This window comes from Brachionichthys hirsutus, chromosome 2 (genome assembly GCF_040956055.1).
Source record: "Brachionichthys hirsutus isolate HB-005 chromosome 2, CSIRO-AGI_Bhir_v1, whole genome shotgun sequence".
NCBI classification, from domain to species: domain Eukaryota; kingdom Metazoa; phylum Chordata; class Actinopteri; order Lophiiformes; family Brachionichthyidae; genus Brachionichthys; species Brachionichthys hirsutus.
The window spans coordinates 9,138,363-9,422,306 of record NC_090898.1 but is presented as its reverse complement, the minus strand read 5'-3'; the positions used below and the strand labels follow the sequence as shown (position 1 = coordinate 9,422,306).

The window sequence follows — 283,944 nt, the reverse complement described above, 5'->3', positions numbered from 1 at the left end:
GGTGTGTATTTAGAAAATCATACACATTTTTGTAAAAAAAAAAAAAAAAAGAACTGCAATAAAAGTATCTTGATAGCAATTATTCAGATGCACCACATGATGCTGACAGTTGACTTTATCAAATGTTAAGCAAGGAAGTGTGGTTTAGACAGTTTGGATCTTTATGCGAGGGTACATCAGGAATCAGGATTACACTGAAACGTCTGCTTACATGCGAGATTGTAACCGATCCAGTACCACAAAGTGACCCTCATAACTCTCAAAAATATGAGTACAATGTGTATAAAAACTTTACAGTACGGTCTAAGAGAGAAATCTATACTTACGTTGTCCAGTAAATTCAAAGATGAGTTGTTGTTGTATCTTATTCACCAACAGCAAAACAAAGCAAAACAAACATTTTCTTTAATTCAATGGTGAACCTAAAAAAAAAATGGTAAGTTTTTTTTTCATTTACTTTGGTAAATATAACTTTATGTTTTCCTAACAAAAGTCCACAGTACAAAAACAGGGAGATGTATGTTCTTAATGGCTATAAATGTCACAGCTTGAGGCGGGCCGGTGCTTTTCCATGCACTAACTTCTCCTGTTTTCCAGATCCTCCTCCTGCAATCAGCTCATTCCAGTCACCTGTGCTCCCAGGATCACCTGCAGCTAATCTGTCATCAGACCAGACACTATCCTGACTCCTGAGTACCTGCCCTGCCTGTTTTTGATGTCGCCCGTTTGCCTGCCTGTCTTGGTTACCCGGTTTTTGACCCTTGTCCCTGATTTCTCTGCTGGTTTGGACTGACTATACCTGGTTTTTGACAATAAAGCTCAGTTTCTGGATTTTTCCTCTACTGTCTTTTGTCCGTGACAATAAACTTTGTTTTAACAGGCTTTTTGTTTTGTTTTTACATGGTTACACTACAGATTGCATTTAATGTAGTACATTAAATACATCTAAAATAAATAAATAATTGTAATCAGAAGAGAAAAGTTCTTAAATTGATATTAAGAAAGAAATAAAGATTCATTTTTTCATTGTTACACTGCAAGCACACAACAAAATTATGTTTATAAAGCCTTCTTGGTGGTTGAGTTGCTTCGTTGGTAATGTAGTCTTGTGTTTCTTTATTAAAGCTAAGCAACTGCTGCAGTGATTTGAATATTTCTTCATCTGTCATTCATGTGTTAGAGAAATATTACTTCGACGTCACAGTGACAACACAAATAGCTCATCTCGTATTCTGCCAAAATTGTCAATATTTTATTCATCTTAAATTTAAGGCAATCCATTACAAAGCATCTCACAAACCACAGTATACCGACAATATCATGTCCAACTCCTGGTTTGGAAATTATTCAGCATGCAGACTAAGAGAGTTCTGTAAACAACCTGGGATAAAACAGAATCAGTGGTAAGAAGAACCCATCGAGTCTGTGCCTCATCGGACCGGAATGGGAAGAATGCAGAGATGCAACATGCTAAAAGGTGACTGTTATCGGCTGTCAAGATGAAGCGCATGGCAGTTGTGCTAATGAGGTGGAATGAAGACACCCTGCCATTTAGGCACAAACATGCACTTTGTCTAAGGAGACCAATTCCAACACATCTTGGCACTACATATTCTTTATGCAGGGAATATGTACATAATTACTTAAGCCTGAAAGAAGATCGAAATAAAGGGTTAATCAAAGACATTTCCATCTAGAGAAAAATATTTCTTGAAAGGAAGAAAAATATACTTCATAATAATCAGTTGTATTAGTTGCATAAGTGTCATTCCTGCTCTTATTACATACTTATTATTTGTTAATATGATGGTAGTACTTTTTTGTTTTGTTGTGGAATAAATAGGCCTCAGGGAAAAAGTGTCAGACTAGTTATAATAGAACAGCCAATACAGGTCCCTGAAAATATTCTGAATTTTAATTAAATACACAAAAATGCACGCAATATATGGCCTCAACTCCACTTTTTAATTGTTTAAAAAATGTAACATGTCTTCCAAATTACACACTTTTCCTAATTAATTATCCTTGATTGATTTTTTTGGAGGGAGATGTGAACATTATACTAAGTCACTTTGAAAAAGGGAATTTTAAGAAGCTAAAGAAACCTAAACATATTGGATAGTTATTCATTTAAGATATTCATTTAAATATATTTGATATTCAGTGTCAATGTTTATGTGTCTCATGTAACCAAATATAATGGATTCATTTAATTTCCGATAAACCTTTGAAACTGACAGCAGATTGCTGCTTTGCACTGCCTAATCTTAAGAGTCTATGTTCTCTCTGAGGCCACTAAAGCGACGGGGACCTGACTAAGACCACAAAGGAACTTGAACCACATATATCAAATATCAACATATTTGCTCTAAAACAAAACATAACAGTGAGAAATAAAAGTTTCATATTCTTGGAGAGCAACGTGACAAATCTTTGCAAACGTTAGTTGTCCAGTGTCTTTCTGTGAAGTCCGAACAATGCAGCAACACAACACATCAAAGATAAGCTGTCACGTCTGAATGAAACCCACCGATGTTAGGAGATGTAAGCAGCTACAGCTGAATTGTAAACAAGTCTTGACTTTGAATATTGTACAACAAGGTTCAGCAACATCTAAAGATAATTAGAGAAGACTTGCAGGTATATAAAAAAAAAGGTGCAGAGCACTGGTTGACACAGTGTGCGTCAGCCTCTGCAGGAAAAGTCCTAATCTTGCAACAATTTAGTAGTTGCTATAATTTGCTGTGTGAACATCTCAGACACGATACTTGCTGCTGGCAAAAATAACCCCTGGGTAAGTGAATTTGGATATGTTTTCATATAATAGGCACATTTGGATCGAGATATTGACTGAATCAGACACTAATGAAGATGATTCCCATCATAAACAGATGCACGGCGGGTCTCAGTGGCTGCATTTACAACATTTGTGCACCATTGTTAAACAAATGTGAATGTATGGATGACTTGCTTTGAGTAATTAATAAAACTAGATTTCAGATGAGCATGCTATCCCAATTTTGCCCTGTAAAATGTGTGTAGTGAGGTTGCAGGTTTCGTGTCAGTGTAGAACAAATACAGGGAGTAAACAGAATACAAAAGACTGAATGAATCAGAAAAAAACTAAAACTCTGAGACTTGTTTTGTGTATTCCATTGGGTTTTTTTACATTTTTAAAAACATTCACCAACAGATATGTAATTTTCTCATTGATGATTTGAAATTCCATTCTGGGGAATAGTAAATCGATTTAAAGGGGAGGAAGTAAAGTGGAAGTTATTTGACATCAGTCTTTCGAAGGTTTATTTGTAGGGTCTTTAAAGAGGACTGAACAAGTTCTCAGATGTTAAACTGTAAAATAGCAGAAGGACAAATGAGACATGGCAGCATGACTGGAGCAGGAGAATTTACTTGCATACTAACAGGAAACGCAAGCGTGTGCTATGAATAATTAATCTGGTTTTCTGTAAACATCTTTTTTTTAATGATAATGATCATATATAGTATGGTTTTCTTAAAAACATTCTCCCAGTTGTCATGTTTAAACTGATGGTGAAATCAAAACGCGGGGCCCTTTCTATAATTTTCACTGTGGTAGTTGTTGTTGGTTCTTTCAAAATAGATGTTTTTAGCTTATTGACATTCTAAGCTTTGTGCTTTTTATTTCCGACGGTGATGAGTTAGTGCATTCTGTAAATATAAATATAAGAAATACATACAAGACATTGTGCTGGATAATCAGTATGGCCACGGCTCACAGCAGGTCATCTATAGCTTGCAATCCAAAAATGATCCCATTCATAAACAGCTTAGTAGGTTCAATCACATGCTTTTATATTACAGTCCTTATCAAAGTAGAAATGGGGATTCCTTATTACACTGGTCACAAAATATTAGATGGAAAACTACAGGGGAAATATGACTTAAATTCCCACCTTTAAAACCGCCTTGAAAGGAATAAATCATTTCTCCAATCAATCAATAAATTAGTATGCACACTATTTCCTAGTTTAACACACATCGATTCCGAAAGGTATCACAAACATGATGCACACTTGCACATTCTAATATATTTATGCCTTCAAAAAGGCTTTCTCTATGGGTTTACTTGCTATCCATTACATCACCACTTTGACAGGTTTGACAGCAAACATCTAAAACCTCCCGATATCGCGGCGCTCGTTCCGGCGCGCTCGTCCTCAAACACAAGAGAATGAAACTCCTTGATCATCCGCTGGTTCTCCCGACACAGTCTTATTGCTCCAACACAAAATGGAGTCTCCTTATCTTTTCAATCCGCCGGACTATTATCACAAAAGTGCTTCTGAAGTTTTCCCATCAATCCTGACCAACGCCCACGTGGAGCTGTTCTGTGTGGAGCTCAGACTGGGTTGGTCTCGGGGTGGTCACCAGTCGAATACGCTGGTGGGACGGGGTTAGGTTTAATGCCTCTGCTCTTCATGTAGGAGATCAGTTGGTCCGGAATCTCGGCCAAAACGTCTTTGGCCAGCCGTGCCATGCTGAGCACGTGGTTTCCTGTGCGGTCCATGTAGTCTCTGAACGGGACAAACTGTTGTGACACAGGAAAGAAATCAGTGACTTTATGAAAAGAATGCATCTTGTAGGCAATGAGTAGCCCAAATATATTAATGCTGCGACGGCACTGGGCTAAACGAGGGATTTGGCTATTTATACTTAGCATAGAGGGTTTCGATCCACAGATCAGTTAATGAACAGCAACGGGTCGGTGTGTGTGTTTGTAAGTCCTCAACATGACAATGAGGGATAAAGTCGACAGTCTATAAACACAAGAAAAGCACTCAGAGAGCGCAGACCTCATTACCCTCATAATTAGATTTACACCATCCACATGGTGATCTGGATCATTAACTAAAGGTTCTAAATTGTTCTTGGTCCAACCATGAAAAGTAAAAGTGAGTTAGATGTGTATTTTAAACTTATTTTTTAATCCTTAAATTGACTTTTCAATGTTAAAATGTACTATTTTTTCCTGAATCCATTCTGGATCTGATCCAGATGAAATTCAGTGAGAGATAGAGGCCCCCACCCTACATGACTGTGTTAAATTCCATAATCATTGGTCAATAATCAACCGAGATATTGAGGAACAAATTTTGAAGCTCCATTGACTGCAATGTTACCAAAAATGTTAAAGTGATCCAGAATCCAGAATCTCTTCTGGATCATCACCAAAATGGAATCATCTGTTCCTGGTAACATTCCCAACTTTTCCTGAAAATCTCCTCAGGTCCAGAACCTTTTGAGTTATCTTGCTAACAGTCGGATGGACAAACAAACCTCCCGCTCAGCGGCGGTAAAAGAAAACAAACTGCTTCATTAAACTCTCCAGACTTAAATTATTCAACATTTATTAGATTGTGATATTAGTATAAAATACATTGGAATAATTTATATAAAGACCAAAAATCTGGGGTTCGTCCTCTGAGGGTGAAGAACACACAATTAATGTAATCAAACTCCACCCATGCTATAAACAGTGCGTACAAGGAAAGTCATTGAGCGGTCAATCCTCTGGCGTTTTCATATTCAATAACCTTCTTGGAATAACGCAACTATTTTATCCTGATAGCCCCCTAATAGGTTCATATTTAAAGATGATTTTCTCAGGACCTGGACTGTACACCCTCATCTACCTCTAAACAATCTTTCCTGTAGTTAGACATATTTTGCTTTATAATAACCAACAATACTGTATATGTTCACCGCTAACCTAAACGTGGGATCTGCAAAATGTCTCACCTGCACAATGTCTCTTTCTGCAAGCTTCCCCCGTGAGGAAATCCTTACATCATCTCCATCCAGCTCGACCATGGCTATGGAGAATGCATAATGAAATAAGCTCAGATTTAAATATTGTCATGTTGTCAATTGGTGTGCAATAGATGTTATACTTGGGGACGTGACCAACAGTATGTTTGAATAAAGCCAGTAATTAAGTAAGATAAGATTTCCACTATTGAATAAGTTGTTGGTGTTCTCACCATCAAACTCTGCTTGGCCAACTCCAACAATGATGATAGACATGGGGAGTTTAGCTGCCTGCCACAAACAAGAACAACAAATAGTTTTCACAAAGATGCCTAGAAGAACGGGGGGGGGGGGGGGGTTTACAGCTCCAGTTATTTACTCTGCAAAACCAGCATCACTCCACAAGCACAGATCTCCAGAGACACCGGAGGCAGACAGGAAAATGGACCAAATATAATAAAGCAAACATAAATTCTTCTTAGCATCACAGCAGCCTCTGCTGATTCACATCTTTTTTTTTTTACACACATACTTCTGGTTATCCAAGGATTTACAAAACAAGTTACATTTCAATCATGTTAAAACATGCACAACCACGGGGTCAAATACTTTATTCATTAAACACTTTATTATTTATTATATATGATTCAAACGCTGCTCACGCCATCACAGACTAATCAGTCCTGCTGATTTAAATGCAAACTCAATAAAAAACCTAAACCGCCGTTAATAAGGCTTTCAAAAAAAAAAACATTTTTAAATCAGGTTTCTTCATGATGTTGACTTCAATCCTGATGTGGACAGCGTGAAAGCTCCAGTGTGAATGAATGATATATGCTTGTGGTAGAAGTGCATTTGCAGGGATGAAACTAGGTCAGCTTTCCTGGAAAAACCTCCCGACGGGAGAGGCCTGTCATAGATACGAGTAATAAACTCAAGAAGGGCATCCTCTCCATCATTATTCTCCATCGCTTCTCCCATTTTATCCTCCCTCCACTGGACTCAAATCCACGATGACCTCTCGCTCTCACATCAAACACACAGATTGTGGATGCCTCTTTCCAAGACCTCCAAAAGAGCACACCTATATGAGCCAGATCAGACTCTGAATCCAGAGCTGAATTATTCAGCCCACGCCATTTCTTACTTTGTCTTAATGATAAAGTGACTCAGGAGCGGTCTTTTCTATCAATCTCTCTGAACTCACACTCTGATACCCCTCAGGATAAAAGAACCACAATAAAACACACACTGACAGCAGGTAGATATTCAGTGTGTGTGTAGAAGAGCAGACATTTACAGTGTGTGTTAACACAAACACACGCATCAAGGTTGCCAGCATTTGAAAACCTGATTTTATTTATTGCATTCCTCTCAAACTCACAGTGAAATGTGATTCTGTTGACTCAAATGCGTGTTTTGTTTTCACATCGAGTCTATAAAAAATTCTGAATGTCTTTGACCGTTGCGTTGCAACATTTTCCTAAATGAAACAGACTCGAGGAGAGAGCTTTAAATTAATAAATGGTAGCTGTCTCCTGCCCCAAATTAAGCCTGGCTTTAAGTATCTTATATCTTTATAAACTCTGTTCAGACAAACTGTGGCGATAAAACAAGCATTTATAATGACTGTTAGAATTAACGGATCAGCGATGAGACCAGTGAAAACATTTTGAGGAAGAGTGCATGTACAAATAACTGAACCAAACTTGCTCGCTTTAGTAGAAATAATAAATAAAATGTGAAAATCAAGTTCCAGGGCAGCACGGTGGCACAGTGGATAGTGCTGTTGCCTCACAGGAGGTCCCTGGTTTGATTCCACCTGGGACTTTTCCGTGCCGTGCAAATTTGAAAAGAAACACATAGTAGGAAAGATAGACCTCTCGCCATCCTGTTGGACGTATTAACACAAGTCAGAGATGGTTGAGCTCTGCTGGGATGATGATAAAAAATATGGATCATGCATCTTTTTTCCTTTTAAAAAAAATATGCCGATGACAAATAATCATCTCCTTTCTTGCGGCTAAGAACGCTCAAATAACCAATAACATGTTTGCATTTTAAACAGTTCATAACTGATTCATTATGTGCACCTGGCAGTTAGATCATATTTATCATTTAATGCTCTGTAATTCCAATTACCGGTAGTGCGTTTCCCTCCTGACTGAACACTTGTAGAACATTTGATTCAAATTGAATTGTCTTCCTCTGAATCTGAAGGTTCCCCTCCATCAGCTGCATCTGCAGCTCCTCTAGTCAGCGTAAGCATCGTCCAGGTGCAGCAGTTTGATCACGAACACGACAACATGCTGTGTTGTTCTTCCTCGATCATAACACAATGATGTTAAGATAATGAAACCAATTTGGCTTCTTATTATGAGGTATATTTATTGACTAAAACTTTATAAACAGCTGATAATGTGCAGCACATTACAAATGTCCTTGATTTAAATTGTGCTTTGCCAAATCTAGGAAAGTTTGGGTAGAAGATGTATTAGTTACACTATCATATCACTATAAGATATCTCTCATGTGCATATTTTTTGAAATCACACAAAATTAACTGCAGCATCAAAAGACCACAAACACATACCCAGAAGTGGAGACTCGAGCAACGGCCCTAACTCTTTCATCGCGGTGCTTCTCAGGACAAACGCTAATAAGCTCATTGCTACGTGATAGCGTAGCCAGGTCCGGACTGAGCCCAGAGTCGGTGGCGGGACACGGCAGGTTCAGCAGTGCAGAGCAGCAGACAAGATCTTAAAAGGAAGGTGTGGCTGTTCGAATGGTTTGATTAACAGTCGCAAATTCCCTTTAAACCCAGTCTGCTGGGGGGTCTGAGCACCGTGTCGCCGTGAGGGTCGATCTGAGGTGATTAAGATTCACCGAGCAACCATAAATACATGCGTGATCCATTTCTAAAACGAGCTCCGGTGTTTTGATGACACAGAAAATAAGCTGCATGCGTCAGAGAAACACATTGATGAACTGTGACAGAAGAGAAGCCTCTGATGGAGCACTGGATAAAGCCTTTCCCTCTAATAAAGCAAACCTGTTGACCTGAGAGTGATCTCAGCTGAGCCCCCTCAGCCTTCCGAGGGTCTCAATATAGACAAAACAATATTTGTCAAAGAAAGTGCCCCAGCAGAGGGGGTGAGGCAAGTGGAGCAGAAAGCATTCAACAAATCGTCAAATGTAGTGCCACTGGCTTATCAACCCCTCAAAGAAAGAGAAGACCTTCTTATAAGTGGCACAGTAAGCTAAAAGCGGCTGCAACGTTGGTGCCCTGCAGAGCATTGAAGGAAAAGAGGGAGAGAAAAAAGGACTTGAACATCTTCCACACAGTGTTAGAGCAGCACTTACATTCACTATGGCCTCCTTGGTCTGAGCCATATCTGATATAACACCATCAGTGATGATGAGGAGCACAAAGTACTGAGATCCATCCTGCACCGCCGCTGCATACCTGACACAGGAAAATCAGCAGGACAGCGTGGTTGAAAACACACAGACTACGTAGGAAAGAAGCAAAACTGGAAAAAGATGCAAACTCCACATTCACGAAACCACAGAAAACTTTTTGCAACATCTTTAGAGCAGCAGAGAAGCAACTACTGAGTACCAGATTTTAAAAATAGACATCAGCAAGTGACACAAAAGCTTAATATAGATATGTAAAGAAGTAAAACATGTTGACTAGTTGTTGAGGTCTCTGAGGTATCCAGATACTGTTAGGAAGGCCGTCAGAGACACCACAGCGACTGTGGCCTAGTTTTGATCGCCCTTCGCTGGCTGCTGGCTATGAATAATTTATTAAGCTGTTTGCACAATTGGCGCAGTCTGTTTCTTTCAGAACATCATCGATTGCAAAGTGTTAAACTGACCACACGCGATGAGCAACAAAACTGTGAAGGATCACAGAAAGAGTCAAGGACAGATCTGAGGTCAATGCCTTCCTGTCGCCCTGAGATGGGTAAATACGACCGGTCTGCACTTTAATCCAGACCCATTTGTGACAGAAGCAGGTTAGATTAGAATAGATCACAGAAACATTTGTCTCCCTCACCAACAATCACTGGTGACATGAATGGTGTGTCTTTGGAACCAAACACAACAATGGTCGATCGAATTGATTATATAGGGTTTTTTTTTTTTTTAGCTTCCTCCATAGACTGAGACCATAAATCTGTTTCTGATCATGCAAAGATTCATTTGAAAGTTTTTGTCATGAGTTTTGCTGCACAATCTCATTTCAGTTGTTCTTGAGGGACTAAACGGATCCAACAACTCCACAACAACAAATCGTGTGACTGGTTTTATGTATTTACATTTTCCTGAAGATATACGGCGGTTTTATTAGGCGGCACGTGATTATTATTTGTATTTATTATTAAAGGGGGACTTTTTTTAAAATTCTTTAAGAAGTTGGAACTCATGTATTGAATGTCATTGAATCTCCTTAAAATGACATTAAAGTGAGCCTGCACTGCGTCTGCCTGATTACCATTTCATCATCTCAGTGTGGCAGCGGGTTGTTTATTCTCTTTCATTAGTTCTGCTCATTTGACAGAGAAATCATCGCTCTCCGTCTCAACCCCTCTCACCGCACGTCTCCTCGCCTAAGATTATTTACACATCGACTTTCACAGAAAGGACGCCTGCGTCCTGTGACGTTGACCGTACCTTGCCACATGATTAACAACAGGAGAGAAATTGGTGGGTCCATACAGCTGAACCGTCTTAAGGCTTTGATGATAAGCCTCAAGAATCCCCTCCATGCCGTTACAGTACGGGTTCTCAATGTTGCCGTTCTGAGCAAGAGAAAAAAAACAGATCAACACTTTAATCAGTCAATTAAAATCATGCTGTAATACTGGAATAAAATAGTGCTTAACATAATAATGAATAGGTGATGCAAACAATAATTAGCGTATCAGTATTATTAAATTATAAAGAAAAGAAAATACTGGCTTAATATAAAGCTGGAACGTGGTCTTTTAAAGGCGTGTTCAGAATGTAAGTATGTAATAATAAGAAATAGAGTAGATAACAAATATAAATGCACTGCAGGGTGTTGAAATGTCCTTCTTTCGAGTAAAAGTAAGTCAGGAGAAACACAGAAAGACTTTCTGTCCTGGATGAACGGGGATGAATAAGGCATCCATGGTGGCTACAGGCTCCGCCCCGGTTCAGATGGGGGGGCTCAGGTTCTCCAGACACTCATCTAGCAAGCCATTTAGGTTGAGTGTGTGACTGTGGGGTTACTCAGGATTGGTCGATTGTTATTTAAAAAAAATAAAAAAAATTACCAGCCTGCTTGTCACCTGCTACCTTCCTTTATTATAAGGCACATTGTTAAGTAAACATAGCATTTATTTCAACCCTAACTATGACTGTACTTTGACAAACACCCAAGAGACTAAAGCCTGAAAGAAGGAGGCGTCGACCATATGGTGAGATGAATCTTAATTTGCTCATTTTAATGGAAACATGGAGAAATGCAATAGAGAGATTCCTCATTAGGGCGTACCATGGAGCAGCCAAAGCACATTATCAGGCTGATGGGCGCCAAACTGATTTAAGAATCCTTGAGCCTTACAGGACTTAATTTGCATTATCAAAGCAAATGAAATTCACTCTGAATTATGCATGTCAGAGGTGTAGCAGCAGCGTCTCAAAATGAACATAGCCCATATGAAACCATGCTTATCTATACAGAGAAAGCGTAAAAACACAAACAAGTGGTCAAACCTAAAGATAAGATCCATTGGGAAGACAAAAATAATTCCAACATAGAGTTAAAAAAAAAACATCTAACTGGCCTGAATGTCTGAAATCCTATATTGTCCTCACCAGAGGGAACTCATGGGACACCCTTCCATCAGGGGGCAGCTTTGCACCAAATCCCAGGGCAGGGAACATCTTATCACTGTCATAGTCCTGGATGATCTCTCCTACAGCCTTCAGGGCCATGGCGTAGGCATTCATCTGGTATGGGTTCATGTAGTGCAGTGAAGTGGACTGAGATGGATTCCCTTCCAAGACAAGAGAAGTCAGAGTCAGTGATGCAAATCCAACAGGTTGAGACTGAGCTGACAGCTGCAACCCCAGAAATGTGTGTGAAAAGGAAATGGGATGTTATGAATCTCAGGTGAAGCTCGATGGGAGGACACGGCTTAGTAGCAATGCTTGAATGCAAGGCTTGTATTACCCTGTTTATATTTCTGAAGATACGGATCAGTAACAGCAAAATTACTGCATGCAGTTCAGTCGAAGCAAAGACAGTAAAAAAAATGCAATAACATAATGTGTGTGTGTGTGTGTGTAGGAAGAGATGGATCTTGTACAGCATCACAGTATCAAGTACTACATTAAACAATAGCAATATGTGTGTTCTTTCTTCAAAACAATATTGTATCTCATGTCCTTGTCCCTTTTGTTTTATTTGTCACTACTTTTGCATGTTTTATCTTACAACTGCTTTTATTGACTGCCGTTTTATTGGCTGTATGATTGATATCTGCTTTAGAGAAGGGTGAATAAATATGCATTCATGTGACCTTTATATTGTTTTGCTGTTTGAACACTGGTAAGGTAGAAAACCATAACCACACACAATATTATAATAAGTAACAGGGGCTCTTTATAATTTATGAGCAATACATTTGATGTACACTAATGCCATGTTATTTATTTAGTGTTGTGTGTACCAAATGCAGCATTTTGTCTTCAACAATAATCCCATCTAAACAATAATCCCACTTTACCTGAATAAAAATGAGTTTGACAAAAAGTAGAAAGTCCCAGGCTGCTCTTTGATTAATGGGAAACGCCACAGTTATACATCAGGGGAGCCAAGCGGAAGCCATACTGGAGGACAGTAGTCAGAACACTCACCATTAGATGCAGTGAAATCAATGGCCACTGTGAAGTGAATCTGAGTCCTGAAACAGATGAATGGGAAAGGATTCTGTTAACAAAAGAGAGGCAGCAGAACTCAGTGCCTCACTTTAATGAGGCTGTCCAAAGCACCAAATTCAGAATTGCAAACACATGCTATACATGAACCTAAAAAAAAACAAGAATCTCTAAAGGGTCTCTGCAACCCATAATGAGATGCTGCAGCTGGCAAATGATTTCACTGAACATCACATTGGGGGGAAGTGTGATTAGGGCACAAGAGGCACAAGAACTATAAAAGAAAATAAATAAATAAATAAAAATGGCAATTTCTCAGGAGCTGTTGTGACAATTTACAGTTTGTTCAAGATGCAGTGTACGGCATTTTCTTTCCCAATCATCCATTTTAATTCCCATCACAGTCATTCTCATTATAATTGCTAGCATTATCTTTGCTTCATTTAGCTGCAATTGTGTGATCAATAGAAAACTTTCACTGCATCAATATGAAGATGCAAAATGTCTGTCAGAAAAGAGCTGAATATTTCTTTATTCATGAGCTCATAATGATGAGCAAAACCTTGAAAATAGGAAACAATCAGTTTCCACTGGGTCGGTGCAATTCTTCAGAGAGACAAATGAAGGGGAGCTCAGATCAAAGTATCTACTTTACCTCCATTCAGAAATCCCCCCCAGGAAACTATTGGAGATAATGGTGACTTCCTCCTGGGAGAGTCTGACCCTGTCTCATTAATCAGCATTGAGCTGGCAAAGGTGAATTGTTGCAATGGCATGCCGCAGCGGTTTGAAAGTATCTGCTGATTTATGCGGTTAAATGAGAGTTTTTTGGCTGGAAAAGTGAGGCAGTGGACTTGAAGTTGAAGCAGGGAGCTGGAAAGTAAAGGTGGTTATTCAGGAAGCGTCAGTCAAACTGTCAGTCAGACCATCAGAGCATTTCCTGGCAGCTCACCCGCGAAAAGTAGCCCCCAACCCAGGCAGTGGTTTGGGCTATTCATTCCGGCCCGCCGAACTTCTCCAAATTATATAATTAAATAAAATTTTATTATAATTAAACCTCATTCATTTTCCCTTTTCCCTGTAACGCTACCTGTAAAATGCCAAATCTTTTAATGTAATGTATTTTACATTATGTTGGTTCATACATCATACAAACACTCCATCCATCTTTTCCCTATGTTTGAATATTTCATAGGCCCTTTTATAGTTCAGCTATTTTGGCCAAAAATCCAAAGGCAACATTAAGGACAAGTAACATAATGTGCTAAAGAGTGACAGCGTGGTCGTCAGAATGGTGGATGAACGCATGTTAATATAGTCTCTCAGTGATTGGGTATTTTCTGTCACAGAAATTAGTATGCATTGTTAAAATCATTATCCACAATCTTTGCTCAAACCAGCGCTTTCTTGGAATGTATGGAGATCTAAAAAAAAAAAATCTTTGTTCTGTACACCTTTGAGAGCACATCTGCCTGCAGCCCACTCTGCAGAATATTTTACATTAGGATTACTTGATGAACAGAAAAGCACTGTGGAGGAAATGGAGCTGCAGATCATGAATATACATTGTACCCTGGGGATCGGTATTTCCTGCTGTTTGTCTGTAACTTGCTGCAAGAAGCATTGCATCTCCTGTCAAATGCATTTTCACGTTGAGATGACTGACCGACCGTACACGGTTTTCCCTTTAGTCAACTAATGCACAGCAGGGATTTGTGTTTGAGCTGAGCTCACACATTAGTTTGAGAGAAAAATCAATTCAGACTTGACACTGACTAACGCGCCATTGTGTTGTGTTCTGCAAATCATCGTGGACAGAACCGGTAGCTGGCGGCTCCTTTGGACTCATTTTCAACCCTGCAATTGTCACGTCTACGGTCCTGGATGGCAGGTCATCTTTCTTTTTTTTTTTAAGGCTCTTTATTGAGTGATGTATTGCTCTGTGCACAAATGAATGTGCTATCACTATTTCAGGAGTTCATAAATCTGACACCATTCTCTAAATGGCATCTTCAAATCTCATTCAGTACACATCTTCCAGGACAGGAAATCCAATAGTGAGCTTCACTCTGTCTTTTCATATCCCCATTAAAGCCACAAACCATCGCTCACCAGTTCCTCTTTTCCCAGATTTGTTCTCGGATGAAATGACTGCACGACCTCAGAGCATGACCTTGAATTACGTACAAACATATCAGCGTCGTATTGACGGTCCTCCGCCGGTAAGACAAACACCATATGGCAGAAGACTTTGTGTTGTGAAGTGCCTGCACTCTGTGCTGTCATGGCAGATTGTATATAACGTAAAACGTTAGGATGCAGCACACCTATAATCGCGTCAGTCTGCGCTGGAGATGGGCCAGCGCAGACTACATTGATGAGCCGAGTGGCACCGTACATTTATTGTATGATGAAATACAGGCAGATGTACACAAAAGCTGAAATTATGATTTCTGAAGTGCTGTAAAATGTGCCGCTGACTGCTTACACATACAGTCTGAACTTGACTTGAAGGATTTAGGATTTAGGGGACTACAATATCATAAGTGGAATGGGAGGATGAGGTATTTGCTTGGTTGTGCTCTGCAACCTCATTACACGCTAAGATGCCACTAAATCTTAAAGCATCTAAAACCATTTCAGACCTGATACTTTCTGTTATTACTTTTTTACTGTAGGGAGAATGCTGCATTCCTTCATCTTTAATCTGATGCTCAAGTCTAGCATCCCTTCAGGCATACGAGAGCTATTTAAACATGATTTGTGCCGGCAGCTGCATTATATGGATTTACACTGATGAAACACACCACAAGCTGGTGCTGACATTGACATTTCTTTGCAAATTAATAAATATAATCATTTTTCTTGATTGAAAATGCGAGGTACATGTACCAGGTATTGTTTTCCATTACTGACAAATGCATGAAGTTCATTCAGGAGAGACAATATGGATCTATGTCTTACAGCAGTCAATATGATAATTAGTCTCTGAGAGCATAGACTCTTCAGGGAGAGCCTTTTAATTGAAGAGTATCTGCCCTGGAGTTTAGACACGCGTGGTGGTGGTGGTGGTGGTGGCTGATGATTTGAAACACACATTACACACAGCAGGGTTCTGGCAAAAGAGGGAGCAATGAATGCAGAAGTATAATGTAAACACACTTCCTAACAGACCGTCGATTACTCACTGGGAGCAGGAAGTGAGATTTTAACAGCTGTATGCTAGAGAATGTTAGCTTTAAAGACAAACATGTTTTCTATGGTTTAGCAGCACCGACAGCATCCCTGTGATGTTTCGCTCAATGACTAGAAAGAGCTCGACACGGTCATCCAGATTTTAACCATCCAAATCCCAAACATGTTTGAAAATGACCGTAGTAGTCGGGATTGTTGTGGGGGTGAGTCAGTGGAATGAGGTTGATTCTCATGGAGTCTGTTCCTGGTTTAAAGGCACCAAGAGATCCATATTTAAATAGACAGACTGGTTACATGTGACCAGTTAATCTAAAACCTCACTCAATAGCCCAAAACAAATATCATCCAAGGATTTTACCTAATTTATGAGATGAATGAGACAGGTCTATTTTGAATGGCCAAAGAAACTTCTATCAGCATCGTGAAATTTGTGTAAAAAATAATGTTCTTCCAATAAGAGATTTGCCGGCCCACCTGCCCCATTCTCCATCTTTGAGTGGGAGCCTGTGAAAATGCTTATTTTAAAACGTATGCTGACTGAAACTCACCACCCACGGGAGATTATGCTATTTTTTGCTAACTCTCCTTGACATTCTCAATTTGCAATTATTCTATGGATTTATTCTTAAAAAACAGAATCCCACTAAATAGAGAAAGAGTACAACTACTGTATGTATTGATGGTTTATTGATGCAGTGATTGATGAGAAAGAGCACTAGGATCAAGTTTAGTATGAATATACAGTATATAAGGTGAGATTCTGTCCATCCATGGTGGAAATTACAACTTTCAATATTTAGTATGTGACAGTTACAGTTGACATAAACAGTGTTAAGCAAATTGTCATATCTGTTTCCACCTGCAGCAGTTCCCCAAGTCCAAAATGAAAGAAATGTCTCGTACATAAATTCAAAATGAAGAGTTCCGCCTCATGAACAGAGCCAGCGGGAGCCGGTGTCAGAATGATATAAGCTGCATAAATCCTAGCAGACCAGCGCAGCACGCTGAAACTGCTTTTATTTATCAATAACATCATTTTTCTCCATGTCTGCAAGGTAAATAGATTTGTGTAGAATGAGGACACGAGCTACTACTACAATTTGTAGCATTTTTTAAACCCACTATGAATGCAGTACAATGCAACCTGACAAATGCGTGGTGTACAGTAAAATATAGCAATATATAATTATTCATTCTTTCATCTTCTGAACCGCTTTGTCCGTTGGGTCGTGCTGGAGGCTATCTCAGCAGTCAACAGGCGAGAGGCGGGGTACACCCTGGACAAGCCGCCAGTTCATCACAGGGCCACACACAGACAGACAATGATTCACACACTCACACCGAAGGACAATATATTGTAACCAATTCACCCAATTTTGTCATGATCCTGTTTTTTCTTGTATTCTTTTTTGCTTTCATGCGTTATCATTATATCCTGTGTTCTGCTTGAACTCTTTCCCTGTCATACCTGCTATGGTTGTCACACCTGCTCCTCAGTCCCTTCGTCACCCTGCCTTCTTAGCCCCTCCCTATGGCTTCAGTCCTTTTTGGTGGTGGTGGGAGGAAGCCGGAGAGCCCCAAAAGAACCAATGCAGACACGGGAAGAACTTGCAAACTCCTCACAGAAAAGACGCGAGTCTGATTCAAACTTGTGGCCTTCTTGCTGCGAGGCAACATCGCGTACCACTGCGCCACTGTGCTGCCTTAATATGTTAGTATTAATATTATTCGTAGTATTATTATTGTATGTTTTCAGTTCAGCAGGATATTTTGTAATTAAACTATTAGACCATAATGAGAGTGGGAGCGCCACATAAGCCATTACACGACTGGCCTCACATCAGAGTTAATTCACAAAAGAAACACTTCAACATGCGAGGAAAGGGAGATAAATCTTTCATTAGCCTCTCAGTATCAGTAGACTGTGTGGTGCTCGGACTTTAATTACCTCTATTTGACAATGTCTAATTCCAATTGAAAGTTAACAGACTTTTTTTTTTTTTTAAACAAACAAACTATGAAACAGTGAAACCATTAAGGATGTGATGGCGTGTCGGGAGAAGAAATTCCTTTTATCTTACCTCATCTCAAAAATCATCTAAATGCATCATTCTATCTGTAAGAATGGGAGTGGAAAGCAAACACACATGAGAAGAATCACTAGCAGAAATATCAGCTTCAGGCTTTTGCTTCTGCTTCAGGCTTCTGCTCATCATCTCTCCGAGTTAGCAGGCTGTCTGCTTCTGCTAATTATGCAGTCTTTTTACACAGTTGTTAAAGTCTGATGCCAAATCATCAATCAAATCTAAATGATCCATTGGATGAACACTTGTCCTTCCAGATGAGAATAAATGAAAAATTAAATTAAATCTGAATCTGACTAAAAAATAGTTTTCCTGACCAGAGATTTTTGTAAATGTCTTGAGGCAATGCCGCTTCACATACTTCCATTGTCAGATTTGACCCTAAAAGGATTAATTAAAAAGGCATTTCATTAGGTTTGTTATTTCATGATTAGATCTATAAAATGTTTTCACAGCTGATGAAGACCCAGCCTGTTTGCTTCACTGAATTTTTTCTTTCCAATTAAAACATATCGTAATTAGACAAATATTTAACACCCATTGAATTTTCACTGTCCCAGTGGGCGAGCTGTTTTGGCTTTTAACGAGGTACTGTGTATTTGTCTCATTCCGAGCTGAGGGGTTATCGTTGTGAAGGTTTGGTTTATTTTTTATAACATGTATATTGTGAAGACCTTTGAGACAGTAAAAGTCATTAAGGAACCTAACTTGATGAATGTGCAGTGGAGAATACGCTTCAACCATGCCTAAAGCTTTTCTTGTTTAATTGACCACAACAGCAGATCCTTTTCGTGATCTCTCTCTTCGGTGGACACTGTAAGTCTGGATTTTTAAGGTCATTTTCTATGGCTAGAGTTAATCTTACTCATCATGGATAAGCAGCATGTTCATTATTTAATCCCTCTGCTGCCAGCAACAGTAGTGAAATTACATATATGTATTCTGAAATTTCATATTTAAAGTAGCTCAAAAATCAGCTTGATCATGGAGCTCTATTAGATATCAGCAATGCATGAATATTACATTAAAAAAAATACTATGCTTAGATGTCTATACATAGATGTATTACAGTAAAGACCATTTCCTCTCTGTAAATGCATATGTCACACATTTACACATGACTTGTAATCAGCAGCTTGGTTGTCGAGTTATATTCTCTGTATCTGAGGAGCATGATTTTGCTATTTTCTAAAAATACATTTACATTATTCTCTATTTGGATTTTTATCTCATTTCTAGCTGTGTTGCATCCCTCGTCCATGGGTCGTCCTGAATGGGATTCCATAATATATTTTGCATTTACATCAACATTAGTCTATCATCTCTCCCTTCTGTCTTTGAGTTTCCTGCCTATACTTTTATTTATTATCAATACCCCCCCCCCCCCAAAAAAAAGAAAAGTATCCAGGATGCTTTGGGAGTCCAAATATTACATAAATTTTAAATAAATCCTGACACTACTGCTATTATTTTATATTGTATTTTTCCAGTGTCTCTAAAAAAAAACAGGTACAGATGAAAACCTTTTATGTGTGTGACAGTGTGAGTATAGTGAGTTTGTCCATTTGTGCATCTGGAGAAAGACCAAACAGACAGATCTGGGACACTCAGACATCAGTAGCAAAGTAGTGAAAACCCAAACCAGGGCAGACACTGATCCACTGAGGAACATTTCCATATGTGACTGCCTGGTGTTAATTAAGCTCTCAGATCCTATCCATATTTTATCACTGTCATTCATATTCATTCACTGTGTTTGTGGATGTGGACAAGATCGTCCCCTTTGGGGCCACACTTTACTGATATTGGAAATTCCAGGCCAGTAACTAATAACATCTACTGACTGATATTTTAATATTGTATCTATGTAACGTGAAACTGACGTGTGTGCAGTATTGAAATCACTGCCTCCAGGTGTGCAGTTGCTTCACTGTTATGCATGTTAAAAATACCATAAATGTCAATTAATGCTCGCTCTGTTTGTCCCTCTTCTGTCTCAGTCTGCAGGTCTTTCTGTCCGTGGCGTTGCAGAACTTGGACCTGTGGCTGTCAACCCTATTGGCATTTATAGTTTTATCTTGCAGCTCTTTAGTCAGTGGTTTGCTCAGCAGCCCATATGTTGTGAATCACTTGATGTTCTGTAAATACATTATGTTTCTCTCTGCTCCTGTTCTCTCTGTCTCTCTATCACTCTCTCCCTCTCTTTGTTGTTGACTCTGCTACTCTCTGTCATTGTCTCTCTGTCTTTCTACCTCTGTCTCTCTCTCTCTCTCTCTCATTTTCAACCCAACCAGTCAAGACAGATGGGTGCACACTATGAGCCTTAGTTTCTGTTCAAGGTTTCTGCCTGTTAAACTGAAGTTTTTTGAGCCTCCGTCGCCAAAGTGCTTGCTCTTGTGGCTCAAGTTGGGTTCTATCTTTCCCTGCTACACCTGTAAAGTGCCTTGAGGTAACTTTCTGTTATGATCTGGCGCTATAGACATAAAGATGAATTGAATTGAATTTTTGTAAAAGCAAATATTGTTCATTCAAAATATATAATTACAGAATACAACGCTTCTCAACATAGCTGACCGGATGTTCTCACCATGTGCCCAGTGGGAGTTTCAGTTTACCATATCACGTATGCTCAAATTAGATACTGAACCATAACATAACAATAACCAAACCTGTGGTGGTGTCATAAATTCTAACTGTACAGACACACCTTAAGTGAACACAATGAAACGTTCCACATTCAGAGGCGATTCTGAGAGCAACTTTCAAGGCCATGAAATAAGCACAGTGAAGCGCAAACATTCAAGTGTGGTAACAAAGGCCCACATGAGGAGACTTAATTTACACGTCGTCAAGGTTTCTGTGTTATTGCACTGCCTGAGAGGTTATACACAACAACAAAGACTGAACTCACCCTGCTTTTATGTAATCCAGGAAGGTGTTTTCAGACTCCACGTTGAATGAAAGCAAGGACACCTGAGAATAAAAGCTCTCATGAGATAACAAAGCACAATCTACCAACCTACACATTGACACTGACCTCTGAGCAAACCACCCCAGTGACTGAGTGAAGGTTAAGTGTGGCTGTACACGAATGCATGATTGGTGTGATGGACTACTAACCTCAAAATTTAATACCATCGTCAAGCAAAAATAAGAGTAGTCAAAATTGAGGGCAGTAAATAATGTGATCACTATTACTCACTAATAAGACAGAGGACAGTCCCTTCAGGCATTACCATGGACTTGGTTATTCATTTTGAGGCCATGCAAATTAAATTCAAATTAAATTCACTTTTTGATTCATAAATTCCATGTCTGTCAGTGACAAAACATATTTCGTTTAGCAGAACTATTTACTGTCGTAAAGTACTGTAGTACTGATTTGAGGAAATTTCATGACAAAAGCAAAACAAAAGCGAGGAAGCGGTCTAAATGTATCAAGAGCATTTATATTATCTCAGAGCTAGAACGCACCGTCCCAGAGTTAATATATCTCTTTTTCTTTATTTTCTTCTTGGCATTCACCACCTGTCGTAAAGGAAGAAAAGAAAAGACAGGAAAATCATCATTCATTTTCTCTGACCTTGTGAAAAATAATACAAACATCCCTGCTCCGTGTCTGTAGGGGTAATGGAACACAGGGGCAGAATTCAATAACTGCACTCGGTGAGTTGGGGCAGCATTGGTCATGGCTTGTGGGGTATGTACTGATTATTAGGGGAATCTCCATAAACACCTACGCTGTTCTGTATATTTTTTACGTCCACATGCGTGGGAATGGTTGGATTGTAAGCCTAACCCAAACTCACATTTCAGTACTAACTATTACTTACTATTACATAATGTGAAATGAAATTCAGTGAAGCATTATGTTCAATATAATATATAACAATATAATAAAAAGTACATGGCTGGTGAGTGATCACACAGTTCCCTGCTTTTAATCAGTGTTACATTCAAAACTCTCGTAAGGCCAAATTTATCCACCGCTTATACCGAACTGCAGAAAAACATAAAGCAGGAGCCTGCAGGAAAATGGACTGTATAATAAAGTCAACAACGGCACACTCTCCTCCTTTCTCCTCCTCTCTGCTTTCCGCCTCTGTGCTTTCTGGAACTCCTCCTTTAATTCTTCGAGCACAGACGACCCCTTACAGCAGTGCAGCCATCACAACTGACAGGTCCACGTTATGTCACCACAGTCCATCACCCTCAATTACACCAATCTACTGTAGCATTAGTGCTGCTGTCTTCCCCACTAGCAGAGCGAATTTCTAGAGACCCCCGTTCATGACATGCAGAGCAAACTGAAAAGAGCTGCACACTGCCGGCTAGTGACCTATTAAAAATGTGTCATTTGTCAACAGTAAAATGTGGCTTCATGGAGGTTTTGAAGATATCATGATACTGATTGAAGTGCACTGACCTGGGAGAGATCCTGAAAAAGGCTGCCATGTTTCAGTAATGCACCAATCACAATGCCAGAATTGACACTCGGGCAACTCTGCCCGCCACTAACTGTCTCTCTCTCTCTCTCTCCCCATCTTCCCCAATACTCTCACTCTCGTCGCTGGCACTGTTCTTTCTTTAAGCCACCTCCATGACTAATTCAGAGGCTAATCTAACATGGCAAGTGTTTTAATGAGCAGGGACTAACTAGAGCCTCTCAAGTAATCTAGGCACCCCCCCCCCATTCTCTCCAAAGAAAGACACATCCTTACTTATCTGCTGCAGCACCTGAGCTCTCATACGCCACATGGAATGAGGAGAAGCACAGGTACGCTGTTGAGGTCAAATATAGTCACACCTCATGCTCAAACTGTGACATCGTCCTGGGGACATTAAACTCTACAGACGTTGCTTAGGCAAAGGGGGCACCTACTGTTCTTTGATCAAAAAATAGTTTTGTAACACTGGTATCCCAAAATGGAGTTGCTTGCTTCAGTGCACTAGCTGTTCAACCATTGTATTAATGGTGCATCCATACTTTCAACACGTCCAAGCACCAGAGCCGGAGGTGACAAAGCCTTTTCAGGAGCTGCTCTGTACCTTTGAAACGTCCTACCGAAATGCTTCAGAGACTGCATGGACCTTTCAATAATCAAATCACTACTCACGACTCATAATTATCAGCTTTAATACTGTTTCATGTCATTCGCATGGGACCTTTTTGCTGTGAGGCAACAGAGCCATCCCACTACACCACCATGTCTTAAATAAAGGTGCTCTGCAGGAAAAAAGAAAGAATGATGAACGTGTCGACCTTGCTAATCTCCACTAACCTCATAGGCGTTCAACTGGCTCTGACCTCGACAGAGCTCTTTGTAGATGGTGGTGAATTCACCGATGAAATCGTGACTGAACAACAGAGACATTGGAGAAAAATCAAGAGGAAGAAAATATGACAGCAAAGGTTATGATGCACAGATGGGGATCTAATAATGACATTAACAGCAATAAGGAGGAGTAAAATGTTATTAATGAACAAAAACAAAAAAGCAATATTTGGTTTGTGAGTGTGTGTTACCTTCCGTCTCTGTCCCAGTCATACACTTCCACTTTTATTGTTCTGTAAAATAAACAAATATAGTCCAGTGTGTGTGAGGATACACATGCACAGCCGATACCTTAACGCTTGATTGACCTGAGTTAAAGAGAGTTTTGTGTCTTTTACATGCAAAATATTTTAAGAAGAGGTTCAAATATAAGTGAACAAAAATGTTGAACCTTTTTAAAACTAGCATTTAATTTAAAAGGGTGGGGGGGGTTCCTTTTTGTGTTCAATGAATTGTTCTCTTTTCATCTTGCGTATACGAAGACAGGGTTCAGAGATATCCAACGTATGATTGAAGCCAAGCTCACACGACAGGAGTTTCAAAACCCTAAGCGATTATGAAATTGGGTTTCATCACATACAGAACACTAATCTCTACAGATTATGCCCCTTGAATCTAAAACACATGCACACACTACAAGATTAGAAATGAATAGGACATCACACTCTAGAGGATTTCATAAAGATATGTCATGCCTGAGGGAGCAACGAATGCATGGCCTCATACGATCTCTCCACAAGCAGCTGTGTGCAGATTTCTGACCGAGTTGTTGAAGCGATCAGACTAGGTTTCACAGAGAAAACAAAATGCCTGCTGAAATTAGTGTGGATGAGGATACTGATGAGGAACAGGTTGCATGTCATTAGGCGAGAACTGGATATGGATCCTAAAACACTCAAATTATTACTGTTGCTTGGCAACACTGCATGTGACCAGTTATGTTTTTGCCGGTGTTGGTTTGTTTGTTTATTGTCTTTTAGCAAGATAACTCAAAGATCTATTTACTTAACATCACAGTCAGTGGAGCTACAAAATGTGTTCCCTAATATCTCGATTGATTATTGATCAATGCTTAGGAAATTTGATACAGTCATGTTGAGTGGGTATCTCTATCTTAGCACCGAATTTTATCTGGTTCAGATCCAGATTACGGATACTGTCGCAATCCGGATTTTCCTGTTTACTTATAATGGAGGCTTTTAAAAAAAATCATATCTTGTAAAATATGCATTCAATTCGCTCACCAGAAATCACAGTCATAAAGGGCTCTGATATGGACTATCATGCTAAATGTCTTCTGGATCGGATCCAGAATGATGCTTCCACAGGATCCTGGGTGTTGAATGCTGTACAGATTGTAAATTCCTTCAGGTGAATTTGTGGGCGACATAAAAGAAAGCGGCTTGACATGAAAAAACCTTGAAAAATAACGCAAGAAAAAAACACTTGCTCTGTGAAAGCTGCGTTTACAATAAAACAGTTATTTATTTGAATGCTGGTTGATACTATGCATCAAAACCAGGGCGACTGCAATTATAAAACCATTATAATTTTAATTTAATAAAAAAATGTGATTTGCAGCAAGGTATTAAATTAAAATTGCTCTCGCTCCAATTCAAACAAAGGCAGTGCAAACTGTTATTTCTCACAAAATGCCAGGGATGCCCTAAATTGGTGTCGATTTCCCTTGCTATCAAACTCCTCAAAGGGAATCAGGCATCTTTTATGCTTCCACTCCTTCAGTCTGAACCAATTAACTTCTCCAAGCAGGTGAGCAGAGGCCAGATCAAAACGAAGAACCTCTGTTGACACCCCGTGTGGTGGTGGAGGCTTGACATGTTCTTTGATGACTTAAACACACTCTCAAGGCCGACTACACACTCTCTCACACACACACAAAGACAGATAGCGAGGCTGCACTAGTGTTCCAGCCACCTGTCAACATCTGTGAAACGGGAAGTGCAGCCACTCTTGCTCCACGGCTTGCTACACTTTCCTTCTCGCCTGTCAAACCTCTTCCTGCTCCTAATTCTTTGAGGCTCAGTAATTCAGATAAGACGCCATTTTAGAGGTTCTCGCTGGTTAAGGGCAAATCATTTAAGGGACCTGCAAATTGTTATGGAGTCAGAGACTGGCCCTAATCTCTGTTTCAGCAGCAGATAAATTAAAGACAGAAAAACAATGGGGGTGTGAATTCAAACCGTGTTATCCATTTCAAAATAGCATTGGGCTTATTCACCCTGTGTGGCTTCGGTTTCCAGTGAAAGATCACGTTGTGTGTATGAGCAAGTGTGAGTGTTCGGAACACTTTATTGCACATCGTCAGTCATCCTACCTGTCATAGTCTCCATTGCAGAGCGCTCTGACAGGGATGGAGAAGGCTTGCCACACAGGGTTCAGCGTGTTTTTTATGACCTCAGTCTTGTGGCAGATGGTGAACCTGAGACACCAGTTGACAGGAAGTCAAACTCTTGAGAGACACATCTCTAAGGAGACTGTAAAAAATCTATGCTTTCCATCAAGACTGTGTCTAAAGGCATTTATATTGATACCACTGAGTCTGGGGTATCACAAGCTATTCCACTCAACCTTTACTCATCCTCCTACTCATCTTTTCTGCTGAAAAGAAAGAAAGAGAGAGACTCACGTGCCATCCTCGTTGCTTCTGTAGAAGACCATAAAGGGGTCAGACTTTCCAAAGAAGTCCTTCTTATCCAGTTTGTTGGCACAGAATTGCATGGTGGCATAATCCTACAGACAGGAGGGAAGCAAAGAGTCAGAGAAATAAAAAGACAAAAAGGTAAAGGGCATAGTAAAGCTATGTTGTTTTGTTTGTTGCTTGCCGCCTGTTCTTTGTTTATCTGTTCTGTGTGCCAAGATATAAAAGCAAAGCACAGAACAAAAATAAAGTGCAGAGTGAATCCTAATAAGAGCAGGGCAAAAATCAGACAGCGGGCTCAAGTTTTCAAAACCTGCAAATGTGTTTAATATGCAACTCCTGCATAACAACACTGGCTGGGAAAAAAGATATGAATTGATATTAATCACCTTGTTGTGATTAATATAATCATAGTAACAGTATTAGAGAACATGCAGAGGGACAGAAATGGATTCTAAAATCCTGCACATGGAATAGGGAGCGCTGTGTACAAAAAGGATGCGGAGGGTGTTAGTGCAGCTAATGATACACTAGAAAGGTTGGCATTACCATAATTATACTCATTTAGGCAGTATTTCAATGCGTACTGCCATTACAGGGACAATGAACAAGCCCAATAATGCTCTCTCGGTTCCTGATATTCTCCTGTGAAGGCATTGGTGTCTATTGTAGAGCCAAGAGGCTGCACAACGGCACAGACTGGAAAACCTCTGCAAGGTGTTCTTCATCCTGTGATTTGCATGACTGTTCTTTGAAACACTGTGAACCTGCAGACGACATGTGTGAGTCAAATGTCTCAACTTCATATCTGAAAGGAGACATATTCTATTCTTTTTCAACAAGTTAACGCAGTTCTCAGGCACCTATATGAAATATCTGCCAGTAAATAATGAGATGAGATACCATATGATCCTTCGCCTAGCAGAGAAGAACCACTGTTTTACCGTGGTCTCTCTGGACTTTAGGTTTTGTAGTGCAGCTGCCCGATTTGAATCAGCATGGCGCCGTACAGGGACTCCATCGATTGCTTTGACCCACATCAGTGCTGTGCCTTGACACTGAACAGCCCCACACTGACCCCCCCATCACATCAGGTTATCCCATTGACATATAGAGGACACAGGGCAGCCTTTATCTGGGAGGCAACTGATGAAAGACAGAGATTACATGGCATGAATATGTAGTTATATGTAAGCATTTTACCTAAAAAAAAAAAGAATTTCAAATAATGTGACTATTGCTGTTGTTTCTAAAATGGTTCATGATTTAAAAAGTTTGTTTTGGTGAAATAAAGAAGAGCTGGTGTATATCTACTCCTTTCTCATTTTGTTCTATCATACTAAATGTAATCTGTGCTCGTACTGACACGATAAGTGGTGCATAAATTAATTGAAGATTTCCAATTGGTGTAGATAGTTAGGTGGGATTAGCCATCCACTGTGCGGTCTGCACCTGAAATTGTGTCAAGATCTGCCTTGGTGGGTTTTTAGTACAAAGTTGAATTTAGTTCAGTTTGTTGATTTTAAAAAAAAGAAACACACATAATATGTTGGAGGAGTTTACTTTGTTCAGATATGCAAGCCCTTAAAAATAGAGACAGCCTATAACTATCCTCAGAGCCCTAATATAGCATCTACAATTACACTATCATGGTAACACAGTGATTTAAGCCTTTATTAGGCACAGATAACACATAACCAACTTCGGTGCGAGGCAGTTTTCTCTCATTAAGGAGGGGCAAAGGCAGAACATTCATTGCAGCCACAGAGGTTTAAGAGCATCAGGGGAATACTGAATGCAGGCTGCATCTTTGTTTCTATCCCTCTGCTCGACAAAGTCTTCCCTGCATGGAGCATGAGGTAGACTGATATGCAGTGTATTGAATTCATGTTACATTAGCGTATAAATCGCTTTATCAGGACTGGATGCTGTAGTGAATCACCAAATAAATCAAAATGACTATATTAATTAGAAATTAACACAGTTCCTCTGCTTCAAGCATCACTCCCTTCATGTAGTACTTGTATTTTATTCAACCCTCGGGTGATGGATTTTTGTCATTGCAAAGATCAGTTTCACATACGAGAACAAAAAAGGAAATTGTAGAAATGGTAAAAAAATAAAAAGTGTATTTTACAACAAAAGAATACTTGCTGCAGGGATATACACCATATAATCTGTAAAATCAATAGTAATTGGACTTGTTGGTGAGGACAAGAGTTAGATGGCTACGCCGTGTTCTACATCTGGTCTAAAATGTTGTGTGGATTACTTTACAAGTTAAATCAGCCCTGCAGCTGTGGCGGTAAGTTGCATCTGAGCGAGTCAGCCAAGCTCAGCATGTCATATGTGGCAGAGCTAACGAGAACCTGGAGGAAGCCTTTGATCCCTGCAGAGGTTGTTGCTCTGTTTAATGACATCTGGCAAATATGGAAGGGGTGAGATGAACCCGCCTCTTCCTTAACCGTCACTGCAAAATGTCCCCAGTCAATTCTATGCTGGTTTTTCGTTTCCGCAAACAACAGTTGTGTTGTGTACCTCAGGCAAAGCAGCGATATTGCTAACTCCCTTATATTCATCACAGGTGGAGCACAAAGTAAACACCATCCAGACGGAGATGGATATCCCAGACACACATAATCCCCCCCCCCCCCTTAAACTGTTCCTTCCCTGTGTTTCCAGTGCTTTACTCCGACCTAAGACATTTTCATTCAGGATTTCATTATGTGAAAACTGGGCAGGTCCAGGATAACATGTCAAGTCCAGGCTTCTCTTGAGTCTGGGACAAAGAAAACAATCATTTGTACAAGTGATGATCATTTGCATTTATATTACAAAGCCACTTCTTGAAGTGGTGCTTCGCAGTGATTATCCTTAATCTATCATCATTGCATGTGCAATGCACCTGGTGGCTCACAGCAACCTCAGTGATTGTCAAGCTCAATCCAGTCAAGACCACATTAGGAATTCATCTTATTTGTCAGTCAATTACTTAATGATTCTTCCAAGAAGAACTTAAGTGACACTTTTTTTCTTCAAGCTTTTAATCATTAGATGCATATTCGTTAGGATATCATCAAACATTTTCACAATAGTTGCAGCTCAAGAGATTTGATTTATTACCTCTGAGGGAGGGGCAGTTCGGGCCAATATGTCCTCCTCTCTACTTGCAGCATAATGTGATTATATACTACCATCATTTGGCAGTGCAGAGAGAAAGCCAATGGGGATTAGTGGACGCATATAGTTTAACACGCCACAGACAGGAAGAGATGCCTATTTTAGTGATTGGAATGAAAGCGGCCTCATTAAATAGCAATTCAAACTCAATTCAATACTCACTATGTACACAAAATTTCAAATGAGAAATGCATTTGCATTGTGGCACAGCATAGCCTATTGATTTAATGGAGGGCAGTTATGATACAATATATCTTACTGAATTCGAGGCCATTAAACAGCCCACTTCACCACAGCGGGCTTGTTAAAATTGCTAAATGTACATTATGTGTATGGAACGAAATTTATCGTTTCCTTGCTGTGTCACAAACAATTTCACAATAACATTCTACAATGATAATCAGCTACAGTAAAATTATTATGTTCCTGTTCCGTTACCCTCTAAACCACCATTATTAAATTGCCTGTTTCAACTAAAGCAGTTAACATTAGAAAATAAATATTGACGACTTAAAAGCCTAGTTTGTACATAGTTTAAAAATATATATATATATATATATATACACATTAGAAATGATCAGACTTACTCTGCAGTTTCCCAGCTCCTCAGCCGATAAGACGATGGTCCCACATTTTTTTCCAGGTATGCCGCTGTAAAAAGAAATATGTCGTAGGTCAATCACTTTGAAATGGAGTCAAAGACTTTACACACAATTGTACTACATTTCTCAAATATTTTTTCACTCTATAGTTTTAATTTCTCACCTCCTGTATGCCATGTCCAAAAGACAGCAATAATAATCATCAAAAAAAAAAAGTGATAAGACTGCAGTTAAACATTTCATTCCAAGCTGATAATGGAGGATTATTTTACATAAAATTGCTTTAATTTAATACATATGCATTATATAAAGATTAAGTAGCATTAGTGTGACAGTTTGACAGCACTAATGATCACAATATTTAGTTTCACCACTGTGACTGAATCAAAAGCAAGTTATAAATACTGACTTGTTTTTTTTTTTTTTTCCATTCATTGTTGAATAAAACTGCTGAGCCACAGAACTGCTCTGATCCAGTTTTGACGGCACTGCTCTAGACTTAAAAGCTCTGCAGGCCTGCAGTTGTTTACCACAGACTTCTGCTCCAGCACATGATCAAGACGTACCGTAGTGAACGGGGGGGTTCTTGCATGTCCGTGTCTTATGCATCACCTCTTCAGTAGCTTGCCAACCCAAGGGTGCTAACAAAAAATAGAGACATTGCTCCAGAGCTCGGCCTAAATGGTGTCTGTAACAGTACAAACTTAGATTTTTTTATTTTTTTTAACCAATCCCACCAAGCTGTGAGAAGAAGTCAGACACCATCCCTGCCAACTCAGAGCAAGACCACATATCTACTTTCCCATCATACATTGACACTTCACCTGCAGACTCGCCTGTCATTCTTGCAGATGTAGAAGGAAATTATACATGAGCCCTGCTGTGGTCTAAGCTGGAGGATATTTATTAGAAGGTCACACTTGATTCAGGTCCCCATCAAGCTGTGGCAGCTGACCTGATTCTGTACTCCACAGTGCTACGTCAGAGGTGGTCTTTGACTCCAGCAGCAAAAACCTGCATTATTTACAAATAGAACCTAAAGCATGAACCAGAAACGACAGATTATACAGTACTGACTATGCCAGAGACCCTAGTAAGAGATAAAGAGTGGAAATCACTTTTTAATCTGTCAGCACAGGGCGGTACAGGATGCTTCCATTAACCTTTACTGGCCTCACTCAGGTTTCTCAAACACAATAAAAGGATCCAAATGCCCCATCAAAGCAATTACACCCCCAATGTGTCAACTTGCGATCAATACCTCATTATAAATCCACTGTCCAAAATCATCCGACAGCAAAAGCTGCATGCTCACCATGGTTTGCAAGGCAAAATCACAGCGCGGGCCTCAAATAAGATCGGCTTTGAAATGAAGCTATCGCACTCTGAGAGGACAGGTGCACTTCATTCTCGATCCTCAAGCACCATGGAGACCAATCTCAAGGTGAATTAACCGACCTTGAATTATTTATGTTCCACTCAGAGTCGCCATCAGGCAATTTGCTGAGGCCTCAAAGTGCTAGTACCCCCCCCCCCCCCCCCCAACCACAGGGTCCAGGAAACCCCGGGCAGTCCACAGGCCGAGTCATCACCATCAGGGCTCAATGATGACCGGCGCTACATTCAGACTAGAAACTGTGATACAGTGATCGGTAAAATATCCGCCATGGACACATAGAGAGTTACATCACCCGTCTCTCATCTCTGCCACTGAGATGACAGCAGGTACCAAAAGGGCAATGGACTTTTTTTAAATTAGCCATGCATTATTGAGTGTGGCATTTTCCCCTGACGAGTTAACTTGAAGAGGAAACAAGCACTAAATGAACAAAGACAGTTCCTGTCATCTTTGTGTGGTGCACAAATCCTCTTAAACTGCCCGGAGTTGTGCCAGTTCTCAAAGCTTCTGTGCTCAAATTTGTCATCCGGTGATATGAAGTGTCTGGCATCAAGAGGTCTCATTCACGCTGTTCTTGTTCAGGTTTCCGTAGCGGGGAAAGCGCTTTGATGATGAAATCATGTGAAATCTGCTGCTGTGCAAGCCTTTGTTGCAGTGCAGACCTTCTAAGCTGATGTGCTTTAATCAGTTGGTCATGTTTGTGTGTCATCTTTGTCTGCAAAGAATCTGCCACTGTTGAAACATATCATTACTTAAATGGTGAAAACAAACTACCAAAATGTTTTTGAGATGTTTCACACAGTTAGGAAAACCTCACCCCAACAAAACAACACAACATAATCCGTGCATTACATCATCTAGCTTATAAATAGATCAATGAATACTGTATAAAAGGTCTCTGTATTTTACTTCACTTTGGTCACGTTTTAGCAATGTTAAGTGTCATATTTTGATATCACAATCAGATAAGCTGGTCAAAGCTTCTGTAACTTTCTGATGCAGTTTACATCATTAGCTTCTCCTCCTCTCCTTCTCTTCGCTTCTCTTTTCTATTGTGTTCTGTTCTTGACAGCGATGCATATATCTGACAGAATATTTCGTATCTCCTGTCTCCGATTAACACTTTTCATCAATTCTGTAAAGAATGTGAGATTGTTGTGCATAATTCACTTATCGCACTGCTAAAAAGCCTGAGATGTAGTAGTTGTTTTGACATATTGTACATTTCATGCTGATCCGTTGATGAACTACATCAAACAATTATGGTCCGAGACACTCTTTATGTTGACTACTATTAGCTCTTTCTTCTTTATGTCGCATTCACGCAAGACTGAAATATCCACCAAACTATTTTCAGTGCAAAATAAATAGAAGACGTCTTTAGTGTTCAACATTAACATCACAATGTAGCAATCTTATAATCGGATCAGTTTCAGGCACCTTGCATCTCCACACAGGCCCGAGTGAGGCTATTTGTTATGAGTGCACTAAACTAGCAATAGAAGGTGAAGTAAATGTTTGTACAACACAATAGAACAACAAAAGCATCTGCATTTATATTGGCTCAGGCTACTTGATTTTTATCTTGTAGGAACAGAACTCACAACCAAATTTAAGGAGTTAAAGAAGAGATGATCTTGTGCAGACTGATGGCTCTGTGGTCATCCGTGGTTTCTACGCTTCCAATGAATGGGTAATGTGATATAAAAGAGGCTTAAATCTTTCCTCAATCTCCACAATGCAGGTGAGTGCACTCCCTACATGCTAAGTAGCTAGGATACCAAACACCAATCACAGCCTCTCAATAATTCATACAGTCACTTACGGTCTTCCCTCGGCACTCAGCAGACACCATGCCATATGGTCTTGACCAATCTGATGCCAGTTGAGGAGATGCATTATCTGAAAGCCTCAGAGGGCTTCACATGATGCCATATTAGCTTCAGTCAAGCGATATCCTCTGCAATTACCTCTGTGTGGTGGAAGCCCAGAGGATCAGATACAATTTAGAAAAGAAAACCAATAAGTAAAGGCAGAGTGAAATAGGGCCACGTTGCGACACTTTCTTTACCTAGAGAAGAAAGAAAACGGAGGAAGAAATACTGCTTGTGCTCAAACAGAGTTAGCTACAGACATTTTGGCAGATCCTGTTTGATCAGTTGAATGGAATGAGATCAAGGAGCATATTTCAGCATCAATTACTTGATATATGCCACAGTTACTGCAGTTCTTTAGAATGCCGTTAAGAATATGTGAACACATTAAAGTCACTGATTGCTAACAAAAACAAGCCCGAGGGATCACTGTGCATGACTTATTAGACCACACATGTTCTGGCTGAATGCATGGCCTCTGTAGATTCTCATTGAGAGGCAGTGGCTGTCTTATAATGGTGATTCACAACACATGTATTCACCATTGCTTTTTCAGTGTGGAGGTGATGTGTGTGGAGGTTGGTGAGATTAAAGTCCAAGGACGGAGACGGGAGCAATTGTTGATGCCATTCACATTAGGTCATTAGGATGAGGAATGGTCTTGATATTTAACAATGCTGCGACGTATCGCGCATATTAGAGTGGGGGGGGCGGGGGGGTTGTCTGTTTAACAATACGAGAGAGAGCCCAGAAACAAGAACATTTTATTTTTGCTCTGCAGCTGGATCTACATATATTTCTACAAGACAAAACTGCAGTGTTATCATGCTAAAAATGTACTTTACAATTTCACATTTAGGAATAAGGCAAGGCGGAGTGCAATAGGAATCAGATAGCTGTCACTATGCGAAAGAATGAGTTCAGTTAATCTAGCCAGGTTAGAAACGTCAATGGCTGAATCTTTCATATTAACCAGAGGATGCTGGTAAATGAAAAACTAACTGGTTCAAATTTAATCAAAGACCAACAGAGATGGAGGTAATCTGGCTTTGTGCCGCTGAAAACGTTTGGGCAGTAGGCAGATCAGAGTAGAACAGAATTAGACAAGGTTGACAAAATTCTATGTGGGTTCAAATGGGATTATACCCCTAATCCCCTTGATCTTCATACACCGATAAACATCCATAATCCTTCACCTCAGCAGGATAGTGCAGCGGCTAATTCAAAACGCACACCAGAACACCTAAATGTGTTCCTCTTTGAGCCAAACGCGAGCTGCTTCCTGCTGCTGCTGCGAGGGGAGCTGCATGGTGTGTATTTAAAGCAGGCAAGTTACAGGCAACCTCTGCTAAGCTTTTTTTTGAAGCTTTGTTGGAATGAGCACAATTCAAGTAAATAGCTCAAAAACATGTGGTGCTGAATGTAGAAGACAAATATACATAACAACCAGGAGCAAAGAATGTGTGTCGGTAGACTCGGTACTTTCGCTACATTTGGGAATGAGGTAGAAAGTATGAAACCACATTGTCAGGAAAATGTCATCCTTTTTTGCCTTTCGGCCATTCTGATCTATGTCTGGAACTTGATTCAGTTCTTCCTTGGTCTCTTACTGGCTTGCTTGTTTGTTTGGTTGTTTCTTCGTGGAAATAACCCTGCCAACCTTTCTACCCTGCCGGCCGACAAGGCTGAATGTTTGAAATTAATCGTGCTGCTAATCTTGTGTATTTCAGCCTTAGGCATCAAGGTGGGATCTATCCTTGCTTGGTCGCTTTATCAATAATCCTGCAAACCCTACCAAGCTTTTAACCCTGCTTCCATGGTATGTTTTGCGTGTAAATTGTTAATTTACCGCTGGTTTAACAGACATTAAATATCAAGCTGATATCTTTTTCTAATGCGGATAAGCAGCACTTCAAAATGAGGCTATAATTAATTCAAATGAACATTTATTAACAGAGTATTCATATCATTAAGTTCAAATAATACACAAATTATTTCACGGGTTGGAACTTGCATTTTCTATTTGTAATCAATCAAACAATCCACTTGTGCTGCTGTTGTAGTGTACAGTGTAAAATAATCCAGCCAACGGACGCTTCACAGAATGCTAGTATGTTCAAAATTAAATATGCTGCTATTTTTAGTTTATGAATCGATAAAGCATCAGATCTGACATGCTGTCAGTTTTCTTTTAACCATCCTGAATATGTACATTGTAGTTAATATAATGTATTTCGTGTTCTGACTGGCTTGCAGTCCTGTCATGCAGCTTTTATTGAAAGTGTGAACTGTTTGGAATGTGTAAGTTTGTGCATAAGAGTATTTAAAAACCTGGCTAAAATGCCAGCTTTTCGTTCCCAGAAGCCCTTTATTTCTTTTATTGTAGATGTTTTGGGTAACCCGTTGGGTGCTATTCACTGGATACCTCAGCTCCCTTGAGGATGCATCTCAGTGTAGAAAAATAATCCTGTTATTAATGGAGCTCTGTCACACTCGAAGCACAGTTTCACTTCCCTGGTGTCATGCAGATGCAAAAGAAAAAGTGCTCTTGTGCCTCTGGATGAGATTTACCTAACTTTAATGTACGTCTGATGGGAACGCATCCATGTCACAGTGCGACACCCAAAGCACACACAGACACAAAAGGGTAGCCTGAGTGTTTGGATCAAAAGGCACAACAAAGCTCCAGGAGGTGATGAGCTGAGGCGAGATGCCGCTTCCTCATTATAAACTGTAAAAGTGAAACAACATTAAATGCTAAATGTATTCCTTTTCATGTGAATGTAGTGATATAATGAGGTCACGCGAGAGGGGCTTTAATCATTCCGATGCTTGATTTATCATCTAAATACATGAAGATCTCATCAAACTAAAAACCTGCTCGTTTCGGCCAAGAAAGATAAAACTGAAGAGTTTTCTTTCCCATAGTTTTAACGGTGCTCCCATTCGTCGCTTTGCGCTCTTTGGATAATGAACACAGCCCTTCTCTAGAAGCTACAACAAGCCAATTTTATCCTCCTGTGAATACGACATCCTTCTCTATCAGGGGCCACAGTAAATGCCCAGTTGTCTGTCTCATTCTGTTGTATAGCAATTTATGCATCAAATTACAGCAGATTTGCTGTGTTACAGAGCCGCTGCACCTTTAGTCCCTTCCCTGGTGTGATGCAGTGACTAATGATATGCAAATCATCTTACACAGGGTCATGCTGACCTCCAGTGGGGTGGTCAGTGCTATAGATTGCAATCAGCGTAGCGACAGCCATTGAATAGATATTAACAATGAGGGGGTGTTAAACCGCGGCACCGGGACTCCCTTTCGGACATTTTACATCACCTTCCAGCAGATGCCAGTGTGTTGTCATGTCAGAAATGAACACTTTCTGGTGTAAAAGAAAAGAAACACACACAAAAAAAAATGTATTTGCCTTTCTTTGCCTGCACTTTGCTCCAGAGGTCTCATTTATTACTGTTAGAACACATTTAAATGGCCTTATTATTAGCAGCACTTGCTAAAGCAAGACCTTTAACAACCAAAATATTTATTAAATAAAATATTTTAAAATGGTGGAGAAAAGTTGGAAAATTTTGCACAACACAAAAGTCTTTGAAGAGACATTAAAAGGGGGGGGGGAGCAATTTAACCGAAAGGGCTATTTGCCATTTACGAAGCCAAAATTTTACAGAACAATTCTCGGTTTTATCAGACAAAAAGTGTTCTTGTCCTATCAGCACGGTTGGGTTTTCCATGCCTAAGCAGGAACGCTCATTATTTGAGAGCAACCTCTTGTTAATGCTTTGCCTCGGAACCCAAATAGGACATTTAGCGAGGCAGCAGAATGCTCTAATTGTGTGTGATGTCCCGAGGCAGAGGATGCTGATTACTGTAAGCTGTCTAAAACACTTCACCTACCAGTTAAATAAGATGGGCAAACAAGCAAAGAAACCCAGGGCCACTTTCTCTCACTTCATTTAAAGTATCAGCAGAATAAACTTACACATTTTCAGTTTCATAAAACCTGAACTCTGACTCCCAATCATTATTTAAACCTGTGGCAAGTCTTTATTTGGTCTGTCTCCGGGGATATGCCGTTGTGTAGCTCTGACTCAGCCGGCCAACTTCATTGGTAGGTGTATTGTGGTTCGGGTTAGGATTAGGTTGGTTAGTAACATTTGTGTGCATGTGCTAGAATGCTAGATGGAGGAGGAAGGAAAAGCAAGGCAAAAATAAGAGAGGGGCGGAGGTTTGGGGAACAAAATGAATTGGACGATACAATGACGAAAAAGGGCTCAAACTAGGAAAAAAGAATATGCTGGATGGAAGGACGGAGAATAAATGAGATACGGAATCTGGAAAATTGGGAGAGGGGGTGCTGATGTGCTTCTTAAGTAGGTTATTCGCTGCAGCGTGTCTTGGCAAGCCTTGTTTAAGCATGGCTAACAGATTTTCTCAGTCCCTGCAGGAGCCATTCCAAAAAAACTCCATCCAGAGAGCCAGTGTCAGAAAGCATGACAAGGAATTGGAGCACATGGCCATTAAGCAACTTCTGAGCTATTGTGCATAAGAGGAGAGGAGGGAGACGCCATCACCCATGGACACTGTTCAGCTGATCAAAAACCACACGGCTTCATTAAACGGCAGCCTTAATTGAGCATCATCAGGAACAGAGAAAAGAAAAAAGAGCAACCTACTTTCCCCATGTCTGAAATGTTGCTGACATAAGAGCTGTTGGGGGAGTTAACAGCAGTGCATAAGACCTTATTTCCCCAGTTCCTCCATGAACAGTGGTCTATACAGCAACAGCTAAATCATCATCGCCCTCTATTGGGTGTCGCATCAATGCAGTTTCGTTGGAGAACAAGGTGCCACACTGAAGCTGTAAAACCATCCTCTTCGGGGGGCTACTGAGCCTCCTGCTTGTCTCTGATGTGGCCAGTGAAGCCTAGATTTCAATACACTGGTGAAGACGGTCTCTTGATCCTGCTCACCTTCTCATTCAGAGCTGAGAGGCACCGAGCTCTGTAATCCATAGCCACCAGTCCGCTGCAGAGGTCAAGTCCAAAGCCCTGTTGTTCACACAAACCCCCTACTGCTGGGGCCAGCACCGCCTCATATTTCACACACACACACACTGAACTTTACATTCCTATGCACAAAAACAACCTTCACTTTTATTCAGACCATCCTTCTCACTCACTAAAAAGACAAGCATAACTCAGGCAACCATCCGTGGGTGCCATTGGCTTCAGGGTCTATATTTCCCCCATTTAGATTTCATCTGAGTTGATTGTGCATGTGTCTCTCGCTGAATTCAATTCACTCTCTGGGCGAGATCACCTCCTTAATGACAGTAATTTTATTGAGGAAGCCCCTGGTCATGTTCAATTACCCATTTCCATCCAAGCACATAGGTCTAATCTTGCAGAGTAATATATGATGCAAATGGCTCTAGAAGACAGGCATATTCATCACCCCCCTCGTCTTTACTGAAACGCGCAAATCCAGCAGGAGACATGTCAGATTTGAATGGGTGGCGTTGGGTTTTCATTATCTGATAATATCTGGGAACTTGTGTTTGCAAAGTTAAAGCTCTTCTTTTTGTCACCTTGAGAAGATAAAGGAAAAAGCACTACTTTGCTCGGAATGGCTCTTAGACTTGTTGGATGATTGTGAACACAGTAATTGAACACTTACCCGAGAGTTTTCTCCAAGCGACTGGCAGGTGAGCCCACAATCTCTCCCAGTGTACAGTGGATCTGTCCCAGGAAATCCTGCCATGGGGGGAGCATAAAGTGGGATGGAGAGAGACGTAGGTTTGGGGCAAAGGACAGGGGCGTTCAGGTGGATCACGGGGGGGTAACAAGCAGAGTCGGTGAGGAGTTAAGCATTGTTATTAGCATTGTGCCGTTATAAATTTGCACGTCTGAGGCAGACACGTACGTTAAAGTCGGCCGGCTTCCAGGGTGAAGGAGGAGAAGGAGGAGGAGGAGAGAGACCAGGCAGCAGCAGTGACACAACAGAGCAGATCATGGAACAGAAGGCACACAACTCAAAATACCAGACTGCCATGAAACAAGTGCAAGAGAGAAGAGTTGAAGATAGTTGAAGCTGCAGGCTGGCAGAATGAAACAGCAGAGGGGGAAGACACAGAGTCTTGAGAAAAGAAAATAGGAGAGTGAAAGCTCATGAGGAATGAAAAGCAGCAAACGCGAAGAGAGTTTTAAATATGTAATGGTTTGTTTCCAGAGCATGCAGCACAACAATAAAAGCAACAATAAAAGCATAACAGAGATTACAGCATAAATAATGAAGATTTTGGTAGTATGCAAACCAAGCACTTCAAATATATTCTTTAGAGTGTGAGCCATTTATCAAAGCTTTTAGCCTAAACATACCTTCACCTGAGTGAATGTTCTAGAATAAAGCACTGCCTATCTAAATAAATGTCTGTTGTTTTGAATAAACTGTATGCTGTCTTGGAATTGAAAATCTAATTTGCAGATAACACCACAGAGCACACAGGAAAATATGTTGAGAAGCTTTGATAATGATGTGCGATGCTTCATTTCTCATTAAACGAAGGTAATGAGGGTGCGAAACTCTGATTAGTATGGCTCTGAAGGAATAAAGTACCTCATTTCAAAATCCAGCCTCTTTGTATTTTACAAAAAAGAGCTAGAAGAATTGTGTACAATGTAGGATTTAGAGAACATACTAATGCACTGTTTTTAAGAGTAAAGGTTTTAAAGTTAATGGATCTGGTTAAATTTAAAATGGGGTCACTAATGTACAATGCAAGGAAGAATTTGCATGTATTTATTTTTTAGACTAAACTAATATATCAATATATTTGAACATTTGTATGCTATAGGCTTTGATTTGCATAAAACCTACACACTAGAGACGTGTGCTAATGTCACCCCTTGATCCTTAAAAAAAGCATCCTTCACTTACATGCTTTGCCAGATCTGGACTTTTAGAATCGATATCGTACCTGAGAATACAAAAAGGACACAAGTCATGAGGGTAAGTATGTGTGTGTGTGAGTGGGGGGGGGGAGACACATGACCCAAGACCTAACGAATTAATACAGACTCTTATTACACAGCACTGGCTGCAGCGTGGGCAATTTCTCTCCATCAATCACCCATCTGGGTCAGTGAAAACTCAAAGGGGCCCAGCCAACTAAAAGAAACAGTAAGCAATAATGTGACATGTAATGAAGGAAGCCATCCTATAGTTTATGAATGTAATTTTAGCACTATGCCGAGGGAATAGTTCTGGAACAATCCACCAAAACAGAAAAGGTTTTTGTGCATCTGCCACTCAAACACAATGTAAAAGTAATTAAGGCTCAGTGTGCCCAGGCTCCCACCTCTGTGATAAAGACAGATGTAAATGAGATACATTAATTGCGAGGGGATGCGCTTCCTCCTTTTCTGCTTCCAGAGTTGTATCATGATAACATCCCAAATGAATTCATTAAGTGTCTAAAACTCCTCAGAGACATGCAGCTCCATCCTGGATAGTCCACCAGGGACATCCTGCTTAAAGGGAAAGATGAAAAATGACTTTTTAATTTTATGTAGGAGAGTAGATCATCTCCTTAAGGAAGCAGGAAGAATGGAAAATGATCCTGACTTTTCTCGCAGCCATTAAAAATGAAACCAAACAATGTCGAGAGGGGGTCAAGCCTGTCCTTTTTCAGGAGGAGGGCAGCAATTTGTGGCAGAGAAGAGGGCGGGTGGCTTTATAAGTTTTATGAAGCCTGGTTTCAGACGTTTTACTTTACTCAGCACTGAGAGGATTATGAATAAAACTTCACATGAGATATTAATCATCCTACCAATCTTTTGTCCATGAAAGACTGTTGGGGTATCAATGAATAATTCCATAAGGGGGGAGCAGAGCTGGTGGCATGGGAGGGAAGAGAGGAGACGAGTGAGAGGAAATGAGAGAGAGGAAAGATGGGGAAGGGATGAAGAGATAAAGGGGGAGGTGAATAAGAGAAGAAATAATCCAATGAAACATAGGAGTGAATTGGAGGACTGGGTTATTAGAGGGCCGCGCCTTGTGTGTCCAAAGAAGACTGACTCAAATGGATTAACTCACACGTCAAAGCGAAGGTTCTGCTTCTCCTCAAAGAAGTAGTCGAGGATGTACTTCCTGACGAAGTCGGGGTTTAGCGTGTTGTCTATCACCTCTGTTCTCCCGAACTAGATCAGAACCAGAAGAGAGGAAAGCATGGAAAAAAGCAGACGGAGGAAGTTTTGAGAGCACTGCTTTGAATTGGCATATCACACACAGAAACCACATGTACAGCTACATTATCTAACCCCCCCCCCTATATTCTTCCCACGGCAACTGTGAACTCACAGCTTTGGATAAGCTCAGATTTGATTAGCAGAAGTCAGTATCAGCTCTTTTGCAACTCTTTTCACTTTGCTGAGATGAGCACGCTTGAGGGGAGCTTTTAAGGAGTCCAATAGCACTAATTTAATTAGAACAGTACGACATTAACGCCGTTGCTGCTCAACAGAGCCACTTCAAAACAAAAAGGCCTGAGGATGAGATCAAACGCAAACAAAACAACGACTTTGACATTTTGTCTCCATAGAGGGGAAGTGTGAGAAAGGATGAGACGACGGCGAGCTGGTTCCTGTCTGCAGCTTGAGGGAGAGGACGGGGACACGGAAAGCATTTGTCAGCGCTATAGAGCGAGCCCTTCTGATGAGTTGATGTGTAAATAAACAAATCAAAAGACACGAAAAGCAGCACACCTCCTGCACATGCATGTCAATTGTACCTGAAATGAATAATTCAAATTCAGGAGGAGCTGCGTCAAGAAAAGATCCCCAGTAGAAAGAAAATGGCAGTGAATTAAAAGCAGAGCTTAATGAGGAGATGAAACAGCAGGATTACAGGCTCACAGTTTTGTGATTACATTCAGATAAAAAAAATAAAGAGAAAGAGGGGGACGGTGGGGGGGGGGGGGGGGGGGGGGGGCTTATGGGGCTTAAAGGTGCAGCCAGCAATTCCAATCCGAAACATTTTTATCAAATGTAGTAAACATCTCCTGACAGGTTGCAAGCTGTCCATTTTGTTTCTATCAAGAACAAATAAATCATGCAGGCCTGGATCTGTGCGGTGGAAATCTTCTTTTCTTTTCTTTTTTGTCGCCAACGACAAGTGTACATATAAAGTCCACGCAAACGGACCGTTCACGTGAAAAATCGCTCAAGCAATAAATCACTCGGCTGCTGAGCGACAGCAACAGAGTGACAAAGCAAGACTTCGCTTATCGCCCAAGAAGAGAAATCCCAACCCCAGCAATATCCTGCCGGTTCCAGTCGCTTGCAGCTCAGCACTGGTTAGCTGCTGAAACTGTCGTGGGTGGAGAGGCCTTTGCTGTTATAGACAACAGCAAAACAGCCACTCGCCTGAAACAAATAGCCAGGCCTTCCCAAAGACGTTAATCTGAACGGGCGACGGCGACAAAGCAATAGAGAAAAAGAAATTGCAGCAGATTCCCGACAATCGACAACAGGGGAGTCAGTTACAGTTTCTGTCAGCTACTCCCCTCCATGTTTTCTCAATAGTCAGGACCTGCAGACCGTCTGTATTTTTGGCAATTTTCTTTTTTTGTAAGCTGTATGCATCTTTGCGCTATAGCTTCCTAGCGCGTTCATAAGTTTAGGCGTGGAGCTCCTGAAGGAGCAGTGAAGAGTGAGGCATGAATGTTGAAATAAAGCACAATTCAAAATCCCCCTTTCTTCACAACCCAGGTTAGTGCCGAAGGTAAACAGAGCGACGTTGCAGCAAAACCAGTAGATTTAGTGTGACATACGGCAGTTTGAGAGTTGCTGAAGGGTGACCTCCCTTCAAACAAAAAAAACTATGTGTAAAGTGAGCTCTTCATCCCTGTCAAGCAAAGTGACGCTCCTTCCCTGCAGATTATAGGAAGATGGAAATGACACCGAGTGAAGAGAAGCATTTTTCAATGATAAGGACTAAATGAGGCAGCATGGGGCTAATGGCATATAAAATTTTTATCTAAGGCAAATTTTGACAAAGGAAGATTCGGTACCAGAGAAAAGCACCGGCAAAAAGCCACCTGAGGAAATAATACCTCTCCCAATGCACACATTATTCATACCCTGGCAAATACGCTGTCAGTAACGGTAGGTTTTTGAAGTACAAGAAATGACTGTCTACCCTTGGAAAAAGAATGTGAGCAGTGCTGACTTCTTCCCTCCAATCACCCTAACTAGGATAAACTATGAGCTGTAGTGTCAGATCCTTCGTCTACATCGATGGATTCATAACTGACGCTCTGGCTTGAAGTGAAAAGGGCAGGCTTTGCTTACATTTGGGGAGGTTATAGTGTGTCAGCTCCTCAGGCATTGATTGATTTTGTTTAGTTAATTTGAACTTGAGGGGAGGATTTTTATATAAGCCCTTTCGGCTTCTGCTCCTCTCCTGCACTATTACTTGCCTTTGTAATGTTTTGTTTACGTTTATTATTGTGCATATGAATAAAATGAAAAAAATGAAATGAAATGGGAGTTGCAGATTAAGACTTTAACGTCGTGTGCTAACAGTCTGCAGCTACAGTTTTATACTCAACCGTGGCTTCTGGCTAAAAAAAATTAGGCGGGGGGGGGGTGCAGATGTCAAATGGAGCTGATGAAGGCATCCTCCTGGAGTGAAAGCACAGATACGCATTTGTTTTCCTACTCCTCTCTTGACAGAGGAGCAGATGATGAGGGGGGTCTGTCCCACAGAAGGATAATTGGATTGCAGACGGTTGGTGGCACAGTGAAAGATGCTTTGGCAAACCATACCCAGTCTCGACAGGAAAAAAACGCACGGCATGGCAGAGGGGGGGGGGCGGGAAGAGGCGCTTAGCTTTATCAATATGGCACAGCTTGAGTCTGCTGCTCACAAAAGCAGCAACCAGCTGTCATCTCCGCTGAAACCGCGGCCCGTATCTCGTTCAGGTATACGGTCAGGTAGCACCCACAGCCTGGGGGTTTACGGTTGGGTGGTGTAAACAGAGGTGGCAGGTGTCGCCGGCTGTCGCCACCTGAAATGTGTATGTTAATCACTAAAACGGGCTTTATTTATTTAAATAATGTTCTTGTTGCCTCCAGCACTAAAGTTTGCTTCATCATAAGGCAAGAGCAGCTGACTTTCAATGAGAAAAAAAAATAGCCTGTATAACTAGATGCTAAGCTCCAGTATTATCTGGTCTGAGTGATTAGCATGGCAGAAAGATTAAAGGCAACCTTAAATACATTTACATTGAACCTCTATGTTTGCAACACACACATAATCCACTTAACACTGTGAACACAGATTAGTGAGAGTGTGCTTTAAAATCCGTATGTAACTTTCCGGTGTTTGACGGAATCTGAGAAAGTCTTAACTTGTTTCTGCACAGCTTACATGTCATCAAAAAGGGGCATTGAAGTTTAACTCGATGAAGGAAACACTCTTATCCTGAATTCTCGGATTCCATCCCGCCTGCTAGCTTCCGGATCTCCTCCCATGATTAAAAAACTAGACTGACGGAAATGTTCTCCATCCATAGTCAGCTTCTTGTTCTTGGTCGCGGCTGGAGTCTCGGTGGGCTGTGGACTGACTCTCTTCAACCCCTTATTAACATGAACTTGCCAAACATACCTGTAAAAATGGTTATTTTGGCTCGTGCATTTACTTACTCTAAACACTAGAGCGTGTACATGAATAATGAAAATATAACTGAATAATTAACCAGCATCCTTTTACACACCTGCTTCATCCCTGGGATATGTATGCACCCCTTTGGGAATAGCAGGGTCAATAAAAATAAAATGAAAACATAAAATAACGTCTAACCATTGTAACCAGGCACCGAAATCTGCTCGTAAGCCCAGGATGCTAAAAGGAGGCTCTGGTGGTGGAAGCGGCTCAGAGGTTTGTGCTGCCGGGTGATCATGGAGGGTTCTTTGATTAGTGGGAGTTTGTGATGCTGAAGCCTTCTTTCTAGGAGGATGCTGTGGGCTGCTCTTTGGCCCGCCAACCTTTGCTCTGTACGTTCCATCTCTCTCCCGTAAGATCTCTGGCAGATCTGGGTGGGTTTGATCTTTTGCTGTCATGCCCTTGCATCTCGGAGCACATTCTGGATGGAGTACAATCCATGACTTCAGTCGGCCGCTACATCTCTGGTGTACCTTTTAAGCCTAGCAGCCGTAGCTGTGAGTCTTTGTTTGGAAGTCTCCAGAGCCTCATTTATGGACATCTTGTTGCTCTTCTTTTCCATCCAGGACATTTGTCTCGTGACACCTGACCTCTGTAAGATGACTATCTCCGACCCAGGCTTTCACGATCTTCACCCCTAACATCTGCTAGCTTCCCTCCTGATGGGACTTTGTCATTGAGCCAGAAGGGATGACTTTGCACTATTTTCTTCCCCATCTCAGTTAAGGCTGCCGGTATGACTGGTGATGGGGTGTCATCTTTAAAACTGCTCTCTGCTTGTGTCAATTCAGCCTCTCCATGCTGCTTAGCAGTGTTCCCATTGAGTTGGAGCCTCTCGATTTCTAACTGTGATGTATGATCTGAAATTAGATCCCCTTTTCACTGACAGGGTGAATATTAATCCCAGTGACCCTCCGTCTTGCCTCAAATTGTTTTCCTGTACTTTATCTGCCACCAACATCTAATGACTGCCCAATGGCGAACAGCCACGGGGTTCTCTGATGGAGAAACCCTTAACTATACAAATTGTCACCACTTTAATCAGCCAGTCAGTCACAGCTAAACGCAAAACTCAGCAAGGTATCCTCAAAACATGCACCTCGACGGCCTCCTTCAAAACAGCCCTGAAAATTCACCTTTCAGCAGAAACGGAGATAATCATCATGACTCTCTTGACTGTACTACATACTATTGCTTGACTATATTTGTACTGCTCTAACATTCTATCTAATAAATATATTCATCATCATCGTATGCATATTCAAGGAGTCAATCACTTCCAAATGATTGACACTCACAGGATATCACCCTGGGAGAGGAGGGAGGAATGGCTGCACACAGATATTGGGCTGTCATGGTCTGATAGAGTTGTGTTGACAGAAGGGTGGTTGTGATCTCTTACCTCTCTCCACTGTTTGGACTCTGCACCCTGTGTGTACAGCACAACCACTGAGAGCAGACGAGGATGGGAAGAGACAGAGCAAAGCAATGCATCATCATTAAACAATCTCAATCAACCAGCATCCTTCTTCAGATGGAGTTTGTTTTGTTGCTTCTTTTCTGACAATAACCATCAATTATCCCGCCACATCTTGACAGCATAATGAAGTGCCACGCTTTATGACGACCTACTACATCAAAAACTGGATATTAACCGCAGGCAAAAATAAGAAAGTCTAAAGCAAGATCTTAAATAACACTATTTTTTTTTTAGCTGTGAGATTCGCTTGATTCCTAATCGATTGTGAGATTTCAAATAAAGCTGATGCTGGCAAACACAAAGTCACCTATCATATGAACAAAGGTTAATCTTCAGATGAATACAAAACAGGATGAGTGATGTTCTCCTAGAATCGTATTTAACCTTATTCCCTATTATGTTAAATGGTTCGCCGTTCTCTATACTTCAGGCAGCTTCAACAAATCGGTGTCACCAAAAGATATTCACTTGGATTCAAAGACTGATATTTATACCTAGCATGTATTTACCGGTAGGTGTATTTTTTCTAGCTCAAACTGAGGAAATGTTGTCACATTACTGTGCAAATTATACACAGTTATAAAGGGAACATTTGCCAACAGCAGAGTAAACTGAATTAAATACAAGCTCAGAAAAGTAAAAAAAGGTGAACGTCAATGATCCGTACTATGAACCAAAACAAGATGAGCGGCAATTAGTAACAAAAAATAGAGAACTTACATGGGTCGGATTTAGAGAAAGTGTCTCGGTCCAACAGATTCCTGCAAAAGAAGAAAATAGCGAAATGTCATTGCAACCCGGTGTGTGGTTATGCAAGTCTAATTAATGTCACAGTTCTGCTCTGTAACGGCTGGGAGGCTCCATCATACTTTATGCAGATAAAATATGTAAATATGTCCTCTGTTACACAGTTTCAACCAAACATCCCATAGACAAAGATCTACATGATAATTACATGGTAATTCCCAACCACACTTAACTTTAAACCACACTGCCCTTGAGTTGTCATTCCTGGCGAGCAGTACAAAAAGCACAAAGAAGCTCAGTAATAAAAGGACACAGAGGACACCGAGACAGGTGTTGTTTTCATACAGGAACAGAACATAATACAAACTTGCAGTCACTAAATCTATGAAATAAAAGACTTGATATTTTTTTTGTGCAGAAAGTCACTCTGATTAATTCATAGAAGGACAAGCCTAATTGCGTCTGCATCAATTATGCAAATAACAGACAGTCGAAACGTCTGGGTTGGGGTTAATGTCCGTAATGACAACTACAGACGGAGAACGCTCTGCTGCAACATTTTATTCCCACGACAAAGATGAGACAAAGATAGGAGAACAAATACGTCATTGAACATCAGCCTGCAATTGTGCTGACCAAAAAATACTGGATCCCAAGCAATGTGGGATCCAGTACGTTGAAAAAGAAGCCCGGCTTTCTGGCTTGGAGACAAGTTTGGTTCCAAATAAATATGCAAATTAGAACACATTCCATATCTTTATTATTCTTTCGTAAATATATGTAGTTAATGGAATTAGCACTAGTTAGCACAGAAAGCAACAATCCACACCACAGCGAAGAATTCTCACCACCATTTGTAAAAACATGCACTATCAATTTATTGATAGGGTCTGTCAGGATCTATCTGTGTTTGTGTCTGGGGTTGGATGCCAAGCTCATCTAGTATCCGTTAGTATATGTTAGCATATCACTCTGATCCCCACCTACAATAGCAGCATTTGTACACACGCCATTGTTCTCTCAATCTCAATCAGGTTACTGTTTCACGTCATGAAATCCAACACAGAATTTATCTAAAATAAATCCTTTCTTGCTGAAGAAGAGTGTTCCAGTTCCATGACACTGATTATCATCCAACATTTTATAAAAGGTGCCAGGGAACATTGATTCATTAAAGATTCTTTATTCTCTTACAACCTGGATTCTGTATTTGAGTTCCTCATTTCATTTCCGTGCCACTTTAGAAGATGCAGTAAAGCAGTTATCACCAAAAACTAAAACTAAGTCACCATTTGTTCCTCCCACATCATGATGAGACGCGGTTTCCAGATTACCCCAATAATATTACTGCATATTCAAATCCATATATTGCAAATGAATAAGCCTTGTTCCTGAATCCCGATTGAGAGAAGTGTCTATTTTTAAAAAAGCATGCTGTTCAGAAGAATCCTTTTCCCTCTAGGTGACAGCAGGATTTTCAATGAATATAGATGAGATTTGTGGAATCCAAGCAACAGGACATCAGTCATGTGTTTGTGTTACTGCATCACTGGACACAAAATCTTGTGTCAAAGGAAAACGTGAGGGATAGCAGATGCTGTTACGCTGCATATGAGCCTTTGGCAGGCCTGACGACAGTTGACATATTGCCAATGTAATTATAAATGGAGTTAACAGAACAATCCATGACGAACTGCATGTTTGTACCCACTTGTTCCTGTCTGGCATCCAGTACATCCAGCAATTAGGTTGTCCGTCACCTTAGGCTGTCTCTTCACATTGGAGAAAGCGTTCCACAAAAGAAGCCTTCATTCGAGCTACTTGAACTCACTTTAAACGCGGAACATTTCTGTGAGTGAGTAACTGATTTTTACACTGATTTTATGCACCGGTTCAAATGAATCCTCCATATTCGTGCACGCATGTCTAGGGAGGGCACAGCAGTTCAAGACTCTGATAATCGTCATGGTCACACTGAAGAATTACTGCTCCTCTCTTCAAACCTCCGCGAGATAAAAGGAGACCGCCGACCTGAAGCTGCCATGGAGACAGTTTGTTGATGAAGACAAAGTTCATTGAAAGTAGGACAAAAGTAATTACATCCAGCTGCTTTTCATCCACACCGCATTTCATGCGTCAGCCTCGTCTCATCCTGCTGCAGATCTGACATCACTTTGACCATCTAACTGGAGACGTATGAATGAAGATGCCCAACTTTTCAAGTCTGTTATGATCTCTCCTGCCTCATTAAAACTTTGAGTGCAATATTCTCCTCTTGTCAGCTGAATATTTAATGTTTTATCACATGCAATGCAAGGGTTGAGGTGTGTATACTATGTAGATTAAACAATGATTAAAAAACAAAACAAAGAAAATAGAGCCACAAATCTCTCAAACATAATTTTATATCATCGCTCTATTTATTAATGAATTACCGTTAAGCTCCAGTTTATGATTATGCACACTTTAGCTAATAAGGAAGTACTGGAGAGTCCGTATTAACATCAACCAACCACCGGCTGCGCTCTGAAGTCAAAGGTCTCTGAAGTCCAACTCCCTCAGGCTGTAAATGTGTCATGAAAGCATAGTTTGGATAAATTCTAACACAAGTGAAACATTGAAAGGGGATTTGACCTCTAAAACACTGATAGCTGCTGAGCTAAAGGAATATATCAGGAGCATTCGCTCTTCCTCTCTCAGATCCCTGGAGATATTTCAGCAGCTCCTTGGTGCATGTGACTGATTATTATAAGAGCAGCCCCTTAATTCTCCTCCAGATTCTTAGAGGTGTTAAAATCCTAATTGGGCCTTGAAGAAACAGTATCTAATTCAGCGAAAAATTACTTTTAAAGTAATCTTGGATTGTAGCTGAAAGAGCTGCTGCTTATTGATTCTTAAAAGGAGACAACAAATGCAAGTTTGAAAGTCAAGTCTTTGACTCTTTTGCAGGAAGAAGAACCTCATTTCTATTTCATTAAAGTAAATGGGCCAAGACTGGAGAGAAGAAATGTCAAGGATGATATCACCTCACGTTCTAATTTGCCCTTCAGCCCTCTCTATTTGAATTTTAAAAAATAAAACATTCCACTCACACCCCACAGGGCCACCAGGTCTCCTTTTTATCTAATATACCCTGAAGCATCTTCTCGGAGTTCAGAGGGTCAGAGGTAGAGGTGTGCTGCACTTGTTCAAACTGGGGGGGACATCATTACCTAGATTGAGGTATTCAGATTTATATATATATATATATACGGTGTATTGAATAGGAATGATCACCAGATACCGGCATTTAATACAATTTATTTTTTATTGCAGAGTGATGGAGAAAGTGGATAGGAAGTGAAGAATCGTGTGCAGGCAGGCTGGAAAGTATCAGGTGTGCTCTGTGATAGGAGAGTGTCAGCAAGGACAACGGGAAAGGTCTACAAGACGGTGGTGAGGACAGCCATGATGGACGGCTTAGAGACAGTGGCTCTGAGGAAAAGGCAGGAGGCGGAGCTAGAAGTGGAGGGGAGGAAGATGCTGAGGTTCTCCTTGGGAGTGACCAGGTTGGATAGGATTAGAAATGAGGCAATAAGAGGGACAGTGAAGGTTAGACGTTTTGGAGATAAGGTCAGAGAGACCAGACTTCAATGGTTTGGACATGTCCAGAGGAGAAACAGGGACTATATCGGTAGAAGGACGCTTAGGATGGAACTGTCAGGGAACAGGGCTAGAGGACGACCCAGGAGACGATACATGGACGTAGTAAGGTAGGACATGAGAGTGGCTGGTGTTGGGGAGGACGATGCAAAGGACAGGGTGAAGTGGAGAAAGTGGGCTTGATGTGGCGACCCCTCAGGGGACAAGCCGAAAGAGAAAGAAGATTGTGCACCGATGCACTCCTTAATTTCATTGTTGGAAATGATATCTGAATGCCCAGATCAAGCCCCATACATCTCAAAACCCCTTCCTTTACATTCAGCATACAATCTTGTTGTTTTATTCGTGACTGACCCATCTAATGACCTTCACTATGAGGAGACCAGGTGTCTACTTCCCCTCCATCTCTGCTCAACCTGGGATCTTTCCAGGTCCACAGCATACTGCAGCAGATCACGCCCCCGGCAGCTGGCTCACCAGCAGTGGCAGAATTTCAGTCGTAAAAGTTGCTCTTTTGTTAGTTTAATAAATGAGATTGCACATATGCGGTTACTCCCCTCAGACTGGCTTCTTGTATGTGTATCCTGGGAATAATCTGCAACAGCAGAGAAAGGTCTTTTTTCTTCAGAACTTTGGGAGAAAGAGACAATGGGAGAACGATAAATATATATTTCCCTTAATGTTCCAATGTTCCATTTCTAGAACAAATATAATAGAAACTATAATATGAATATAATATAAAGAATAACAAGCTGCAAATGTACTGTCAGGCAACAGCCCGACATCAAATCTAGCAGGCTGGACTTTGTTGCTTCACTTTAAGGATCTCAGGAACCAAACTAAAGAGTAGCAGGTCAGTCTAAATTATAGGTGCTTAAACTGATATCGCCTAAGTCGAACAAGCACATTTGGTACCTAAATCTATTTATCACTGACGCCTTTACAGTTGAGCTCTGTAAGTGTAACACTGACATTACAGAAGTAACACCCTACTTTATAGCACTACAAATAAAAGAACATAAATTGATATGAAATGAATCAGCAGGAATCATTTTCCAAGGTCAAATATATTTGCAAGTTGATAGAAGCAGAAAACAAACATATATTCAGTTGAGTGCTGAACAGAGAGAACCGGGTCGGTCTCAACAGATATTATAATGATAAAGAGAAGTATAAAGACATCAAGGCACGATATATTGTAGTTAGGTGTGCACCCTATAGGGTGAAAACAGAATAATGGGGCAGATTATTTGGTGCAATCTGTGAGATGGAAGCTGCACCAGCATTTCCTGGGGGTAATTAAGGCTATTCACATCAGTCTAATAATATTAAAGATTTTGAGATGTTATTTCTGTTTATCAATCTCCTCTTCACTTGGCTCAGTATATTTTTCCCGAGTGTATTTAAGTATATTGACGATGTCTCTCCATGCCTGAGTTTTATCGACTCTGTCATTGCAACTTCTGTCTGATGTTAACGGCATGGCAAATCTCAGCAGAAGCATTTTTATTGGAGACATTGTGCACACATTCTAAACAGGCCATGAATTGCTGACAAATGACAGGTCTCAGGTTTACATTTTACATGCATAAGAAACTAAATTCCTCTTCCAAGCACTTTACTTTGTTGCCCATCAATTTCTGTTGATAAATCGAGACTCGTACGCTTCGGTTTCATTGATTTTAGTGGTTTACATTTCCATGGACTGAAATTGATTGCTGTCTCCTGATATCTTTATGGGGTTTTCTGTAGGTGCTTCTTAAGGGTCATGTTCATTATACCCATAGTACACACAAATAAAAGAAACAGACAGAAGCGTGTGGGAAGGGCGCCTGTATACAGTCACCTGGAGAAACATCATTCCATCAAAGATGGTGGGCACTGAACACAAAACCAATTTGAAACAAAACAAATGTGAGATGTAGGTGGCGGTTTCAGGAAACCTCTCCTCGGAGCCGTGTAAAGAGTTTTGAAGGTTTCGGGTTTAGTCTCGTTTCTGTGTTATTTTTGCTGGTTTATTTCCCATGTTGTGTTTATCTTTCTTTACACCTCCTTTCGTTGCTTTTTCCATGTTGGTCTCTGTATTGCTTCCCTTTCTTTGTCCATTGCTCTGTGGTGTCACTTGACTTCTCCAGGTTGGAAGAAATGGTTTTGGAATCCTTCACTGTAAATGATTATCAATCTGTCTGCACTTGTGTCAAATATCCAAACTTGACAGGTATTTTCAGCCTCGTAATAAGTCGACACTCTACAGTCGAGTCTGTGGTGAGCAAGAAATTGAGATTCAGGACACTTGCTTATCCTAAAGGTGGTTTTGACCTTTGTCAAATGCAGAGCACGCAGTGTGGGATTGTTAGCAGAAAGTCAAATACATGCCATCAGCTCAACTCTGTTCATTTCATTTGCCTGTTAAAAACTGGATCATTTACACACTCTAAAATGTGAACACAAAAACAAGCCTTTTCTTTCATTTCAACCAACAGCATGCTGAAAACATCCGAATAGCAAACACACGTACATTTCTGAAACACCACCTTTGTTTGAAAGACTAATAAGAAACAAACTTCAACTTCAAATTAGATTAGAATGGGCAGTTTCTGCAGAATACTGTAATCAATTTCGTTTGATTCCTTCTGGTTACATTTATTTTATACAATGCATGCATTTTGACGGATAAACAATGTCTGTACCCAGACACATTCTAACCCACACAGAATGAGCGTGCCTGCTGGCTAGTCTACAACATCCCCACTTTTTGTATTTAAAAGAAACATTTCATTCAGAGATGTCAACACAAATTTCAATAACCTGGCAATCAGTAGCTTCTCAGGCTTTCAGCTGACACTGTCAACGCATGACAGCCCTTCAATGTAATGTGGGGGAAACTTCACTCTGCGACATGTCACATTTTGTGATGTTAGCTCAAATATTCTCTGACACATGTACATCCACAAACATGCTCCGAGGACCCTGGAGGATCTCTGAAAATAACGACAGAAGCCGTTCGATTCTTCTCAGCCAAGAGCGACTGCTTTTGACTTGGTATTGCGATGGCGTACTCTTGACTCAAATGTCATTCCAATCAGCACTTTCACATGACACAGGCAACAGTTAGTGTTATATACCAGCGGTATGGCTCTGCAACTGTGTTTCCATGGGCTCCCTTCTCAGCTGTAGATCCCAAATGAGAAAATATTAATAACATTGACACAAAAGGCAAGTGTAAGGGATCAAAACTCATTCTCACCGTGTCAAGGGTTTATGCGCAATTATCTGCTTCACTGGCCTGTGAGACTCTTCTGCTACAATCTTAACATCTCCAAAATTGGAAGGGAAAAAAAAAATATTCTTCCCGTTGACACACTCATGTCTTTCTGCCTCTTACCCAAAACCAGATGTGACACATTACTCACACACAGGAGCTCCCAGCTCGCCTCAGGTCAGTCCCGACCCTGAACGCGATATGAAAGGAAGTGCACGGTAAAAGCACAGCAAATTGAAATTCCCCGTTTGCTCTGAGACATCATTCATTAATATTTTATGCTCTTGCGCAATGCAAACTAGTTCAATTTGCAAAGTTGTTTTCTGCCGGCGGAAGACACCGCAATTTTAAACGGAAAAAGAAATGAGGACACTTGGACTGATTGAATGAGTTACCAAGACAACAGCTATTAACGTTAAAACAACAGCAGGCATGCACAACTTCAATCCAGCTTGCTCTACTACAGCAATTTGTTTTTGACGGACTGAACCGTGATGCCATACATCTTAATCATCCTGATGATTTCATTACCCCCCCCCCCATCTGTTGTGATGATTGCCTCGGTAATAGTTCAGACCAAGAAGCGTGCCACAAGTTTTCAAACTGACCCTAGGGAACAGCAATCAGTGGTCTGGCGCACCGTGGAGCCCCACCAGCAAGGATTTGTCACAAGATGCTGGCAGTCATGTGACACTGTGGTGTGTTTCACAAGATAATGATTCCCTCAGGAGCAGAGTGGCCTGGGTGAGTTAGATCCCCCCCCCCCCCAGCTATGGAATGCATTGATTGGATGCAGTGCTTCTAAATAATCTATCACAGCAAATAAATAGTTGCAACCAGCTCGGCAGCAAACACAAACAATAGCAGTGGATGGGCGAGACGCAAGACTCTCACCCTGATGAGGTGGGCGATGCAGGCAGATAGGCTTTGATGTTAACGCTGTCAGGTGGGAGGATGAGCGCGGTGGAGGAAAGGATGGCTTTGTCAGCTGATTCACCTTTTATGCACCGGCAGTGTTGTTTTGACACATTGCAAAGCACCACTACATTTCTATAATGTGTCCTCTGATGAGAAATAAAACTTCAATCTCCATCCTTGCACTCCATTATTCCCGAAGACTATTCTGCATGCCATATACTCACAGCACAGTGTCAAAGATCTACGGTTTTGATCATGTCACAATGTTTCACTCACTATCTAACGTCTGAGAAAAAAAATATTTGTCCCTTGTTCTGTTCTGATAAGGTTTATAAACCTTCTTGGTCATCAAGCTTATCAGCTCAGCTCCCCCAATTCTGGACACATACAATGAACAATGTGTTTAAAAATCATTACTCACGTCCTGTTTATAGATCAGTGCTGTGATGAAACATAAAAAGAAAGAAAAAAGACAGTTCTGAGACCGCCCGGAATCCGCCAAAGGGACCCCTCTCTCCTATTTATATGCAGCATATGAATTTAGATTTTTTCACCGTGAAAATATGCACTAGCTCTTGGATACATCTGTATACTTTTGTCATAAAGGAAGCGGCTGTTGCAGAAGACTAAGAATCTACTCTTCCAATGTAAGGATTCTTCACAAAATGTAATCGCCTCTTCCCAAATAAAATCTATGTAAATGAAAAAGCTTTCTTGCAAAGCTACCTATAAAAGGTTTTCGTTAAAGGACCATCAGAATTCCTGTAATATTAAAGACTTTAACAAAAGCATCATGAAACAAACATTTATCCAAATCTGCTCAAGTAATTTTTCGACAGTTTACAAGGATGACAAAAAAAACACAATTGTATACTATTGAAGATACTTAAAGAAAATCATGAATCCACTCCTTTCCCAAATGTCTTCCTACTTTAATGCCCTCCTCTGTGAGGGTAATGTATTCATTCATGAACATCCATGTGTCTCTATGGGCTTTGTAATTTTTGTCATTGTGGGCATTATTCCTGACATTCATTATGAGTGTTTTCATAGTAGAACGGAAATTTCCTTCGAGAACTTTGTGGCAGTCTGGTAAGCTATGAGATGGTAGAGAGGGAATATTTTTACAATGCAGCAGGATTCACATGTGCAACTTTCCTCATAATTAGAGAACGATGAACCAAACTGCCTGGACGATGTATGAAATATTCATCACAGCTGCTTAAATATTAACGAATGAACACACTCGTTACTGCCACCTAAGAGGTGAGCATCCAGAATCAAAAGGGGGACCACTTGCCCTAACCCACTAGAGTCGACTGTGTTTACTCCATGCATTTGGTAAAGAGTGCTTAAGTTTGAAGAGTCACTGAGGCGGAGTGCCGCTGGTGTGGCTAAGCTGCAGAGGCTTTTCATGGCTCCACTCCTTTACCGGGTGAGAGAAACCAAATCAGAGTCATATAGATGGGGAACAATGTGCGGTCACAGCAATATGCACTTGTTTTGAGGAGGGCTGTCTTTCAGTCTGTGCAAGGCGGCTTGCTAAAATGTTGGCAATGCAACTGCAAGGCGCAATTCAATTCCATGTGAGCTGCAACCTCGGAGCTTTCAGGCTTACTAGATCAATTACACAGAGTTGAGGAGCCTGTGCTGCTCATGCATTTAGATATATGCAGGAGAAGGGAAGACTCGTGTGTGTTGGGAGGTAGGGGGGGTCATCTTTTGGGCTGTCCTGTCTTGATTTTTGATACAATCCTCTGAGGTCAGATATGAGCTGCTGCAGAATTCTCCACCCATGACCTTTCCCATCTAAAGCAGACGATGCTTCAAAACCCAGAGAAAACAGAAATGATTTATTCTTCTCTATCAAACTGTGTCCTGGAGCAAGTCTTGGTTTGGAGACACATTCATGGCAGACAAGGGAGTTGCATGATGAATACGCCCCGACGGCATCAACGCAGACCCCAGCTTTACATATGAAAGTCTGCCGGGAAATAAACAGTCTTAATAACAGAAGGGAAACAAGGGCCAGCTGCAACTCAAAACATATTCCCCGTGATGCAATGTTAAAATTAAAATAAAAAATACACACACACACAGCATCCAGATGCCAAAGCACACATGTCCACCATACAGGATTAATATGGCAGATTTACAAGATTAGACGTGTTCAGTAAGATGAAAGCAGGATTGTACTGAGGAGCTGTGTGGAAGTGGATCTTATATATCTTCATTAAACTGCACCCCCACCCGCATGGCTGCACCATCAACCTGAACCTGTCAACTCCATAAAGGTTAACAGATTTGTTTTGAAGTCTCACCAATTAATTAAGATCCAGAAAGCATTTCAAGGTCGAATAACTGACAACAGCAATGGTGAGGGGTTAGGGTGAGCATTTACAACAAGATCATCAGTTTCTTCTCATAAGGAGCCCAAGGGAGAGGAAAACGACAGCGACAATTTGTATTTCATTTTACAGGTTGATAAATCTAAAGCGTGCGGCTCGACGTGCATTCTTTCCACGGGTTAGTTACAAAAGCATGTGCACAGGAAAACACATTTACATGCATGTAACACTAGCCGGCAGCTACAGAGAGCTGAACACTGTGGATTAGGGCTATTTGACGCACAGCCCAGGAGGCCCTGGACACAGATTAACATTTCCCATGTGTAGCATTGACTACATTGTGCTGCCGAGCCATACAGAAGCAGTAGATCTACAAAACAACTGCAGCAGGATACAGCAGCACCGCGACTCTACACCTGCAACGAGCAATGCCTGCCCCACCCCAGTCCACTCGAGGCACTTGCCGTCTTCGTGGCACTCGGAGGGGGAGGGGGAGGGGGAGGGGGAGGGGGAGGGGGAGGGGGGGGGGGCGCGCTTTGGCGTGGAATGGATGGGGAACAATGATTCACTTAAAGGCTTAATAGAAAACGAGGATGAAAACATTTCTTCCTGAATTCTTTGTTGACGTCTCCGTTACAAACTCGGTGCGCTGGACCCCCCCCCCCCCCCCCCCCCCCCCACACACACACACACACACACAGGGGAAGCCTCTCAGGCACGTCAACAGCACCAAACCGTCTCCAGAGGCACGCCACTTGGCGCGCCGTGGATCCACGCACGAGACACGGCGACGGAGTCATCTGTCAAAGTCCAAAAAATATATATCTCCGACTTAAAGCCGACTTAAAACTTAAAGTGAAGTGGCTTCAGATTGACGCATGATGTTGTTGTTGTTGTTTTATTTAGAATCCTCAGGAAAATTCGAAAACCCTTAAACATCCAAATTGGATCTTCAACGTTCCACGTGAATATTTTTTTGCAAAGTTCTGCATTCCTAAAATTGTCAGAGCAGTATAATTTCAGGTGAAAATGAAACACGCGTTGTCGAGGTTAAACAGCGTGTTAATTAGTGCGTACAGGAAAAAACGCGCCCGGAGCGCGCTGGAAATCTCTCAGCAGCCATTAATAAAACGGAGTAGACGCACCTGCAGGAGACGGTGATTTCTACTTTAGTAGCCGGGATGCTTCCACTGATAGGATCGAACTCACACACCGTCGCCGTGGCCTCCACCTTGTCCATAACGTCTCCCTCCATGCGCGCAGGAGACCCAGGCCAGCTCCCCGAGTCCCGCTGACGGTGGCGCGCCGGAGACCGGCGGTCGATACGGTCCAGATGAGACTCCTAAGTGCTGCCCATTTGACGGGCAACAACATGGAAAGTTTTAACGAGAGACTACAGCTGTGCAGCCGATTGATTGGATCAAAGTGGGATCACATGCCAGGACGCGCGCGCATCGGCGCCAACTCCACAGAATGAGGCTCTCTGCTGTCAGAGCAGCGTTTGAAAAGTAAAAGCTGTAAAACTCCACCCCTCCCTGTCTGCATTCTCCTGCACGGGGGGGGGGGCTTCAACTGACGCTCATTTCAGATACAAGCTATTGATCCGTGTTGATTTGTGTGTCGATAAGAACGCATTGCCTCAAATTAATGACAACCCCCCCCCCCCCCCCCCCCAACCTTTAGGAAGAACCTTTTACATCTCACGCAAAGCATGAACAGTTTATTTTCAGCGTTCACATTGCATTAGTTCTTCCAGAGTCTCCGGCTCTGCCTGGTGTGCTTTCAGCACCTGGACAGCTCCACAAGCTGCTGCAGCTTCAGTCGCTGCAGCCTCGGTCATTGTACCAGTCAAATACTACTATAAATACTACTATGTGTTTATCTGAGAGACACTGCCTCCCAAGGGAGCCTCATTTCAGATTTCATCTATTCCCCGATTGAACAAAAGTGATGAAACGAAGAGGAAATTCATCCTGTCAGGCAAATAATTCATGCTGAGAGGGGGTGATCGTGCGTGTATATACGTTTACCTGTATTACAAAGTTAGAATGACATAAATATGTTTACGAAAAATGCATTGTTGGGACTCATAATCCTTGTGGGAAAAACAGACATCATAAAAATAGATGGGATTTAAACATGAATAGATAGTAGTTGGGATTAGGCTGAAAATGTTTTGCTCAATTTTGAGTGCTGGATACAAGTGGAGCCTTTCGTCCATCCTCTACGAACGTTTCATTGTGTGCATATTTGCCTAAATGTTGTTGGTCAAACCCCTCCCTGAATCACACATCAAAACGATAATCTGATAATCACAATGAGAGTGATAATCTGCGTTTTAAAAGGGAAATCCCCCAGTGTCGTGTGAAGTTCAACTCAGGGAAAATTCGCAGCAGGTGAGATTATGTAGCTTTTTTATCCAATGGCTGATTCAAGATATCAAATATTAAAATCAACGTCCTCAAATCAAATGCTAAAGGAGCTATTGCTTTATCCCCCCCCCCCCCCAAGACAGTTCAGGGCTCGGCTCAAGCAGGGACTTTGCTGCTGTTGTCATATTTACTCTGACAAAATAGCGCCCCCTTCTGGAGAAGGAAAAGTGAAGAGCCAATAGATATCACTGCAATCCGATGAATGTTTGAAAGGGATACTTGAAATGAAACAATTGCCAATTGTTTAACCACAAAGTAGTCATGTGTTTTTGGTACATTCATATTTTTACAATATCAATCAATTGTGACAGGAATGGCATCCGGCGTAAAACTGCCAGAAGGTTGATTTGCTGTGGCAACCGCTGACGGGACAAGCCCAAAGAGGAGGAATCAATTATCAATTATCAATCAATTATTGTGATTTTTGCTGAAATTGATCAGACATGGTACAGCCCCACTTAGAAAAGGTGGGCATTGAAAGTGTGTGTCGGTGTGTGTGTGTGTGTGTGTGTGTGTGCGTGTGTGAATGAGAGAGAAGTTTAATCAGTGCTGGTACCAACAACTCTCCAAGGAAAGTATCTCTGCACCAGCTGATTGCTTCCATCTTGCAAAATGCTTTTTTTTTAAGAAATAGCCTAATTATTCCCCGTATCCCCTGAAACAATTTAGCCATCACTGGGAAAAACCACGGAATTGAATTGAGAAACACTTCCTGCTCACACAAGGAAGAAAGACAAAAAGAAAATCTGAAAATCATCAATTTATAACAGAAAGTTACCTCCTCTGGTGAAGTCTCTAAATCTATATGAAAACTGATCATTCCTGATCAACAAGCATTGTGACAGGGCTGGACTTTTAGGTGTTCAGCTTCATCATTAGTCATTTTTGGTACCGGTAGCTAATTAGGTGGTCCTTCTTGGGTTGATTTGTTTTTGCTCCTTTCCGCAGCCTACTGTGAGGCTCTCTTGTTTCCACCCATAGCTGCCCCTCTTTCAATAGCTGAGGCAGGATGGCAATTATGCCTGCACAAACCCTCAACGCAAGGTGTACGGCGCTGAAACCGGCTGCTCGACATCTGCGGCATGTTTCAGCATCAGCCGGCGGGGGCAAGGTGATGGAGTGCAAAATCCAACCTCACGGGTTGTTCCGCAGTGATTCTTAAACTCTGCTGCAGCAAAGCCAGGCGGTGAAGTTAAATTTACTTGTGCACTCCAAAGTAATTATTCTTTGTGCACTTTCACTTGGTATGGATTTATAAGTGCTCCACAAATGTATTTTGTTTACGACTTCAATTAGTTATTATTTTTTAGAAATACATATCACAACACATTAATGTGTATCAAAATACACAACAGTGCAGAAGAAGAACAATTTAAAGTACTAAAAAATAATTGTATTCCACCATGACAAGATATCCAGGATATTTCTTTCCGAAAGCTATTTAAAATGAAAATATCTTCTGCTGCTAGCAACAATTAGCTTTACATGGTGACTGAGGGTAATAGGAAGGTATTCCCCAGTCGTTTGAGGTGTTCTGCCACAGTAGCCAGTGGGAAGCTTTGTAGCTTCATATTTACTATTATAGTGGTACCACTCTTCCTACCGGTGTGCATTATCACACTGGTAGAGCCTCAAAGCTCCTAGCTCACACGTTGGTGGAGTAACTGGTTGAGGACACCATCAGAGTTTATCTTCATTCTCTGGAGGTCTTGGTCTGTTGCGAGGACATCAAGAGGTTACATGCCTTTCTAAATGACTCCCAGCAGTAGACTAAGACACCCAAAAGAATGACGATCAGCTCCTATCGAGGGCAAGATCAAGAACACAATCAGAATCAATAAAACACACTGTTGTCTTCAGTCTCAAATTTTGCCTGTAAAGTTGTTTTGCTTAGACTATAACAGTCAGGGATTCAGTGGACACCAGTGACATTAATATTCATTAGGAGTCATTTCCTCCAGCCTGATTTATTAAAATCAAATATTTACCCTGCCTCTTAGCGCTCGTCTTCACCAATTTAGAGAACGGGTAGCACAGGTGGTATTCGGTGGGTTTGTCAGAGATGTGTTTGCTGAACATGACTCTTGTGTTTTAGTAAGACGACACTAAGCAATTAGCTAAAACACTCAAAGCTATGAAGTTTGCATTGAATGACAGCTGCAAATTTATCATTTCAAAAGACAAGCAGAATTCTGAATGCTGTGGTTCTTATCATTTTAAGAGTTGATAATGTTTCAACTGTGGGAGGTGCGACTTGCAGTAAATGTTGGTGTTTATATCATCTCCCTCTGAGTGCTATGATATACTGCATAGTGCATTCTGCTATCATTTCCTGCAGTGTATAAAAATATATAGAATTTAGACCAAACACATTTGAAGGTCTGCGTAAAGAAAAAAAACATTTAATAGATTTCTCTTGAGATGAAAATCTGTAGAATACTGTGACTTTAATACTGCGTACATAATTCATCCTTAAAGCATGATTTTGTTTGTTGCATTTTCATTTCTTTGTTTCGCTCCGTGTTAAATAGCAGACATTATGCTGGCTGTTTTTATGTTCAAAATACAAAACCAATCAATGAGCTTAATTTCAGTTTGCATCTCCTTTCCCACTGGGAATAACTAGTGTTTTGATACCTGAATAGAGTTTATTAGTTGAAGGCAGTTGTGCCTGCTGGCATCAGGAAACAGGATTGCAGGGAAGGTACTGTAGGTGTAACTTCTTGCAGTCCATAATCTGTTTTTACGAGGCTTATTTGTGCTAAAATGTGTTGATACATGCTGTTTTTATAATTTTATGCCTTTTTATTTTTGTGACTCCTCATTTTCTATACTTCTGAAATGTCTTTTTTTCTAACTTTGTCAAGCTCATTTGTCTATGTATCTATTATTACTATAATTAGCTTACTTTTTGGCCTTTTTAAATATTCCTTTTATCACTTACGCTGTCGCAAATTCTCTAAAAGCATTTGATGGCCCAATTCAAAAAACTTTGGGGCAAAACTGTAACTGCCAACCAAATCGACTTCCTCTAATGTTAGAAATTAAGCCATTGTTACTAGTTTGTCACAGACTTTGTATCATATTTTGTGCAATGACTAGCTTTTTTTTTTTATCAGAATAACATGTTTCCAGCACAAGCGGATCTTAACCCGTTAAATTTCTTTGTATTTCATATGATGCCTAAACACACCCATTCTTGTGTGACATGAATCAACAATGCTCCTGTGTTGGGCTGGAAACACATTTGTCATTCACTATTTCAAATGAGCCGTTCAACTTTGTCAGCAATGTGATTTCTCTGAAGGAAATGAAATGGGGACCATTAAAGTCTTCCAGCATGGTAATGTTCAGAAAAGCAATGCACGGATCATAGATAACAGTACAGAGAATAAATGAACAGTGGTATTCAGTCCATTGCATCTCCATTGCACTGTTCAATTGAGCTGTACTCATGTAAGATGAATGTTGCTTGACCAACCAAGAATGTGGGGTTGTAGCTAATTCATCTTCTGAGTAACAAAGAAGAGCAGAAATGTAATAACCACAGAGGGCAGCACAGCTCAGGGGCCTTTAAGTGGCAATGTCTGTATATCCATAGCACGTACTGTATGTGTGGACACTGATGTATCATTATGCATCACTGTCTATAGCAGAGAGTCATCCTTTACACTGAGCACCGGTGTAATCTGACAGCTTCTACTCCACCATCGCTAAAATATAGAATAGTTATTTCAGGGTTGGTGAAAACAAATTATATATTTTTTTTGTGTGTGGTGGAATTAAATGACTAAAAACATACAACAAATGAATATGCACAGACTACACTGACTAATATGTTATAATAATAATAATAATAATAATGATTGTGAAATAGAAGAAGGAAAAAGACAAAAAGAAGAAGGGATGGAGTCTAAAAGACTGATGTTTAGTTTTAAAGAAGTAACGGGAAGTTTGTTGTTGAAGATCAAGGAGACAGCAGTAGTCCAGATATACACCGTCCTTACAATGTCTGATGATGAATTTAGTCTCCCAATAATAAATAAATATATAATTAAATAAGCTCATAAAGTCATTTCTGATGAGATTAAGAGCAATGAAAGGCTCCATACAGTGTAGACTCAGCTATATTTCCAGGCTAATTGAGATGTACGAGTTTAGTGTGATGCCATTTTAGTTCAATTCAATTCATCTTTATGTCTATAGCACCAGATCATAACAGAAAGTTATCTCAAGGTGCTTTACAGGAGTAGCAGGGAAAGATAGAACCCAACTTGACCCACAAGAGCAAGGAAAAACATCCCTTTAACAGGAAGAAACCTTGAACAGAACCTAAGACTCATAGTGGGCAGCCATCTATCTTGACCTGTATGTTGACCTGTGTGGTTTAGAGAGACGGAGAGCAGGAGCAGAGAGAAACAGAATGCATTTACACAGTCATTCACAACATATAGGCTGCTGAGCAAACCACTGATTAAAGAGCTGCTATATAAAACTATAAATGCTAATGCTAGCAATAGGGATATCTGATTTGACAGCCACAGGTCCAGGTTCTGCAGCGCCACGAACAGAAGGACCTGCAGACTGAGAGGGTGAGAGAGAGCACACAGATACGGGGAAGACCGCGGAAGCAGTGACATGTACTTATAAAGTGTGAATAACCAGACGGAGAGGGAAGACCTCAGTGTGTCATAGGATTTTCTTTCCAGTCGTTGGCATTGTGTGCTTTAGATTACAGGCTGAGCGTTACCATGGAGATAATCTCCTGTGTGTCATACTCATTGTTTTTAAAGGGAAATAGCGTCAAGAGTTACTCTCAGTAAGCCTGCAAGTCTAGTAGCGAGATAAACCATTCAGATAGTGTAAGAGTTCTGTCATATTGTGATATGGCATGACATTTTGTCGGATAGACTTCTAGAGCTTTCCAGAGTGGTGTATAATCGATCATTACAAGTTATTGTAATAATGGTTCAAGAGAAATTTAATAGAATTGTGGATTTGTAGACAGACCATTCACTGTTCAATTTCAATACCATATGTCAGAACAAGGTCGATTACAGTAAAACAGTGAAGGGTTTCATGTGCAGTCTGGCAGAGGTCAGTCTAATAATGAGCCTAATAATGGGATGAAAAAGACAATCATTTTCTCGTTCCATATGAACATTGAAATGACCCACATTAATTACTTTAGCTGTGGACCAAACTTGATAAAAGCTCTGTGAATTCAGCTGAAATTAATTTTGCTTGCGTTTCAGGGAGTTCATTATGTTGAGAGTTTCACAGACTTGTAAAGTTGAAGCATTTCATACAATGGATATATTCTATGTAGCAGAAAACTGCTTAAGAGCTCACACATACCATCGTTTTGAGGTCCAAACATCAGGTTGTTGCTCCAGTAACCTCCAGTACATTAGCAATTATGAGTTTATGCTTTGAAAAGTTTAGGATTAAAAGTTTGCCTTTTGTTTTTGTAATGCTACTCACACAACACAGGGTAATTCCTTCAAATCAGTTTCCCCTCAAAAATAAAAGAGGAAAGAAATCATGGCTTTTATTGAGCACTGTCATGCATGCGGGACGGAATTCCCAGGAGTAATTGCAATGGGTAGAAATAAAAAAGAAAAGAAAATGGCTTGCATGTTTCAATAAAAAAAAATAATAATGTGGGGTTTAGATAGAGCTGTTGTTTAGGCATTTGTGACAGCAGGGAATGCTCTGGTGTGTGTGCGGGGAGGGGGGGGGGGGGGGGGGGGGGGCTGGTTACAATTGACAGATTATTCCACCTTATTCCCAAAGCAAACTATAAATTCAGCCTGTCCAGCCCTTTTTGTTATTGTTCACGATAATTTAAGACAAAGCAATTTGTCAGCAGCAAAACCACGAGCTGGTGAAATTTCTGTTATAATCATCTCCAAGAGACAAATGATCCTTGAACTCATTAAGATTCATAAGCAGTTCTGGACTCCACAATCGAGACCACAGATGGGTTGTATTAATCCAATTCAGGGGTTCTCGCTTATTTGTCCGCTGAAACTCTGGAAATGATTGGATAAAGTCTCTTCATAAACTGAAGCCAAAAAATACAAATAAGGCTTTTGCAATTCATTCCCTGCTTCAGCATCTTTGTGGAAATATCTCTTCCAGATTCTGTTTGCTGAGTGAGAGGCTGGGCCAATCAATGCATCCAGTTGCTCGTATTTAAATGCCAAACTGTAAGAAGCAAAAAAAAAAAAAGATCCCCAGAGAAGTCATTTCGGGGCTCCTCAGCTGGATGATGCCTCCCTCTGAATGCCAAGAGCCTTTAGATATGTTAGATTGATAATGTGGGAAAAGGTAAGGTCCCTCACATCCGCAGGTCTCTTGGAAATTGATTTGAATAATGCGGTATTGCTGCATGTCTCTGTGCTTTACTTTATGCGCAGACCTTCACTCCACCAGCAGCCTGGCCTAGATCTATGCACCCCTGTTCTCACACCCTATACATATTCATATGGGCTCACTTAATCACAAGAGGAGAAAACTCTCTAATTAGTAGCCGATGTCAAATGTCAGCTTTTTGGGCTTTGTCTTTCCTGCCACATGCTTTTTTTTGTCTTTGTGTGATGCTTGCATTCGTATCAATCTGTCATATCTGTGGTCCTTTTTAAAATAACATTATGGTATGTTATGTTCGGTAAACACATGCTTACATTTTAAATGGACTGTTTAATAGTTCAAACACCAAGCCACATGATCTTGACTGACTGAGGTACTGTATGCGTGCCTCATTGTCATCGTTATCATCAAATGAATATTGTCCTTTTCTTTGTTTCCTGTAAATAAGAGAAAATTGCTTCTCTGGACGAAGACAGATAGTCTGTCCACGCTCACCACCGATGCAAAATGATTGATGTTGGTGTCACTGGTTGCTCATACTGATTGAAATCCACAGATTCAGTGCATCACAATTGCTGGCTGCATAGAAATTTCAAACTGTGATGAATATAAAAGTGCATACAACTCACTGCGTGGGGTGGCGATATGGAGGGAGGCTTCCTTTGACCCTTTTTGGCGGAAAAAAAAAAATAGAGTCAGCCCTTCATTTCCAAAAGAAAGTGGAAGTCTTCATCTGGTTCACATGGTGATGCAGGTATTCCATACACGAACATAAACATAAAGGATGCTGCCTGCTCTCAGATTCCTTTTCTGGGAAGGTAAGGGACTGCTCCTAAAGGCCCCCCCCCCGACATCCCGTTGGCCTCTTGCACCATCAACAACGTGCACAAATCTGGTCTTCAAACCTCTCTGGAACAGACGACTGAGGGTTCTGAACTATTTGAAGAGTGTAAATAGAGAGAATGGCCGCTCAACTCAGTGGTGGCAAAGATCTGGCATCATGATCACAGCTGTGTGTTCTCCCTGAGGAGGGACAGCCCTTACGTTGGTTCATAGCTTAGACATCTATATGTATAAATGTAAAATGCTTAATGACTCACTTTAAATAGTCATTCCCAGAAACTATTGAGGTCAAGCATTCTTCTTTTCAATCTAAAATCAATCACAAGTATGAAATCCCTCAGCAGCAAGCTCTCTGCAAACCGAGGTCAGGATTCATCTAGCTATGAATACCATGCAACTGAATTTTGACAGCTGTAGAGATTGGGACCTCTAAAACTATTATCGTGTACAGTCAGAGCACTTGATCTGCAAAACCAGAAAAACCCATATTTTCCTGTGGAAAATCCATCAGATGCCATACTTCTAAATTTAGTCTGGAGTTTGAAAGCAACAGACATATTGAGGGTTTAAATGAAATAAATTCATATCTTCAAAGACATCACAAAGTATAAATGTCAGAGAAACAAACAAAGCAAAACAAGGTTGACAGGCTCTTCCCTGTGTGCTCCAGAGACAATTTATTGCCAACATTGTGCATTTCTTGTGAGGACAGTTGTGTTTTCTTGTAGTAATAAATTATCATTTGCTTCTATGGAGCTTTATATTCTTTCAGCTCCTTTAGGTTTTCCCAACCTTAGCAACATAGTTTTTTCCAGTCATTAATTCGGCTTTTGTGTTTTACCTAAGAGCTAAAAAAAACAAATTCAATACGCTTTTCCCAGCCCAGTGCCAAAGAGCAGCAAAAGCAATCATCTGATGGGCACAGTGGAGCGTTCAGAGACTAAGCATGCCGATCTTTTCCCAGCAGTTGGTGAAGATGAAAACCAGAGATAAAGCCAAAGAGAATATTGCACTTTAATTTGTTGAATGCACCGAAACGTGACTCCAAATCAATGTTGCTCCGTATCTGTCGAACATGTGAATAAGAAACTGATTGCAAACCCATTTGACAATCTCTGCTTAAAATACGAAATGTCACTCCCAGTTTATCAAAGTTTCATTTGATTTCTAATCTTAACTCATGGGAGGAATTCCCACCATATTTAAAAACGTTCTCCTACTCTTCCCATCTATGTCAGTGCATTGCTGATTTTTGCTGTTGCAGAGACGACGACAATCTTTTGAATATAATGGAACTTTATGGCACTGAGTGCGGAGCAACGGCATGTCTCCTTCCAAAGAACGTGGCCTGTGGGACACAAATTTTAAGGGGAAAGGGGAAAGTTACATCCTCCCAACAGATTTCTATCTCGTCTTCTCCACCTTGTATCCTCTTGCCCTTGTAATGTCAGATGTATTCAAAACATTTCCCTCCCACCCCTGATTAAAGTTGGCTTTGTATTGTGAGTGGGAGGGACTTTCATCACTTCTCAAAGCTATATTCATGCAAATCACTGCATTTATCCCCTGGGCACTGTGTGCTTTATGAGTGGAAATGAATACACAGTCAGTATCTGCACGGCAACTCGCAGCAGGCAAAGTGCACCTCCAATGGCTCACTGAGGATGAATAGCTGGATGCCTCCCACACAGAGATCAGGTGCAGGTGCAGGGGAGCACTGCTGAGCTGGAGCTACAGAGGGCTACAATTATAGTGCAAATATGATAAAAGTGATATGCAAGCAAAATGGCAAAAATAAGTGTGTGTAGGGTATGTGCAGCGGGCATGAATGTGTGAGGAGGCAAGTTATTCTCATAGCATTAGCATAGGAGGGCATGATCTCTCATGGCAGGAGTGGACCTGGACATGAGTGACATTATGAATAATTAGTCTCCACACCCTCTGCTTTTTTTTTTTTTACTCTTGTGGCATACACATCTAGATAATAACCCACAATCTGCAGCGCCCCTGCTCTCCGTGAACACACCCTCCGGTGCAGTCATCACAAGCACAGGATGCTCGGAGGAAGATGTGCCATAATGTTTTTCCTCATTACAGGAGCAACATGACTGTAGGAGTTGATAGGCTGCTCACAGGAAAGTCATTGCTGTCTGAGGGAGAGAAAAAACCTCATCAGTGGGAAGTGCGTCGAACAGTACAGGCCTGCTGTGTTGTCGTTAATGCCAGCAGTCTCTTTGCGCTGTTCCCTACCACCCCACAACCAGCAGCTGCCACTTGACGATTTCCATAGAAATGACAGCAAGCTCGCCTCCAATGTTTTCCACAATCAAACCAGTCAATGGGGCAATAAAAGAACGCGTTACTTATAGTGAAGACATTTTCCTGCAATTAGACACACACACTGTTTACTGTTTGTCCTTTACACTTTTCAACAATCGATTGACAGATTTATAGGTAGTAGCCTAAATTAGTTAGTTTAAAAAGTTAAAATTTTCAAATATGTGAACATTAAGGCAAAAAAAGCTGTCCTTGATTTATTCACTATCATTGCCTATACTAGTGGCGCTAAGTTTTACTGGAGGGTCTATTGCTTCTAGCAGCCTCACTGATTTTATCCTTTGGTTTGTAAGCAAATTAAACAAACCAGATACAGTAATGTGTGTTAACTGGAAGACCAGCAGTGTCTTTTTGTAAGGCATTTAAAATGTGATCAAATATATTGCAATGGAAAGATATTAATATTTTGTAGAACATGTTGGATACAATTATAATGAGGAAATGGTACATAGATAGCAAAGTGGAGGAAATGCTGGTATGTTTTTTTGGGTGTGAACTAAAAGAGTGGGCTGAATATACAGTCAAAATCCTTCACAGTCCAATTACAGCAAGAATTCCCCCACAGCACTGCCTTGCCAAATTGTATTGACAGTGGGGGGGGGGGGGGGTCTTCTCTGCTATCACTCCTGCTACAAGCTTATATAACTGCTGGAGCATCACTTCCCCTTACACTGACAGAAAACAGACAGACACACACACACACACACACAGTGACAGTTTAGAGGTGACTACATTTGCTGTTAAAGATCGTACAGAAAATAAATAGTGCCCACACAAACAGAGAGAGTAGACTGCTGTGTGTTGGGTAACATCTGCTCTTCACAATTAACAGACATGTTGATGGTGACATTTCAAAAGGGCAGAACATGGGATTATTGAAATTATAGGTGTGTTCATTTAATCAGTGAAGGGCTTCTGATATTAAACAAGACAGAGACAACACATGCAGTTAAAGTTCAGTCTTGGGTCTTTTTACACAAGCGATACAATGAGAGTAGAAAGGAAAGAACAGGGAGGAAATTCACCTCTGATATAAATATGTCGCCTTCTCACGCGTGTTCTTGCATAATGCCTACCTGATAACTCAGGCAGATGAAGCTGTTTTCCTTTGCGCCACAGCAGCTGTGTTAGGAGAGGCAGCAAAGGTGCTTTCCACGGGAATTCAGTCTGTCAGGAGAGACTGATTGATGACCCCCATCTCACATTTGAGATCATGCTCATACACACACAGAGAAGTAAACACATTGTTCACAAATCCGAACGAGGATGGAAGGCAGAGTCTGTGGCTGCGGCGTCTTTCAAGGTAACGCTGTTTGAATATGAAAGATGTTGCAACTGGTGAGTTTATATAGTGATTCAATCACTCTGGGGGATTCAGAAGCATCTTAGTCGTGTAAAATACACTTTGGACATTTGCAACAACACAAGATAAGATAGCCACTCGAAGAAAAGAAGCAGTAGTCAACAGTCAAAAGGTGCATTAATATAGCTTTCTTTCTGTAAAGTTTACTTTCTCTCTCTCTAGAGAATGTGTAAACACAGTATGTAAAAAATATATGTGAGCACAGTAAGGTGAGCCTGTTCCTCATCTGGCTGCTAAGGTGCATAAAATAACAAGTGGCCAGAATCAATGGCCCACTGCCCCCTCTTGGGCATTCGTGGCAAATAAACAAAGAAAAAAGAAGGCGCTTTTTTTTTTTTTTACAATTTTTCCAGGAAATCAGAGCATCTGTGGTTGAAAAACAATTCTCATTAGCGTGCAATCGAATGCACATTCCAAGAGTTGGAACTGTTGCAGATGTCTTCATTATCATCCAAACAGCAATGGGTCGACAGGAGTGTGAAGGCACATTATGCTATGTCTAAAACAATAACAAGATCCATAAGGCTCATACCTGGATCAGCCAAACCTTTCTGATGCTGAAAGGAATATTGTGAAAGAAAATGTGTCAGAGAGCTGGCCAGACAAATATATGTAAAATTATGGCTTCCCATTAAAAGGGAGTTGAGTGGATGGAATTGCTCAACTTCAATCTCCAGGGAAGGCAGGATGAGGAATATAGTTTTTGATAATGCATTGAATGAATGATAATACAAATGCACAACGCTGGTGACAATGCCCTCCTGCAACAGGCCCCTGCATACTGATCGGAGTCATTTATTATATTGAATATGCAGGGCAGAATAAGTCTTCTTAATCTGCTCAAACCAACATCAGGGGGCATTACCCTCCTTTGGTAATTAATCCTTAAAGAACTCAGCATCTGTCTTTAACTGACTCTTAATGTTCAGATGAAAGATCTTTTCATCCCTATTTGACACATGGCATCTGAACGTGAGATATAAAAGCAGTTTTGTTTGTGAGTCCCAGCCTAAAACTGCATATTTTAACAACCGTAGGTATTTCAGTGGAAATGCAGACGCGTCTCATAATATTTAACTCCAATAGAGCAAAAATAACATATGATGATGAGCGCATATCTGTCACATTTTGAGACGGCATTATGGAACACGCTCTGCGGTAGACCTTAATCACATCAAGGCATAAGCACGCTGCTCATTTGATGAAAGTTGGCCATAAATGTAATAAAGCTGCCAAGGTTATTAAAAGTGCCACAGGCCATTTTACAACAGCTCACACACCTCATATTGGATTATGGAGAGAAATATGATGAACCATGGAAGTAGAACTTGCCCATTTCCAAAGGAACAGGGGAGGTTTAATGGCTTGTGACTGAATCCATTTATACACGTTAATTCCTATGCTGGTGACATCCTGCATTTCCCATTCAGCTTGGTGAAAACGTGAACACATCCATTTAAAGGTCACATATTATACCCTTATTCCACAAGTTAATGCAGTTCCCAGACACTTATATGAAATATCTGTGACAGTCTTTGGTCAAAATAGCAAACAGATGCTGCAGGACAGCGTCCCTCTCGTCTGTCTCAAACAGCTCTGTCAGAAACGCTCTGAAACCGGAAGTAAAAGTCACACAGCGACAAATATCTTACAGGTCTGATCTAAGAGTAAGTTACGACATGTAGCTTCCACGAGCAGAGAGAACAAATAACATTAAAATACTCACATTTGCTGCTTCGTCTCCACTTCTGTCCCGAACACATGGTCGTGCTCCTTGTTTGAGAAAAGGTTTCGTAGCTAGTCCATCGTTACATTGGCCGAGGTTATTAAAGCAGTCAGGCTCCACGTGTTTAGACACGGGGACGCATGCACATCTTGTGCACGTTCTCCCACGATGACATCACAGTGGGAGAGATTTCTGGCAGACGCCTTTCAGTACTTGATTACAGAACTACGCAGGATTGACTGGATGATTTATTTAGCTGTTTTTGGGTTGGTAATGATCCAAACCCACCAAAATAGTAGTTTAGAAACATGGGAAAAGTGAGGTTTTCATCATATGTCCTCTTTAAGGAGTGTTGCAATGCATATCTGTCTGTCCATATCAGCCAAGTGTTTAACAATCTAGACTTTGTCCACCATGGAGAACAACTAAGTTAATTTGTCATCGATACATTACCCTGCTCAGTACATATCAAAGTGCCAGCTTCTTTTTGACTGGTGTTTTCAGACTAGGAGTCAGACAATCCATCTGGAAACACTGGTCTGTTGATATCAAGGCCAGGTGTGTTAGCAAACTATCACCAACTCACACATCCAGGAAATACAGATGCGCATTATCATTAAGTTGAAGTCCTGTCTCTGGCCATCTGGTGAAATGTAAGCCCTCCAGAGGGAAATATCTGCCTCTTTAGCTGCTAAATCCTCCACGTTTCTCACCAGCTATTTGCCGAGTATGTCTGCTTACTGTCTGATGTTGAGCTGGTAGCTGTGTTTTTCTGAGAGCCTCTTTACTGGAAGAAAAAAAAAAAGCCACCTGCTGTGGCGTGAAATGACACTGATGAGAGCAGTGATAGTGAACCAAGCAGTAATGAGTGAGTGAGAAAACCCTGAAATACTGAGGAGAAGCAAAAAGGTGATCATTGATTTCTCACCCTTTGGCTCTGTTGATATTTATTCCATTAAAGGATTGTTACTATTGTCCATCCATGACAGAAAATATTTTTTTCAAGATATCCATCTAATTTTTCTGTCCGATGTTATGTCAAACATTTTGTCTCATCCATTCAACATCCTCAAACCGAAAGCTATTTAGGTTTCAAAGAGCAAAAATGCAACATTCAATTGTTATGTTTTCCTTTGACTATGACCAACTCTTGAATTTTTTATATTACTGATAATAATTTTTTGGGGGATTATTGAAAACCCAATTAAATGTCACAGCTCCACACAGTGGTAGTTCAGTGTAATCTTTTTTGATTCAAAATAATAATTATGCAAAATAACAATCACATAAAAAAAGAACAAAGGTTTTTAAGCCTTACAAATGAAATATCAAAAACACTTCTCAGTTTGACAACTAATTTGTTTCTTGCTCTTCCCCATTACTATTACTTTTACTATTACTATTCATTTTGTGAGCATGTAGCAACACCATCTAATCATCTATGGCCAATGGATAATTCTGCTAACATATCAAACGAATCATTGCATAGCTATTCTTGGTTTCTTTTAGTAGCTGTGCACCGATGGATAACAGAAGCCACAGATTGCTTTAATGCCATGAGTGATTTTAGACACAGTTTTATGATATGGAAACTGACTTGCCTTATTTTGTGTGACTAAATTTATATTTATTTGAGCATGGCCAAAACCCTGATTTACTGCTTTACTCAAACACTTATATTTTAATGAAGATGACGCTCCTCCACAAGCTGTCTCTGAAGAATTATCAGGCTTGATGGAATCTCGGTCAGCCTCTGCAGAGGGCGTCAAATTATCAGGGAGTACACCTCATTAGAATTGCTTTCAAAGGCATCTCCCCCTCATCTTTCCACCAAAGCACAGCGTTTGATTAGTTTGTTATATTTCAGCTGTGATACGAGTCTCTCTAATGGAGCTATGATTTTCCTTTCTGCTGCCCCCCCCCCCCCCCCCCCACCACCACCAGCAGCAGCAGCTGATTGTCCTTCCAGAGCTGCAGGGAGCCATCAAGGACCCCCCTGGAGACAGAGAATAACAGGTTATCCTTGAACACGTCTTTCTGTCGCAGCACCAAGTAGGGTGCCTTCAGGCTCCCTGTTATGAATACTGACTGGAAGATGCAGATGGTGGCATGGCACACTCTGACCAGACCCCCCCCCCCCCCCCCCACCCCCATGAAGTCAGCCTCCAAACCAAAGTTGTCATCCCAAACTGAACATGGTGAAAGAAGGAAAACATCTGAATGGAGGGACACCATTTTTGCTTTTGTGATTTCAAACAAATTAAATAAAAACACATCAAGCACATCAGAAATTCAAACTTGTAAATTATATTCACTTTTATTGGTAACTTATCAGACAACATGGGGGAGATTATCATGAAGGAGAAACTGGATTCCATTGTTGAATCGAGTGGCTCTGTTTTTGGCATTGGCAGTAAAGGTCCAGCCCACATTTGAGTAACGTTCAGTAATTCATGTGCCGGTTCTAAACCACCACAGGCATCACTGCTCTTTAGTATTCTGCAATGCAGCCAAGGGCCAACAGCAACAACAATCCAAAGCAATAATCTATTAACATGCGATTTTTAAATTAATCAAATTAAAACCCTTATTGAGTTTCTGTCGCCTGCATTAAGCTTTCAGATAAGCAGCAGACTCATCAGGAACAACATTGAATTTCATATCAGCAGACCTTCATTTTAAGTCTCTTGTTTTTCCAAGATAAATCACACAAAACAAAACAACAAATCCATGCAGTCAAGCTGCAGTGTGAATATGAATGTAGTCCCTGAATGCATGTTTTATATTTAACATTTTCATTTTGTTTTGTTGCCGTCAGTTCGTTTGAATCAAACGCAGCACAGGAACAAAAAAATTGATCTAATGCTGATTAGATGTGTTGTTCTGAGGATAATTAAGCACTTTTTCCAAAACTGCAGCTTAATCTTAACAACCTTTTGGTTTGATTAGAAATACAATATTTCTTCATAATTCTTATTTATATCTCCTGTGTATTTGGTCGGATGTTAACTTTAAATTACTTCCTTATCTCCACCTAAGAATGTCTTAATTAATCACTCATGAAGAGTTAGGCTGTTTTTTTGTTATTCTCACCCATCTAAAATGAACTGAGCTCATCTTGACAGAATTAACAACCCATTGCAGTACTACGGCTAGAGGCAGATGACGTCACAGAAACGCCCCTTCACCGAGACCATAAGGCGCTGTCCCGGGTGCTGAATCTCAAGCCCGGTCAGCGCAACCGCAATCGGAGGGATATGTTTCCACGTGTGTGTGTGTGTGTGCGTGCGCGTGTTGCGTTCAAAGACAAGTGGACTGTGTCGAAAAACGAATGAGAGTTTAGTCAGTTTCCTGAAGTTGGAGAAGACAGCGTCAAAAGAAGAAAAGTTGCTCCTCATGGATCTGCTTCCAGCCCAGGAGGCTGCTAAAATCTACCACACCAACTACGTGAGAAACTCGCGAGCCATCGGCGTCATGTGGGCCGTGTTCACCATCTGCTTCGTCATCATCACCATGGTGGTCTTCATCCAGCCCTTCTGGATCGGGGACAGCGTCGACACGCCGCAGGCCGGCTACTTCGGCCTCTTCCACTACTGCATAGGCAACGCGCTCACCTCGGAGCTCACCTGCAAGGGCAGCGCTCTGGACTTTGGCTCCATCCCGTCGCCGGCCTTCAGGACCGCGATGTTCTTCGTGGGGACCTCCATGCTGCTGATCGTGGGCACGATGGTCTGTTTCAGCCTGTTCTTCTTCTGCAATGCGGGGAACGTCTATAAGATCTGTGCGTGGATGCAGCTGGCCTCAGGTAAAGGAGTGGTCTTCCGTTTAACGATGGCGCCGCTGAGGGTGGAGATAGCGTTTGTTTTTACTGCACGCCTTTTAAAGGTAATCGATTAAATCGATGGAAACTCACTGGAGGTCACGTCGCTACAAAAAGCCCATTTGAAAAGATGGAAAAATCTGTTCCAAAATTATTGCATAATCTGCATTAAAAGCTCTGATATGCAGATCACGTGTTTTTTATGTTAATGCCTTTGATATTACAGACTTTGGTATGTTTTTGAAGTGATCATGAATACATTAGAATTAGAAAAGAAATATGTAACCAAATAAATGTATTTTTTATTTTGTGAGTTCATGCCACATTGATAAATCTTTTGCATGTAATCACACAAATAAAGAATATGTTTTTACATGCCGTCTTTAAAGCACACAATCCACAATCATTTTAAGATCTTTAACAACGTGAAAGTCAAAAGTGTGAAATGATGCCGTGAGATCTGTGCTGTTCATCTGGTCATTAATGATCCTGGAATGGGACACCTGCTCACTTCTCTAATTTCAGCCATCATGTGTGTGTGTTCACACTGGATGTGTTGTTCTTCACTGTGAAGCCAATAAGTGATCATGTTTCAGCCCAGACTCTGACACCTCGAAAGGTGGATTGGGTTACGTTTAACAAGATTGGGTGTTGCTGTGATGATAACTGATCTAAGCATGTATCTGAGACACACAGAGGCACAAGAAACTGACTGTGCTGTGATAGAGGACTGTAGAATTACTGGTAGAAGGAGTTTAAAAAAAAACAGTATAACCAAGAAAAAAGTAAAGTTAAAAGTCTCGTAGAAAAGTAGTTAAATTCAAATCAGATGATACTTTTACAGTGTTGAACATCAAACAGATATTTAAATTAGATTAAACTTCATATTTCAAGTAAATGTGCAGGGAAATTAACCAAATGAAAAAAAAATGGTTTCTACATTAGGTGAGGCAAAAACCCAGAATACATTTTGTGTGATGGGGAGCAGTAAATATGTAGGAACGTTCATCAGTCCATCACGCAAACAGCACCGGTGAGCAACCATTGCTGCCTCACCTTCAGCGAATTAAACCTTATGCTCTTTATGTGTCAGATCATGACTGAGAGCACCGCAGGCTCAAATCCTCCCTAATCATTGTTCATCAAAGTAAGAGCACATGAGGGGTAACTGTTGCAAGGCCCATCTCAGCATCCCTCTTACCCTGCAGCCGCGTTGATGATGATGGGCTGCTTGATCTACCCAGACGGATGGGACTCTCCTGAGGTGAAGAGGATGTGTGGCCAGAGGACGAATAAGTACAGCCTGGGGAACTGCACCGTGCGCTGGGCTTACATCCTGGCCATCATTAGCATCTTAGACGCCCTCCTTCTGGCATTTCTGTCTTTCACTCTGGGCAACCGGCAAGACAATCTGCTGCCGGAGGACTTTGAGGTGGAGGGAGCAGGTGAGACGTATAATTCAAACTGATGAATTCTGCAGGATGAAGTCACAGCAGGCAAGTCATAAATGTTTTGAGACCAAGTTGAAAACTACGCCAGGAAATTAAAACTGCAGGGGCTTAATGGTGTAAAAAAGCAATTATTTTATTTTGTATGTGGCAATTTCAGTGTTCTGTCAAAAAAAAAAAAAAAAAATTATTAATGCTGACTTTTCTGAATGACCAAATATTATTTGACACAGGCTAACAATATGATCTGAAGGACAACTTAATGTTTTAATTCACATCTTTCAGTCATTTTACTGCTTCATCAGATTATCTCATCTAAATTTAATTCATTTTAAGCAAGAGTTAATGAATGTAATACTATTGACAATTGTAGATAGAGATTTACCAACACATCAGTATATATATATATATAGTATACCGTTGCCATAGGTTGGAGTTTTTCTGTATATTGTAAACCTTTTCAAATTAAGAATTTGGCCCACTGATAATCCACTGGATATGTTGTTAATAATATAACGTTATATTAGAGGTTTATGTGGTTATTAAACTAGAACACTTGGACTTCAGATTGGATGTTATTGAACCAGTACTAAATTTAGATACTGTCCAACAAAAACTAGTGTATCATTATAAAAATAAAAATAAAGTTCAGCAGTGCTTTCTCTCGTTTACAGAAAACCCCGGATGAACACAGACGTTGAGGACCAATGTGGTGCTTGCTTATCATCCTTTAGCATCATGAAGACATTTGGATCAAACTCAACTGCCTTTCTTCACGATTTCATATCTGTGGCCATGGATGGCAAGTTTGAAGTTGGCAATTTTATTTTTTCCCTCTTTCATAAATTTGCCAAAAGCAGATATCGTCATCTGTAAAATTACACCCAAGAGAAATGAAATTGACAGTGAATTTGTATTGTATGAACATCTCCTTTATTGTATGGTGCTGTATCATTTTGTAAATCCACAGCTCGTATAAAGTCTATATGTTCTGGAATCTAACGTTGGAAAGGCTCTTTTATTAAGGTCTCAACAGCTACCTAGGTTACCTTGATATGACCAATTTGTGACACCATTATATAACATCAGATCTCACTATTTCCAAGAGAAAATGTGACACTGAACAGTTGGCCATACATTCAGTTGAGTTCGAACACTTCTTCCACACACTTTATTAAGCACAGCTATCAAGCTAAATTGTTTCAGCTAAGATAAGATGTTAAAAACTGTACATAACTATAATATACATAAAGGCAAACTCTTTGGTACAGATATATACAGTTTATTTCCACTTCTTTCCTTAAACATTAAAACATACCATCTTGTCAAAGCACTGGATTCCTGAATTGTAGTAGGGGGTGTACACGATTACCAGCCTCCCGTGAGAACTAGCCATCTCATTTATTAGAATTACCTAACCACACCAAGCAACAAGTGATGACAAGATTTGTTATGGCTAAACAATATGGTCAACATATCAGACAGTGGATGTTTCAGTAAGGAACTGAAGAGTCTGTCTGAAGAAATGCCATTACCACAATCAGTGTGAATGTCTCCCCCATGAGCAACGTCCTATGTCTAATTTACAAATGCAAAATATATAACCTTACATGTTTAATAGAAGACAATATTTCCTTACAAACAAAAACTATGACAATGCATGTGAAAAGAAGTTACAGGGACAAAATGAACAATAAAAGCTACACACCCTTGATTTGTTTGGGTTTTAGTGCAGGAGAGTAACAAACAAGGATGAGTCACTAACAGTACAAGAACAGGTTTGCTAAGATGGTTGGGTGAATGGAGAACAGCAGTTAGAGCCAAGATGACCCGCAAAGTAATTTAAAATCCACTGGATACCTGACACCATGCCACTGAGAGCCAACCAAGAACCCATGAATGGAAAGCAAACACACAAAGAAGCATTAGTTCCATAATAAAACACAAGATATCCAAAATAATACAAAAACAAAAAGAGAAAAAATAAATATTTGTCTGATAAGCCCAAACTGGAAAGTGATCTGTTGCAGTCTCTGGAGAGTAGGAGGGGAACGTAGGTGCAGTGGGTCACCACTAGGGGGCGATCCAGGGGTGGCGCAAGCACTCAGCAGCTGTGGCTCTCTTCTCTGGAATCAATTCCATCATGGGGATCAGAAAGTCGGCGAAGCACTCCGCTTCCTCTCGGGGCCACTCGTACTTGTCGACCAGCACCTCCAGCAGGCCCCACGGCTTCAATTTAGTGATGTGTTTCAAGTCACCTGCAGACAAACCAGGGTTCCATGTCAGAGGGCCAAACGTTCCATTTGTGTAAAAGTCACTAAAATGTCAGAATTCAATTTGTTAAAATGTACTTAAAACTCTATACATTTCCACAAACATTTAAATTCATGAATTTACGATGCATTTACAAACGCGCATTCATTTCGAATGGTAACATTACAGGCATTTTCAACAACTTGCATAAGTCTAAGGCTGGTTCTCCGACAAGATCGTAACAGGTCAAGAACCCTTCTCTACTCGGGACACGCATTTTTATTATTACCTTTCTTGGTGAAAAAATCCTTGGAATATTTGCCGGTCATTATGAGTTTGCGTGGGACACTCCCCAGCAGCTCAATGATCAGCGCTATATGGTCTAGGTGAGGAGCAAAAGGAAGACAGAGGAGACAAACAACAGTTTGGTCAGACAGGGTACCGGTCACAGGCCCACTCCGGGTGCGGGGGTGGAGGGTTCAGAAGGGGAGTGGTCGGCTGATGCCAGCTTCAAATCAAATCCCCTCAAACATGACCATCGGTGGGGTTACTTTGCAAGAATAAAGAGCACTTTTTGATGTCATAAAAGCTTTATTTTTTAATAAACTGTATAAGTATCCTTCCAATGTTCAACTTTAAAAAGTTGTGAGGATTCTCTCTACAGGGATAAATACTGCATCACAAGTTGAGCCAAGGAGGTTCAAGAAAACAGAACCCTGACCAATGACTCTTTGGCAGAACTACTGAACTTGAATCAATGTCTGTTCAAACACATTTTATTGATTTGGGTTCAATATTTTGACACCTGGCCTGATCGTGCAGACAGGAACATCCCACCTGCGTCCTCCATCCACTGTTCCCAGAGTGGAACCAGAGACAGAGGGGCGGCGTACCTCTCCTGCTGAAGTATTTCTGTGAGTATTTCCCACTCACATCCCTCGCCACTATGTGGCGAGGGATTTTTACCAAGCAACTCAATAAAGAGGGCAAGATGGTCTGGAAACAAACCACAACAACGGTGGACAGGACAGAAGGTCGGAGCAAAAGAGAGAAGGACGTGGGAGAGGCAATGATGACAGGTTTTGTATGAGAAGAAGCGCATGTATGAGCAGCCCATATTAATTCAGGTTAAAAACACTGAACACACGTACTCCATTCTCATAAAGGAAAGCTCGCTACGGAAAGAATCGGAATGGAAATGAGACTTACAGAAGAGCAGAAAAATAATAATACATACGGACTAGAATCTATACAGCGAGTTGTGGTGAAGGAAAAGTGACAATTTCTAATTAATAAACCACAAATGAGGCTCTAGAAGGATATGACAGATTTGTGCATTGTATGATGAAGAGGTGATTAGTGAGCAGCACATGCTTGACTTGCTGCAACTGAATCAAGTCAGCGCAAAAGCCTCGAGTTAAGCAGCAAAGCCAACGTCAAAACACAGACCAGAGGGAAGCAAACGAGAAAAGGTCAACAGCGAATGAGGAAATCAAATTTATAAAAAGACGTGACGTGGTTTGGGCTGTTAGAGAGGAAATAAACGCAGGAATGTTGGTACCTCATTTAAGTGTTCAGTGAAATCTGAGCAAAGTGCACTGCATCCTATTCTGCAAACTCGCATAGCTTACTGTGAAACCTTTTATTGTAAATAATTCACAATGGCAGTAAAAGACGATGAAGTACAGTAAGTGTCGCCGCTCCGCTTGGTGAGAAATGGTAAAGGTTTACCACAAACACAAAACATTGGGTTTAAAACACTGCCGTTTATAAATATAGCATGCAAGATCTATGCTGTCCAGTTCTAACTAGATAAACAGAGAACTGACAGGAACACAACGTCTTGGCAGTACCTTCATCTCTGGAATAATCCTCTCCAGAATGCGGTTCAAACAAGTATTCCCCTGTGGCAAGCTCAAAGGCCTGAGGAGACAAAAAAAAAAATGCTCATAAACACAAAACACCCAGGCAGCAGATGGAAATATTCTCTCACACCACTTGCCATGCGATCGTTAGTCAAAAATGTAATCTCTCACCATGCAGGCTGTGCTCCATATATCAGCCGGTGTGCTGTATCCAGTACCGATGAGTACCTCCAAAGACCGGTACTGCCGTGTCTGGATGTCTTCTGTAAAGTGCTTAAGCTAACAGAAGATAAAGAAGCAAATGGCAGAAAAAATACATTAAACTAGAAAAGCACTCAGAGCACAGACCTCCGCCAAGCAGCTCATTCCCTTCGTAATTGGATTTAGACCGTCCACATGGTGATCTGGATCATCAAAAGGTTCTAAATTGTTCTTGCTATCTTTATACACCAACCATGAAAAGTGAATCGGGGTTTATTTTGATATTTTTAACTGATTTTTGAATCCGTAAATGGAGTTTTCAATGTAACAATTTAGTGTTTTTTTCCTGACCTCATTTTGGATCCGATCCAGATGAATTTCGGTGGTGAGATAGAGGCCCCCCACCCTACATGACTGTCAAAATCCATAAACAGCAACCGAGATATTGAGGAACAAATTTTGAAACTGAATTGTCTGCAATGTTACCTAAAAATTCAAAGTGATCCAGACTCCAGGATCATCACCCAAATTTAATTATCTGGTTCCTGGTAACATTCCCAACATTTCCTGAAAATGTCATCCAGATCCGTCTAGAACTTCCGAGTCATTTTGCTAGCAGTCAAACAGCCGAAAACTTAATCTCCTCAGCAGAGGTAATAATAGAAAATAGAAAATATGTGCGCGAGGACACAGATTTCCCACAACTGGGGAAGAAAAGCCTATTTTGGGATGTTTTTTATACATTATAGACTGAGGACAATCACAGCGATAAAGCAATGCACTTTTAACAGTACATCTGATGTCTTCAGTCATTTATAAAATCGGGAAAAAAAAATTAACTTAAAAAAAAACATTTTAGGCTAAATCGCCCAGCCCTACCTCGAATATGAAAAATTCAATTGAAAAAATCTCAAACAGGACTGATTTAATCCTTTCTGTATTGGGAGCCTGATGACAGGCCATTGTCCAGATACTCACCACCCAGCAGGCATTTCCCAGGTCTGCAATCTTGACCTTGATCTGATCTGCATTGAGTGGCTCAAGGGGATTAACCAGCAGGGATCCTGCTGTTAGCTTGCCTACATCAGAGCAGAGACATAGATAAACTAAACATCGAATGAAAAAGTGTCTCATGATGCATTTAAAGTCAATATGGAAAGCCTTTATTTTTAACACAGCCTAGAAATAGCAAGCAGCTCCGACACAATCTCTTTGTCGTCACTACAGACTGACCGTTTCCCAGATGCTCCTCTGTTGCGTATTGACTGTCGGAGCCATTCTTTTCCAGCTCCTGCAAAATGTTTTGCTCCAGCTCTCCCTCTTCTAGCCCAGCAGGTGGATGTCTCTCAGTGGCTTCGCTGCTGTGAACATCCCTGCCCTCAATATCAGTGTCTATATCCTTGAAATTTGGACGCTCCCCACCGTTGCAGACAGGCTGAACCGGAGACTTCTTGTGTTGCGCCTCCCCATCGCCACAGTTCCCCGTGGGCTCTGCGTTTCCATTGTGCTGGTCGTCTCCGCTCCAGTGAGACTCCTCCTGGTCCACCTCCACATGGCCATTACAGTTGATCGCCAACAGCCCTTCTGACCCGGCTCGAGTAAGATCTGCATTTGCACTGCTCTCTGAAAGTAAGACAAATTAGAGTGTGTGTGTGTGTGGGGGGGGGGGGGGGGGGGTTAAACGGTATACAACTATTAAAGAAGCTTAACAAAATCAAGATTTGACCATGGGTTCTTACCTTCAGTTTCCTCATTTCCTTGAATTTGCTCCTGCAGAGACACATCTCTGAGAGGAGCACAGACCCGTCCCTTTGGAGACTCTGGGTCCTCATATTCGTCGTCTTCCTCCTCCCGTGTCTCTGTGGTCTTGTCCATTTCTTCCAGGTCCAAGATGCACTTTTCCAGCAGCTCTGCCTGGCGTTTCTGCTTCTTTTTTAACTTTTTCTTTTTGTTTTTAGACATTTTTACTACCTGTCAGAGACGAGCAGAACAAATGTAGGTCTCAAGGACTGTTGAAAATGTGGGAGGCTGACATCTTAAGCAAAAAATGGAAATCAAAGTGTACCTGTTTTGGAGCAGGTGCCGTGCTTACTGAAAAGAGAATATCAGATGAATACAAACTGAGCTCATGAATACACACACGTGAATGTGCGGGCGTTTCATACTTGCTGAACCGGAGGGAGGAGGCGCCCCAGCCCTTTGCCACTCTGTAGCTTCTGCAGCAAGCTTCCGGACATAAGGTTCATCAACACTCATCAGGATATTCTCCGGCTTGATGTCTGTGTGGATGATCTGACACTTTGTGTGCAGGTAGTCCAGGCCTTGGAGAACCTGTGTGATTAATGATTGCACGCATATCAAAGTTAAACTGCAGATTTCAGCTATACCGTCATCATAACTTGCCCTCTTCAATAGCATTTATTCTCTTTTCTCTTACATCTGAAAGCAAATCTAGGCAATGAACAAACTACAGTATTTAAAAATGCCCCCCCCCCCCCCCTCACAGACGTTCCTGCCACAATGTGTCACGTAATAAGTATGCATGTTTGGCTTGCTCATGTTTAATCATCAGAAATGAATCTGCCCTCACTAGTTTCTCCCAGTCAGACAGCCTGGAGGCTTACCTGGCTCTGGCTCATCAGGCAGTAAGTCAGGCGTCAACAAGCAGTGTAAACTCTGAATGTCTTGTGTTACCTGTCTTAAGATGCTCTTCACACATGGCAGAGGCAGCCCTTGGTAGTTGGATTTAATAATCCACTTTAATAAGTGATGCCCCAACACCTCGAACACCATGCAAACATCTGAAGCCCGCAGCAGTTAAGATACCAACAATGTTACGTTGAAGTAAATTCAAATTGATCAAAAGAAAAAATCAACTGGTAGAAAAGCATTTTACAAAATGTAGAGGCCCTGGAATTATTTAAATGCATGAGAGTTTTATAGAGAGGGCAGGTTACAGGAGTGCAACACAACAGTGTCTCACATTGCAGCTACAGTAATCTCTGTGGCACTCGGGGATCTTAGTCTGCAAAGTATTGTGATAGGGGAACAAACAAAGGCCCATTGTGCACACCCATCACCTGTCTGTTACTTGGTAGTTTTATGAAGCTAAATATGACCTCGTGGGAGGAATAATCATTTCTTCTGACAGAGACATTTGAGTCTTTCCAGCAGTAGCCGAACAAATCAGAGTCACAAAACACACCAGGGAGCTATATGCGGTTGTAAAAGATACGAGTCCCGTTAACACCAGAGATCTTGAAGTCATCCAGAAGCTGGACAACCATTTCCCTGTTGGGATCGTTGGGGTCAGAGTTCCTTACCTAGGGACGAAGAAGGAACAACAACATACATGATTAGCATGTTTCACAATTTATAATTGCAACTCATACAATCTACTTTGAGCGATGAAGCCAGCTACCCACAGATCTCAGGAGTTTGATCTCATCCACTGCCGTCTCCGTGTAGTGCTCCGCACTCTTCACCACCTTCATTGCAACAAACCTCTTCGCCCTACAATCGCATATAAAGTGCATTTGTTAAAAGAAGCACAGTAAGAATTTCCCACAACGCCACCTCACAGTAGTGATTCACAATATTGTAATAAAAACAGTATGACAATATGCAGCAAATTCTTTCATACTGGATATCCCAAGCGAGCCACACGGTGGAGAAGTGTCCCCAGCCCAGTTTCCGGATAACATGGTATTTGCCATTGTAGAGATCTCCTACTTTCACATGGTGGTATCCGCCTGGACGTGAAGAAAGCACACGTTGATTAGATCAGCCGTCCATAATTCATTGCAGCCTGACTAAAGCAATATTCCGTTTAGTCAACCTGCTATAAAGCACAGTAACTGGGTCACTTTTGTTCAATTGAACCAAACAGACTGGAATGAGGAACTTTTTCTATATTGCGAGTCATTCAAATTCATCATTCATCAGACCATCTGGTTATTCCCGAAAAGTGGGGGGTAAAAAAATTCACCTTTGCAGTAGTCATTAGGATCCTCCTGCTCCTCATCATCAGAACCGAGAATCTCTTCCGTTTCCTCTGGTTCCTGGGGCAACGCTTCTAGCGGGGGCTGCTGTCGAGTTCTGGGATTGGCCGGCTGCCTGCATGAACACGCCAACCATCATGAATGTCATTTGTCCCTGATATCTTTATAGTTAGCTTCAGGAAAACACCAACAGCACCTGTTAACAATAACCTGTCTGTCAATTATCGACTGAGATGCATCCCTATTTAATAATTTACGAAAGGTAACAGAATTAACTACTCCAGCAGAGTGTGCAAACGGCTAACCTTCTTATCCATAACTTAACCCACACCCAAATCCTGCCTAATGCTTTACAGACAACTAATCCCGAGACAAAACAACAGCGCGGCCGTGAGCGAGAGCGACGTCCAGGACAGGCTGTTCATTTATATCATGTGAGAATAACATTGCTGTGTCTTGGCTGGGCTTTGGCATCAACAATGAATCGCCTTGTAAAGTTTTGTTAATGTTTAACCACTTGAATTTAATGCTAAACCCATGTTAAGCACCATTTAGAATGTTACTTCCTGTTATTTGCCCTGAACTTTATTAGCTCAGACATATAAGAAATATTCAAATATCAGTCAATACATCCATCCATTTTCTTCCGCTTTTCAGGTCACTGGATTTGCTGGAGCCTGCAGGAGAGAGGCGGGGTCCACCCCGAATGCATCGCTAGTGCGGCGCGGGGCCACAGAGACACAAACAACCACTCACCCACACACTCATACACTACGGACAAGTTAGAATAATCAGCTAACCTAAATGACATGTTTTTGAACCGGAGAAAACCAACGCAGACACGGGGAGAACATGCAAACTCCACACAGATAAGATTTGAACCCATTACCTTCTTGTTGAGAAAAATTAACATGAAAAATTACAACATATAAACAAAAATTATCTATAAATACAAAGTAAAAAAAAAAAAAAAAATACAAAGCAAAATTGGTCCAAAAAGTTTTAAATGGAGAACGGCGTATTCTGGACAAACGCAATGTCATTTTAAAGATAAACAAACCACATAGACATGAACAGCCTGATCTTACTTCTTCCACAGAGATTAGTGCTGCTCATCGCCATGGGAGCCAAGGGGATGACATCACATGCAAATAAGATTCCTAAACTGATCTGTAGCGTCTCACAAATGGACTGCTGCTGTCCACATAATCGACAACCAAGTTAATCATGCTTGATATGGTAACTACAAGCAGAGAGGTTTTATTGTGTTTGTACAGGAATTACAGAAACACGCCACTTTATTTATCCTGCTACTAAAATCTGAAATTATTTGCTGCCCTTGCATTATTGTAATTAGTAACAATGATCTCATTTTGATCTGGTCACAGTTTTTAATTTTCTATCAAATACTGAAAGCAGGAAGGAAATGAATATTATTACTTGGATGCAGAGACAGACAACTAAAATCAATCACATGTCACGGCAATTAAATAACAGAGCTATGCTAATTTTAGATCGGTGTGCCAATATTCTATTTATTTATTTGCCGACAATCACAGTGGATGTGAAGGCGATCGCGCTTCTGCGTTTTCTTCTTTATGTATATTGCTGCAAATAGCTTGTTTGAATTTCTGCCCTCTGCAAAGTCCTCAAAGGTGTTTAATGTTCTTCTATGCATATTGCTCAGCATGCAATGGAACCATAATGTTATATTTAGTTTCCCTGCGATGTATGATACGAATGAATGCACAATGGTCACGCCCGTTTAATACATAAAGATAAAACTGCCAATAGAAGCAAGTATCTGCATAACCCCTTTCTTCCAGCCAAACGCCTTTCTTCGGAGGACTGATGCGGGCTTCTTCATTTTCTGCTTTTAAATATAGCACAGGCTGTTATGCAACGCTCCAGAGGATTCCACCGATGGCGTGATTAGTACATTTCAGGCACACGAAAACAATCAGGACCGGACATCAATGCTTGCGTAGTTTATTTTGACCCATATATGTTGCATTAATAATGCATCAATAATGGAAAGCTAACTGTATTTGGATTGCTCACAGCCTTGTATCATAATGAAATTACTGCCTAAATGATTTCTGCTACTGACTTTATTTGAACCCCACTCAAAAGTGGAACGCCAAAGACACCGGTCCAAATGTAGTTCCCGTCATTTATCCTAAGGACATGCACAGACCAAAATAAATGTACGAGTAAAAACATGCTGTGAAGGCCGTTAGGGCGTTTCCACATTTAAACGTGACCCTCAACAGACAACACGTCGGACAGAAACTAACAAGAACTTCCCACCGAGAACCAGTGACAAGATGAATGTCTTGTGGGATGTAAAGAGAAGAGACTTGTAGCTGCGGAAAGAAAGCTTACTTTTTACTGGTTTTCTTTGCTTTTGCCCTCTTTTTCCTCGCCTGGAGTGCAAGAACTGTCAGAAAACACACACAGCCAGATTGTTTTGTTATCATACGTGTTTTCCATTTGATAACTCTGGACAATAAAAGGCTTAGATAAGGGAATACGTGCAACAGACACAACATGCAGAACAGAAACATACACGACGCACTACACCTCCCGACTTGCATAACACTCTATGTGATTTAATCCCGACTGCCACACACCTAGTTTGACATCGGAACCCATCTAGTAACATCACCAAGTGAATTAAACGTTCACGTAAAACACTGTAACGAGTTAATTACTCATGTGGAGAACTTGATGGCGAATGCAGCAACGCTAACTAGTCAGCGTTAATAATAATAATCTGTGCTGTGTTAACCGGAGAGATCTGGAGAGTTAAAAAAAAAAAAAGAAGAAGAAGCTAGTCCTGGTTAATCCTGGCTTGCCCTACGAAGCTAATGCTACAGCTAATGTCTAGAAAGCTAGCGTAGCTCAACACTTGGACGTGACAGACGGGTTCAATTAAACCGCCATCTAAAATATATGTTGAGTTTACATTTCTGACTGCTGTGGAATATTAACCGCAGTGGCGACACACACTCGGTGTGATATTAAACATGTAGAGCACAGCGTTTACCTTTTCTCTCCATGTTGGCTGGATTCGTAGCCTAGCCTTTAGCTACACCGCCAGTGCGATCGAACGTTCCGCGCATGCGCACTGGTGGCGTGTGTCTCTGAAGCGGCGCTTCGCCAGTGACGTCCTGACCTCGGCACTGGAGCCACGTTTTAATGTTTTCACCAGCTTGAATGAATAGTAAACGTTTGACAAGGCTTGTGATATCTAAACATCTGTCTAAACATAATTTCTTATAATATATACTAAATATAATTAGTAGGAAATTAAAAATATCAGCATGTCTATGTAAAGTCTAAGAAAAATGCTATGGAAATAATTACATCGCTGCTGTCCTCTTGCTAGTCATTCACATCAATTAATTTATGCATTCTCAAGTGAAATGGCAGACTGGCACTGCTTATGCTCAACAACAACAAAAAAAGACCAGTAGAATGGAATCGCAACCAACGTTCCCTCTAAGGTGCGCTCGTGCGTAATTACGCACAGCTGATACGGTCTTCGCGCAGCGAAAATCTACATTGCGCACAAAATAAAATCCAACCTAAAATGAAAATAACATAAACACGTAAAAATTCATTCCGTGCTATTTTCCACTGAGTCAGTGAGTGACCGGTGACTGGCTGCTCCGGCTAATGATGAGATTCACATGTTTTTACGCAGGTTATAAACTGTGTCTTGCAGACAAGGAGTTCCAGGATTCTCGCGGGACCACAGCACACACATCCTTTGCCTGTTCATTTTATGTTTCATTTGTTGACTTTTATGTTATTTATTTTTATACTATTGTGCACTTTGATATTTGCTTACAAATGCAAAGTGCGTTTAAAATGTATTATTATGGTGTTGTCCAAGGGACTGCTCAGGGAGTTTGTGTGTTTGCTCTGACACACGAAAAACTAGAGAAAACATTGATCACAACAGTACCGGTATATGTCATTCAAAAATATGTCTTTATTTTGTTTAACAAAGGACTGTACAGAGACGCTGCAGGGCTGAAAACCACTTTAGGGATCTTTAGATTGTTGTCTATAAATATAATTTCCACAATGCATAAATACATATTTGAAGTCCCTCTTTTATACATTAAAGCAGTATTTCTTAGTTTTTGTATGATACTTTAAGTTCCTGTAAACCAAAAACACACCAACACAGAAAATGTATATGATGTATAAACAAAGAGATCACATACCTTAATTAGGAACAATTAAGAAAATGGCACAATATTTACATACCTTTTAGCGGACCATGCAGGCATGAATTCAATTTCCTATTTCAGGTGCCTTGTTGAATACACAGCAGAGGCTGAGATATTTGCGTGTAGCCAAAATATGTACAACAGTCCCTCTAACACGATTCAAATGTCGTAAAATTTATGAAAATACAGATTGTGATAACTTTGAAGGCCAACTCTTCTGGGAAGGCACTTTTTTTTTGAAACAGTAAACCCTATAAAAACATTAAAAAAAAATACTGTCACATATGAAAAGGTACAATTTTGTAGATAACTGAATAAAAGACTTTACAAATTCATGTGACCTAGTGGTTAACAGGACAGTTAAGCACCAGATGAACAGTCGACTAGAATAATCTATTTTCAATTGGAAAACATCACAAACTTATAAGTTACTCAGCACTTTGAAAAACACAAACTAGCACAGCTATACATCCACGTGTTTCAGCATCACAGTGATGAGGCAAGAAGGGACTTTTTTCCAGCTACAGACCATCAATTAGTGGCACATAAATAAAAATAACTACGGTATTTGGACAAACCTTTTCCCTTCACCTGCGCGAATCAAATTTCAACAGCTGATCACAAACATTTTCTCAGCTGATAAGGACCGACGGCTTTGTTGCAAGTGTGAAAGTTTAACACTAATGCACATGTTGGAGGTCTCGTCACACTTTCGGAGGCCAGGGTTGGTAGCAACGGGTAGCATGTCTCATTAGTCCATGTCATCTTCGTCAAAGGTAGGAGGCTCAAAACTGCACACCTCTTCATAAGTCAATCCTGGACAAAGAAGAAAAAAAGTTCATGATAAAAATAAGTATCAGGGATCCTACATTATCAGCATGGAATATTTTTGGACTTTTCTTTATGTATATTCATTTATTTTACTTGTAGAACAATGCCTTACGTTTCCACTCTTCTATCTCCAGCTCGCGGCTCTCAAAGCTCTGGTCATATGGCTCAGCCTCAGGCTCATCATCTGGATCATGGTACTGAGCAAAGTAGGGGTGAGCGAGAGCCTCGGCAGCTGTTATACGCTTGTCTGTGTCCAGAACCAGCATTTTCTCCAGAAGGTCCACAGCTTTTAAAAAACAAAACACAAAAATGTGATTTCAAATCAATATTACCAATATATAAAAATAAAAAAAACAAATGAAATGTAATAAGTGGAATTCAAAAATAATTTAATTAAATGGGGGGTAAACATTTTCGTTTACCTTGTGGGTTGGCACCAATGAACACATCAGCAAAGTTCCTCTTGGGCAGGTGCTGCAAAGAGCTAATGTAGTTCCTGGCCTTGAAAAATAAAGAGAGTTCATTAAATGTCAGCTTCCTCTCGCAAAGACATGTAAACTACTTTCAGTCGTGCATGTTTCATAACGCTCAGTCCCATTTTTGCACCGACCAAGGGGACTACGTGATTGTTTGTTTTATTTGCAAGATTACCCAAAAGCCTTTGGACGAACTTGTATGAAATCTGCACTTAAGGTGGATCCTAGTAGATCCGAGAGCTGATTGCATTTTGGTGACGATCCAGAAAAGGATCTGGGAATTTTCTATATTATTTAAGATCAATCAATTTATAACATCATAAATATGGAAAGAAAAACGCCTATCAGAAATTACGATAACCTCCTCTATCAAAAGTTCTTCAAAGTCCTAGAAACAAGGAACATAACGTTTCAAGTACAGTACAAGTTCTGTTTGTTACCTCAAATACATGTGCTGCTGATAACCAGATCTATCCGGCAGCAAAACTGATTGATATATTGCTGTGATCTAATTAAATGCTACGGGAGGATGTTTGGTCAAAACAGTTTAAGCTACAGATTTTTAATTTAGCAAATAATATAAATGAAAAACAAAACGAAAAAAACATGCAAATACCCAAAACGTGTGGCAAAAATAGAGGCGACCACAGAACAAGTACGTCACGCAAAACACGCTGTTAGTAGTAATTATCCCGCGGCTCATACTGAGAGGCTGTTTAAGTACCGCTCAAGTACAGAAACATCTTTGCCACAAGAGTTCAGTCACTTGTGGAAGTAACTGCTACAATCACATGCAGCAAGTGTGTCAGACGCCACACAAATACTTTGATTAAGTATTTGTGCATTGTGTGATCAACGCTTCTCTGCTTATTGCCCCAGTCTGCTGTGGTGGTCCAAAGAAGAAACTGGTTCCCGCTCACCTCGTGGCTGGGCATCCTGTTAATTAGAGATGCTGGGGGTGTTCCTGTCAGACGCATTATCTGCTGAAGTTGGTTTATATCTATGAAGCTTGTGTCAAGGGGAGTATAGCAACAGGGTGGAGTTGGTTAAGAAGCCCCTTTTCAATTAAACTCTGTTGGCCAAACTCCAAATATCTAGTATATTACGAGGGAAAGCAAAAATAAAACTTTGAAACAAGAACAAGAAAAAGCAAAAAATAATAATCGGAAGATGACTTATCCCACAACATTCCCCAAAACACTGTACAACAACGGCATCAGTCTAAGAAAACTCCACTCTAGCTGGCGTATGGTACTGTGTGCTTTGGATATCCAAAGCTGTGAAAACGCATTGAACCCATTCGGTTTCTTTCATTTCCGTTTATCTGATAAGAACCTGTGTCAGATCTTCATACATAAACAAAGGCGATCTGGATCGACACAAAAATCAAGTTTTAAAAGATTATTTTTATCTAAGGATTTTCAAAAACCTAAGCCAGCATTGAGCAAACATGTTGTCCAGCTGAATAGAATAGCCGGTCGGCACGACGGCACAGGGGATAGTGCCGTTACTTTACACCTAGAAACTACTGGGTTCGATTCCTTTTCGGAGTTTTTATATTCTCCCCGTGTATGCGTTATGTTCTCTCCGGGCTCTCCGGCTTCCTCCCAACACCGAAAACATGCAAGTTAGGTGAATTGGTTATGCCAAATTGTCCGTAGGTATGTGAATGATTTATTTATCAGTCTCTGAAAAGACAAACATACTTTCAACCATATGCACACATAATTTTTATTTAAAATATGGGCCTGACAGCTAAAAGCCTCATTCCTGCCATTTGGAATTGGCTCTGCTCTGCTTGGATATTTATTTTTTGGTTCAAAGTACCTGCTACTTACATTTTGGCACCTCTGTTGAGCTTGCAAAAAAAGGCTGCGCATGTACTAAAAGGTACAAGCAGCATAGAAGCATTGAGAACCGATTGCTCACTGGCATGCAAAGCTCAAACCAATGCCCAAAATGTGCAAACAGCCACGCTACTTTTTCTGCAATAAAATAATTCCTATATTGAGGTTGTTGCTGTTTTTGGCTGAGGAGAGGCACATGGGAGGCGCATCAGATTGACTGCTGCAGCGTCATTATAATTATCAGTTTACACTAAGGCAGTACTGTGTAAAAAATATATATATATTTTGACCTCCGGGACGACAGAGGTTATATTCTTATTGTGGCAAACATATACAAATATTCACCCATTTAAAGAGGCGGGTCTCAGGTACGAAACATGCCGTGAGTTAGGTAGTTTCTTCACAGCAGAGACATATTTGGATTAGGAAGCTGGTTAGAGATAAAACGTGTGTAACATTGTGAACTCACAGACTCGGAAGATATTTTCATCAAGAGCTCCGGTTCTGGTGTTCCGACGAGCAGCATGATAAGATTCAACTGATCAATGTCTACCGGTACACGGTAAAGGAAGACCAGATGCTGAACAAGGGAGAACTTGTTTTCTGACCAGTCAGTCTTCACTCTTAACTGTGCCACTTTAAAGTCATCCGTGACCATTCACCATATTTGTCTTACATTTCACAGACAAGAATGAGATTCAGGAAAGTCCGCAAGGAGAAGATGAAGTGTTTGAAGTGCAAAGCTGACAAAAAAACAGAGAGGCAGCGGACAGCCATGTTTTACAAGTCACTCAGAAGGCGGCCCAATAGTCTGCGACACTGGCAGAGGGACAGAAAGACAAATAATCCTACACAAAGACTGGCAGCGATGCAGAAAAACAATGGACACTGTTGGTTCAGCGCAAGAAGAGTTGAAGCACGCCAATGTAAACATTACAGCAAATTACATGTGGCAGGTCAAGGGAAGGGTGATACAATGTGTGTTCCAAGCAGGAATGATGTTGCAGGAGAGGAGCAGGAAAAAACAGATTTTCTTAACAGCAAGGAGAAGAGAGACATTTCAGATCCATTTCTACCTCTATGATAGAATAAAGAGATATCAATGTGCTTAACCTTCTCGATTTGTAATGCAACTTGTTTGTCAGCCTCCACAACCACAGGACCCCCGAACACACTGAATGAAAAGGATACGATCGGTACCAGGAAAAAGAGTTCTTCCAGTGAGGAGCTCTGCCATGATACAACCCACTGACCAGATATCCACTGAAACACAGAAAAGCAGAACACGTACATTTAAAACGGCTCTTCTGTCATGGTGCACACGGCAGATGCAGAAAAGTCAGCATGGAAGAGCAAAGAAAAATCATCTACCCGTCATGTTGTAATGCATCCAGTTCAGCATGATCTCTGGGGCACGGTACCAGCGGGTAGCCACGTAGCCAGTCATCTCATCATCAGTGTGCCGTGCCAAACCAAAGTCCAAAATCTAAGAGCAATTTAAGCACAACAGATACCAGAAACGTTTACAAAACATCCACATTTGAGGACTAAATGTCAAATTAGTGGAGCGCTTCACTGACCTTTAGCTCACAGTCTTCATTCACTGCCAGATTGCTGGGTTTCAAATCCTGAAAACACAAGTTTAAAATTGTGTAATATCAATTTAGTACCAACCATTCATCTGTAAATTTGTTCTGGAGAAACATTCCTAGTTTTCACAAGGAAAATATTCTGCCCCTTTTTGGTTAACATTAAAATACAAAAAGCTTTAACATCATACAACATTAAACTTTTCATTTGTGACTTTTCTGCCCCCCCCCACCCAGGATCAGGGACACAGCTGTGAACATCATACAGAAATCAAACAATGCACTTACTCTATGAATGATGTCTGCTGAGTGGATATACTGCAGAGGGATGGAGGAGAGCATTTCCATTAAATTACAGCAAGCCAGAGATCAATATTTTGCTTTGAGATACGAGTATTTTTTTCTGTTGTTTGACACGTAAATCATTAACACAAAAAATAAAGAAATACATTTTATATCCAAATACACACTCTGGATACTAGATCAACTCAATATGTGCTGATATGGAGAAATCAACCTCTAATCATAGCTGAATGATAACAGAATAACGTTAAAATTATATTAGTTCTAAACTCTAAAGTGTTTAAAATTAAAGACAGTCAGATAAGGGTAACACAGTAATCCTGTCTTGGCCAGAACATCAAGGTCAATCCAAGCAGTGGCCTCCTGTGGTCGTACCACAGTAATTTTAGTAAATAATACAAATAAACATACGACAAATATCAAACTATTCCATGAAAACCTCACCTTTAACCCTCTGAGGATTTGATATATGAGGAACTGGACATGGTCATCTGTGAGCTTCTGACATTTCACTATGTTGTTGAGATCTGCTCCCATTAAGTGCGTCACAAGGTACCTGTCATCCATAGAAGAGTGACATCACAGTTAAAAGAGAAAAACAGAAGGCACATCACGGCTCTCGTTTCATAGAAAGCCAGAAGTAAATATATATTTTTTTTTTATAGGACATTTGCAGTTTTACCATTTTTTCCCACAGTCACTTGCAGCTTGAAACTAATTCCCCATATGGCGAGGCGGTTTTAAACTGGCTTAGCTTTCTTTTTATAGTGGGTTTCCCCCCCAGAGCCAATGAAAGGCCAGACCCCTCACAAATAAAACACAATTTAACAGCAACTCTGGATACATGGGCTTAATGGAACTGCATCAGCGGATACTTCAAATCTAATCCCAGGGCTGTTCCAAAAACAGGCTTACGGGTCGGATGCAGGAGCAGAATCCGACGGTCCAAAACAAACGGAGCCATGCGCCACTCGGTCAGTCCGCAGCGCGACATACTCGGTTAGTGAAAACCATTCTAGCCACATGCTGCAGGGTCAGACTTCAAAATAGCACCCGATCACGCTTGAAATGGTTCTCAGCAGCACACAGCGATACACAAACACTCCAAAGTTCCCCCCCGCCTTGAAGGTGGGGGGGGTGGGAAAGGGATATAAATAGTGGCCTCTGTTTTCCTCTCTCCTAAAGAATCGGGAGTATGGCGGGAGTTCTGCGGAGTCTCACCACAGTGCTGCGACTCAGCCGGTATTTTTAGAGCAGTGCGGAACCACATTTGCAGCACCTGCATGTCTGAGATTGGTTTTCCTTGACGCAGTACATTCAGAACGCGTGTTCCGTCTGAGCAGAAGGGCGGATGAGAAGAGCCACGTTCCCATCTGATAAACCGTGATTGCGCCTCGTAGTGTTTTCCCCCAAACAGTGTGGGAAAAAGGGCACGAGTCTCAGTTTCAACATCAGTGACCCATTATTCTCTCCCTCCTTCCCTCAGGACTCCCAGTCACACACTTTGCATGTGTTACTCTCTTCTAGATCTGAATAACTAAACATAAATTACAAAGCCAACACGACTCAAACACTGTTTTCCACAATATAAGCTTGGGAAAAAAAGATTGCAAGAATTTACCTCACTCCAATTTAAAAAGAAAAACACACGTCAGCTGATTTTGTCATGATACGAATATTTTTCTGGGAAACCAACTTCTCAGAATCCAACCCAATTTATTATTGGCCCAAAATAATCGGAACAATTCCCAGTTAGGCCTGAGGTGTTTCAGATCCCTCCGTATCTCCCCCCCCAAACAACAATGACATGCTGTGTCTGATAGCTCTGCTTCAGGCTTAGCAGGAGGGAGGAGGAGCCGGGGACCAGATTAGGGAAACCTGCCAGCAAGCATGTTAGGTTCAGTGAATAAAGAAAGACATTCCACAACCCACGGGAGAGGCAGCATGCTCGTCTGATGACTGAGCCACCACCTAGCGGGGTTCACTTCCCATTCGTAAACAGCTTTCAGCATCAAAAAACGAGCGGCAACAGCAAAGCAGAACGGCCTCACAAAGCCTGAAAGCAGAAGGCAGACGGAAGGGCTTCCAGTGATTAAACAGCTCATGTTGTAAGAGAGCGGAGCGTCTAAGAAATTCCAGTGGGCTCCACTCCGTCGAGCCAAGCTGGACCGCGTCCAGGTGTTTCCCCACCTCGGGATTGTCAGTTGCTGAGAAATGCAGGGCTGCAGTTTAGAAATAGTTTGTTTTCCTGTTTAGATTCTGCAACAGTGTCGACGAAGCAACGCTTAACCCGAGGACAATTACGAGCTGGAAATGAAGGCGACATATTTCACTTACACATCAGTGAATTCCTTCAGACATGTAGCAGGGGTGAAGACATCCAGGAGGCCAATCACCTGCAAACACACACGCACGGCATCGAGTGAACACTGCGCAGCACATGCACGCTAGTGAAACCTGTGCAGCAAGCAGACGGAACAAAGGAGGGAGAAACAAGTCGACTCACGTTTTCATGCTTCATGTGCTTCAGCAGCCGCAGCTCTCTGTACGTCCTCTTGGCGTGGATGATGGACTGAAATGGCCGAGAGAGCTTTTTCACGGCTACCTTCAAAACGGTTTTCATGTCGTATGCAGAACTGTTAAAAAGTGAAGAACATACAGGCTGAAACATCAATCGCCAACAGCACGCATATCAAAGCAAGCCTCCTTACATATGACACGCAGCATTAATTGACCAAAATAATAAATAAAAATACTTCAAACGAGCACAGAAAACAAGCATGTGATGCCTAAGTTGATGAAGAAGAAACATTTCTGTTCAGAATGGTCTGATTATACTCGAAATTAAAATCCAGTGCCGAAAGAGCTGCTCAAGGGGGGAGGAAAATAGTAGCATCAGCAGAAATGTCTTCTCTCAGCAGAGTAGGAACAGTCTGCAGTTTGTTCTCTCCTCTAAAAGGCTGACAAAGCCGAAAGGTTCCTCCTTTTGAGGTCACAAACTGAGAAAGAGGAACTTTTGTTTTAACAACATTTAGCCATTGCTATCGTACAGCTGCTGCAACTCCAGAGTGGATCATGGTTACGCCAACATCCAGTCATTGGCATCTATAATCAGCCTTTTTTGTTGCCTGTGTCTTAATACAGATAGAGGCACACGTGCCAAGTTGTTATATAATGGATATATTTCAAAACAAGATCTAGTAACAAGGAATAGTAACCAAGAGGGAAGAAGAATACAAATCAGAAAAGACAAGACATCTGCTTCCCAGATTAAGAATTCTGTGATCAAAAACAGAAAGAAAGAAAAGAAAATATGAATATTTTTAAATACTCATACACACCAGTTTACAATATTTCCCTGAAACACATATTCATGCAAGGTAATTACAATGTGGAACATTTGCCCCCCCCCCCCCCCACACACAGTGGCATTTTGTAGAAACCAGAGTTGCACCAATTCGTTTTTATTTACAGATAATGCAGATTTGTTTCAGCATACTGTATATACTTTCACATAAGAGCACGTCATCATTGCCCAACCAAATTTTTTCCATCTACTGGCCCATTGTGCTGTAAAAACTGGGATTGTAAAGTTTACTGGGGGGGACAAATAGATCGCTAGACCGACAAACAGAGAGAAAGACAGTGGAGGCTTCAGTGCACGGAGGCACTGGTGAGCAGAGCAGTAATCTGACCAGCAACAGATTATCCCATCGCCCAGCAACAGCACAGCTGTCGTCTCCCATTTGCAAAACAAACATCTGCCCACGAAAGTGAACAGCTGACAAGGTCATGTCTTACATATAGTAAAAGTGCAATTTATTTAATCACCGCACCAAATTTACACTTATGCCAATCTGCTGATTATACAGTGCAAGTAATATTTATCATTTTTGAGATATCAGAGTCATTCAATCATCCTAAAATGTAAATAACAAAAAAGCATGAAACATGACATTCAATGAGGATTAAATGTATTTTTAAACGTGTGAAATAATATATGTGAATATGCCACATTATTCAATGGAAATCATTTTAAAGGGGTCCATCTGCATGAACTTCTTAAAAGCCAGGCAGCGGGTTTTCTTGTTATTGCTGCTCCACCTTGCTCGTCAATAAGCGGACCAGCCACCAAACTTTAGCATTCGCGAGCTAAGGCCTCGCCTAAATGAATGGAGTTTGCGTTGGGGTGAATCAGCTAACACAAAACAAGATGAGCATGTACCTCACGGATCCGTACGCGCCAGACCCAACGGCGGACAGGTTTTGGTACCTCTCCGGAACTTCCCAGATTGTCTTGTTGACGTCCTGCCGATAAAACTTGGGTCTTTCTTCGTGCGACATTCCTGCAGAACGGGCTGACCACCGACTTTGAGCTGCCTGCGTTGAACTTTCCTCGAAGTTACAAAAAGTTAAGACGGAGAAGAGCAATGAAATATTCGCCGTAGTTTAAGAACTTAAAGAAATTGCTCGAGTTAAATGGGCTGCCTCTTCGTAAAACATTAGAATCACTGCGTGCTAAACACACACGTTTCCAGTCTACTTTAACGCAACGTGAATTGCGTGAGGCGGGACTTCCGCTTCTAAACAAAGTTTCTTGCGCTGTGATTGGTCGACGTCTGGCAGACGCTCGGAAAAACGCTTCGAAGTTCGGAACCACGCGTCTCAAAGGAAGAGGTGCTTTTGTTTCACATTACCTCTACTATGGAAAGAGCAGTGCAAATATTGTTGTTTTCAACGTTTATCTTGATGAGAAGTTAATGAAAACAAAATCCTACATATACAGTTCTTCAGGGGCGGGGCTTGCGAACAGGCAAGCCAGGAAGTTGCTTGGAGCCCCGGCCAATGGGAGGGCTCCTTAGGGCTGCGTCCGGTCTGCCCCCACCCCACCCAACTATATAATATAATATATCAACCTGTTTATTAATTTATCTTATCATTATAAAACATAAAAATCTCATAAATGGATGAGCATCTAAAGTTTTTATTTGATTACTTTCAATTATATCGTTGTTAGTTGTGTCGACATCCAGTTTACACCTTTCTAAATTAAGTCAGCTAAAAAAAACAAAGCGCCTAAAATACAGTAGCAAAAATCATGAAATAGTCATTATAAGGTAAAGTGATTTAAATATTGTATTTTTATGTTTTCTACTAAGTTCATGAAAAGCACCTAAATGCAGCATTAAAGCAACGTTGCAATTTTCTAGGAATGTGTTTTATTGTAGAAAATGTCCTTAGATAAAGCAAGTTCATGTCATAATGTTATTCAGCTTTAACATTATCAAAAGCTATTACATATTGCTCCTAAATGTCATAAGACTGAACTGGGTAAAACAAAAAAAGAGAGAGAGAAACAAATAAACACACAAAAAAGCACTAGTTATTTTGTTAAAAATGTTCACAGTCTCATGTATCTACAACAGTTGTAACTTTTGTCTTATATAAATTTTAAATACACCATGTTTGAAAATCCCCAATATGCAGGCTATTGCAGTATTAGGTTTTTGGCAGCATAACATATTTAATAAATAAAATCAATTGAACAGCCTCCGTTTTTCCGAGATGCCATCTTTTAGAGTAGTGTTGATGTCAAAGAGTATACTGTATGTAAGATTTAGCATTGCCTCTGTGCGTCGGTAAAAGGATAAATTCATCTTATAAATTAAGCATCATCTGAGTCTTCCTCCTCCCTCAGCCGGTGTGAAGATGATGACTTCAGTGGCACTGAGTCAAATCCATCTGATGTCCTCTGAAAACACATTGAGAAGAACCGTGAAAAGTTGCCATGTACATGGCTTAAATATGTTTACACACTCTGGGGTTGCTGACCTCTCGTGAATAGGATTTAACTTTGGTGAAGAAGGATTTCTTGTTAAGGTACGTGATGTCATCCTCAATGTCCTCTCCCTCCATTATTGCACAGCTGTCAGCAGTGGGCAGCTCACACTCCTTGCCCCCAGAGGTCATCATCAGCTTTGTGTATTTATACTGTAACCTTCACAAAGAGAAAAAAGGGATTCACCTTTTCTCAATATAAATTTCAGATTTATTCTTTGGGTTTTATATACTACTAAAGCTTAAAGTTTGGCATTTATCATATTTTTATTAGCATGACATATCAGTGCCACAACATGAAATAAAAACGTTAATTAGATGTAATTCTCACTTGCGTGTCTTTTTCCAAAAATAGCAGCTAATGCTGATGAGCAGGATCGCTGCGACGGTTCCCGTTGAAACACCAAATTTGAGCCAAAAATCCAGAGTCACACAAGCGTTCACTTTTTGTGCAGGTAGTGACTCTCCACCGTGACAGAGCAGCGGCTGCTGCCACACATACGTGGTTTTCTGAAACACAACACACAGTAAAACATGGATGTTCCAGTGCTTCATTTTATTTGTATGACCCTTCCAGGATACAAGAATCTGAATTGCCATGCAAAACGCAAAATTAACTTTGTCTTTATTTTACAATTGTAATAATATTTTTTCTGTAGTCCAGTTTGACATTTTTAGCATATTTCTTAATAGACCTGTGATGGATTTGTGGGGTTTGTAGCACTTACCTGTATTCCCTGGATGCAAGCGCTCACAATTTCTCTGTAGTGGTTTTTGGTGCAGAGTGGACATCCATGCTGACTCTCCCATAGAAAATGGAAAGTACAACCATCACACGTCCCCTCTGAACAATTACTGCAGAAAAAACCAAGATGAACCAGACTGTTTCAAGGGGGGTGGTATATTTATATATGTCTGCCTTCGTTCACGCTCACTTGCTCAACCACACACTCTCAAAGCAAAAGCTGAGCTTTGTCAAAGGGAAATATACCTGGGAAGTTTGATGAGATCTTTAGCAGTCACCGTTGGATTGCATCTCATTCTGATGGTGGCTGACCTGCCCTCTTTACAAGCTTGAGTCTTCTCACTGGATCTGGAAACATCCAAACATAAGAAACAAAAATAAATATTAGGCATTCTCTTTTCAGAATGAAAGTTTGGCATCAAATCTAAATATTAAAACACAGATTTCCTTTAACTCAAAGGCATCTTACTGCATGAAAACGACATATACAAGAAGCTGAGCTCTCGTTTACTTGTAATAGAATGTGATGTCTGGCAGGCCGGACACAGAGGGAAACAGCCAACTTGGAGAGGTGATGTTCTTCAGGGTCGCATCAGTGGTCACACCTTCACAGGCAACATACAAACATGATAAACACAACAATGTGAGGAAGCAGTTGCAACAGTCTTTGCTAGGAAAGCCCACAAACATTTTGCCACAGGCTGCATATGCATACACAGATGTGATCCACGAGGTTTCCCTCCTTTCAACCTTTTGTTGGAATTGTTTGCTTTAAATTAGAACTACGCTTTAACGCAGGAAACTACGGCTATGTAAGGTTAGCACTTTGTAAAGGTTGAAACAGTTACAGTGTATGTAAATGCTCCAGCAAGAAAAACGTTTTTTTTGTTTACCAGGTCTACTATTATCTACGTTTAAAAATGGAAACATTGAGAAATCTGAAACATTATATGCAAATTAGCAGGGTTTTTATCTTATTTTGATAATTCCATAATCAACTGGGCTCCAGCACCACCCATGATCTGCAAGGCGGATAAAGAGGTTGTAGAGACAATTGAGGTCGTTTCATCTACAAGAAGATGGATGGATGGATGGATCCCACACCCAAGCAGGCTATGTTCAAAATAAGAACAGAAGAGCAACAGAAGAATTACTCATCCGTACCGACGAGTGAGTCTCCGATCAGGACGGGCTGTGCGGAGACCATGCTCTTACTCCTGATTTCAGAGGGAACCACAGTGGACTGACAAATGTAGCCTTTGACCTCTCCCCCATTTTCTGTTACATTGTCCTTACAGGTAGCTGGAACTCTGCCCTGCAGGACGGACACAGCACGTTAATAATTTAACAAAATGTTGATTTAAATAAAAAAAACAAACACCGTACTTCACCTCTTTTCCACAGAGTCCCAAAATGAAGCTGTGGAAATATCTCACACCCCTGCTGGTGAAGCGAGGGTTGCTGTAGACATTGGTAACGTTGGAAAGAGGAGAGAAGTCATAGTGCAGCAGCAATCCACCTGTCGACTTCACATCCAGCGTACAGTCACTGAGACACGCTGTGTAGGCCTTAAGGGAGAGACATAAAATATAGCATTTGTAAGTTGATTAACCCAATCTTATTCATTCATGAATTATATATTGTTTCTTTAAAACACATACACACACAAGTGAAAGCAATAGGAAAAGGATTTTGGTTACATTTATCTTTTACCTTGTTTCTTTTTGTGTTTGGCCCACATTGAACGCATGCAGCCTCTCCAACAGGTTGATCGGCTCTGATGAAGGAGTTTGGTGGGCAGCTCTGACACGCTCCCGTCCCGCTGACCATGTAGTGTCCCGGCGGGCAGGGAACGCATGCAGATCCAGCGTTAGCAGAGCCCAGGGCACACTGGCGACACTGAGCGGCCACACCTCCAATCACATTGGTGATGTGGATGGAGTAAATCTTTGCAATATCCGTGCTGTATTTCCTCTCCTGAAGGGAGAGAAGAAGAAAAAAGGATCTCATTCCACTGCTTTTCCTTTTACATGCAATTGAATGGCCTGAGCTGCTGAGGTGTCTTTGATTTAATCGAAGTGGAGACACAGCTCCAGACTGCCCTCCAGAGGTCAGCGCACCAACTGGTGTTGAACTCACTGAAGGTGTGAAAACTCATGGTGATAACAGAACCAGATGTGATTCTACAGTCAGTTATAACTACTTGTAGTGGTGATTTAAAATGTTTACTGTCTCCAATGCATCTTTGCAAACCCTCATTCATTATATAAAACATTACCTGGTCACCCAAACATTTATATTGGCCTGTATGTATCAGGCTTGCTGTGTTACTGTAGTTCTTAAAGTCAATCTTTTTACACTATCTGATATGAGCTTTAAAAACCAGAACTGACAAAGCGTACAAAGTCTAAAAAATATACAGCACGAAGCTGTAAAATGGAGAGATCCTTTACAGAGATCATGCGATTAAGGGAGTGAGCCTGTTTTAGGTCGGGTGTGATTCTGGGACGTGATTGCATCTCACCACACTAAACTCCTGTGTTCTTTGAAATGTCCAGGTGAAACTGGTGCTGCTGTTTTTCTGGATCAGGTAGGAGTACGACTGCTTGCTGTTGCTGCCTGTCCATTCTTCCACTAAGTCATTATTCCATTTATTATAGCCCTGCAGAGAAGCACAAATTATGGATATTTCTCATCACCATTTTTTTTTTGGTGCAGGAATCTTTGAGCATCAGAAAAAAAATGGCTAAATATTTTTCCTCACCGCCAGGAAATATAATTTGCAGTTGGCCGTACACTTGGTCTCAAAAACGAAAGTGATGCGCGATAAGTCGCTCCTGTCGCTGTCTTTGGCCATTGATCGAGGCAGCCTGTGGAAAATTTGTTCGTTCAGCTTCTCCAGCTGTTTACAAAGTGCTTTTAAAAAATGTGTTTGACTTCACCTGTATCCAGGAACATTCAGTGTGAGCATCAGGTAGTCTGTATCCCGATCGCCAGGGGTGGTGTAAATATACTCTCCAGCCACCTCCCATGCTGTCATCACAAATAAATAAATCAATAACCAGCGTTGGTGTCGTGTTTCTCACAAGGCAGACACGCACACAGTAACTGATGTGGACACGTATGCAATCTGATCGTGGCTGGGTATTCCTATGAAGGATCATAATTGCATAATTGTGGGACTGTTGGTTATTAACAGTCCCATTGCATTGAGAAATGTTTGAGTTGGTTATTGCAGAGTTGTGATAAATAGCATATAAAAAAAAATACAAGGTTGAAGAAATTGGCTTCTATCTGTGTATAGACAGATGCTTTATTTCTCTTTGTCCTTAATGTCCTTTCTCTGGTGTTCATTTATGTGTCTCACCTGTGCTGTGTTCAGTGTGGATGAACTCTTGATGGAAGATGATGCTCCTCATGTTGTCTGGCATGGTGTTCCACCATTTGTACATGAACTCCAACTCTGGCTCTGTGCCAGCAGGGCACTTGGCACAAACTGTGAGGTAAGACTTTGAAATTAAATCAAGTGATATATGTATTAAACATATATAAATGATGGCACCTTCATGGGACGAGAGCTCAGATTCAAAAACTCCAAGATCAAAACAAGGCTTCAACACAATCCATTTACAATAGCTTTACAAATATATATATATATATATTGTAGATTAGCTTTAACTAAAATCACAGTCTACAAGATATTTCAAATTACATTCCTGGAACATTCACTAAGGAACATACAAAGTAAAGACTCTTAGTATACAGATTTCTGCACCTGTTCCATTTGAGTAGAAATCTTTTTCACAGGGTTCACAGGCGGAGGAATTGGTGACAAAGAATCCTGGGTTACATGGAGGACAGGCCTCCTTCGTCCCTGATGCAGACAGCTCCACAGATCCCTCTACAGTCTCACTGCATATCTTAGGCTCAATCCACTTGTACATCAACTGGGTCTGAAACACACACACACACACACACACACACACACACACACACATACATACACACACAGCGAGCCAGCCATGAACACTTGAAAGAAGCTACCAGCAGCACACAAAATCGACCCTGATGATTCAAATTTACAGAAAACTTAGTTTCTGCTGAATCTACTGTCTCCGTGCATGTCCTATCTTTCTCTAGATTACCTTTCCCTCAGAGTCACATGGAGTGTGTGTGTAGAAGTAATCACTGTTTGCACACGCAGGTCTCAGTTTGCAGCTCCCTGAACCAGTCCCTGGAGAAAAAAACCAATAAGCAAGCCAAGGGGAACATTATGATCCTGTGATAAGACAGGCTTTCAGCACCTTGCGAGCATTAAATGTTGTATTTGGGTGTAAATATATTTGCATGTGTATGCGGAAAAATGTAAATACTTAATGCTTGTAAATTTAGACAAAATGGAAAAATGATGAAACCTTAAAGAGTCTTTGTTACGAGTGGTCTTAGCGGATACAGTATCAGAAATGCCGGCAATCATACCAGCATATTTGTCTTGGTCGCACTGTTGGCAAACGGTGGCGCCTTTGTTGGAGTATGTTTCGGCAGGGCACGGAGTACAGCGTGCAGAGCCGGGCTTTGCACTGTAGGTGCCAGGTTTACAATGAAAGCACTCCGATGTGTAGGCCACCCCTGACAGAAAGCCATTAGTCAACTTGGAATCATTAACAGGAAAAGGAGCTGGAAAAAAACACACACAACTTCACTTCAAAGCATGGCCGATAATTTACCTGAGATGGCAATGTTTCTCAACATCACAGGTTTGATGGCAGTGCTCTGCAGAGTATACGCTGTGGTTCTCCAGTACAGGACATTGTTGCCACTGTTCAGCTCAACCTGCACGCAGTAGAGGTAAACAAGCAAGGGAGAAAAGAGGTGACAGAAAAAAGAATCAAGATGGCTTCCAGTGTCAGAAACCCCAACAACCAGAAGCCAGCAGGTTTGATGAAGATTCAAGACAAACCTTATGTTTATTCCAATTTGTGTCAGAGATCTTCATCCATCGGCTTTCTGAGTCTGTAGACTGACACTGGTCATTCTGAATCTACAAGAGGAAGAAGAAGAAGAAAAATATTCCTTCACAACGTCTTTGTAAATACAAGTGTATTGCTTTTAAAATACTCACAAAAAACTCAAAGTAGATGCTGTTGTCAGGGTAGAAATATTCAAAGGACACAGTTCCAGGTTTCTTCAGGTTCACAGCATAGAACAGTGTTGAAGTGCACTCGTCTGTATTTGAGGCGATGTAATCTCCCTTTGGTGTCCAGGTTGAGCTGGAGGAACGTCGACAGTAGAAAAGAGTCATGAAGCAGAGTTTTGACTGATGAATGAAACCCAAAGCTCTGACACTAACTTAGAGCAGTCTGTGTGGACGTCCTCGCCATTCGTGGTTACGCCATGAGTTATAAAACCAGTTGGCAGACTTTCCCACTCATCAAAGGACACGCCGGTGCCAAGAGAGTGCGTGCCAGCAGCGCACTTCTGGCACTGCTGTGACTGCATGTCAAGGAACTCGCCCTCACTGCAGGAGAAGGCTACAAGAGAGGAAGTAGAGTAGAGCAGAGGACAGGCAATATATCTGAAAGTTGTCATTAATAATTAGCAAAGAAGCCATGTTAAAATAAGTGGCTAAACTGTGGTATTTATTATTCACACAATAAAATTAAATTAAAAGAAACTTCACCACAGTGAGTGCCTTGGACCGGATCTGGAAGGCCTGTGCATGTGTCAGCTTTGTTTGGAACGGCCACCCTCCACCGTGACCCAAGCACGTCACACTCTGTGTATTCAAAGTGATAATCTGACTGCAGGGACAAAACACAGATGTGAGTTTCACATGGCTAGATTAAAGAAAAGAAAAAAAAACTTCCATGCATCAAATTTGTCACCTAGAAGCACAAAACATGCATTTCAATAAAACATCATATGTATAAGTAGCATGCAGGGGGGGAGGGGGGCTGGAGCTGTTAAAGGAGGCCACTGTAATGTTTTGTACCTTCAGAGTTGCTATTCAGACCCAGGCAAGCCTCTTTTCCAAATAATTGTGACTAATATTTGTCTAGTAAACCATCTAAGTGTTCTAATCTTAGTCATCAAGGATGTGCTGCAGACTCCCTTCAGGGTTTATTTGTTTAGCCAAGGGGAGGGAGAATTGCTGATTCGTCGGGTCCTTTTGTAAATATGTGACTTCATTGTAGTCACAGGAGTTTGGAGACAGTGGGAGCTCAGGTGCAAATGCGTGGCTATGTTGGATTATCTTACTTTAACACCTTCTGGAAATCCTTAATACTTAAGTGGCTGAAAAGGACAATCCCACTTATAGGCTATGTCGTTTTGGATCGTGAGACACAATATTTTCTTCGTGATCTGACCTCTGCTGAATGCACGTCTGTTGAAGAGTTCATTCTTGGCCTGCGTTCGATCAGTATTCCGAGGGACGTTGCTCGGGAGACTTATCCAAGCCCACACATGGCCTTGATGAGATTAATATTGAGAGAAACACAGCAGCAGATGGACTCCACTGGGCCTGTGTTTTTCAGGCTCTAGGTAGGAGGAGCCATTGCAAAAATGCATCAAACTAGACTTGTGCTGTAACTTAATCACATCCCTTTAAGCAAACATGAGGAAACCAAGGCAACCGGACATAATGACCACTGTGCCTCATGGTCATTGGTGTGGCATGGAAAACAAATGCACTGGAAAACAGCTGGTCCCCGAGTCTCCCCAAAATCATCAACAGCTAAAAGCCCTGTACACTCCAAATATAAAATGATAGGTCACCTTTCCCTCATAGCGCTAATATCTGATGTCTTAAGAGTATTCTGATAAGAGAGAAATGTTCTGACGATTGTCAAACACTGCGGTTATGCAAATTGAAGACACACACAGAAGGCTGAGAACATGGAGGACGATGTAACATATGGAACTACTTGAGCACTGAAACAACTAGAGGTAAGTAACGCAAAGTAATTCCGTCATAAATTCCATTTTCTACACACAATATGCGGAAGGTTGATCTATTTTATAAGGGATGTTTTACCCTGTTGGATTTAAATGTTTCATCAGAAAAATTATAAAGGTAAAAACATGTTAACCCTTCACTGAAGTCAAATTTATAAACAGCTTTTGGACAGTTTTCCTTACATTATCAAATATATGCGTATGAGTGAAACGGATTCGCTTTTATGCCAGGCATCATTTTAGATTTTGCTTTATACTGGATTTAAGTTTGAGTTTTCACCTATTACTCATCCATATGCAGTTTACTTTAATAAACCTTTCTATGCACACCTATGAGTATACAGTATCTGAATATTTTTGGATTGGGTTGATATTTATACTTTACAGATAAAGAACAATGGAATAATCCTCACCTCTTTGCACAGGGGCAAATCCGCCGAGGTCTGTGCAAAAAGCAGCCACAGTAACAGGTGGCTCAGGTGCAGCAGGCCTCGGTGCACCATCGCTGCTGTCGGTGATGGAGTGGTGGAGGCGGAGGTGCACAGGGTTGACCTGCGCCCTCAGGTGCTCCCGCCCCGCGTCTGGAGGTGCGGCTTCACTCCAACATGTGAGCAAATACAGGGAGTTGATTGCATGAGTTCTTGTTTCCATTCTGAATCATATACTTTCATCTTAGAGCAATAGGCTGCCTTTATTGTTTGGATTTATAATGGACTACAGGTATCAGTCCAGAAACTGTTCAGAAACAGATTGGTATCTCATTAATGATTAATGAATACAGGTACACGCAATATGTTGGGGAAAATAGGCACAAACATTTCAAAATGTCCAAGGGAAACTGTCAAGAAGTGAAAATACATGGAATATATATATATATAAATACATATGTATATAATTATTGAAGCCAATTAGTTTTCAAACAGGCTTCCATTTAGGAAACCGTATATTAATAAAACACGGGAATAAAAATGAGTCATCTACAAGACGATGGATAAGAGGACGACATTTCTGTAGTCCGAAAAGAAAAGAGATTCAACGTCACTTCCGCTGTCTTTTTTTCAAAATAAAAGTACTTCAGAATAGAAACTACTCAGTATTCACTTGGACATTAAGGTAAACATAACTTTGTCATTCTTTGATAATCGCATTTATAACAAAATATTGATTGCTAGTAAAAATTCTTGACAAATATGTCAGAAAAATGCTTAGTTCTTAGTTTAACTGCAGTAATAATGCATATATATATATATACATTATATATCATCAGTTTAAAATAAAATGTGATCACATTTGTTTCCAACTGAAATAATAAATCACAGGCGGACACATCCGTCAACAATCGTCTTCATTGGAAAGCTTGACCGGAAAATTGTGGTTGCTTAGTAACGGACTTCAACAGGAAAACGCAAACACACGTGTATAGCATGTCTAACCGGGATCCTTTCTCTTCTCCTCGGCCTGAAAACGACTTCACCTTCAGCGGCTTCGCGCGGCTCCGGGTGGGTTTCTTACCATTTATCCTCATGGTTCTCATGTTGCCAACGTGAGCACCACTGATCTCTGCCACGGGCTCTGGTGGATCGCTCTGATCCATGTCCGACCTCTTGACCTGCTTGACGATGGCGTGTCAATGTTGTTCATCATCGACTCGACGAGTCCACAATCTGCGTGTTTGGGTTTCCTTCGCTTTGGAAAATCATTTTCCTCTTTCTCGTTGTGCAGGCAAAATCAAATGAGAAACCAGTACACATTGCCCAGACAGAGGAACCCTGGCGTCAGCTTCATGACTCAGCGACTTTGGCCAGCACCCGGCAGAGTGTTTGCCATATTGGACATCAGGTAACCTCCAGTGACGCTTGACTTTGTGATTGACATCCCTTATAAACACATACAAATATTTCAAGGCCTCCCTTTTGCTCATGTCACAACCTCAGGCTCCAAACGACAGCCTGGACTTCCAACTCAAGTCCGTCTACGATCATCACAAGGACTTGTTCTGCACCAAGAACCAGACGTTACAACAGAAAGAAGCCGTCTCTAAAGAGCAAATGTAGCTATTAAGCGTGGCGCAACTAGCAGTCTGGGTTTCCCTGCTTAGGCTGCTGCCCCCGCGACCCGGCCCCGGATAAGCAGAAGACAATGGATGGATGGATGGCAACTAGCACAGCTGCTAGTGGGTAGTTCACAAAATATCATTTAAACTATATTGAATTGTCATTTTTATTTAAAATTTACTTGAACAATACAAATGCCTGAGATTTAACTCCGACCTGAACCCCCCGTTCCTCAAGCATTCCCAGACAAGGGCCTGAACTTGCTTATATTTAACATCATGCTTCCAGTGTTGAGATCTGTGATTTCTACAAGAGCTCTAGATAAAAAAAAATACACATTTGAGTACATTTAACTAAATGCTTTACAAGTACATTGAAAAAATTAACAATACAAGGTGACTGCTAGGAAACAAAAACTGTAAATAAACATTTTCTGAAAAAAAAAAAAAAAAACCTAGTGTAATCTAAAAATCTAAATCTAAAGTTCTCCATCCAAAAAAAACCTTGTGGAATCTACAGAAAATGCCGTTTCATATAGTACAACATGCTACAAGCACCATTCAAGCAAAGCATGAGAGGACTCAGAGTAGACACTTATAAATTAACATTTAAATGTTGTACAACCATTTAGAACTTGTGCAATATCTCACTCAAACTTATTTTAAAACAATATGCATGAAAAATATGCATGAAAAAAACTATACGCTACCTTTGAAATTGGAATATTCTGAAATTGTAATACATATCTCGCTTACAATAAACGACGACATGAATCCAAGCAGTGTGCCTTCGCCTTGTGGATTTCATTTTCTGGCTTTTCTTTGGATGGCCCGTTTAATGAAAGCCTTCTCGTCCCATTTGTCGGGGGGAAGCATGTGGAGGCCATTATGGACGAAAAGGATGGTCATCTCCTCAGTGTAATTAAGATTCGTCAGCAGCTGAAGGCAAAAAAAAAACGACATTGTGGGTAAAAGATCAGGAGAAGGGAAGAGACCTGGCTCACGTTATACAGCTTAAAATCAAACATTTGAAACCTTCAGTGAATTTTAAATGACCGTTTTTTTTTTAAACACTGGAAAAACACAGAAATGTTGTCACTTTATTGGTTGTGATAGTGTGATTATTAGTACACAGTTGCAGATGTATGATGATAGAGACAATAAACCACTGATCAATACGAGTGATATCCTTCACGTACCGGTAAATGCAAATGCAATAACTTTAACAGTACAGATATAAACGCAGTGGGGATTGATCTTCTGCTGTTCATTCACTAAGGAGGTACAAACGCTTACTTTGGGCGTGATGAAGAAGTACTGGGACGTAGTCTCTTTGCAGGCTGTTTGGACCATAATGTCAAAGACTCGTCTCTCATTTACAGGATCCATTCCCTTCGCAAAAGAGAGACACAATGCCAGTCACTAATGCACAAGCAAGCTAACTCATCTTTACGTTACCGCTTGTAGGTTAGTGAATGCATGACAAGTACAGGACGGAGTAGCTTGGAGAGATGGCGCAATACGACCCCCCAGTGAAGACCATTCCCTATTCTAGATTTGCTCATTTTTAAACTGAAGAAAGTTTTCCATTTACTATTTACATACCAGGTTCATTCATAAAAAGCGAAACGGTACCTGGTTGATCTCGTCCACCACTCTGAAGGGACAGCGGTTGAGCTCCTGCAGGGCCATGAGGTAGAGCATGGTGGAAACGCTGCGCTCCCCGCCGCTCTGATGGTTGGCCGTCAGCTCGTGGAGCAGACTGCTGTTGTGAAACTTCACCCTGATTCGGATCCCATACTTGTCGTACTCTTCCTGCAAAGAAAGACCAGTGGTGAAATAATGAGGTCCTCGTACAAATTCAGGGCGGAGAAATACTTCATCTTTTTTGAGTCTTGTGCGTATGAGAGCAAAATAGGTAAACAAAAAAATAAAAAATAAAAAATAAATAATACATTTAGGCACACCCTGACAAACTATAATATTTGTGAGTAAAAGTTAAGACAGTGTATGTTGGCAACTTGTTGTGCTTCATGCGTGTGAGACTTTACCTCGCTTTCCGAGTGTAGATCAACCTCTCCCACACACTGCATGGACCGGAAGAAGTCGCTGAATCGGTCATTGATCTGCTCCACTAGCTGCCTCAGCGGGTTCAGCCAACGCTCCTTAGCCTGCGAGACACACGCAGATCACGCTGGATGGCTGTTCTTTAACATGAACTCTAAACCATTGATATCCACACACACAAACACACACACCTCTGATATGTTCTGTCGGTAGGCGTTCAGAGTATTGTTTTTCTCTTCCAGTTCTTCCTCTAAATGTTTAATCTCCTGTTCTCTCCTGTTGTACTCCTCAACGACCTTCAAAGCAGAGACAATGCATATACAGTCAACAACAACGTCCTGTACACATAAAAACAGTCATTCCTACCGAGTTATTTCCAGGCCATATTTTGATTCTTAATTTGAAATCAGCTCAAAAATAACTCTTAAATTGCCGGCATGTTCTGATTCCTGAGACCCAAATTCTGATCATTTCAAGAAGATGATATAAAAAGCAAATGTAACCCTCAGCTGAATCTCATATGCGCTTACATTTTCATTGAGGCCTGTGATACATTCAGCTCTGGACCGCTCCTCGTTCAGCATGGCATCAATCTCATCCAGCGTGTCGGGCAACTTGTTGAACGCCTGCAACAAAACACAGTCACGAACAAGAGAAGCACTCAGAGGACGCAGACCTCCGCCAAGCAGCTCATTCCCCTCCTAATTGGATTTACACCGTCCACATGGTGATCTGTATCATCATCAAAAGGTTCTAAATTGTTCTTGGTATTTTTATGCACCAACCATGAAAAGTAAAAGTGAATCGGAGTTGTATTTTGTAACTGGTTCTCGAATGCGTAAATTTGGTTTTCAATGTTAAAATGTAATATTTTTTCTGGACCTAATTCTGGAACAGATCCAGAATACATTTTGCACGATGGTGCATATCGGACCACGATATGACTATGATTTTTAGTGAGTGAATACATTTTTTTTTACCAGATAAATAGGAAAATCAGATTACAGGATTATTTTTTGATCCGGATTGCTCTGAAAATTTAACGGATCTAAGTTAGATCAAGGTCCATCCAGACGTTTTCCCATAATCTTTCTAACAGACAGTCAAAAGCATAACCTTATTTAACACAAACATTTTGTGTAGCGTTGCCCCTACCTCTCATTTAGACGGGTGGCCCAGGCCCTGAAAGTGAACCCCTCATTTCAAATCAGGCCAAAGAATTGGTTAAAATAAATAATTGGAAATACTTAAAGGATTATACTAAATAGAAAGGATTCCCAAATCTTCTTAGTCTTTACAACCAATCACGGAGCGTTATCTAAATGCAAGGACTATTAATGAGCTGCAAAATCGTTAAAATTCATAATTTCCCTTCCTTGAATTCACAAACATTCAAGGACTTTGGGGCATCGACCTCGATGGGGGCTCGTTCCAACACTAACATTACGCAGGTCTTCAGGAAAAGACTCATCGGGTTGCATCCTGCAGATCATCTTGGCTCTCTTCAACAGGCCTGTGCACTGATCTCTCAGCTGGGCTTTCCGCTGCTCCAGGCGGCTACATTTTTTCTGGCAGGAACAAAAACGCGTTTAGCACTCGTGGGTTGCTGGAATGAATATCGTGATGCGTTAAGGCGTGATCGAGACACTCACGTCTGTGGTCTTGAGTTCCACTGTGCTCTCTCTGCAATCTTTCTCCAGCTTTGTCTTCTCAGCCATCAGCCCGACATTGTCCAGAGAGAGGAGCACCTTCTCCATAGTAAACTGGGCTCTCAGCTGCAGACAGTGGAAAGACGCCAACATTTAATGACAGAAAACAGGCATTAGGGGTTTGCGTCGCCTTTTCACTTTTACGCCCTTTAGGATGTAAAGTTTCACTGCCATAAAATCAGGAATAACATCAAAAGCTGACATTACTTATAAATCTGAAGACTTGTATATTAACGCCTATCCAGATGTAACAGAGAATGCAGTGAAGCCTTTGATAAAATGCAAAAAGTGCACCGACGGAACAAACGGACACACTATTGCCCAATTGGCACAATACCAGCAAAATGAACACGTTATTGGATAATTAAAAATATATAAATGCAATCCTGGCAAACATCAAATGCAAAGCAGGCAAATTCCGGTTATTTGTTTGCTAAATGTAATTATATGTACCTTCATTTGGGTCACCAGCGCGCCGACGACGGTCACCTTGTGGGCATTGACAGCTGCGATTTTCTCTTTAGTCTCCACTTCAATCTTCTGGAGATCAATAACATTCTGTTCCATCTGCCCCAGACTGAACATGTAGAAAGAAACCAAGAAGGGCGTACCTGCATTCTGTTCTATTCAAAATGTCAAAATACAAGCAGGATACAGGGAACATTCATCCGGTCGCCCCTGAGAGACTGACCCACCTTTCCTGCTTGGTGCCGATTCTCTGCTCCAGTTGTCTCTTTTTACCCTTTAACTCTGCAAGCTGCTTCTTCTCCACCAACAGCTCATTGTCACGTTTACCAAGCACGCCCATTTCCTTCTGCAAAGCCTTCACCCGTTCGTCGATGTCCCGTAATTTTGACTCACAATTCTGGTCAGAGCAGGGGTTTGGAGGTTTTATTAAATGACGAGGATTTTCTTTTTTTATGTTGTCAGATGCGTCACCTTTTACCTTCATTCGCTGCTCCAGCTGCCGTTTCTCGTCAGCGTCCACGGTGATGCTGAGGAACTGGGAGGCGTGCACTGCAGAGTTACTGGTGCTTATCTCGTTGGAGTAAAAAGACCTCTTCAGTGTGTACCGCTCGCTCGCCGTGTACAGCACCTTGAGGTAAGGCTCCTCGATCACCTGTCGGACAGAACATTCCCAAAATAGTTTGGAATTGACATTTACTCCGTTTCTGTTGATTCCGACTTGTATGATATGGGAACGGGAACATTACCGTGCTAATCATGGATTTAGTCTTTTCGTTGCCGACGGGGACGTCGTGCACTCTGTACTGGTGACAGAGGTAACTCATCACCTCTTCCGGGGCGTCAAACATCTCCCTTAGGTAGTTGAAGAACCCAAATCGGCTGCAGAAAGTAGAGAGAGAATTAAACAATAGCCCTAACCCTATCACGTAAAACAGCGAAAAGGACAAAGATACAAGGTCGATTGTAAAACTAAACAGCACAAATAATGTTCATTTTGTCATGCCGAAAGGAAATGTTTTCTCTCGCCTCAAGGATTCAATATTTCGGGATGGTTGCCGCCTTGAGCACGACTCCTCCGGAGCAGAAATGGCGTTCACCTTCAAGTTCCTGTTGTCACGCACCTGAAGGTCGAATCCAGATCAAGCACAGTGTTGCACAAGGCATCAGGATTTGCCGGACATTAAGCGTAACTAAATCTCCACCCTCCTCTAGTCGAACAGACCTCGGCCATGAACCTCTCCATGTCATCTTTCCTCTGGAAGACGAAGGCCCGGAGGTCGTTGAATGAGATGTGGTTCTCTACGTACTTCGCAAAACGGTGATCCTTTACGTTGATCTGAGGAATGACAGCATTATCGCCATGCTGCCGTGCACTTAATAAAGATACACCACCGCGTTAGTATATATACTAACAACCGTTGTGTTTTTGTGGAGAAAAAAAATCACTAAGAAAAGAACTTTCCTCAAGTTGAAAAGAATAACGTGAAACCGGCAAAGGTAAATCAGCCCCCCCCCCCATGAGGTTAACTGGGACTCACCACCAGCATCATGGGCTCATAGACATTCCCAACAAAGAGCTGTTTGTTCTGTCTGAGCCACTGGAGGGCAGCGTGTGTGTCCTTATGGCGTCCTCGCAGTTTCTCTTCTTTGGCATTCATCATGTTGTTCATGTCATTAAGCTTTTTCTCCAACACTGGCAATTTAAATAAATAACAACAACCCGCATGGATCACATTCTGTACTGTGACTAGTTGGGAAATGATCCGATCCTGAATCTGTGTAAACTGGTTCAGAGGACTCACTCTTGGACTCGGCGCAGATGTTGTCCTTCTCCCTGCGTAGGTCGGACTTCTCTCCTTCCGTCTTGGCTCTCTCCACCTGGATTCGCTTCAGCTCATCGTTAATAGCGGAGATCTGCGGCGCCACGTCTGGCAGTTCACCAATTTTGCCGAGCTCTGCCATCAAGTCCTCGATGGTCCGTCTGGAGTTGCTGATTCGCTTCTGGTGGTCTTCCTCTTCCGTCTGCTTCAGTCTCAGTGTTTGTTTAATGTCTTCTATCTGTAGAGAAGTTATCGTTCACTACGACTTAAACGCACGGCTGCTTTATTTTAACGACGCGCAGAACTGGAAAAGGATTTTTTTTTTAATTAAGTAAAATTATACTGCAAATATATATTTTTTTGCTAATTAAATAATGAAAAATGAAATGTATGCAATCGCGTACCGATTTTATGCTTTTAATTGTTACAAAATGAATTCGATTTCAGACTTTAATGTACTTTTCCTCTTAAACTCTCAAGTCAAATCTCACCTCGTCGTGTTTTCGATCCAAATTATCTTGTTTCTGTTTGCACTTCAGGGACGCTTCTTTAATGGCAGCACTCTGAAAATAAACTCACACTAATCATTATGACGGCATCATAATTCATTAATTCCTCCTGCTTGCCATTGAGTCAAGGAATAAAACCCCGCTACAATAACATTGCTGGCAGGATTCTCAAGTGTGCTGCTCCTAGTTTAATTACGGGCTTCTGTGGGCAGCACGATGCGCTGATTGAATTTTAAAGCATTGACAAATAATTGGAAATCCTCATGGATGTCCATGAATGTAATGAAATTGCTCAAAAATCTTACATTTCTGTACAAAAATAATAAATACTGAACAGACTCAAAGCAAATATTTTTCCCTTTAGATTTTCTAAACATCCACACATTCTAAAAAGCAAATCCTGTCAGATATTAGTTTTTTTCTTTTTGGACGCAGCTCCATTTTCACCTTTGCCTCTATTTGTGCCACAGTCGGCTTCAGTTGTCCATCGATCTGCTGGATCTTTCTCAACATGGGTGCCTGGGCCTGCTTCAGGCTGGCAAGCTGCTTTTTAACCTCATCGCGCTCTTTCTTCACAACCTCGAGCTCCTTGCGGGCGGTTTCGTACTCCTAGTGTCAGAGGGAACGATCGGAGCTTCACGAGCTAAATCGGTCGGAACTATTCAGTTTTACTCTCGACTACAAAGTGGATTTTACGGTATTTGATTTCAACCACTCACCACCCACGGTTTCTTCTTGTCGAGTAACTCGATCACATCCAGATGCCTCTTCTTTTCATAATAACGGGTTACATCATGTTTGTTCCTTTCAATTCTCTGCCTGGCTTTCTCCAGGAAGCTGCCTTTCTCCTTCACTACATTCTAAAAGGGCACAACCACAAACAATACCGTAAATCTTTTCTTTTGTTTTAAAGACAGATTTGCAATGCTGCAGTTACACTTTAAAATAATAAAAACGAATTGAATCATCAGTGGTGTAAACCTTGTCTTTCATAAAACTACAAATGACAAATGAGACAAGATGTTTGTGACCTTTTCTGTATAATATCTGCTCATACAAGTCTCGTGATCACCTCCAGGTCTCTTTCTTTGTTGCGGAAGTTCTTGAGCTCACAGTGGTACTCGAACATCTCTGGCGGTCCCACTGACTTCTCGGTCGCCTCCAGCAACTCAATTTTGGACATCTTGGCAAATTCTCCAACTTTTTCCTGTGGAGACAAAACAAATACGTCACCGTTAGACAGGAAAACAGCAAAGTGCTACTTCTGGCAACTTTGAAGTTATGCAACAACTCCCAATTTTAAGTAAGTACAATAATTCACTTCCTCTGCAGTACCAGAAGCATACCTGCGGTAGAAACTGGCAGAGGTTGCTGACTTGGATACGGAGACCCTTGACTTCCTCTTCCACTGTTTTCTGGTTGCAGTGTTTCCCATTGAGCATCCAAAGAGACTGATTGTTCGCCGCATGGATCTCTCTGTTAATTACTAAATGACCACCTGTCTTATACCTGGAATAAGGACAATGATGAAAACGTATACAATTAAATACATCTCAGGAAAAACAAAGAATACGAGCATGACTCCGAAAATCATTAAAAGGCTGACGTTAAAGCAAAATGAATGGTACAGAAACACGAATATCGACGTTGATGCATCAGCAAATCACGAGTAAACGCAACACGAAAGGCATTTGGCCCATGTCACAACCTGCTAATACTTGGTTCGCTGCGTGTGTCTGTAAGCGGCAATAACTTACAGCTCGATCTCAATAACTCCTTTCTCGCACCCGTGTTTGACATAGAGCCCGACCTACAAAAGAAAAACAGCAAACAAAACCAAAAGCAGTCATCATAAGACGTGCAATCGATTCATTTTTCAGCTGAAATTGTTTTCAAATCATTTCTCTTTTCGACAGCGGTGATGGGATCCATGTTGTTGCCAGACTGAAACCGTGACGACGTTGATGCTTGTTTTCTTACCTTGTCGCCTCTGCCCAGGACTGCAGTCTTGCCAGCCAGACCCAGACAGAGGGCACACACAATGCTCGACTTGCCAGTTCCATTGGGTCCAACGATCATGTTGAGTTGAGGTCCAGGATTAACCACGGTGTAGTCGTAGGTCCTGCCAGAGTCGAGGGTATAGACTTGAGGTTTTAGTGCACCAACAGCAAAGGAAAGTTAATTATTGAAGTAAAACATCAAAACAGTTTAATATAACCTTCTTTCCCTTCCTGTTTTCAGAGGCTGCGTCTTTCTCCTTCCCATGAGGAGGTGCGACGCATAACGCGGCAATACTGAATATACTGTTTTGTGTTCTCATTAATCCAAGTCACGCAAGCCTTGAAGATTGAATATGAAGCACCTGTACTTCTGTTTAGGGTTTGCCGATGTTTCACCTCTCATCAAAAACACTTTTTCAGGTCTAACCAAGGTTGCTAAACATTGACAGTTGTTAAGGTCCCATGTTGACTAACAGATGCGTCAAAAGAGCAAGTGTGGGTCACAACGACCTCATAATGACCTCAAACCTTCAGGGCTCCTCAAATCTGAACAGAAACAGAACATATTTCATTTAAATGAAAATAGACACATCAAAAACAACATACACAAAAATGAAGTATCCTCAATTGTCTTGGATGACACAACTAGAGTATAAAACAGTTTACACAATCCGTTCTTAGTCTGTCCAACTTCAACAGTGATGACGATGATGAATATATTTATTGGATAGAATGTTACAGTACAAGTACAGTCAAACATCCTGTCTAAGAGGAGCATTCATGTAAGTAACTTACATGAAGTTTGTCATGGTGAGGCGACGTATGGAACCGTCCACGAAAGGACCTGCTCCCCCGCCGGCCCGGTCAGGACCAGGACTCGCTGGTGAGTTCCATAGACGAGCGGAAGACGTCTTTGAGCTGCCTTTAACATGACTGATCCTTTGTTTTTTGCTAGATCCTTCCATGACGGGGACAAATGTCTGATCGGTGACACAAAATGTTGCGGATTCACACACACCCTCGCTCGCTTCCGGCCCGCAGTTGTTGCTAAAAGCTCATTGGTCAAAACGAATCACGTGTATATCGTTTATTCTCGCGAGACCCGAAGTGCGGGAACGATACAGTCACAGAACGGCGAGGCTTGACTGTATTATTATTGTACATTTTAGTCATGGAGATTTTTCATATACTGTAAATGCATTTACTTCAGTCATTTTACATCTTATGAAAAATGAAACACTAAAATGTACTCATTAACAACAGTTATAACTTCACTTTGCATCATATCATTCAGTTTGTTTTATTTATCAGTAACCTTTGACATTTGGTTATTACTGGACATGATGTGGGTACACATAGAAAATTATATACAGCTTCCAAATTTGCTAATAAGGTAAATATGAATTACTCTGCAAGCATGCAGATTCCTCCCCCACTTACACTGGAGAAGCTTCAGCTATGGCTGAACTTACTGTTTTCTCACCCAAAAGTAGTTCTTAATATTTCTTTATCTATCTATAATTTTTAACGCACTATGTGCATACTGTTAATTTAATAAGTCTAGATAAGCAACTAGATTACTACTGCCCGTGAATGTTGGCTAACTAGCAGCAGCAACAGAAACACACGCTGCGCTTTGTTTGTGAAACATCAAATCGATCCAGCGCCGCTTCCTCGTTGTGGTTAGATCAGAATCGCCTCTATACTCAGTGTCCGCAGTGAAGTTCGAGTTGAACCCGAACTCACTCCCGACTCGTATATCTGATCAATTCATCACCTCTGACCACAGCGTGAAGCGTGGAGGCCCTGGAGGTTCGGATCCCGCAGCGGCTCATGGCCACGGAGGCTCGCCAGCGGGTTTCCTATCATCTCTGGCCGGAGCAGAGCCGAACTCCGACCAGATCAAATAAGATCATCGTGTAGGTTTTCAGACAAATACAAATACACATAAAAATACAAATACACGCACACAGACAAACACACCGCTCTCAATCACCTATGCAGTAACCATTCACACACACACGCCGTTCATTCCTAAACGAACAAGGAACATCCGGTTGTATTTATATGCTGAGGTCGCAAGGACTCATGGGAGATTTAAAGTAGTCTTTGAAAAACTTTATAGCGACCCCCTGTGGTGACAAACAGAAACACCGTCCCATGCTGTTTTTCTTTAAGTTTTTACATGAAAATTATTTTATTCAATTAAAACATTGTAGTTTCCTTGGTAAAATATGTGAACACAGAGATGGAAAAAAAGACTATTTATACATAACCTGCTGTCTCACCCTAAGCAAGTATATATATATATATATATTTTTTTAAATAAACGGTCTCCAAATCATCTGAAATAATAATAATAATAAATAGGTAATCAGTATTTCATCTGAAAATTTAAGATTGGAACGAATCATCTGGGGGAAATATATGTGTTGTGTTTGTGTAATGCATATCTATGTAAAGCAGATTTATGTTAGTCAAAAATTCAGTTGACTGAAAAAAATGCGCAAGTAGAAAAAAAGGAGAGAGATAGATCGATAGGTAGAGAGATAGATAGATAGATAGATAGATAGATAGATAGATAGATTATGATATTATGAAGTCTTGTTATCTCCATCTCTTTTTTTAGAAGTCATTAAATTAGATTAATTCACACTAAATGCACAGCATTTTGGTTTGCCTGAGAGCTTCTATTGTTTCTGTACGTTTTAAGTACAAATGACTGTCATGCCAGATTGGTCTTAAACTGCATTTGTGTCTAGACCAATTAACTAATCTACTGTTCTCTGCCCTGTGGGGGTTGTGAAGTAATCTTGAATGACGTAATGAGATTTGAGTGTCTACTACCACCATTGACGACGTGTCCATGCCATATAAAATCCAGGGAACCCTCATCAATGGCAATATGTTGGATTTGAATGCGCTGAAGAATCCGACAAACAGACAAAGTGAGGAGGCTTAATTATTGGATGGACGATGGACTAAACACTGGCATTTGGGTGGAAGCAGTGGACGTCCACCTTCCTGCCATGGACGGGTCAATGCAAAGGAAGGTGAGTTCTTGCTACTCCTGCCTGGTGAGTGAGGGATCTTTGTCTGGTTTGGTGATCCTCTGTCAGAGGTTGTAAGTGTGAACTGAAAGAGTTGCCTGTTGTGTTTCATTTTGATTTACATCTGTCCAGTATAACGTTTTAAATAATATAGATTTTTTGCAAAAACAAATCACTATTGAGACAATGTATAATTATATTTGTGTGATCAAGAATATTGAACTAAATGCCCAGCAATGTTTCAGAACTTTTATTTATGGCATGGCTCTAGTTCAGGGGAAAAATAATTGTTGTTCAACTTGTTTTATTTATCTAGTTTTAAAGAACAATACATTTTGAGTATATCTTACTCTCACAATCTCTTGTTGCTTTTCACAATTCTCAAGTTTCATGTTTTCATGTCTCAAACTCATCTTAACTTTTAAAGCGTGATAGAGCAGCTTGATTTAAATTTGATTCAGCTGATTAGATTAAACTTTATTGCCAGGTCACTTATTGAATCAACAAAAGCACTTAGCATTTAGCAGTGTTCAGCATTCAACCTAAAGTACTAGAAGCAGTACATTTATTAAATTACTACAGTACTGAATTATATACATTTATAAAGAATAAACAGTAAGAGCAGGAGCAATGATTCAGCCCTGCCCGATAGGCTCTTAATAAAAGAATGGCCACCATCAGATCAAGAACCAGTCGGGTCGTCTTCCAGCTCGTCTCAGCGGGGATTTTAGGAGCAACAGGATTTGGAAGCTTCCGTTTCTCACAAGAACAGCAAAAGGCACAATCCCAAAAGTCTGAGCTCCAAGCGTCACACGTGGAGAATCCTGGGATGTTGTTATCGGCTGCAGGGAAGTTTGGAACAGAAGCACCGCTGTTGTTAGCCGACTTGATTTTCTTTTTAAGAAAGATCAGTTTACAACAGCATCTGACATCTGTTGCTGCGTTGCTCCCCTTCTGGGCAGCTCTTCCAGTGTGTGTAGCAGAGCTATCTTTAGCGTTGTGTCCCAGTACTGTGTCACGGCAGGTTCGAACAAGACTAATCATCCAGCATCGTTCTTCTCGACGTAAACAAGAATCACCTGCTTGCAGCACCAACCTTTAGAGAGCCTAAAGTGTCTCTTTATATCCCTGCGCATTTAGGCAAAGATCTAGATAAGATGATGTTTTGGTACAACTTTAATACGTTTCACCCAGTTGAGAGTATATCTGACAAGTTCCTAACAGGGTGCATCTTTTCATTTTTCTTGTTTTACATCCACAGAAAACAGGATATGGACAGCACAAAAAAGGTATCCAAATCAAAATGTAAATACATCTTAAAATTAGAAATACTTCACAAACATTAAAGTGTTACTGATCAAGTATTTATTGCTAAATCTGTTCAATCATCAAACACATCAATCTGTCTGAATGAAGGACTATTGATTAAAAAAAATATTTAAGTGTCTCATCATCTGACAAACTGCTTCCTCTTTATTCGCTACTGCCAAATTACATTTATAAAATGTATTGTAAAATATATTGTCATATTTTCCACTTAAACAAGTTCATATTATTTGTAAACAACCTGCAAAATGACCATTTTGAGTGAATTTGGAATGTGCTTCTCAACTTTTATATTTTAGTAGAATCATTATGTGAGGATTTTAATTTTTAGTCGATGCATCATGATCTGTGTTGCTTTGTGCTCTTTAGGGACCGCTGTCGACCACCCGCCACTGTCCCGTCAGTCCACAGCCGACTTCAGTGGAGACGAAGGTGTTCAGCCCCGGAGACTAAATGGATCGCCGGGCGAGACGCCCAGCTACCAGAACCTGCACCGGGAGCTGCTGCTCAGCCATAAACGGTACCGAGTGTCAAACGCTGGAAGCAACGCTCTCTTAGTTTATTGTTTGAACAACAGCCCGGCAGGGTGGATGCTGTTGCTGATAAGTGTGACCGACTGGTTATGCAGGGGCCTGCTGCTGGAGGAGAAGTCAGAGCTGAAGCGAGTGCTGGAACAGCGCAGACTGGAGCTGCACAAGGGAGAGGAGATGGCCCGACGGAGGCCCTCAGATCTGGAGACAGAGCTCCTCAAGAGGCAGCGGAAGCTGGAGGAGGTCAGACACAAGTTATTACTGAACACAAATGAATCACACATGTTTCAGACACACGGGGGGGGGGGGGGGGGTTAATGTGTGCTGACAGAAACGCTTTAAGAACACATATAGGTATTTCAGTAGATTTGACATGTGTAAGTCCAGGTTGGTTTTTCAAATGCAGTTTCTGTGTTTAATATGTTTATAATATACTTAAAGATGAATAAAAATAAAAACCAGCACCTGGTTTGGAAACTTGTGGCTTTATCAGATGTGGATGAATTGTACGCGTGACCATCAAACAGGCATTTCCATTTTCAGATGAGTTTAAAAGATAACACTTCAACAACCAATGAGATCAAAACTGATAAAATAGTTCAATCTAACTCCAGTGAAATGCCGCATATATGCACCAAGGCATCAATATAACAGCACAATGTCATATCCTTTGCTTTTCCAGTACGAGGAGGAGGAGATCAGGCTGCGAGAGAACCAGCAGAAGATCCCAGAGTTTGTTCGCGTGAAGGACAACCTGAGGCGAACGCAGGGGTCTGAGCAGTGAGGCTCACCCTCACCCATCACCACCGTGGCCCTACCGTCATGTCTACCGAGTTACATAATGATGGCGCCGCGATAAAACACAAAATCTGCTCATTTAAATCTCACGGTTGAGTTTCCGACGGGTTATTTTGTATTCTTGATTATGTGGCTCGCTACTTATTAAAGACAATCTGCTACGGTTGAGAGGATTGATATTTTTTATGATTTGTATTATCTGTTTCTTTTTCTAAATTTAATACTCAAGTTTATTTCTGACTTAAAGGAGCATACCACTGTTTCATTGTTTGTTTTAGAGGAAATGCCACAGCAGAATAATCCTTTACTTTATAAGATCAGCATATAGACTTTAGAGAAAATGAACTGAATGGTTTTATGTTAGTAGGAATCCACATATCCACGAGTCTGCTCCTCCGTTTCTGTCACGACTTGATTTTTAGTGCGCGTGTTGTGAAAATAAAGGCGTTATGGTTTGCATAGATGTCTTGTTTTGTTGGACACAATTCAAAGCGCTGGGCATTGATTTGCATCCAGCTCTTCTCCCCGAGGACTCTTGTGGTTCTTTCACATGGATATGGGGACTTTGTTTAATTAGCTGATCTTTTCATTCCATCACGGGAGGAGAGGTGAAAGCACGGGCCATCTGGAGGAGAGTCTCCAGGAAACAAAGGCTGGGAATACCCAAGGGCCCGGTTAAAGCACTGGAGACTGCAGAAAGCCACCGGCAGAAGACAAGAAAAACTAGCCTGGTCAAAATTATGTCAAGATTTAGAGCAGTTCTCTAAAAAAAAACATTCACATTATCATCTATAATAAAAGGTATAATTTTATTTAAATTACAATTAAATTTGACTGCGAGAATGGATGATTGAGATCAACTTTATTGATCCATCAGTGGGGAAAGGTCACTTTCACAACAGCTCACATATATCGGTCCATTATTTTATCTCTGTACAAATAGTATGCAGGAATTGGTTGCTCACTATCATGGTGTGAGGAAGACGTGGGTCTGCTCTTGTTCACCGCTACTTACTTGACAGCTGTCCTGGCTTTTACCCAAAAGCTCCCTTCCCTCCTGCCATTCTTCTTTTGTGCCCCTTCTCTAATTAAAAGCTCCCTCTGTGAGCAGCTTGCTCCGTCAGTACGCTGCGCGTGTCTGGAAAGCCAGCAACATGGGAAGCAGTCCATTTGAATCCAGTCCGGGGAGGTAGGGCGGTACTGAAAGTTATCTGGCGTTACACTTGATTTATGTGAAATATATTATTTTTATGTATGGTTTATACCAAACACTCGATCTAAAATCATTGCGGGTATACAAAATTAAAAAAAAGATGGAAAAACTTGCATGCTGTAAACCGAACATTAGCCTGTGAAATAATATTTAATCTTTATTGCAAGTCTCTCACTTAAACTATGATCATCTTTGTATATCATTTTCTCCACTTGTTTGCTGAGTGAAGTTCTTCATGTGAAGAGTTCAAATTCTGCTTGTTTGTGTAAATGCTCAAGAGTTGGCATGTAAAATATAGCAAATTTGTATGTAATAAAATTCAGAGTTAAAATGTTAATGTGGGATTTTGTTAACCAAAGTGTTCAATCATATGAAATAACACTAAAAATGGATTCATTCACACATTTCCGAGAACGATCCATGAATGGGAGCAAAGCGGAACTCCAGTAGGGACAGCAAACAACGTGATCTCCATCAACGAACCCGCAACAAGTCGATACATTTTGTTTCCTTTTTGGCGTAGAACATCCGAACGACACAACTCCTGCATCCGGTCACGTGGGTTCCTGTTAAAGCGATACGCGCACCGATCCGGGGCTTCACGCATGCGCACTGGACGCGGTGCTGACGCGCCAGCGTTGTTCGTCCCATCCCTGCTTTCAAGCTGACCGGAGAAAGTCTGAACAGCTCGACGCTGATGGAGCTCATCACATTAAACGGTAGGCGAACTTTCCCTTTTGGTTCACAACAGAACGGAAAACAAATCGATAAACTTTGGGGGGGGGCAGTTTACGCGACAGAACGCTGTCATAACTGGATGTTTATTTTCACCTACCCCCTAAAAAAACTTCCATTGCGCCTGTAGTTTGTGTGTTGTTTTATAATACTCAATTTGTCATTTTTTTAAAGTGCTGAACGCGTCTGATACTTCTACATTGCTGCAGCTCAGAACGGGAATCATTTTTAGTACCATAATTAATTGGCAGCTGTTTATAGTCACATGACCGATTAAAAATGTACGCGCAAAATACTAAGAAAGTATTATTTTGCTTTTTATTTGTGTGTGCAGTGTTTTGTTGATATGCTTGTTCTCATTTGACGAATTTCATAATATGGTATTCTGAATTTCTTACTTATTGATCCCAAGTATCCGAGTACACCCTCCACCTTTGCTTCTTAATATAAGTCTAATTAAATGTTTACAATCCCTTGCCAAATTTTCAAAGTAAGCAGTTGTGTAAAAATGACTATAAAGCGGCCGCGCTGGAGGGTGTTGTTGACTCTTTTCAGTTCAGGCATGAGGGTGTCTTCACGGATAAACGCAACATGTTTGGTGGCGGTCGTTTTTGGCCCACAGCGGCAGACTAAACAGTGTCCTTCTGTCCAGATGTTGACAGACGTGCAGCACTGTTAGTGTGGTGTTAAAGACAACACCTCTGTGTGGTTTATTTGCCCCGGGATTCCTCCGTTCCATCGGTCTGAAATGACCATCAGCGTGCCTCAGAGACGGTGACTCGTATAGGGAGGACGGTGTCCCGATGCCTGGACATCCCTTCTACCTCTGGAGAACAGAATAGCATCTTGCCTTCTTGCCTGCCGTATTTGCACTGCCGTCGGGCTGGTTTGTCTGGCCAGCAGATGGCCTCCAGTAAACAGGCAGCAAGGCTGATTCTGTGAATGCGTTGAAAACTGAAACCCCTGCACTACCGGGTGTTGATCTTATGAAGGAAAGAAGTCGACAGTGTTTGGACTCTTGGATATAGTTTACTCATAATCTGTTTATGTTAATCTCTTCTCTGTCGTCTCATGTTTCCACACTCGGCGCTGCTTCCTAAGACAAAGGCCTAACTCCAGTCTTAGCCCTTTTTTAATACAATATTCCAATTTGTTTTTTCTCTCCCGCCAAACCCCCCACAGCGACGCACTTTTCTAACTGAAACCCACATTTTTGTAGAGCGTGCATCTATTTTGCTGAATGGATTTTGGCTCCGCGTCAGACTCTGAAATAAGGTACGCTATAAAGTCATTTGGTTTCTTTCATAGTGTCAGCAGTCCGTGGAGAATCTTAATTATAGGTTTCGAACAGGCCTCGGTCGGGTTTCGGGCATCCCTCGCTGTTTCCTTGGCGAAGCCGGTCCCCGTCGGTAATTCCACAGCCGACCGCAGCGGTAATGAGCACGGTGATGGCGGCATTCCAGTGGATCGCAGCTCCGAAATCTCAAGGGAAAGGGCGGCGGTGGGGAAGTCTGGGAGACACTGAATCCATATTGTGATGTCTGGCCGTAAACGCCGACGCCCATCGATGTTTGTCTGTTCCAGTCCAGTGAGCGGCACGGATGGGACGATGGTCCTCGTTAGCGTTCATCACAGGCGCCAGAATGAAGATGTGAAGCTGCGTTGGTTGAGTCTGTCGGGTGGGGTCTCTGCTATCGGTTGCAATTCCTTAGGAAATGAACCGATCTACTCGATCAGGGAAAGCAGACTCTACGGCTCGCCCTTGCAGAAAAACTTTCACCACTCCCTCGTCTACAGGTTTTCATGAAAGCTATGACAGATGGCATCTGTGTCTTGGCAAGAAGCACCAAGTTCTGTTGAGATCGGCTGTTTTACTGAAACCCACTCAGTCTAGTCCCCCCCACCCACCCACCCACCCACCGCAGGTTCTTGTGAAAGTCTTCAGAGAGTTATGAGGTGCAAGGCTGGCCTGCCTGTCTCTGATTACTGGCTGAATTCCTGTTGACATGCTACATTTTCGAATTGCCTTCCACAGTTTAAAAAAAATCTGCATCCCCCCCCCCCCCCCCCCCCCCACACCTCTCTAAGCAGTCTTGTCTCAATATTGGCCCAACAATGCTGCGCCGGCCTAAAGCAGGGTTGTCAGCAGATCTTGTGCCCACAGCAGATTATTGAGGCTGGATGGTGGGATACAGGGCCTTTTGTTGCCGTGCTGTTTTTACTGACTCAAGCCCCCCCCCGCCCCCCGCCCCATGCTCTTCATTGTGCGGCCCGTAGCTGCATCAGTTCACATGGGTTGCTGCGGTGAATGAGTCAGGCCAATGGGATACACAATAATATCCTGTTAAAGGGAGGATTCCATCCACGCAGGGATCCGTGTCTTCCTGGTCTCTGCAGGAAGAGGACTGATGCCAATCTCAAACCCAGAGGATGAGACAGGACGTGAGGATTACCCGCAGCAGCAACAGGCTGTGTGGTATCTTGGCTTGATCTCCTTCTACCCCTTTAGTCTTCACTCATTTGTGTGTCCGAACTTTGTTTACAGGATATGAACACATTTTTTAATCTTTCAAACCGGCTGTATCCTCTAACATGATGTCCTTGGATTTTGTTTTGCGTCTGGAATGATTTTTCATCTGACCTTCCAGTTTTTTTTTTTATGGGATGTCTCGGGTTGTACCAGACATGTGAGCTCCAGAATAAATTAACCGACTTTCAGAAGGAGAGAAGAAAAGAAAATCCTCTCTCGTCCTCTGGTGGTTTCAGCAAACGGTCAAACTCCGTCTGTGGCTGTTTCAAAAGTCTTGACTTATTTCGACATGTCATTGATGGCTTGATGTTGTTGTTGTTTTCCTCTTCTTGCTGCTTTTTATTGTTTATTGTCGGCCAGCTGTTTGGTGGAGGGCAAACAAACGCAGGCCCTAAAACATGAATTGTGATTGCCTGCCTGAAAAGTGTGTCGGCCGAGTGTCAGAGCGCAGCAGTCAGCCGGCGTCTTGTGATCCGACGCCGTGTGGACAAACCCAGCATTGAGACATTCTTCCACTTCAAAGTCCCCCGAGGCTTTTCTGGACACTGGTTGAATAGGAGGCCAGGGAGGGGTGTGGGAGGGGGGACAGGTGCAGTCCATGAGAGGGGTAATTCCTGCTGCCATCTGCTTTCTTTTTTGGGGGTCGGGCTCTTTAAACGCCCTCTGACACGCCTCACGGTGACACGCTCCCCCTAGCCGGCAGCACCATGCCCCCATCGCTATGGCGCCACGATTCGGATTAACCTCGGCACATGTGCCGAGTCAACCACGGGGGTCTCTCTCTTTTCTCTTTTGTGAGAGAGCACGGGAGGAGGAGGAGATGGATAGCGGTACGGCTAAGTGTGTGAAAGGACAATTGCCATTGGCTTTTGTTAAGTAAAGCAGCAGGACCGAGCATGAATGAAGCCATGTGTTTAGAAAGCGAGAGAATTTCCATTCTTATACTCGGATCTATTTTTTTTTTACTCATCTTTGCAATGTCTGCTTATTTCAACAGCAATCTAAAAAGAAGTTAAGAAGATCGAGTTAAGATGACGGCCGTCGAGAGTAAAGAGGAAGTCAGCGACACTGACAGCGGGATCATCCTGCAATCTGGTAGGAGCGTCACTAAATACACAAAAACGCCACCAGAGAAACCGCCATAATAACACCGACCCCAAAGGGACGAGCAGAAGGAAACTTTTCATCTCACATTTTCCATTTTTATGCCATTTATGTTAAAATCTTGAACAAATTAATTGTCTAATCATGATAATCATGATGCATAAGTGTATGGACATAAAAAGAAAACCTCAAATGACTAAAACGAGACAGACAGATGTCCGGCATAAAGGCGGCCATACAGAATACCAAGTTAATAACATTAGTATGAGGGAAACATGACAGACGGGGGTAGAAATAGCGGCTGGTACTGTATACAGTATATTTGTTTCCGTGCACATCGAGACGGGATCTGTTTTCACTGCAGGTCCAGACAGCCCCACGCCCCCAGTGAAGGACCTGACCACCAACACCAGAGCCCTGAAGCTGAAGCACCAGTCTCTAGAGGAGCGTTTGGAGCTCTGCCTGCTGGAACTCAGGAAGCTCTGCATCAGGGAGGCAGTGAGTGGCTCATTCTACCGAAAGATATGTTTCTAAGCCACAGCAGAGAATATTCAGATATTTAGCTCTTTCCATAAATGAGTAAATCAAAACTTGTTTGAATTCACAGGAGCTGACGGGTAAACTGCCCTCAGACTATCCTCTGACGCCCAATGAAAACCCCCCTCGGGTCAGGAGGAGGATCGGAGCTTCCTTCAAGCTGGACGAAGGTCTAATCCGCCTAGACAAACAGGTGTGAGCCACTTAGCGGCATAAAAGACATGCAATAAGCACAGCGACTACAAATCATGAGCCAGACCATAACCCTTAATATGTTTCTATCGCAGGATTCCGAGTTACAAACTCTCGAAACTGACTTGGCTCTTCACCGCAAGATCTACGAAGCTGCCCGCAAACTCTCCCTGGAGGAGCGCCTCAGCAAACCACAGAAGAAGAGTCGACTGCAGCAGTGCGAGAGGGAGGAGAGGAAAGTGAAGGAGCTGCAGGAGGCCGTGTTCCAACACAGGATAAAGAGCGAGTGCAACTCACCGCGCATCGCCATCTCAAACGAGCGTAGCAACGGTGAGCGACGCTGCTGCCCTCTTCGGACCACGTCGTGCACTGCTCCCCATTAAACACTCCTAAATGTTTCCTGTCTGTGTGCAGATCTGAGCCTGTCTGATGACAGTTCCCTGTCTGACGTGGTGGCCCTGGATGACGGTGAGTGCAGATCACATCTATAAATGTAATCTGTGTCATTTATGTCACAGGTACCTCAAGTGTGTACATGAGTACTATACTCTAGTGATTGTACTTCCACCATTTAATCACTCAAACATGTTGCTGTTTTTTATAGATGTGGACTCGCCCACTCCTCCAGATTTAAGCACCCCCCCATCAGATTCCCACCAGCAGTCCTCCAGCCAGCTCAGAGGGCAGTACCTGCGGCCCCCAATCCAGAACTCTCCTTGGAAGGAGTCCAGTCTGGATTTGCCTTACCAGAAGGTCGCTAAACCTCAGTCTACTGGCAGCAGCAGGTCCAGGTAGAAAATCTGAATCTGAATTCACACACATTCTACAAACTAATATCATTAAGGAGAAACAAAAAAAACCAAATGACCTCCTGTCAGTTTTAGTTATATCGGAATTACTTGTATGAGATACTGCATGTCTGACATTTACAGGTAAAATACTGAAAGGTGCTTATAATTAGTTTTTTTTTGTTTTTACTTTCTAAACGTGTGTTTTACTGTACAGTAAGAAGCCAATCAGAGAGAGACCGACAGCAAAACCAGTTCTTATCTGTGCTACATGGAATTCCATGTTCCTGGATTCTGAGAAGCTGATTAAAGTTCTACCCGTTTCAACTTTCTAGGGTGTCGTGTGTGTGTGTGTGTTGTGTCACTTTTCCAGTGATCCGCTGTCCTGTTATTCCGGTGTATTCCTGAAGCACTTGCGCCTGTAGACATGAGTCCTCTCTGTGATCGGGGACTAAAGATACCATCGAAGATGAACTTCTGTTTTTTCGTTGTGTACAGCAGTCCAGCTGGAAAGCGGGTACCTGCAGAGAGCTGCAAGATTCCGCTCTCTCATTTTATCAAGAACTCAGCCCTCCGACACAACCACTCCACCAGCGCCCCCTCCACCCCGGAGCTGCATGTGCGGCGGCAGTACTCTCAGTCCTTCAGGTAGACGGCGAAGAGAAATATATTAGTACGATTATGTACAAAAGAGCCATTTGATGTAATTGTGCATGATTTGCATCCTCAGAGCTCCCAAGGGTAAGTCCTCTGCAGAAAAGGAATGCCTCATCTCTGGGAATAATCGAGATCGAGCCAGGCTGACCCAGCGGTGCTGCGGACCCGACTTCATGCCGCGTTCTCCAGAGGATACTCCAGTGCGCCGTTACCAGTCCAGCTCTGAAGACAGCAGCTCGGAGCACTCGTCCTCTTCCTACATTGGCTCGCCGGGCAGGATAGTACCCACTGAAATCCCAAAGCTCTGCCCTCCACCTTACGGATTCCACTTCCAGTCCAATCTCTCCAGCCAGACCGCTCCTCCGTCTCGAGCCATCCGTTGCTGCAGCAAGGCCACGGCAGCGGATGGACCCCGCTCCCCTCGACACCTGGACATGGGGAAGTGCTTTGTGTCCTCTCCAGCTGCGCCCAGCCCTCGGCTAAAACAGAGGCAGGATGGAGCATTGTCCCAGAGGAGGATCCTCAAGCCCCCGCCGCCTTACAGCAGGCTGGCACGAACGCCCTCGCTGAAGGAATACCCGAACCACTCCATCAGACTGTTGCCCAGGGAGACGGTGTCGGAGGAGCTGAAGTCCTGGCATCAGAAGAATCGGCTGCAGACGTTGAGGCCGGCCAGCTCGGATCAGCAGAGCGCTCGGTGTATAAAGAGCCCCGCCTCGCCTCACCTGCCTTCATTTAAACAGGTTGGTGCTGACTGACGGGGGAGGGGAGGGGGATTACTGGCATATCAATGCATCAGGTCTGCTAGTGGTCAAAGTGATGCTCTCTGATGAACCAACTTAAACCAGAAATTCTTCGGTTTTCATTTCTGCCAAGACGCACGAATGCAGTTTCACATTTTCTGGAATTTGTGCTTGGAAAGATTCTGAAAGGAGGCACCAGTTAATATTCCAGTGATTGAGTTTAAATAATGGTTGAAGCTCTTGGATATATGCTGCGTATTTTTGAACCGAATGCATCCGCTGACTTCACGGCTGTTTCCACAGGGCTCCGGTAACGTGGTTCTCCAGAGAGCTGCAGACGGGACCCCGCTCCAGTGGTTCATGGCCGAGGAGGCTGAAATCGTGAGCCAGGTGTAACCGAGACGCCGCCGCTCTCCGGGAGCTGCTCCTCCGTTCTATTTATCTCTATTTATTTTTGGCTTTGGACTCTCTTGTGAGGTGGTTAGATGAGCACGTTCACATTGTCTTTATTTAAGACTTGACATGAGGTTGTATGACCATTTTAAAAAATGTTTTAATATAACTTAAAATGGTTATGCTAATAGATGATTTAAAATGTATGTGGTGACTTGGATTTAGTTTCTTATGAATTCAAACGGTATCAAAGGATTGACATTAAACTTTAAAGCTGTGGATTGTAGGTTTTTTTTGTGGTACAGATTTTGCACATGAGAATCGCTGACTAAGTGATTCCTGTTCATTCCTAATATAATTTTCAATGTTATTCTCTATTTATCTTTTATTGAAGATTGATCTCTTGAGATCATCTGTCTGATTGCTATTGAACTTTAATAATTAATCACTGATGCCTTTAACAGTGGTTTGATGACTGCAATTTAGTGCTTTGTTACTAACCGAGTGATTGTATCAGTCTTGGGCTCTCTTTTATTTTTGTATATTTATAATAAAAATTAAAAACCCAAACTTCGGCTGTTGTCTTCATGCACAAAGAGGTTTGCAGAATGACAGTATTTACTTGGATTGTTCAAGAAGCATCCAGCATGAAGTAAGCCATTATTATGATACAGAAAAACACAAACGGGTACATGCAGAGGAGAAGACGGCGATGCAACCAGTGAGCCAGAGGACGTTTCCACGGCGATGTACACCTGAGGAGAGCAGGCGGCGTTGGTCCAGAGGAAAAGTCGCCCTCAAAGGATTTAAATCAACTTACGTTCCCAGAGAAGGTTTTTGATAAACGTTCTTCCTCTTAACGCTTTCTGCTTTTTTCTTTGCTGACGCAGATTTGCTCTCGCGTCTCTGCCTCAGAGTCTCCGAGGAGGAACTGAAACAAAGGAACATAACATCACAAGCACCAAATAGACGACGACAAGGGATCCATAAACTTGGAGCCATTTTACAAACTCAATGAAACAAAAACTGTAAAACAGTTACAACAATGAAAAGCAGCAGGATAAGCAATTCAGTGATGCTTTGATCTCTTGGGGGAAACGATGAAACATTTGCTTCATGTTGCTAATTGATCTGTTTTGTTGTTTGCCCATGAACAGAGCTCTGAACTGCCCTACGTTTTGCTTCGAGTATCTCTGCTGGTCAGCTGTTTGGATGGAAGGCACCCTGGGTTCAGGGTCAAAGAGTCCCGCTGAGGGGCCAAAGCTTCTGACAGGGTTTCATCTGGATATAATGACCTAAAAACAAAAAACAGAACAAGGGAAATCAGATGCTACAGTACGCTGATTATGCGTCTTCAAAGATATCCACCTCTCATCCCCCGATTCATCTCTTGTCAGGGCGGAGCAGCAGCATTCCGAACTGAGGGAGGGAGGCTGGCAGGAGCAGATGGACTTCCTGCTGGAGGATCCTTCATCAGAAGTGTCCTCCCTCATAAACTTCACCTGTCCAGGCAAAAGAGAGACTATTTCAGACTATGTCTCTGGGTGACCATATTTGTGAAAGAAAGACACAAAAATTAATAAAGAAACCTTTTTTTTTTTTTACCATTTTACTGGAAATTAGTGACATCCGGACTCTTCGACGGCTTCCATTCTAATAAGAGAAGAAAGGGAGAGAAGACTGAAGTGGTGACAAGGAAGCTGAACTCACACGATACAGCAAGTTAAATACACAGTTACCGGTTTTCTGCTGCCACTTTCCTCTTGCTCTACAACAGGACATGCAACAGTCAGCCCAAGCAAACATCATTGGACAAACATCATGGGGCAGACTGTGTGAGAGACCTGGAGACTTCCTGGGCTTGATGATGCTTCTGCAGGAGTCCTGCTGCTGGGTCGCCCTCTTGGCCTCCTGCAGCTCCACCTTGTTTCTGTCACGCCTTCTGCTCAGACTCTCCACGTGAGCCACCATGAGCGTGACGGCCCGACTGACTCCAGCCTCCTATCATTAACAGGAAACATATTCATATTCTCGAACCTTTCTCCAATGGACGATGCTGTAGTATGTGTATCAATAATTCAGCTTTAACTACAGTCTGATCCACTGAACAGTAATGTCTATTTCTTGACAGGATGGATAGATACAATATGAATAGGATATTAAAACATAACTGTATGTTGAGATTAGCCAACAATAAAATGGTGTCAAAAGGAGAAGAATTGTTGGAGAGGTCATTGCCGACTGAATAAAGATGAATAAAAAAAAAAAGATCAATATTTACACTATATCATGCGGAAATGTAAGAAAAATTCCTCATTTTAATGATTTCTTTAAAAAGTAATTATTATCGTCTCGATCATATTCGGTCTCTAAACCTGGGTTGGCCTCGTCTCTGTACCTGCTGCACAGCCCCCAGCACTTCAGCTGTGTTCGAGATCCGCTCCACAGTCCCACCCAGGATATCCAGAGACAGCTCCAGCCTCTGGAGGACCTTACTTCGACGACTGTCCAGACATAGGCCCTTCAGTGTCTGAAAACACACACACACACACTTTGTTGCTGTTCCACATCATTTTAGATCATCTGTCATTTTACGGTACCTCCAGGGTCTCCCTGCTTCTGCTCAGCTCCAGCTGGACGTTCTCCTCAGCCAGGTTGCGCGCATGCTCCTCTGCCTGCAGCCTTTGCTTCAGTGTGTAGCGATCACAGCGGAAGGCCAGGGCGATCTGAGAGAAGGCAATCTGCCAACCAAACATTATTAAAGTTTTTTTTTTTTACATTTGGCTCACATGCCTGTACAAACATTGAATTTGGTTCATCTTCCTGTAATCTTTGAGTGAGTGACCGTACCTCCAAATCTTTCTCTGACACCTTTACACTGTCAGAAAAAAGAAAACAAAACATTTGTTTAATGACACATCAATCACATTCTTTAAATAGATCATAATATATATGTTATAGTGCGTTACCTGTTGAAGCGCAGGCGCTCTATGATGGACAGTTCATTCCAGCTGGTGATTGGCTGCTCCTCTTGGCTGCTCTCTGTTGTGAAGTTTTAGCCCAGTTTAAAGGTCACATATAATTCTGCCCTTATTCCACAACCTAACGCAGTTCCCAAACACTTTGTGCCAGTCTTTGGTCAAAATAGCAAACAGATGCTGCAGGACAGCGTCCGTCATTCCTGTCTCAAACCGCTCTAAACCCGGAAGCAAAAGTACGTTCATCGCCACGGCATAATGATCCGCGAATAAACTCAGGACGGAATAAAAATGCTTTGAGTCCTCCATCCATCCAGGGAGGCGCCCGCCGGACGCCTAAATAAGATGCCTGAGCCACCTCACCCGGCTGCTCTCAGTGGAGGACGGAGCGTCTCACCCACGCATGTGCACGATCCCCCGGCTTGACGTCAAGCCGAGAGGGATTTATTTCAGGCACGTTTCAGGAGGTGATTACAGACCTACCCAAACTACGAAGGACTGACTGGATGGTTTATTTAGCTGTTTTTGGGTTGAGGATCCAGACTCACCATAATAGTGTAGAAACACGGGAAAAGTGAGCGTTTTCATAACATGGGACCTTTAAGATCAAAGGATACTGGTTGCTGTGCAGTTAATTAACATTATATGGTGCAGTTACCTTCTTCACTGTCCTCACTTCCCAGCATGGTGTAAGAACAGAGAATATTTGCCTCTGCATCCAGCTGAAATGAGTCCACAAACATCGCGTCCGTCACCGATTGATTCAGTCATGAACTAGAAAGTGTCGTCCGGAGGAACAGAAAGGAGAGCTGCTAGATTACCGGTACTTGACTCGCCCCAGGGTTCATCTGGTCTTCACGAGAATAATCCAAATGTTTCCCTCTCAGGTAGACCCAAGAACATGACTCAAATCTTCCTCATAATAAAGGTTTGCACTGTTCTCATAAGTTTGTTTCATTCCCCCTTCATCATCCATTAGACAGCACTGAGAATAGATAATCCTATTAAGAGATCCAGTCAAGCCAGAGCAAGTGACTGCTGCCCCAAGAGGCTCATGGGTAGTGACGGCTGGTCCTGCTGCCATGTCCTTAGTCAAGTGTGCATGCATTAGTTTGGGTTAAAGCAACCACAGCAGCTAGCTTTACTACCATTACATTTTTACTTGCACTTTGTCAACGCTTTTTGATTGTTATGCGTTTTAATTTACACCGTTTGTTGCCAACAATGTTAATAAAGGTTCATCAGCTGAGAATTTGCACGAAGTTGTTTCAGTTCAGCTGCCAATTAATTATGAATGTCAAAATTGTGTTACTGGAAACTAAAAAATAAATTCCTGGTGATCTCTGGAACCAATTAAAAAATTGTCAATGAGGAAATACTTCAGACAAAAGTCAGCTTTAAGGAATCAATTTTGCCATTGAAATGCAGACAATGAAAACTAAAAAGAAAAATGCCATTCCCCCATAAAATGAAAGCCTCAAATAGTCATTGATGAACAATTCGAAGATGTAGCTTTAAAGCTGTAAAACACACAACCCAGTATGAGAAACAACTTTAGAACCACAACGACGCATTGTTTGGGTTTCATGGAATTCTGCGCCAGCTTTACTTCATTATGTGGACATGAACTAGATTTTAAATCTCTGAAAGAAAAACAGCAAAACGGTTCAACTTTGGAGCATCTCCAGGTTTGTTTATTCATAGAAAAGCGTCTCTTAGTAGAGGCGCTGGGGTTTGCCCATGGTGCTCTTGACATACAGAGCGCGGACATTCTGCCAGTTCTTCTTCAGCAGAGACACCAGGAAGTTGACAGCCAGGTGAATGTTATACACGAGCTCATCCTCGGTCATCTTCACGTGTCCAACAGCCACAGCCAGGCAGAGCACCTACAAAGCAATCAATGCAGTCATCAATGCCGCCTCGATATTTACAGGCAAGGCCCCTAGAAACGAGTCAGAATCTCAAACTGACCTTCTTCATCTGGAATTTGATGGTTGATTTGACCTCGTCCACCTTGGTCGTCATGTTCTCATTGTGGGTGAGCAGGGAGGGGAATTTTCCGGCCTTGTTCAGTCCAGGGCCAAGGATACGGGGGATCTGCTTGATCAGAGACTCCGAGGCCAGGAAGGCGTCGTATCTCTTGGCTACAGGGAAACGGGGAAAAAAATAATTAAAACCGAAAAAAATCCATTTGTGTTCAACCATCACACAAACGCGTATTTATGCCCCAGTCAAATTTGTACCGAGTTTCTTGACCATCTTTTTGTTCTTATTGAGCTTCTTGAGAGCCTCGATGTCCATGTGGGGCAGTTCCACGGCTTTGGCCTCGTCACAGTGCTGCTGGTCTCCCAGGACGCACACGGAAAACTTGGGCCTGGGGAGGGTCTTCAGTCTGCGTACAAACACAGTCGGAGAAACAATTCATAAAGATGGAATTCAAACGTTACAAGTCACACCTAAACATTGGGAATATGCCTTTCTTTCATCTCCAGTAAGCTGCAGTAACCACCAATTACTCTGTTCACTGATGTTGTAAAACCAATCGCAACATTGTTTTTAGAAATGCAAAGGAAATGAACCTCAGGCGATGCAGCTTTGTCTTTAATGTTGTAACGCATCCTAATATTGTTCACACATACCGGAGCTGAAATGTGAATCAAAACAACCTTGGGATGAAACGAAACGGTTTGCGGTCTTACCCTTCCCACCACCGCGGTTGGAGTCCGGCTGACCTCTTTGGTATCAACGTAAAACGATCGGCTTGAGGACATGAACCAACCAGAACAAGCCCCCATAGCCTTCCCTCTTATTTTAAGACCCAGGGTAGGGGTCCGTCTGCTTTACTTCCACCAGCCGAGACCGGGTCAGCTCAGTCAGACTACCCAGAGTACTTCTCCATGCCTGGTCCTGGCCTGTCGGCGCCTTTAATGGTTTTTTTATTTGATTGATTTCTACGTGCCACGAATCTGGCTGTTTCACCACTACAGACAGGGCTGGAACCAAACAGGGAAAAGGTCGGGTGAAACAGTTAAAAGCTCGAACCTGACAGTCCCGGAGAAACGCTTGTCCTTTTGGGGATCATAGTTTTTCAAGCTGATCTGCAGTTCCACCGACTCCACAAATCTACAGACAGACGAAAAGGTTAGGACGGCCGTTCCATTTTCAGGCCTAAGAATCAAATATCTGAACAGCGTGAACTTACTTCCTCGGCTTGGACAGAGAGCCTCCGAGGACCTCCTTCACAGCTTCATACAACGTATCCCTGGACACCTTACTGCGAGAAAATGAGCACGAAACGCGTTCAAGTAAAAGCCACTAGTTTAATACTCTGGAGAAACCAAACCGGGGAAGGGTTCCAACGCGACATAAAAATATTTTTTAAAAATGCACATTTTTGGGAAATAAAGTTTAAAAGACATTCAGATGAACTTCACTTCATACCCGATGACGAACTGTCATGTCAAATTTGTTTTAGATCAGTAGATGACGGTGGATTGGCATACTGTATCTAACGCACCGCCACACACCGGGATTCGTTTCCACTACGAATAACGTCAAAAGGCCGGCCTAAATAGCGCAGGCGCGAACATCGGCTAACGCGCTACACGCCTAAACACGCGATAATGCGCAGTGTGGATCGTCGGTAGATTTATTTATTGATATGAAAGTCAGAAAATGCGTTCACCTCATCTTAGCGGCTAGTCCTCCTCGCCTGCGACGCTGAAAAAGGAAATACAGGCGGAAGTGACATCAAATATAAGCGACCTTTCAGTGACGTAATCAAAAGCGACGCCGCTTTTGCAATTAGGTCCAGGTTCGCAGCATTTTGTTTTTCAGGAGTAAATTCATGATTTATGAACGTTGTGTTGGAAAATGAACTTTGTACTTGCTTGCTATGAAACCACGTTGTTTTAAATGCACAGTAAGACAACAGTACGTAAAAATCAAGAAGCATAAACATGTTTACTTTCAATGTTAGACATATAAATTGTACATCTTTTCACATGCAGAAAAAAAGACATTAAACTCGACAGCAGTAACTGGCCTTCAAACTAAAAAAGGCATTTTCCCCATTATGCCAGCTCACCAAAAATTGTGCCATAAGTTCGACATCACTGTTTTTGGAAAGATGTATCAGTATTTTGATAATTATGAAAAACTACATTTCGGGATATGGCTAAATAATTTATATTTCAAATTTAAAACAAAGTGTATCAAGTTTCAGCGACAATTCAATCTTAGTTGTAACTTAAAGCCTTTACATGCATAAACCAACATGACATCAGAAAACCAAAAGTGCAAGTCAACAAAAAAAAAGCACCACTTTGCTCCTCTGCACCCGACTCAGCAAAATGAAATGTCATTCTGTGTCTAACTAATGGAATGAAGTGCTTCATTTGAAAGTCAAACTGTTGCCAAAAAAGCAGACAAGAAGTTGTTTCAACAGTTTATCAACATAAATGAAGTCGTAGGACTCTTCATGAATGTGTGATTCTTTTCAAAGCAGCTTGCAGAGATTTCTTCAGGAAGGTCTCGTTTAACATCAGGCAACTGTGCAGGCAATGTTTGTGTGCAGCAGTCACCTTGAAAAACAAACGAATGCATGGGCAGACATATTAAAAACAGCACCAAATCCACACTAAAGCAATTGTGTGGATTACAAATGCACAAACTTACATAACTGCTGTACTTAGTGAGGACCGTTAGCATAAGTTTTGCAAACTTCACAGATGTAGTGAACTTAGGACCTTGGAAGATGAGCTGTTCAGTGAACTGTGTGAACATCTCTTGACTCAAGTCAGGCTGGGGGGATGATAAAGAGTATTATGACCTCATAGCACTTGTTTCCACAAATAATTAGCTTGTTGGATTACCTTGGAATCCAACAAGCTGTGGATGATGGAAAGCACTGCCTCACCCCACACTGATTTGAATGTCATTCTTAAGGGACAGAAGGTAAAGACACAAACAAATAATAATCACACGAGTCTATTATTATCATTATTCTGTGCTACTTTGATGCAGATTTCAATATCCTACTGTAACATCAGCAGTCTGTAATGGGAGTCCAGGCAGCCTTCTATCAGTCTATTCAGCAGCTCAGCCTGTGGATTTCCTGGAAACAAAAGTAAGTTCATTTCTGGCGATCTGTTCATGTGAGAGGTGAAGAAAACGGCTGCACTTCAAGATGTTTGAGGTGGGCGCAAATGCAACATGTGAACAGCAATCTAGTTCCAATTGTTAAAACTGTGAAGCCAATACTGTTAAAAACCTCTAAAAAAAACCCAAAAAAACATCTGCAATTAAATTCTATGGACTTTATGTAGCATCTCATTTAGCTCATCTACAAGGTGAAACATCAAGGAAGAAAGCCAGATGTTTCATCCCGTAGATAAGAAGCAGAGACAACAGTGACTTTGTTACTCTGGAATGTACCGGTAAGTGAGTTTATTTTCTTTGTGACAAACGTTACAATTTGCTCAGGGATCCTGACAGTTAACGTCTTCATAAACGATTACCGGTACCCTCCGTTGTTTACCGATGTCATCCTCTTCTAGAACCGGTCCGATCAGCGCCTGGCACGTTGGTCTGGGACAGCGGCTACAAAGCGATGTCACCGCAGTGACGAGGCATCTGGAGGCCGGTTCTGACAGAGACAGGACCTGCAGGTTTAGCACAACACATCAATTCTGTCAGTATGAAATAAGTCTTTGCTTCCCTCACATATTCAGGCGCGGACCTTCTTCAGCAGGAGGCTCTTGATCAGTGTTGCCGCTGTGCTGTAGCTGAGGTCAGGAGAAGGAGCCAAGATACTGGTGCACAGTTTAAGCAGCGTCTGCTCTGGTAAATCAGATAGTCTCAGGATTCTGCATATCGCTTCCACCTGAACAGGAGGAGCAAAGTGGGGTCAGTCCAGGTTGTTCTACTGCTACGTTTCCTTTACAGCTTTTAATACTTGCAATTACCAAAAAGGAAAACACAAAAAGGTTTTTCTTGGTTTGGCATTTTTGCAGATGCTGTAATCTGGGATGATAAAATATTAGAAATGTCTTTATGTAAAATGCCACTTATACTTAATGCTTAAAGTTTGGATAACTTTTTTTAAAGTCAGTTTGACATGTTTTGAGGACATACTTGACTGGGGTCACACTCATTCAACACTTTGAACACGTCCTTGGAGCTCTGGTCCCACTGCAGACAGAAAATTATAGTAAGACCCAACGCCAACGTTAGTCTGCTCTCAAAGAAAGAAAACGTTTTCTCTTACCTCGGTCTGACTCTCTAGTAGTTCTTTCATTTGGAGGACTGAGAACTAAAGAAAAAAGAAAAATGTCAGAATTCTGTTATTCTGTCTGTAACCGGTGCAATAAAAATAAATAGAACAACACGACTGGCACACTTTAATTGATCACTGAGGGAAATTTTTTTTTTTTTAAAGTCTAACCTACAGTGAAAAGAAACTAAATTTATGAAAATGTGAACGGGAAGGTAAATGTGGTACAGACGAAGAGCGTCTCTACCTGCAGGTGTTCAGGCAGCGTATCACTCCGACTCTCTGGTGCAGGAGGAGTCTGAGCCGGAGAATCGGCGTCTGCTTTTCCACTCGGTTCTTCAGCATCGACACGCGCTCCGTCGCAGTCGTCCACCTTCCTCCGTTTACTCTGCCGCCCCGCCCCCTCCTCATCCGAGTCCAGGATGCTGCCGCTGCCCTTCCTCTTTCTTTGTGTTCCTCGATCCGATAAACCAGATTCAGGCCGACACTCGGATGGTCCCGCCGGACCGCTGAAGCAGCTGGCCCATCCTCCAGTCTCAGCTACACCAACAGCATTTTGTGACAGCCCCTCAAGCCTCTGGCTGCATGATGGAGTGAACAAAGGTTCCTCGCTGTGGACACCGTGCAGGTTTCTATCCAGCTGTCTCACCAGCGCAGAGACCCAGGGGCTCGGCTGAACGTCCTGTCCGAGGCATTTGACCAGACGTAGAACAGAGGTCCGAGGAAGAATCGGGTCGAGCCGATGGATGAAGGAGAGCAAGTTGCGTTTGAACAACGCTGGAAACAGGCACACCAGGGGCTTACTGAAAAAAGGTCAATAAAATAAAATAGATGTAAGATACATAAAGATAAGCTGCTTTCCCTATCAGATGCTCTTTGATCTGTCTGGCTCCCTGATATTTACTGATTGATCTTGTTGCTATTGACTACACAGTCTACGTTTCGCCTTTACTCACACTGTTAGCGGCTGGCCTCTCTCCCCTGGAGTCACTTCGTCCTGACACAACGTGTCCACGAAGGCCGACAGTGACTCCCCGGGGTCGGTTCGCTGCTGTCTGCCGAAGACGAGCAGAGCTCGCTGGACGCCGGTGACTCCGGACAAGAGAGAACGGACCAGCAGCTTCGACTGCCCATCGAATCGACTCAGCGACATCGTTCATCACTCCCGCTTCTTTCTTTTTTTTTTATTATTATTATTATTTAAAAGAAAACACAGCAAACAAACATGTACGGAAATAAGTCCGTTTTGTTGGAATCGATGTATAAAGTTCAGTACTGAACTTACACGGAAATAGTTGCAGTACTATTTTCTTCTTCTCTTCTTCTTTTTCTTGGCGCTCATTATCGCCACCTTTCGGATTGGAGTGTGAATCGACATGGAGACTCTCCTATCACCTTTTTCAGCTTTATACTTTTCAGTAATTTTTTCTACTGGTTTTGATAGCAATTACCGTAGTTACATCTTCTCATTTCCCTTTTAGTGAAATGGGCATTTGATCAAAATGCCCAAATCTCATTCTTAAGACGTTGTCCTGTTTTTTTGTTTTTTTTTATCTTATTTATTTTGATCTGCTTGTTTCCCTCAATAATTTTGTTTTATATTTTTATTGTAGTAATTTCACTCTTCCTTTGTTTCTACAATTTCTCATTCATGTTAGGCATAATTCTTAGCGTTTCTACCTTATATGTGAATGCCAGTTCATTTCCTTACAGCACTGTTTACTGGTATCCATATAAAGTCACTAAATATTACCCCAATTCTGAGTATACTTTCATTTCTATAATCATGTCCCTTTCTTACTGTTGATGGCAGTTTGATTCTTGTCAAAGCACCACTTGAATCTAAACCTATGATTTTGCAGGTTAATTTATTTTACCCAATTCCAATCTTAAAGACATTTATCAGAGTTGGGCATTCATTCTTTTGTAAAGTATTGCATTCCACTCAGGGTGGACAATGGTACAGCTTTGCTCTTGTCTGAGGAGCCATTGTATATTTTTAAGCACTCAGTGTAGGGTCCATCCATGCATCTGTTAACTTCATTTTCAGGTACAGAGCAGCCCTATATCATTCATCTTCTGGAAGAAGAGTTGATCAGAAATCACCTCACCTTCATTAATCTCAAACTGGGTCACGGGTTTATGTTGGAGCCTATCCCAGTAAATATCTTAGTAATTTATAACAGGGACATACAGAAAGACAAACACACAGTCAGCTCAGCCATTCAAGACTCAAGATACTTTATAACTATGCGAACATGATAATAAAGCTATATCAATTTAGAATGGCCAATTCACCCAAGTTGCATGTTTTTGGAGAATCAAGACATTGGGAAACCTTGCAAACTGCATATAAAAAGGCTCCGGGTGGAATTGAACCACAGACTTCTTGCTGTGATGCAACACTACCCACAACGCCACCGTTCTGCCCCAGTCGCACCTTTTTGGCCCTTGAACTCATGTTTTTCTTTGTGTGGATGCATGTTTATTTGATCGATCAAACATCCAGTATGTTAATGCTAGTTAAATGGACAAACATGATGTCAAACTGGATTCTTATTCTTTGTGAATGCAACCAAGTTAGTGTTAAATTCAACTTGTAGCTTTCCGAACAACACCTACAAATTAATTTCAAAACAGGAGGCACCATCTTAGTGAAGTGCGAAGCAATGTTTTATTTTCTGTGTCCAAATACAACTCGTTGAAAAAAAATAAAATCTAACAATTGTTATCTTCATACCAAAAGGGGGCAAAGGCTGACACGATCAAAAGACAGGTATAATCATTAGTGGCTATTAGCAAATGATCAAGTACAGCATGCTTTTTATTTATAGACAATTAAAACTAACAGCCTCACCACACTTTAAAATAGCCAAATTGCTGGAAAATAAGTCAAAATTGAATATTTCTAAATCACTCAAGACGTTAAGGGGAAACAATCTGCAACACTTTAGCAGGATGGTTACCATCTAGAGCAGGGACAACAAGCCATGCGTCCTATAGCACCCAGCATATGTTTAGCTATAGGCAGTGTCACATGTTTGCACCTCTTGAAGGAGAACCAGTCATTTTCTTTACATGCTGCAGTCTGAATGCACTTGAGACTCCACAGTGAATGACAAATATTCCTACTCTGGTTCACAACTACTCAAGATGTTTTAATAATGATCCGAAGATGGAGGGGTCAAAAACAAAGTCACGTGTTCTTTTAGGGACACTACTAGAATTGAGACGCCCCCCCCCCCCCGCAATCTCACAGATTTAGGCACTGACCAAACGAATGAAAAAGCTCAAAAACCACCGTCTTCTGAAAGGTAAAAAGTCAAGTCCTCGTCATCTTCGTCACCAGCAAGAAAGGTCATGGCTATGATAAAATTAAGCAGAGTTTCACCATCGTACTCATCTTCTGCTCTGTCCTGTCAAACAAGAAACCGAATGTAAGGCATTGTAAAAATCTAACCGAATATCTTGCATGAAGGACACCTTGCCAGAAATGTCCCGGGAAGTGAACGTTTGTCATGCCGATAAAGACATTCTGCCTTGAAGGGGCAGCATCCAAATTGTGCATAGTAAATGCAGATTTTCTTCCTGGAAGAGTGAAAGAGAATGGAGTCTTAAATTATGGTTATGCATTCATTTGAGATCAAGCACCCCTCCCCCCCCCTCCAACATCGCATAATACCACACAAAATCATGATATCCGCCATGGACAAAATTAGTCAACTTCAAAACTGAAAGCCCAGACAGGCGTGGACATTTAAAATAATTCATACCTGAACTTCATCTTAAAGGTAGAGATTACATTTTCCTTGACTTGTCCTTCAACCCAGTACTTGTTTGGCACATAAAAAGCAGACCTCACTCTACACAGTGGACAGGCCCTGATGAACGAGAGTGATGTGAAGTCAGATCCTCGATGGTGTGCCGTCAGTTGCAATTCAATATTAGAGATACGTACTTTACCACATCCGGCCCGAGGTCTTTTGTTTTCCTCCAGGTCATGATGCATTGTAAACAGAAGGAGTGACTACAGTTCGGCAGGATTCCAAAAACACGATTTCTTGGCGATCTCTTTTCGTATACTTTGTCCATGCAGATTCCACAGGTCACATTTTTACTCTGGAGGAAGGCAACACCTTCCTCCATCTGCTGGGCACTTGAGGCCGCTGCAGCGGCACCATCACCTTCTGCGGTCCCACTGGAGGAAGTCTCCTGGACACAAGTTTTGTAGTTTTAAAAACTACAATTCCTTGTAATTCATCAAAATACACTGAAGATCAAAATGAAGCAAACCTTATCTTTTCTTTCATCACCATCCTCCTGAGCAACTTGTAAGCTCTGCTCAGAGTCAGGAGGAACAGGAAGCGCAGCGTCAGCACCTGGGGGGGGGGGGGGGGGGGGGAGACAGAAATAAAAATGCATACAAAAGTCTATTTCACTTAAGAAAACATTCAATACCTTCAGGCTGTTCCTCAGCAATGTCTGCTGCCAGACAGCCAGCGGCGTGTGGAGGATGTGAGACACTAGCGAGAAATTGTGGTCTGGTGCCTTCCTGTGTGGAAATCACATCAGTGTGCAGAACAGCAGGCTCTGACCCTCTTCTGTCAGGAGGAGCGCAAGTCACAGCGGAGGAGACAGTAGGTACCGAGCTCCGTCTACCCGCAGCAGCTGCAACAACATCAGGCTGAAGGACATGGAGATACCTAAATGGGAATTGTTGAGAATGAGCCAAGGAAATTTGTGCAAACATCACTTAGTCATATACAATTTGGTGGTGGGGTGTAATTACCTGCAACGTTCACCATACCAGCATCGACCCTTCTGAAAGTACCGACATATCTGGGACGCTGGTAGAACTTGCCTTTCGTGTCGAAAACTACAACTCGAACCTAAGCTGCAAGAGCCATTTATGAAACTCCTGCAATGAAGAGGGAGGGCAGGAACTTTGAACCACGTCCGTTACAAGCAGCAGTTTGATTGATAACTAGAAAAGCTCTGAGCGCAGACCTCCTCCAAGCAGCTCATTCCAATCCTAATTGGATTTACACCGTCCACATGGCGATCTGATCTGGAGCATCATTAAGAGGTTCTAAATTGTTCTTGGTATCTTTATACACAAACCATGAGAAGTAAGTGAATCAGAGTTTGTGTTCTATCACTTCCACCAATAGTTCCGATATTAAATAACCATAAATATGTAAATATGCATAAGGCAAAAACTAAAACAGACAAACGAAAATTATGGCAGTAAAATGTGTATTTTTAACTGATTTTAGAATCCCTTATCCGAGACGTGATGCAAGTATTCCTGTTAAAAAAAAACAACAAAATAAAATCATGTTCTGCCCCTCAACCTCCGGCTGGCGCACCCAAACATTCCATCCGCATTCCCGTAATTGCATTCGGATTGAAATAAAGCATAGCAGTATTAGAATTAGCACAACTAAGTTACGCGTTTAAAACTTTAGTCCCCGTTTGCTTTATGCACAACCAAACACAGCTTACCTACAAATCCCTCGACCCCGGACCGAGCCCATTTCACACGTGTCTCGGGTCGAGCACGATTAATCGATCTAAATAGTTGGCGGCCGGGTTGTTTCACCCAATTAATCTCCCAGGGAACCAATAGAAATGTGACGTCGCCGTCGATGCGTTACGCGCACGCGTCACCACCCTGACGTGTAAAGAAAGATATTTTAACATTAGAATCGAATCAAGTCTCGTGAAATAAATAAGTTCGAATATTCCTAAAATGAGTGACGGGAGGTAATAATTTAATCAATAATTTATTTTAGTAAAATAAAAACCATTAAAAGTCATACCTACTCATCATGCTTGGTTTTATGTGTAAAGTTTGGTGAAAGCAGGAATGCACAATCGGTTGAAAATTATTTCGGCTAAACAGCACATTATCTATCATTACGCCACTTATCAGGTCTGACGTGGGGGGAGATATAGATTCAAGCTTGCCTGACAAAAAACAAACAAATCACAGACAGACAGGAATATTTATGAAGTGCATATATTCCCAGTTATTTGTATGTTGTAGGGGGGAAACCATTAGAAGCGAGATGTTACTAAATAAGGGCTGCAGACATATTACATGGGGCTATAAAAACAGAATTACTTCAAGTGTTAACATGTTTTTTGTGGGGAAAAAAACATGCCAATACATTACTTACAAGTACAGAGGTAGCTTACCCCCACTTTGTGGGGTACTATGTTTTACCCAGCCATACCCTTTTACTATCTTGACATAGTGCACATCTGCCAAAACGTTTCATCACGTACCAACAGTGGAAAATAAAGGTAAAATATCAGATTAGACAGTGGAATTATTACTTTTTTTTAGATCATACACCGGAGGTAGATCGGGATAAAGACAGAACTAGAGCACAAGATGAGACCTCTGTGTGCAGCAACTCAAAATAAGAAATCAGAAGAAAAATAAGGGCAACTTTAAACATGTGAATCTTGAATATAGTACAGGCTCCAACACTCCACTAACATTATTCTGATGGTTTTCAGAAAGGACAGAAAATCAGGACAGAAACAAAAAACTTGATGCTGGAGGTCAATTTACAATTAATCATTTTCTCAATAATGACATAAAATCCATACGCTGATTTAAGATAAATTCCACTTTGGCATAAGATCCAACATCCTCATTGGTGAAATGTTACTTGGTATGCTTTACAGTGTTTTTTGCACAACTAAAATTAAATGCACAGGCATGTAACAGAAAAGTGAAGACATACTTAGTACATAAAACAAGATGATAATTCATGTTTTGCCCTTTCAAATATGTTCAGCAATTACATTTAATTAGTAACATAATGACTAAGAAAGTTCATTACTATTTGTAAGTCAAAATAAAAAGAAATAAAACGTGCGGTCCCTTGTACTTCAATGGGCCGTGTGTTTAAAGAGTGAACCTCAGAAATACAATCTGTGCAGCATATTCTATTATTTAAAACTTGACAAGATGGCTTTAAGACAAAACCTATATATTTTTCGACCTCCATATTTATTGACAGATGGCAAATGGTATTGCACTGACAGAACCAGATACTGCTGGAGCCAGCCCAGTTTGTGTTCAATACACCAAATGGCAAAGTAGCATTCATTGATGATGATGATATAATGTAAACAAAAAAAAAAACTAAATCAATTTGTGCATCTTCAGCTTTAAAAGTCTGACAACAACCACTCCATCAAAGACATTGGCATATTAAGAATCTTTTGCAGACAACCTGAAGGCTCTCTTCTATTTAAACGGTGCCATCGTTGTAAGAACATGAAACGTTTCCCCTCACACGTGAGGAGAAGCTGTCTCAACACACTGCTCTGGGGTCAGTTTAGCTATCTGAATGTGATGGGGAGCAGCCTCAGAGAAAACATATCGCTCTCTCTGTTAAGCGATAGTTGTGGGAAAGTAGGACTTACGGCAAACGATTCCAGATGCTCAACTGACACACTCACACTCACACACACACACACACCCACACGTATCTGTGCTGAGGGTAATGCTGACATTTAGAAGACTTTGCTGATTGCGTTTGACTCTTCCATGCCCGTACGTGGGACAGTGCTTGTACTGAATGCGTTAAAATTCAGTCAGTAACAGTATTGCTGAAAGCGGACTGTGCTGGCGAATACTAATACATGTCTTTGTAGATCTCCTGAAGTAGTGGGTGGAGCGAGGTCTCCGACTCGGTCTTTTTGATCTTTTGGACAAGGTGGACGTTCTCGGTAACCACCTGACGAAGGTCGGCCATCTTCTGCAGCAGCTTGGGGAAGAGGTAGACTGAGTCAGAGTGGTTTGCTTGGAGGTGGAGGTCTAGGGCCTGGAGGATGCTGTCCTGACTCTGCTCCACCTGCTTTACGTTTATAAGTCCGGGACGATCTGTCAAAACAAGGAAAGTCCCACCGGACAAATCACGAGGAGTCAAAAGGTACTGTAAAACAAACACGTCCCACCATCCCTACTGATTGTCCACTAAGTCAGTACTTAATTCTAAATATCTGATATCTTTTCAGCACAGGAGTCGACTTCAGTAACTTGAAGTACAAATCAAATAAATTCTAACAATGTAATTACCACAATATAACTGATTAACCAATTGGTGAGGATTTAAAATTGTGCAACGTACAGCGGAAACAGTTATTTGTGGTTTATATGAGCGCCTCCGAACGTTCTGCAAACAGACGCAACAATATTAACGCCACTACCATTAATAACTTTTGTAAACATAATTGAAGAGCTTTCAATCTCACCTCCACAGAGAATAATGGCAGCAACAAACAGGGCCAGGTCGCTGTCATCCAGCTGCAGAGCATTAAACTTGACAGCAAACTCAAACTTTGGCTCCATTATTTCACTGAAGGGCTTTCTTAAACTGCGCAGGAACTCCCTGGTCACAAAACCTTTGCCATCGGCGACCAGAAGTCCATCTTTGTTCATGAGAGAAGGCAGCATGGCAAAAATGGCTTCGTGCACGCCATACTTAAGCAAAGTCACCTGTGGGAAGGACACGGGTACGTTTCAGCCCCTAAACACAACCGTCTCATAGAACCATATGGTTAGAGTGAACGTTAACTCACCTGGTCATTAAGGAAGAGGTCCACAAACCCTGGAATGCACTTGGCAAACTCAGTGAGCTCTCGCACGGTCTCTACTGTTGTGCACTGGCAGCGGTAGAAAACATGAACCCCGATCTCCTTGGTCAGGGGCGCACCGGGTGCCAACTGGCTCCACACCAAACCACTTTCTGCCTTCCAGAGTGTGTCCACATCGTAGATCACAAAAGGCTACGTGGACAAGAATCAATCTGCCATGAATAATCTGGAAACTCAAACTCATCCAACTTAATGTTGTCTGGCTGATATTTTTGAACAATAAATTCAAGAACAAGGTGAAAACACAGGAATGGATTACATTTACAGCCTTTCTCATTTGCTTGCATGTTTGCAAATGAAAGTTTACTGGTAAGTCAGAACTAGCTGGGTCAGAGACTAATACGGCGCTTTTGCTGCATATCCAGCAAAACACATTTTGGACAAATCTTTCACTAGAAACTCATCTTCCAAACATTCTGATGCTCATTTATTTAACTGTTGTGAATTTTTACATTGCAATATGCTGTGATATTTAGTTGTTGGCTGCAGCATAATTCACGCTCAGACGCAAAGTGAAAGAAGTGCATCGTTTATTTACTATTAATGACATTTTATTTTTCTCAATTGTAGCTTCCTTAATGAACACGAAATATAGTCTGGTAAAATCTGTCTGCATTTTGATGCATAAATGCATGAAACCACAGAGTGCATAAATTCTGGGGGCAAATATGGAAGTTAATGAGTCTTAAAGAAGAGTTCAGAAAGTTCCATTTTTTTGTGCTTGTAATATGTATTCCCAAATCTGGACATGTGTCTAACTATGAGAGCAGATGAACGACTCAAAGTAAGTTACATGACAATAGAACGATACCACCAGAAATGGTTGACGGCAGTGTAGCTACAATTCACGAGCCTCGTATATTTAGAAGAAAAAAAACTTCCAAGGGCCATCAACCTGGTTGTCAAAACGTTTGGCACTTCACTGAACGCTTTATCAATGCCAACCTAAAAAAAAAATACACAAAAGTATGCAGGAAGTGACACACGGTTTGAAAATGATATTTTTATACACGAGTTATTTTAAATGCGCCTTTCATATTAAAAACACAGAGTGGCGACCCTGCAGTTCGGGGCGACAAGAAGTATCGTATAATCAAGTTCACATCACTGGTCCAGCTTATAAAGCTTCATCTTTGTTACAAAGAATCTCTAGACCAACAATAGTCAACAATATACTTTCATTTCCAACAACACACTCCTGAACCAACGACAGATGAATATCACAAGCCCCGTCGGGGTCAGATGAGTCGCTCTGAAACGAACATACCGAGGTGCTGCTGGTTTTCCCTGTCAGGATGCTGCGGGCCCTTTTCTTTGTCATGCACAGGTTCTTTAAGTAGGCTGTGTTGACCTGCTTAGCCAAGGTTTTCAGGTCTGAACCACCTGGTTTGCTCACATTCAGTTCCTCTGCAAGCAGACCTGCCACCAGCTTCTTCCTCTCCGCCTCAGGCATACGTCCGTATCGGATTGCTATGAAGAATAAAGATACATACATGCAAGAGGATATTCCAGATTAAATCATTTTTAGTGTCCTGATGCCTGGTTTTGCTCTTGAAATAGGATACGAGTAAAACGCCCACTTCAATGGATCTGAAAAGCCTCAGTAACTCAGTAAATTGTATTTGGATCCAATCTGGGATTTGTAAATATAATTAGCGTGATCATTTTAAACAATGACATAATTACTCATCTATAGGGTTAACCCAGTGAAATGCTGTCCCTCTCACCATCATGGGACATTCCCAAAGACAGGCACTTCTGGAAGCGACAATATTGGCACTTATTACGATTCTTCTTCTGAATCTTGCAGGAACGCTCACAGCGATCGTATTCTAGCTTCATCCGCACAGTTCGTCGAAAAAAGCCCTGATTCAGAAACAAACACCATCTCAGCAACTGATATTAGGCAGCAGAGATCAGCTCAGCTGGAACGGAACTTGTGACCCCCCCCCCCCAGACCGTTTTACCTTGCAACCCTCGCAGGCGTGCACGCCATAGTGGAAACCAGAGGCCTTGTCCCCACAGACTTTACACTCCACACTGATGCCAGACGCTGCGCTGTCTTCTCTGCCAAGACGCAGCTGTTCCGACAGCGAAGGAGAGGAGGTATGTGACAGGTCTGCGTAAAAGAAAACACCCCGAAAACAAATCGGCATGAAGGCTCAAGCGTTCTCACCTCAACACGTCAGGTTTCATTTAATTTTAAGAGGCTTTTAAAGTCACCTGTGTAGCTTGATGCTGCGCCGCCGCCTTGTTTGCTGATCTCCTCGTGATCCAGACTCTGTTTCTCGTTTTTCATCCGCTCCCCTTTCTGGACTTTAGACAGAGGATCTACCTCCTTCTCCGCCTCATCGTCATCACTTTCCTTTGCCTTCACTTCCTGTAAGTCTGTCAGCTCCGACGCACTTGTTCCCCCGCAGCTGTCTGAGCCTCCAGACTCCCCTGCTGCCGGCGTCCACGTGACATCGGCCGAGTCCCGAGGGGACTTGGGCTCGCAGAAGCCGTTGACCTTATCGTGCTGATCTCTCGCAGTCTCCCGAAACCATTCCATGGTTTCTGTTGAAGATGTTGAAGCTTGTCCTCCTGTCACGTTGCCATCATAGCTCAACTATTTAAGAATGAAACACTTTGTTTTAAATGAGAAATGTGCATTTAACGTGTGGATTACAGTCACAGCAAGCATGACATCAGATCAACAATAGTCAATGCATTTTGTGTGGAAAATTTATAAAGTACTAAAACAAGCATGGAATCCTCAGGATCCCCTGCCATGGGGGGGGGGGGGTCACTTCACTGGGCAACAACAAACAAACATCAACAATAAAGTTTCTAAATGAACATTCACAGGGTTGTTGCATGCAAAAGGTTTTATGAAAAGAAATATGAAGCTGTTTTTTGCACCAAATGTGATGGATCAAACGCATTCCTGCACACATTCCACGTTGTCCATAGCGACGCATTATAACCAATCAACAATGTGTGTGTGTGGCTCGTGAATAACCATCAATGAAGGCACTTAGTAGCATGGGTTCAAAAATGACATGCACATCTTAAGGAGTTAGACCTGTGCAGCTTTTAGACGGACAATGGGGTATCTCTGAATGCCGTTTACCTCAGTTACATGGTAGGGTGCACAGAGCGGACCGAGTGGTTGCTTTAAAAAGGGACAGAATGCATGCACTATGTAACTAAGCAGTGGTTGGGGCGAGAGGGGAGAGGTCTTTGGGAGTGGGGGGGGGGTTGCATATTTGCCCCGAGGGCCCCCTAGTGGATTAATCCATCCATGTATGTATGTGGCTAGCAGTGTCCACTAAATGTATTATTGATGATTTCAGAGTGAATACTGACATTACATGATCTAATCTCGCTTTTCGCAAGGTTTGAAATAAAAAAAGGGCCCATCAAAGTAACTCGTAACTGTTAGAACTTGTCCCTTGATAAGCCAACCTGTCACACTGGTTCTAGGAAATATCTGGAAACATTTTTATGAATTGTTTCAGTCAATTACGAGACTGTAAATGTATATAACATTTGGCGATATTGAGATTAAGTTTTGCAAAAAGGAAACCCTTATACTCACACTGAAAAAATATCCGTTCAGTTGAGTTTTAATGTAAGTCAGTCGGTCGGTCGGTCATCGACGAGTGCACGGCTAGCTAACTTAGCTAGCGCCTACAGCTGAATGTTGACAGGGGCATCGCTGCTACTGCTACTACTAGCTGTTAGCGTAAGCTAGTTAGCTCCTACAGCCGAATGTTGACTGAGGGGCATCGCTGCTGCTACTGCTAGCTGTTAGCGTAAGCTAGTTAGCTCCTACAGCTGGAATGTTGACTGAGGGGCATCGCTGCTGCTGCTACTAGCTGTTAGCGTAAGCTAGTTAGCTCCTACAGCTGAATGTTGACCGAGAGGCTTCACTGCTGCTACTAGCTGTTAGCGTAAGCTAGTTAGCTCATACAGCTGAATGCTGACCGAGAGGCTTCGCTGCTGCTACTACTAGCTATTAGCGTAAGCTAGTTAGCTCCTACAGCTGAATGTTGACTGAGGGGCATCGCTGCTGCTACTACTAGCTATTAGCGTAAGCTAGTTAGCTCCTACAGCTGAATGTTGACTGAGGGGCATCGCTGCTGCGGCTGCTGCTAGCTGTTAGCGTAAGCTAGTTAGCTCCCACAGCTGAATGTTGACTGAGGGGCATCGCTGCTGCTGCTGCTGCTGCTAGCTGTTAGCGTGGCTGACCCACATTCCAATACGAGCCTTTTAAATAACGCTAGCTGGACTGGCAAGTTAGCTTACCTCTTCCCAATGGCGCTGCTGGTTGAGAAGATTTTTCAAGCTTCGAGAAATTTCCAAGCGGCTAAAATAAACAAGCAGCAAACACAGACAGGACGAGTCACATCCAGTATCGATCGATCGATTGTTGACAAGTTGTTTCAAGTCAACAGAGCTAGCGGGCAGGCGCTAACGTCAGACTGCTAACACAAACTTAGGACGGGTTCGGGTCTTTATGGAAGAAATGTGCTGACAAGATTTCTGAGCCCTAGAAAACGTGGAAAAAATAAAGTTCGGACCCGTTTATCCGACCCTCATCACATGCTGATACAAACAGTTAACAAGTAATGCTTCGCCGACTCTGTCACGACTTTGCTTCGCCGAGCTTCACCCTCCCTCCCCCATTGTCACATGCCACCCCCCCAACACGCACACACGCACACACGCACACACGCACACACGCACACATAAACACACACACACACAAACACACACACCACAACATCAGATCTGCAAACTGCTTTACGAGGATTCAAGGTCTGTTCACAGTCGTATTTTGAGGGCAATTTCTAATTTTGATCTTAAGGGGGAAAAAAATCTTAATTCATAGAGGTTTTTTTTATTGTATGTGTTTTTATGGTAAAATTCAACATAATAAAGCATGTTTATCAATAAATCAATTATTATCAAATAAAGCACTGCTTTGGGCCCTTAAGTCCCTCCTTTCTCTATGCAGTATAAAGTTTAATTTGTAATTGTAAGATTTGAGAATACTAAAGATCCTCAGCAGACACATGTTTGACCTTGAAGGGAACGCTTTATATCAAATTGGGTTTTATTTTATTATTTTTGGACTTCAACATTTCCCTGAACCAGTATTGTTGAGTCTGTAATTATGTGTTCGACAGGGCAGCAGAGAGACACAGTCTGAACTGAAAGGAGCTGCACTGAAGACAACTTTGCTAAAATCCAAACAATCCTGGGTCCATGTTATTTAACAAACATGCCGACCTTGAACAAAGAGCTCATGGCCCTTGCACCACACGCAAGTTATTCTAGCCATGGCTTGTGTATTTAAGTGTACTTTATATCAAGGCATTGCTTAATAAATCAATAATAGTAAAACAGTTTTGGACTTTAAATTCACCTGAAATCAGTGTGGCCTCAATGAGACAGGCAATATGCGTCTGCGTTTTACAAACAAGTATAAGTTGATATTTTATTGAAAGTAAAAATGTACATTTCTTTGCATATATGATGCCATAACTTAATAGAGTAAAAAAAATAAAAAATCAGGCATCGATTGACTTTTTCATGTACACGTGCGCTAGCTGTGAAAGGAATCGGGAAGTTAAATTAGAGTCTCTCTAGATCTTACAATGGAACTGCTGTAAATGCTAAACTAATACCGAACTTTTTAAATCAAAGCATTAAGCCCCTTCATCAAAAAAAAAAGTGACCTTGCTATGTCTCTATGTTACAAGACTAAACAAACCAACATCCTTGTTTTAGCTGTTAATTACGCCCGTGTACTTTTGCAGCTCGTTTTCTTTGGACGGAGTTATTTTACATCCAGAATGAGCCACACGTATGTTTTAGTCAAAGCATTAAGTAAACACTGAATTCGTAAATACAACTTCTGATTAGTTTTAAAATGCTGCTCTTTCTGTGAAACGAGGTCAGCAAATTACACATTTATTAGAATTGTTAGGACTGTAAATCCACAGTTTCTTATTACTGATACATGATTAGACAGTAGAGCGCTACTCTATTTCATCTTCTGTGATTCATGTTTTTATGGGATGTCCATGTCTCCATTAGATGCATGGGAATGTCGTTTCTCTGATTCACAACTGGCTCTTTGTTGAACATTTTCTTTGCTCTCCTCATCCTCTGATCCTGATTTTCTTCTGAGACATAGCCCTGGATCTCTCTGTGAGGGGAGCTGGAAGCTCAAGAAAGAGTTTCCCAACGATGGTCTCTTCTCTAAAAACAGGACAGCACAAGCAAACCATTAAGTCAGATAAGACAAAGGTAAGTGTCACAGCACTGTGTATGAAATATGACACGAATCACTGCCATGTCACACTCTCTGATCTAAAAAGAAACGTCATTACATTATAGTCTTTGCTTAAACAATGTTTACCTTCCACTCAGTCAAAGTAACAGCATTTAGTAACCTGAAGCACATTCTGGGAAAATAAATGAAATGTTTAATGCTCTTCATTGTTAAGGTTTAAGTGACGCTCCTTTTATTCATCTTGTTGAGCTGATTCTTCCTATATTTCTGTAATATGCTATTGCTACATGGATAGAGAAAAAGCCACCCCAGCTGTTTATCTTGATAATTTAAATTCCACTTTTTGCCGCTGGTATATTTGACTGAAACATGCACACAATTGCATTTCCTTTTGGTTCTTTATTTTATTTACAAGATAAACCAACCGGTCTGACTGTGATCTGGAATGCAAAGTAAAAGTGAAACCACCTTTTATTTTATTATTACTGTACCTCCGCCAAGGTGGTTGTGTTTTTTGACAGCGTTTGTTTTGTCTGATTGTTAGTAAGATTACGGAAAACCTGCTGGATGGATCTTGATGAAAACAAATCTGAAGATGGGTCTTGGTCTAAGTTAGATCTCATAAAATTTTGAGTGCGATCTGGATACAAAAAAAAATCAACTCCGATTCACTTTCACTTTTCATGGTTGATATATAAAGATACCGAGAACAATTTAGAACCTTTTGATGATGATCCAGATCAACATCTGGCTCCAGGAATTTTATGAGAGGAATGAGCTGCTTGGCGGAGGTTTTGCGCTCTCTCAGTGCTTTTCTAGTTTTTGGCAAAATGTCTTCAATGATATTTTTTGTTTATGTAAATTAAGCTTCTCATAGGGCTGATGGGAAACATACCACCAGGTGCGATTGGCCGCATCAGTCTGTTCATCTGGACATTCCAGTGTTTGACATTGGTGCTGGCTTGACGGAGTTTCCTCTGTGCAGCCTGCCAGGAACAGAATAGATTGTTAAAGCACCTGCAAATACTGTTAGCATCGCCATTGGATGAAAGTATGATGTATATCTGCATTAAAAAGCTTTCCACACCAAACTTTGGAAGTACTGTTGCATTGCAGTAAAAACAAATGTAATTTGTAGACTACTGATCAGTCAGTGAGACTTCTTTTTCCATATTCCTCTGCAAGCTTGTCTCCTTATTGTAATACAACTATCGGTACATGGTGAAAAGAAAGAAGACCAAACAACAAGCCCTCCATCGTATTCCTGTTGTATTACGAGTGGCTTGAAATGGATACTGAACTAAATTAAATTTAACATACATTTTCATGTAGAATTCATTGAAATAATGACCGTTGTTTAGGCTTGAAATAGAACTTAATTTGCATGCTATATGCAGCAAGCAAAAAACTGTAGCTGATGCTATTAGCATCATGAGTTATATTTAGTTCACTCGTGTATCACAGCAGATTCGTAGAACATGACACTTTCTCAAAACCAAAATGAGCTGACTTGGATTTAGTAGCTTTAATGCTAACGGTTCTTACCACTACATCCTGGTCAACCCGGTGCCGGTTGGCGCGGACCTCCTCAAGCTGCCTCTGTGCATCCTCCAGGGCCTGAGACTTGGCCTCCATTTCCTGTTTCAGCTCCTGCTTCTCCCTCTGTGTCTTCAGGATATATTCCTCTTGTTCCTCCTGCAGGGACATCAAGGCCTTCATTTTCTCCTCTTCGTCAGCCAGTAAGCTGTACAAAAGAAATAATGCACAACAAATTAATTATGTTACAGTGATACCTTGATGTACGAGTATAAGTTGTTCCCGGTCAGCCCCCGTAACTTCAATCGCTCGTAAGTCAAATAAAGTTTTCCCATATAAAATAACTGAAAACAATTCAATCCGTTTCGGTCGTCTAAAAACACTCAACTCAACACTGATAAAAATTGAAAAACGTTTTTTTAATTGCTATATAGATACACACAGACACATAAAATGATCTAATAAATTATATATAGTATTACTGTAATATAAAATGTGGTTTTATTATGAGTTTTACCTTCAAGACAGCGTGTGCTGTGCGAGGAGGGAGGGGGTGGAAGTTGGACGGTACTATGTAGAGACACTTTATACCGTAATTGCATCTGGAAGTGTCTCAAAGCAAAATATTGCTCATAGGTTTGCTCGTGTCTCAGAACAACATGTCAAGGCACTCGTATGTCGAGGTATTACTGTATATGCGGTTCAGTCAATCCTGATTGATTTATATACCCCAAATTCACAAATGATAATTTGCCTCTGCGGGTTTTATAATCTGTTCAGATTATAAAGACCCTTAGACCAACGGACTGGGTGAGATAAAACTCCAAAACAAACTATAGATAGCTAAAAAAGAACAAACCTCTCCCTAGGAGGGGGTAAATAAATAAATGTTACAAGTACACAACAATTATTTGTGAGAGACATCAACAATGATTAAGTGTGTAGTCGTTGAACTGAGTCCAGGAGCATAATAAAAAAGGGAGAATGCACAAATGAATCTTGTATATGCAGTTTAAAAAAAGAAAAGTCAGAAGATGAAACATTTCTTCAATGTTTCAGACAGCCGGTGTGACAAGATGCTGACGGCCTCTGCAGATTAAAGTAGTAAATGCATCACAACTGCCTTACTTGAAGATTTAGAGCACAGAGCAGACCTGATCAATGCCAGTATTTATTAACAACTTCCTCTGCTGGCTGCTGAACTTCCTCAGGAACACAACGCAGCTTATTTGTTGTCTGCATAACAGATCCCCTCCCTACTTACATCTCACAGATTAATGTCTGCAGTCTCATTGTGCGGTGAAAGTGATTTATCCGTGCATATCCTGCTTTAGGAATTTTAGGAATTTTCTGCATTTCTCACCAGTCACCTGAGTCTGACGGGGTCCTACCGCTGCTAGGCTGCTACCTAAGTCCGTACTCCATGTTCAACCAAGTCAAGCTCAAGGAACACAACAAGCGTGAACAAAGAGAAAAGTCGACAGTGACAACAAAGTCTTTGGACATTCATGGACAGAATTCTTCCTGCATGAAGCTCTATGAGGTCTTCGTGCCTCATCCATCTGAGGTCCGAGGGACCGATGCGGAAAATACACAAGGTGAGTTCTGGCAGCAACCTCAGGCCAGACAGTTCGCTCTGCTTTGGGAGGATGAGAGGAAAGTTCTACGGTCTTCCTAGTTGACATGATGACATCACACCTAAATGACCTCAACTATTAATTACAAGACAGAAACACCTCTGTGTGACATTTGGAAGCAGTTGTTCAGTTTTTCAACAAGAAGTTGGACATGTTCAAAGTCGGTCTCTAACGGAATTGCGCACAATTTCCAACATTGAAACAAGTTCGGGGTGAAAGCGATGTTTCCACTCTTGATGAAACTGTACAGCAGGATCTCTAACGATCTTATTGAGAGAAGACAGATAATGCATGGGAATAAACCTATTAATTTGAGTTCTGCTGTTTGACAGATGATAAAATGTTTATGCTCTCATTTAAAATAAGTACATTTAGCCTATAGTAGTATTTTAAATAGTTATCTTCTGAACATGTTATATTTTTATGGACTAAGCATAATAAACTGTATTTATAATTAAAATTTAGAGACAAAGAGTTCATATCATATCATAACTGTTTGACTTTATTTTTTTATGTGAACTTTTAGCAACCGTTACAAAAAAATAAAAAATAAAATCCGTTTTGAAGCTTCTTTAGTAATCATTTAATTAAATTCAGCCGTAAAATAAATGCCATTTAGTTATTTGAGAGTGGTGTGTTTTTCCCAGACTGAAATTTATATTTTTACTATTTATTTACGGTATAATTTAGAGCTAGAGAAATTCATATATTTTCATCAATTGCTTTATTTGATAAAAAAATTGAACTAAACTGTCCAGAAAAAGGAACAATCATATTTGAAGGCATCTAACTTTTGACACCGTGTCAGGGAGTGTCGCTGAAGAGCGAACCACTTGCCGTTTAATTAGAATGGCCCTGTGTACATAGCCAGGTGATTATGGTGGGAGCAACAGATTATACTGTACCCTGTTTGAGCTAAGCGGAAGGCCTCCTCATCCATCCTGGCTTTGATCTCCTGCTGCAGTGCCTCCTCCAAACGTTTCTGCATCTCCTCCAGCTCCTGAATCCTCTTCTTCTGCCTCTGTGCTTCCTCCTCCTTCAGAGCCATCTCAGCCTGCATACTGACCCGAGCCTTTGAATGCACAGCAAGAAGCAAAAGAACACGATGAACGCTCACATCATGCTCCTCATCTTTCTCCTCCTTTGCCTCCACACTCACCTCCTCAGCCTCTCTCAACTGGACCTCCAGTGCCCGCTGAAGCTGTTCATGCTGCTGGCGCCTCTTCTCCTCATCTTGCTCCAGGAGGGCCTGAGCCTGCTTTTGCGCCTCCTTCAGCAGTTCCAGTTCGGCCAATTTACGCTCCCGCTCCTCCTGCAGGGCCCGGAGCCTCTGCAGCTCCTCCTCTTTGGCCTGCTGTCTTTTCTCACGCTGCTCACGTTGATCACGCCGCTTCAGCTTCAAATCTTGGTGGAGAGAACCTTTCCCCTCTACATGCAACCTAATGGCTGTTTGGATGGCTGTGGAGGAGATAATGTTCAATGTGTTGATGTGAAGATGATGGTGATGACGATGAATTTGTAACTCCACCCACCTGTAGTCCACTCCTGCCTCTGTTTGGTGTCTGAGGCACTCATCTCATAAGTCTTGGAGAGCGTTTTCAGGCAAAACATGCATCTCTTCCCATCCCGATCTGGCAGGACCTGAAAGATGTACGTTATCAATGAAAACCGGTGCTTATGCATTGCTTTTTTGTCAGTTTTAAACTGCGCTGTGACAGTTTTTTTACGTTTACAGCAAAAACAAGAAAACCAGCAGTGAACTCACTGGACAAAAAATACTTTAAATCCATTTTGAATGGTCAAATAATCTGCATCCAATATTAAACCCCAGATTTTCAAAGTCATTGCTTGTTTTGCTTTGGAGTAGCACAATTTGCAGTGTGTACTGCTCTATCAGAAAAAAATATCAGTACTTGGTCAAATGTTTGTTGTTCCCGTGTTTACCGGTCTGACATTGATTGGCTAATAATTGATGAACTGTTCTAGTCAATAGCCGCCAAAATAGTCCAGCCATAGCAGCTGCTTTTCTATAGGTTAATCAGGAGAGTAACGCCGGCTGATTCATATCTAATCATAAATCTGTTTGTGAAAGGGCAACATGCACCACCCAGCGACTGCACTTTATATATGACTGGTTTATGACAAACTCGTTGCGTTATGCATTTTTCCTCCTTGTGAAGGGAAAGTAGTTTAAATTCTTTAGAACAGAGGGACTTTCAATATTTTCCAGTAATTCACCTCCTCTTGTGACACCTTGGGGAGTCCCCACCCCCCAGGTTTGAAAAGAAAATTATGTGACCCAAATGCACCAAAAAAAAAAAAAGTAAATGAGCAGCACATATTTACAAGATGAAATAAAACACATTATTAAAAAAATAACAGCTCTGTACAGCTTTTAGATGGTTCTGTCTGAATGATTATCTGCAGCTGCTTACCTCCACACAGCAGTTCCCATCGAGAACTATGTTGCCCTGACACTCTCTACGGTCCTCCCCTGTGAAGTAGGACAGGTTGCTCGGCCTTAAGGTGAACCAGCGTTCCTTCCAGTTCCTCCTCAACTGTCCTTTCTTCCACAGATATCCCTGCATGCACCCCCCACCAACACGCAGAAGAGCCACAGAGTCAGTGCAGAGCAGGCAACCAAAACACAGACTTGGCAGACGGCGCTCATACCTCTTTGAGCACATCGCCGACTATCTCTCTGTACACTTCCTCTATGGCCATGCTGATTACACTCTTATCAATTCCTCTGGTTATCTTTCCCAAGTTCATCATCTCCAGAAAAACCCAAACGTTGATTCCAGTCTGCTGCACCGAGTCTTGGCTGAAGAAGTCCTCCAGTTCAGCACAGTTGAACTCAATACTCATAGCCATGCATATCTTCTTGAGGAGGTACTCCACCTGAAGAGGAAAAAGGACAAACGCTCTTCAGGGTAACGGAAAAATGTAAATTGCCCCTTTTTTCCTGTGTTAAACTTGCATGAGTAATTCATTCCTGTTGTATTGTTGTGTAGTGTTTTTTCTAGTTTTTTTTAAAACATTTGTATTCAAAATGCACTTTATTTTTTTATTCCAAAAAAGCAAAAAAAAGAAAAGATCACAATAAATAACGTGTCCTTCATGCTAATAACATTTATTAATCTGAAATAAACATAAATAACGGTATTTATACTATTTTAATTGTTACACAAACTTCTCTGTCCAGAGGTTGGTATGTTGAAGTCTTTAACAAAATTAAATTAAATAAGACTTATTTAATCTAATAGAAACTACTCTGCCCCTAAAATGAATGAAGGTCTTTCTCTTGGCAGCAGCTAAAAAAAAAACAAATGGCAGGAAACCAAAAGAGAGTTTGCAGCTTAGAAACAAGGCCACACTTCTGTGTGAAAAGAGCACTATGTTCCATAATGGCAAGAAACAAGGTTTTAATCAAGGTGTCTTAATAGTTACCAAAGATCCAATGACAAATTTAGGTCACAGGATGCTGACTACAGGCTCAGAATTGTGCTAAACTACAGAGCACAATAAACCTAAATATCCATGTGGCTAAATTTAGAATTGTGTCTCATCCGGGTCATCCCACGCAGTCACAATCTAGCAGATTATTTGAAGATGTGTAGAACCACATGTCAAAGATTGTATTTTCTAACCATTTTAGAGAAATACAACTTAAAATTGTGTATTCAATGTCACCTAATGATGACTGTGGAGGCCTCCGCGACTGCACGGACCCCCCGTTCCCATAAAACGCTGCCATCTAAAACCTTCAGCTGCGGTTTTCAAGTCTGTCACTGCACTGCAGGTGTTTTGTTGATGCCTGTGGCGGTCAAACTGCAACAGCCTCTACTACTACTATTAATGTGTGCATCGCGTCTGCGCTTGATACATGACATGAATGTATTTCACCTTTATAGCACAGAATTTTCTAAACAGATTTTGTTTTCCTAATGTTTACAATTGTGCTTTTTTTTAAATACTATAAATTTTCTTTTCTTTAAATACTATAAATGTTGTCTTGTTAAAAGTTGAAAGCCTGCTCCACTCTGTATGTTATTGCTCATGAGAGGCAGATTATCAGAAAAAAAAATCTATTTGAAGCATCCGGAGTCGAAAGTATCTGCTTCGTTGTAGTGGGTGAAAGTGGAGAAATACTTTTCAGTCTGAATAAATTCTTGAACCTACCTCATCAGAGACCATTACCAAAGGGTATTTGTCCTCAGAAAGGAAATTAAAAAGGCACCAAAGCCGAAACGCATCCTTCTCTGGCAGAACGGTGCAGCTGTTTTTGTCTGTCTGGTAGTTTTTCTTTGCTGTAAGAGTCCAACAGAGCTCATCTACATTTTCCTTTATGAAAGAGCCTTCAACAACCTACAACAATAAAACGGCAGAGACACAACAAGCTTAGAATAGCAACCACGGCTACAGAGCGTTACGATTTGACCAAACAGAGAGAGAACATGCAGATGTGCGTTTATCACCTTATCCAGAATGTATTTGTTGAGGTAAGGCATATAACCCTGACTGGAAACTGGACCGTCATCATCATCTCTGAAGTGCTCCTCCAAAGCGACTGGGTCATGGGGGATACACAAGACTGTGCATAGGTTGTGAGACAACACCTGAAAAAGAATCACAATGCATAGAACAGGTATATTAAAAGAAACGGCTCCACGCAGCTAATCAGATCAATGACATACGCTCCAGTGGTTTTAATGGTGGCGCTACAACATTGACTTTACTAAATAGTGAAGAGGTAAGGTTTTACTATTCCGTCGCAAAACATACGCCAACAGAGTATTTTCATTTCTATCTTTAAAGAAGGGAAATGCTGCACGCCTGTTGCGTCACATTTTCCTTTTCATGTACATACGGAGTGTACGGCAGGCAGCAAGAAACTAGGAAATGTGACAGCATGAGCTCAACATGTGAATTACAAATGAGTGACAAAAATTAATATTAAACCAATATACAAACCGCTGAAATATATGAATATGAAATTGATCAAGACTGATATAAAAAAAGTGTTGTTTTTATAATGCTAATATATTATGCTACTATTACTTAGTAATTTGCCGCTATGAACGTCTTTCACTGAGAGCCTGCGACACTCATACCTGCATCTGAGCAGACAACCAGTCTCTGAGTCTTGAGCCATAACCACATCCTGTCTCTTTCCTCTGGTGCACGACAACATCTGCCATTCTAGGCTTATGGCCCGCATGCTGCTTGCTTGCGAGCATATCTAGAGAGTTTATGGTGCCTGCATGCAGGATGCATGTATGGGGGGGGGGGTTAGCCTAAGTCATGAGGCTGTGACTTAGCCAGCCAGCACATTGCAGGAGAGTGGAGGTGACTGGAAATGAAGCCCTCCACACCGAGCTCAAATGACATAATGATGAGATCAACAAAAACACACAGGGGCTTCATTGAAGCGTTGTGGCGTGTTCTTGCTCTCGCCGTTACAATGTTCTTTTTTTTCATTACAAACACGGGCTCATGCTATGAAGAATACTCAACAGGCTGTTCTCTGGTTCGGGCCAGTGCCAGAGAACCCTTTGCACTACAAGTCGGTACGTGGAGGCCCGATGCAAGCACATCTTGGAGATGAGGACTCCTATTCATACGCAGACTGAGAGCAAACTGTTATTCCCGTGCTCTTGCCAGACAAAGGTGCATATTGTGCCCCTCTTTCAGCTGTGAAAGAGTTTTATTTGCAATACAGTAGAGGGAACATATTTGTTCTCTCTAAACAGAATAAGGCTTGAAATCAGTTTCACACAGGAAATATAGAGGATATAGATAACTAGCCTGAGGTTGCATACACCCTTATTTCCTGCAGCCCAGAACTGAACATAACAAAGACCAAATATCAAATAGCAAGGTGTTTTAATTCCTGAGCACTTTGAAGATTTTATTTTTTACGTAATCTTTCTCAGGGTGAGCATGTCTAATAAGAAGCTTAACTGGGTTATGTAAAAGAGGCGGAGAGAATCGAAGGTTTAGATTGAAATAAAGTTTCCTAAAGTCCAAGTTGGCCACTCACCTTCAGCTGAGACTTGGACACCTTTCCACTCTTTTCAAGATCCAGGGCTGTGAAACCATACCAGATGGACTTCAGCAGCTCAGACCGCGGGTCCATATCTGCAGCAGAGTTACTTCTGGTTTCCTCTTCTGTGTCTCTTCTTCTTTCTCTGCTGTTGACACAGGGCCCCTGGATGACAGGGCTGACACCCACGTTGCGTTACTGCTGTCAGGCAAGCCCGACGCGCTTCCGGGCTGCTAGCAGCGACACCTTCAGGACAACTAAAGTAGTTCATACATTGTATTATCTGTGCTTTGAAAGTCCAGTTTAAATTGTTGTCAATATATAATTGCAATAGATGTATTATATTATGCCAACATTATACAAAAATAAGAATGAACTCAATGACATTTCAAGTACAAACTATAAGAATTTCAAGTATTAATGAAAGAAAAACAGCAGTGATTTTTCATGGGGACTCGAAAGTTGTATAAAAATATACTGACAAAATATAGGTTATTTTTATTCCTCAGTTATTTATTGCTACCTAATTACTTTTCTAATTTTTTTTAAACTCAGCATTTATGTATAGCCTTGTCTAATGGGTAATGTACAGTAATATTAAACATATTTTACATTTGTCCTCAGCAAATAATTATAAATAATTAATTTACAAAAGTAAATTAATTATTTAAAAAAAGTGGAGCTGTTTGTGAAAGGTCGTTTTTCATTGGTCCAACACCGTCATGACCAAAATACGCACGTTCATTGGACTATATGGCTTCCCATCCTGGCCAATAGCGAGGCGTGCTTTTTTACAAACCGTTTCAAGTCCCGGAAGTTGACAGTTCGCAGCTTCGTGAAAAGACTTCACGGGGATCTTTAAATCCGCACCGAAGACCTGGAAAACGAAGAAAACAAAGATTATTTGTAATAGAAATGCTTAACTAGCCGCACAAACCGAAATACGTTTTCTTCAAAGTATGTAACATTCGCTCACAAGAAAAGTATTAATGTTCGGCTTCTTTGGAGCAGTTAAAATGAGAATTTGAATTATTTTATTTCGTTCTCTTGTGCGCTGTTGGTGTATTTCATCTAGCTTTACAGGCTGTTTGCTGCCAGCCTCCATAGTGTTAATGCTGTGTGTATGTATATATTTAATTTGGTTCCAATTGTATGCATTGATAGTTGTTTATCACAACCTTGCTCTCCTCTCCTTCAACAAAGTGAGAACCAAATCCAGTGTGCATTTCAAAGGTAAGTCTGTTTCTGAAGTTTCCACGTATAATTATGTTCACTTATTTCCTGACCCAGTAGTTAAAAACTGTTCATCAACATTTAAACTTGTGTTTAGACATTTATCATGAGAGAACTGTGGCTTCTTTTATTAAATAAAAAATAAAAATAAAGATGTGTTTTTTTTGTGTCATTCAAAATGAGTCAATAAAAAATAGATTTGTAATAAACTGAAAATGTAGTATTGGCAACCAAAAATAAAACAATGCATCTTTGTGGTATATGTTTTATCCTTTTTATAATATCATATTTTGCATGTGTTCTCTGTTTTTTTTTTCTATGCAGAATGAAGAATGAACAAAACAAAATTCCATTGCATCCAAAGTCTTCCAACCTCCTCTCTGTAAGTCGCCCTTATAAACAAAATGGCGAGAGCAAGGATCCAGGAATCTCCGAAATGGCTACGAAGGCACCTGTGAAGCCAGGCGTGATGAGTCGGCTTCCAGTGCTTGCGAAGTCCCTTTGTCCTAAGATGCCGCCTGACTTCAGTCAGGCTCATTGTAGGTGGGAGCAGAAACCTCTAGCTGTAAGTTCCTCCTTCATAGCCTTTTAGATTTTAATGTTTTATTTAATCAGATGATTCTTGTGTCCTCAATACGTATCGGTTTACCCACAGGGGAAAGCTAGGAGGAAAAAGCCATGCACCAGGCCCATACCTTTCAACCTGTCGACGACCAAGACCTCGAGAGCAGCCAATGAAAATCTGCAGCCCAGAGCAGTTTTACAAACCAGGACCGGCTCTCGAGTTGTCCAACCTGCTAACAATGCTCGACTGAAAACTTCAAACCCTTATCCCAAAACGACTGAACTTCCAGCTACATTAGGCAGCAGTGTGAGCTCAAACAAAGGTGCAAAGAAGTCTGATGGAAAAGCCGCAGAAGATGGATCACAGCTGCCAGGACGTCCTGAACCCTCCGGGACACTTAAGACTTTGTCCCATCCTCTGTCCTCCCTTCCCAATAATGCTTTGAAGAACAACGCTACTTCTGCACGGAATGTTTTTAATGCGGAGGCCTGTTTGGATAACATGAACCTGCTCAGTCTCAAAGATGGAATCAAGACATCCCATGCTAGCCAAAACATGCTGCCCACTGTGCAGGGCGATGTTTCCGAAAGTTCAAATGGTAAGTAAAGTACGACGTGAAGTATTTGTGCTGTGTAATAATTTTAAAGTATGTCGAGAAAGTTCGAGTTGCATTCTGTTTCCACGTAATACAGAATAACAATCCTACAATTAATCCTACCATCAGTTCATGCCCTGTTGTAGTTTCCAGTACAACCCCCATTTCCTAATTCCAAAAATCATACAGAGTATCGTTAAAGCAGGCGATGCAACAAATGTAAACATGCATGGCCTCACACCAACTGCTCTGAAATGTGTTGCATCAAATTCAAAAGACGGTATTCTTTTCAAAAACAAACCAATTTTCCTGTTTGAACATTTAAGATGTCTTTTAATTTCTATTACATAGAGGCTCATAGGGTGCAAAAGGTTTTTAATGAAGAAATACTTTTCTTTACAATTTAATATGTTCAACTTATTTCTCGCTGTTTTCATGTGAATAGCGGTGGGCGGCATTTCAGATAAAGGGGAGCCCTTCAAGCTTGACCATGCGGCTTTGCTCAGTATCCTAAAAAATGAAGGGGTCGGTGCCAGAGTCCCGGAATCTGCAACCCGGCAGTCCAAAGCCTCTAACTGTCTGGTGAGGTGGTTTAGCAATTGTTGATTTTTGCTTTCTATTACAATCTCTTGTGGCTTATTGTCCTTGAGATGTTGGTTTTAAATGCTTACCTGTGTTCACATGCACACATTAATCGTGAATGTTAAGAATCTGGATGTCATTTATCTGTGTGTTTGATGATGATTCTTTGTTTGTAGCCCCAGAGAGTTTCTATCATGAAGAATCGACAAAAAGCAGGTAGGAGTCATAACATGTACGGGATCGGGATAAAGATTTTTTTTGTGTGAATCCATTTAAAATGAATGTATGATATTATTCTTTAACAGCCAGACTTCCACATTTTGTTTTGGAGATGTGGCTAAAGCCAGCAACATTCTGGAAAAGGGAGGAAAAAGCTCACGCGTGTTTATATTTCTTTAAACCACTCAAAGCCCGGGATCTGACATGCTCTTGCGCAGCAGGTGGTGAATTGATAGGAGAAAGCCAGCTAGACTAGCAACGGTCTCATTGCAGCACTCTACGTCTCGAAGTGATATTCCTGAACCCTCATGTCTTTTGGAATAACACACGTCTCCTTTGTTCAATGCATGCAAAAAATGAATTGCAAGCCGAAAACATTGTGATGTGTTACATGGGGTTACGCGATGGACTTGAGTGATGATGATTATGACGAGGTCAAGTGTAAATAAGTCTGCTTGTTTCTGGGACTTGAATGCTGATTTTCTGTTTGCCCCCCCCCCCCCCCCCCCCCCCCCGGATCAGTGAGGTGTGTGCCGGACGCTCCTGATTCTGCTGCACGACAAAGCACAGTGCAGAATGAGGGCCTGAAAGGTGGAGGGCTTTTCCCTGTCACACCTCGGAACTCCGCCTGTCCTTCGGGCAGAAGCAACTCAATCTACACGGTGCGTGTACATTTAATTTGTTTTCACTTCAGTATCTTCTCACGCCTTTTTCTTGTCGTTTTTTTTTATTTATTATTTCTTTTAACATTGTTTCCTTTCCTGCCTCAGGCTCAGAGAGTGAAGATCAAAAAGAACCTTGATGAAGAGATTGTAGGACCAATAGGTAATGTGTAAGGTCATCGTTCGGGTTATCTTATGAAACACAATTCATCCGTAACTTGTCACTTTTACCTTCAAGGATGCGTGCGCTTTATTTTCAGCAGGAAAACGTAAAGAGTATCCGCTGCAGAAATGGACTCCACAAAGAGTGTGCACCGCCAGGCGTAAGCCCATGTCTGCTTTGGTCAGTCACATGAGTTTATGTTTATGTCTTCCTCTCGGTGTCTCTTTTAACTTGTGATTATGATGTTTGCAGAAATGGAATCTGTCAACACAGCAGTCGCCGTACGTCAACACCCCTGGCCTGCAGAGCGGCAGAGCCAGCCTTCATCAGAGTCAGGAGGCGAGTGCAATAAATTATGCACAAATCTTTTTACCAAAACAGCAAAAATGATTTATTTTTCCTTTTTAATTTATTGAACAAATGTTTAGAGCAGATAATTTATCAGATAGAATTTATTAGATGGAAACAACATATCAGAAATGTAAAGCTATAAAAAAATATAGCAACATCTCCATATTAATGACTGAACTTCTTGCCAGTCTGCCTTTCAGTATAAACTTTACATTCTGATAATAATGATGCAACACGTTTACGCTGAGCGGATCTTTCATTATGAAATAGCTACAGTCAACTCAAGAGTAATTAGTATTGTATCATAGCATATGTTTGTATCCAGAAATGAACATACTGTGATCTGACGATCATTCTTGTTCGCAGGAGGTTGTCCAGAGGTTATTTGATGATCAAGAGGACGAGCAGAGCCACAAAGTGACGGAAAAAGATCTTGAAACGCAAGGAGAGCAGCAGCCGGCTCAGTTTGCTTCTGTAAGTGTACTTGGTTCACGCTTCAGAGCAGGTAGAGGAGAATTTAGAGAAGTACAGGTCTGCTCCAGAAAAGAGAGCAATGAAGGTGAGCAGGAGTAAAACAGAGTACATGTGTGTACATGAGAAGGTCCCAGGGGGAACAGTGAGGGTAAAAGGAATAGACGTAAAGAAGGGAGAGGACTTCAGGTACCTCGGGTCAACAGTGCAGAGTGATGGAGAGAATGTGGAAAGGAAGTGAAGAAACGTGTGCAGGCAGGTTGGAACGGGTGGAGGAAAGTATCAGGTGTGCTCTGTGATAGGAGAATCAGCGAGGATGAAGGGAAAGGTCCACAAGACGGTGGTGAGGACAGCCATGATGGACGACTTAGAGACAGTGGTGAGGACAGCCATGATGGACAGCTTAGAAACAGTGGTGAGGACAGCCATGATGGACGGCTTGGAGACAGTGGTGAGGACAGCCATGATGGACGGCTTAGAGACAGTGGTGAGGACAGCCGTGATGGACGACTTAGAGACAGTGGCTCTGAGGAAAAGGCAGGAGGCGGAGCTAGAAGTGGAGATGAAGATGCTGAGGTTCTCCTTGGGAGTGACCAGGTTGGGTAGGATTAGAAATGAGGCAATAAGAGGGACAGTGAAGGTTAGACGATTTGGAGACAAGGCCAGAGAGGACAGATGCCGAAAGTACAGCAGTAGTCGTTGTCATACAGTGATACACAGTAAATGAAAGTACCGTAAGGCTTCGCTTCACATTTGGTGTCCTCCTTTACTCCTTTTGATGAAGTCCCCCAGTGAAGAAGAGGTGGAGACGGATGCTGACGGCACCGACGGAGAGAAGCAGACGGCCGTGAGGCTGCATCCATTCGTCCAAGCGCCAGAAAGAGAGTCGGTCATTTTTTTCTCAACTAGGAAAAAACTGTTGAGAGGCCCACATTTTGAGCAGCAGGAGAGCTCGTCAGAGCAGAGAAATGTGCAGTCGGCACACAAAGAGGCGTCGGAGTCTTCACGACTAGCGTGTCGGATCAATCCTGCTTTTCCGAGTCTGCACAAAGGTAAAATGTTTCTATCGTAATGAATCATGTGGGTTACACATCTCACTCGCACTGTAAGATAATCGCTTGACTGGCCCTTTGTACAGACTCGCCTTCAGAATGCTGTTAGAGGTTTTTAAAGTATGTTGTGGTTCGCCCCTTTTAGTATATCTGTTACTTTTTCATTGATTCTAACCTGATCAGACCCATCAGGTCGTTGGGCGGGGGCTTCCAAGCTGTTCACAGAATTAAATCTAAGGCTGCCTGCAGTAACTATGGATCCGTACTTCCTGCTGATCTGAAGATCCGTTTCTTCTCCTGACCCACTTACTTGTGATGCCATTTCCTGTTTGTATAAAATTCTATATTACAGTTCAATATAAATAAAGGCTGACTTTTTCTTGTTGCAGACCCCACTGCTCAGAAGTCTTGTGCTCTGAGCTCTTCGGTGGCGATGCTGCGTAAGCGGTTTCCTCCTTTGGAGGAGTTGCGCATGGATGAGGAGGTCGCCTCCTACACCTCCGTGACTGTCTCAGGACCCCCTCGACCCCGCTGTGGAAACCCACTTGCCTGCACTCTGCACTTCGAAGAGTCGTCTGTGAGTCCACTGCTGATGATATGTATGACAAGCATACAAAAAAAACATAACGTTCGATCACTTCCAAAATAGCGTATAAAAGGTTTATTAAACAGAATCCGAATAGAAGGAAACTCGGAGGTCAAATCTCCACCAAGACTGAACAATCTTTAAAATATCTGAAATATTAACACCATATTATATAAAACGGCATACTAAAATACTTCAGCTTGCCGTAGTTATCGTTGGGACCGTGATCAACGTCAAAGACAGTGCTTTGGAGTTTCCTTTGATTTCCTTATGACTGCACAAAAGATATTGAAAACATTAAGATGTGGAAATGTATTCTCACGAGTTGATATCAATCTTTGTTTTCCAGAGGTTTGTTCCAGTTGGCCTGGCACTCTGTTTAGCAGTCTCCAGCACAACTGAGGAGCCTGGGGAGCTGTTTTAACATCACAGAAGATTACCATGAAGTTACTACATGCAGTTCATTTTTTTTTTTTTTAATAATCCAGGTCTTTCGAAGCGTCACAAAAACAAATTCCCAAATTAATTTGAAATCTTGTTTAAATAGATTTGGCTTCAGTCGAGCTCTCGCTCTCGCTCTGTGTCTGATGAGGCTGCAACACTGAGATATGTAGAACTAACGTTTCTGTTGCGTGTGAAGAAAATGCCACAAATGCTTTTACTGTGACGCCACCAAAAAAAAAGGAAGCTTTGTTTGATAAGAGACCTCTTCCAGCTTCCAGCTTTCCCTAAGCGAATAAAAGTCCAGAAAGCGTTACAGGGATTTATTTTGTCCCGGTTTTTAATCAGCAATCCATTTCGTCATTTACGTGACTGCGACAACAATGTCTGTGATACGATTGAAGAGCAAACTGTTGGAAAAATATACATTTTAAAAGGTCAGTGAAGACTTTGATCTTTGGATCATTGTTATAGCGAGAGAGTGTAGTATGTAGGATTGATTCAAACATTTTTTTTTTAACGCACCAGACTATTTTTGTGTAGACATATTGATGTTTTCAGTGTACAGTGTTAATAAAAATTTGTGTATATCAATGTTTTGCCAGGCGTGATTCTTTTCCTTTATACACGTTTAAGATATATGCCCACCTTAAAAAGAGAACTCTGTAAGTAAAGCTGTGTTTACAATTCTAAATCCTAAAAGACATTAACTTAGATTTAGATGTTGCTAAACAGAGTGTACAGATTGTGAGATATGGATGGCTTTCATCCTTACTGATGATTATATTCCCTGTCCTTGTTTTTGGTCAAGGTGATAAAATTCAGCGCTGCTATGTGGCTGCCCATCACTCGATCATCTCCATTATTGAAATGCCTGTCCCAAATTGAATGCACATCTTTCCATGCGCGAGTCACAGCTCCATCCCTGTCAACATCAACAAACCTTGTGTGTACCATCTATTGACACAATGGACAATTTAACATCTGTGCCGTGTTTCAGGATTCTGCAGGCCCTTTGTGAGGGGTTGTATATGTGTTCCCACTGTGGCTTAATAAAACGTTTATTAAATAATTATAACAAATTGGCCGCAATTTAAAAAACAAAACATGGGAGACATGGAGGTCAGACCGTCAGGCAGCATGTAATAACATGTCCTTCTGTATCCTGTTGATTTCCTTTTACTGACAGTTTCATGGAGAATATTAAATGTCAAATGCAATGACAACGCTGAGAAATGTGAAATTAGATTAGTGCATTAAATGACAAGTTCAACATTCTATTTCCCTGGATCTTTGTTCTTACATCTATTTATCACAGGGCCGATTTAATGTCTACAAGTTACAAAACCATTAATAATCTTTCCAAACAAAGATCAAATGTTTGAATTGGAACTCATTATCCGGGTTTCCAGTCTGTTTCCCTGTCACGAACTGTCCGTTGCAGAAGGTAAACTGGGCCTGGTGTATATTTAGAAGAGTGGGGGTGTGCGTGGCCAGTGGGAGGGGGCTCCAGCCAGAATTAGGAACGGTCATCTATAAAGCCTGTGCCTTCTCCTGTGGCTCCCCCTGAGGAACGGAGAGTGCAGGAAGAGCAGTCACCCTCCTGCTCTTTCTCCTTTGTCCCTCACCTGTTTGTCCCAGGTTCTCTGCAAACATGTCCAAGGGCCCCCAGCCAACCACGGACCCCGCAAAGATGGGCAAGGGACGCTCCATCGCTGTGCTGACGTCAGGTGGAGATGCCCAAGGTAAGCAGCATGATGAGGTATCATTATTATGACCGAGGGTTATTTTTTAATATTAAACCACTAAATGAGTCAGTGGACAGCATTCTCCCTGCAGACGCGCCTGAACTGGACCAAACCGGGAGTCCAATCCAAGGACTCCAACCTACGAAGTATCATGTTGTTGCTCTGACGGCATGTCATCTGAATTGGGTTCAGCAGCCAAGGAGCAGAAAGGGCAGGGAGCATGAGTCCTAGATGTCACGTTTGAAAGGCCAGAGGTTGATGAATGTTTGCCTGTGAACCTTTTGTGTCGCAGTTTCATTTACGGTTCACCGAATGGGTTTCCGATGAGACCAAAGACAATGATCAATAGCAACACATTAATATCAGAGAATTTACAGCTCAGGTTTGAATTTTCCCTTTTCAGCGCTCATAGATCTTTAAGTTGACTTTAAGTTCAGCCGACCGGCGTCTCGTCCTCTCCCTCTCCAAATCTCACTCAAAGTCATTGTGCGGTGAATTTATTTGGTTGTGTGCTTCTTTATGTTGCATCTTCACGGGGTTAATTTTAGTGCCGCTGACCTTCATCTGGTATGGAGAACAGAAACGCCCCCCTACCCACCCACCCACCCATCCACCCACAGCTGCTATTCGGTGAAACAAGAGCTGGAGTGTGTCAGCCTGCCACAACACAAGCTCACACTGTGGCCTTTAGCGTAAAGGACAAGCAGAGGCGAGATGGTGCACAAGAGTCTGATCCTAAACTCCTGTCCTTACCCGAGGCTATTCTTGATCTCATCTGATGCCGAAGCACTGGTCAAATAATTTGAAGGTTAAGATGGGTCCTTTGGCCTCAAGCCTGATATCTGATAGTGTCTTCTAAATGAAATTAGACGATGCTATAGAGTTCAGTTTGTGTCTCAGGTATGAACGCTGCGGTGAGAGCTACAGTCAGAGTCGGCCTCTACACCGGAGCCAAAGTCTTCTTTGTTCATGAGGTACAGGCCGCACACAGCCCGCATCTCACCGGCGTGTCATGATGCCACAAAGCTTTTCAAACATGTGCATGTATGAAATGAAGGAGTGTGTTTTACATCCACAGTGTGTGACAATGTGTGTTTCAGGGCTACCAGGGGCTAGTGGATGGAGGAGAAAACATCCACCCTGCCACGTGGGAGAGTGTGTCCATGATGCTCCAGCTGGTGAATAAACAAACACACACACACACACACACACACACACAGTAGAATAAACTCACTGCAGGCTGAAAAACAAGGGACTATCAGGGGAACAAGAGCTTTGTTAATGTTTGTTTTAATGGAGGAAGACGTGGCTTCATTATTTGTCCATGCAGCAAGATAAAATTTACTTCTCAGGAAATCTTGAAATGGATTTCAGAGTAGAAAATTGATTTCTTTTTTTTTTTTTTACTTATATAAAGTCATAAAAGATGTGTGCATCCGTAACTACAAGTAAAAAATAAAACCAGCTTCTGTTATGTTTCAGGGCGGTACAGTCATAGGCAGTGCCCGCTGCAAGGATTTCCGCTTAAGAGAGGGTCGTATGAAAGCGGCTTGCAACCTCGTGAAGCTGGGCATCACCAACCTTTGTGTGATTGGAGGCGATGGCAGTCTCACCGGAGCCAACCAGTTCAGGACTGAGTGGAGCGGACTTCTGGCTGAACTCGTGCGAGCTGGTAAAGACATAAAGCCAGTGCTCGGCCTCATTGCTTCAGTCATGTTTGTCAAAGTCTCTGGATTCTCTTGATCAGACCGCTGCTTTGTGCCAAACTCCAAAAAAAAAAAAATGTGTGTGAGGAATAAAAATAACACTTCATGATGAAAGTCGTGCTCCCCAGAGATGTGAACGGCTTTTCATGATATGACTTTGTGATTCCAATCCATCACAGAAATGTATATAAACATCACTTTTCCCTTAAACTGTAGAACATTCCTAATCCTTAAACATTATTACATTTATCTGCAGGTAAGATCACTGAAGCAGAAGCCAAGAAATCTTCCCATCTTAACATCGTGGGCATGGTGGGCTCCATCGACAATGACTTCTGCGGCACTGACATGACCATTGGTACCGATTCCGCGCTGCACCGCATCATCGAGGTGGTGGATGCCATCACCACCACTGCACAGAGGTCAAACATCACTCTGACCTCCGAGATGGGTTTTTTTTTAACATGGTGGTTTGGTTTGATGATGTAATGCTTAAGAGGGCATATTCTTTCTGAGTTTTTACAAAATGCTCTCTGTTCTTTGTAGCCACCAGCGGACTTTTATTCTGGAAGTGATGGGCAGACACTGTGGGTCAGTACATCTGTATTTGCTCCATCCATGGGCGTGTGTGTGTGTGCAAGATAGAATAAATTCAATATCTGATACTTTTGCCCTCAGTTCTCCCTATGGCTAATATATAGTTATAACAAAATCTAATTATTTTCTCTTTGTATGCACTTATTTCTAAGGCTTTCTATTTCTATTGATTGTTTTAATATTGTAACACTAAATGGCAAAAATAGTATTAACTCATATTAACAATGATGCATTTTATTGTCCCGGGTTTGCGTGTGGTGAGACATTCAGCCTTCATTCCTCTCTTTCCCCTCATTTTATGTTAAATCCTCATTTTCAATCTAGGTCTAAAAACAAAAACAAAAAAAGCACTTTGTTTTTAGTGACTACATATCTGTGCTGCAATGCATGCATGGCTGCAGGTACCTGGCCTTAGTGACGGCTCTGGCCTGTGGTGCAGACTGGGTGTTCATTCCAGAGATGCCTCCAGATGAAGAATGGGAGAATCACTTGTGCAGGAGACTGGCAGACGTATGTTTGTCTCTATTCAGATGCCATTCTGTGCTAAACGGTACAAAATCACCATTCAGAAAGTAATTTTATTTCCATTGATTTCTCTTTTTTTCTTCTTTTCAGCAAAGGGCCAGAGGTTCTCGTCTCAATGTGATCATTGTAGCTGAGGGCGCAGTGGCAAGAGATGGCAAACTGATTACATCAGAGCAAATCAAAAAAGCAAGCCCTCCTTTCTAAATGTTTGTAGAAAGTACTATTCTGTAATCTGCAGACAAGATAATGGATTTCTGCATCTCCAGCTGGTGACTGAAAGACTTGGCTTTGATACACGCACTACTATTCTTGGCCATGTGCAGAGAGGAGGAACGCCTTCAGCCTTTGACAGAATTCTAGTAAGCGTCTCAAGAAAATGCCAAATATAAAAGGCTGCGTTCAGAACCGCCATGTTCCTGTACCCACATCTGATAATATGACTGCAGGGCAGCAGGATGGGTGTGGAAGCAGTGATGGCGCTGCTGGAAGCCACTCCAGACACCCCTGCCTGTGTGGTTAGCCTATCAGGGAACCAGGCAGTGAGACTGCCACTCATGGAGTGTGTGCAAGTGGTATGTCAGATTATTATCCACCAAGATTTATTTTTTCAGGGTGTCTCTAAAATGAATTTTAAAGGGTTTATACTGACGTTAGGGGTTAGAGATCTCTTCATCTTTCTGCCTCTGTCACTATAATTACTTCAGACAAAAGATGTGACTGCAGCCATGGCCGAGGGAAGATTTGAGGATGCCATCAAGCTCAGAGGAAAGTGAGTATTTTTCTCTTAGATGTAAAAGGCTGACTTAATCTGGATGCACATGGCAGGGGATTGTCATCTGGAGTTAAACTGTCACAGAATGGAAATTATACATATTAAATCAAAAAAGGGAAATTTGAATATGCACAAAAGAGTGACAAATATGCATTAAAATTATTTTATTTGTACTTTAAATATAGCAGGACAAAGTAAAAACATTGAATTTACAGAAAACACAGAACATAAAAAACAAAGTAAGATTTCAAACATAATTTTATCGCTGAGAGAATAATCACAGTATTAAATATCTGGTTCAAACCCCAACCTCATTTATGATGTGCAGGAGTTTTGAAAACAACTGGAACACCTATAAACTGCTTGGCCACATCAACCCTCCAGACGTTAAGGTAAAGGATAATTCATTTTCACATCCTGACTTGGCAAAAAAAAAAAAAAAAAAAGAGATTACCCTTCACCGAATCCAAAAACATTTCTCTCTCACTGACCAGAGCAATATCAATGTGGCCATAATGAACATCGGAGCCCCCTGCGCTGGCATGAACGCTGCTGTCCGAGCAGCGGTTCGGATGGGCATCATTCAGGGTCACAACATGATGGCTATCAGTGATGGCTTTGAAGGTCTCGCTCAAGGACAGGAAAGTTGAGCTTTTCTCTCTTTGTGCCTCATTTAGTTGCAATTTGTACACATTTTAACGGATTAACTTGTGACTGCTGTTATGTTATTATTATAAAGGCAATGGTAGCAAAGGCAATATTATAAATACTAAAAGTAAGGTAATAAAGTCATTATACGTTTATGTTTAATATACACTTCCAGTCACAAACATTAGAGATACTGCATGTTACATGTGTAGGGTATAATATATTATACACTATATCATATATACGGTAGTCTAATTAAACTAGGAATTATTTGTGTGTTTTTTTGCAAAACATTTTCAACTAATGTTTGCTCTCTGCAGATTGAGCCCATCACTTGGACATGTGTGAGTGGATGGACTGGAAAGGGAGGGTCAATGCTCGGCACCAAGAGGTAAAACATTCTCACCAGCTGAGCAGCTTTTGCTTATAAAGACAAACAAAGGCTCATTGTGCACTTTGTCTGTGCGCCAAAAGATCTTTGCCGAGTAAAATGTTGGAGGAAATCAGCCAGAACATTGCCAAGTTCAACATCCACGCTTTAGTGATTATCGGTGGCTTTGAGGTAAGACAAAGCTCAAACTTTTTTCTACTTTAAAACCAGACGTCTGGTGTTATCCTCGCCAAAAGAAAGCATTGCAATATAACCATCTCCATCCGCCATAGGCCTATGTTGGAGGTCTGGAGTTGGTTCAGGCCAGAGAGAAATATGAGGAGATGTGCATTCCCATGGTGGTCATACCTGCGACTGTGTCCAACAATGTTCCCGGGTCCGACTTCAGCATTGGTGCTGACACTGCCCTCAACACCATCACCTCTGTAAGGGCCTAAACAGAAGACGCATGCGCGCAGTCACACACATCGCTGAATGCATTTTGTGCATGTGTTTTTGTTTTGCCACAGACCTGTGATAGAATCAAGCAGTCTGCAGCAGGGACCAAGCGCCGTGTGTTCCTTGTTGAAACTATGGGGGGGTACTGCGGCTACTTAGCCACCATGGCTGGTCTGGCTGCTGGTGCTGACGCCGCATACATCTTTGAAGAAAAATTCAACATTAAAGATCTCGAGGTAATCTGATGACCAGACCTGATCCTCCAATGTCTCGACACCATAAACTGATTGTGACCTGACCTTTAGGTGAATGTAGAGCATCTTGTGGAGAAGATGAAAACAACAGTGAAGAGAGGTTTGATTCTCAGGTAGGGTTCAGTTAGGTGCGTTCAAGTGCAGCAGGTTTAAAATGCTTGCATATGAGAGAACAATAAAGTACAAACCTAACCGGCTGCTGTGGGAAAAATATCATTACCCATGCTTTGGATGTCAGTAATTCAATATTCCTCTAAATGGCAGCAGAATAATCTGTCTCTGTTCATGGCACAACAGGAATGAGAAGTCAAATGCCAACTACACCACTGACTTCATCTTTAACCTCTACTCTGAGGAGGGCAAAGGCGTCTTTGACTGCCGTAAGAATGTTCTTGGACACATGCAGCAGGTCTGTTTATGCAGTGGAGAGTCCAATTCATGCAGAGGAAACCAGAGCTACATATATTTATTACAATTTAATCAGTCATACACCTTTGTCTTGTTTTTATTGACTTACAGGGTGGCACTCCGACCCCTTTCGACAGAAACTTTGGTACAAAGATGGGGGCCAAGTCTGTCCTGTGGCTGACAGAGAAGCTCAAAGAGTGTCATAGACATGGTATGAAAGCTTAAACTCAAATATTTAGATTGCGTGTGTTGCATGTATTACCAGCAGTGGGGAAATGTCTCAATCTCAGCACTGTCATGAGTCACTTGTACCTAGTTGAAATTTTCTATTCTATTATTATACTGAAACTCCATTAAATGATGGGGTAAATGACCTTTTTTACTTCACTAAATCAACTAATCTACATGTAAAGATTTTATATGCATAGAATATGATGCGCTGTCAAACTACTGAACAGCTTCAGAAAAGCTCAACAGTTTCTGCATGAATTATAACCCTTGTTGGATGAACGTGAAGTAACTGGATTGATTGACCCAACATTTGCAACCCTAAATTTTGGGTTGCAAACGTTTCCCCCCCAACTTTCAACATAGACCTGAGTACATGTAATAAATAACATTACGCAATAAGTAGAAGAGCAATCATATACTGTACATCAGTTCAGAGAAACGTGAGGAGACACTGTAGTATTGTTCGTTTCACTGAACTGAACAGGAGTGAATAAAACTATTTCTTGGTGGCTGGCTTTCTGTGTCCGTTAGGTCGCATCTTTGCCAACACACCAGACTCTGCCTGTGTGCTGGGCATGAGGAAGAGGGCACTCACCTTCCAGCCTCTTGCTGAACTGAAGGAAGACACAGATTTTGAGTAAGATGCATAATTTGCAACATAACGATAAGTGTTTGTTTTTTTAAAATGGTGTCTAAAGAGGAATATATGAAATGACCCTTTCTATCTGCTGCAGGCACCGCATCCCCAAAACTCAGTGGTGGCTGATGATCAGGCCCATATTGAAAATCCTGGCTAAGTATGACGTCGTGCTGGACACATACGAGCATGTTGACATGGAGCACGTTATCAAGAAGAGGAGCCCTCTCATGAAATAGATTCTGTTCCCATACTAAAAATAAATAAATGATTATCCTACCTGTCCACATGTCTTGGTAAAATGCTGTCTTATCCTCATTCTGTGTCAGTTGTTTCCTGTAGTTCAATATTCTTTCACTCTCTAACTTTTCAGTGAATACATTTTTACAAATGATTTCAAATAACCAGAAACTGATTAAAGATACATAAAAAAAAATCATTGTTTGTCCATTGCGACAAATGCTAATGAAAATACCGATAGACCACTTGCAAATAAAGTTTTGAGGACTGCATACCTTGATTTAGGATGTGCTGCACTGATCTAGCTACAAACTGTAAAATACAGAGTTCATCTATGAGCTTCTCTCTTTGAAACTAATAAAGGAACTCGCTGAGGTCTGATTTAAGAAGGAAGGTTCCTCCTTCAGAAAGCAAAAGCATCTTTCAAGTGTCACATGAGGTAATTTAGATACGGTGCAACTATTTATCAGTGGAATAGAGCTGCTCTACCTTTGACAATCTTTTTGATCATCTTGAATGTTCTCAATGTCTTATCAGCTGCTCCTGATTGCATCTCACTGTTGGCCAACAGGTAATTAGATCAGTGCTCTCCTCTTTACACCGAGATATGTCTCTGACTATTAATTAATCCTCTGCTGGTCATCACTATCATCCCTCATGGGCATTAACTGTGATTGATTGCTGATTTAAATATATATATATATATATGTATACAGTACACATGTCAAATTAACGGAGAAGAGTAAAACATGTAGACTGTATTATAGAGCGCACAAAGAAAAATACTTCTGTTTGTAAAAGAAATGGTGTACAAGTAGCTTATACACAATACATTTTAAATACAATGACGAAAACTGTTTAATAAGCAGAATTCAGTTCAACAGAGGCACTCGTCAATGCATCCACATTTGAAGTCGCCATTACGCGCAAAATATTTATGTTCCGGAACAGGAAGTTCTCGCAGAGGTCACCGAGAACTCGCAGTGGCAGCCGGGACGTCGGTGGACTGTGTGCCTGAGCTGAAGAAGGCTGCGTGTCCCCAGTGTCCGCTCCGGTCGCCCGGCAAGGAATGCGCTTCACGAACCCGATGTACAAGCGTGATATTCGGTGAAACGCCAGCCAGGACTGTGGTGTAGCATCGCTTAAATCTATTAGCCTTGGCTTGCGAGCACGATTCACTGAGCTAGCTTGAATAAGCGGGTTTCGTTGATTCATAGCACGCTAGGTCGTTAGCATCGGTCTGTAGCACGCCGGCTAGCTAGCTGGCTAGCACGCTAGTTTCAGTGTGCAGCTGGCCAATCCAGTCAGACGGGAGAGAAGCAGACCGACTACTGAACTCCGCCGCTACTTCAGAGAGGGGTGGTGGCAGTCGGGGGGCTGGGAGAACGCGACGGGGTCGAGGTGAGTCAGGCGCGGCCGATGAGTTCAGACCAGAGCGGAGAGCCGCCGCTGCTGCAGGAGGAGGCTGATCCCGGACCGGAGACCGCTGAGAAGGACGAGGCTCTGCTGGGGCGCGAGGGAGGGTCGGACGGCATGGTGAGTGAGGCCTGCTTTCAGCTAGCAAGCTAGCTAGCTCGCTAGCTAAACGACTGCAGCTCCTTTGATTACTTATTAACACAATACGCCATATTTAGATCACATAGATACTACTTGTGTTTTCAATTTAAAAGTTAGTACTGCCTCGATGTTTGACCGAAGAATTATCTTTCATTTGTTAACCTCACCTAAGCTAATTTGGCTAGCTCGGTGACATGCGTTGCAGATACCCGGCTGGCCTGCGGTGCGCAGCCCGGTCAGCTGGTGTTCTTTGGCCTGTAACACTAGCATACGTTGTCGCTGCGCTTCAGTTGCTCAACACACAAATGTTCAGGCTCCTCTCGCAACCACGCAGAAGTTCAGCTCGGGCCGCATGCAGAATAGTCTGGAGAGGCGGGGGGAGGTAGATTGAGATCCTGCAGCTGTTCTCTTGTGATTAGTTTATTTTATCAATGAAATGTCGCCTTCCAGTATGGTGACACGCGATTTTTAGAAGGAAAAAAAAATTCAATTTTCAGAGTTGCTAGGTTTTAAAGTTAGAGCAGTGGGTTTCCCACTTTTGACAAAGGCTGGAGCTGCTTTTGGTTCAAATTCACTGCATGCCAGAATTTGGTAGTTTGTTACAGATCCCCTGCGGGTTCACATCACGCCTAATCTTTTATCTTAGCAACTTAATTTTGAAGGTTGCAGGCTTTCATTGGGCTCTGGACGTGACACATTTTACTGTCAGTGTCCAAAAGGTTTACAGGTGACCCTGCTATTCTGAAAGTTACTGCCTTCCAGTTGTGAGGTTGTTGTTTTTTTGTTCTGATTTCCAAGTCCACTACCGCATTAGGTCAAGTTATTGTCTTTTCCTTAATTTCTGCTGTGATGGTGATAAATTTCCCCAAAAACCAGCCACTAGGTATATTTAATGAAGTGAAGGCGCTTGCTTAAATTTGTTTGCAAAGTAACTCGATGTGTGTTTAAGTATTTGAGTGCCGATAGTTGGATGGGATAAAATAAACCATTGGGTGGGGGGGGTAGACCAGGGACGAGTTTTAAATGATGCCAAGCTCCGTGCAGGCCTTCATTACAGGCGGAGCACGTCGCTGTCAGATCTGTTTGAAGACAAATTATTAAATTGCACCTGTGTAAAGACGCTGCATGGGAACTGTGACTGAGCGTATTGGGCTTGGTTAATAAACCAAAGTGTCGCCCCTGTTTAATCTTACCTGGCCTCTTCTTGCTGTTGCTGCTTTGAAGGTCACGTCTAAGGGCGTTGGTTTGAACCCAAATGCCAAGGTGTGGCAGGAGATGCCTGTGGCCTCCAGCGAGGCTGTTTCCAGCAGCCCACATTGGCCCCCCTCAGACATCAGTGAGGGTGAGAGACACACATCAGATACTCATTTGAAGTCCTATCATAGTTTTAAATAGTAGAAAAATGATATTGGAGAGCTGTTGATTTCCATTCACATCTACTGATAACAGATTGGCACATTTTCTTTCCAAGACTACACCTGTCAACCAAGTTGTTATTCTCCTTTCATCAATTATGTATCCGTCTGACTTCATTAGACCTGGATTAGACATTGTTGCCCACATAATGAGGACAATCAGAATAGAGACGTGGGTACAGCCCGGGAAATGATCCATTTGTCCTGAAGGAAACTCTTCACCTTGTCTGCAGGTTACTCTGAGACGTCGTCTGCTGGCTTTAAGCAGTACACTGTGGGATTCACAGCCCTGGACGACAGCAGCTCCACAGCGACAGCTGAGATAGCAGTAAATGGGGTGGACCCTCCAGACGTGGGATTTTCCCCTGCTGAGTCCACCACAGGGAGCCAAGGTCGGTCACCTCGCATCACACGCCGGCTCTACAGACTAATCAGGAGCACGACTAAGGATTTATCAATTTCTGTTACCCGATGACGTTTGGATCAAAAATAACATTATAGTCTGGATCTCCATGCGGCGCTGCCGTTTAGCTTTATTATCCCCATCATGGTCATTTTTATAAGACTTTGGAGCCGCGCTAACTGCAGGTACAGAAAACAAAAACATGGCGCTCATGTAAGCTGGTGTCGGACTCAAATGTGGCTTCTGCTGAATTATTGCTAATTGAGAAAGGAAGTGATATCTTTAATAGTTCTTGCATATTTAAGTACAGTGTGTTGACTTAAAGCCACGTGAATGTTCAGACCAGTCCTGAGTTTGGGACGTGAAATGTTCGACTGATTGGATGCCTGCCAGTATCAACGAGTACGATGCATTACAGCATTCACAAGACGGGTTGTTGCGTGGCTGGACAGTAGTTTCCTATTTTACGAGTGCGCCTCTTAAAAGTGGCCACAAAGTGCATGTTTACTTTTTATGGCAGATCATGAGACAAGTCAAATATAGTGATTCCTCCAATCCGAGCAAATATTAGTCTTTCAAAAAGGTGCGTCGTCAATCTTGAGCTTCCATTTCCATTCTTTGATGTCGTGTACTTAATTTCATTTTTGCCTGTATCTGTGAGGTTCTCCATTATAACCATCAACTCTTCGACCGGCATTTAGAAAAGTATATTAAACACCTCCCAGTACTTATTGGTGTTCGGCATTACTGGTCTTGTTGCTGATGTTTTGTTTTTGGCCCTCAGCTGATTCCAAAACTGAAGAACAGCCGATTTCTTCTGAAAATCTGCGGGAGTCCCTGAAGAAAGAGCTGGAGTTTTATTTCTCCAGGTACGTACGAAGCACTCAGACAGCTGTCGGGCTTTAATCTGAAAGGGTCGGGCAAATGTATTACAGATCTGCACATACCTTGATAAGGGGTTTCATGAAAATACATTTGACCGGACTTTTTCAAAGTGAGGACCCAGTGATGAGATCGAGATGCATCGAGGGAAACGATCGAGCAGAGTAACTGACTTTGGTTCTCTTCCTTTACTTCTTCTGTTTCCTTGTCTTTCTCTTCCCAACCCTCTCTTCCAAAGTCAAGTGCTTTGTTCTCGTCCCGATGAGTGTTCAGATTATGAGATCTGAGGGTCGAGTACTAATGACAAGATCAATGCTGCGTGACGAGACTACGCGCACGCTGCTGTAGAAAATATGATGTGAACCTATTTCACAATACGAGAAGTCTAATCTCCAGTTGTTCTCGGTGATTCAGAGAAAACCTCTCGAAGGACTTGTACCTGATGTCCCAGATGGACAGTGACCAGTTTGTCCCTATCTGGACCATAGCCAGCATGGACGGCATCAAGGTCCTGACTACTGACATGGACCTCATCCTGGATGTGTTGAGATGTAACTATTACACTTACAATGCGTGTTGAAAATGATCTGCACGAAGGCGTGTCCAGACGTAAATACTTTTGGAATCCTCAGCCTCTCCGATGGTACAAGTGGACGAGAAGGGGGAGAAAGTCCGTCCTAATCACAAGCGGTGCATCATCATCCTGAGGGAGGTCCCTGAAACCACACCCGTCGAGGTGAAGATGGCGTGTGCAGACACTTATCAATTCAGACTTCATGGCTTCGCAAGACTGAAATTATAGTTGTTTTCCCAAACTTGTTTTTGCGTGCCACTCACAGGAAGTGGAGTCACTGTTTAAAAACGACAACTGTCCGAAGGTGATAAGTGTTGAATTTGCACACAACAACAACTGGTACATCACATTCCAATCTGACACCGATGCTCAGCAGGTAACGAAGTCGACATTTTCTTCATTCCGTCGGAATCCTGCACAATTAATCACCTCACGACTGTCTTTTTCTCCACCAGGCGTACAAGTATTTGAGAGAGGAAGTGAAAACGTTTCAGGGAAAGCCCATTATGGTGAGTTCGTTTAAAACCCGAATGAATGGGCCTATGTTTTTTTGTTTTTGTTTTTAGGGTTTTCACTTATTTCACCCTTTGCTCTTTCTCCTGTGTTAAAGGCCAGGATAAAGGCCATCAACACTTTCTTTGCGAAGAATGGCTACCGTAGCATGGACAGCAGCCTGTACGCGCAGCAGTCCCAGAGCCAGTCCCAGTACAGCTCTACGCTCTACATGCAGCACGTCTACCCACAGCAGCAGTACCCAGTCTACGGCATCGTGCCTCCCACCTGGACGCCTTCGCCCACGCCATATTTTGAAACTCCTCTGGTGAGATGCTCCGACTCTGTTTGGAACATTTGAAGATTTGTGTTTGTTTAGTTGCACATTTAGGCACATCGTGGCTAAAGTGGTTTTCATTTCAGTTTGCTCACATTCAGTCTGTACAATTACTTAAGTTGCAGCCGAAGTGTTTGACTTTTTAATTTTAATTTTTCCGTTCTCAGGCACCATTTCCCAATAGTAGCTTTGTGAATGGCTTTGGCTCTGCTGGACCCTTCAAAACGGCTTCCAGTTCCCTTAATATCGCTCGCCCATTCAACAGAAACCGGTGAGGCTTATTTCTTCTTCCTTTGATGCCATTTATTAATGAGTTATTTTGATGTAACTCGTATTTTAATCTTCTGTGAAATGATATTCTAAATGGCAAGTTTTATCACTTTGCTTGCAAGATGCCAAAGATAATTAGCGATTTAAGTCTGTTAAAAGATGCCATTTCACCAGGGAATTGTTGTTGACTCCGTGTCTTCTTACTGTCCCCATAGTGTCCCCCTCTATTCAAGAAAGAATGTAATAAATGCCTTCAGGTACCACCGTTATACTGCGCTATAAGCTTCATTGCTACCCTCATGTCTTGCCATACTGCAGCAGCCAAATGACTGAATCCATAATGGGGCCCAGTGCCTTCTGATTGTCAGATTTGTACAGCCATGATTCTGTCCATCAGCGTTGAAGGGGAGATGGACATCCTGATAAATGTTGTCTTGCTGTCTACATGGTGGTAGCCGCTGACCTTTAATGACCCCATCGACCCTGAAATCGCGCTCTTTCATGATCAGCCATCATTTTCATTTGACTATTAATCTAGACCTGCTTTCTTTGTCAGTGTATTAACTTATAACATTTTTTTAATGCATTTTAGTTTGGCTAGCTGTTAAGATTTACTCTGCGCTCTTTAAAAACTTTCGTGAAGGCGAATCAGTCGGACCCAGTGATGATATCGAGGTGCGCATAGAGGGAAACCTGGGAGTGGAGTAACTGGCTTTGGTTCTCTCTTTCTCCATTTCATCTTTTTTTCTGTTCCTTTTCCCTCTCTCCGTCCTACCCTTCCATAGTTGGTAGCTTCACTCTCATCCCAATGAGCGTTGAGATTATGAGATCTGAGGGTCAAATGGAGAAGCTCAGTCCATGTCGGGTTTCGCTGCTACTCAAACAGCATCTCAATGTCTGGGTGTCATTTGCGCTTCTCGTGGCGTTTGTGGTCGTTTGCAGATTTCAAGACATGGAGAACGCTGACGTTTTAAACTGCTTCAAACAATCATCAGCACAAATGCTCTTCTGCATGTCTTAACATTTATCCTAAGCATGCTGGATTCATTCTTTAGCAAACTGGCGCCACCAGTGTTTCCTTTGGAATCATTTAAACAGTCCAACCTCCCTTATTTTTTATTTTATATTGGTTCTTGGATCCTAAATAATTAGCAGCATGCCTATTACAGAAGCTGTAGTCAAGTTGGGTAGAATTCAATGCTCCTTTTGACACCGTGATTGCAGAGCAGTTGTCTGTGTGTAATTGCATCAATACACAAAAGCAAGCTCCATTGGGCTATACAGACGATTCAACATGTAAAGTCCTTTACATTTAATTTGTTTCACTATAATCACTTCTGAAATTTTAACCATCACTTGCAAATTTTTCCCGCTTTGACAGTAGCTGTTTCGCCCAGACGGATTTCGTTATGTAGATGATATCTCTACAGCATTACCCAGAAGTCAGAATAGATTATTCGTATTAACAGCGAAGCGACGTTTTGTAGTCTCTATAAACCAGAAAGTCTACAGGAAACCCTGGTTTACCAGTATGGCGTATATTCCACTTATTGGTGACGTTGCTGACTTTTAACCCCCCCCCCCGTGCAATAGAAACCACGTGAAGCCCCAGGTGAGGACGGGTGAGGTGACCGCAGCTTCTCTAACTCCTGTCCCCTTGGAGAGTCTCACTGGGCTGCGCGGCCCGCAGGCCCCGACTCCCGCTGCCGCCACGACGCCGCTCCAGGCGGCCTCTGACCTGAGCTCCTCGTTCTCGCATCTCACCTCCTCCTCATCTATGGAGCCCAGCGATGACGGCATGGCTGGACGTGGAAGGTAAAGTGATTTGATCTGAAAATGTCCAAGTTTGTGCCCGGTTGCTTAGCAAGGGCTGTGATTGATGAGCGATATTGATTATCTATCCTTTTTGTTTTTCAGACGGAGCACAACCTATAGAGGAACACGGCGGAGGCGAGAAGATGAGCGGACTGTGGTAAATATGAGGGTGATTCCCCCCCCCCCCCCCCCCCTCCAATATATTTAGAGACGGAACATTTCATGATGATTTTTCTCTTTTCAATTTCATTTCCCAGCGGCCAGTACCACTGGCGGAGATAAAGGTTTCTCCACCCAAGTTTGACTTGGCTGCGACTAATTTCCCTCCTCTGCCCGGCTGCGTGGTCAGCACGCAGGGAGAGCCGGTGCTGGAAAACCGAATGTCAGATGTTGTGCGCGGTTTGTACAGGGACAAGGTGAAAATGAATTCGACCTTTTTGTACATTTTAAGTGTTTGGGGGGACTGAGAGTTCTAATGAGAATTCCTCCTGGCTTTTTGTAGACTGAACAAACCAATAAAGAAGCCAGTGGGAGTCCAGCTCCAGGCCAAGCCCCAGTCGCAGAGGAGGCTGCGGCTGTTTTAAGTCCTACCCCGGCACCAGTGAGATCTGCTACACAACCACACGGACCCTCAGCCATTGGGTACAAGTGTTTCCAACATAATCCGGATATTTATTCAGTCGCCTTAAAAAATTAAATCCGAACCTGAGTTTCTGACACGCCTTTTTCCGACAGAGTCAATCGCCAGGAGAAAAGGTTTGAACGAGCGGAGCCGGCCGCTTTAGCCCCAAAAGTGACGCCACGCACACCTGTCCAAACAACCGCCAACCCACCCTCCTCCACACAGTCCACGCCCAGCGCCAGAACTCAGCCCGCCGCGACCTCAACAATAGTGGCGACCAGCGCGCCAGCGCCTGCCACAGCAACTGCCCCCGCTGCTGCACAGGTGAGAGTCAGGCTGGTGGTAATAATCGCTTCCGTTTGGGTATGTCTGTGCTGTTTGAGATGTTTAGGGAAGTTGGTGGATTGTTCTCTAATTGTCACCGTCTTTAAATGTTTCTGCACTTCCACCCTACCGAGTGTGAAGATCGAGATCTTCGGGTATCAGGAGATTGTATTCTTTGTTTTAATTTCTCGCTCCTTTTCTCTGTGCAGGAGCCCCGTAAACTCAGCTATGCTGAGGTTTGCCAGCGGCCGCCCAAGGATCCTCCCCCTGTGGCCCCCGCCCCAGCCTCTGGCGCTGCATCAGGCCAACCGTTACGGGAATTGCGTGTGAACAAGGCCGAAGAGCCGGGGTCCAGCAGTGGTCCTGTAGAAAAGCAAGAGAAAGGTCATGACAGGGAGGGAGGATGGGAATGCAAGGAGAGCCGGCCAACACGCGAACGTGACTCTCAAGGCTACTACCGCAGCAATTGCCCCAGAGGCACTGGGGGCCTCAAGTTCCGGGACCAGCGGCGCCCGCCCCCAGCTCGCCGCAGCTCCCCGCATGGAGGACACAGGCACACTGGCAAAGAGCAGAATATCCCGCCAGTGTCGCCAAAGTAAAAACTTGATATAAATATACACAAAAAAAAAAGATGGATGAATATATACATACATAAAATATATAAAGAATAACATAAAAGCAACAATATTATGTTAGCCACTTTATCCCCGGGGACTTTCAAAATGGTAATAGCAGGATATCCAGGGCTAATGGGCAACATGACACGTGGATGACTTCGATGAGTGATTTTGAAAAGAAAACAAATCTTGGGCCTCTAGCATTGTGCTTAAAATATTGTTTTTATATATATATATATATATGGAGGACGTCTCTTGCGATCTGCTCGAGGTGAGAAGATAAAACAGCCCTCAGCCTTTTTTTATTTTAACAAATAGATGTCTGCGAGAACAATATGCACTAAGATGAAAAGAACACGCATATGTCATGTACATATACAAAGATATCACTAACACGTAAAGAGACGTCTTTCTTTCTTTTCTCGTGTGCTTAGGTTTGCAAGTATGACTGAAGTCTGTTGGCATTGGTGAGGAATAGTCACTGCAGTGCTACGGTGTGCTCTTGCGCTGATTTAATGAAATGGACGACTTTTGATTTTTACATCAGCGGTTCAGTCATTGTCCAGAGACTGGACAGTGGTCTTCTGATGTTAATGAAATATGTTTTAGAGGTGGTAACTTGATTCCTGTTCGCGATTGGTTTAAAACGCACCACGGTTGTGTGATTTCTTTTGTTTGGAGTCCCATTTGGATGCTCGCTGGGCATGTTAGCCGCATTGAACCTGCTAGCCTCATCCGAAGTTTCGGGATTTGTCTGTCTGAGCTGTATTGAGGTTTCTACATCATGAATCAGAACATTGTCATGTCGATAATCAGTCAGGTTCTCTGTTTACATGCTTGCTTGGCTAGTTGGTTGATGTTTCCTAAGATGGGACTGGGGGCGGGGGGGCAGATTTGACTGTTCAGTGGGCTTGATGGTTTAGATGAGGTTTAGCTTTTCTACATCATCATGGGGTTATCCAGGTTAAGCTTATATCTGTGAATTATTAACAGTGGCATAGTGTCAAAAATAGACTGAGAAGTGCTGTTAGCTGAGGATGGTAGCTGCTTCAGATTGGGCAGCCAAGACGTGGGACTAAGGAACATTGAAACACTTTCACATGCTATGTGCCAGCTGCCTACCATCATAGTGTGCTAGGATAAAGTTTTGAATTTGAGTTTTTGTTTCCCCCCATGAGGCCTGCTTAAATGATGTAGTCTAGGAGAATCTTGGCCCAGTTAAACTGGATTTTGGGGATGCTGTAGAGGTGTAGATGCCTGTGCTTTATGGCGATAGCCCTTCATGAGATATGTGGGAGAATGTATTTGTAGTTTTCAATTGAGAGAGGGAATCTTCCAGATTGATTTTAGGGCAAATTTGCCGTTTTGTTTTTTTTTCCTTTCCTTTCTCTTCTTTTTTTCTTTTTATTAATTTTTGAAGACCAGGATGACTTAGAATTAAAAGTTTGACTCGATGCATGTATTGCTTTTCAAATTTATTTATTTTAATTCTGATGCACAAAGCTTTTCTCCCAATCTTGGTTGGCTGGTTTCCCCAAAGTTGCGTGAAATCGCATTGGAAAAATAAAATTACAACACTTATATACTGTTGGAGATGTCAGCTGAGCAAAAAATACTTGATGCATTGACTTTGGATTTAGTGATGCAGTATACAAGTAACTAATCACTGGGTCTGTTTTCTTTTTTATTTTTCTTTCATTGAGTGAGCAGCTAGTGGTTTAGTATAATTATATAAATGCACTAACTTGTTTTTACAAATCTTACTCATGATTAATGTGAAATCATTTCAGAAACATATGGTGGTTGTTGTTGACAGGCTTGCAAATAGCAGGAATTTCTTCCCCATCTCCTCCCTACCCATATTCGGCTCATTTGTTTTGTAAATTTTTGGGATGGGGGTGGCTCAAGGAAAATATAGTATCGGATCAACCAAGTGTTTGAGACACAATCCTAGAAACTGTTTGATGTGTCACCAAAAATAAATTATTTTGATTTGGCTTTTCAGCGTCACATTTCCTTCTGCGCCTTTGTTTTTGTATGTGTAATACGCACATCAAATGTGTTTGCTGCAACATTGTCTCTGAACTGTTTTGCATTTCAACGTATTGGCATTGACATGTGGTGGTTTAACATTTAATACGTTCGAGAAGCTGATTCAGACCCTGGATTATAAAAGGTGTCCACCCACCCATTAACAGATCTGCAGTTTGACCAAAAAAAATGATACTTGATGCTTTGCAAGAACAAAATGTATTTGCTCATTTTCAAATGTAATTTGGAAGTTAATCTGACAAACAGCCATTTCACTGCATTAATGAAAAATAAAATGCCCAACTCTGCAATGGACTTTAGACACAATCAGTGTTGGTGTTCGGCCTGACTGCCACCGGGGGCAGCCTCAGCGTCTGTGCTCGGAAAGCCTGTCTTAACACGGCCGTGAGCTGAGCGCATTCATGGCATGCCTGCGGTGTCGCCATATACAGGTCCGTCTTCGGTATATAGAGCACGCTCTTGTTACGGGAATGTAGAATGCAGAATAACTCTGCGAGGTCAGAGGGACTGGGAAAACGGTATAAAACTCTCAATGCGAAGCAAATAAATAGCGTGAGAGGTTCCGGGAGGAAGCGACCCCTGGTTGGTTAACTCGGCTGAACCTATAGCGAACAGGCGCGAGGCCAGAGGGCGTGGCTCTGAGCGATGACGTCCAGTGTTTATGTCACTCCAAACGCGATAACCTGTCAAGACCTTCAGATCGTGGACCACAAACGGTACATTTGCCACATTACAACCGGCGATTCGCGGTGGGTAAATGGGATTTCGGAGTGCATTCGCAAGCGTTTGGAGTAAATCTCATTAAAAAAAGAAAATCGCCCGTCTTTGGCGATGTTTTTCCTCGCGTCGCGACGCTAACGTTAGCTCGCTGTAGAGCTAGCTAGCTAGCTAATTTGTATCAGAGGACCGTATGTTTGCTTCTGCTCTGCAGCATACCAATTTAGCTTTTGCTAGCTGTCAGTGTCAGTTTTGTCTTCAGTCTAGAAAGATTATATTTGCCTCGCTGTATTGTTTTATTAGTTAGATCTCGGCGATCTATATTTATTAGAAACAACAGATTACATTTGGGATCATATTTCAGATAACTAGCAAACAATATCTGATGTACACTTATTTCTGTACATAATTTACTTATCAAAAACCTATATTGACCAGTGCTTTTCTTTTTTTTTGCTGAACGAGCAAACATATAATCAGGACTTGGTCATAATAATCTGTAACTAGAAGTTGAAGTCTAATGAGGCGAAACAACTCAAACCTTTTTATGGTGTTTTATTCATTTTGTTCCGGTATCTGTCTTTAAACCTCAGCGCCTGTGTCTTACAACTTTTAACTTAACCCCCCCCCCCCATAAAGGTTTCAGTGTTACCCCTGTGTGTGCCCCCTGCCCGGGTGCCATGATCGTCAGTTACCCATGAGCTCTACTATGTGGTACATCATGCAAAGCATTCAAAGTAAATATTCCTTGTCTGAGCGGCTCATCCGCACCATTGCAGCCATTCGCTCCTTCCCACACGACAATGTGGAGGATCTCATTCGAAAGGTAGGCCTGCTCATTGGCCATTCACATGGATTCTGTCTCTTCGTGCCATCGGTTATGCTGATGTTATCTCTTCGTTGCCTCAGGGAGCTGATGTGAACCGGATGCATGGCACACTTAAACCCTTGCACTGTGCCTGTATGGTTGCTGATGCTGACTGTCTGGAGCTCCTTTTGGAGAAAGGGGCAGAGGTATGTTGTTGTTGATGACTCTTACTCGATGAACCATTTCCTGGAGCATCTACCGCACAATGTGAGATTAGCTGACTAACCTCCATACAGTCACGGCATTGAAATGAAGCTTGCTCCATCACAGTTAACGTGAAGAGTGGATTTATTTCTGTAGAACAATGCAGGTTTCAGCAACTTACGTTTTTCAGACTCTTTCCTGCAGGTATGTTTAGTAAAGAAAAGCAAAAGACATCGAGTGAACAAACATGAAACTGAAACACTCAAAACGTTGCTGTTTGACATCCAACTCTGAAAACCGTTTTTGCACATTTAAGATGTGGCCCAAAGTGCCACATTCTAAGCACAAGATTGCTCATGACATTACGTCCTCATCAGGTCAATGCGTTGGATGGATATAACCGCACAGCGCTCCACTACGCAGCAGAGAAAGATGAGAGCTGTGTGGAGCTGTTGTTGGAGTACGGGGCACAGCCAAATGCCCTGGATGGCAACAAGGATACCCCTCTCCACTGGGCTGCCTTTAAGGATAACCCAGAGTGTGTGAGAGCCCTGCTGGAGAGCGGGGCCATTCCCAATGCCCGGGACTACAACAACGACACACCTTTAAGTTGGGCAGCAATGAAGGGCAATCTGGAGAGTGTTAAAGTGCTGTTAGACTACGGAGCCCAGGTTCACGTGACCAACTTGAAGGGCCAGACTCCTATATCGCGACTGTTGGCCCTGTTGGCCCGAGGCCTCGGCACTGAGCAAGAGGAGGAGTGTCTGGACCTGCTTTGCCGGGCAGCAGGGCGTTTCGAGATCCGGCGAGCTGATGGCACTGTTCCCCGGGAGTTGAGTAAGGATCCCGAGCTGTTGGCGAGGCTGACCGACATGGTGGCTCAGGCGCCGACGCTTCGCTCGCTGGCGCGTTGCGCTGTGCGACAGAGTCTTGGAGTGCGGTTCCTACCCGCTGCTGTTAAAGATCTTCCTTTACCAGAGACCATCAAAGGCTATCTCCTGCTGAGAGCCTGAGGTGGTTAAACTGCTGGAAGCCGCTCAGACCTCGCTCACTGATTACTAGACGGCTCATGACGCAATATTTAATGGCAAGAAAGTGTCTGTTGAATTGTAGAATCATATCTGACGGTGACCTACATTCATCACACCGTCTTGAAATGATCGGAGCGTATTGGATAAAGATCACACCCATGCATGTTTTAGCGTATTATAATTTCCTGCTAATGCCTGGCTGACTAACAACAATATTTCTTTAACTTACGCTGCATGCAGTGCAGAAAGAAATGTATAAGATCAGGCTTTGTGGGCTTCATTGTAGGAATTGACTTGCATCAAGCTATGTCCAATCATTCTTGCTTGATATCAGTCAGCATTGCCAATGTTTCCATCTCAAGTCAACTTGGGTGAGTGGATTGATTCAACTCTCATTCGTCTGTTCACAAAGCACATTTTAATAGTTTTTTTTAACAGGTATGTTGTCGATTTTCTGTATGCAAAATTTGAATTTAATATTACAAAAGATTTAAAGCTTGGCGGCAGTGGCAAAGTGAGTAGCTCTGTTGCTTCACAGGAAGGTGGTCAAAGGTTCAAATCCACATAGGAGTTTTCTCTGTGGCATTTCATAGGATACTCACCTGTATTGAAAAGTTTCCCAAAATTTGAAAGAGAAAATGGCAACATGCAGAGAAGCTCAATTTAAACCCTAAAAGTGTTTTTTTTTTTTTTTTAAATGCACATTCATTAAACACTAACTCAGAATGTCTGCTTGGGAGTTTACAAATTAACATAGACAAACTGGTGTTCTTCAAGAAGGATTTTTGTTCTTTTGCTCCTTTATTTTCTGGGAAGAGAGCTATTGAAACTGCAGTAAGGTCCGTAAGACTCCCGGCTGTTACCTGAGGATTGACATGCATGTTTTCCTGCTGAAATGAGCAGGTAATACATTTAAGAAGACAATTAAATGTGAGATAACTTCACGGATGAGGGCTAATGTCTAATGATGATGTAGGCGGTCCAACTGTGCTTAAAGAGGGTGTTTTGCTTAGTTTGCCGGAGAATGGCCGTCTCCATCAGTGGCTTCCCAATCATATGGGAACAGCATTTTGTTTGCTAAGGTGTAAAATATCCCTTGTTTGTCAGATTGGCTCACAACATATTTATTCCTTGCTGATGTCGACCTCTATATGTCAGCTTTTTTTTTTTTTTGCAACAGTGCTTTTGCATTTTCCAATGAGGAATATATTCTTGTTGGATGTTTTACTCTCAACTTGAAAAAAGTTCATTTCATGGGTGCTTCCTACAAAATATTTTAGCACATGTCTAGGAATTTTATTTGTATTTATTTCACGTTAAATGTTAAGCATGTCGCACAATGAGATGGCATGATTACTAAGGGTTGTTCCTGAAAGATTCAGTAAATATGCTTGCATATGTTTGTTATGGTATATGTCTAAAATCTGACCATTTGTATTTTTTTGCTTCTGATTCTAAAAATATCTTTAGATTGTTTTTTGTGTACTCCAGCAAAAGTGCTTTTTTTCTTTGTCAGTATAATGACAGTAAATGCCTTTTTACTCCATGAATGAATTCCTTCTTTTGTTCATCAATTTCAAACATCTGACATCATTTATGCACGAGTACTGGTAGTTATTATTTCCCGCGGTTGTTGACTCGGGGTTGTATCGGAACCAGGAGTGGCTTCCATCCAGACCATAAGCCTTTTCACATAATGAAATATTATATTATTAACTAACTTTTTTTTCCCATTGAATCATCAAATTACAGGTGATATAATCCTGTTAATTGACATTTTCTGTGTTATTTTACATTATAATAAGAGGTTGCCTTGGACCTCTGACCGGAAAGGAGAGATGCCTGGAATTTAAGTGGAATACCCCTGTTGTGTAGACTATGAAACCCTAAAATGTGTCAAATGTGCAACTAACATTGGCAATCCCAGTATTCTATTTAAGTATCCCAGCAAGTTGCAACAAAACTAATGTATGCACTAAAACTCAGAAACCTAAGCTACTTATTATTATCACTGGTGAGTCATAATCAATTTGAATACCAAGTTGTTGGGGGGGCAATGCTTCTTGGGACACTTTATTTACTGTTCCCGTTTGGCAAAGTTCCTCTGGGAAATTTGGGTTTGATGTGTTTCACTTATCTCAGAGTAGCAGTGTGCAGTCCTTATTCCACCAGGGGAGCAAGCTGCGGTTCAGTATCTTGCTCAAGGACACTTAGGCTTATGGGGGGGGGGGGGGGGGGTTTCCAATCGGCCACACCAAAAAGTCCTTGGGTGGATTTGAATCCAGGGCATCCATCAAGTAACAACACCACTCTTAAAATCTGCATCTTAATCTATAAAAATGCAAAACTGAAGAAAAGGCAACATTATAATTTAAGTGTAAAAATGTTTTTTCCCCCTCTTTAGTGATTAGGAATGAATACAGCTGTGATCACTTATTGCCAGTGTTATTACAGTTTTACAGCACTCATTAAACTGGCTTACCATCATTACAATGAGAGGCCCAGGGGGGCTCACATATAAGAATCCACATCATTTACAGTCAGGACTATTAGCTTCTTTCTATCTAATTTCATATACTTTGTCAAAATATTTCTACAAGAGAAGCTTATGTAAAGCAGCTAATTAGGAATTTTATATTTCTTTTTAACTCAGTGACATTTTATTATTTTGGCGGGAAAGGCCTGTATTTGTAAATATAAAATATGTTTTTGTATTTAAAATTAAAATGTTAATTATATATATCTTTTCTTTTGTCACATGAAGGAATTTGAAGCACAGCTCGTTCTGAAATTATCCACAGGGGGGCTTTGTAGTCTTGTATTTGAGTTCAGTTCACAGTCGTTGGCTTGCAAAATGGCCTTGGATTGAAAGGTTCTGTGTCATTTGAATGTTGGAGGGAAATTGTACTCAAATATAACAATATTGCAGCCATAACATATTTTTTAATGTCAATCAAACATACAATATTTCTATTTTGAACCATTGTTTCCTACTTGTGGTCTGGACATCCATTTTTAAGGAGAAGCACTAAGGCAAGAATATCAGAAAACCAGTGCCTTTAACACTAATATCCTCAAAATGATAATAAAAATAGAAATGCAACAGAATACTCAAGATAAAAAAATATATATTTGCTATTAAAGAATTATAGAAGCAGGTGGGTTCCAGACCGCAACCTCATCACTACAAACAGATATTGATCTCTGCTGCTTCTAATTTTCTTCTTGTACTACAAATGAAACAAAGGCGTGAGGTGCATATTTTGTTATGAAAAATAACATGTCGGCATGTCAAATTACATTTAGGCCAATTTGAAAACTATGGATGGATTCTAATGAGCGTCTTAAGAAGAAAAAAACAACAACAAAAAAAACAATGTAACTATCCCATAGATAAATATCCGACAGAGAGAATGCGTAATGGACATAAAATAACGCGTTTCACAGTGTTGACAAAAAGGCCATTCCTCACTGAAATGACATTTTTGAACCTGAAATCTCGCGACGTTTCGACGTCAAGGGGCGTGTCAAATTCCAAGAGAGGAGAGGAGAGGGGTGCCAGTGAGAAGGGGGCGCAAGGGTGAGTTTGTAAACACTTTTAATACGTTTTAAATTGACCATAGATATGTCGGCAACGCTTATCTACGACAAACTAACGATCGGCGCGCCGCTTTTCAGCGTTTGATGGTCTCCAAACTGCGCGTCTGTACAATTGTCAAAACTGTTATCGCGGCTGCAACTGTTCCATTCGGGACCCGCCGGAGTGTCAGTCCGCTAGCCAGGTAACCTGCTAGCGCTCCGGCGCTCCTGCCGATCGGACCGTGCGTCCGGCTCGCAAAACACTCAAGTTCACGCCGGATATGATGAAGCTAGTGTCGGTGTGAGTTCCCTGTGGTCGCTGGAACTGGCAGCGGTGCTGTTATTACTCCATTTAAGTGCGAATTCGGCCTGTTGTTAACGCTTAGCCACGCGAGCTAGCTATTAGTGTGTTTTTTTTTTCTTTTCGTGGGATACATAAAGTTGACTTTTGGGGGGGTTTTATCCAATAAGATTCGACTAGCGGCGTTATTGACGGGACCCGGAGCTCCGCGTGGATCAGAGGCTGCTGACTGACGCGCTTATAGCCAATTGCTGAAGGGAGCGAGGCGGTCTTGTTACGGGAAAAGGCAGGGCTAAGCCTGGCTTGAACGTCGCTTCAAAAAAAAAAAAAAAAAAGAGGAACTTTTTCAGCCTGATTCCTGTCGTCTGGAAGAGGAGGTCTGAAGTTTACCTGGCTGCGGAGTGTTCGTGTGAAAGTGTCCCCTCTTGCATGCGTGGATGCCCCGGAAAAAGATGTTTGGCTGCGGGATAAACTGAAATGATAATCTCGGTTTGCACGACGAGCCAGCGTGTGAAGTAATAATGATATTTGCCTTCTGCGCTATTGGACGCTCCAGGTTTCGCATCTCTACGCACGTCAACACCTTCCGTGTGAAATGTAGGTCACGTTTCTGGCAGAGATGTACCTGATTCCATCACATGGAGTTATAAAAGTACCAGATTACAAATCCACCCACCCAGAGAAATTATAGATCAATCGATCAATCAATCAAATCTTTATTTGCAGACACAATGGTCCAATTAAAAAGCACACATAACGTTTACAACATTCACAACGTTTACACAGTGAACACAGTAACCCTATAATAACATCAGGTACCAATGACACCAAATACCTGAGTTAAACTTCACAGCACTTAGGCTTGGCTGAGTCAGTGTTATAGAGATTATACAGTGTATAGTGTGTAGAGATTATATAGTGTATAGTGTATAGAGATTATACAGTGTATAGAGATTAGATTTTTTTTAATGGAGTGTAAATATTATGTGCTTAATCTTAAACATTACACACGTGATGAATAACTTTAAGGGTAACGTGTGTATTAGTATATATATCGGTACCTTTCGCTGAGCTCAGCGTGCTACTTATTTAAATATTGATTCTAATCAGCGCTGTAGAGCATCAGCTTAAAGAGGAAGCTGCCTGCAGATGAAGTGGACACAGTGTTTCTGATTTAACTTTACGATGCTGCCCTCGCTCTGCCCTGCATTATACTGCATTGCCCTGTCAGTTGTGCAGACATCGTTATCGGATTTCGTTTCTATTTTCCAAATCTCAAAATCACTTTGAACTGGCTGATGGACACATCCAAGTAAAAACGCCCATGACACTTCATTTGACCGGTTTCTGGCTCCTTCCTTCCGTCCGTCCGTCCAGCCATCTTAAATAGTACCCATTTCTTTTTTTCCAATCTCTCACCTTTTTCTCTTTCCCTCCTCCTCCTTTATTATTATTATTTATTTTTTATTTTCGTGGGGTCTCCCCTACCCTCTGGCAATTAAAGCCTCCGATTCCAGTGTCATGGCTGCAGCAGGAGCTATTAATACAGTTTGTTTAGTCAGTTTCCTAGCAGGCTGCCTCAAACACTGGACGCTTGTGGCTGATTATAGCTGGGACTCTTTCCCCTACACCTGCTGAGTCGGAGAAATCCAAGTTAACAGTGGGCGGCAGCTCAATGAGAAGGAAAGGAATTGGGGCACTTTGAATACTTCTATGTCACCTTGGATGAAAGAAAGGAGGTGAAAATAGGTGGACTTGATATCCGTGCCTGAAATGAATATCGGTGCTGGTGCATGAAGACTATTTATTGCAAGGAGGAAACAAATCCACAGAGGCAGCGAGATAAGTGTGGCTGACAGATTTATCGTCTGTAACAGCGTTTAGGTTTGCGTGAAGCTTTCATTTTACCGTGTGCAGTAAAGCGTGCACTTATTCATGAGTTTCTCTACAGCAAATTACGAGTCATTTATTTTTTGTTAATAGCGCAGAATACTACAAATGTTCTAGTTTTAGAATATACTCTTAAATGTGAATTGTCTTGCCACAAAGCTGAGCAAGAGATGACCTTAATACATCGTTTATTCATCTTAGTGTGTTTGGTTTTGCAGTGATGGAATCAAAAGTGTTTTTCAACCCTTTCATCTGAAATCAATGGTTGAAATCCAAAAAGTAAAGCGTGTGTCTAGCGTGCCGTCTGTGAGATCAGTTTGCTCTCCTCACACCAGATGTGTCCATTTCCCCCACTCAGTCCGCACCCTTGGTATAACGAGAGAGGCTGAGTATCTCGTTTGCAGATCCGTCTCTGTCTCAATAGACTCGGAGGATTGAAAGAGCGACGCGAGTGCCGCGGCACCAACTTGTTGCCTTTCTCCAGAGCACGGGAAGTCCGCTTCGATCTCTGCGGAGGAAAGGGGATCCTGATCGCAACACGATGCAGATCCCAGTCCTCGTGAAGAAATGGAGGAGAGACGCAACGGTCAGGCACGGGAGAGGGTCGCGTTCCGGCACGGGGCTTCGGTAATCATGTGTTGGCTCGGGCGCAGCTGTCCTCGGCAGAGGGAGAGATGGAAGGAGGAAAATATACCGACTTCAACATCGGGAAAGCTTTCAGGCATTTAGGCCTCGCCAACTTAATGAATAATATGTCCCACTCGATAGTGTTGGACCGCATGTTCAATCCACACTGTCGGTTCAACAGATGTGAATGCGGTCAATAACTCTGTAATATTACAACCTTACAATAAAACGGTTTCTGGAAAGGCTGTAGTGGATCGACTGATAAAAAAAAAAAGGGATCAAACAAGCTTTACAAATAGCAGTATCCTTGTTGCATGTTGGCGTTGCTGCAGTGTCAGTTACAGCATTGTGTTATTGCTGCCAGACATCCCTTTGGAGCTGAAACATTAATGTCCCTCATCCATTGCCGCCCCTCTCATATCGATTTAAATTCAAGGACCAGGTTATTTTTCTGAGCTTCCCAGTGCAGTGAGCCTCGCAGTTGTTGTGTTTTTTTTATTCGCGGCTTTAGTTTAATGAGGCACAAGAGGAGAAACGGAACACAAGCATGTGTATTTTTGAATCTCGACAGTACCATCCTTAGAAAGAGTCTCTCTCTCTTTCATGTGATGGTATTTGTAGTATTTGTTTTGTAGCCCTCTGGAAAGCATTGATCACGTGTCCACATGCTGAACTATGTATTATGGCCTCATTGTGTGCTGCTGTTTTACAGCATGACCCCAATAATATCCTTCATATTATTCTATTATAGCATCTGGCTAGACTGATATTTCCTGGAATTTTTCAACATTATCTTGGCTGCACAAATTTCCATTCATTTCCATTCGCAGTGAATGAACTATTGGGAGAGCTACTACAACCAATGATGTCCCTCCTGAATCTGAAACTAATCGGGGAAAACATCTGAAGGTCATTTGATATGAAAATAGAACTGTTGTATACTGATATATTTGAAAATATTATCGTCCGCATGGAAACTTAGCCGTAGATTTGGGGCCTTACCCTGTTATGTCTGGGCTGTGTCATTATGCACCTAAAGTAAATGTTGGATATTGTAATCATATTTGGTTAGAATATCAGGCTGCAAAGGTGGATTAAAATACATTAGTCTGATAATTTACTTAGTGTTATAGCATGATGTCTTATTTGAAGTCAAATGTAATTAGATTAAAGGCTGTTTTTATTCATGGCTTCAGTAAACCGTCCCAGTAGCTCTTTTCTAGCCGAATGAAATGAACATAATTGTGAATTATTCTGTAAACGATAAGAGGAACTTCATGACTTTAAAGTTTACACTCATTCTCAGTCATTGATAAGTGATTTATTCTCATCAGTTGTTTGAAAGTTAGAAAAAGTAAATACAGTAATGTAACGTGGAGATAATCCAGTCAATACAATTGATATCCACTGTCAGGCCAATATGGATGAGACCATTTCAAGAAGATGTTCTGCCTTGTTACAGGAGAGTTCTCGGGAGGCTGATGGACATTATCTAGACAGAGAGTGAGTGCAGAGAGAAACAGTTGAGGGTCTGAATGAGGGGCACAAGCAGGTAAAATGTTGGGAAGTGGTTTGGGCGTGAGGCGAGGGAGTCATGATGAGAGGAGGAGGGAGTGGAAGAGAGAAGGATGATACAGATGATAGGGAGATGTCTTTGTCTCAACTGTGGCTGTCCTTGTGTTTAGTCAGCTGCTCCTCATTGGCCGACCACGATCCCCCCGTGTGAAGGAAGTATCACCAGGGAAACTTCGTCTCGCTGCCTCTGTGCATGTTTTCCTCCTTGCCAGGGTTATTTTTAAATGGCATTCGGCTTCCTGCGCACACTAAAGACTTCAAGCCGCAGCATCCCTGTTTTGTTGTTTTCAGCATTTACCAGTTCACAAATCAAGACGAAACCACAGCAATGTTCTCGTCTTCTCCTGTCCTACAGTTACACTGCAAGCTCTTTGCAAACATGGGGGACGACCGACCTTTTGTGTGCCACGCTCTCGGCTGTGGACAGGTAAGTGTCCTCCTTGTGCTGGATTTCAGGCGTATGCATGTACCGGTACTTGTGATGACGGGTATTTTCGAGTTTGTGTAAGTACTCATCAGCTGTTGATGGCAACCACTTTTGGTTGAATGCATTTTCTGTCTGAAAGAAGTAAAAGCAAAATATAAATTTTAGTAGAATAAATATCCGTATGTAAATACGAGAACTTGATCAATTTGAAATGTCTCTTGGCCAAAATAAGAACCAGGGAGACGGCATTCTAGCTCGCATGCTCTCTTCTGAGACTGAGCTGTCTCCTCTAGCAGTGACTCACTGGTGAGTCATCAGAGCACAGTTATTGTTTCAACCTGTCACCGTCGACTTCAAGTGCCGGCAGACACAGGTGTGAGCCACAACGGTGACTCAGCTAAGTGCCAATAGTGCACTTGCATCCCGGTAACGCTGTGTTACTCTACGTACTCGGCTGATACCACAGCAAATTAAAATCAGGTGTTCTGCAACTGGTCATTGTTCCACACAGGAAATACTACATTTGAAATTTTGTTAAGCTTTGTTTGCCAGTTGGTGATGGATTTTGGAGAGAGAATCTGTTCATGTGGTTAAAGAAACATTGTTGCATTTTAAACCAGCGTGTTTTCTGCAGTCAGAAGCTGTCGTGTGTGGGAAGCTATAGATTGAATAACTGGAATGTGCGGATGCTGAATTAGTGAAATTCTCATTTGTTTTCCTGTATTCTCCTCAAAATATTACGGACGCTCGGACCCCACTCGTCTGAATCTTTGTCATGTTTGGCTGATGTAAATAGAATCTAATTGCATTTGAAAATAATATAATAAAATTTGCTGGCAGTTGCAACTGAATGACATGAAAGCTTTTTAAGTGACACTGACGATCTCTAGTTGTACATTTAGTAAGTCTAATATCAAATATCTGATCTCTGTTTTTTGCTTCTGCCTCAGAGAATTATCTAGCTCTGCAGCCGCTAGTTGCTTCACTGCGTTCATGACCGCGCTCGTCTTGCATTAACGGCTGACTTTGTGTGACTGTACTTGTACTCTAACCTTCTATCTAATAAATGTATTCATAGTTTGGTACTCGGCAGATGAGCTCTGTAGACTTATCAGATTTTTTAAATCTGTCAAAATTATCACATTTTGGTTTGTAGCAAATCCATTATCCATCCGTCCATCTTCGACCGCTTATCCGGGGCCGGGTTGCAGAGGCAGTAGTCTGAGGAGGGATTTCCAGACTTCCCTCGCCCCAAGACGCCTCCTCCAGCTCTTCCGGGGGAATCCCGAGGCATTCGCAGGCCAGCCAAGAAACATAGTCTCTCCAGTGAGTCCTAGGTCTTCCCCGAGGCCTCCTCCCGGAAGGACATGCCCGGAACATCTTCCCAGGGAGGCGTCCAGGAGGCATCCGAAATGGATGCCCCAGCCACCTCAGCTGGTCCCTCTCGATGTGGAGGAGAGCTCTACTCCAAGTTCCCCTCTGGTGACTGAGCTCCTGCATCACTGCAGCCGCTGCACCGATCCGCCTGTCAATCTCACGCTCCAGCTCTCCTCGTGGACAAGAACCCAAGATACCTGCACTCCTCCACTGGGGGAGAAGGCCCCCCACCGACCCGGAGAGGCCAGGCCATCTTTTCTCACGCTCGGCTGCAAACCGCCTCAGTGTACGCTAAAGGTCCAGGGTTGACGAGCCCAACAGGAAAACATTGTCTGCAAGAAGCAGGAGGTCGGAGTTGATGACCGCACAGACGGAGGGCTCTGCTAGACATTTCCAACAGACCCTCAAAACACGTTTGGGCCTACCGAGTACTCTGCCAGCAGAGCTATGCTCGACCAAGGCGTTCGTTATGGACAAACTGTGACGAGCACAGAAGTCTAACAACAGAACACCACTCGCGTTCAGATCGGGGAGGCCGTTCATCCCAATCATCCCCCTCCAAGTCTCACTGTCACTGCCCAAGTGGAGTCCCCCAGAAGAACAATGGAGTCCCAGAGCATTATCCAGTACCCTTTCCAAGGACTTCACGAAGGCCTGGCTACCAGGTGCTCACATTCAAGCCCCAACCTCGGGCCTGGCCAGAGGGTGGGGGCCCTGGCTGCACCATACTGGGCCTTCTCCATAAGGATTTTTGAACTGCTCTTAGTCTGCACCGTCACCAAGGACCTGTTTGCCATGGGAGGCCCTTCCAAGAAGATAAATCCCCCCCGACAAAATAGTTCCTGGGATCATTTAAGCAACCAAACTCCCCCACCACGATAAGGTGGCAGTTCAAGGGGAGCGTAGCAAAAAGTATTGAAGTTTAATATCTGGTAACAATAATATCAGCCGCCCCCTTTATGCGATGTTCAGTATTTTCTGTGTGGGGAGGGCTAATCCTAGCTGCCATACGGGAGGATTAGTTAGAGATAGTTTCCCCTGTTGCCCCCCCGGTCCAGAGTAAAGGGACAGATCAGACATGTGGTCGTATTGGTGATGCTGCCTGGCAGGGCTAAAAATAAGGACCTTGGTGTCGCACTTTGTTTCCACTTCACTCTCTCACAACTGAACTTGCAGCTGCAAGGCAGCGCCTCAAAATAGGCTGCAACGAGCGGTGAATCGGCCGGGAGCCAAGCCAAGATTATTCCTCCTCCGTCTCTGACTCATTCACCTCGCCACTTCTCCAAAGACGTGCCGCTTCTCAGACAATGGCTTGTTTTGATCATTTATAAAAATTCGGCTCGCACGTCTCCCCTTGTGGTTATCACAGTATTGTACTTGCCAGTATAAACAATTTATACACACTTTCTTTTTTATTTGGCCTGTTGGCCTAAAACCAAAAAAATAAACAGCTTTCTCGTACCTAATATAACAGAACGCCGGGCTTGTGTGTATCACTCACTGCGGCACAAAAATGAGATGATCACTTTGTACGAGTAAAAATCCGCAATAACTACTGTGTACTTTTAAGATTAGAAGTCGGATGAAATATGGAGTAGTGTAGTATAAAATATGGGCACCAAGAGATAATCTCTCTGTCATTAATGCAATAGGATATCTTGATTAGGGTGCTCTAAGACAAGTAGATAATTACCCATATGCTACTTCATATAATGCTCTTACATTCCTCTATATTCTTGTTCTCTTGTTTCAGGGATTTACCAATGAGGACCATTTGGCTGTACACAAACACAAGCACGAGATGACACTGAAATTTGGGCCAGCCAGGACAGACTCTGTCATTATTGCAGGTATTGAATGTCTGTACGCTCTTCCTTTTTTTTGGGGGGGGGGGTGTATCTTCTACTTCCACATAAAGACTGTTCAGTCACCAGTGCGTTCCAAGGTTGACCTTTCTTTGATCTCACAATCTCAAGAAAAGCCGTTTCCGACCGCACATCGACGCCATAGTTTCCGAGATATTCAGCAGAATGTGGGAATAAAGTGTGAAGGTTTTAATTTGGTTGGTTATTTATTTCTGCTCAATCCAGACCAGACGCCTACTCCCACTCGCTTCCTAAAGAATTGCGAGGAGGTCGGTCTGTTCAACGAGCTGGCGAGCTCCTTCGAACAAGACGAGGATGACAAGAGAGCGAAGAACGCAGTAAGAGAAGAATCTTTGTTTTGATGATCATTTTTACGTCCTTCTTTTTCACTCAACTCCTGAAATTCTTGCTTTGTGCTCTTTGTCCGTGTGAAATTATTAGCTTCACACAGAGAAACCCGTTTCTTTACTGCGCACACGAATCCTTGAATATTGAACTGTTTCTGTTTCTGTTTCCTTGTTTGTCTTAGCTTCCTGCTCCAAACTCTGTGGCTTTGGACATGAGTCTACCCACGACATCAGACAGAAAGGTGAAAAAGGAGTCGCCAGTAGACGTCGACTCGTCTCCACCAGACAGTCCTCAGTCTGTCTCCGGAAGATCAGAGAACAGCAGGGAGCCTCCGGCTAAAGCGAAGGTGGGAGCTGACGTGGGAGGAGGGGTGGTTGCTCGATTGTATAATGAAGGTGGTGGGGCCTTACGTCATGTATGAGGCATAAAGCGTTTCAGTATTGAAAGTGAAGCCTTTTATCTTTTCACGAGCTATGTGATGCCTGACTTTCTGAAACAATTGAGTCTTTGTTTTTTTGTTTAAACCATGTTTTAACTGTTAAATATAACTGCTGTTCGCCAAGGACACACCTCCAAGGAGTTCAGCCCCCACCCCAACGATTGTGCGTCCAGGTTCCCTCCCGCTGCATTTGGGTTTTGATGCTCTTCAACCCACCATGCCGTCACCCACCTCCGTCATCACACAAACTCCACCTTCTAATCGTACCAGTCTAGGGTGAGGAGAAGCTCAACTTCTGCAATCCTGTCTCCTCTTTTAAGATTTCCTATTGGATTTTTTTTTCTTTTTTTTTTAAACACATTTTCCACACGTGACATCACAATTTGACAATATCACACGATAAGACCCCAAACTGTTGTTTTTATCGCATATCTCCACCTGCCCTCTCCCTACCTGTCCATGCTAGGGGTGAGGATATAAAGTGGATATATTTTTCATACTGCATGACAGTTCCTATTTTACAGAAACTTGATAATTCATACGGGCAAAACTGAGCCTCTTGATTCTGCTGGCCCTCTGGTGTCTGTATGTTTAGTTCGCCAACGAGCCACTACCCCATGATGATGCTTCCGTCTGGACAGGCAGTGCCTGTGCTCCCGGGCCCGGGGCACATACCCTCTGTCATTAATGTAAGGCTGACGTGAAATTATTCATTTGACTGTAGCAAGTTAATATACGTGAATATGTATATATATATGTTTGTTTGTCTCACTGTGTCTGCAGCTTGCCCGACCCATGTGCATGGTACCCAACATTCCTGGCATCCCTGGTCCTCCTCTGGGAGGTAGCAGTAGCGGCTCTAGCTCCCCCTCTGGCTATAGCATCCACTCAGAGGCCAAGATGGTCAGTATTTGATTAGCTTCTAATTTTTATCTTTATCTTTTTCTCCCTCCGGCCTTCTTCTGTTCTGTCTTAGATTGTTAGTCACATGAATATCTGCTGCAGTTACGTCTTTATTTAATGCTCACACCCAACAACTCTTTTTGTGCAAAATGTATCATGCAGGTAAGTACATGCAGAGCATGATATAAGAGTCACACACATTGATCATATTTCAGATTAAATATTTGTGTGGTTTAAAGTATTGCATATAACAATGTACTTTATTTGTAAGTTCTTGTTACACAGAATTTTTGTAAATAAAAACTAGTTGTTTTGTGTTTCTAAAGTACATTTTGTGTATGCAGTCACACGCAGGCTGGAGTTCTGCCATATGTTACTATGATAAATAGTTCCCTCTGTAGTGAGTGGTAAATTGAGAATTCTGACATTAAATGAATGTTGACCAAAAAAAAGCGCTATTGATTTTGAATCTGACTTGCTGCGCCATTGTTTTCTTTTCCTATTCGTCCCTTAACTTTCATGCTTTTATAAAGTATTTTCCTGAATACTTTCTGTACTCTCCCTATACTGGGGTGACGTCATATCATTGTTCCACTACAGCGTCTGAAGGCTGCGCTGTCCCAGCAGAGCCCTTTGGGATACAGCATGGGGATCATGGCAATGGGCAGCAGCCCGATGGTGCCTCAGAGGGCAGAGCAGGGCCAGCTGCTTGTGCAGCAGCCAGATGCCCCATCACCTGCACAACCTCAGGTAAACTGTGCCAGCCACTCGATCACAACTTTCAATAACAATGTCGCTCTGATTTTGAAAAGAAATCCGAAGAATTACCAAAAGTAACTGAACCATGTTGCTGTTACACAAAACTGGGACTGAATTTCTTGAAAGGAAATAATCTGATCTCCTGTGAACTCGCTCCACCTGTCTTCTTCTCCCGTGTGATGGTGCACTGCTTCTTTCTCACCCGTTCCCCTGTCGTTCCCTCTAGGTATCTCCAGCACAGCCTACGGGTGGGCGTCGGCGGCGGACACTAGACGATGACCCAGACGATCGAAGGCAACGCTTCCTCGAGAGGAATCGGGCTGCGGCGTCGCGATGCAGACAGAAACGCAAGATATGGGTCAGTTCCTTAGAAAAGAAGGCCGAAGAGCTCTGCACGATGAATGTCTCGCTGTCGGTGAGTAGGCTTAGCGTTGGTGAGTGGGCCTGATATGTGATCTGTGTTCATTATGCGGATGCTTCATGTTTGTAGAGGTTTTCGAGGTATTTTCCAGGTTTAGAGTCATTTAACTAATGGGTGGAGACTCTTTACAGCTTATTTTACCACTTTAGAGCATTTCTTAGCTCAACAACATAAAACAGATGCAAAAGAAGAAGTTATGAAGTTCTCCTAGTTTGAGTTGAATACATTTCGTGTGTTTCAAACTATTCTGAGAACTGAAGGAACTGAATAATATTTTTCATCTTTGCTCCCCGATCCTTCAGAATGAAGTGTCTCTGCTGCGGAATGAGGTGGCTCACTTGAAGCAGCTGCTTCTGGCCCACAAGGACTGTCCTGTGACCACTCTACAGAAGAAGACAGCCTATCTTGGTGGGCCCTCCGTAATTACGCCATGCTACTGATTTATGATGATTTAGGACAGATACTGTTAAATAACTGGTTAACAGAGGCGATATTGTGTGCAGCTTTGCCGCAAGGCAGCTGCAGAGCTTATTCAGGGTTTTCTGGTTTCTCCGTTTTCCTGGTGTAATTTGTTGTTGTTTTTTTCTTTGTAGCTGCAGAAGAGAGTATGAGAGACACCTCAGAGCTCACTGGTTCCCCTGCCCGAGTGATCCAGCACAGCTCTTTGGCACACAGCCCCTCTGCTGGGCAAAATGGTCTTAGCTCAAGGGCAGCAGCCGAGGCCATGGCGATGTCTGTCCTCGCAGGAATGGGCCAGCAGCAGCGGGCCGAGGGTGGATCCTCTCACATTATCAGGGCTGCACAGTCCCAATCTGCTCTCAGATGATGAGCGATGCCTTCAGGGCCAAGAATTGGTCTCGCACTTGTCGCCGCAGGGTAAAAAAAGAGCAATCGGCCCACCCACCACACACACACACACACACACACAACTTGCCCTATCTAGTCCAGTGTTTAGATCTGCACCTTCCCCCTTTGCAGGGGTCGTCTGCTCTCTGACCCTCGTGTTGAGCCATCGTGCTGTGGCCTGGAGCTCAGCAGCAGCCTTCTGGGAATGGACTGAGACTTTAAGAGCGCTTCCTGTTCACTTTGCCATAGACTACAGGGGCTGGACTCCAACCTCCCATCCTCATTTTCGCCTCCGTGCCTCATCTCCACCCTTACTTTGAATGGCTCCTCACTGGACTGTAGGGTTGCTTTGAATGTACTGTCATAGGGAACTTCCCATTCGGATATCTGCCGCACACGTGCACCGCTTTAGACGTGCAGGTGTTTCACAACAGCTTCGTGATCAAATCACACCAAACAACAGACGGGGCTTTACACTGTTCTCAGCAGGAAATTGTGCCTTGTGCTCCCAGACCGTTTCATCCATGCTCCCGCCTACACACCGCCAGATCGCATGTCCTGTACATCCCTCGCTGTGAAGACGCAGCACTCGTCTAGATATCAGTGACTCGGATCTAAAGTATTTACCCCAAAAAGAACATTAGTAAACGGTTCCGCCTCCAGGTGACCACGACACGGACCCAAGAGCCTTACCTCGTTTACATCCTTTATGGTAGAATTGATTAACTGTGTGCGTGATTGGCTCTGTTTGTATATGTTTATGTAAATCAGAACACATCTGTGTAGGATTTCAGTCATCCAGGTCGAGGTAAATCACGAAGAGCAAAAAAAAAAAAAAAAAGGAATCAACTGAGCTTGTTTAATGCCGGTTGACGGCGTTGCACCTCTCATCCAAGAGGCTCCTTCAGTTCTGACTGACTGGTAGAGAGTCCAGATACTTATACAGGGGGGTCGGCGACCTACGACCTGCTCGACTTTATCACCACACTCGTTTACGAGGTGTTTTTACGGCAGACCGGAAAGCGAGCGAATCGATTGTGCGGCAGTTTCTGCGATCTCACCCACGACGTCTACCGAGAGGAAATGGTCTCTCTCTCCTCCGTAAATCAACGACCCCCTGTAGTCCTAGCAGTTTGCCTACGCCTGAGCTGATGCGTTCATAGTTGGGGGGGGGGGGGGGTTAGCATGTGACGTTTTCTATTTTGGTGTTATGTTCTTGATACAATATGTGCAGCTATATTTTCAGATTTATTGGCACATCCTCCCAGATTAGTCCACAGAACCAAAACACATTGGATTGACTGTGTGTTACCGTAGAATTAGTTTGTTTGAGCAATAGCTTTTTTCTAACCTGAAGGGAACTCAACTTCTCCTCCCGACTCTCCTCTAAAACAGACAGTTTCGCCGTTCCATTTTCTATGGAACCATTCTGGTGACTGTTTCTCTGTGTGGGCTTACTGTAACTGTTATTTTCACACTTCTCAGGATGGTTGCACATCCATGCTCCTCTTCGGAAGTGCGATAAACCCCTTGGTCTTTTTTTTGTTTTTGCTATTAACCAAACCTAAACTAAGCCATAATGACAACAGATCAGATGTCTGAATCTCCAAAGATCATCTGTTACTGGAGGACACTTATTCTGTGACAGGAAATGAACAGCCTGACTCAGAGGTCACTATTAAATCATCTACACTATATCACTGCTAGTTATTACTTGCACATTCTTGTTACATGCCATCTAATATTTTGCCTTGAGATCACATTGGTGCCTCAGATATCCTCACTTTAATTAGAGCTGCTCATTTGAATGATTTGCTGGTTTTGCTAATGGTTCCTCAAACCTCTTGAAACCAATGGTTAGCTGAAATGTCTGTTTCTCGTTAGTCCCAGTAAAGACACTTGACAACGGAGGCAGACGGTAAAAGCTTCGAGGGAGAAGAAAATAAATATGTCTGTCTCGATAAATCCCTCCACGATAGCTCTACATAAACGCATAAACAAGTGGGTGGCTTTTATTTCCAGTATATTCCCCCCTCTTTTAGCTGATTGTATCATGTATTTGCAAAAAACAAGGTGTCTGCAAGTTTGCAAAGTTTCCTTTGTATTTCTATTCATTTCAAGTTTTGCGGTTCTCTTGGCCTTTTTTCAGGGATGTCAGATCCTTTAAAAATATATATATATATATTATCTGTACTGTATACGTAAATGGGAACTTTATCAGCACCTTTCACCTTTTGACTGAACCTCTTGTCCTATAGTCCCAATGGCGACCCTGACATGTTGTACTTTGGAACTGGCACTGTGTATATGCCTGGCAGTCCCTCATCGACATTTGTTCATATAAAATGAAAATGTATACCATATTTACCTTTCATGATTTCATGTAATTCATGTCATTGACACATTTTTTTCTGTCATTTCTTGTGTTTTCTTTTGTTGTGTGTGCTATTTCAGCACCGCGCAGCCTTTCAACGCTTCTGATTGTCATGATAAATAGAGAAACTAATTCCTTTAACCCAGAGATTCTTTTTTGTTTGCTTAGAGAAATGTAATTAGTCTGTTCTTAAAAAGAGTTTTTACCTTTGCTGTAGTTTAAAGATTAATCTGGAAATATTTTTTTGGCTGTCCTAACTTATTTTAATTGGTCAACTAACTATTGTCATTGCAATCATATTGACATTTCTAAGAACTGTTGTTGATTTAATGGAAAGTGCAACAATTTGAACGTTTTGCATCTTGTATTAATGGTTTTTCACACTCCCACTGTTGAACTAATGGTTTCAGAAATTGTTCTTGTACTGTACATATTTGTACTATATGAATATATTTACTTTTACATGCATGTCCAAGTGGATTATTATGATCACTTTACATTTTTGCAGTTTTAATTAAAGAAACTACATACATCTTACTGAACATTTAAGTTCATTTTTTTGTTATCAGTTTAAATTCACAATGTCAAATATGTTTTCTATAAATTTACTTTAGTCTTACACAACAGCGGACGCCTTAAGTTAGTCAATACTGCATAAAATGTGGAAGTGTATTTGAGTACGAGAGAATATATGTTCTGTAAGGAACATGTTCCTTCTCCATTTACTCAGTTTTGTTGTTAACCAGTGATACTGAAGCTTTTACTTCTGAATGGGTTTGAAAGCAGCTCTTTATAACATGGAAAATAGCATAAAATCAAAATTCATATGAGGTGTTTGTGAACATCTGCTTTTAGAAAATGTGCAGATTCAGCTTGCGGTTAAAACCCAACCGAAACTACATCAGTTCAGTTTTTTGACATAGTTTAAAAAGGACTTGTATTTCTGTAACAGAAACATGAAGTGCTTTATTATGCCAGAGCTTTACATATAAAGAGGCTTCTGTACCTTGACAAAGACCAGTGCTGAATTTTCAGACCTGTAGGCCCTGCAGGCCTGACAGTGGGGGTGCCTCAAAGACCTTTTGAGGGGACCATGAGTTCCACCCTCACAATATGGTTCTGAATTATACTGCTACTCACACCTGCTAAAGTAAAACTGATATTTCCTGTGTTGTGGGGGGCGGATTATTCCCACAAGGACATTGTTAGTTCGTGTAAAATAAGTGAGGAGACATCTTTCTATAATGACATTCTCTTTCTTTCTCTTTGGTTTAATAAATAACACACTTTGCTATGAAAGTGCTGAATTTAAAGTTCATATCATCAGCCTTTGGTGTCAAAAGACTAATTGTGATGTTTTACTTTCACACGAGAGCCTCTGTGGTTTAATGGTGCAGATCGTGCTTATTTTCATTATATAGTGTCTTAGTTAAAATCAGCCTCTCTAGGATTGAATCAAGTACATGCTGGGAAACGCTATGAATGCATTCTAGATTGTCTGCAGCAGCTCAGCTCATTTAGTTACTCGGGTTCCACCTTAGTGAAGATCAAACGGTTCAAAATGGCTCCATGATTCTCCTGCAACATTTGTTTCCTCTCATTGTTCCTCTACTTCCTACTTCAATCACGGTGGTGCATCTTTCTCGGCTCAAGGGGGGACTGGGGGGGGGGTCAGGAAATACGGAGTGGACAGATGGTTTGTTTGTGTTTTCGATAGCTGGACGCTAGAGGGCGCAACAGCGCCGTCACGTTTCACGACTGAGACGCAACGAATGAACGAGGCGAACGCGGTCACGTGACCGCCCGACGCCGCTGGTGAGTTTTAGCCATTATGGCGGAGGGGCCAGTAGCGCGGATGGACCGTCTCTTCCGCTCTGATGATTGTTTTGTGTCCTGAAGGAGGCCGAGTTGAATTTTTATTCTTTATTTTTTACATTTTTCAGCAATAGTCAGGTTCTTTTTTTCCGACTAGACTGTTTTCGCATTCATTGACGAAGTCATGGCAGACCGCGGCGTGGATCTGTCCGCCCTGCCGAAAGAGGTTCGAGACCAATTGGCGGAGTTGGACCTGGAGCTGTCTGAAGGTAATGTTCAAGATGTCTCGGCTAAAGAACACCGATTTAACCCGCAGCCCCCCCCGCATCCCAATTCTACTTTACGGACACAATACGTTGAATGAGCTCGCACCGGAACTCAACTTGTGCCATTAGTTAGCTTATTATGCGCTAATACAGGATGTTTGGCGATGCTCGCTAGCACGAGGAAGAGAAGGGGCTTTTAATCCTCTTCCTCCTCATCAGCCAGGAACAAAAACATCACTTTAAGGACGCACTATCGCCCCAGACCTCTCCGCCTGCTGTGTGTGTGTGTGTGTGTGTGTGTGTGTGTGTTTTAAACGTGCGTGCGTGTGTTCCTGTGGATGGCCCAGAGGTCATGTCGGACCCCTTCTCCTGTAAATACTTCGGTCCTTCACACCTTCTGACTCTTGTCTGTCTGCTCCTCGGGGCTTCGGTTCAACATGTCCGCACTGAAGAGCTGCGAGAACGCGGTGACAGGCGCTCGGGTGCTCGGGTGCTCGGGTGCTCGGGCGCTCGGGCGCTCGGGTGCTCGGGCGCTCGGGTGCTCGGGACGAGGCCTTGCGGTGATCAGCTCCTTGTTGTTGTGCCGTGTGAAGGTACGGTCTGATGTGAATCACTGACTAGAAGGACAGGTTTCACCAGCACTCCCACTGCTTATTGGGCGTAGATGGGGTCCGGGATGTTGCTTTTTTAATTGTAGTTACCCCCCCCCCAGATGAGTTGTTGGCCCTTAGCACCCCCCCCCCCCCCCCCTCCTGCCCTTGTTTCATCACACCTAGGTGACATTCTTCCAGTGGAGGTGACCACTCTCTCTCTCACTAGCATTTGATTACTTTCGGGGCGGTGAGATTCTTTTTGACAGTCATTGATTAGATATCTTTCTCCCCATTTTTAAACAATTGTTATTGTTTATTTATTTTTTTTAAACCTGTGTGGATCCACCTCTTTGACTCTGCACAAGTGCAACTTAACATGGCTCACTATTTGGCAGATATATTTCTGGACTGTACTTGGTCTAAAAAAAAAAATAGTAAAAATGTGTATTCACAAGCAATTAACTGCATTGCCACAAAATGATGACGTTTAACGGCACATATGAAGTATCTGAAATACGCTGATATTGCTTTTGCAGTTTTTTTTAACCGTCTGAGATGAGCCCGTCTTTGGTTTGGCTCGCTTGTTTTAGAGTTATAGTCCTGGTTTTGGATGACGGCTCAGTAATTACATTCCGGGATAACATTTCCACCACAGCTATGTCGCAGATCATTTAAGGGGTCAGTCAGTGTTACAAATGAAGAGGTGTGTGTGTGTGTATATATATGCATCTGTATACGATTGGAATCTGCCCATTGTAATTTTGCCCTACTCTTTACAATATGTTGACTGTCCCGTTAGCATCCCTCGAGTTTTGAGTATTGCTATGATTTTATGAAGAAGTACTTTAGCTAGAATAATTTAAGATTTCTCCTTTTGGTCTGTCCCGTCAGGGGTCGCCACAGCAAATCAACCTTCTCCACTTCACCCTGTCCTTTGCATCGTCCTCCCCAACACCTGCCACTCTCATGTCCTCCCTCACTACGTCCATGTATCTTCTCCTGGGTCATCCTCTCGCCCTGTTCCCTGGCAGTTCCATCCTCGGCGTCCTTCTAACGATATAGTCCCTGTCTCTCTTCTGGACATGTCCAAACCATCAAAGTTTCTCAGTAAATGAGCCCAACCTCTTTGTGGTGACACGTTAAGGTCTTTGCTGCATCTCGGCTTGATTGTCCCATTGTGTCCCCACAACGTCTCTTTAGAGGTGAATTTTCTTTACTCCATAGCAAGCCCTCCTCTGGAACAAGTGGACATGTCCATTCCTATGTGACTTGGATAAGAACACAGGCTTGCTAAATGGCCTCTTAAAAAAAAAAACCCAACCCATTTCTGCAAGCCCCTTGTGACCATGGCGACACAATGGGGACCATTCAGCTGGCCTGAGCCGCCGTGGCCAGGAGCTCTGCTGTCATTTGGGCCATTCGACCCAACCAAGCCTTTGTATGTTGGAATGAGCTGCATGTATAAGACAAAAGGGAAGGCGCTGTCAGTCGGTGAAACTTGAAGAAGTTACATGTCTCCTGTGTCCTGTTGTGGGGGACGTTTCTACCTTTGGCCATCTTTTCGCTGGGCCCAGATTTAAAGGTCATGTCAGTGTCTTTGCTGTACTAAACTACATGTTTGATGTCCAACACCGGCTGTCAAACATGTAGAATTAGCTGAATGATTAGCTGGCAGAATTTCAAACTGTTGCTCATCTGTGTATTAGTAGCTGGTGTTCCAGTGTACGCTGCTGTTTTGTCATTTAAATAGTTTGAAATCATGGAAATGAGTGTGTGCTGATGGAGAGTCCAGTTTATTGCCAATTGTTTCGTTTCTATGACGATCATCCTGTGAATCAGTCAGCCACTTTACGGATGTAGTCATAAGAGTAAGGTCCCTCAGAAGAGGATGATGCTTCTGATATCCCCCGGTTTGTGTCAGGCGGAGCTGAAGAGTTTCCTCCCAGCTGGACAGGAGGTCTGTGGAAATATCTCTCGTAGCGCTCGGTATTATTTATGAATGGCCTCTGCAGTAAACTGTTGTTTTTCCAAGTAGTCAGATGAAAACCTTGTTTAGACTAATTACAGTGTAATTACAGACTAATTACAGCCAGTGGCTCTGGATCAGGAGGAGAGACAATAGCTGGGCTCCAAAATGACAGAGACAACGTCAGGGGGTATGGAAGGGGGTAAGGCAGAGGGGGGGCGCACCCGGGATGCCAGGTGTTGCTGCTGAACCCTCTTGAGGTGTCGTGGGCCCGTTCAGTGAAACACCTATGATGGAGGGTGCCCACCTGATGACCCCAATGAAACCCTTAGCCCCCTTTTATCCAGCCCTGTGATGTCTATAATCCCTACCCGTCTATCAAGGTAAAAAGGATTGTAACATCCAGTCCCGTTCCGGTATGCAGTCAGATGAGGATGCCCCTGCCGTGCAGAGTCCAGTGCACTTTGGGTAATAACACCATATCCTGTGTTTGTAAAACTGATTACAGACATGCGGTAGACACTTTCTCGAATTCAAGCTCATGTCAGGCTCTTGCTCACAATGTGGAAAGACTACGCTGGCAAACAAAAAGACTGGCAGCCCCTCCTACTAAAACAAACCTGTTGGGAGGGCTGGAGTCTCTTGAGTAATGCTGCTGATTGTCTTACAACCGTCACGTTAAACATGACTAACATTCACGTGTTGACATAATTGTACAGTCAACTTGTCTATCTGACGGTTTGCAGAAACACAACAGCCACCTGCTTTTTAATCACCCATGAGTCACTGCAGTGTAGGTGAGGGGGGGGGGGTTGTATCCATCCACAGCCAGGGAACCTGTTTCAGCTTCCTGCCTCGCTGGGCTGAAGCGATGCGTGCGTTGCCACCTGTGACTCACCAAACAGGATGGGCCAATAGGGATCGTGTCATCTTGGGCCAAACTGCTGGCTCGATGGGGTTGAAGGTGATGATGAAGCATCGCCGGTGTTATTTTGTGCAATCGTCCCCAGTCAGTTATTTGACCTACAGTCATTTAGCCAAGGCGAGTTGAGGTGTTAGACAAGGGCGACTGATTAGGCCGTACCTGAAAGTCTCGCTGATGACGTCACTGGGTGGAAAAACATGAATCAGTTCTGGCCGTGTGTGTGTTTGTTCTCTTTTGTTGTCCTGTGTGAGCTGAGGACGAGCCCCACCGATGTATCGTCCAGGCCATATCTAATACCCGGTCGCCCATGTGACTCTGCTAATGCTGGAGAATGCTCTTGTGAATATAAATAGACCTGGCTGGCAAGACAAATTCGCTTTCATGCCTGAGGAGGAGAAAACAAGCATCTCTTTGACACAAAAGCGCCACCATTATTGCAGTGCGGGCTGAACTTTAAAATCCCAAGGCAAGGAGTCGATCTTTAATTGTGTGTAATTCCTTCTTGCTATAGGCGGCAGCAAACATTCAGCCCTATGTTTGGCCGCACATGTGAGTCACATGTGCGGTCATGCGTTTGTGTGTGACATTGAACAGCCTGTTGAGAAATAGCTTCTTTTTTTTTTTTTCTCAGGCCAGTCGCCCTCCTTCCAACTCAACCCCTGGCAAAGTCAGAGGACGAAACAGATTGATTTTACCTCCATCTACTTTAACGCCTGAAGACGCTGACTCAGCGCGCTAGAGTCCCGTCCTATAGCGGCCCTGCCTGTAGCTGGTGATGACAGCGTTATCTTCACTTCACCTGCCTCTTCTCTTTGCTGAGTGTGAAACACAGCCTCTGTCCTAACTTTGCCTGCTACTGTCTTTTTATTTAGTAATGACTGGCGACCCATTGGGGGGGGGGGGATGGGACGACTGTGGCGAGAGGCCAGGAGGAGGTTTCAACACAGAAACACAACAGGCCAATATGCACGAAAAACTATTTTATTCAAAGTGTGTTTAAGGAAGTCCGAGTGGAACTACTGATCTGGTTCAACGATTTATATAATTGAGCAGGAAGTGAAAGTAATAATTAAGCTCACAAAGGATAGTTCTGGGCTGCATGATATTGGAGATTAAAAAAATATATATCTGTGTGGGGGAAAAACAAACGTTTACCAGCTGACTTTAGTAGCTGTATTTTAAAAGAATTAATCATTCCAGACCATTTTCTAATGATTTAGCACTTCTAAATAAAGAGGACTGAAAGCAAATACCAAAAAGAGGAAAGAAAAATTTATAAAGGGGGAAATAACTGACGCCTTTCCCTAAAAATTTACTTGACAACGGACTTCCTGAAATGTGCATCATGACTTATTTGCGGTTTTGCTCACTATGTTGTGAACAGTACGAAGGGTGAGCGACGTCCAGAGCCTGACCAACAAATTTATTAAAGCAGTAAGCTCTGCTAAAGCGCCAGGCTTGAAGACTTGGCTAATAGTTCTACGTAAAGTCTACACAGTAAAACAAGGGGCAAAAGGGAATGGGATCTGTCATGTTATTATTGGCACCTTACCTTGAATTGCAACAGCGACTTCCTGTGCAGCTGATCGCAGTGACGGATCCATTTATTTTGCAGGATGGCTGGCTAATCTGAGCAGAAATCAATCTGGGATTTGGGCTATTACTCATCGGTGTCTCTGAGAGCCCACCAGCAGTCAGCAAGTTAATGAAGATCCCGATGTGGTTTATAAGGTGCTTTAGGACAGCCTGACTGAAGGGTAATCGACATTAAGCGTTGCTGCTGACTGACACGGAACCTTCTACACTTTTACCTGTCTCAGATCAGACTCGTCACTGTTGAGATTTTAGAATATTGTCTGTGTTGTTTACATGGCGACACCGTGATTATATTTAGAGTGTCAAGGTATATGAGGAGGAAGCATGGATGAGATGGGAATGTTGGAATAAACGCTATGCTCTATTCTGACTAGGAGTTTTTGAGTTGTCTTCGTTTCAGCGCTGCCAATGAGCAAAGTAGCGTAGAGCTGTTAAAGCTGTTACTGTGCCCCGAGTCAAAAGCTCCACTGTCCCCACACAGCTGGCTCAAGAGTGCCGAGTCTCTGCCAACATGAAATGCACAATGCAATCGATTTAACGGAGGCAGCAAGGCTACGAGTCGGGGCTGGGCCTCCGTCTGCACTCGAACAGAAAGCTTGGAAGGAAGGCTTGGATTCCTTCGCCAAAAAATAAACTTCAGGTCGCTCACCGCCCGTTTTGATTTTGATCTCAGTAGAGCTGACACAATTGAGCTAAAGTGTTTTGTTTATCCCTCACAGGAAGTTCTGGGCTGATACAATGATGAGGTGTTTGTGTGACTGAAATCTGAACTGGAAATGACCGGCATGTTTTTGTGCGTGTGGGTGTTGGTTCATATGCTTGCATGAAGGGGACGAATTATTATTTTCTTCGCCACATGATGAAAACGTCTATGCCTGTTTTGTGTTCGTCTCTCTGGTATTCCATGCACCCTAACTTGCTGCTGTTTGACCAACACGCAGCACTATCGTCACTTTTCGTACCTCCGCTCCGCTCGCTCACTTTGAACACGTTCGCTCGGTTATCTTATTCCTTGATTTAATTTTTAACGGAGTTTAATGTGATTTGTTACACCTATTTCTTTGTGGAATAATCTCAATGTCAGCTTAATTAATAAACGATTGCACTCTCCTTTTTTTTTAATATTCATTTTCTTTAAGACGAGACCATCGGCAATCTGCTTAATCCGAATCGGGTTCCCGGGTTTGCATTGGAGCCTTTCACAGCAGACACGGGGAGATCGGCAAACTCCACACAGAAAGGTCCCAGGCGGAATCGAACCAAGGGCCCGGCGCTCTTTCTGAAATGCTTAATTTCAGCACTTCAGCGCTCTTTATGGTGACAACGACTAAACTCAGCTTTAGACTTGTCGTTCCCACAGCGTGAGTTTGTGTGACCCACATGACAAACACCCTTTACAGGTAATCACGTCAAATGCAAACCACATGTCCAAAGGAGATTCTGTCAGCAGGCATTACTACCCTCCTCCTTCCAGAGCAGGCCATCAGATGTTTGTAGCCATTCAGAGATCACTTCATCCTCCCTCCCTCTGAAACCCCCAGCACAGACCGTCTGGCTGAGGGATTGAAGGCTTTAGCGTGGAAATCATCAGTCCTGCTGGTGGAGGCCTTCATGTACAAATGTTCCAATTGCTTTCCAGACATGAATCAGGACTCTTCTCTGATGACGTTAAGCAGTTATGATTCAGCTGCTGATTCACCTGCAGGCTGGGATCGGTGTGGAGGCTCATTCGGTTTCGTGGTAGCTTTCTAGCCTCAATCTTCTACCTCCTTAAATATAAAGCTACCGGTAGTTGGTTTTAATTTATTATTTATTGTACAAAAATGGTGACAAACGACCCATGCATCTCTAACCCAGCCCTCTGTTTTAGGGCTTAAACTATGGGGGGAGGCTTCAAACATACACTTAAACTAATGACTAGGTGGCAGTAAATGGTGTCGGACCCGTTCATCTGCGTTTCCTGCAGAGTTCTATTTACCCGTGTCCTCGGCTCAATGCCTGTTGTTCTTGTGTTTCTGCTCCTCCTCTCTCACCCTCTGGGTTCATGTGTCTATTTACATGTTAATTTGCACACTGTTCTGGTTTGTGTCATCGATTCATCAGTTCCCTATGGGAGACTGTCTTTCTTTTGTTTGTGTGTATTTGTTGCAAAACTGAGTTGTAAAAGTGTCACATTTTCACATTGCATTCGTTGTGGACAATAAGTCGCCGACGGACAAAGACAGCTTTGTGCAGCTTGAAACGGTGTTGCTGGCTGGAAACCTGACTATGAGAGTTGAATGTCTGGACTCAGTTTGGACATGTTTGTCATATATCTGCTTGGACATAATCTCAGATTAAAAATGAACACATACCTAAAAAAGACAAATGCTGGATCACAACATGAGAAATTTGTTAATCCGGTGGGAGGAACTGAAACTACCAGAAAAGTGGCTCAAAGAGTCCTGTTGCTTCCTCTCGGAGCTGCGCGCCACATGGCTAATCTGCACACAGTAATTTCTGAACCACACCAGGGTAGGGGGGGGGGGGGGCTAAATACATGTGCAAAGGGGTCACAGGCTTTTTCTGAATCACAACAAGGATATGCTCTGCAACTTTTACAGCGGATGACATCAGAAGCTGAATGAATCCACTGCCTTTTGTTCATTTCACATTGAAATGGGACAAGCCAGATCATGATGCTTGATTTGTCATAGATGAGCTGCTGTATGACCCCCCCCCCCCCCCCAACCACATGCACACAGCAAAGATCTTACCTTTCCAAACCATTCCGCTAGCATCAACTGCGAGCTTATCATTCTATTAGCCCAGCAGTGAACTCCCACTGTTCTTAATGCGTCTCTCAGGCTGAACTGGCTCCTTGCTTTTATTGATTTGCTTCACTGTAGGTTCTGTTGAGTGTTTTCAATCATCTATAGCCGAGGACATTTCCTCTGTGCTCTGTAAAACGCCCATGTTTTTATGCTTGTGACTGCAGCTCGACTCGAGCTGCTTCAGGTCATATACACAGATTAAAACATTTCCATTATAGCTTCAATGTTTCCTTCCCAGCCCCGTGTGAGTGTTCTTCTCTCGCACCACTGTTCATTTGTCATTAATTATCTACCCTTCATGTGGTAGTAATGTTCCTCTGCAGAACCAAAGTCCATTGTTAATGGGGAATATCAGAAACAAATGTCAGCTAAAATCAGATGAGTCATCATTTCAGCTGCTTGGGGAAAACACATGGCGATCACTGTGAAGGCATTGATCTTTACCGCCGTTGTATTACTTCAACATTTGAGCAGCTGGTATTTAACTTTCTTTGAACTCTGTTTTGATGTTAGTGCTTAATTATTGGAGTTTTTTGGGGAAGAAGAACAAGCAGTAAAGTAGTGGAAATACTGTAACGATTTTAGAGTCAACAGCAGCAGCAGTTTAGGGGAAGTCGGGAAGGTCACTGTGGTGCTCTCTTCTCCGCCTCGTATCAGAGTAAGCACCGCCAAAGTAAAACGCCTGAATGACTGAGGGAAGACTTGTGATGATTGCTCGCAGTTAAACTTTGTGAGAGTGAGTGATGCACCGAAGAGTCACTTTCGATGTGCAGTTTCGGCTAATCGGTGTTGAGTGTGTGCAGTAAAGCCGCTTTGACACACTGACGCGTATCTGTAATGTCCAGTCTGCTCTGATGGCAGGGGACATTCATCCTTCTTTGTACTGTACACACCCATTGACCTGCACCAGCTGTGTACACACACGTATACTTTACTTCTTGTGGCTCAGGAGTCCCTTGGCCAATGAACTAGCTTGTTGGGCCAGTTGGCCCGCTCGTTTCGTCGATCAGCACACTCCTACCTCCTCTAGACGCGCAAGCAAGACGACTTTGGCGGCGCACGCATAGGGTGGAGTAACACTCATATCCTGTCCCCTGACCTCAGATTACACACACAAACACACGCACACAGTCGCTGTACTGTTTCAGCTATGCTCACCCCCAAATGGCCACATTCTTGCTCTCTAAAGTCGAGCGTTTCCTCTGTTTTGAAGCTTCTGTAACAGTCGGCCTTTCAACCCGGACCTCTCTGCCCGCTGCCAGCCACAGAGCTGGCCGGGCCGTGCCAGTCCACATCTGTTGTTATGCCTCGACACCAGGACAGGCTCTCCTCTGTTTTAGCTGTCTGCCCTCCGTCCATCCACCGCTTCGGCATGAGTCTCTCAATCAACATTGATTTTTCAGAACTGCAATCAATATTCTGTTGATTGCTGTTACACTTGTCTGTTTCTCTGACGGTCTGTCTGTTTTGCTCAACAGACAGACCGTCCTCATGTTTTGGGAATTTTTTCTTTTTTTTACCCCCAGACAAACTTTTACAAAAAATATCAAAACGAATCCAGTTGTGTTAAGCGGGAAGGAGCAGCTCGATGTGATCGGAACGGAACGGAACGCACTGCAGAACCCACTTGTGTTTACCACTTCCAGCCTCGTAATCAAGTGTCATTGTGGGTCAAGTGTTATTACAGAGATACACAGGCGTCTGTTTATGTCATTAACCAACTATAGAAACAAATTGTTTTTCTGTAGATGCTATTTTCCTTTTTTTATTGTTTTAGTCCCTTCCTTGTTAGCGATAAATTAAACAGATTTTCTTGGATGAAATTTGTAATATTGATGAACAATAACACTTTGTGGCCATATTTCTGGATGTATGTCCTTAGTTTCCTTAGTTTTCAATTTATTAAACACATTTTTTTGGGGGGGGGGGTAGTAGATCAATGCCATCTCGTGCTTCTCTTTGCTGTTAGGTGTCGAGAAGTAATGGAGTAGCACATCTCCCTTTGTCTTATTATTTAATAATCAGCAAATGCTATTGGTAATACAGCCATCTGATTGAGACAAAAACTCTCCCCCCCCCCCCCCCCCCCATGCAGGTAATGATAATCACACACACTCCCTCTCTCAAATGTTCTTCAACTTTTATTTTTAAAATGTCATGCACTCCGTTGGCTGTCTCACACTTCCCCAGTTCTCATGATTTCAGAGTGCTGTGAAATCTCAAGGGTGTTCTATACAGGAAGGATCAGAAATATGCAACACATACTGGAAATCTGCATCATCAAAAGTCTCTCTCTGATTCTGTTGCTTTTCCAGGGACACGCATCAGATAGTGTCCAGACTCCCGACTGTGAGAAAGTTTTAAGACACAACATGGAGTATCTGAGCCACTCATGGGACCCCCCCCACCCCCCCCACTCCCCTCACAGTGCCGTCTTATCCAGCCAAATAGTCCTCAATCTGCTGTAGAACTTGAACTCACCCCTCCACTTTCCTCATTCTCTTTCCATTGTTGTTTCCTCCACCCCCCCCCCCCCCCTCCCTACTTCCATTCATCACCTGACTCCTGCAGTCCTCCCCGCTATCAGCCTCGCTCCTCACACCACACCTATACTTCAGCGTATGGACCTGGTGTGGGGAATGTGTGAGGCAATCCTTTGGCACATTGACACGACACACGGTGACCAGTGGGCCCCGGGAGAATGGGAATAATTCTGAAGGTTTGCAGTCGTGCGATTGCTGGCTGTTCCAGGAACGCATGTTACAGTACGTGCATCTGCTCGTTGGCTAGCTAGGGTGTGTCCTGCATGCTTGCTGCACAAGGTGCAAGCTAAGTGGACATTGTCTCGCCTCTGCTGCTCTCCAGCTGACTCTGTAAGCGATGGGAGTCCTGCCAGTCCAAGGCCGAGGGAGGGAGGAAGTGAAGGGGTGGTGCTGGGTGTACAGTGGGAAAAATAGAGGGGGGGGAGCTGAGGAGATAAGCTCCTGCGTTCCATGTGAAACTGGCTCACATGGCTTCCTTTCTGCTCTGCATCACCGTCCAAACTGCACCAGATAGGCCCCAGGTTCACCATTGTTCTCTCTCTATATGCCCGTTGCCTTAATCGTATTTGGGTTTCGTAGCTTAGAGGATTTTTGTGTGAGCTCATCATGTTTATTCACCGGGGCTAATGTAAGGCCAAACAATGGTGTTACCGTCTTGCCTAGTTGTTAATGCAACATGTGGGGTCCGGTAGATTTGGTTTAAGCGGATTATTGTAGCGTTAGCTCAAGCAGAGATATGTTCAGAGATTTTTTGTGTGTATTTTTGTGCATTTGTCTATGTGTTTATTCACATGCACGTTGCACAGTGGTGTGTGTGTGTGTGTGTATGTGTGTGCGTGGCTGTGACTAATATAATTGTGTGGTGTCGCTGCCCTCTCTCCTAGGTGACATCACACAAAAAGGCTATGAGAAAAAGAAATCCAAGCTGTTGGCCTCCCACATTCAACACTTGCCAAGTAAGACCAACTCTTCCTCTGCTCATTCCTTTTCCTCAAAGCACCTTTCAGCACCGCTTCTCTCATAATTTCCACACGGTCTCCTGTTATCCTTGGTGCAAATCAGAAGAACTAAAGTCACGACAGGAACTTGCATCTTTGTTATCTGCATGGAGAATCATATATTATGATTTTAAACAGGTGCAGGCTTACAATTTTTAGCAATGTCAGAGACTCTAGTTCTGTTTGAAATTGAGAAAGATCATTTCTGGATTTCTGTCGCACTCTAGTGGCCGAAAATTGCAACCCTGATGATCGAACGCACAATAACCTCCAACAATTTAACAGAACACAGAACACAGTTCCATTTCACCACAGCCAGTTCAGCCAGTGTTGTTTTCCAAGCACTTGCAGAAGTATGAAAGACCCAGAATTCCACTGTACTGCCAGCCAGCAACCTCTGTCCTCATTTGTTGCAAGCTGATCTGTTCAGTTTTTCTCAGTCAGCTGACTTGCACAAGGGTGTGACGTTTCCTCAGGAAAAACTGCACCACATTAGCATTGGTATGAAAATTGTCCTGCTTGACATGACACTGTAAGCTAATTAAAATGTGGAATGCTACACTTTGCTCCCAGCACGTGGCATGGTTTGGCCAGAGCGCACAGGAAATCCCAAAAGGTCTGCATGAATCTTAGACGGATAACTTCTGGCTTAACACCTCTTCAATTCATGTTCTTGTGTTTGCTTTATTGGTAGTTGTGATCAGATGTCAAAGAAGGTTGTGCGAGTCTTTGAAGCTTCCTCAGTGTTCCTTATTTCCTCAGAACTATCATTTTTCTCAGTCTCCACTCCCCAGGCCTTCTGGGAGCGGTCGACTAAAAATATATTTGCTCAAATCTAGCCTAGTTTAATATAATTTGTTCAGTATAAATTGCATCAGTCAAGTACATGTCCCGGTTTCACTTTGTGCTCAGTGACTCTGTTGTGAGGCTAAATATAGAGAGCTTCTGGGGGTTTCATTTAATATTAATGCCTACAAGTAACTGCAATAAATCAAATGTATGCTACTTTCCCGAAGCTCATGTTTGTTGTTTATTTCTGCATCCTTACATGGTTTTTTTTTTGGTGACTTTGACATTTCTTTTTTGCTCTAGATGTGGATCTGTCTTTGCCAGATGTGCAGCTTTCCCCGGGCCACAGTGCCGACCCCAGCCCCAGTCCCGAGGCCCCGGGCCCTTCCACGTCTTCCGCCTCCAGACACCACCGTGCACACCGCAGTGGAGGAGCGAGGGATGACCGCTACAGATCGGGTACACAACATATATTCCCTGTATATGAAGCAAACCAGAAAGTGTGTGTGTGTGTGTGTCTGTGTGTCTTCCTTGTTTACCTAAATTGTGCTTTAATTCTTGCCTTAACTCTAGACATCCACACGGAGGCTGTACAAGCTGCACTGGCCAAACACAAAGAGGAGAAGATGGCACTGCCCATGCCAACAAAGAGACGCTCAGCCTTTGTCCAGTCGCCTGTAGATAACTGTACACCTCCAGGTAAAAGAGAATGGCATGGTAACGGATGTAAAAACCTGTTAATGCCTCTTTTTATAAACTCCTTCTTTTGGGCTAAATATTGTGATTCGAAATACGATGAATCTGTATTTTCTCTTTCCATCAGACACGTCCTCTGCATCAGAGGACGACGGCTCGCTACGCAGAAAGGCAGCTCTCAGTGCAGCACTAGCCCAGAGCCTGCAGAGCCCCGATTACTGGATCAACCGCTCCGTCCAAAGCTCCTCCACGTCCTCGTCTGCCTCCTCCACCCTCTCGCACGGGGAGCCGAAGACGCAGACGCAGCCTCACCTCCAGCCTGCTGCGTCTGTGTTGGCCGATGTTCTGGCCCACATGCGCATCGGTAGACATCACAGATAAACATGTCCTGTGTTACGTTGCTTGTTGTTGTTGTCGAGGCTTACAATGCTTTCTCTTCCAGAAAACAGTGTCCCCCCAGATGTGACCGCCACCACTCCCCAGGAGAAAGGCTCCAGGGTAGATCTGCCTCCGGCAGTCAGGGGCATGAGTCGTGGGCAGAGCCGCTGCAGCATGCTGGATACCGCTGATGGTACACTCGGACTCACACTCGCTGAGATGTCAGAACAAAGAATCCATGAAGCAGGGTGTACAGTTTAGGACGTTTCTCATTTTTCTTTTGAATCATGATTGTTCATCTTTAAGATTTAAGCACTCGCATCTTCTAATCACAGAAATGTAGTGATTAACTGTTTTGCATTGATTATGTGCGGCAAAGCGGCTCATTGGAGAGCAATACAAAATCTGCATGTGTTCCCCCCAGAATCATCTTCAATGCCACCCTCATTTTACCGTGTGGCGAATGCTGCTAATGATTGATATTTTGTGTTCTTTCTTTTGGGTCCATTAATCCTGTCCCTGTTTGCCTTTACATAAAATAAAAGGCAAAAGAAAAGGTAATACAAATTGAACCCGGGGGAAGGGGAGGGTTGCAGAAGACGCCCGTTCAGCTTGCTTTCCATCCTGGTGTCTGTCCATCTGTCTTTATGTTTAATCTTATTTCCTAGGATTAGATGTAGAGACGATCCCTCATCTTCTTCTATAGATCATCCAACCCGTGTCTCCTTGAGTACTCGCGTCCCTCTTAAGTCTTTCCTGTTGCTGATTCTGTTCCTGGATGTGTGCTTGTTCGTAGCGCGATGAGTGTGTGCTTGAGCAGAAATGTGTGTTGCAAGATGAATACAGTAATACCTTGAGATAACGAGTTTAATTCGTTCCTGGACCGAGCTCGTAACTCAATTTGACATTTTTGATCCGTTCCGGTCGTCTAAAAACACTCAAACCAACGCTAATAAAAATGGTTTTAATTGCTATTTTGATACACACAGACACAGACACACACACAAAAATGATATACAGTATTACTGTAATATTAAATGTGGTTTTATTATGAGTCTTACCTTCAAGACAGACGAGGGAGGGCGAGTCGGACGGTACATAAACACTCGCTCGTCTGCTAAAGTGCAGACATGTCGAGGTATTACTGTATGCATGGAGGTGGGCCTGCATTGGTTTTGTCATTTGCTTACATTGCTCTTGTTTGTCCAGGCGTGCCTGTCAACAGCAGGGTGTCTACCAAGATCCAGCAGCTGTTAAACACACTGAAACGGCCGAAGAGGCCGCCGCTCAGCGAATTCTTCGTCGACGACTCTGAAGAGATTGTAGAAGGTCAGAGACGATGGCGTTATGCCCTACTTCCTTTTCTGCCGCACCTTCATTTCGTGGTGGTCTTGGTCTCGGTCTTGACCCCCCCCCCCCCGGATTTCCTGCAAGCCTGCACCTTCAGTCATCGCTAGTTCTAATGATCTATTTCTTCTGTTGTCCAGTGCCACAGCCAGACCCCAACACTCCAAAGCCAGAGGGACGTCAAATCATTCCAGTAAAGGGGGAGCCCCTTGGAGTGGTCAGTAACTGGCCTCCTGCCCTGCAAGCTGCCCTGGCCCGCTGGGGGGCCACCCAGGCCAAGAGCCCAGCCCTCACTGCCCTGGATATCACCGGCAAACCCCTCTACACTCTCACATACGGTCAGCAACGTTAAACCTGAAACATGGGCTGTGTATTAAGGTCATGTCTTCAGAATGTAGATGTGAGATCTTCCATGTGGGCAGGCTCAGCTGAATAAATACTGTTGGCTTTAGCAGAGTCACACCTACGTTTCCTTTCGTGTGAAGCCGTAGTGGGTTGTGGAGTTCAACTCTCCCCTGGATCAGTTATACAACATTAATAAATGCGAAAACAAACCGATATTTTAAAGGTTTTCTTTTCTTTTCTTTCCGTTTCCACAGGGAAACTATGGAGTCGCAGTCTGAAACTGGCCTATACGCTGCTAAATAAACTGGGCACCAAGACGGAACCCGTCCTGCAACCTGGGGATCGGGTAGGAGTCTTTTCAATCTCCACTTGGCTTGAGAACTTTAGAGGCACCGCTGAGAATGCGCTTCTTTGTTTCTCAGGTGGCTTTGGTTTATCCAAACAGTGATCCTGGCATGTTCTGGGTGGCGTTCTATGGTTGCCTGCTAGCTGAAGTCCTCCCCGTGCCCATTGAAGTGCCACTGTCCCGACAGGTAACACTTCAAACAAATAAACTACCCCGTGGTTGTGACTGAGAAACACAAAATCAGATGTAATTCTATACAAATGACCAGAAGTGGTAAAAGCACACACATTCTTTATCACGTCAAATTAGAATAGCACACTCTCAGAAATGGCCCGAGTCAACCAGCTGCTTTCGTGGAAACACAACTGAACCTCATTACTATAACTAGAAAAGCACTCAGAGAGCGCAGACCTCCACCAAGCAGCTCATTCCCCTTATAATTAGATTTACACGGTCCACATGGTGATCTGGATCATCATCAAAAGGTTCTAAATTGTTCTTAGTACCTTGATTCACCAACCATGAAAAGTAAAAGTGACTCGGAGTCGGTGTGTATTTATTTTAACCAAAATATTCATAGCTGATGGGCCTGAGGGGCTTTTCATTGTGCCATTTTCTCAGCATTACTGACCTGTCCTTGTGTGTCAGAAGCCTCTTGACCCTTGTCTCTGTCCGTAGGATGCAGGCAGCCAGCAGATCGGCTTCCTGTTGGGCAGCTGTGGGGTTAGTCTGGCGCTGACGAGTGAGGTGTGTCTCAAAGGGCTGCCCAAGACGCCAAATGGAGAGATCATCCAATTCAAAGGTCAGTCAACACAAATTCAGCTCCCTCTGCAGCAGTCTATGGGAGCCATTAGAAGGGAATACATGATGTGATGTTTTGGCCAATGTGTGGGGGGGTTCTGTGGTCAGTATTTTATGGTTGTAGTTTAATCCTTTAATCCTGGAGGTGGTGAACAGGCTTTCTGTTTACTTTGCGTTGGTTTCAATATTTTTGTACGTTTATGTTTCTGTTTACCAGGATGGCCACGGATGAAATGGGTAGTGACGGACACAAAGTATCTGACCAAACCATCCAAAGACTGGCAGCCTCACATCCCCACTGCCAACACAGACACTGCCTACATAGAAGTACGTGTCATAACATGAAATCACACGTTTAGCATTTCTGCTTTAGTCACAAAGCTAATATCCCCCATCAGTGACGCAGGAGCGGGGTGCAGTCTGTATTTCCTGTCTGTTTGTTCATCGTGTTTTGTTTCTGGAATATACATAATTTGTTCCAGTAGTGAACCAAGTACTGCAGAGTTGTATCATTTACCTTTTTTTGTCATTTGCATAGTTGCAAATTGAGTATATGTACTTTTGGATGTTTACTGAATTTTACGCATTTTCTCTTGGACATTTTTAAGAAATCCAATTTACAAGAGTTTCGCAGACAGCTCATAAACTTTTACAACTTTAAATATTTTTTTCCAATGTGAAAACATACCCACGAGTATATCATGGTTGTATTTTATGTTGACTGATTCTTGGAAACATGTGATACCCATATATGGAATACTGCTCTATTTTATTGTTGACCTTCTCTCCATTTATTCTCTTAGCGCGCTCTAAAATTTTAAACTCTTTCGGAGTATGCTTTTATAGGCCTTTTGCAAAATTAACTTTAAAATACTGTTGCGATATGTGTGCTAAATCTTAGAAATATTTCTGATATTACTATAACTGTGCTCCCAAAGTACAAAGCCAGTAAGGAGGGGACAGTGATGGGAGTAGCAGTATCCAAGATCTCCATGCTGACCCACTGCCAAGCCCTGACGCAGGCCTGTAACTACTGTGAAGGTCAGAGCCTTGGATTAAGATTATCTGAGGATCATTGTTAAAAATAGAATTCACTTGGACTGAGCCACATAATTGGCATCTTTATTTTACTAGTAATTGCCAACCTTTATGCTGATCTATTTTTGTCTTTCCTGCGTTAGGGGAGACGCTGGTCAATGTGTTGGACTGCAAGAAGGATATGGGCATGTGGCATGGCGTATTAACGGTGAGAATGAAAGCAGCCGTTTGTGCTGTTAACCCTTGTAATTTCATTATGTAACATAATTTTGTGTCCCCCCCCAGAGTGTCATGAATAGAATCCACACCATCACAGTGCCCTACGCGGTCATGAAAGCTTGTCCCATCTCGTGGGTTCAGAGGGTCCACATTCACAAAGGTTCGGCCAATGTCCAAGTAACATTTCCTTTGCGTGGTACCGGCTTGTCTCGACACGCCCTTTTCACTTTTCTATTACATGGTACCCAGCACTGCAAGGTACCGTTCCAAAAAAAAAAGCAGAGCTGAGCAGGTAGCAAAAGGTCATATAAAACATTGCAGACCGTTGATTGGTCAAAGAGAATTCTTTCCGCTACGCTGCTAATGGAAAACAGCCCCCAGAATAGTACCTGATACCAATGCTGAGCATTGAACAGGCATTAAAATGTCTTATTTCAAATGATTAAATGTGAATAAGATCACAGTATATTTTAAGGAGTGTCAATCGGAAGCGTATAAAGTTAAATGGTAAATACATTATGTAAGAGAGCCACACTTAACTTATTCACCTTCTGATAGCACGTGTGGCCTTGGTGAAATGCCGTGACCTGCACTGGGCCATGATGGCCCACAAGGACCAGAGGGACACCAGCCTGTCCTCCATACGCATGCTTATTGTGGCAGATGGAGCAAACCCTTGTGAGTACACTCGCCTTGAACATGGACTCTTTTTTTTTAATGACGAACATCTCTTGTTTGTTTTGCCCTGTTGTGGTAACATTCTTAATCCAATCTGTTATCAGGGTCTGTGTCATCATGCGACGCCTTCCTGAATGTGTTTCAATCTCATGGTCTGAAGCCGGAGGCGATCTGTCCGTGTGCCACGTCTCCTGAGGCGCTGACTGTGGCTATACGCAGGTACACATGCGCTTATCTGCTGCAATGGCTGGCTCTGATACTGGGTAGTTCAAAGCCAGTGCATCTTATGTGCAAGAAACTAGATTAGCTTCACATTTAACAAAATAAAGGATGTTTATTATCATGCAAACGGTCATTATGTAACTGACTGACTTGAAGCAGGACGTACATAGGTAGATAGTTTCGTGCCTCACTACTGGAATGTTTTTCTCAAGCCTGCTGAGTCGTCTTTTTTCTTTCTCTGCAGACCTGGTGTTCGAGGCGCTCCTCTACCAGCCAGGGCCATATTGTCCATGGGTGGGCTTAGCCATGGCGTGATCAGAGTGAACACAGAGGACAAGAACTCAGCACTCACTGTTCAAGATGTGGGCCACATCATTCCTGGGGGTTGGCGACTCTAGTTGACTTTAATTGGCATTGCAGAAGAGCCACATTTACTATATCCTTATTTCATCCTCCCTTCATTAAAAATGAAGCATATAAATAAATGTTAAATAAATTTTATGATCTGATTGTGTTTCAGCGCTGATGTGCATTGTAAAACCGGACGGGCCTCCTCAGCTGTGCAAGACGGACGAAATAGGCGAGATCGTGATCAACTCTCGAGCTGGCGGCACCATGTACTACGGCCTGCCAGGCGTCACCAAGAACACGTTTGAGGTCTGCCAAACTCTAAATTACAACTACGGCTTTGATTATTTCCACATCCTTTCCTGGTGTTTAAAAACTTTAAACAATTAACGTTTTGTATAAGATAGAATTTGTACTTTGCAGCAGCCAATTAAATTACAACTCTACGAAAATGAACTTAACTCAGTGCAGGACTGACAGAAGATGAATGAATGAGAAAGAACAGCACTTGTTCAATTCATCAACTAGATGGCGCCATGAGATCTCAGTTCATAGTTAGACCTCTAAGTGTGCTTTTGTCATTTTAATAATTTAAGTGACAAATCACCATTACAATAAACTTTAACCTGCAATTTGTGTACTTTGATTTCTTTGATCTGTAGGTGATCCCTGTCAACCAAGCTGGAGCGCCCATAGGAGAAATTCCTTTCACTCGCACTGGTCTACTTGGATTTGTAGGACCGGTAAGACGCATATAAGCAAATAAAGAGTTAGATATGTAATATTTATGTGTAGAACAAGGCGGGTAAGCCTCCTGCTTTCCTTGGTTTTGTGAAACCGTCTTCTCCACAGGGCAGTCTGGTGTTTGTTGTTGGGAAGATTGACGGGCTGTTAATGGTTAGCGGACGCCGCCACAATGCAGATGACCTGGTGGCCACGGCGTTGGCAGTGGAGCCGGTCAAAACCGTTTACAGGGGCAGGTGAGACACCGACTGCTGTCAGGGAGAAAGGATGCACGGTCAAAAAGTGATGACATTTTTTATATTTTATTGGTGAGAAAGAAAAATAGCCGCCAAACTTTGAACCTTGACATCCGGCAGCGTCTCCCCGTGCGTTGGTGCTGAGAGACTGGATTGCTCATTCATTGGTTTGGGTTTGTCTTCATGCAGGATTGCTGTGTTTTCTGTGACGGTGTTTTATGATGAGAGGATAGTGATCGTGGCAGAACAAAGGCCCGATGCCAGCGAAGAGGACAGCTTCCAGTGGATGAGTCGAGTACTCCAGGTAAATCATCTAATGGAGTACGAGTTCTCACTCTGTCCTTATGAAGTGTTAATAACGCAACGACACTCTGCTACCTTTTCTCGTGGAGACATTTTAAGGTAAATTTGCATTCGTTCCACTTTTCACGATCTTTTCCCCCTCAGGCCATTGACAGCATTCACCAGGTTGGCCTATACTGCCTTGCGCTCGTCCCAGCCAACACCCTCCCAAAGACGCCCCTAGGAGGAATCCACATCTGTGAAACCAAGCAGAACTTTCTGGAAGGAAACCTTCACCCTTGTAACATCCTCATGTGTCCTCACACCTGCGTCACCAACCTGCCCAAACCGCGGCAGAAACAGCCCGGTACGCCGCTTCAGACTGCTTCTCATCATGGCAGCTAGGACGTGGAAATATTATATGTTGCATGGTTCGCGCTGTGGGTGTGACTCTATTTCTAATCTGATCTGTTCAGTGGATGTTGGTCCTGCTTGTATGCTGGTCGGCAACTTGGTGGCAGGGAAACGGGTCGCCCAGGCAACCGGCAGAGAGCTGGGGGTTTTGGAAGACCAAGATGTGATCCGAAAGGTGCTGATTAACACACTCTTTTCCCCCCCCAGCAATCTAAGTATGACTGATTTGAAACTATATACTATTGCTATTCACTGACGCACTGTATTCAAGCTGCAATTAATAGTGTATTAATATATGACCTATTTTGTTAAACAAAGTTTGATAATGATTTATAAACAAACTATCAGACAATGCCCAAGATTAGCAATAAAAAGACATTAATCTGCAAATAAATTGAGAAATATTCTTGAGTTTTATATTACAGTATATATATATATTTCATGTTAATACTTGAAATACTGTGACTGTTGACCATCCTGCCGATGACCCTGTACCAGTGGAAAGCAGATACTGACGCTTCATTTTAAATCTCTTTAGCTGTGTGTGTGGCCCACCATGATGGTAAGGCTCTAGTCGGGCCTCCAGCTGGCTCCGCTTGTGCTTCTTCTGTCAGTCAGATGTGCTTTAACAGCAGTGACATCCCTCTGGTCACTACTGGACACACAGAGGTGACTGTCCAGGCTGCCAGCAGGACACAATATACAGCAACTGAAGTTTAGTCCCGCCCTGCACCCGTTAAAGTCCCATAATAGTCTCTGCGGCCACCTTCAACAATGGGAGTTGACAAATCAAAACTCTTGCTATAATGTGATTTTAAATGTTGTGTGTTTACGTAGAATTATAGATATTTATGAACCGTCTGTGGCCTATGGGACCAGGACAGGCTTTTGATGCTTAATACTCATTTCTTGTAATAAATCCAAGAATAAAGATATTGATCAGCACCATGTCCATGTGCCGCTGCTGCTTGCTGCGTTGACTGTGATACGCCGACGTGCAGCATGGCTTTGTGAGTGGTCAGCCTCGCCGATCTGCATGATGCAACTCCTAAGTTGATGTTGGCAGAGAGGACAACATGTTGTCCTGACAGAGAGGGAGCGTGGCTCCCTGATTCTGGCTTTGAGACACTTCTGTATGTAGTTTGTTTGTCCAGACATCCTCATGGTGTCAACTGTCCCGTTTGTCTGTTGAATAATGTTCATTTAAGAGCTCTGGTCTCTTTTCCTGTTGTCTGTTCTGGTTTTGTGTCCCAGTACTACCGTGCTGTTGGCCAGTTGCTCATCTTATTTACACTAATGGCTATTAATGCCTGTTAATTCCTTCACTATTGCCTATATTTTGTATAAGCCAGTGGATTATTCCCTTGTTTAATAGCAATGCTCATGCAATAATATGTTGTGTAGACTTATTTCAAAGCAACATTTTCTTTACACAATGAAATTAACGAACTTGTCTGTTGTCAAAAAGAGGACCATTTATTTATGACTGTTGGTGAAAGTATGTGTGAGTGTTCTCAGGCCAGCCTCTGTTTCTATCTGTTTATCGTTTTTACATGGAGTATTAGTTGTTGTTGTTTTTTGATCATGCATTAAGTCCGTTAACCACTGATGCCTATGTGATGGTATTTTGTCATCTTCAGCACCAGTTCTTGTCTGAATCTCTGCAATGGAGAGCTCAAACCGACCCAGACCATGTTCTGTATGTGCTGCTCAATGCAAAGGTAAAACAAACACACACAGTTCCAAAAAAAAAGAAAGACATTCAGTTAATATTAAGTATGTCAAGAAGCATATTGAGTCCGACACAAATCATATGGAATACCATTCTGATGAGGAAGAATGGGAAGGCAGTTGGCCCGGACGACATACCTGTGGAGGTATGGAAGTGTCGAGGAGAAGTAGCTGTAAAGTTTTTAACGGGGTTGTTTAAGAGGAGGAGAAGTGTTCTGGTGCCTATTTTCAAACTCCTTGGGAGTGACCAGGTTGGATAGGATTAGAAATTAGACAATAAGAGGGACAGTGAGGGTTAGACGTTTTGGAGACAAGGTCAGAGAGACCAGACTTTGATGGTTTGGACATGTCCAGAGGAGAGACAGGGACTATATCGGTAGAAGGATGCTGAGGATGGAACTGCCAGGGAACAGGGCTAGAGGACGACCCAGGAAAAGATACATGGACGTAGTGAGGGAGGACATGAGAGTGGCTGGTGGGGAGGACGATGCAAAGGACAGGGTGAAGTGGAGAAGGTTGATTTCTCCAAAATGTGATCCATTTTCAGTGCGAGTTCAGCTGTACTTCCTCTTTTCCTGTAGGGGGTGGCAGTGTGCACAGCCACGTGTGCTCAGCTGCACAAGAGAGCAGAGAAAATTACAGCGACCCTCATGGAGAGAGGAGGGCTGAACACTGGAGATAATGTGGTGCTGCTGTACCCCCCAGGTAAAGACATATTCCTGTTTATATATACACACCGAATAATACCATTTACATTTTAATTTAACGTTCTGTTTTCTTTCCGTTTTACTTGCTCTTGCAGGTGTTGACCTGATAGCTGCCTTCTATGGCTGCCTGTATGCAGGGGTCATTCCTGTGACAGTGAGGCCGCCTCACCCACAGAACCTGTCTGCTACTCTCCCCACTGTCCGCATGATCATTGACGTGAGTGGACGCCAATAAAACTACCGGTAGTATCATAGCCGGTGTTTCTGTCAATCAAGCATGACCAAAGTCTAATAATAGTAATACATGTACTGTTTGCCAAGTACGAGTACTTTGGGAATCAATAAACAACGAATACATGTTGACTATTTTAATAAAGGATGTTTTTTACCATGTGTGGCTCTTTGTGTCCTTGAATGACCTTCATTTGTCTTTGGTCCTTGCAGGTGAGTAAAGCAGCCTGCATCCTCACCACTCAGCCTCTCATGAGGATCCTCAGGTCCAGGGAGGCCGCAGCCAGCGTCAACATCAAGACGTGGCCAACCATCATTGATACGGGTGAGAGCAGCCAAGAGGCATTACCCAAGTTGTGTGGCTGTGTGTACCGAGCGCGTAGTGTGTGTGTAGCGTCTGTGTACAGTAGTATTTAAAACTAGCCTGATCTGACTTTGGAAGTCAAATTTTGGAAGCATTTACGAGAGTCTCGTACATAAGACCTCAAGGTTTGCTCATAAGGTACGGACATTTAAATCAATAAATACTGAATCACAGAAGATAAATGAATATTACGTTGCAGCCTATTCTGAATAGCAAACAGTGACACTGATTCTAAGATCAAAGAAAGTGTTTTATTTTGTCCAGTGGTAAAATAACCTAAATTCTTCTTCCTTCCAGATGATCTCCCCAGGAAGCGGCCGCCCCACATTTATAAGCCGCCCACGGCTGAGATGTTGGCCTACCTGGACTTCAGCGTGTCCACCACTGGCATGTTGACTGGAGTAAAGGTAGATTTTCATTAAACAACTGGAATGACCCTCATCAGAACTCGTGCCTCATTCCCTTTTAATTCATTTAAGATTGATTCAGAATCAGACTCAGTTAAGTAATGATAAGAAATTAATGTAAATCTAAATATATAACTTATTTTCCGGGCTGTAAGCCGCTACTCCCCCCCCCCCCCCCCCCCCTTGAACGCTGCGGCTTTTACATTTAGCATCTTCACATCAGATGTATGAAATCTCTGCAATTTAGAAAGTTGATGATGTTATTGGGAATTGTCTCACCTTAAAGTGGCCAGATTAAATGTGTGCATATCTCGCTGACCTGCTGATGCAGATTTTAATCTGTGCTCTTTGCCAGATGTCTCACGCTGCAGTCAGTACTTTGTGCCGCTCCATCAAGCTGCAGTGTGAGCTCTACTCCTCACGCCAAATAGCCATCTGCCTGGACCCGTACTGCGGCCTGGGCTTCGTCCTGTGGTGCCTCTCCAGGTAGCGCGTGGCCGTATGCACACACACACACACACACACAGAGCACTAAGATTCAACATGCTATTCCTGCAAATGTGTAGCTGTTGTTAACCGCCTTTTGTTTTGGCTCAGTGTTTACTCAGGTCACGAGTCGATCCTTATTCCGCCCCTGGAGCTGGAGAGCTCGCTGCCTCTGTGGCTGAGCATGCTCAGTCAGTACAAGATCAGAGACACGTTCTGCTCCTACTCCGTCATGGAGCTCTGCACTAAAGGCCTGGGCACCCAGACGGAGATGCTGAAGGTCAGAATCCCACCCAGACGCACCCAAAATGATTCTGCTGCACGCGATTCCCGTTTGAAGTACCCCAATTATAACAAACTGTTAAAAAAATACACACTTAATGCATTTGTTGAACATTAAGTAGACATAAAGATGGTGTAAATGATTAATATTAAAAGTGAAGTGCATGATATTAACACTTTAAGACCACTCCAATCAGACCGTGCTCGTTGGATAAAGCTAAAGTTGAGTGTTCAGTGTGAGGAGAACCACCATCCCTGTTTGTGCCCAGGCGCGGGGCCTGAACCTGTCCTGTGTGCGGAGCTGCGTTGTGATCGCAGAGGAGCGTCCTCGCCTCGCTCTCACTCAGTCCTTCTCCAAGCTGTTCAAAGATCTCGGCCTGTCCTCGCGCGCCGTCAGCACCGCCTTCGGCTCCAGGGTCAATCTGGCGATCTGTCTGCAGGTTGTGTTCAGACTGATACACGCGGAATGGTCTCATGACCTGCAGATATTTACAGTCATATTTACAGCTACAGTGTGCAATAACAATCCCCCCTTTCTGTGTCCTCAGGGCACTGCTGGCCCGGACCCGTCCACCGTCTACGTCGACATGAAGTCTCTGCGTCACGACAGGTAGATGGACGCGCGGGAATCAATCGCTGTCGTTTCCACCTGGTCCAGCGGGATCCAACAGAATGATTTACAGGCTGTCTGTTTCCTTTAGAGTGAGGCTGGTGGAACGAGGAGCGCCGCAGAGCCTTCCCCTCATGGAGTCGGGGACAGTAAGTATTGATTATTGACTCAAAACGCTTGTGTGTGTGTGGTTTGTGCTGTCCACTAAATGGAATTGACTTTATATAGTTCTTTTTTCTGTTCTACCAGCCACTCAAAGTGTTACATGAGACACACACACACACACACACACACACACACACACACACAATCATACAAAGCTGGAGCTGAGGATCTGACCATCAACCTACTGGTTGTTGGATGAGGTTAAACTCTCTGTTTACGTTCCGCTTTAAGATTCTTCCTGGAGTGAGGGTCATCATCGTCAACCCAGAAACCAGGGGCCCTCTGGGAGACTCTCATCTGGGGGAGGTGAGTTTTGAACGTTGAGTTATTGCTCATAAACGGATCACATCATAAAATCTACACGCAAATCAATTGATTTTTTTTCTGTGCTGATTTACTGTGAAAACATTTAAAGGTTCCACAAATGCAAAGACAAAAACCCGCCGGCCTCATTCACCTTTTTTTTTTCTTTTCTTTTCTGTTTTGTTCAGATCTGGGTAAGCAGCGTTCACAGTGCCAATGGCTACTACACCATCTACGGCGAGGAAAGCCTGCAGGCGGATCATTTTAACACCAGACTCAGCTTCGGGGAGCCCCACACTCTCTGGGCCAGGACGGGCTACTTGGGCTTCATCAAGAGGACTGAGCTGCTGGATGCAAGCGGCGGTGAGACGCCGTCCTTTGGGGCGCTGCTCGATGAGTAAACTTGCGTGGGAGAAGGAATTTGTTTTCGGGCTTACTTCGATCGGTTTGTGAATTGGTGTTAGAGCGATGCAAACTAGAGCGCCATTGGTCTGTCGTCTTTTTGGGTGTTATCGTTGTGAGAAGGCTAAATCAAGTGGAGTTAGTTTACAAATAAGTAATATGATGTGCTCACTAAAAGCACACCTTAACAAGAGATATTGAGGAACAAATGTTGACACTCCATTGACTGCAATGTTAACTAAAATGTTAAGGTGATCCATAATCCAGTATCTCTTCTGGATCATCACCAAAATGTAATCTTACCGTCTGTAAGTTTTGAGTTATGTTGCCATCGGGCAGACAGACAGACAAACGGCAGCAAAAACGCAACCTCCGTGGCGACGGCAACTACAAATAATGAATTACTTTGGCGTTTTCCTGCTGCAGATCGTCATGATGCCTTGTTTGTGGTGGGTTCCCTCGATGAAACCCTGGAGTTACGGGGGCTCCGCTATCACCCTATTGACATCGAGACGTCTGTATCCCGAGCCCACCGCAGCATCGCCGAAAGGTGAGCTTCTGCAGATGGAGCTAGTCGTGTCCACGATGTGGTTTTGAACCACTTACCGAGGAAGGGTTCAAGTTTCACGCAGTGACGGGAATCATGTGACTGAACTCCACAGCGCCGTCTTCACGTGGACCAACCTGCTGGTGGTGGTGGCGGAGCTGAGCGGCTCGGAGCAGGAGGCCTTGGACCTGGTGCCCCTCGTCACCAACGTGGTCCTGGAGGAGCACCACCTCATCGTCGGGGTGGTGGTCATCGTAGACCCAGGGGTGATTCCCATCAACTCGAGGGGGGAGAAGCAGAGGATGCACCTGCGAGACTCCTTCCTGGCAGACCAACTTGACCCCATCTACGTGGCCTACAACATGTGATCGTCCATTTGCCAGCCAATAAACATGCAGAACACTGAGCCAGGCTCTGACATGAGGGAGGATGTTAAGCCTCAGACACGTATTCAAAGCACCAACAGTTGAATGTGGGAATGCACAAGTAATGTACAAGTACTGTAATGGGACCCCCCCACCCCCCCTCACAGAGTGTCCCTGTGTTTCTTCCACCTGCTCAGCCGCTGTAGTCCAGGTGAACTTAGCCTCATCAAAAAGTAGGTCCATCCATCATCACCAGAAGGACGTCTGATCTTCACCCTCTATGCATCCCGCTTCTCCAATTCATTCTTTTACGACCATCTTTTATGATTATTGTCAAGAAGGAAATCCCCCCTCCTTCCATTTCTTTTTTTTTTTTTAACTTCCTGATCCATCCATTCTCAAATCGGCTACACCCCCCCCCCTTGATTCTTGAAGGCAGGGTGGCACATTGGACTCTTGAGAGAAACTGGAACTTTCCCTTCTTGCACTTTAAGTCCCGGCATCTCCGAGTCCACTTCCTTTCTCACCTGTCTCAAGGGGGACGCCATGTTTGCTGCTTCAGAGAGCACATCCGCATCAGTATTAAAATGGTCCCGTCAGCGAGTGCAGCCCACGGGGGCGGTCCTGGCGGATTCCTTTCCTGCCGGGCACGCTGGGGCTTTCGCCTCCCATCGCGTTCCGCGCTTGTGAACAGACTTGCTTTTGGCCGTCACAAAATTGTAAGATGTCACATGACCTTTTGGTTGGTGCGGTAAAAGGAAAACATGCAAACAAAGAATATGATCGTTGATGGATAGAAACACAAATATCCGATGTCATTGTAGGATTTGATCGATTAGATATTTCTTATGATTAATGAATACATTTTCAAAATGCGCCACTTTTCCGAAATGACATTGAGGCTGTACGCGGCGTTCAGGTGTTTACGCTGATCTGCCACACGGTCAGTGTCAACGTGAGGGGAAGAGACGCAGCAGTGGATTGGTTGGTTTTACCTCTCGTATACTCTCATTACTCCAGACTCACAGCCTAGGTATGTATAATCCTTTAGCAACATTAACCACTCTTGAAGGTACTTTCAGAGTTCTAAGAAAAATACTCTTTCTATCACGTTATTTTCTACTTTAATCTGATCATATTTTCTATCTTGTAAGATGGGAAAAAAACAAACCAAAAGCAAAATATTGTTTGAATGTATCTGTTTTTTTAATGCAGATGTTTTGAAACATCTTTAAGGATTCTTCTAAGGTTTGTTAAATGACTCTCTGGGGCTTTCAAAGTTTGTTAAATGTTCATTATTCATAAAATCTTATATACTAGCACAGCCTGTGTGAGACGGCTGCCAGACCGAAGCCTTCAGTCTAAATGAGCAGGTGGGGATTGTTTAGTCGTCTCAGCCATGGCAGCGGAGTAAACTTTTAGGACTGCGTAAAACAACCGGAAGCTCCAGAGCCAGCCGGAAAGTGGGATTTGAGTTTGAGATTGTTTCGGCCAACGTCTGGTGCAATTTAGCAGGATAACACCAACCAGTTTTCTTGCTTGCTAGTTGCGAGTTGTTTAAATTCAAGAGCTTCTTCTGTTTAAAATCAGCATCACTGTCAGATAAATAATATAAATCATCAAAAGGCGAATCAGTGCCTTTTTAGTGCTCCGCTGTTCTATCCATAATGATGGACTGTCGAATATCAACACAGAATGAGAATAAGGAAGAACGTTGCCTTACTAAACTTGTGGACCTTCAACATTTTCATGCTTCATCTTGCGTTTCCAGCTGCACGATCATTGTATAGAGTTATCCCCACATCGGATACTGCTGTTTAGCTCAGCGCTCACTCATGTTGGATTTTTCAGAGGGGGGGTATTTTCTTCTACGAAATATTTGCCGTCATGTTGTTTTATCATTACAATTTTAGCCAATTATGTGTGAATGTCTATAACACTGAAGAAAAAAATCAATTAGGAATAAACAGCAATCAGTAACCCAACCATGATCCAAAAATATCAGAATCCTTTCAACATTTGCCGTAACAGAGGGTAGAGTGCAAGGATATCTGTAAACTGTATTTTAGAGGTCAAATACTGTATTATTCGTGTTAATGTGTACATGGGTATCAACTTTGTTGATAAAAACTTGACTGATCTTTCATTACTTGACAGCATTTTTCTGCATTCTTAATTTATCACATTTAAAAAAAGAAAAAAAAGGGTCTAATTTTATCTTGGCGGGAGCAGTGTGCACTTTCCCCGATATCCTTTTATGTGTGTCGATGATGGGGGGGGGGGGGGCGTCTGTGTGTCTCCAGTTCAACAGTGACATTCGACTTTCCTGGTGCAACAAGGTGTCTCTTTTGTAAGAAAAATTATCTTAGATTATTGAATCAGTTTTTTTTATTTTTTATTATTCTTTGTTTTTAATATGTCGCCTCCACTGTATTTGAATTCTTTCCATTCTAAATTGGAATCAAAAATATATTTGATAGGAGTCTCACCAATGTTTCTGGTGTAGTCCTTTCTGCAGCTTCTGCACAGCTTCTGCAAACGGCTGCTTTGATTGGGGAAGCGACAAGAAGTGCATGAGAACCGCTTCATCCAGTGACGGCCGCCGATGACGTGAATGCGAGCCGCGTTAGTTACTCGTTACTAAACTAGGTGACGCTTCTCAGCTACCGTGTGATGATTGCTTTGTCGCTACTCTAGTCACTCCGACAAGTTTGAATATAGTTTTATTATGTCCCCGTTGGCCTTCAGCCCTTTTCAATAGACATTGGTGCTATTAAATAAGGGAAAGTTGAAAGACTTTTGTCCTCCAGTGTCGTAACAAAGAAGCTTTCTTCCTGGATGCCCTTATTGTGTGAAAATAAGCCATTCATCCCAACGTTCAGCATTTCATTCCTTGCTCGGTTCTAAAATTGTTTCATTGCCTGTTTTTATCCGCTGTCGCATTTAAACTGGCAACTTCAGCATGGACGATTTATTTCTTCATATTCAACGCCTCCATCTGAGTATTTATTTCAGCTCTTCATGTTGAGAGGAATGGCGTGCATTTCAAACCTCCAGATTTATTTGAAGCACAAAATGTCAATGTATACATGTGAGGTAATGAAATTAGTATCATTCACACACACACACACACACACACACACGCAAACAACAACTCAAGGGCCCACAATGTATACCTCAATGACTGTCTGTTCACTATGCATTGTCGAGCTGCAGCAAAGACATTCTGAACTAGTCAATGGTGCGATAACTTCTAACATGTCTTATTTGACAAACACTGTCACACTGTCATTGGATGTTTAATGTCGAATAAAAAAAATAATTTGCCAGAATGTATTGTGCTTTATGCTTAATTTCCTTCATTGGACTCGAAGCTTATTGATTCAGCTGCTGCATTTGAGGAAGGCATATTCCTGCCACCAGGGGTCGCTTTAACTTCTGCACCTAAAAAGTATCTTGCTCTTGCTGGCTTACGCAAATTGTCAACTTGACAAAATAAGTTCATGCAAATATTCAATCAGAACAATTTGTATTGTGATTCTTGAGTTCTTTTGTTTTGTTGTGGTACCGGTGATGCTACTTCTGAATGAAAGATTTCATTTGGTGCTATGATATCACGATTACAACGTTTTCTGAAATCCTTTCAACTTGGCTATTTGTTTCACGATTCCGTATTAGTGAAGCAATAGTTTAGAATGACATACAAATATTTGAGACGAAACATGCTGAGCCTTTTACTTTTAATATTTAGATCTTATAAATTGCCTTTCATGTTTATTAATCAACCAAAAAATTCTATCCTATTTCTGAATATAATGTGGAATAAAGACTAACACAAACATATTTCATATTAAACTAGAAAAGAACTCAGAGTGCAGACCTCCGCCAAGCACCTCAGTACCCTTATGTTGTGATTTACACCAAAAACAACGGCCCTACATTTACTTAATCAATATTTTTAGATTCCTTAACCATTAAGACATAACTTTAGTATTTGTGTTCACATTTATATTACTAGTTTAGAAGTTATTCACAAAAAGCACACTTCCAGTAATGGTGGATTCTTCTGGATCTAGATCCAGAGCTTTTGAAGACACAACAAATCTGTTTTCTCACTACTGATTCCACAGTGTCTCGGTAAAGGCCAGCAGAAACATAACCTCCTTTGTGGAGTAATAAGCGAGACATTATTGAAAGTGTCCAAAAACAAAATTGTTCTGTTGTAAAAATTTTGCCTGATTTCAACTGGATCTGTTTCCTCAGGTATTAAAGATAGAACTAAGGAATATGGAGGGACACATAGAACGGGAGAGCCTGAAAACACTGAGGGAAACACAGATGATATTCTGGCAGAGAACAGCCCAGAGAGTCGGGTTTAAAGAGGCAGGAGCTGATTGGGTGAGATGTGTAACAGGTGCATCTCCTTCAGTTCATCAATGCCTCTGCAGCTGTGCAGGGACAGAAATCAACCTGCAGCAAAGTCACCATGGCAACCCTCACAAATGGAGTTTTACTTCATGTTAAAATTATATAATTTTTCCTGACCTCATTCTGGATCAGATCCAGAAGACATTTTGCATGATGTGATTTTTGGTGGTGAATTGAATGAAGTGTGCTTTTTGTGAATAGCTTCTAAACTAATAATGGAATCCAATTGCTAAAGGTCTGTTTTCATGGTTAAGGAATCTAAAAATATAGATAAAATAAATAGGGCCATTATATTTGGTTTAAATCACAATATAAGGGGACTGAGGTGGTCGAGGGGGGTCTGCGCTCTCCGAATGCTTTTCTAGTAGTTTATACACCTGATTGTTGTTGAGAATGTATGTACAACCATCTTTATTCTTTATACATTAAAATGTTTGTTGCATTATCCCCCACATTAATGGTCTAATTAGCATTTTAATCGGGGCTGTGAAAGAACAGAGTGCAGAAGGCAGCCTGATAAATCCAGCAGGACGTTATTTGTTCCATGAGCAGAAAAGGTTTTATCATAATTGCAAGTTTTAGAATGAGAAAGTTGCATTCATTTTTATGTGGAAGAAATGTCATCAATAGTCATACATTCCTAACCTGTACCCCCCCCCCCCCGCCCCCCCTTCCCACCGGAGTCTTTCTGGAAGTTGCCTCTGACTGAAAGCCCACAGCCAAGAAATTGATGCGCTCAATTTCACTGTAGTGGAAAATACAGCGGGTCGGATGCACCTTGCGCGCCTTTTCTGTGCGCCATCGTCTCCTCCAGGCGCGTCTCCGAGCCCATAAAGATGCTGTGCGTGCTGAGTGTCGGGACGGCGAGGCCTAAATGACCTTTACGATTTCACGAAACGCACTATAGCCGACACTGCCTGACATTCTGCCGAGAGGCATCAAATATGCAGGGAACCTGCTCGCACTGAGGGGGGGTAGGGGGGGGGGGGCGCGCACCAACAATATGGCGACAGCCGCAGTTTCTCCCCGAGCCTCTCCGCTGCTGCAGACCTGCGACGGCTTTCTGGATTCGTTGTGACGCGTAAAAAGTGAGTGTCCTTCATTTATAATCGCTCGAGGAATCAGCCCGTCCGTTATTTAGCGAGGACATGGTTTCCTCCCTGGCGTGGATGCTTGCGTAAATGCGCAGAGGTGGGTCCCGCACTGCATCTTTCCTTTCTGTTGTTGTGTCTTTTTTTTGGAGCAGGATGGAGGAGCGCGTCCGCGTTTGTCTGCTGGACCAGAGAAGGGAGAGGAGATAACCCGAATGATCTATTAATTGATCGTGAGGAATTTGTTGGATTACCCATTCGAGACGCGTAACGCGTTTGCGCCAGAGAGATGCCTCGCAGGGAGGGAAAGATCAGAGCGGACCACGTTCGGCTTCTATTTCTGTTTTTGTTTTTTACCAACCGGACGACACTTTGATGCTCTTGAAACATCTTCAGGCTTCGACAGAGGGTCCGACGCTCTGTGAGCAGCCCCCCCCCCCCCCTCAGCGTAACGAGAAGACGCGCACATTCCTCCAGAGGTGATTTAGTGTGACGCTCCTCGTTGCTTGAGTTTGACCTCGCGTCACAGGTTGTGTGTGTTTTCTTTCGTGTGCCGCCGTTCCCCGGACTACCTTGTGCACCTTATCGCTCGACGTGACTTCACGGGTGTGGTGCTGATCATTGGGGGGGCTAAAACGCGCAGAATATTCTGGGGGATAAAGAAAAATCAAACACTTGTCTTCTAGTTTCGTGGCACGATTGAGAAATTGCTCTGATGTGATCATGCATCGACAACACATACACACGCACGCACGCACACGCACACGCACACGCACACACGTGACACTGACACGGATGCGTTTAACGCGAGACATGCAAACCCATCCGCTGCAGCATATAGTGCTTCGAGCAGTATAACCTCCGTGCGTAACGTCGCCTGCAGGCCGTGCGCTCTAGTTACCAGGTAAAACGCACGAGTTTGCTGAGCGTCTCTGGAAACGACCGACACGATGGCCGAGGTGTGTGTTTTACTCCGAGTCTGTATGGATGCAATGCGCGACAGGGGGCAGCGGTCATCATGACGTCATCACTATGAATAGAAGGGAAAGATCCATCTCAGGCCTGCGTGCGAGAGGCCGACAAGAAGGCCGCGCGTAAAACAAGAAATCTGGCTGTGCAGACACGTCCTCTCTCTCTCTCTCGACCCTGCATTTGTGATTCCGTGAATGTGCACATGCGTGTTTGCGCGCTCTCGTGGTGCTGAAGCGGACAGCGCCAGCAGAGGACTGAATGACTGCGAGGTTCCGGGGTCCATTTTAAAACAGACGTCTATGGTGTGTTTCCATCGGTCCTGGCTCACACACGCACCGTCGGGACGGAGTGTGCGTGCGCGGTGACACCAGCTTTTGACGCGTCGAGCGTTTATAGAGACCATCACGCAAAGAGGAAAGCCGGGGAGTGACGGGCCGTGTGGACGCAGAGGTGGTCGACGCTGACCGTGTTCCCCTGATTTGGGTTGCGTCCACCTTTTAGCGCGACCATGTCGGGATGGAAAATTAGACGTTTGTAACAAACAATAAAATATATACTCTCCTATAGATGCTCCTGGAAAAAGAGAAGGAGCCAGCTTTACCCCCCCCCCCTTTAGAATCATCATATAGTCGTCATGCATCGCACCCATTTTTACATCCAAGTGTGTTAGAAACGTCTCCTCTGAGTCATGCAGCCATTCTGCGCACTGGGTTCTCATGCTGGCATCTAAATAAGGAGCAAATCCTGAAATAGGCTTGTTGTCAGACATCTGATGCAGCACCGAGAAACCCGCTTCCAACATTCGAGGAAGATATTGGAGCTTAATATCTGAACAGGAGGCTCGCTGTATCCGAAAGAAAACATCCTGCAGATAAGACAATCACATCATCTTAGCTTTTCCTTTTAGGATATTGAATCGGACGTATTTGTTTTAAAGGAGGATGTGTCACATATGACTGGTTGAAACTGAGATGCGATGTTCAGCCGCTCAACGTGCTCGAATGTGTTCCTCCGAGTCTCCTTGACACTCCTGCGTCTGCTTCTCCTGCAGAGCTACTACTGTGGATGGTACAAACCTAAAAACCAAGTAGCTGCAGGATGAAAACATGGCCGCACCGCCAGGACCTCATAGCTTCAAGAAGTTTACTGTGGAATCTTTGGCGGCCCTTGAGCAGCGCATCGTTGAGGAGAAGAACAAGAAGCCACCGAAACAGGACAGCAGCTACCGCGATGACGACGACGAGAACAAGCCCAGGCCCAACACGGACCTGGAGGCTGGGAAGAGTCTGCCCTACATCTACGGGGACATCCCTAAGGGAATGGTGGCGGTGCCACTGGAGGACCTGGACCCCTACTACGTGAACTCTCAGAAAGTCAGTTCACACACACACACACACACACAGATCATTAATAACTTCCTATTTTAAAAAGGATATTTCTAATGAGGGCTGGATATCAATTATCTACATTTTCGTGCCTTTCTTGGCAGTTTCTGTTTAAATAAGTTCTTTTGATGCTGATTATTATTTATACATTTTCTTTAATGACAATATTTCTCAACGTGTGTGTTTCTATATGTCAGGAAACGCTTTATAGTGGCACTGGAACCACACACAGTCAAATGATACCCGGCCTTAAAGCTCTAGCTTAAAGCTCTTTTAGCTCTAATACTGCTTCTACCTCGCCATGTTCTTAAACTGTTTGACATCTGTGCCATCGTTTAAACACACGGTTACAAAAAGTGTTGTGCCAAAGACGACTGCAATCAGACGGAGACGCAACGGGAGATATTTGACTTTCAGCGGATGATTTTGTTCATTTTATTTTCTTGACCTTCTGTTGAGTAGTTCGTCTTTCCTCTGATCAATCTATATATCGAAGCTGCCTTTGCTGAACCGACAGCTCGGCAGCTGTTCTGATATTTTCCCTTGAGCCCAAACGCATGTCGTTCATTCGCACGGTCAGCGGATGAGTCGGGCGAAGCAGCGACGTGTGGGTTTTGGCGTTTGCCTTCCAGGTGTGCTGCTTTGTGCAGTGATTGTAAGTCGGCGATAAGGTCGCAGATTCTAATTATATTTCCCTGCTTGAAGACCTTTGAGCGTCAAGCTCTCAGATTTGTTGAGTGGGGCCTTCGCCGTATCTCCGATGTGCTCGCTCGCAGGCCTTTGGGGAAAAGGTCAGAAAATGGAACGGCGGAGAGAGAGAGACTGCCGTTCCGCATGGCAGACTTTCCTAATTGTTCAACAATTAATCTGTGGCAGAGAAAAGCAGCAGCAGGACAGAGCGGACCTCGGTTGTGTTGGAGCAGTCATGTCTGATGCTCAGTCCGAGGGCGGCTGGGTGACCTTGAGAGCCTCTGAAGAGCCTCATCATGTGCACCTGTCAGCTGGTAACGGAGGCTATTTATTTCAAGTGGCTGTGCCTTGTCTCAAAGCAAAAACACATCAAATGTCGAAGTCGTCACCGAGCAGACGGAATTTGCAGCCATTTTGGGAAGCCTGAGCCGCCGATGTGCTGCCGAGCTGCTGAGTTCGGAGGAAATGTTTTATACATGTTTCTTTTAAAAGAGGCAAGAAGACATTACCATAAAATGGCTGCCTGTATTCTCCTAATCGTTCTTTTTTTTTTTTAACTCGCCGAACGCTGACTGTTACGTAACCAGTCCGGTGCGCGAGGATGAGACACGATTGCAAGTGGCAAACACGTCCGGCAGTATCGATAAATCCTCTCGCTGACACACAGCTCACTTTGCTTCGGTGAGAGAGGCGAGATTCTTTGTCTTTGTTTGCTTCCTGTCTCTGCACCTACCTCCACTACCCGTCCTGTCAACGCTCAGCTTCAGGCAAATCTAATTATGGCCCTCGACATGGTCTCCTTCGAATGCCAAAAAGGAGCCGACTCTGGTTTGAACGTCAGATCAGGTGATGACCTTGATGGGAGAACGTCGCATACAGGAAAGCAACTCGTCTTCATCATCAGATGTCTAATTGTGGCTCTTTTTGAGCTTAGTGATAACGCAGCATCCAGCTGTCCCCATTAGCTGCAGGCTAGAACAGGGCTGTGCCATTTTGAGCCGAGCGATGCTGCAGCACATGCACACGGCTGATGAGACCTCTTCTGAAGGAGAGGGGGGACAGAGATCTGTTGGGACAGAGGGCTGCAGGGAGACAGGAAGGGAGGACAGGTCTGAAATGGACGACGTGTGAGGATGCACAAGCTCACTTGCTTTCCTTCGAGCTTAAACTTGTTTTGCTGGGGAAGACCTGAGGCTGTGAGAAAAGAAGGAGAAGCCATATTAATGAGGACGCTACATGTTCTCATTTTTTATTAAATGAAGGACATAAACACACACCCCCCACACACACACACCTACCTTTGTGCATTTATCAGCTCATCTTTGCATGGATTGAACATGAATATTCACAATGATACACCTTAAGAGTCAAAGATTGGACTGACTGTGATTTAAAGAAAAAGGCAGAATATCTCCGGATCCTTTGCGCTTTCGATCAGCTCATTTTCTCACAGGCATTTTTTTTTTTGTTGGATGTAAACTGGCAGTAATCGGGAAAAGGCATAATGAGAATACACGAGCACCTAGTATGGCAGCTGAGGCTCACGCCATTGTGTGTGTGTGTGTGAGAGAGAGAGAGAGTCTCTTTGGATAAAGGACCCATAAATTGCAGTCCATTTACCTCTCTAGATGAGAGGAGAGGCTCTGACAGCCTGCTGCATCCCCTATAGATGCAGATTCTTGTGGTCCTGCCTGATCGCTTTAGCGTTTGTATTTTAGCCTCTCTCGCTCGCTCGCTCTCTCCCGCCCATCCCCCTTCTCGTCATCCTCTCCTCCTACCCAGCTCCTTTGCTCAGGCTCCCTGCGCCTCTCCAGCCTGCTGCTGCTGCAGTTGCTCCCTGCCTGCCTGATTCCCTCACTCTCCATCTCCCCCGTTTTCTGCCTCTCTTCTCCTCTCCTCTCCGCTCCTCTCCTCTCCTCTCCTCTCCTCTCCTCTCCTCTCCTCTCCTCTCCTCTCCTCTCCTCTGCTCTTGTCTTCCATCAGCTCTGGATTATGACATTTTCAGTAGCTTTGCAGACGTTTAGTCATGCGCTACATCAAAAACACTCATTACATTTAGCAATCATACGTGTGAGTGTGTAGATGAAAATATTGACTACTCATTTTATTTTTTGCGCTTTGCACATGCCGGTCTGTGTGCACATTTCAGATGATGTGCATTCTTATGCATTAGTTTTTGTGTATTGGTCATGTGTGCACGATACCTCATGCTATCGGTACTTAGGGGTGTCTTTACAGCTGATCGTGGTGCTGACAGGGAATGTTTAGAGTCAGTATGAGCCCATCACGGGACTGTCTGCTGCTCTGACCTATAATTGTATCTCGAGAGTAAGAAGATTAAATCGTGTTTAACATGCTGCTTGTTAGTCTCCATCAAATTAAAAGGACAGAACTGGGTCTCCTCCAACAAGTAGTGATTCTCAAGTCATCAAGTCATGTGACACCACCAGAGCCCCCCCCCCGACCCCAGTGTTCATCACTGGTCAGGGAGGGCTCTGCTGGGCTTAATGTATTGAGGGACGCCTTGTTAAAAGCACAAGGGCCCATATCAGTTGTGGAAATGCACAGTCTCATTAAAGATTCATGCAAATCTCCATATTTTATTTAAACAATTACAAGGTTATCCTCAGGAAGACACTTGCCCACCCCTCGCGGTTTGAAATCGCCAAAGCCATGATGTGTAGAACGGCACTGAGAGACTTGGACAACACGCCAACATTAGAAACATCCTGGCCGCCATTTCCAGCGTTAGGACATGTGTTCCAGCTGATTTTATGTGACAGGAAATGCAATTTTCATCTTTTATACCTTATCTGCTTATTTGCATGATTCATTCGTGTGTGTTTTTGAATCAAATTGTTTTCCGTGAATGCTAATGATCGACACATTTGCTCATTTGCTGAAATAACATGTTTTTTTTGTCTGATTTTGTTGTTGTGGATTAATTCTCTCTTCTTTCTGCCCTCCACAGACATTTATAGTGGTAAATAAAGGGAAGACAATCTTCCGTTTTAGTGCCACACCTGCCTTGTACTTCATAAGTCCTTTTAATTTGGCGAGGCGAATAGCTATTAAAATTTTGATACATTCATATCCTTTGAAATGGTGTCTTAACAACTGTTAATTTGTATTAGTATTCATGATATATGTTCTGTCTGTCCGCTCTTACCTTCCTATCTTGATGCTTCCTGCCACACTGTAGCCATTTTACCATAGTAGGGGAAGGCTAGCACACATCCGGAAATGAGTCATCTTTGAACAGTAAACCAGGCCAGAGCTCAACACGTAGTCTATTACGTGTCTGTCTGTGACGGACAACAAGCAGCAGCAGATAAAAACGTGATTCCTACCATGAAGCTAAGAGGCTTATTTTTGTCTTTTACAGTAGATGAAAATAACACTAGCCCTTTTTCCAATGGGCGTGGCGTGCGAGGTTGCCGTTACAATGGATGCACGCTATAGTACCAGCACAGGCTGAGCAAACGTACTTCCCTATAGAGCTGAACGGCGCTGACACCCACGCAGCTTTGAAGCGTTCGAGTGTTTTGCCATGCTATTGCATTTCCACTAAATATATAGAATTTAAATATTTCATAGGGCAAATAATGGCCTTTGTGGTGCAGAGTGCACGTAACCATCCCCTCTTAAGTGCTACGAGTAACTTCTGTGACTTAGAATAAGCTGTTACATAGAACTTGTGTGAGAATGCGTATTCCGAAGGCCCTAGGTACTCTATATTTGTATTATTATGTTATATACATCAGTGAGGTTTAACAAGGTGTATGGTGTCTGTGATGTCCTCTATTATCCTTATTTTCCTTGACCTGCTCCTTACTCTTTTCAGCATGATCATTATGTGTACTATTTTGACCAACTGTATATTCATGACCTTTAGTGATCCTCCAGAGTGGTCAAAACAAGTAGAGTAAGTACATATCCAATATTTCACTCATTGTTATGAACGCATGCTAATGGCTGCCCAACAGCTTACTCATAAAACCTTTTTATTTAGCATTTATCCTATTCTTGACGTTATAATGTCCTGATTATTTAAATTGAGTGAGCTTTATTCTGATCTGTCATTGCTTTTTTTTTAACTTTCAGGTACACGTTCACAGGAATTTATACATTCGAGTCTCTTGTAAAAATCACTGCCCGAGGATTCTGTATAGATGGGTTTACATTCCTCAGAGACCCATGGAACTGGCTGGATTTCATGGTCATTTCAATGGCGTAAGTATTTCTACCATAACTTTGACTTAAAATTATAGATTAAAGGAAATCATATGCAAAAATCTTGCCAGATCTGTTGAAGTGGGTGCGTGAAAAAAAGTGAGTTTCCGGTGCTCCAGGCGACTGTTCGTCTTTCTGTCTTGTTGTTTCTTTCTCTTCTGTTTTATAACCCATCTGCGCCTCCTCCATTGACCTGAGACAACCCTGCTCTGTCTCATTGGGAACTGAAGGTTACATCCGACATGCTGCAGCCTCCCCACCAACACACACACACACACACACACACACACACACACACACACACACACTTTAGTCCCATTCATCTGCCTTTACCTCCCTCCCATCATCTAACTCTCCATTTAATTCACCTTCAATGTCTCGGAATTTGCCGCATTCAGTTAAAGTCCCAGCATCCTTCCATAGACTGTGTCAACAACTAGTATATAGCACCGACAACTAAATCTCCCAAAATGTTAGCTACCATGCAACATGCATCCTCATTGTGTTGTGCATCAATTCTTTTACTTTTGGTCTAATATCTGCGTGTAAATAATCAGATGTTGTAACTGTGGTTTGATCCTGCAGGTATATAACAGAGTTTGTAAACCTAGGCAATGTCTCAGCTCTGCGCACGTTCAGGGTGTTGAGGGCATTGAAAACTATTTCTGTAATTCCAGGTAAGACAGGATGGGGCAAGGGAGGTGGGGCGGGGTCGGTGTTAGGTGTGTGTGTCTTTCTTTCCTTCTACCTTCCACCCTTTTCCTCAGTGGACAGGCTCTGTGAGTGGCGTCGTCTCCTCCTGGTTCGGTGGTGTTGTGCTCTTGGCGTGTGTGGTTTTTGTCATTGTGTTTGTTCTGTGTGTGATCCTTCCCCTATTTCAGATATATAACAGAGTTTGTGGACCTGGGCAATGTATCTGCGCTGAGAACATTCAGAGTTCTCCGAGCATTGAAAACTATCTCTGTCATTCCAGGTGAGACTCCGTTTAAACACTAAGGCTGATCCTCTCACCCTTTCTTTTCTACTCACTATTATTATGGTTAAGATTATGATTTAAGCAGCAATAAAAGAATTGGAGACAACCATTTTTTGATTTTGATTTTTTTCCCCTCCAAAATTATCAAAAATGGTACTGATACATTTTTGATAGGCTTTGCAGTCTCCTCTAGAGCCTCCCAACCTGCACTATTCCCGAGTAGAGCTCTCGTTCTGAGGCTTGTTTCCAAGGCAGCTGTGTTCCTACTCAGAAAAAACTTTGACCTTCTTTTTTTTTTTTTTATCTCACCAGGTTTCAGAATATGATAATTTCTGTTTCATTAGCAAAGTAGCTGTTGAAGAAAACTATATATTGTCATTTTAGTGAAGAAAATATGATCAGCATGCCTGGTACTTTCCAAGTAAGTACAAATAATAGCTTTTTAAAAAGGATGAGAAGACAAGTGAAAAAAGGCGATCATTTTCAACCACTAGTTGTAAACTCGTGGATGAATTGAGCAGAGACGATTTCTTTTTTTTAAAAACAAAAACCAGTCCCGTAAGCTCATGTGAGAAATAGCTTTTAGAGATTCCACAGGATCCATCTGTTATTTGAAGTTTATGAAGACTGCCAAGCCTAGTTTGTGAACATATCTCTTATGCTGCATGATGCTTTTCAGTCACTTGCTTTTACAATATTAACCTACAAAGAGCTTGGCTGACTAATGGCATTGAAAGTTTCATTTGCCCTCTTTTGTTTTTTAGTTTGATTATTGATTTTCTCTCTCTCTCGTTTCTTACAACTTACTTGAATGATATAACACAAAGAAAAAGGAGCAACATGCTGGCATCTTAGAGGATGGGAACGCTACATATAGACCATATCATACAAGCAGATACGGCATGAAGCTGTCCATTGCACACATAAGCAGAAGAGGAGGCGTGGGTCTTGTGGTTCTTATGTTTCCGTGTTTGAGTTTCTTGTGGACCCATGAGAAATGAGCAAGCTGCCAGAGGACAACCAGAAGGTAAAGGTGTGGATGAGACAAACTACAGGGTCGCTGTACGGGGAGTCAGCGCTTTCCCAATAACACCTACCAGACAGTTCAAGAAAGTGCCCACGCTGGCACTGGCATTGAATTGCTCCTGTTCAGCCTTGGAGTTTAAATGTCCTGCACGTGGGTTCCAGCCCCCCTTGCCTGTGCCCCTGTCCTTCTCATGATCCCTCTTTGTGCTGCTGTGCTCTATATGGATTTTCCTCTCACTTCTTGAAGTCTTCCCCCTCTTTTTTCTTCTTCTTCTGCTTAATGATAGCTAGTTTAGTGCATTTGGTCCTGTTTAAAATAATAATTACCGTAAAAACAATCAGTAGAATAATTTCGAAGTCTGAAAAGAATGGGAATGCTTCTAAATATTTCCTGTTTGTTTTGTTTCTAGAGATGTTACGTATGGAATATGTCCGTTTTTGTCAAACATTTAGGACTATCTTTACAGCTAAATCATTGCAGTATCATATAATATTTACAATGAATTTAATAGAAATATAGTTGTTTTAATAGGTAAATTTAAAATGAAATAAGTATCCCTTTCTAAGTTCACTTAGCAGTGATGAATCCCTTAAAGGGATTATTAGCATTTTAGCTGAACTCATACTAGTAACCTGTGGCAAAGATTCATACCTGGGTCATCAGCATCTCCTGCATCACCTTCGTGGTTTGTGTATGTGTGTGCGTGATCGCCCCCCAGGCCTGAAGACCATTGTTGGAGCCCTGATCCAGTCTGTAAAGAAGCTTTCGGATGTGATGATCCTGACTGTTTTCTGCCTGAGTGTTTTTGCCCTCATCGGTCTCCAGCTCTTCATGGGCAACCTGCGCCACAAGTGTGTTTTCTGGCCTATCAACATCACTGAGACCCACCCAGCCAATGGCAGCAAGGCCTTTGACTGGGACGAGTACATCATGAACGACAGTAAGTCTCAAAGCTTCGCCAGTGGCCAACTGGCAGCGAGCTGGAAGTACGAGTCAGCCCATATGCTGGAGCGACAAAACATGTTGTTTTGGGCCTGAATAGATTTAGAGAAATTGAACTGCGCTGAATGCAAAATGCATGTGCAGGAGGAAGTCAGAGGCTGGTCTCAACTGATCTGCAGATTAAAGAACTGCAGCTGTGACACAAATGGACTCATTATGTTTGTTTGGCCTTTTCTTCAGCCAACTTCTACGTCTTGCCTGGCCAGCTGGATGCTCTTCTCTGTGGGAACAGCTCCGACTCAGGGTGAATTGATTTTTCCATCCTCCAAATGTTGCGACACTGACCAAGACCCACCGTCACTCTTTAACCTGCCTGAAGTCAATAAATAATAAGCCATTTTTTTGGGCAAGTCCTCCTCATTTTCCTTCTTTCTCGTCTACCCATCAGCCACTGCCCAGAGGGCTACACATGCATGAAAGCTGGGAGGAATCCAAACTATGGCTACACCAGCTTTGACAGCTTCGGTTGGGCATTCCTGGCTCTCTTCCGACTCATGACACAGGACTTCTGGGAAAATCTTTACATGCAGGTAAAAAGCTGATGCGTCAGCTGTGCTCCTTTCATGACTTGTGGCACAGTGCAAGGACTAAATGTTAAATAATAGCTGGGCCATCTGACACTTTAATATGTGTTTATTTCATGCATATTAAAGAGCAACAGACATCTATTAGACTTCTGAAATGCCACGAGCTCCAACACTGAGTCGGTTATCATGAGTGCCATCAGTCACGCTGTGTATGTGCATCCTGCAGCAGGAAACGACTGAGGATTCAGTATGACAGATGAGAAGACTAAATGGGGTGCTATCTCAAATGCCCTTTTCTTTTCTTTACCTTTTCTTATCTTCTCACTGCTACTGTGTATTGTATTTTAAGAATAATTATTACAAAAGCAAAGTTAGGCCTAATGCAGATTTTTTTTATTAGGATATTCAGGATTGTAAAGAAATTAATGCAACTTTCTTTTTACCTCTTCACTTGATATTTGGTGGCACTCAATCTGACTATTAATCATTGTGTGCTGTTCTTGATGGAAATGTTCAATACTTCCAAATACATCCTAATCTATAGCATTCATTTGACTGTGCACCGGCTGGGATCATTTCATGGTCCTCACTGAGGAGTAAAACAACATTTGGATCAGTGTTTATTCCAGTGCAGACCAAGAACGTGGTTGGCTGTGTATCCATTGTTCATTTCAAATAATGTATATCAATATTATTGATGCTACTAATACTAGAGATTTTAAATGTGGATGTGAAAGTAATTTTGTTTGACATCTTTGTGGCTTTTGTCTGGACAGAAGATTCAGACATTTATGCTGAGCTGGTTTTTGCACCCAGAAATGCTCAGTTATGCCAATCTGCTGCCATTTTTTTTTTTTTTTTTGGCCACTAACAGCTTACTCAGTTCATTTCTGATGAGTCACTGTGAAATATGCGCAGTGGGATTGACCCTGGCCTTGACTCTGGGGTTAAGGTTATGTGTCACACGTCACAAATGTCTCTGCTGTATCCTCACCCTATCTTCTCCCCCAATTTCTGCTGCCTCCCAACAGACTTTGAGGGCGGCAGGGAAGACCTACATGATCTTCTTTGTGCTGGTAATCTTTGTGGGCTCGTTCTACTTGGTGAATCTGATTTTGGCTGTGGTGGCCATGGCTTATGAGGAGCAGAATCAGGCCACCATGGAAGAGGCCCAGCGGAAGGACGACGAATTCAAGGCCATGTTGGAGCAGGTCAAGAAACAGCAGGAAGATGCCCAGGTCAGCAAAACGGAGCATGGAATTGTTCCTGAGTCATTTGAGATAAAAAAAAAAAAAAAAAAAAAAAGGGTCAGCCTTGGCCAGGCATATTGCGTTTCTGGTTTTCTGTCCATTTGTCCATTTGTGCTTCCTGTTCTTGGAAAGACATTTGGGCCTTGGACATATGGATTACATGAATAGATTTTGAGGGCAGAGGTGCAAATCATGAAAACAGGTTTATCTCCAGAAATCGTAAAATAATTAGGACAACCTTTCACACAAACAACTGATGAACTGAACTGTACCTATTAAATGTTTTATCTTCTTAGCTGCAACATCCTTATTTGTGAAGAAGCTCAAGAAGCTCAGTGGCTTTGCTGATACTCCAGGTTGATTGTTGTTGCTGATTGTTGAGATGGATATAAAGTGCCACTTGATCTGAGATGTGTAACTGTGAGGTGGTAATTCAGGCTTTGTGTTTTTTACTTATTTACTTATTTTTATTTTGTCTTTGCAGGCTGCTGCCATGGCAACCTCTGCGGGCACAGTGTCAGAGGATGCAGTAGAGGATGACGGAGGAGGAGGGCGTTTGTCATGCAGTTCTTCTGAGATGTCGAAGCTCAGCTCCAAAAGCGCCAAAGAGCGGCGTAATCGTAAGAAGAAGTGGCGACAGAAAGAGCAAGAAAAAGAGAAAGGCGACAGTGAAAAATTTGTCAAGTCAGAATCGGACGATGGCAGCAAAAGGAGCCGCTTCCGTTTCCCAGATAATCGCCTGGGTCGAAAGTCGTCTATTATGAACCAGGTGAGGGAACTGGGTTTATGTCTTTGGTAGTTTAGTCATTCCTCAGCACCCCCCCCCCCAAAAAAAATAATCTGCATCAATATTATTTACATTTCCCCGCATCGTTCTGTTGTTCAGATCGCGCCTGCCAGAGAAAAGAGTGGGCTCCCTGTTACTTTTGTGTTTTTTCGGTGTGAGTTTTAAATGCATTGATTCCACATATTCTGCAACCAAATACTTTTATTGTGTTGAAAAACACAAAGAGAGCAAACATATCAGAGCTACAGGCTTATGAGGACGCTGTTTTGTTTTGTTTTTTATTTTTAGAGATGATAAATAGATAGATAGATAGATAGATAGATAGATCTCACTGAAAACACATGTTTCAGCTTCCTGATGAGAAGCATTTCGGATTGGGAAGACTGCTACTATACATTATGGTCTTGCCCAAGTTTATACACAAACGAGCAAAAAGTGAACATAAGTACAGGAGCACACATCCGTGTCCTGAATTATTCACAGCAGTTCCATGAATGTTTCAAAGGCAGCATTTATGCAGCTTTGTTCAGGGCTCACTTGGTCCCCTCTGACTTTGAGTTGCAGTGTTTTGCAGCTCTGTTTATATTTGGATCAATACTTGTCATGGTGTATGTGCCTCATGTTGTTTCAGCTACGTGTGTGTGTGTGAGAGACCGTGAAGGTGTGGGATATCACTGACCTAATTACGTATTTCTCTCTCTTTTTTATGAAGTCTCAGTTGCTCTAGCAGAGAAAACGTCCTGGTTGCATAAATGTCCCACGCCCCTTTCACATTGACCTCCAAACCTGATGACGCACATCATAAAACTGATGGTGCAATTAATTGTACTTCAGAAACACCTTAAACTACACACACACACACACAAGTGTCACCTTTATGTTTCTTTCACCTTCAGTCCCTCCTCAGTATACCCGGATCGCCCTTCCTGTCCCGCCACAACAGCAAGAGCAGCATCTTCAGTTTCAAGGGCCGCAGCAAGGACGTAGGTTCGGAAAACGAGTTTGCCGATGACGAACACAGCACGGTGGAGGAATGCGAGGAGCGCCGGGGCTCCCTGTTCAGCCCCTATCGGCGGAGCAGCTACAGCGGCTTTCACGGCAAAAGGAACAGCACGGTGGATTGCAACGGCGTGGTGTCGCTCATTGGCCCCGGGCCTGGCGGACGTCTTCTGCCTGAGGTGAAAATAGATAAGGCAGCTTCTGATGACAGTGTAAGGAAGTCAATGAGTAGACCTTCTCAATCTAGGCATGGCCCCCCTCTCGTCCGTTCCTTTTCTTCCTCTTCTCTATCCTCTGTCATCTTTGCAAGTCCGTATGTATCTCTTGGCTAAGCGCTCGTGCCCTCCCCCCCCCCCCCCCCCCTCCCAGCCCTTGCAGTGTATGCTGCCCTCCAACAGTAGGCAAAGGAGGGAGAAATAATAGTGAATAGACAATAGCCAAGCATGCGTTGGACAGGTTAGTGGACCTATCAGTGACTTCCAGACATTGTTGCTGTTTGATTTGAACAATGAATGTCATTGTTTTGAATGTTCATATCAATTATATGTTCACACTTGCACCATGCTCATGCTTTCAGAAAGGCCTAAACAAATCTGCTTCCCCATTGGCCCATAAGATTTGAATATACATATCAAAGCCCGATTGATATTCACTGCACAATTTCACGTGTGGGATGTCACGAAGTTCCTGTTTCACACAGTCTAGTCGTGAAACAGAATTCTTCTTAACTAATAGCATACGATGATGAGTTAACATGCTTCAGTGTGTTGATGTGTTCCTCCTCCGGGCGTCCAGGTCCTCTGCGAGCCTGTGTGGGTAGATCTACAGTAGGGGGTGGAGAAAACAGAGGGAACTGTTCACTATAGAGCCACGTTTTATCTACTTCCCTGCTAATATCTCAATTCAGTAACAAACACAGTGTCCTATCAGGGTTCACTAGTTTAATTTAATAAGCGGAGGGCTGCTGTCCTTGTCTGTCTCTATCTTTCTCTGTTTCCCAAACTCTCCCTGGTCAAAATTAGTGAATTACTCGTTCTAGTTAGCATGGTAGATTTAAACCCTTGATTAAAACAAGCATGACGTAGAATAGTAGAGTAACAGCCTTGGTGTCTGTAGTATCTTCTCCTTCTCTTTGACTTGGAGCATGCTCATGCATGACAACTGGATGAATCTGTACAACCTGCCCCATACAATCTCTTTACAATGCGCTGGACTTGATGGTTGCAATATAAAATAGGAAGAAACCATAGCAATCGATTTGCGAGTGACATTAAAATGGCCAGATTTGGGAGACCTTTTCCAAAAATAACCTCATTATTATATTGCAATGGCAGCAAAGCCTCCATTACTGCATGGCGGGACTGAAAATGCATTCATGCAGAAGCAGTTCTCCCAGCACAGTACTTCACAATCCATCTATTATTCAATCAGGATGAGCTAATTGCATTCAAACACAATTAGGTCAAGTATTCCTTGACCGCTGCTCCCACTTTGGCTGAGACTTGCATGTATTAGCAGTTCACACAAATCGTCCTTGAACCCGACATTGAGAAAAAAGAAACATATGAAACATACCCTGGCCCCAACCCAAACAATCTGACCCTCAACTACTTTCTCCTTCCAATGCTGATGTGCACTTCCCTCTGCCGGCCACCGGTGGTGCTGTGGGATGGTGTTCATGTCCTCTCCATGGGTGCTTGATTCTTCCTCTCCTCCTGACAGCCGACTACTGAGGTTGAGGTGAAGAAGAAGCTGTCGGGCTCCCTGATGGTGTCTGTGGACCAGCTCAATACCTCCTTTGGGCGGAAAGAGCGGGCCAACAGTGTCATGAGCGTCATAACCAACACACTAGTGGAGGGTACTGCCACTTTAACCCAGCTCTTTAACCTGCTCTCTCATTATTCTTTAACTAGGGCTGCTCTCATTGGTTGATTGATTTGACGTTAATTTCCTGCTTATTTGCTTTGCATATCCAATAGTACCAGATACATACAATGCATACGATTATCATTTGATACCATTGCATGCTGTAGGTATACTCAAGCACGCATGTGGGTTTGATTTTGACTTGTGATCCGCGCTATGTCTTCAGAGCTGGAGGAGTCTCAGCGTAAGTGTCCGCCTTGCTGGTATAAGTTTGCGAACACTTTCCTGATTTGGGAGTGCTCTCCCGAGTGGATAAAGATAAAGGAGAATGTGAACCTAATTGTCATGGATCCCTTCGTGGACTTGGCCATCACCATCTGTATCGTTCTCAACACCCTTTTCATGGCCATGGAGCACTACCCCATGACCCCTGACTTCGAACACATGCTGTCGGTAGGCAATCTGGTGAGTGGCAATCTTTTTGTTCATTTAGTTTCGCCTCTGCTTCCTCTTTGCAGCTCGGAGAGGAATGTTATTTTTAGGGCTGTAATTGGCAGCCCTTTGATTGCAAACTCAGAGTTGAAAGGCAAAGAGAAAACACAAGCACCCCTTCCCCACTTCTATCTTTTGTCAATGCATTTCTAATTTTGCACACACAATCCCTGTCTTTTTCTTCTTCTATCTCTCCTTCCTCTGGTCAAGTGGGTTTCCTGTTTGCTTCTCTCTGCCAGTTTGCTAACTAGTGGGAGGCTGCATTAATGTTTCACGGAGGCTGATCGATGAATTTCACTAAAATGGTGCATGAATCATGGCGTGGATCACTCAGCCTGACCATTTAAAATTTTAACATTTCAAGGATGCAAAGAAATTTCTGTATTGTACTGGCTCTTTAGATAATTTAATTGACCTCATATGATGTGATGCATGTTTCTTTAATGCACAAATCCTCACAGAAATGTCACCAATTATCTTGCTTCACATTCTGCTGCTTCCCGTGAAACGGTGCTGAGCTGCATTAATGTGTTCCAATCTGTTCTTGAATTCTACCTGCCAGGTGTTCACTGGGATCTTTGCAGGGGAGATGCTTTTTAAACTGGTAGCCATGGATCCGTACTACTACTTCCAGGAGGCCTGGAACTGTTTTGATGGTTTTATTGTGACGTTGAGTTTAGTGGAACTGGCACTGGCGGACGTTGAGGGCCTGTCTGTGCTGCGGTCATTTCGTTTGGTAAATCCTATTTTATCCTCCTGTCCCTTTGGATCTCTGTTGATGTCTGCTTTATTCCGCATTTGTACTTTCCTTCACCCTAACTGTGTGCGAATAAAGTTTTTATGTTGTGATTGAAATATCCCTCTTCTCTTTCCATCCATCCCACCCCAGCTGAGAGTTTTTAAGCTGGCAAAGTCATGGCCCACTCTAAACATGCTGATCAAGATCATCGGTAACTCTGTGGGAGCCTTGGGGAACCTGACTCTGGTGCTGGCCATCATCGTCTTCATCTTCGCTGTGGTGGGAATGCAGCTGTTTGGCAAAAACTACAAAGACTGCGTGTGTAAAATCGCTGCGGACTGTGAGCTTCCCCGCTGGCACATGAACGACTTCTTCCACTCCTTCCTGATTGTCTTTCGGGTGCTGTGCGGCGAGTGGATCGAGACCATGTGGGACTGCATGGAGGTGGCTGGTCAGGGCATGTGCCTCATCGTCTTCATGTTGGTTATGGTCATCGGCAACCTGGTGGTGAGTGGGAGGGTTTTCAGACAATCAGTGTTGTTGGCTCTGCCCTCTTTAAGAATTTACGGGCCAGAATGTGGAGTAAGAAAAATGAATCACTTTACTGTCATTCCTCATTCTACGTCCAAAAGGTGTTGAACCTGTTCCTTGCCTTGCTCCTGAGCTCATTCAGTGCTGACAACTTGGCTGCAACCGATGACGACGGGGAGCCCAACAACCTGCAGATTTCCATCATGCGCTTCAAGAAAGGCATTGCATGGGTAAAAGCGAAGGTAAGGCAGTCCAGTCTGCTGAGGAAACCACCGCTGGAGGATGAGCAGAAACCGCTGGACGACATGTATGATAAAAAGCTGAACTGCATCGCTAACCACACTGGGGTGGACATCAACCGTGACCTGGACTATGCCAAGAATGGTAACGGCACCACCAGCGGTATTGGCAGCAGCGTGGGGAAGTACATGATTGACGAGGACCACATGTCGTTCATCCACAACCCGAACCTGACTGTCTGCGTGCCCATAGCTGTGGGAGAGTCTGACTTTGAGAACCTCAACACAGAAGACTTCAGCAGCGAGTCTGACATTGAGAATAGTAAAGAGGTCAGTGATAGTTTATCACATATGTATGCAGGTGGGAAATGACAAAATGGAGATGTAATCTACTACAAACCTAACAGAGAAAAAACCCCACTTTTATCCAAACACCAACAAAATACATTTTCAGGTGAGCAGCAGAGTGCTCCATGTGTATTTGTTGTTTAATCCTCAGATGAAATTTCCTCTCTCATGATTGTGAAATTAAGGGTGTGGCTGAACACTTTGCAATGCCGGACACTCGCTCCACTGCTGAATAGAGCAGACAGGCAATGTAGTTGAAATGGATCCACTGACGTTTGTGTGGATGCTGTGTGATGTTAAGAATGGTTGTAGTGTCCATCACGATCCGAGAAAAGAGTAGCTGTGATCAAATTATATTTTTGATTTTTTTCTCCTCTTATTTTAAGACTGAGTGAAAGCAATTTGTAGTCACATGAACTTTACATTTCCTGACAAGCTCCGGAAAGATTCATGATTTCAAGCTGTTCCCTTCCCTCACTGCAGCAGTGTCGTGCAAACTTAAGTGTTTCTGTGTATTTGTGTGTGTGTGTGTGTGTGTGTGTGTGTGTGTGGATGACACGCGCGCAGCTGGATGACACCAGTTCATCAGAGGGCAGTACTATTGACATCAAGCCAGATGTGGAGGAGGTGGTTGTGGTGGAGACAGTAGAGGAATACATGGAACCAGAGGCCTGCTGGACAGATGGTGAGACACTCACCCCCATTCCAACCACTGTCCTCAGATTCACCTGGACTCTGTGTCCTTGTATAGGGTGGCTGTATTTCCAAACTCATAAATTGGAATCATATCTGTCCAGACTCCCACACTCCTTTTCTCTCTCTCAAAGCCAATTGAAGCCTGGAGCCTGTCCCAGCTGACTTTGGGTGGGAGGAGGAGGGGGGTGGGGGGGGGGGGGGGGTACAACCTGGACCAGTCACCGGTTCATCACAGAGCCTTACTTTTTCTAACTCAATGAAATGCTATCTCTCCTCCTGTGTGTCCACAGCTTGTGTGGCAAAGTATAAGTGCTGTGAAGTTGACATCACCACTGGCTGGTGGAAGAACTGGTGGTTCCTGAGAAAAACCTGCTACCTTATTGTGGAGCACAACTGGTTTGAGACCCTGATCATCTTCATGATTCTGCTTAGCAGCGGCGCCCTGGTAAGGAGGCCGGCATTAGCTTATGCTCCTAAAATAAGGAGGACGGGATATTTCACACAGACCGTTTTTTTCTCAATCAAGTAAATCACTGTCAGTGATTAGCAAGAGTAAGGCTGCCATGCTGTAAACGGTTCCATTAATGGAATAATAAATTATGAGGCATAACTGCTGCCTTGTCACGGCTGACAGCGTTTTCTGCTCTCCGCAGGCCTTTGAGGATGTGTACATCGAGCAACGGAAGACCATTCGGATCATTCTGGAGTATGCTGACAGAGTTTTCACCTACATCTTCATACTGGAGATGTTGCTCAAATGGGTAGCCTATGGGTTTGTCAAGTATTTCACCAACGCCTGGTGCTGGCTGGACTTCTTCATTGTGGATGTAAGTCTAGTTCCGGTTATTTTTGTGTTGAACCACACTCTGGTCCAACAGCAACACAGTGGATAGTACAACCCCCCCCCCCCCCCCCAAAAAAACCCCACATAGAGCTAGACGTCATTTCTACTACGTTGACCTTAATTTAAGGGTGTGTCACAATTTGTTTCTGGGCTTTATCTGAGTCATAGCCACAGCATCACATGCACTGCAAAGGCCTTGCAAAAGTGATGATGATTTAAAACTATTTATCGTAAGCTTTGCCCCAATTGTTGTCTGTTGGGTGTGGTTTGGTTTGAAAAGCCAGTTTAGTCATAAAATATTTGCTTCGTGGTGTGGGTTAGGTGAAAAGGCGTGTTCCTTAGAATTACAAAGCCTCTAATTAAAATTTCTGAAACAATATAAGGACTGTGTTTCAGTCTGTCCATTTCAAGTTACAATCATGGCAGTCACCTATTACAAATCCATTCAGACACTATCCCTGTTTTTTTCTTCTCTTGGCTTATCACTCTGAGATGCTTGAATATGCTCGATAATTATCTGCTTATAATTTAGAAATCAGAAGCGATTATGTCTGTTTCCATACTACGTGCAGATAGATGTCAGTTCTGGTGTTTTGATACAGGATTAGAGGAAATACTTAAACACAAATTAGAATCAAGCAATCAACAGCCAAGCTAATGTGATCCAACCATATTCAAGTCATGCTCAGAGGAATGGGATGTGTCAAAGATGTGTCTGTGTGAAGCTGTCTTTGTCCCATGTCTCTGACCTGTCAGATGTTTGTCTCCTCTCTCTGTCTATTTCTCTGCTCCTTGTGTCGGTCAAGACTGAAAGGCTGAGGCGTTGGAAATTCTTACATCTATTCCTTTTCAAGACAACTGACCCTCAAGGGAGGTGAAGTTTATTTATCTGGGGAAGAAACAGAGATTAGCTTTGAAGGATTAAAATATTCTGATTAAACATCAAATCTGAAGGAGTAATCTGTGCCGAGAGGCACAATTGAATAGAAAATGAAGTTCCCTGAACTCAGGCTTTCTCCTTGAACTAACCACCTCTCCACAGTGTCCCAAACCTCAGCCAGTGCCTGTGAATGGACTCCTATCAGTGGCCAGAGTTCTCCATGTTGATTCACTGTAAACTCCTGCAACCCAGACCCAACGCACCAAAGACACATTGATTTACCACAAAAAAAAAAAAGCTTTATGTATGTATTCACGTGTAGAGTTTGAAGTTAAAAACAAACACACATCAGTATGTATCTGTTTTTATATGAATCATACATTTAAAGTTGGCATAGCAGTTATAATCCCACACACACACACACACACACACACACTGTACTGATTCTAGTTGTTGCCGTTGTAGACTCCTTCCCTGTAGGTGTGTTGTCCAGCCCAGCACTTGGGACAGTGCAGGGCGCCATGATTCCCAAGTTGTGACATCTTTCCTCCCCTCTTTCCCCATCCTCCTTTCAATCCCTCTCGGAAGTGTAACCTCAGGAATGTGATGATATTGTGCTGAGATGTAATGATGGTGGGTGAGAGGCAACTTGGTGGTAAGTTTGGTCTTCACTAGTGCTCCCCCTCCCCCCCCAAAAGCCTGACTGTGCCTCTGCCACCCTGTGTTGTGGGGTGAAACCATTGCCACGGACTCAGAACCGGGGGGGCACCATCATTAGACCGGCCTGTGGTTCTCTCTCACTGTGGATGTGCCTGATTCTCGGCGTGAGTGTCTTCCTCCTTATTTCCCTTGTGTTATCTTTCTGTTACCCATTTGAATTCTTTCCTTCCTGCTTGTCGTTAGATGAATGTTTTAACATTTTAAAACAAGACGAAACAAAAGGGGCAAGAGCCTTAATGTGTGGGATCGAGGATGATAGGTGTCATACTCCATTCATTTTTCTTTTTCACTCAGATTATCATCATTTTCTTGTGTTTTTCCCTTTGGTTTTGCTTTTGCTTTGCTTTTATTTCTGTTTGGTTTGTGCCGTCGTCATCATGGGATCACAGCCCCAGATGTCATTGGCCTTGCCTTGCAGAGCTCTGTGAGAAGGACGTTGAGAAGCTGAAGTCACTACCACACAGCTGGCCCAGCAGGGGGCCAGAGGCCAGGCACCCCAAAGGGGGGGTTCTCCAAGGGGTCAGGCTGAAGGTGATAATTACCCCAAACACCGTAGTATAGATCAGGCAAAATCTTTATTTTACTGTCTCCCCCATCAGAAGAGCATCTGATTCAAGAGGAAGTCCTACTGATTTAAAATGAGGCGTTTTGCCAAAGTGTAACAGCAGAATCTAAGTAATGGTCCATTCCTGATATATCCTGGACTGACACTCACATGTGGAATAAGTCTAAATCTATGCTGCCGACTCTTCTGCTGTTTCTTTTTTTCCACAGTTCTGATGCATCCCAACTGTAAATGGTTGAGAACTTTGCCTCTTGTAATCCATGTTGATAAAGGCGTCGGTCAAAATGAAGATTTTGCCTGTTGCAAACCTCCCCATGTGACTTTGGAAAGCTTTGGGTGTTGTGTCCTTAATGCGGTGAGTTTGACCAGTTGGTGTCGGTGGCTGGTTGGAGGTGCTTTAACACGTGTTCACTGTTGATATTTTTCCTTATTTGTAAGGAACTGGTACTCCCCCTGTCCTCCCAGCATCCAGACCAGTAAGATTGCCATTTAGAAAACAGAAGGGGGAAAAAAAAAATCCCTGAACATCATAGATGAATTCTATAACAAACACATTTTCCCTTATTTGGTCTTGGGCCTATTTCTCGAACAATTGGACAATCAGATTTTGCATGCAGAATAATTTGCATTTAAATCAAGAGAGAAGTCTTTAAAAATCCTCCCTGTCGGGACCATTTTAGCACACAAGGCTGAATCATTCATGCACTTCCCCCCTCAAAGAACATTAGTGCAGCTTATTGACCACATCGTCCATGTCCTCCTTTGTTATTGACATGAAACTGCGCATGTGTAACTTAGATCAGCTATATGGCTCATACCATAGCATAACTAGGGCTATTTGGCCTAAGGCACCATTGACTCTTAATGGTAATAGGAGGTTTTAGGGTTTATACTGTAGTGCATAGTGAGTGTAGTTCTCCTAACTAATAATAGCACAAGGGGACGTAATCATTGGCTGTAGCGATGCCTTGAGGGTTGCTGTCGGACACGGCGAGGAGATGCACCGGTTTCTTTCAGGTTGTGTTCTGTTGTTGTTAACCGTGTGTAACTCGACTGTATCCTGTGTATTTTTGTCTTCTTAGTGCCATCCAGTGCTAATAACTATATCCAATCTGCCCTTAACCTCCATCCCTGTTTCATGTGCGTGGTTCGTGTGACTGTGGCTCTCCCATTTGATTCTAAATGCCGTGTGAAAACTTGATTTGAAAATGTCATGGTGGCATCCTTGTATGTGTTAACTTGTATTCTTTCTCTTAGGTTCCATTAGTTTGTCTGTCTTAAGTTAAATGGGATCTTATGCCTCAGCCCAAGAGCGACCATGTTAGAGGGGCAAGGGTAAGGCTTTCAAGTCTGTTGGGTTTTTGTCAGCTTTTCCAGGGTGACCTGTTTCCGTTCCTCCTACCCCCCCCCCCCCCCCCAACTCCCCTTCCTCTTGTCCGTCAAGTCCCTTCGCTTGTATCTTTACTAAATCATGCAGCGCTCTTTTCTGTCTAATTTACCCTCTATGAGCCTAATGTCTCTATCTCCTCTCTTTCACTCTCAACCACAAATCTTCTTTGCAGGTACAAAGGACTTTTCACATCTTGTCAACTGCCCCAAATGACCAGACAAACAATCCCTCTGGCCTACTGCTATTAAAAATACTACACACATAAAACCGATACTAAACACTGACCTTCTCTCTCAGTGTATATACATGTATAAATGCAACACTATACATGCATATACATGCATAGATTTATGTGTGTGTGTCCAGTAACTCTCCACCAATGCCAGGCCCGCCTCTAGTGAATATTCTCACTTCTAACAGTTTGGAACCTCTTTTGCTTCTCTGTTTTTTGTAGGTGTCTATAGTCAGCCTTGTAGCTAATGCGCTGGGCTACTCCGATCTAGGGCCCATTAAATCACTCAGGACACTAAGGGCCTTGAGACCCCTCAGAGCCTTGTCACGTTTTGAAGGGATGAGGGTAAGATCCAAAGCTAAGCAGCTGATCCTTCCGCATGCCCATTCAACAGTTTAAAGCATGCTAGAACTGATCTTAAAACAAACTAAGAGGACAAAAAAAAAACCTCTTACATTGGGGGGATTGTTTTTAAAACCAGGAAATGACAGACCAGAAGTCACGTTTCCATGCGCAATCCTTGTACACCATGTCTTTGTTAGAGTGAAAGAATAAGTCATGATGCAGCTGGGAGACTGAGTAAAGTACCGCTAAAGTTGTATTACCAGCAGAACAGCATGAATTTCAATTGAATTGCTTAAACAAAAAACAAATCTCCATGAAAAATACATTTGTTTATTAATAATTCATTTAGTCAAAGTGCAACAGAAATATTTTTTCACAAAGCTGCCTCATCACATACGTGACCAGCTAGAAATTCTGATTCCTTCATCGTACTTTGTTTATTCTTGATTGGCCAAAGTGAATGTAAAATTGGTCAAACCTATCCAAACCTACATGCCATCTCATAGAGCATCCAAGTCAACAATTACTTCTTCATATGGCCTGATTCTCAACCACTGCTTTTTAAATAAGACCCCCCACGCCCCCCAACATGCCCCCCCTTTCACCTTTCACGCATTCCCTGTACGCATCTGCCATCGAGAACAACCAGCAGGAACCGGGGAGCTGCAAGACACCAAAAACTCTACACAACCTGTCGCACTAAAACGCTGCATGTAGAGCAGCTTCCACACACACTCGTCTTGCACCACAGGATTCTGTGGCTTGCAGAGCAGGACTCGGGCACTGAGACGGTGCCTCTGACCGCTTCAGACGTTTCCAGCCAAAACACACAGATCTGATTGGTGTGCTTGGTGACTGGTGGTAGCCACAGGTTGCGCCTGGTTGTTGTCTTGCCTCTTTCTTTTTCTCCAACTCTCCAGATCTCATTTTCCTCTCCTCCTCACTGTTCTTGAACTGGTTGCATTGCCTACTAGTTTGAGCTCCTCCTCACCTCAGCCCTCCCCCCCCCCCCCCCCACCTCTTCAGCCCCACATGTGCAGCACCCCACCTCACCCTTACCACTCCTCTTCTTCCGTAACCCCTTATCTCTCCACTACTCACTTCACCTCGAGCCGGTTGATTGGACCGGGCCGCTGGAGGGTCAGCACACTCTCTCATGCTTGTCCAGGATCTTTTTGCATCAGGGACTCAGAGACAGAAACCACAAACTCAGTGTTGTGGCTTTGGGAGGAAAATATTTGTGAAGCTTCTGCCGGTGTCAGCACTTTTGGTACCATTTGACCAAATAATCTGCTAGCAGTTGTTTTTTTTGTGGCAGGTTATTCGTGTAATTTTTCCAAAAAAAATACTTTCTTTGGGAATGCAGGTAGAAGCTTAGCAAATATGCGAGGCTGCCATTTCACACAAGGCATTACTGCTGTCATGTCATGGCACCACATACTACAGCGTCTACAACGGGCCTGGCTGCCTGTTGCCTTTCACAATGGGCAGCACTTTCAACCCTAGACAGATTAAGTGTTGCCCCTCCTCAGCATGCCCCAAAAATGACAGACCTGATTGTAAAGCAAAGTGTCATTCATACTAGATATCCAGCGACTAAAATATGATGCTGTTGTACACCAGCTGACATCAATGCGATTAGGCCCTGGATAGGCTGTATGGATGTTGTTCACAGATGTTTTATTTAAAGGCTATACGTTTAATCATTTCGGAAGGGATGGGATGTCATTTTTGGGGTTAAAAATCACAGCACATTTGATTCGGTCAAGTGTACTATTATTATTATTATTATTATTATTATCATCATGCCCCTATGAATGGACTCATTCACTGGGTGTTTGTGGTAAGAGAAGTGAGGGTGGCCCAATAATACTGCAAAGGGTAATAAACAGTGGAATTAAATGCTGCTGTACCATTTATTGACGACGATGTCTATGTTCATCAATTGCCATTTTGTTTAAACTGAAAATGGAAAACAAAGCGGTCAAAGCAATAAATAAATGAATAGGGAAGTATATGAGTGGAGAGATGACGACGTATGAAAGAGATACCCAAGTATTAGAATGGTGAGAACTGGTTGAGTGCTAAAGCCCAGTTCTATTTACAGAGCAATGCATCATGTTGTAATCACATCATCTGTACCGCAGCAGATACATTATTTTCTCCATCCAGATCAAATTAAAATGATCAATTCTACCACAGAATTTGAGAAGACAATAATTTTGGTAGTCTGATCTTCACTGTCTAATGGAGTGGACCTTTTGATATAATCTCTGTACCCCCAAAAATTGAAATGACCTCTCCTCAACATCACCAGATTATTGTTGAGCTGTCATTTCAGCCGTATTGTGCTGTAGAATGAGGATGAGGAAAGAGAATGACCCGATGGATACACAAAACATGCAACATTTCAATCCGTAACAGTTTAGCCGTTATCTCTCTATCCACACATTTCTCTGTTTATTTATTTATGTATTTGAGCGGTTCTTAAGATTGCACAGTGCCGTGTAACACGCATGTATTATAGCGGCCGATGCACATTATGCATTTGTCAAAGCCATTTTCCCTCTTTCTGAGAACGCTTTCCGCAGAGCATGGCCTACTTGGTTTTTGTTTTTTTTCAAACACTGAACTCCAGAAAGCAGCTCAGATGGAGCAAAGAGTCATTCTCTCAGCGGATACAAAGGCTTTCGCTGTGGCAGAAGGAATGTGATTGGTGTGTTCTGCATTAGATGACATCATATATTCCTAGTTGACGCTCTCTAAATTACTTTTAAAAATCATGATTTTATTGCACTAAGTTGCCCGGCAGAGGTCATCTACACGTTGAGAGAATCCTGCTCTGGAGCTCATCCCTGTCTGTTTGTAACGAGGAGGGAATATGGCTCCACAAAACCAGTCTGCCAAAGACATGCATGCTCAGCTGTCTGCCTGAGAGCTGCTGGTTGGCCTGCCTGTCACTGGTAGTTCACTCTGTGCTGAGCTTATTACTGGCTATGGTATATTAAAACATGTACAGGAAATCTGATTAAGTGTAAAAACAGGCCTAGATTTTAGGGTGGTGGTGGGAATTATATTGCTTTATGGGATTTTCTGTTACTGATCTAGTTTTATATTGCCTGACTGAATTATGGAAAAGGGCCAGTAGTGTATTGAATATTGACTGTTTATGGTTTAGGGGGGGAGGGTGGACACTTCATAGTGGTATGGCAAATTTTTCCAATTCATTTTTTAAAAAGTTTTATTTTTAAACCAGAGTTTGTAAGATTTCTAAAGTGAATATATACAGTAGAACCACAGCTACACCTGTTTTGTCTAAATTTTAGAAACCATATTTCTTACAGCACTGATAAATTCTCTCTTTATTAGTTAGTGTTTATATTATTTTTTATATTCCTAATAATCACATAAAAAGATAAATGTTAAGCTGAAATAAATTGAGTATCTGTTTAGCATTTTTACCAACACGCTTCAGAGCATCTCAGAATCACATCAGTGCTGCTCTAATTAGAACGAGACTGCTTCCCATGCATTCTCCATACTTTGGGGTACATGATGGGGGTTTGCAGTACTTCGGTTATGAAGCATACTGTAGGATTGCGCTGCTCTTACTCATATCACCTGTTGCCATAGCAGTATGTAGTATCTTATCGGAGGGGTTGACTTAGCCGATTTGCTTCCTGGTTCTCACTCTGCCATATCCTGTCTTCCTTCGTCTGGTCTAGGTGGTAGTCAACGCCTTGGTGGGCGCCATCCCTTCCATTATGAACGTGTTGCTGGTTTGCCTCATCTTTTGGCTGATTTTCAGTATCATGGGGGTCAACTTGTTTGCGGGCAAGTACTACTACTGCTTCAATCAGACGTCCGAGGAATACTTTCCCGTTGACATTGTGAACAACAAGACCCAGTGCGAGGCCCTCATGAAACAAAACTTTACCGAGGTCAGGTGGAAGAATGTCAAGATCAACTTTGACAATGTGGGCGCTGGCTATTTGGCGCTTCTGCAAGTGGTGAGAGTGTCGCTCCTTCTTTTCTTTCACATTCTCCTGTAACACTAACTTAGAGTTTTCTCTAAATTCTCCTGCTTTCATGTTCTCTTCATTTTTCTGTGCATCACCTATCAGGATCTGGTTTAGCCTTGAGCTACATTTAAGCTACATTTAAGCAACATTTGTCTCAATACTCTGAGGCTGGCCATTGTTCATATTCATTGTGTTTCTGTGTCCTTTGATTTATCTGCTTGTTTCTTGTCATGAACAAGCTGTACCACAGGACATGGCGTTTCGGTTTGAGTTTTTAGATTTTAATTTTAATAGTTTTCTGTATATAATTTGCGTCATGTTTTCCAAATGTATTTAATAACGTGTCTCTTTTGAAAGGCCACATTCAAAGGGTGGATGGATATTATGTACGCGGCTGTGGATTCAAGAGCGGTACATTCATAGATTTTCTATTTATTATATTTATGATGATGATTATTCTTATTATTATTCATTGATTTTTTTTAAAAACGAATTAGTATGTATTTATTATTATTTATTTATTTTTACCCCAAAACATGTCATTTAAATGTTTTGTTGACATTACACTCCACATTGTGTCTTCCTCCAAGGTGGAAGACCAGCCTGACTATGAAGTCAACATCTACATGTACATCTACTTTGTTGTCTTCATCATATTTGGCTCCTTCTTCACCCTCAACCTCTTCATCGGTGTGATCATTGACAACTTTAACCAGCAGAAGAAAAAGATAAGACACGCTTGTTTCCCTTTAACCCATATTACTGTTTTAAATTTTGTATTTAGAATATGATTGTAACCAAATACTTGTTGATCCCTTTACTTTGGCGGTCAGGATATTTTCATGACAGAGGAACAGAAAAAGTACTACAACGCTATGAAAAAACTGGGCTCCAAAAAGCCGCAAAAACCGATTCCTCGCCCACAGGTAGATGTTTCCTTCGGGCTACTCCTTTCAGCCTGTTCAGATTGTTCATCGGTTGCTATTTCTGCCTGCGTAAAGTACAACTTCACTACTTTGTGTTCTCCCATCTCGCAGAACCAGATCCAGGGTATGGTGTTTGACTTTGTGACGCAGCAGGTGTTTGACATCTTCATCATGATACTCATCTGCCTCAACATGGTCACCATGATGGTGGAAACAGATGATCAGTCAGATGAAATGGAGCTTGTCCTATACTGGGTCAACTTCATCTTCATTGTAGTCTTCACCACGGAGTTTTTGCTGAAGCTCTTCGCCCTTCGCCACTATTACTTTACTAATGGCTGGAACATCTTCGATGTTGTGGTGGTCATCCTCTCCATTGTTGGTGAGTTGAGGAGGTTGACGGCCGAAATAACTGTAATCCCACCTCTCAATGTCTTCTGTCTTCTGATGGTGTCTTTTTTTCTGTCCTTTGTGTTTCTTGCCCATTTTCCTTTCTCGCAGGCATGTTCTTGGCTGACATCATTGAGAAGTACTTTGTGTCGCCAACTCTTTTTAGGGTGATCAGATTGGCTCGTATTGGCCGTATCCTCCGTTTGATCAAAGGAGCCAAGGGAATCCGGACTTTACTCTTTGCTCTGATGATGTCACTGCCGGCCCTGTTCAACATCGGCCTACTCCTCTTCCTGGTCATGTTCATCTTTTCCATTTTTGGTATGTCTAACTTTGGCTACGTAAAACATGCGGCAGGCATTGATGACTTGTACAACTTTGAGACCTTTGGCAACAGCATGATCATTCTGTTCATGATGACCACATCGGCTGGATGGGATGGCTTACTGCTGCCGATCCTCAACTACCCGCCAGACTGCGATCCCATTTTGGAAAATCCTGGCACATCTGTGAAAGGAGACTGTGGCAATCCTTCAGTAGGGATCTTCTTTTTTGTCATGTACATCATAATTTCATTCCTGATTGTTGTCAACATGTATATTGCCATCATCCTGGAGAACTTCAGTGTTGCCACAGAGGAAAGTGCTGATCCACTCAGCGAGGATGACTTTGAGACCTTTTATGAGATCTGGGAGAAGTTTGACCCAACTGCCTCTCAGTTCATCACCTTTGCCAAGCTCTCTGACTTCGCTGACGCACTGGAGCATCCACTCCGTGTTCCAAAGCCCAACACCATAGAGCTGATCGCCATGGACTTGCCTATGGTGAGCGGGGATCGCATCCACTGCCTGGACATCTTGTTTGCCTTCACAAAACGAGTGCTGGGTGACAGCGGCGAGTTGGACATGTTGAGGCAACAGATGGAGGAGCGCTTTGTGGCAGCCAACCCCTCCAAGGTGTCGTATGAACCCATTACTACAACGCTTCGTCGTAAACAGGAAGATATGTCTGCCAGAAGTATCCAGAATGCCTACCGTGCTCACCTCATCAGGCGCGGCATCATCTTCAAGCGCCACCTCTTCACTAACAATAAGCTTGAGAATGGCGGGACTAACCAAGAGAAGAAGGAGAGCACACCATCCACGGCCTCGCTGCCTTCCTACGACAGCGTGACCAAACCTGACAAGGAAAAAGAGGATGACAATAAGGAGGAGTGGGCCAGCAAAGAGAAGGACAAAAACCAAAAAGATGAGTGGGAATCCAAGTGTTAGGGTTCAGGGACTCTCTAAATCCATTAAGACCCAGTAAGAAGAGACTCTGCGCTCAAACCCAACGCGCATGGAAAAAGGGATCATTTCCAAGAACAAAATAACAACAAAAACAAACAACAACAAATGTTTACAGACTCACTGCTACTGAGGCAATGCGGTTTCTTGTGTCGTCAAAGGCAGCTGAACCAAACACAATCAGTTTGCCACGGAACTTTGCTGCATAATGAAGACGTTCATAAAGATGAGGAACAAATGCAACGTTTAATGCAGTGGCGCAGTGTGCTGGCCAATGACACACCTCTTTGGGGGGGTCAACTGCCAAGGCACAGACACACATCTCTGCAAGATGATAGGAGAATTGCAGAATTGCTTCCACCGCCACAAGTGGGCTCTCACTGCTATGAGACTGGATCCCACAGATCCCACTGGAACTGTATAAGCGGTCTAAAGGGGTGGGGGGGTCTGCCACACTGCGTTTACCATCTTTATCAAAAGGAAAACTATAATCGACCAAGCAAGTCTAGCTAGGAAGGAAACGCTAGTGAAGGAGTGGGAAACACACAACGGAGATGTTTTATTTTTTGTTTGTTTGTGTGGAGTATACTTGCATCTTTACATTATTTGAGCAGCAAAAAAGATCACATTTAGCCCATGTCACCAGTCTTCTCATCTCCTCTTTGTTATGCTGACATTGAAAGCAACTTTTTTTTTTTAACGTGGGCTTTCACACTGACCGGTAGGGGTCCTTGGTCATTGTTTTGACTTGGGCTGAAGGAGACTTGCTCAGACCGAGTTCCAGATAAATAATAATTATTGTCGATCAATGCATAGAAATGACTTGCATGAAGGCATGCTTCGATCAGGAGTCATGCATGAGTAATCATAGCCCACAAGACACAGATTCTCTGCCCACTGCAGTGGCTTGACTGTAGCTTGAGGCTGTCCACTGGGGAAATTATGCAAATTATAACTGGAAAATGAAGATTATGGATAAAGGTATATAGATTATTGGGGGAATGGTCATTGTATGAGCCTTTATTTTTCTTCTAACTGATAGATCTTTCATATAAATTCCAGGCGAATGAAGGATGAGCGAACAATACAAGCTGGAAAATGTTTGTTTTTTTGCTGCTCTGAATGTTAGGCAGAGAGAGTGTAGAATGTATGAAAGGTCGAAAGCAGAATGTCCTCATTTTGAGGATGCATGGATTTGGAAGGCCACATGAATTGTCCCAAAACAAATCTGGGGCTTGCATCCCTTTGTTCGCTAACATCTATCATACAGTCATAGGAATCCACTTAACCGCTTTACCTCCTGGAGAATGGATCAAAATAGTTGTATAGGTTTTTTTCCCCTTTGTTTTGGGCTAGTGGAAGGACCGAAGCCTACATTTGTCATTAGACAATACTCTTAATAATCCACATCAGAACCTTCCATAAACGATGTCTTTTAGGAGAATTTGAGTTGCAATTTTTTTTTAAAAGCCTTGAAGTTCTTCTCAGATGTCCTTGTGATGCAATCATTCTCAGAAAATGCTTTGATCAGTGAGTCTGACACTGATTGAAATGGCAGCGTTGCCAGAGAATTACCACGGACATGCCTTGTCGTGCCGAGCATGTATGGAAGGCCGATGGCCGTGAAGAGCTTGTGGCTTGGACTCTAAAATCAATCTGGTATTTCAGGGAGCTGGATGGGCGATAACTAAATATGGACCAATAAACAGGTAGAGCCCCTCCCTTCAGGGCTTCAGACTGACTGCCATAAGAACAAGGGATGTGGAAGAGAATAGTGCTTTGGTCTTGGAGTGCTGAAAGTCCCATGTTGGTCAGTGTATCATTGTGCTTTTGTGGGACCTCTTAAACACTGTGTGGTGTTGGACCCTGGCTCGCACCATCTTTTCACGTGATCGCAGTTTTTTAAATACGTTCACCTGCTCCAAAAACAATTAGCCGAAGATGGAGGTAGAGACACGAATATACAGCATCAGAAGGCCTCACACTGACAAAGCTATGTTGTGAAATAAGCTTTGTGGGTGTTTTTCATAAAAAAATAAAATACTGAGGCTTTGTCACACGGCGGACAAACACAACCGCCTCTTTCAATGTTGCTGCCACTTTTTTCTACAGGAGTGATGGTCCTATTTATAAATGGATGATTGGACAGAAATCTGGCATCCATCATCACACACCACTAATGCCATTTAGTGTGTTTAACACTGCCTGTTCCAGAATCCCAGAAGTCTGCAACAATAACTGAGGTCTGTTTACAATATGAGGTCTTCAAATCAGTTTGGCTGCTGCACACTGGAACCAAATACATTCCCAATGAGAACCACAAGAGGAGTGAGTAATGCCATACAATTTGTCCATGTGTTCATCTTGGATGTGATGTTTCAGAATGATTCATGAAAAAGAATTTTTTTTTTGCAAAAAAGAAAACAAACAAAACCACATGTACAGTGCAGGCTATGATGTAAATGGCACAATCGCCGAAAAAGAATGAACTTTTTTGAAAGAAACTATAAATATTGTATTATATTCTTTTATTTTATCGGCATGCTTTGTTGTGGTTTTTTGTAAATACTGAATTTTAAAAATGTTACTACTGCTAATCAAAAAACAAACAAACAACAACAATAATATAGGATGGCTTCCAGCTAGGCCCTTTGTCACATTTGTTACCTTTTGGATTTTTTGAGACACTTTTCACTTAGTTGACGGAAACTGAATGAAATATAGATATATAATACAAAAGATAATTACATATATACATATATGTCTATATGTCTATATGTATATACATAAAAGAGAAGAGCACTATCACATTTGATTTATGTGCAACGCGTTCAGTGGATGTCTACAACTGGTTGTTTCCAGCACCCTTCTATGTTGGGGAATAGGTCGTGTGCGATGTTGCTGGAGCTGCTTGCCATGGATTGTAGCCTGATCATTATGAAAGGATAATGTTACCAGCACATTTCTAACTCACTGTCACATCGCTCACTTTCACTGAGTATCAGGACATACCCACAGTCACAGACACACACACACACACACGCACACACACGGGTGACTCTCCTCACTACTCATCACCAGTGATCTCTTCCCTGAGGAAGTCAGCTGGTGTGACCGACTGCCTCTTACACCCTGAGAAGTTACCCACCCCTGGGTATTTTGCCATGCTCACACATCAGTGCCATTACAGCTCAACATGCGTACAATCATGTACTTTGCTTCTCATTATCACATATCTCTCTTTTGTTTATTTTAATGGTTTATTACTCGCGTTCCACTCAATGGCGTGTGCCTTTTTTCTGCTTTTTCTGCAAATTTGGATGTCAATTCCACACTAACAATAATATCAGCAAGAACCGCAAAATAATAAAAAAAAAGAAAATTAAAATCATGTTTTCAAAAGAGTGCATGGCGGGGTTTTGGGAATGAGCACAACATCAATCAGGGATGTGGAGTCAGAATTACTGCCAGAGGATCATCAGACACGCCACTGATATCTAATCATGTGTGATGTTAAAAAAAAACAGCTAACTCAAAAATGTCCTGTTCTTAGTGCTATGTGTGTCACCCACTCGGCTTGTGAAAAAGCAGCTTGCCTTCTATATTTCTGTTTTATTTCTTCAAGAATCCCGTTTCCACCTGAAATTTATTTTTGTATCAATATTCGATTGTAGGCCTCATTCTTTTTCTAGCATGGTTTATTATGAGAGTTTTTCCTTTCATTTAACTGATAAATGAATAAAGTGCTTTTCAAACTATTGTTATCATTTTGACACCATAATAAAAGAGCATATACAGTACAATACGATGGTGTGTTGCACAACCACTTGGACTCTTGGTAAGAATATATGAACGATTGTCTTCATTTGAGCACGAACCTTTTTATTACCAATAAAGCAGCCTTCCAGTTACGACTTGCTTGTTGATTTATTTACTTTTCTCAGTTCAGTTTTGCTATCTGAAGATGCTGCCTTATTTAGTAGGGCGGCTGTGGCTCAGTTGGCAGAGTGGGTCGTCCAGTAATAAGGTTGGTGGTTTGAATCCCAGCTCTGACTGCCCAGATGTCAAATTGCTCCCAGTGGGCCTGGCAGCGCCTTGCACGGCAGCAGTCGCCCACCGGAATGTGAATGAGTGAATGTGAGGCTTAAATGTAAAACGCTTTGGGACACGCCTCTTCCTCCAGGCTTACTTACTTCAGGATAATTGTGTCCACTTTAAGTGGTCACCATTCCGTGTGGTTTATTTTACTTTTGCGGTTCTGTGGTACGAATGGAAGTGGATTACCACACGTGAAATGGCGCTGAGTGCTGTTGTGGTAACAGGATCGTGAAAGGCAGCATTTCAAATTGAATTTGTTAACATCCCCTCACAGG

At 42.5% G+C, this 283,944-nt stretch overlaps 20 protein-coding genes and 1 non-coding gene across 21 annotated transcripts; 10 read left to right on the top strand and 11 right to left on the bottom strand.

Annotated features, from left to right (window-relative positions):
- Window positions 1-4,381: 4,381 nt before the first annotated feature.
- cpne5a (copine Va) lies at window positions 4,382-58,432 on the bottom strand. The gene is made up of 21 exons (XM_068752760.1): window positions 58,323-58,432; window positions 46,981-47,021; window positions 46,183-46,229; window positions 41,151-41,254; window positions 39,993-40,032; window positions 38,979-38,993; window positions 38,733-38,809; window positions 29,750-29,813; window positions 25,971-26,074; window positions 25,659-25,763; window positions 23,515-23,556; window positions 23,270-23,345; window positions 21,462-21,515; window positions 20,899-20,960; window positions 12,688-12,734; window positions 11,644-11,825; window positions 10,474-10,601; window positions 9,154-9,256; window positions 6,024-6,081; window positions 5,782-5,855; window positions 4,382-4,570 (listed from the first exon to the last, which is right to left on the bottom strand). The coding sequence occupies exons 1-21, from the start codon at window positions 58,430-58,432 to the stop codon at window positions 4,382-4,384; spliced, it is 1,722 nt and encodes a 573-aa protein (XP_068608861.1).
- Window positions 58,433-75,649: 17,217 nt separating this feature from the next.
- lhfpl5b (LHFPL tetraspan subfamily member 5b) lies at window positions 75,650-77,541 on the top strand. The gene is made up of 2 exons (XM_068752708.1): window positions 75,650-76,058; window positions 77,282-77,541. Exons 1-2 carry the CDS (start codon window positions 75,650-75,652, stop codon window positions 77,539-77,541), a joined length of 669 nt encoding a protein of 222 aa, XP_068608809.1.
- A 904-nt stretch (window positions 77,542-78,445) lies between these two features.
- srpk1a (SRSF protein kinase 1a) lies at window positions 78,446-88,903 on the bottom strand. The gene is given in 18 exon segments (XM_068743976.1): window positions 78,446-79,779; window positions 80,064-80,156; window positions 80,668-80,737; window positions 80,739-80,770; window positions 81,628-81,697; window positions 81,811-81,918; window positions 82,819-82,919; window positions 83,074-83,463; window positions 83,580-83,811; window positions 83,906-83,931; window positions 84,006-84,171; window positions 84,535-84,641; window positions 85,076-85,163; window positions 85,266-85,353; window positions 85,484-85,592; window positions 85,829-85,956; window positions 88,227-88,281; window positions 88,891-88,903. Coding segments are annotated over 18 exon segments (2,061 nt in total). The 3' UTR covers window positions 78,446-79,594.
- A 918-nt stretch (window positions 88,904-89,821) lies between these two features.
- Window positions 89,822-99,599, bottom strand: mapk14a (mitogen-activated protein kinase 14a). Its single transcript, XM_068743988.1, has 12 exons — window positions 99,357-99,599; window positions 97,638-97,767; window positions 97,469-97,527; window positions 95,576-95,687; window positions 95,117-95,146; window positions 94,820-94,867; window positions 94,611-94,725; window positions 94,431-94,502; window positions 93,709-93,788; window positions 91,339-91,417; window positions 91,029-91,202; window positions 89,822-90,901 (listed from the first exon to the last, which is right to left on the bottom strand). Exons 1-12 carry the CDS (start codon window positions 99,473-99,475, stop codon window positions 90,837-90,839), a joined length of 1,083 nt encoding a protein of 360 aa, XP_068600089.1. The 5' UTR covers window positions 99,476-99,599; the 3' UTR covers window positions 89,822-90,836.
- A 747-nt stretch (window positions 99,600-100,346) lies between these two features.
- Window positions 100,347-109,174, bottom strand: elapor1 (endosome-lysosome associated apoptosis and autophagy regulator 1). The gene is made up of 22 exons (XM_068743964.1): window positions 109,085-109,174; window positions 107,395-107,515; window positions 107,065-107,245; window positions 106,837-106,984; window positions 106,675-106,755; window positions 106,442-106,547; window positions 106,194-106,343; window positions 105,860-105,948; window positions 105,490-105,667; window positions 105,082-105,210; window positions 104,657-104,747; window positions 104,479-104,584; window positions 104,239-104,376; window positions 103,428-103,691; window positions 103,106-103,282; window positions 102,879-103,029; window positions 102,226-102,319; window positions 101,961-102,062; window positions 101,698-101,824; window positions 101,301-101,479; window positions 100,964-101,129; window positions 100,347-100,883 (listed from the first exon to the last, which is right to left on the bottom strand). The coding sequence occupies exons 1-22, from the start codon at window positions 109,172-109,174 to the stop codon at window positions 100,797-100,799; spliced, it is 2,955 nt and encodes a 984-aa protein (XP_068600065.1). The 3' UTR covers window positions 100,347-100,796.
- A 921-nt stretch (window positions 109,175-110,095) lies between these two features.
- cfap276 (cilia and flagella associated protein 276) lies at window positions 110,096-110,725 on the top strand. The gene is made up of 3 exons (XM_068752696.1): window positions 110,096-110,170; window positions 110,394-110,510; window positions 110,606-110,725. The coding sequence occupies exons 1-3, from the start codon at window positions 110,096-110,098 to the stop codon at window positions 110,723-110,725; spliced, it is 312 nt and encodes a 103-aa protein (XP_068608797.1).
- A 165-nt stretch (window positions 110,726-110,890) lies between these two features.
- Window positions 110,891-120,262, bottom strand: LOC137903677 (structural maintenance of chromosomes protein 5-like). Its single transcript, XM_068747810.1, has 24 exons — window positions 120,093-120,262; window positions 119,278-119,419; window positions 119,055-119,107; window positions 118,644-118,806; window positions 118,370-118,504; window positions 118,017-118,157; window positions 117,745-117,906; window positions 117,280-117,351; window positions 116,771-117,026; window positions 116,507-116,661; window positions 116,191-116,304; window positions 115,995-116,089; window positions 115,715-115,847; window positions 115,447-115,620; window positions 115,196-115,365; window positions 114,954-115,077; window positions 114,444-114,566; window positions 114,234-114,359; window positions 113,322-113,417; window positions 112,983-113,087; window positions 112,776-112,895; window positions 112,360-112,539; window positions 112,021-112,116; window positions 110,891-111,663 (listed from the first exon to the last, which is right to left on the bottom strand). Exons 1-24 carry the CDS (start codon window positions 120,260-120,262, stop codon window positions 111,529-111,531), a joined length of 3,240 nt encoding a protein of 1,079 aa, XP_068603911.1. The 3' UTR covers window positions 110,891-111,528.
- A 718-nt stretch (window positions 120,263-120,980) lies between these two features.
- LOC137909907 (small Cajal body-specific RNA 2) lies at window positions 120,981-121,299 on the bottom strand. Its single transcript, XR_011106028.1, has one exon. It is a non-coding gene; the product is annotated as a small Cajal body-specific RNA 2 (non-coding RNA).
- A 1,027-nt stretch (window positions 121,300-122,326) lies between these two features.
- zgc:195245 (uncharacterized protein LOC565483 homolog) lies at window positions 122,327-124,987 on the top strand. The gene is made up of 5 exons (XM_068751930.1): window positions 122,327-122,350; window positions 123,609-123,636; window positions 124,043-124,193; window positions 124,302-124,446; window positions 124,886-124,987. Exons 1-5 carry the CDS (start codon window positions 122,327-122,329, stop codon window positions 124,985-124,987), a joined length of 450 nt encoding a protein of 149 aa, XP_068608031.1.
- A 5,523-nt stretch (window positions 124,988-130,510) lies between these two features.
- inavaa (innate immunity activator a) lies at window positions 130,511-134,320 on the top strand. The gene is made up of 9 exons (XM_068751963.1): window positions 130,511-130,574; window positions 130,948-131,081; window positions 131,191-131,313; window positions 131,408-131,642; window positions 131,727-131,780; window positions 131,917-132,103; window positions 132,599-132,748; window positions 132,831-133,500; window positions 133,804-134,320. Exons 1-9 carry the CDS (start codon window positions 130,511-130,513, stop codon window positions 133,894-133,896), a joined length of 1,710 nt encoding a protein of 569 aa, XP_068608064.1. The 3' UTR covers window positions 133,897-134,320.
- Window positions 134,321-138,537: 4,217 nt separating this feature from the next.
- On the bottom strand, window positions 138,538-140,604 carry rpl10a (ribosomal protein L10a). The gene is made up of 6 exons (XM_068744986.1): window positions 140,557-140,604; window positions 140,074-140,145; window positions 139,914-139,994; window positions 139,115-139,263; window positions 138,843-139,015; window positions 138,538-138,757 (listed from the first exon to the last, which is right to left on the bottom strand). The coding sequence occupies exons 1-6, from the start codon at window positions 140,559-140,561 to the stop codon at window positions 138,587-138,589; spliced, it is 651 nt and encodes a 216-aa protein (XP_068601087.1). The 5' UTR covers window positions 140,562-140,604; the 3' UTR covers window positions 138,538-138,586.
- A 257-nt stretch (window positions 140,605-140,861) lies between these two features.
- Window positions 140,862-144,298, bottom strand: fance (FA complementation group E). Its single transcript, XM_068750783.1, has 10 exons — window positions 144,102-144,298; window positions 143,393-143,948; window positions 143,140-143,184; window positions 143,007-143,063; window positions 142,612-142,755; window positions 142,411-142,534; window positions 141,912-141,987; window positions 141,746-141,812; window positions 141,549-141,674; window positions 140,862-141,454 (listed from the first exon to the last, which is right to left on the bottom strand). Exons 1-10 carry the CDS (start codon window positions 144,296-144,298, stop codon window positions 141,350-141,352), a joined length of 1,497 nt encoding a protein of 498 aa, XP_068606884.1. The 3' UTR covers window positions 140,862-141,349.
- Window positions 144,299-146,435: 2,137 nt separating this feature from the next.
- Window positions 146,436-148,682, bottom strand: mkrn4 (makorin, ring finger protein, 4). Its single transcript, XM_068753402.1, has 8 exons — window positions 148,651-148,682; window positions 147,935-148,063; window positions 147,604-147,848; window positions 147,439-147,524; window positions 147,104-147,357; window positions 146,919-147,026; window positions 146,627-146,733; window positions 146,436-146,554 (listed from the first exon to the last, which is right to left on the bottom strand). The coding sequence occupies exons 1-8, from the start codon at window positions 148,680-148,682 to the stop codon at window positions 146,436-146,438; spliced, it is 1,080 nt and encodes a 359-aa protein (XP_068609503.1).
- A 2,121-nt stretch (window positions 148,683-150,803) lies between these two features.
- On the bottom strand, window positions 150,804-154,375 carry ppardb (peroxisome proliferator-activated receptor delta b). Its single transcript, XM_068746430.1, has 7 exons — window positions 154,048-154,375; window positions 153,792-153,943; window positions 153,552-153,690; window positions 153,092-153,294; window positions 151,750-151,956; window positions 151,423-151,666; window positions 150,804-151,051 (listed from the first exon to the last, which is right to left on the bottom strand). Exons 1-7 carry the CDS (start codon window positions 154,373-154,375, stop codon window positions 150,804-150,806), a joined length of 1,521 nt encoding a protein of 506 aa, XP_068602531.1.
- A 2,915-nt stretch (window positions 154,376-157,290) lies between these two features.
- LOC137902331 (differentially expressed in FDCP 6 homolog) lies at window positions 157,291-167,422 on the bottom strand. The gene is made up of 11 exons (XM_068746419.1): window positions 167,327-167,422; window positions 165,762-165,902; window positions 165,466-165,651; window positions 163,957-164,184; window positions 163,719-163,865; window positions 162,816-162,924; window positions 162,443-162,741; window positions 162,189-162,355; window positions 159,656-159,854; window positions 159,006-159,096; window positions 157,291-158,076 (listed from the first exon to the last, which is right to left on the bottom strand). The coding sequence occupies exons 1-11, from the start codon at window positions 167,420-167,422 to the stop codon at window positions 157,886-157,888; spliced, it is 1,854 nt and encodes a 617-aa protein (XP_068602520.1). The 3' UTR covers window positions 157,291-157,885.
- An 8,404-nt stretch (window positions 167,423-175,826) lies between these two features.
- LOC137903188 (ATP-dependent 6-phosphofructokinase, muscle type-like) lies at window positions 175,827-182,889 on the top strand. Its single transcript, XM_068747329.1, has 22 exons — window positions 175,827-175,994; window positions 176,898-176,971; window positions 177,098-177,175; window positions 177,480-177,669; window positions 177,960-178,125; window positions 178,250-178,294; window positions 178,702-178,810; window positions 178,916-179,011; window positions 179,092-179,184; window positions 179,272-179,397; window positions 179,530-179,594; window positions 179,926-179,989; window positions 180,092-180,238; window positions 180,566-180,636; window positions 180,720-180,807; window positions 180,909-181,061; window positions 181,146-181,310; window positions 181,380-181,441; window positions 181,626-181,737; window positions 181,848-181,947; window positions 182,499-182,604; window positions 182,702-182,889. Exons 1-22 carry the CDS (start codon window positions 175,904-175,906, stop codon window positions 182,841-182,843), a joined length of 2,343 nt encoding a protein of 780 aa, XP_068603430.1. The 5' UTR covers window positions 175,827-175,903; the 3' UTR covers window positions 182,844-182,889.
- Window positions 182,890-184,255: 1,366 nt separating this feature from the next.
- Window positions 184,256-194,149, top strand: larp4aa (La ribonucleoprotein 4Aa). Its single transcript, XM_068743455.1, has 16 exons — window positions 184,256-184,380; window positions 185,626-185,737; window positions 186,050-186,208; window positions 187,004-187,088; window positions 187,516-187,652; window positions 187,734-187,837; window positions 187,941-188,051; window positions 188,131-188,184; window positions 188,286-188,495; window positions 188,672-188,775; window positions 190,368-190,589; window positions 190,692-190,746; window positions 190,847-191,005; window positions 191,092-191,231; window positions 191,325-191,535; window positions 191,745-194,149. Exons 1-16 carry the CDS (start codon window positions 184,264-184,266, stop codon window positions 192,132-192,134), a joined length of 2,370 nt encoding a protein of 789 aa, XP_068599556.1. The 5' UTR covers window positions 184,256-184,263; the 3' UTR covers window positions 192,135-194,149.
- Window positions 194,150-195,618: 1,469 nt separating this feature from the next.
- asb8 (ankyrin repeat and SOCS box containing 8) lies at window positions 195,619-198,499 on the top strand. Its single transcript, XM_068749374.1, has 3 exons — window positions 195,619-195,747; window positions 195,831-195,935; window positions 196,311-198,499. Exons 1-3 carry the CDS (start codon window positions 195,619-195,621, stop codon window positions 196,944-196,946), a joined length of 870 nt encoding a protein of 289 aa, XP_068605475.1. The 3' UTR covers window positions 196,947-198,499.
- A 6,765-nt stretch (window positions 198,500-205,264) lies between these two features.
- atf7a (activating transcription factor 7a) lies at window positions 205,265-212,301 on the top strand. The gene is made up of 11 exons (XM_068747888.1): window positions 205,265-205,363; window positions 208,494-208,590; window positions 208,831-208,943; window positions 209,135-209,299; window positions 209,517-209,668; window positions 209,988-210,081; window positions 210,176-210,295; window positions 210,896-211,045; window positions 211,281-211,469; window positions 211,778-211,883; window positions 212,069-212,301. Exons 1-11 carry the CDS (start codon window positions 205,265-205,267, stop codon window positions 212,299-212,301), a joined length of 1,518 nt encoding a protein of 505 aa, XP_068603989.1.
- Window positions 212,302-216,558: 4,257 nt separating this feature from the next.
- Window positions 216,559-243,820, top strand: dip2ba (disco-interacting protein 2 homolog Ba). Its single transcript, XM_068752340.1, has 40 exons — window positions 216,559-216,779; window positions 228,097-228,168; window positions 229,303-229,458; window positions 229,573-229,698; window positions 229,823-230,059; window positions 230,138-230,266; window positions 230,619-230,630; window positions 231,283-231,402; window positions 231,561-231,758; window positions 232,020-232,111; window positions 232,188-232,298; window positions 232,790-232,913; window positions 233,130-233,239; window positions 233,851-233,953; window positions 234,094-234,158; window positions 234,236-234,329; window positions 234,728-234,847; window positions 234,952-235,066; window positions 235,314-235,453; window positions 235,590-235,726; window positions 236,080-236,160; window positions 236,270-236,397; window positions 236,587-236,701; window positions 236,845-237,046; window positions 237,156-237,268; window positions 237,632-237,655; window positions 238,734-238,814; window positions 239,406-239,529; window positions 239,627-239,748; window positions 239,976-240,087; window positions 240,424-240,533; window positions 240,889-241,019; window positions 241,131-241,299; window positions 241,571-241,741; window positions 241,850-241,911; window positions 242,003-242,060; window positions 242,308-242,382; window positions 242,568-242,742; window positions 243,208-243,331; window positions 243,444-243,820. The coding sequence occupies exons 1-40, from the start codon at window positions 216,695-216,697 to the stop codon at window positions 243,694-243,696; spliced, it is 4,776 nt and encodes a 1,591-aa protein (XP_068608441.1). The 5' UTR covers window positions 216,559-216,694; the 3' UTR covers window positions 243,697-243,820.
- A 7,470-nt stretch (window positions 243,821-251,290) lies between these two features.
- Window positions 251,291-279,556, top strand: scn8aa (sodium channel, voltage gated, type VIII, alpha subunit a). The gene is made up of 26 exons (XM_068752630.1): window positions 251,291-251,557; window positions 255,231-255,349; window positions 256,095-256,184; window positions 256,364-256,492; window positions 257,374-257,465; window positions 259,214-259,435; window positions 259,678-259,741; window positions 259,886-260,027; window positions 261,056-261,262; window positions 261,759-262,043; window positions 262,958-263,272; window positions 264,783-264,918; window positions 265,153-265,391; window positions 265,981-266,154; window positions 266,308-266,664; window positions 266,790-267,257; window positions 267,843-267,960; window positions 268,262-268,416; window positions 268,625-268,798; window positions 272,825-272,947; window positions 276,673-276,957; window positions 277,327-277,380; window positions 277,560-277,697; window positions 277,791-277,895; window positions 278,007-278,277; window positions 278,397-279,556. The coding sequence occupies exons 1-26, from the start codon at window positions 251,291-251,293 to the stop codon at window positions 279,554-279,556; spliced, it is 5,889 nt and encodes a 1,962-aa protein (XP_068608731.1).
- Window positions 279,557-283,944: the final 4,388 nt, after the last annotated feature.

Coding starts and splice junctions, on each gene's coding strand:
- inavaa (XM_068751963.1), top strand. CDS start 130,511: ATGACGGCCGTCGAGAGTAAAGAGGAAGTCAGCGACACTGACAGCGGG. Junction 131,643..131,726: donor CTCAAACGAGCGTAGCAACG/GTGAGCGACGCT, acceptor GTCTGTGTGCAG/ATCTGAGCCTGTCTGATGAC. Junction 132,749..132,830: donor CAGTACTCTCAGTCCTTCAG/GTAGACGGCGAA, acceptor TTGCATCCTCAG/AGCTCCCAAGGGTAAGTCCT.
- scn8aa (XM_068752630.1), top strand. CDS start 251,291: ATGGCCGCACCGCCAGGACCTCATAGCTTCAAGAAGTTTACTGTGGAA. Junction 267,258..267,842: donor ACATTGAGAATAGTAAAGAG/GTCAGTGATAGT, acceptor ACACGCGCGCAG/CTGGATGACACCAGTTCATC. Junction 268,799..272,824: donor TGGACTTCTTCATTGTGGAT/GTAAGTCTAGTT, acceptor TGTTTTTTGTAG/GTGTCTATAGTCAGCCTTGT.
- LOC137903188 (XM_068747329.1), top strand. CDS start 175,904: ATGTCCAAGGGCCCCCAGCCAACCACGGACCCCGCAAAGATGGGCAAG. Junction 179,185..179,271: donor CAGCCTTTGACAGAATTCTA/GTAAGCGTCTCA, acceptor ATATGACTGCAG/GGCAGCAGGATGGGTGTGGA. Junction 179,398..179,529: donor TCATGGAGTGTGTGCAAGTG/GTATGTCAGATT, acceptor TAATTACTTCAG/ACAAAAGATGTGACTGCAGC.
- dip2ba (XM_068752340.1), top strand. CDS start 216,695: ATGGCAGACCGCGGCGTGGATCTGTCCGCCCTGCCGAAAGAGGTTCGA. Junction 241,912..242,002: donor AAGTCTCTGCGTCACGACAG/GTAGATGGACGC, acceptor TGTTTCCTTTAG/AGTGAGGCTGGTGGAACGAG. Junction 243,332..243,443: donor CACCGCAGCATCGCCGAAAG/GTGAGCTTCTGC, acceptor TGAACTCCACAG/CGCCGTCTTCACGTGGACCA.
- asb8 (XM_068749374.1), top strand. CDS start 195,619: ATGAGCTCTACTATGTGGTACATCATGCAAAGCATTCAAAGTAAATAT. Junction 195,748..195,830: donor TGGAGGATCTCATTCGAAAG/GTAGGCCTGCTC, acceptor TCGTTGCCTCAG/GGAGCTGATGTGAACCGGAT. Junction 195,936..196,310: donor TTTTGGAGAAAGGGGCAGAG/GTATGTTGTTGT, acceptor CGTCCTCATCAG/GTCAATGCGTTGGATGGATA.
- mkrn4 (XM_068753402.1), bottom strand. CDS start 148,682: ATGGGCTCGGTCCGGGGTCGAGGGATTTGTAG. Junction 147,358..147,438: donor GTGATGAAAGAAAAGATAAG/GTTTGCTTCATT, acceptor ACTTGTGTCCAG/GAGACTTCCTCCAGTGGGAC. Junction 146,555..146,626: donor CGGGACATTTCTGGCAAGGT/GTCCTTCATGCA, acceptor GACAGGACAGAG/CAGAAGATGAGTACGATGGT.
- zgc:195245 (XM_068751930.1), top strand. CDS start 122,327: ATGGACGGGTCAATGCAAAGGAAG. Junction 124,194..124,301: donor CTGCTGCTCAGCCATAAACG/GTACCGAGTGTC, acceptor CTGGTTATGCAG/GGGCCTGCTGCTGGAGGAGA. Junction 124,447..124,885: donor GGCAGCGGAAGCTGGAGGAG/GTCAGACACAAG, acceptor TTGCTTTTCCAG/TACGAGGAGGAGGAGATCAG.
- LOC137902331 (XM_068746419.1), bottom strand. CDS start 167,422: ATGGACCCGCGGTCTGAGCTGCTGAAGTCCATCTGGTATGGTTTCACA. Junction 162,925..163,718: donor ATGGGAACTGCTGTGTGGAG/GTAAGCAGCTGC, acceptor TACATCTTTCAG/GTCCTGCCAGATCGGGATGG. Junction 162,356..162,442: donor AGTTGAGAGAGGCTGAGGAG/GTGAGTGTGGAG, acceptor GTGCATTCAAAG/GCTCGGGTCAGTATGCAGGC.
- ppardb (XM_068746430.1), bottom strand. CDS start 154,375: ATGGAATGGTTTCGGGAGACTGCGAGAGATCAGCACGATAAGGTCAAC. Junction 153,944..154,047: donor CGCAGCATCAAGCTACACAG/GTGACTTTAAAA, acceptor TCTTTTACGCAG/ACCTGTCACATACCTCCTCT. Junction 151,052..151,422: donor TGCCATTATTCTCTGTGGAG/GTGAGATTGAAA, acceptor TTGTTTTGACAG/ATCGTCCCGGACTTATAAAC.
- cfap276 (XM_068752696.1), top strand. CDS start 110,096: ATGTCTAACCGGGATCCTTTCTCTTCTCCTCGGCCTGAAAACGACTTC. Junction 110,171..110,393: donor GCGGCTTCGCGCGGCTCCGG/GTGGGTTTCTTA, acceptor CTCGTTGTGCAG/GCAAAATCAAATGAGAAACC. Junction 110,511..110,605: donor TTTGCCATATTGGACATCAG/GTAACCTCCAGT, acceptor TCACAACCTCAG/GCTCCAAACGACAGCCTGGA.
- cpne5a (XM_068752760.1), bottom strand. CDS start 58,432: ATGGAGGGAGACGTTATGGACAAGGTGGAGGCCACGGCGACGGTGTGT. Junction 23,557..25,658: donor TGCAATGGAGACTATGACAG/GTAGGATGACTG, acceptor TTTATTTTACAG/AACAATAAAAGTGGAAGTGT. Junction 12,735..20,898: donor CTGGATTACATAAAAGCAGG/GTGAGTTCAGTC, acceptor CATCTGTTTCAG/GACTCAGATTCACTTCACAG.
- lhfpl5b (XM_068752708.1), top strand. CDS start 75,650: ATGGATCTGCTTCCAGCCCAGGAGGCTGCTAAAATCTACCACACCAAC. Junction 76,059..77,281: donor GTGGATGCAGCTGGCCTCAG/GTAAAGGAGTGG, acceptor CTTACCCTGCAG/CCGCGTTGATGATGATGGGC.
- LOC137903677 (XM_068747810.1), bottom strand. CDS start 120,262: ATGGAAGGATCTAGCAAAAAACAAAGGATCAGTCATGTTAAAGGCAGC. Junction 118,807..119,054: donor GGAGTTATTGAGATCGAGCT/GTAAGTTATTGC, acceptor TCCTTATTCCAG/GTATAAGACAGGTGGTCATT. Junction 112,540..112,775: donor ATCTACACTCGGAAAGCGAG/GTAAAGTCTCAC, acceptor CTTTCTTTGCAG/GAAGAGTACGACAAGTATGG.
- elapor1 (XM_068743964.1), bottom strand. CDS start 109,174: ATGGTGCACCGAGGCCTGCTGCACCTGAGCCACCTGTTACTGTGGCTG. Junction 106,344..106,441: donor GAGAAACATTGCCATCTCAG/GTAAATTATCGG, acceptor GCTTTCTGTCAG/GGGTGGCCTACACATCGGAG. Junction 101,480..101,697: donor CTTGCATCCAGGGAATACAG/GTAAGTGCTACA, acceptor GTTGTGTTTCAG/AAAACCACGTATGTGTGGCA.
- atf7a (XM_068747888.1), top strand. CDS start 205,265: ATGTTCTCGTCTTCTCCTGTCCTACAGTTACACTGCAAGCTCTTTGCA. Junction 208,944..209,134: donor ACAAGAGAGCGAAGAACGCA/GTAAGAGAAGAA, acceptor TGTTTGTCTTAG/CTTCCTGCTCCAAACTCTGT. Junction 211,470..211,777: donor CGATGAATGTCTCGCTGTCG/GTGAGTAGGCTT, acceptor CCGATCCTTCAG/AATGAAGTGTCTCTGCTGCG.
- fance (XM_068750783.1), bottom strand. CDS start 144,298: ATGTCGCTGAGTCGATTCGATGGGCAGTCGAAGCTGCTGGTCCGTTCT. Junction 143,949..144,101: donor AGAGGCCAGCCGCTAACAGT/GTGAGTAAAGGC, acceptor ACCTTTTTTCAG/TAAGCCCCTGGTGTGCCTGT. Junction 141,988..142,410: donor TCTAGAAGAGGATGACATCG/GTAAACAACGGA, acceptor TTTTGTTTCCAG/GAAATCCACAGGCTGAGCTG.
- rpl10a (XM_068744986.1), bottom strand. Junction 139,995..140,073: donor TCTCTGTCCAAGCCGAGGAA/GTAAGTTCACGC, acceptor GTCTGTCTGTAG/ATTTGTGGAGTCGGTGGAAC. Junction 139,264..139,913: donor CGTTTCTCCGGGACTGTCAG/GTTCGAGCTTTT, acceptor GTTTGTACGCAG/ACTGAAGACCCTCCCCAGGC.
- larp4aa (XM_068743455.1), top strand. CDS start 184,264: ATGAGTTCAGACCAGAGCGGAGAGCCGCCGCTGCTGCAGGAGGAGGCT. Junction 186,209..187,003: donor GTCCACCACAGGGAGCCAAG/GTCGGTCACCTC, acceptor TTTGGCCCTCAG/CTGATTCCAAAACTGAAGAA. Junction 187,838..187,940: donor CTGAAACCACACCCGTCGAG/GTGAAGATGGCG, acceptor TGCCACTCACAG/GAAGTGGAGTCACTGTTTAA.
- mapk14a (XM_068743988.1), bottom strand. CDS start 99,475: ATGTCGCACGAAGAAAGACCCAAGTTTTATCGGCAGGACGTCAACAAG. Junction 91,203..91,338: donor CATTGGTGCCAACCCACAAG/GTAAACGAAAAT, acceptor GTTTTTTAAAAG/CTGTGGACCTTCTGGAGAAA. Junction 90,902..91,028: donor GGAGATAGAAGAGTGGAAAC/GTAAGGCATTGT, acceptor TTCTTTGTCCAG/GATTGACTTATGAAGAGGTG.